General features: G+C 41.1%; 3 protein-coding genes across 25 annotated transcripts in view; 2 read left to right on the forward strand and 1 right to left on the reverse strand.

Annotated features, from left to right (window-relative positions):
* PPHLN1 (periphilin 1) overlaps nucleotides 1-24,159 on the forward strand; it is a 156,977-nt gene extending 132,818 nt beyond the window's left edge. For all 16 annotated transcript variants that reach the window (XM_082742246.1, XM_082742235.1, XM_082742239.1 and 13 more), the window contains one exon: nucleotides 21,460-24,159. In XM_082742246.1, coding sequence (XP_082598372.1) covers nucleotides 21,460-21,654 — 195 coding nt within the window. In that variant the 3' untranslated portion in view covers nucleotides 21,655-24,159. The remainder of the gene's footprint in view (nucleotides 1-21,459) is intronic.
* A 5,864-nt stretch (nucleotides 24,160-30,023) lies between these two features.
* PRICKLE1 (prickle planar cell polarity protein 1) lies at nucleotides 30,024-146,588 on the reverse strand. Of its 8 annotated transcripts, none has more exons than XM_082742265.1 (8): nucleotides 146,450-146,588; nucleotides 43,334-43,519; nucleotides 41,220-41,333; nucleotides 40,438-40,575; nucleotides 39,631-39,834; nucleotides 37,792-37,978; nucleotides 36,004-36,867; nucleotides 30,024-33,965 (listed from the first exon to the last, which is right to left on the reverse strand). In XM_082742265.1, exons 2-8 carry the CDS (start codon nucleotides 43,463-43,465, stop codon nucleotides 33,106-33,108), a joined length of 2,499 nt encoding a protein of 832 aa, XP_082598391.1. In that variant the 5' UTR covers nucleotides 43,466-43,519; nucleotides 146,450-146,588; the 3' UTR covers nucleotides 30,024-33,105. The 8 variants fall into 8 exon arrangements, with proteins under 8 accessions (XP_082598391.1, XP_082598398.1, XP_082598394.1 ...); XM_082742272.1 differs by having other exon boundaries at nucleotides 43,334-43,516; nucleotides 146,450-146,519; XM_082742268.1 differs by lacking the exon at nucleotides 146,450-146,588 and adding an exon at nucleotides 109,585-109,685.
* On the forward strand, nucleotides 146,087-147,550 carry LOC309870292 (uncharacterized protein; the record flags this gene model as incomplete). Its single annotated transcript, XM_082742461.1, has 2 exons — nucleotides 146,087-147,025; nucleotides 147,332-147,550. 2 exons carry the CDS (start codon nucleotides 146,087-146,089, stop codon nucleotides 147,494-147,496), a joined length of 1,104 nt encoding a protein of 367 aa, XP_082598587.1. The 3' UTR covers nucleotides 147,497-147,550.
* Nucleotides 147,551-288,358: the final 140,808 nt, after the last annotated feature.

Consider the following 288,358-nt stretch of genomic DNA (forward strand, 5'->3'; position numbering starts at 1 on the left):
ATAATTGCAGTTTTGGACTTTTTCCAACAATTCACAGCATCCTTTGAGTAAGAGTGGAAAAGGCAAACCAGATTGTTATCCACAGTTGACTAGTAAGAACACCTTAAATGTTGCTTTAAAAAAACAAAAACAACAACAAAAAAAAACAAAAACTCACTGGTAAGATGGTAAAAGTGAAGTTATTGGGAAAAAAAATCAATAACACAGACTTACTCTCTTTCAGTCTTTAATCCAGCTTTAAATGCCATGAAGTTTGACCAGTTCTATTGCCCAGATTTTTGAGCAGCTGCATATTGTGCAGTTCACAACTGATAAAAATTAAACCTCTAATACAGTGTAGCTGTCAATCGTGATACATTTAAAAGGTGAGGTAGAAAAGAAAAAAGTACTCTAGTTAACGTTTTCGAAGTGTTCTTTTTTTTTTCTTTTAACAAAGGCAGGAAATGGCTAATATATTTTAGAATTTTCCAGCGAAAAAGAACGAACAATAGTATTTTTAAACAAAGGTGAGGGGCGCCTGGGTGGCTCAGTGGGTTAAAGCCTCTGCCTTCGGCTCAGGTCGTGATCCGAGGGTCCTGGGATCGAGCCCCACATCGTGCTCTCTGCTCCGCAGGGAGCCTGCTTCCTCCTCTCTGCCTGCCTCTCTGCCTACCTGTGATCTCTGTCTGTTAAATAAATAAAATCTTAAACAAAGGTGAGTTGCTGTGCTCTAGAATATTTTTTGTATCTCAATTTTCCTAGCCTAATGGAATGTTTCTGTTATTTCCTGACTTCTAAACCTGTTAAATATAATTGCTTCTCTGCTTGAAAAACTCCAGCATCTTCTCATTATATTTAGAATAAAAATCCAAAGTCTTTACCTTGGCTGTCGAGATCTGCTAGTTTTGTCAACTACCTCTCCCTCCAAGTTCCTTTACTAGTATCCTTGTGTTTTACTCTGCTGCACTCACATTAGCCTCTGGATAGAACATGCTTTCTTCTCTTCTTGGTGGCCTTTGTTGATGCTGTTTCTACCTGAAATGCTCTCACTGGCCTCTTCTCATTTTTCAGGACCCTGCTTAAATGTTACCCTCTCACTCAAACATTTCTTTATTCCCCTGACCAATTGATGTAGTTCCTTCATCACTGAACCTACTTTATTTTATTTTTATTATTTTTAAAAATTATTTATTTATTTATTTGACACAGAGAAAGAGAGAGAAATCACAAGTAGGCAGAGAGGCAGGCAGAGGGAGAGGGGGAAGCAGGCTCCCTGCTGAGCAGAGAGCCCGATGCTGGGCTCCATCCCAGGATCCTGAGGTCGTGAGCCAAAGGCAGACACTTAACTCACTGAGCCACTCAGGTAGCCCTTTATTTTATATAATACCACAATTATACACATTTATGTGTTTTCATACATTTTGTTATATGTACTTTCCCACTAAGAAGAAGGTTTCCTAAAAATAGAGACAGTGTATTTTTATGTTCACCACTTATACAGGGCCTGCACTTGCTAGGTCCTCAAATATTTATTGACTTACTAGGCTTGTTTGTTGAGTGCATGGTTTCTAAGTATTATGTACTTTGTGTTTATTCTGTTACTTAATTCTCACAACAGCCCTGTGAATTAAACTACTGTTGCATTCCTCACATTACAAATAAGGCAACTGGAGTTTACAGAATTATGTGATGTGCCCAGGGTCACTCAACAACCGAACCCTAGGAGCTTGGTGAACATAAAATCTATGATCTCCATCACTCTGCCATATTCTTCCCCCACCCCATTAATAACTTCAATCCTTCCATATATGATATTTTAAAAAGTGAGACAAAAATAAAACTGGACATTTAAAATGCTTATGAACCTACCTTTCTATAATAGTTGCATAGTCTATGGGGGTTTTTAAAAGAATTGAAGGCTGATTTTTTGGTGTGTGGTTTTGAAGATTGAATTGTACTTAAATTGCATCTGTGTTGTTCAGTGTGAACGAGCAATTACTTCTTTTGTAGAAAGAAAATGATAAAAAATTATACCTATGGTAATTTTTTACATTTTCTCCTTTATGTTTTGGCATAGCTATGGATATGAATGGCTCATTCCTCATGGTCATAATAAGTTGATTCCACTGTGCAAAGGATTTGAGTTTGTGGTTTTTACTGTGTAATTATCTACATATGATGACTTGAAGGCTAAGAAAACATAGCTTCTTAATCTGATTTCCATATGGATAGTTGAGAGTGTTCAGTATGTGAGGAGAAGGGTATATTCTTTTTTTTTTTAAACATAAATATGGGACGTTATAGTCAGAATTTGATTTTTAAAGTTGTATTTTGGTTCTAATTTAATGTAGCTTCTTTTGTCTCTACACTTTAAATAACTTAAGTGACATTAAAAAAAAGAATTCAGACTGCAGCTGCTACAGAATCGAGCTATATGGGATAAATACTGGCTTGAGTCACTGGGGATGATTTGGTGTTTGAGAAAAAAATTTAGAGCTTTCCTGTCACACCTACACAACAGAGACAGGCAGAACTGGACATTTTTTTTTTTAAAGATTTTATTTATTTATTTGACAGAGAGAAATCACAAGTAGATGGAGAGGCAGGCAGAGAGAGAGAGAGAGGGAAGCAGGCTCCCTGCTGAGCAGAGAGCCCGATGCGGGCCTCGATCCCAGGACCCTGAGATCATGACCTGAGCCGAAGGCAGCGGCTTAACCCACTGAGCCACCCAGGCGCCCAGAACTGGACATTTTTGTTTTGTTTTACATATAATATAATATGTTTACATTTTAATTCTTGCTTTATTTTAGTAATATGCAGTCTCTTTGACTTCTTAAATAATGTCACCCTGAATGGTACCCTTTCTGAGTGCATGGTTTTATTTTATTTTATTTTATTTTAGGTTTTATTTTAGGTTTTGGGTTTGGTGTGTGTGTGTGTGTGTGTGCGCGCACACACATGGTGGGCGGGGTGTGTTTGGTTTGCTTTTTGCAAAAGAAAGTACTAGTTTTTAGACATTTGTCTCTGTACAGTAGTCATTTTAAAAAACTGTTTTTCACCTTTGGGGTTTCATTTTAATAGTGAAAACTATATGAATGTACAGTGAAGCAGGGTATTTCAAATTGAATTTTATTTTCTTCCTACACTATGATTATCAGATAGGGAAAAAAGCTTTAGACTGAATCTTAGATGATTTGCTTAGATTTGGTTCTCACAAAATAATAGAATGTTGTCAATCCATGCAACAGGAATTAGGTATTTTAACCAAAATATGGTCTGTGTAGTGGATTGGCAATCCATTTGCGCAAACTACAAAAAAAACATTTTGCTAAGGAAGCTATCAGCAAGATTCTTTGTATAATTTTATACAAGGAAGTCTTACTTGTCAAAAACAATCTGGAGCTAAGACCTTTGTATTTTAAATACTTTTAAATAGACATTGAGGTGACTCTCTGTGTATCTAGAAGTAATAAAATTATGTATCTTTCAAGGTACTCTTTTTAGGCTTTTTACTATTTTAAAACAACTTTATAGTGTAAACTTTCCTACTTGATTTCAGAAAACTTATATTTTACCTTCCTTTTGACGCTAAATCAATTAAAATTTTAATTCTGACCTTTACTTGATCAAGGAACAGTATTTATTGATGGCCCTTGTGAACAGATACATTTACCAATCTCAAAGAATTTGCATAATGTGATCAGTTGGAGGATGCCCAAAACAGTTAAAATTTGAGTGAAGGCCAAAATATAGAATTTTAAGCTTTAACAGAGATAATTTAAGATCCATTTTGTTTCCAGCATAATACTTAATGGGAGACCATTACAGAGGAAGCAAAATAAATTGTATTTGCCTTCAATATAATGGAGGAGGTAGGAAGGACAGAAAGGAACATACATTTCTTAAATATTTGGAGAATTCTGGAAAATTGATCTGGAAAAACTTTCTGAAAGATGTCTTAAAATTTTGAATAAATTAAGTTTGAAAAGCAACCAAAGGAATGCAGATGGCATATGAAAGCAGGTAAAATACTGGAAAAGGTACAGGTGGATGGTATTTTGGTGAATAATGAGATTTAGTAGGTAAGATTTCCTGAAGAATTGTATTGGGTACCAAAGCAGCAGTATTCTGAGAAGGGTATTTCCATCTGTAGGATGATGGTGTCTGTGAGTAGGTACATTTAGAACAAGAAGACTAGAAACAAAAACAATTAGGAATTCTGTAGTGTTATAACGGGACTGGTTAGGTACACGCTAAGGTTGTGACTATAGAAATAGCAAAAGTAAAATAGCAAGAAATAAGGAAGTGCACAAGAGAGTCAGATTTCAGCACTCTGGTACCTCTGAAAACATATTGAGCATTCCCTTTTAGAAGTAGAGTCATTAATGATTTAATTTTTACAGATGATTTAGTGTTTTCTCAGGAAATAAGTCTTAACCATAAATATTAATCTCTGAACTTTTAAAATACATGAAGCACTGAACTCTTGTAGAGTGAAGCACATTTTTATATTTATGCTTTTTATTGACGTAGGACACTGAAAATATCTGAGAAGAGAAATGGTTCAATGCATTTCTCCAGGAGGTGTTTATATGAAAAATTTCTGTTGTATCTGCATGTGCACATGGTAGTCTTGCATGAAGTAAGGTTAAAGGGGATACCACAGTGTGCTGGGGTTTTTTGGCTCTTACAGTAAGGTGGTCAGCCTTTTGACCCTTACTTTATCTGAATTAATTCAATGTTCACTGCTGCTAATCTGAACAAAGATTTCATTTCTGGTTTTCCCTTTTATTCTTACCTAAAATATACCAATCATTCTAGTCTTAGCCATTTTGCCAGAAAAAAAAAAAAGTCTAATTTAAAAGCATAGGCTTTTAAATAATTAATTTAAAAACCAATTTTAGGAGCTTGTAGGTGGCTCAGTCGTTAAGGGTCTGCTTCAGCTCAGGTAAGGATCCCGGCATCCCAGGATCAAGCCCCACATTGGTCTCCCTGCTCCTCAGGGAGTCTGCCTCTTCTTCTCCCTCTCCCACTACTTATGTTCCCTCTCTCGTTGTATCTCTCTCTGTCAAATAAATAAAATCTTAAAATAAATAGATAGATAAAACAATTTTAATGAATGTACTACATATTAAAATATGTATGGTGAAGTTTATTAGACTGGTAGAGTTTCATAGTTATAGTACTATCATTTTTACCCTCAGATTTTCAAATAAATAGAGTATTTAGTTATATTCAGTAATACCAGCTTACCCAAAATTATCTATAAACATTATTTAAAAATTTCATTTGACTAGATTCCTGCCTCAAATTTTTGGCTGTAGCTAAATTCTGTCTTCTAAAAGGCTCACTGAGGACCAGATTTATATCTCCATTTACCAAAATTTAATAGTACCATACTTAGTGACTAACAACATCTAGTGCTTATCTTGAGTAGAATATAAGTAGCAGTGTAACTGATTGATGTGACAAAGACAACATCACAATCCAGCATGGTCTCTTCATTTTTATATACAGTGTTGTCATAAATAGGTCTCTAATTCTTGGAAGGAACTTCAGTATCATTTGAGAAGTCATTAGTTTCTTTTATAATGTCAAGTGGACAGATCAAAATTAATTATACTGTATAAATTTTAGTATTAAAAATATAGACTAGAAAATACCTACAGACAGACCTTGAAAATAGGTATTTTCATTCATAAGTAGTGGGGTATATGGACTTTTCCCATTGTAAATAATGCCTTTGGAGATAAAAGTAAAATAATGAATTGTTTTTATTATTAATTAATTTTAACCCACTTTTAGTATACCTGATACTGAAGTTCCTGTTTTTAAAATGAAGCTGTACTATTTGTGTTAGTTATGAATAATTCCTTTCTTCTGGAAAGAAAAAACACATTTTAGGAGCATTTGTAGTGGTATTTAATGTTATGTAATTGAAAAGCTTCTCTTTAGTAGAAGTGTGATTAATGAGACCAATAATATATTTTTTTAAATTTTATTTATTTGACAGAGAGAGATCACAAGTAGGCAAAGAGGCAGGCAGAGAGAGAGGGGGAAGCAGGCTCCCTGTTGAGCAGAGAGCCCGATGCAGGGCTTGACCCGAGAACCCTGAGATAAGACCTGAGCCAAAGGCAGGGGCTTAATCCACTGAGCCACCCAGTTGCCCCTAATATTTTCTTCCTTACACTTGCAGATGAGCTAAAATTTTTCAGTAGGAATAACAAAAGCTGTATTTTTAGTGGAAACTCTAAGGACTTGTTATTTAGCTCTTACCATGGAAAAGTATAGCCCAATTTAACTATGTTGGATAAAGCCTTCTGAAGCAGCTTTGATAAGTTTCCGGTTGCATCACCTTGGCATTCCTGCCAGTATTTGGCACTGCTGCCGAGCTGATTCACTACAGGGTCGGTGTCATTGTGCAGCCCTTTGGTGCTCCCAGCTTGCCACCGCAACCCAGAAGGCCAGGTAACTTCTCTTCCATGTAGCTGGCCATTATGTTAGGTATCTGGAGAAAATTCTTTCTGATTTTAAGTTACAAAACCCACTCAAACTACCTTTAGCAAGTAAAGGGAAAGTATTGAAAGTTTTTAAGAATTTCTCCTGGGGCAAAGGTAGAAACCAGGTGTCGAGCCTGGAATTGGAAGGCCATTAGGCATTTCTCTTCCTTTCTAATTTCTCTTCATTTTCCCCACTGCCTCCTTCTCTACCTCTACCAACATCCACTTTTCCTATATTCCTTGTCATTGTCAACTTGATAAACCTGTTTCATAACCTAGTAAACCCGGGGATTCATCCACATCATCAACATCCCTTAAATTCTATCTTCTTACAAGTGTGTTTTCTTCCTTTGGCATATACTATAAACATAGCTATCAGAGACCTTTCTCGGGACAGGAGTGAGGATAGAAGGGACAGCTAAGCAGAAACTGCAGAAGCTGTCCATCTATGGAGTTAGAAGTAATCTTGCCCACCATTTGGGTTTCCTGCCCCTTCACTGGCACCTTTTGGTTTGGTAACCTTTCAACAACCCCCACTCCCATCTCCTTCACTAAAAAGAGACTATGGCAAACATTTAAAAATTCTTCCGAAACTATTACATTCGCAAGGACTTCTTTATCTTGAGCTGAAAATTCACAATACCATGATTCTAACAAAAATGAAAGTTTTTCCAACCTTTAGTACATGTCACAGAAAACAGAAAAGGAAAAAAGCACAACAGCATATGTATGCTGAAATCACAACTTTCAGCATGAAACATGGAGAAATTTCATAGCAGGTAAAGTGATTTCCCCTAAAATCAATTTTTCAGTGTAGAATTTTAATGATGAAAAAATGGAATGATAAGGTCAGTGTACCTGGTTCACTGAGTCATTTGGGGAGGAAAAAAAAAAATAAGAAGAGCTAGCCTCCCTGCAGAATACATCAGACAAGTCCCATGTCAAACAGGAGCTGCTCTTTCACCAACCACAGCAAAAATACCTTACAGAACACTAGTGCTTTCCTCAGCCTGAGGAAGATAACTCTTACTTGCTTATATTTTATGAATTTATCTTAGTAGCATCCCTGAAATTGGGGAAATTGTCCAAGTTTCAGATTTCACTAATGGAATGACGAAGTATAGACACACACACACACACACACACACACGATTTCTCATAATGGTGACCAACCTTCGAGGCTTCTCCAAGCCACTATCTTTACACCTTTCTTCACAACCAACAGATTAATTTATCTTTGCCAAGAATTTAGTCTCAGTCGTGGCTTTATTTCTATTTTGTATTTAGACAATTTTGTTGAATTATGGCAATGGTATGGTAAAGGGTAAATTTGAAACCTAGCTGTGAATATCGTACTTTTTACAGCTAACTCCCTTTAATCTCTCTACTCCAGTATTTTTATAAAAAAGGGGATAGTTAGGGGCACCTGGGTGGCCCAGTCGCTTAGGTGTCTGCCTTTGCCTCTGGTCATACTCCCAGGGTCCTGGGGTCGAGCCCTGCATTGGACTGTCTGCTCAGCAGAAGCCTGCTACTCCCCCTGTTTGTGCTCTCTCTGTCAAATAAATAAATAAAATCTTTTTTAAAAGCCTGGGGGAAATAGTTATTCCAGAGTACTTGAGGATTCCTGATCCATAAAATAATGTAAAAGGCTATATGAAAGTGTTACCGGTGACTTAATGTTTGTGATATGCCAATAATTTCTAAATGCTGTTTTGTTTAAGCAAACAAAAAACCCTTTAGAACTGTAGCCCATAACCATTTCTAGTCATAGAGACCTTTGCCTAGGATTCCTTTCCATCCTAGTATTTTTCCTATATAGTGAGCCCTCCCTGAGGATTTAAAGATTGGGCTCGGTAACTGTTAATGTTTTTAGATTCTTCTTCTTTTTAAAAATTTTTAAAGATTTATTTATTTGAGAGAGAGTCCCAATCAGACTCTGCATGGAGCCTGACAGAGGGCTCAGTCTCGTGACCCGAGATCATGACCTGAGCTGAAACCAAGAGTCAGATGCTTAACTGACTGCACCATCCAGGCACCCCTGTACTTTTAGGCTCTGAGCCATTTTTCCATATATTCACAAGGTTAAAGCATTCTTAATATTGGATTCTCTCCAATCTCCTCTGCCAAAAATGAACTGGGAGGAAATAAAGGGGGGTTTGGAAATAGCTTAGCTTAGTCACTCCTGCTGACAGACTTCTCCTGTCGGAGGGTAACTGGATGGATGGAATTGTTCCTCTTCCATCTCTCAAACCACTGTAAGATGTTTCACTTAGGGAAGAAGTTGTTGCTACTTATTTGCTTGCTTTCAGCCTTAATCAAATCTAAAACATGACCTTTTCTATTGTCAGGACATTGTACTTTTTTGATTATTAATGTTAAATCATTTGAGGACTGGACGAACTCACAGGCAATTAAAAATCATCATTAATTTTTAAAAAGATTTATTTGGAAGTAATCTTAATTAAAATAAATTTTATTGGGTGCCTGGGTGGCTCAGTTGGTTAAATGACTGCCTTTGGCTCAGGTCATGATCCTGGAGTCCCAGGATCGAGTCCCACATGGGGCTCCCTGCTCAGCAGGGAGTCTGCTATTCCCTCTCACCCTCCCCCTCTCATGCTCTCTCGCTCTAATTTTCTTTCTCTCTCTCAAATAAATAAATAAAGTCTTAGAATAGATTTTCTTTGGATAACTCTTAGATTTTTTTTTTTTAAGATTTTATGTATTTATTTGACAGAAATCACAAGTAGGCAGAGAGGCAGGCAGAGAAAGAGAAGGAAGCAGGCTCCCCGCCGAGCAGAGAGCCCCATGCAGGGCTCAATCCCAGGACTCTGGGATCATGACCTGAGCTGAAGGCAGAGGCTTTAACTCACTGAGCCACCCAGGCACTCCTAACTCTTAAAATTTTTTTAGTTGTTTACCCATTAGTATACATTAATATATATTATAGCATATAGTATACATTAGTATACATTATGCTAATTTAACCCACTATAACAAATAACTATATGTAAAAATATCAGCTTAATATATACATAAGAAATTTCACCTTTTTTAAACTATTTTTTTTATTCAAGACATGAATATATTAAAAGCCACAATAAAAGATTTTGTCATTTTGCAAAATATTTATTGTTAACCATTTTCTCAGCAAATAGAATTTTTAAACCGATTTTATAATGTATTTGCCTTTTATCCTCATTAGCCTTTTTATATTTGTTGAATGCTGGCAGTTTTTTCTCAAGCCAGTTACTGACATTGAACACAAAATTACTTTTCCTGGCCTATTGAATCAGATTTGAAGGTGATATTGCATAATGAATACATTGTTTTCCTCTAATCCACAGTCTTCAGTGGTGTATTGTCTGATATGTAAGGAAAAAAATGTCTAGAGTGTAATATAAGTTGTTTTAAGTCCAAGGATAAGGTAAACCTTAAGTCCACCTGTTCATTTCTAGCTCCATTTTGATTCCGGTGTATCCATCAGCCATCTTTTCTAAAACTTCTTTATATTCCATGATGATGATGATGATGATGATGATGATTACTTAAAGCATACTGTGCTGTTTTATTTCCAAGCTAACAGGTTGTCTGGAATACCAGCACTGTCTGAGTGCATTTAATCCTCCCTCTCTCTGCCCATTATGATCTTTCCTTTGGAATTACTATACTTTGTATTTCTCTTATGGTATTTACTGTATTTTGCTTTATGGTTTCCATAATGTATTACTCTTTTTACTAGAATCTGATTTCTTTGAGCAGAATGTGCTATATTATTGACCAAATCCAGTGCCTTGCAGATAGTAAGTGAGTTCTAGTTGGCTGGCAGGCACAGCTACCTGGATTTTAAATTTATATCTGCATTTACAGATTCATTAATATATGTAATTCTCAACCCACCTTGAGAAGATGCAAAGCTCATCATCCAGGGTACAAGCAAAACAGATCCTTCATTTATAAGCTGAGATGATCAGAACCATATACCTACCATTGGGCCTACTTTGCCTTAGATCTCTTTTCCTCTTGACATTTTACTATGAAAATTTTTAAATATTAGGAATTAAATAGTGCACACCCATACCCTTGTCACTTATATCTATAATTAACATTTTATTTTACTTGCTTTGTCACTTACCTGTCCATTCCTGTAGTCATCCAGTAATTCATCTTATTTTTTGATGCACGTCAAAGTATGTTGCAAATCTTAATATACTTCATTCCTAAATACATCAGCACACATGTCATTAAGTAGAGTTGTGACTTTTTTCTCTATTTAAAAGAATCAGACATTACAGATATAAAGCCTCTCTCAGATCCCTGCTGGCTTCTTCCCTTCTTAGAGTTGTCATTCTTATATATGTTTTTCTGTTTTTTAGTATATATGTATATATCCCTAAACTACATAAACTTTTTAAAACGTACATAAATGGCATATGGTTTACATAGTTCCTTTGCAGCTTTTTTCACTCACTGTTGAGATTTCTCTAGTTCCTATATTTAGTCTCTGTGAGATCTGGTTTTGGGACTAGTGAAAGATTGTATAGACTCTGGAATTACTTCATTTATTTTTTTTTATTTAGTGTATTATGAGCTGGAAATGGCAAAATATTATTTAAGTATTAACTTTTGAGTACTGTGAATTTATAAATTGATTATAATTATAAATTTTAATTATGGATGAGAATTTTACAAACATTGATTGCTAAGAGTTTGTAGCATTATTCCACTTTATCAATAATTTTGGAGTAACTTTTATGTGGCTCTAATAATTGTACCTACATTTTGAATGTAGGTGGTTGAAATCTAATCCGTGTTCATAATGCATTTCTTAGCAACCAGCAGTGTTCTTTTCAGTTGCTGTGCTTTTAAGAGCCAGTGGGGCTGCAGCTTTGAGGAGGAAGTCTCAGCGATATCTTTTTCTATTAATATAGCACAAGCAGCAACATAGATTACAATAGTTTTGACACCTTCTGCGTTACTACAGAGCCAAATTAAAGGGTTTAAATTTGTCTCCAGTATTTAACATCAGTATGCTGTTACTTTTTTCCTGACCTCATCAACACATTAGACATTAGGAATGTTTCCTCGTATACTAAGCCTCAATTGGAGTTTCTTTTTTTAACTTACATCTTTTTTTAACTTACATCTTTATACACATTTCATCAAAAGATTGTAGAACATTTAACAGATACTAATTATTATATTTCACAATGCTCCTTTAAAAGTGGTAAGCTTTTATATATACTTTAATGGTAAAATAATTTCAAATATATATTATTTAATTTACCAGGTCAACACTTAGCAGTACATCTTTACCTTTTTCCCACTACTCAATTCTCTAAACAAACACTGCTTAGTAGAATTTTCTGTGTTGTGGAAATTTTCTATATTTCCACTGTCCAGGATGATAGCCACTAGCATTTTTAAATAAGGGCTAGGAACTTAGGAACCGAATTTTCCTTTTTGATTAAAATTTAAATAGTGAAATATGGCTAGTGGTCACTGTGTCGGACAGCACAGCAGTATAATCTCCACCATGCCAGTAAACTGCTCTTGCAGCTACCCAGTCAACCCCCGAGTTTCCCCGTCTGATCAGTATGCTTTGTTTCTCAGCTCCTTTGATTTTTCTCTGACATTTGATTGCATTCTTCTTTTATAGATGTTTTTCTTGGCACCTGTGCCTTCACTCTTCTAGTTTTCAGTCTTCTTTATTGTCTCTTCTTTGGTTGATACTGGTCCTTTCAGGTATCTACTCTGGCTGTCTTTTGTTCTCAGAGCAGACTTGAGCTATTTATTCAACATTTACTGAGTATCTGCTTTCTATCAGACACTGGGGATAGAAAGAACTTACTCTTTTTTTTTTTTTTTAAGATTTTATTTATTTGTTTAACACACAGAGAGAGAGATAGAGATAGAGATAAAGATCACAAGTAGGCAGAGAGGCCAGCAGAGAGGGATGGAGAGGGGGAGTCAGGCTCCCTGGTGAGCAGAGATCCCAATGCAGGGCTCAATCCCAGGACCCTGGGACCATGAACTCAGCCGAAAGCAGAGGCTTAACCCACTGAGCCACTCAGGCACCTCTTTACTCCTTATTTAAAGGAACTCCCATGGTCTCAGTTGGCGTCAGTGCTAAAGTTGTTAAGAATTCTCTTTCCCCCATCCTTTGTACTTCCTAGTATTCCTCCCTCCTCCATCCCTCCTTTCCTCCTCTGTTTCTTTTTTCCTTCCAAAGTCCAGACTCAGTAATATGCTTCCTGTTGACAGGTACCTCAATTACATACTAGGAATTGAACTTAACTCTCATTCCCAATATCCTCCCTCTTGAATTAAATAAAAATTTTAAAGACTCCCACCCATCATTCTTCACATTATTACATCTGTATTGCTTTTTTTAAAAAAAATATTTATTTATTTGAGAGAGAGAAAAAGAGAGCATGAGCAGAGGAGAGAGAGAAGGGGAAAAGCAGGCTCCCCGCTGAGCAGGGAGCCTGACTCTGGGCTCATTCCCAGGATCCTAGAATCATGACCCAAATCCAACGTGGACACTTAACCAACTGAGCTACCCAGGCATCCCTATATTGCTTCTTAATTACTTGCAAAGCCGTTAATCTTACTTTTCTTTAACACATCATGTGACATTCATTATCTTAGCCCTCAGGAGACCTTAATGTTGAATCTCAGCCATTTTCTCTCCCTGATACATCCAAATGATTCAATTCCTCCTTGTAGCTCTGTCCCCATTTGCTAATTGCTGATTTATAGGGTGAGGTCTAAACTCCCTTTAAAAAAGCTTTTCATGATCTGCTTTGAGAATGAGTAACATTCTATACTCTAGCTATGCCAAGCCAATTAAATTTCCCCAAAATGCTGTTTTCTTTTCTTCTTCCATATTTTACCAGAGTGAACTTAACATGTTTAAAGAATTGGTTTAGTACCATTTTCTAATACTCCCTTCTCTAGACAGAACAGTTGTTTCTTTTCTTTTCATCATCCACTTGACTTTAACATAAATTAAATGCTTCCCTTATAGTAGTAGGCCCTAATATGAGTGCTTTTTATTACCTCATTTGATCATTATAATAGCATAGTCAGGTCTATAGGACCTGAAACTGAGGCAGAGAGGGTAACTTTTCTACCCTGTTTGTGTGATTTAAAATTTTTTATATAATTTATATATAATATAATATATTAATTTATATTATATATTTATAAATATATAATATATATAATTTGATATAATTTATATTTATATATAATAAATAAAATTTATTATAGCAGTTTTAGGTTTATAGAATTTTTTTAGATTATTTATTTATTTATTTGACAGAGATCACAAGTAGGCAGAGAGAGGAGGAAGCAGGCTCCCTGCTGAGCAGAGAGCCCGATGCGGGACTCGATCCCAGGACCCTGGGATCATGACTGAGCCGAAGGCAGAGGCTTTAACCCACTGAGCCACCCAGGCGCCCTGGTTTATAGAAAATTTTTAAGAAAGTTCCCATATACTCCTTCTCTCTGTTGAGTTTCTCCTCTCATTAGCATTTTTGCTGTAATACATTTGTTAGGATCGATGAGCCAGTATTGATACAGTTTTATTAACTACAGTCCATAATTTAGGGATCACTCTTTCTGTCATATAGTTCTATGAACTTTCACAAATGAAAAGTATATTATGTAACATATCATGCAATATCATACAGAATAGTTTCACCACCCTAAAGGGGCTCTGGACACCTATTTATCCCTACTCTATTATCAGCCACTGATCTTTTTACTGTCCCTATAGTTTTGCCAGTTTTCAGATGTCATGCAGTAGGAATCAGGCATTGGGTGGCTTTTTCAGACTGACTTCTTTCACTTAGCAATAACCATTTAAGATTCTTCTTTTTTGTGGCTTTGCTAGCTCATTTCTTTTTATAACCAAAAATTATTCTAGTATATGAATGTCCCACAGTTTATCCATTCATCTACTAAAAGACATCTTGCATGCTTCCAATTTGGAGTAATTATGCATAAAGCTGCTGTAAACATTTATGTGCAGCTTTTGCATGAACACAGTTTTCAACTCATTGAGGTAAATACCTAGGAGCACCATTGCTGGGTCATATGCTCAGGCACCATGTTTAGCTTTGTAAGACACCACTAAACTGTCTACTAAGGTGGCCAGTATCATTTTGCATTCCCACCAGCAATGAATGAGACTTCTGTTGCTTCACATTCCTACCAGAAATTGGGGTTGTCAGCATTTTGGATTTTAACCATTCTGGTAAATGTGTACTGGTATCTTATCACATTGTTTTAATTTTCAGTATCCTAATGACATATGATATTGAAGTCTTTTCATGTGCCTATTAGCCATCCAGATATCTTTTTTGGTGAGGTATCTATTCAAAATTTTTGCCCACTTAAAAATTTTTTATTATTTTTTAAATTTAATATGTAATGTATTATTTGTTTCAGGGGTACAGGTCTGTGATTCATCAGTTTTATATAATACCCAGTGTTCATTACAACACATACCTTCCCTGATGTCTGTCACCCACTTACCCCATCCCCTCGTTCCGCTTCCCTCCAGCAAACCTCAGTTTGTTTCTCAAGATTAAGAGTCTCTTATTGAGGGGCGCCTGTGTCGTTAGGTGTCTGCCTTTGGCTCAGGTCTTGATCCCAGCATCCTGGAATCAACCCTGCTCAGCAGGGAGCCTGCTTCTCCCTCTCCAGCTTCCTCATGCTTGTGTTCCCTCTCTCGCTATCTCTGTCTGTCATAAATAAATACAAATCTTAAAAAAAAAAAAAAAAAGTCTCTTACTGTTTGTCTCCCTCTCTGGTTTTATCTTGTTTCATTTTTTTCCTCTCTTCCCCTATGTTCCTCTGCCTTCTTTCTTAAATTCCACATATCACTGAGATCATATGATAATTGTCTTTCTCTAATTGACTTATTTTGCTTACCATAATCCCCTCTAGATTTCATTTTTCATACCTGTGTAATATTCCATTGTACATATATACTATATCTTATTTATCCATTCATCTGTTGATGAGTATCTGGGCTCTTTCCATAGTTTGGCTGTTGTGGACATTGTTGCTGTAAACATTGGGGTACATGTGCCCCTTTGCATCACTGTATTTGAATCTTTGGGGTAAATGCCCAGTGGTGCAATTCCTGGGTCGTAGGGTAGATCTATTTTCAGCTAATTTGAGGAACCCCCATGCTGTTTTCCACAATGGCTGTACCAGCTTGCATTCCCACCAACAGTGTGGAAGGATTTCACTTTCTCTGCATCCTCTCCAACATCTGTCATTTCCTGACTTGTTAATTTTAGTCATTCTTACTGGTGTGAGGTGGTATCTCATTGTGGTTTTGATTCGTATTCCTTGATGCCGAGTGATGTTGAGCATTTTTTCATGTGTCTGTTAGCTATTTGAATGACTTCTTTGCAGAAATGTCTATTTATGTCTTCTGCCCATTTCTTGATTGGATCATTTGTTCTTTCAGTGTTGAGTTTGTTAAGTTCTTTATCGATTTTGGATACTAGCCCTTTATCGGACACATCATTTGCAAATATCTTCTCCCATTCTATTGGTTGTCTTTGGTATTGTTGACTGTTTCCTTTGCTGTGCAAAAGCTTTTGATCTTGATGAAGTCCCAGTAGCTCATTTTTGCCTTTGTTTCCCTTGCCTTCTTTAAAAAATTATTTTCATTAACATACAATGCGTTTATTTGCCCCAGGGGTACAGGTCTGTGAATCATCAGACTTACACACTTCACAGCACTCACCATAGCACATATCCTCCCCAATGTCCATCACCCAGCCACCTTCTCCCTACGCTCACCCAGCAGCCCTCAGTTTGTTTTGTGAGATTAAGAATCTCTTATGGTTTGTCTCCCTCCCGATCCCATCTTGTTTCATTTTTTCCTTCCCTACCCCCCACAGCGCCCCACTCTGCCTCTCAAATTTTTCATATTAGATTATATGATAATTGTCTTTCTCTGACTTATTTCACTCAGCATAATACCCTCTAGTCCCTTGCCTTTTGAGATGCATCTAGCAAGAAATTGCTGTAGCTGAGGTTGTAGAGGTTGCTGCCTGTGTTCTCAAGGATTCTGATGGATTCCTGTCTCACATTTAGATCTTTCATCCATTTTGAGTCTGTTTTTATGTGTGATGTAAGGAAATGGTCCAGTTTCATTCTTCTGCATGTGGCTTTCCAGTTTTCCCAACACCATTTGTTGAAGAGACTGTCTTTTTCCCATTGGATATCCTTTCCTGCTCTGTCGAAGATTAGTTGACCATAGAGTTGAGGGTCCATTTCTAGGTTTTCTATTCTGTTCCATTTTTTGCCCATTTTTAAATCAAGTTGCTTTCTTATTTTTGAATTTTAAGAATTCCTTATATATTTTGGGTAACAGTACTTTGTTGAATATATATTTTTACAAAATTGTTTTCCCAGTCTGTAGTTTGTTCATCTTCTTAATAGTGTCTTTCACAGAGCAGAAGTTTTTATTAATGCAAAACAACTTAACAGATTTTTTCCCTGAAACATGCTTTTGGTATTATTGTAATCTAGATTTTTTTTCTTCTTTTATCTTCTATAAGTATAGTTTTACATTTTACATTTTACTTTTAGCTCTGTGATCCATTTTGAGTTAATTTCTGTGGAAGGTATAAGATTTGTATCTAGATTATCCAGTTGCTTCAGCACTATTATTGAACACTGTCCTTATTAAATCACCTTTGCTTCTTTGTTAGATCAGTTGATTATATCTGTATGAATCTATTTCAGGCTATTCTGTGCCATTGATGTACTTGTCTTCTTTTGACAATGCCTTACAGTTTTGATTACTCTGATTTTATAGTAAGTCCAGTAGTGTCAGTCCTATGACTTTGTTGGTTTTTTGTCAGTATTATGTTATCTCTTCTGGGTCTTTTGCTTTTCCGTGTGAACTTTTGAGTCAGTTTATCAACATCATCAACATCCTCAAAATTATTTGCTGGGATTTCTGTTCTGTTGGGATTGTGTTGAATTTATAGGTCAGTCTGGGAAGAACTGATATCATAGCAATATTGAGTCTTCCAATCAGGAACATAGAATATATGTGTTTATGTCTTTTTTGGTTTATTTGCTTAGTGTTTCATAGTTTTCCTCATTTCATTGCTGGTAAAAAGGAAAGCAGTTGACTTTTGTATATAGACCTTGACTCTTGTTACCATGCTATAATCACTCAGTAGTTGCAGTAGGTTTTTTGTCAGTTTGGGGACATTCCACACAATCATGTCATCTGTGAACAGTTGTATTTCTTTTTTCTAATTGATATATTTTTCATTTTCTTTTCTTGTCTTACTGTATTAACTAGGATTTCCAGTACAGTGTTGAATAGGAATGGTAAAAGGGGACATTCTTGTCTTCTTCCTTAACTTAGGAAGAAAACATTTACTTTTCCACCAGGTAATGTTAGCTTTTTAGGGTTTTTGTAGATTTTCTTTATTAAGTTGAGGAAGTTATCCTTTATTCTTAGTTTGTAAACAGTTTTTGTCATGAATCAGTTTGTTATGTATTTTGTCAAATGCTTTTTCTGCATCTATTCTTATGATCCTGTGATTTTTCTTTTCTAGCTTATGTGTTGGATTAAATTAATAAATATTCAGATGTTGAACAAGCCTTGCATTCCGGGGATAATCCAGTTTGGTTGTGGTGCATAATTCTTTCTATACATTCTTGGATTTGCTTAATTGTGTTGAAGTTTTTTTTTTTCCACCTGTGTTCAGGAGAAAGATTTGTCTGAAATGAATTTCTCCTGTAACAACTTACACTGCCTTAATTTTTGGTTTCTCTTTTTGTGGGCACAGAGGTAAGGATTAAATAGAATACATTTTAAAGGAGTTTTATGTCATTGTGAGCAATTTTAGATAGAACAAACTTGGTAGATGCTCTTTTTCCAGTCCCTGAAGAAGATAATTAATAGTAAAAAGCCTTGATAGTTTTATTTTGTCATATGCCTTTACTCCTAGAAATACTTGTGAGAATTTAACTATTATTGCAGGCCACTCTAATAAAGTATTGTGTGAAACCACATTTAGGTAGTGTTTTCATTTTCCTGGCAAATTTAACTATCATTTCTATGCAGTTTGTGTAAACCCCACCCATACTTTAACCTGCTTCCCATTTTGATGAGGTTCAATGAGGGGAAAAAGCAACAACAAAAAAACCTTCCTGTGTGGCCTGTAGATATCAGATCTGAAGATTATTAATGCATTTCCAGCTAGGGACCATAAGCAAACAAGCTCTCCTACAGATAACTACACCCTTCCTGTTTGGGATTGAGTTTACTGTGGAACAGATTTCGGAAATAGGTTTCTGACAGTTGTGAATTTTATTTATAAAATGTTGGAGGGTGAGGTTCTTCCTTCAACAAAAAAACTAATTATTTCCTGTCTAATGCCCAACCAGTATATTTTAAACAGTCTTTTAGAAAATTTACCCCTTCAGAGAGAATTATGTTGCTGTGGGCAGTTCTGGTTGTTCTGGTCAACTAATGTACAAACATTTGTCTGTTACAATGAATAATTCAAAAAGGACTTAGAATTAAAAAATAAAACTCAATCCACACAATCCTTAAATGCTTATATTAGTTTGTCTCCAGAGGACAGTAGTTTACAGTTTAAATAAATGTATGAGCACATTTTAATGTGTTTGTACCTTTGATATGCAAATCTGTAGCACATTTACGTTCAGTAAATATGCTAAATGAAGAGTTACAGTTTAGGTAAAACAGCAGATTTACATTAAAGAATTTGCAGGTTAATTCACAGTGTAATATTATCCTCCTCTACTACATCTGTTAAAAAGAAGCCTATAAAATTTAGGCCACCCACAAAGTGGTCTGCTGAGGCCTGTGGTTGGTGTTAGAATGCTGTTATTATGTGGGCTGACTGGTTTGGTAAGGAATTTACCTCCACTAGGACTGAAGCATCATGGTTCTGACTTCCCCCCATAGGGATTGCATTGGCTTGACTTATGTGATTTTTATGAAGTTTTATGAAAAAACCTACGTGTTTTTTAAACCAGTCAATGTGCTCTGTTGTCTTGACATCATATGTAATATGTGAATGGTATACTGTTTTTTAAGTTAATTTGTTAGAGTATCAGTTCTGTACCATGTAAACCTTTGGATAAACTGGAATAAATGGTTGGTTTTAGATAGCTGAGAATTAAACTTAATGGCTAATATGATTAAATCTCATCACACCAAACATGTGGGAGCAGGGGCTGAGATGGAGAAAGCAGCTAAGGTTTTACATATTTCACTTTCTGTGTTAATTGAAGAATTTATTCTGTTAATTTCTTTGGGGCTTGTGAAATGGTTTTTAAGAGCCAGAAAATGAATTTAGAACAATTTAGCAACCTAGTACTGCTAGTCAAAATTAAATATTCTTCTTGAAATAGCTATTGTTAAGGGATTAAAAAAATATTGCAGACACTTAAAAAATAACAGCAGCAACTACCACAACAACTAGTAGTGATCATTGGAGGAATAAAAACTCATAAGCCAAGCAGTGTCTCAGGTCACTTCTTTCTGAAGTTCTTTTTTTTTTTTTTTTTAGATTTTTTATTTATTTATTTGACAGAGAGAAAGATCACAAGTAGGCGGAGAGTCAGGCAGAGAGAGAGGAGGAAGCAGGCTCCCGCTGAGCAAAGAGCCTGATGCGGGGCTCGATCCCAGGACACTGAGATCATGACCCGAGCCGAAGGCAGCGGCTTAATCCACTGAGCCACCCAGGCGCCCCCTTTCTGAAGTTCTTAAGAATGAATAAGTCAGGGGTGCCTGGGTGGCTCAGTGGGTTAAAGCCTCTGCCTTCGTTCGGCTTAGGTTATGATCCCAGGGTCCTGGGATCAAGCCCCATCAGCCTCTCTGCTCGGCAGAGAGCCTGCTTCCCTTCCTCTCTCTCTGTCTGCCTCTCTGCCTACTTGTGATCTCTGTCTGTCAAATAAATAAAATCTTTAAAAAAAATGAGTAAATCACTTTTCAGGGAATAAACATGTTATAGTAATTGTTTTTGTTAAATTTCAAAAAAATTAAAATTCATGTAATAGTTCCTTTCAATCAGATAATTTGTATTTCACTTTTTTATGGATACTTAGCTCTAATTTTTCTTTAAATACATGCATTAAGGGTATGAAAAATAGTGTAGAAATCTAAACTGCATGTTGTGATTACAAATCAAGGAAATGATATTAAATGTGGAGAAAACTCAGCAATTTTTGGACAGAAAATAATATCTAATTGCCACCGATAAAGATTTTATATACATATTGAAGTAAAATACACACACACACACACACACACGCATACACATACATGTATCCATGTATATACGTGTGTGTGTGTGTGTGTGTGTGTGTGTGTATCCATACACATAAGTGAACGTGTGTATATAACATTGTTTTGATCTTAACTCTGCCTTGGTGACTTTAATTGTGGTTAAATATAACTTTAAAAGGTCCCCCCCCCCCGATAGACACTTTTAGTCTTTTGTTTGTTGTATACTGAGCAGAATTTTTAATTTGTCATGATTCATGATTCAAACAAAGAATCTAAAGTTAGGGGCTCAGAAACCCTTTTTCTTCCAAACAAGCAAATAAAGCCATGAAAGTGCCTTACCTAGCAAGCCTTTGTTCTTAGTTCTTTCCTAGTCTGATGTCCTTGTAGTACACTGCCTGATACTTGACAAATGCGATGCCTAACTTATTATAGTCAATGATGTAGTATATTGGTGTTTTTCTACTCATTCTTGTTGTCAGCAAATCTCAGAAATAGAGGCTTACATAGCCTTTGATAGTAGTGACTACTCAAGGGTGAGGGAGGTTCGATTGGATTATTATATCTCACTTTTAGACTTCAGCATCATCATTTTGCTAACTGAATCAGCTCAGTGTTTGGCTAATTATTTTTACTCTTAGCTAACCACAATGTATTTTGCCTTTCTAGGTTTACCGACAAGACTGTGAAACTTTCGGGATGGTTGTGAAAATGCTGATTGAAAAAGATCCTTCATTAGAAAAGTCTATACAGTTTGCATTGAGACAGAATTTACATGAAATAGGTGAGCGGTGTGTTGAAGAACTCAAGCATTTCATTGCAGAGTATGACACCTCTAGTCAAGATTTTGGAGAGCCTTTTTAGAAAATTACTTGCTCAGGCAAAAATGTTTCTAGGGTTTTTTTGTTTCTTGTTTTTCCTGGATTGTATAAATCCTTAATATATGAGTTTTTTGTGATGAAGAGAAATACTTTATGATAGTTGACCACATTTCCAATGTCAAGTAAACATCTAAAATAGTCTAAGATATTTTAATTAGAATTTTTAAAATCTACATGTAGAGCCTCCTAATTCATACTTCTCTTTTTCTCCCCAAAATTGATGGGTCAGTTAATTTTTCAAGCTTTGAAAAAGCAGTCCTGGAGAACAGCTCATGTTCTTTTGTTTTCTGTAATATGTGATCGTTTGTTTTGGTCACACTAGTGTAATTTATTAGGTTAGGGATCATTCCACTAAAACATTTATAGTATTTTTGCATTTCATAGTCAGTGATCCCATGTGAAAATGTTAGAATTCTGAGTTTGATTTTATTGACTTGTTGCTTGCTTATTTTAGGCTTTGTAACTTTTGATATGTTCAAGTATACTATCCAAATAAACTGAATACTTTAGTATCTTACAGAATATTTGCTTTGAGATTAATTCTCATTGTGATAAAAGAGAGTACTTAAATCTCAAAAGGACCTCATAAAAAATCACATTTTCCAAGTGAAAGAACTCAATGTTTTCTACTAAAATAATCCTGAAACTCCTAACCATTCTCGCGATATAGGAGTCTTGAACAATATCATCTATAAGACTAAGAGAAGGGTCAATTTGAAATAAAAGGTGAGAGCTCTTTTCAAATTGAGATTTCTTTAGAAACTTCTAATTGAAAGAGAAAATTTAGAGTATGAGGGAGTAGTGGAGTTTCATTTTTTCCCAGGCCTGTAATTTTAATCCCAAGAAAGGTCATTGACAATATATCCATAATCGAACCATTTACAGATTATGCCTTTGTTAATCTCTGTTTGAAGTCTTAACAAGATCTGTGATCTAATGCCCTTTTTAGGGGTCCTTAAAAGTATTCTTTAAAAAAACAAAGCAGAGTAGGCAGTAAGCCCAGCACAACTACCCCTCACCAAGCAGTCTATGTAAACAGTTCTTCATGAGTGAGCCATCCAAATCACGAGTTAGTTAAAAATCTAACTGGGACCATTAGGACATTCCACTCATTTCCTGATCCCTTCCAGCTGGCCAGTGGCATTTAGCCAAAATGTGTATTTCTGTGGCATTAGGAAACCTTAAAAATCATGCTTGTTATTACTATCCCGTTTCATTATCCACCTCCATCCTCTTTCCATTTCTGTTCTCTTTCACTTGAATTCTGGTGTTATCTTTAGTGGCCTATATTGATAATATCTAAGGAGCTACCCCAGAAGAGATAAAAGTTATATTAAAAGTGGAAATAGCAGTACATCTGTCTGGTGAATCCTATAATATGTATTATGCCATTCCACAAGTGTTAAAAACTGCTTGAACACAACAATTATTTTCTTAAGTTTCCTAAATGAGGCCACCTTGAACTCTTATTTTTGCCATTTAGATATTGTACATAAGCTAAAACGAAACCTTAGGTATCATCTCTGGTAGTCTAATTCCCTAATTATGGACAGTGATTTTATTTGTTACCCACTCTAGAAAGACTAAGAAAGTACTGATAACTGTTTCTTTCCCTACACTGTTTTTCTTTTCTTTTTCTTTTTTTTTTTTTAAGATACAGAGTAGACACTCCAGTAGTGACCCCAGTGCACCCTGAAACTTCCATTACCATGTCTATTCTTTTGTTTTTTAATAATTTTTTTTTTAGGATTTTATTTATTTATTTGACAGACAGAGATCACAAGCAGTCAGAGAGGCAGGCAGAGAGAGAGGAGGAAGCAGGCTCCCTGCCAAGCAGAGAGCCTGATATGCAGCTCTCCTGGGATCACGACCCGAGCTGAAGCCAAAGGCTTTAACCCACTGAGCCACTCAGGCACCCCTTTTATAACTTTTTTTTTTTTCCACTCTTGTTTTTCTTTTCCTTAAATATTCTGATTCCAGGATTCAATTCCTTTAGTCAAGATGCCACAAGTTTAAAAATAAAAGTTAAGATACTACCACCAAGGCAAAGGATTTGTTCATTTTGTTGAACTTCATGAAACTGGAAATTCATTCAACTAGAGCTTTTACTTACAGACTCATTTAAATGTAGGTCCAACCAATAATTTCTTCTTCCCTTCCCCCAATTAACATTCAACACTTAGAGCTGTTTAAAGCTTGCCATCAGCATTATTCTGGTAGGCTTGTCAGTGTTAAAACTGTTTTTGACAGCTTTTTAAAGACAGATTTTAGGTAGTTGAATTCAGATGTGTACCAGATTGTGTATTTTGCAAAATGTTCTTGATTAAAGAGATTTGTTTGTAAATTATCCATTGTTTTTGAGTATGCCCAATTGATATGATAAAGTTTTGTCTTACCATAAAGCCTTGATGATCAATGGGGGAAAGTGCTATTGTGAAGCTTTTTGTGAATTTTAAAAGTGCAAAATAAAGCAACTAGGTTTAAATAATTGGATTGTCTTCTTCTTCTTTTTTTTTTTTTTTCTCTTTAACAGGCTTAAAGTATTTTCCTGAAATGTAGATTTTTATTACTCTCTACTGCAGGATTCCTCAATGTTTAGTTCACCTACTCAGCTGCAGGATGGAAGCACTGAAAAACCATTAACTTTGGTGACTTTAAGATGTCTTGATATATGAACAGGGAATTAAAAGAGATAAGATTGAGCACACAGAAGTGCTCAATAATTGTGTAATTATGAATCTAAGTTTCAGAAAATAGGATTAAATCCTACCTCTGTATAGTAACCTCTGGAGGAACCACATCTCTGTGACCTAATTCCTAGCACATGTTGGAATGTTGTAGGTACTTGTATTCGTTGACACGTCACAAAAGTAGTGACATTTGAACCCAAGGTCTTGGAGGACTAGGGCTTATTCAGGCAGAGAAGGGGACATAATAAAAGTCTAGGAAGAGGGGAATGGTATAGGGGAAGATACAGACCTGTGTGACTGAAGCTGGTTGGGAAAGATGCTGGGCAACAAATGTAGGAAAAGATAGGTTGGCAACAGAATGAATGATTCCGAATGCTTGTAGCTTTATCCTCTCTCCTTACTCAAGAATAACATTTGAAAATACTACCTTTGAAAATATTACCTTTGTATTTATTTTTGCCAAATATATTGATTTCTCACAGCCTTTCAGCCACTTACCAACTCGGAGCCAGTTTATAGACCCAGAACCTCTTCAAGAAAGGTTAAGCCGGCTGCCTTTCAGAAAGGACTCCACATGTACTGACCAAGTATTAGACGGTGGTTTCAGCTTCATTTCAGAGTCTCCTGGAAGGGATCCTAAACTCCAAAGAAGGCTGTAGCAGTTCTTTGGTGATCTTGTCATCTGTGAAGTATTCTTGGTGGACAGTATTCAGTGTGGAGGGCAGCCGGCCACCCAGGTGACTTTACAACTGTAACACTGCTCAGACTGGTGTCTGGGGCTCCTGTGAGTGGTGGCCACATGCTGCTGGCCAGACCAATGTTTGCGGGTGATGCACAGTACATTTACCACCTCCTTCCTGCCTGTTTTCTTAAGAGCTCTGATGTGACTCAATTCAGTGAAAAAAGAAAAATAAAAGGTGGTGGAGGAAGGAATAGTCGACTAGTAACTAAGGCACTTAGCAGAATATTTTCTCCTTTTTGTGGTAATGGAGTTGAAATTGAGTCACATGACTGCCTAATTAGGACAACATTTGCTATGTTCCCCCTTGCAGTTAGTTATGACCTAGTGGCTAAGCCGAATCCTATGGAGTTTGAATGGTAGTACTCCTCTATTTCTGGGCTGGGACCCTGGACAGTGAATATGCTTCTTTGTGTTCTCTTTTCTCCCTCTCATGAAGTAGTAAGCCATAGCTACTCAGTCTTGATTTGTTGCAGAGCCACAAGATGGAAGCGACTTGGATCCCTGCATGGAGTACAGAGCTGTTATGTGACAGAGGAATAAATGTCCTCATTGTTTAAGCCACATTGCTGGTTTTTTTCCTAGCAGCTCACCTTTTGTTCAAATTAATATAAATGGTATTTGAGGGTTGGCTTCACTGAAGTTCACTCTCAGTAGGCTGTACCAGTCTTGCCTTCCCATTGTAGTAATTGATCTTGAGGTAATGGGGATTCTTTATATAAAAGGCTTTGTCAGTCCACTGAGTTAATTCCAAGCTGTATTTAAAATCTCACCTGATGACAAATATTAAAGTCTGATGCATGACTGTATGGCAGTAAAGGCAGCCTGATGACAAAGCACGTCTATTAAGAGGAAGTGTTTCTAGTGTTAGACCATTATCACTAACTGTATAAGGTTTTAAAGTTTTTTTTCACTGAGTGAAAAGGTAGAGGTTTATTGAAATCTGAACACTTGAGGACATATAAGATAAAAAGTAACCACAACATACACAGACATTTGCTGCAAGGGGACAGCTGAGATATGTATCCAGTACTTGGGCTACCACATTATTTCTGGCTGGAATACACGGATGATGAGGAGGAGACAGAGCTGCCCTGGCTACTGACCATACAACCTGCTGGTCAGTGCCTTCAGGAAAGTTCCTCTTGGCTCAGGGCCGAGTTCCTAGGGGCACCTGCTGGTACCCCTATTCTTGGTAGAGAGATGGAGACCCTACTGTCATTGGGAACAGCGACCATTCACTGAGTGGGTAAGGCTGGGCAAGCTACCTGGGGAAAGGGAGTAGATCAATGACCAGAAGTGTGACCATCATCCTCCAAGTGGTAAGACTCCCATCCTTTGTGATCATAAGCCTGAGAAAGACATACTGTTAAGATGTCCACAACACCTTCCAGTGGGCCCAGCACCAGCCAGCTGGGTTCCTCTCTGACACCAGATCCCAGGTACCCTTCTCTATCTATACTCCATGCTCACCTGGTGGGGAAGCCTTCTGAGGCCAGAATAGGGTCAGCCTCCAGTGGATGGGAAAGTATGTATGTGTTGTATGTTGTGGGGGGCTCAGGGAGGGAAAGAAAATGCAGTCCAACAGAGCTGTAGCTTACTAGGCTGGAGTAACTGTTTTGTGCTCAAGCTTTTGATTTCCTCCCCGTCCTTTTCTAGATAGGACTAAACATCAGTGACCTGAGGGCTCCCACCAGCATGCCCTCCCACCACAGCCTGACGATCATAGTGGGTGGTAGTCTGTGAACACTGCAGGGCTCACTTGTTTGAGAGGTGAGCCTGTGTGAGAATTATGTTTTCTTTACCATATAGGAGTGGCCTGCCTCTCCACCCCCATCCCTGAGAGTCCAAGATGAAAGACCGTTTCCTCAGCATCTCCTCAACCCCTGGGATGGCTTGACCTCTGCAAGGCCTATGGCCTCCATGGCCTCCTTGTCCTGGGGTGGGAATGTTGAGTGAAGGAGGGGGGAGGTCCTGCCCACACCTTGGTAAGCTGGGGCTAAGGGTACAGAACTAGCCCTGCTTTGGCAGAGATTTCCTATTTTAATCTTTGTATTCTGCTACTTCTGTAGAGTAGAATCTTACTGTATTATATTGGATGTAGGTTCAAATATATCAGGCTTACTTTATCAAATACTTCATAAGATCCTGAAAAACACCATGTATTCAGTTATTTCACAACCTGAACAGGGTTAGAACCACCTTTGTAGTGTTTTTTGATTCATACTTTCACATATAATAAGCCAATGGAAATTGTATTCTCCTTTTACAGTCAAGAGCAGGAAAAGTTATTACTTGCCTAAGGTCATATAGCTGGAAGTGGCAGAGACAGAGTTTTACCCAAATCTTTCAACTCTAAAGTCAGTGTTCTTAGACCAAGTGAGAAATTTGGTGGTCATTCATAAAACTAGGTTAAAATCCTGACTCCTGAACATACTGGCTGTTTGATGTATGTGCATGTAATTGAATGGGTAATATAGAAATAACTCTACCAAAAGCTTTAGAGAAAATTCAAAGCCTAGTTCAGTAGATTTTTCCTGTTTTAATTTTATCCTCCGTTGCTACTTGCCTCCATATTGGTTCCTAGGACTTCTGTTTTGGAGCTATTTTATGAAACACCTTGGAGATTCACCAGGGGTAGTTAGGATCCTAGCAAGCAGCAAATAGGGTTACAGCCCTTACGGCCATGGTGTAGCCTAGGACTTGGCTTTCCAGCTGCTGTATACCTGGTGCCATGGTGGATTTGAGAAGAGCCATTTAAGTGGCCATTTAACTTGGTAATTCAACTCTCCCATTCTAGGAACTAAGATTAATTAAACATAGTTAACACCTTTTCAGCTTTGCTTACATGTTTGGAAAGTCAAGAATAAGATTGCTACCAGTAGCACCCCTCTAAGATGTAGGAAAAAATCATATCCTTCTGGTAACTGGAGAAAAATAACATGAGGAAGGAAAGTATCTTGCCTTCAACATACTTTATGTAGTCTCCCAACGGTCTACTTTGATGAAGGCAAAAGCCAGTTTGAAGCATATGCACTGATAGGGATGTAACATCCTCAGACTTTCCCCCCATGATTTAGTTTAACCCATGCCCACTGAGAGTCCAAAGCATTAACAGAAAAATAAAAATAGACAAAAGCCCCAACCCTTTAAAAGTTCCCTATTCCCATGAGGTTTTAGCTCCCCCTTCGGAGGGATCATCCTTTTAGGAATCATTTACCAGCATACTGGTTGGTAATAGTATGTGGGTAAATGAAAGAGTCAAAAAAGGGAAAAACACTTCACTGACTTTCTTGATGTATAAATTCAGTTTAGTCTTCACAGAATACTGAAACTAGAAGGAAACCTTTGAGAAGGTCTAGCAACTCTCATATTACAGAAGTAGAAATTGGGTCAGAGCACTTAGCCTGCTTGAGTTAATGAGAGAGGCAGGTCTCCTAACCCAGATCTCCTGAATCCTGGCATCCAGTGGGCTCGGCCCCACTCTGCAAGATTAGCTTTGTGGCGATGTGTATTAGATTAGTAACTGTCTTTTCCAGTGTCAATTGCTTGGTTCATTTATCTAGAAACACTAAAGCAAGTATTACCATTTAAGAGGACTGGTTTCATATTCTTAACAGTTGTTTGGAATCAGATGTTTGCAGGGAATGGGCTGCAAGTTATATTTAAAGTTGGCTCCACAAGACTTGTGCACACAGAGCAGTAAAGAAACATGCCACTCCCTTTGCAAAAAGAAAAGTTAAGGCTAAAATTGATCCCTGAGATAGGAATACTGGACCAACTAGCTGATTCTGTTCAGAAAGAATCAATCAGTTCTTGTCCTGTGACCAAGTCTATATATACCCAATGTTTGTTTGTTTGTTTTTTTTTTTGACATTTTATTTATTTATTTGACAGAGATCACAAGTAGGCAGAGAGAGAGAAGGGGAAGCAGGCTCCCTGCTGAGCAGAGAGCCCGATGCGGGGCTTGAACCCAGGACCCCAAGATCATGACCTGAGCCGAAGGCAGAGACCCAACCAACTGAGCCACCCAGGTGCCCCTACCCAATGTTTTTGTTCCATATGTTCTTCCCTTTTTGTGAAAGGTACTATTAGACTTTTCTCCCCAGTGAAGTTTGATTCTGTGACCTCAGCAAAATGTGAGCTGAGAGGCACAAAATTCAGTTGCTCCTGCTCATTTCTCCTTGGCCTTGTTTACAGGCAAACTTCCCGGTAAACAGAAAACCCACGTGATTGTATGGGAGCACGCCTCTCATTTTGGGGTCGCTCCTAAGCATGCCTAGCAATACACAATTTTCTCATTTGACTAATGAAAAGGATATTGACCATAATAGTGTCAATCATCATTGTTCAGGCTCTTAGAATTTTTTTAATTTCAGTTTTTCTCTTTTGTGCATCAGAAAAGCTCACAAGTATTTCTGTAAACGGTAATTAATTGTGCCTCTCCTCATCAGCTCTGAGAGATAGGGGAATCACCTTCACGCTCCAGAATATAGAACTCATGCCCTGGAGATGTGCTGACGGCAGGCTCACTTTGTTCGAAGTGTTTCAGAAATGTTTGAAATTAGTTGCTAGCATTTAAAAGCTAGATTTGCCAAAAGTTTTAAATTGCTGGTTACTAAAAATGTGAAGGCAGGTCTAAGCAACACTTGTTCTCCTCTCCGTGGCAGTAGTCAAGCACCCATTAGAAAAGAGAAGCTCAAGAAACCGAAGTATACTCATGCTGTGTTAATAATATCTGTGCTAAAATCCTCCGGGTACTCGATACTTTGAGGACCCATCACCCAAGAATCAAGTGGGGCAGCAACGCATGCCATACCTGGAAAGCTAGCAGACTTGGGTGCCCCTTCCAATTTTACTGCTCTTCTAAAGGCGGCCCACGATTTGGATCTAAAGTAAGAGCGTTAGACAGCAAATGATACCTCCTTTTCCTTCTGGTGCTTTTTATTTAACTCAAGAAATTAGAAGGCAGAGCATAAAGTATATCGCAAATGCATACAGAAAATGAATCATGTTCTTTTAGTGAGGGCTGAAGGGGGTCCCGTTGACATTTTATCTGTGCCCCTTCATTGGCCGTAAGCAAAACGTTCTCCAGTTTGCTCTCAAGTGCAGCAAATGTACCAAATAGGACTCTGCCTCACACGTGTAGAGGTTAGCAACTGCGTTTTAACATTGGATATTTATCTTGGGACCCCGTCAGATACTTTGCACTCTTGTTAATATCTATGAATAACTTTCAGTAACTACATGCTTAGTTTTCTCGCCTAATTCTTGACAGAACTGCAAGGCAGTGGTTTCTCTTCTCTTGCAGCTAGTCCTTGTCTTTCCTACTGAGATTGAGAAGCTTTAAAGTTCCCGTTATTACTGTGAGTAAATATTTCTGCATTTCCCTAAGCATTTAGCAATCTATAGGACCCTTACATAAGGAAGCGAAAAAATGAATAGGGAGATTGTTGCCAGAAGCAAAAGGAACTGATCTTTTGACAGTGACTTGACAACTACCAAGGACAGTGACTTCAGCTTCCACCAACATTTCTCCAGGCTACGTATTACTGTTTATGATTCATCTTTTGTAAGCAGCATATCATTGCAGTCTTTCCAAAAGGATGCCCACCGTTTGCAGCATAGATTCTGAAAAGCTGAGAGATATTCAAAAGGGAGATATTTGCTAATATGTTCTGTGAGATTGCGGTGGAACAAGCACTCTCTACCTTGTTAGTGTAAAAATTAGATTACTTTTGGAGGAAAATTGGTGATATCTGTCCAAATTTTAAATATATAACTTCTGTCCCAGGAATGCTGCTGCTCAGAATTTATGTGCAGATGCGTCAGTGCAGGATAAGGTATCTATGAGGAATTCAAGTCCCTCACTAAGGGACTGGGTAAGTCATTTATGGCGTATTATACCATCATTGAAAGAATGAGGTAGACCTATTTGTGCTAATGTGGAATGTCCACATATAAAGTGAAAAAAGCATGGATGGTTTGCTACCACTTTTAAAAAGATATTTACATAAATATGCTTTGAACATCTGAAGGACACACTAGAAATAACTAATAGTGGTTACTTCCGGGAAGGGACCTGAGGGACAGGGGATGAAGAGTGGAAAGGAGATACTCTGCTATCTTTCGAGTTGTTCTGTTATTTTGTTTTTACCAGGTACATGCATTTCCTTTTCACTGCTGATACATTTTTCAAAATGAACCAGACCAGGGAAATTGTAGAGTTGTTGAATAGGCATGCTGTCACCTGTTGCGTGCTTCTGAAGGAGCTCTGTCTAGCCCAGCTACAAAGCCTTGCCCTATCTAGGGATGGGTGTAGAGGATGCTGGACCGCTGGTCTAGCAACTGGATTCATGTCCTCCTTCCCCAAGGCCTAACATAGCTTTTCGCCGTTCGACTAAATAATGGACAAGTTTGCCTCTGTGCCTCAAGTCCTATTTCCCACCTATTAGTAGGGGCAAAAGATTATTGCGGGGATCAAATGTGGCCTGTTAACGGTAGAAGAATGGCAAAATAAATCATGCCGAAACAGACAAGCAAAATGGAAGTTACTTGGATATGTTTGCAAACATCTGTGTTCAGAAAGGTAGTTTGTTATTTATTAAGCATTTATTTAATACCTTCCTAAAGGTCCAAGATAACACTAGGACCTTGGGACTAAAACATATGTGCAAGTACGGCACATAACAAAATTATCAGTTCATTAGTTCAACTGCAAGATAATTTGCCCTCAAGACAGAACCTCATAAACTTGAAGCAGTCAGTTGGCACAGCATCCTCTGAAGGAAACACATAACCCAAAGGCCCAGTTTTCAAAATTTCTGTTCAAGACCAACAACTTAGCTAGAAGGGAAGGGTAAAAAGGAATAGCATCTCTTCAAATAATCAATCTACAAAATCCTCTGCCCTATACAGCAGATCCTTTAAGTTTTGGTCTCTTCCCAGGAAATAATCACCACTCTGTTGAAAATGGGAAAGGCACCCCCTACCATGCCCAAAAGGGAAAAAAACATTCACCCAAACAACTTCTACTTGTTTTTACCATATATTCCAGGGATATGTATGGGTTTGTTTTTACATTTATACAGTTTACATTGCTTGACCCATAAATAGCACTCGTAAGATTAATAGGGCCATAGTTTTAAAGAGTATTTACATAGCCCCACCATGCATACAGAGCCTTTTTAATATTGAAAAATCAAAAAATTTGAACTTTCCATCACTAGGCAATATAAATTTGACCATCTAAGCTTATAAACCCTGACTAAAATACAAGCAATCATTTCATCCATAAATGCTGTTTCTGGTTCCCCAACAAATCTAGCACTGCAGTGTAACAAATGTCTTGCAATTCAGGGATATAAAAATATCAGCTTTAAAATCTGAACTGTACATATGTACATTAATATTTGCACCGTTAAATTAGGAATACACTTAAGTCTATGAAATACTACATTATAAATAGCAATGTCTTTTTCAATCTGTAGCTGGAGCAAATACAATGCAATGTTTACCTGGCTAATTGAAAGGGGACAAGGTGGTCTTGTACGATGGGATGCACAGTATTGTGTGGGTCAGTGTGACTACGTGCATGCCGCACAACAAGACAGACTGATCAGGACCTGGGCCAACCTGGTGTAGACAAATGACAAACACTACCGCTTTACAAAGGTGGCGGAAGTCTGAAATCAACACCCCCATCCAATCACCTCGGGACAGTTTCTGGAGGATTCTCTTGAGGACTGGAGACCAAAGCCGCTACATAGGACTGGAATGCACCTGACAGGCACAAGATGTCACATCAACCTGGCACCATCCAAGAAGGGCAAACTGGAGAAATCACACCTTCCAAATGTTAATCTGACACTGTAACAGCAGCAGGAGTCTCATTTACATGGGCAAAGCACTTTAAACTATTTTAGCAACTTTCCTATGGAAGAAAAAGATATGATTCCAGATGGCTAATGGCAAAGTTTAAACATGATCTCCACAGCTTACTAGGTTAAGAAATAATACAGTTTTTGCCCTTGTGTCCCTTTTTCTTCTTGGATTTAGTTGTCCTCTGACCAAACTGAGGAGTAGGGAGTGCAGAAGTCGGGCTCGAAAGGTCATCTGTATAGTAGGCATATCTCTGGGGCCGGGGTTGAGGAATTGGTTGTCCAAGAAAATACCCTTCTTCTTCTGAGTCGGAGGAGGAGGAGGTGGAGGAACACCAGGAATCATCGTCCTCACCGTAGAGTCCCAGAAACCTGGGCAGTCCCGGGTTCTGCAGCGCGTAATCGGACGTGGCGTGGGCATACTGTCCGTACAGATCAGCATTCTGGATGTACGCCTGAATCTCCCGGGCACTTTTATTCTGTATAAATTTCTCGTAATTATCAGGGGTGTAAAGTCGCAGTCTGTCCTTGGGAGAGTATTTTCGTTCTGTAACAAGATTCAGAGCATTGTCAGAGCGGGACTTCCTACTTCTCCTGCGGCGATGGTGATGAGACCTGGATCCCCTCTCTTCGAAATGGTAGACCCGTCTTCGAGTCCTCTCGCTCATTGGAGGCTGCCGGATTTCGATGTTGTCATAGTTTCCGTTGTCGATGACATCATCCGAAAACTTGACCTGCTGTGGTCTGGACTGAGACTTGGATCTTCGAAGCACTGGCAGATGGACCGGTTTCTCCTCAGGCATGATTTTTTCTGTACACAACTCTGAACTTAGACTCTTTAAGGACTCCGCACTCCTGTGCAACATGGAGGAGTTTAAAGTCCCCATATTGCTCATTTTCTCACAATCCTCTGCCTCCATCTCCTCAAAGTTTTGCAGAGAATACAATGAGGGTCTCGGCTTGCTTTCTCCATCCACGGATGCCCCTAGGAGAAAAGCCGAGACAATTATTACAAATAAGCCACTTGAAGCATTTCAAAGAAAATTCTCCCAAATTTCAATATCTGACTAACACCCACAGGTAAGACTGACATGCATATATACGTAACTGAGGTGGTCGGACTTCTGTTGGTACAAGGGGCACAGCCTCTTACAAGCCCAGCTCTTTTGGAGCCAGACGATAGTTGCAGCTCCTGTCATTTGCAGCACAAATTTCAAAGCTTCATAGAAGTCTCATTAGTTTATATAGAACATGACATGTAGAAGCTTCTGCCTCTTAATACATGAAAACCAGACTACTTCACCTGAACATCTCTCAAAGCAATCTTTCCCTTTGCCTCCACGGGGCCACACCGTTATGGTCCTTCTATACCTAGGTGAGAGGTCAGCACACCAGCGCCAGGGCCGTGTTTGGCTCACAACCTATTTGGGGATAAAGTCTCATGGGAACACAGCCACACCTATTCTCTTATGCATCATCGGCCACTGCTTTCTGCAGAGCTGAGTGGCTGCAGCAGAGACTGTGCGCTCCAACAAGTACTGTCTAGCCCTTTACCAGAAGTCGGCCGGCCCTGTACCTGGACCATCACATCCAGCCTTCCCCCTTCACCTCTACGAACTATGCTACTTTCAGATTAATCTGACTTGAAGAAAGCTTTTCTGAAAATGGATAATGCTCTTTTTTTTTTTTAACAACTCCCAGGCAAGTTAAATGAATATTGTTCAGCCGGCAATAAGGGACTCGGGCATGGTGCAGACTACTGTCCACTGGAGACCACGTAACTTTCTACTTTCTAGAGGGAGCCTATTTCTCAGCCTGTTATTGGCAAGGAATGTTTATCCCTAACACTTTGTGTACCAAATGATGTCTGCTTTTGATACTACGTGTTAAAATACCTTCCACGGGGCCTGGCAAACAGGATATGCTGAGTGTCGTCCGACCCACATTCCTCAACTCCCCTTTGTTGTAGGCCTCATCTTTGACAAGTCAACGGAAACCAGGAATGTAGCTCCCTTCTCCCTCCTTGCCAGGGTTAGCCCTGGCAAGGGGCAGCCACCAAAGCCTTTGCTGTATTACAGTATCATAGCCTTCATGAGAAGACCGAAGTCGTTAGCTTGACTATAAAATGAGCCAAATCCTTTGCTAGCCATGGGCCAGTGATAGTTTTGTATCCAAAGACTTAATGCAAATGTGACACTCAGGAAGGTGGGTTCTAGGCTCAGTCTTGCCTTTAAAAACACATGTCAAGGGGCGCCTGGGTGGCTCAGTGGGTTAAAGCCTCTGCCTTCGGCTCAGGTCATGATCCCAGGGTCTTGGCATCAAGCCCCGCATCAGGCTCTCTGCTCTGCAGGGAGCCTGCTTCCCTTCCCCTCTCTCTGCCTACCTGTGATCTCTGTCAAATAAATAAATAAAATCTTTAAAAAAAATAAAAACACATGTCAATTTAGGCATTTAGCCTCCTGATAATTCAAGTTTCTTCATTTATAAAACTCAATAAGTAATATCCACTCTCCATAGCTCAGGATCATTGTTAAGAGTAAAATGTAGATAACTGATATGAATATGCTTTGGAAACAAAGTGAAGTTCTTTTATAATCTGGCTAAAAAAACCATTCAGCTCTTTTGAGCTATCTGTTGTCACAGGGCAATTCAGGAAAATATAAAAGATACTAGGAGCTTATAAAGGACATAGGCTGGTTTTAGAATCTTGAAATTCATATAGCACAATCCAAAGAGTACAGAATCTTTCAGACAAGATGCAGACTCCATTAACCAAATAAATCCATTTCCTCCTGTTTAAAATATGGACAATACCTATTCAAAAAGCTTATGTTAAAATGTCTACAGATGCACACACGTATGCACATGTTTGTTTTGTTAGTGTTCTGCATTTAAGGTAAACTTCCTCCTTCCCTTGGTCTGCAGTTTTAAATAACATAGTCCCTACTGCTGGACCATAGTTTGCTGAATAAATTGTTTAGTGGTTCTTTTTTCCAAATACCCATAATCCCTAGATTACAAACCTGTGATATTAGATAAAGCCAAAGAATCCATAGAATCTCGAACGCTTTGCTCTGGTTTCAAGTCTGACAAACACTCCAGGGAATCTTCATACCACTGTGTTTGCTCATGGTTATAGCCTGCAGCCGCGTGGTCCAGATCTAACTCCTGGAGCCTTCTGCTGCTTGCAGGGCCTGGGTGGCTGCCGTAAGCAGAATCACCCAGTCCATCCTGTGACTGTGCCCAGTACATATCAGATTGGTATTTTTTACTTGCGAGGCTCTGGTTATTTTGCTTTAACTCGGTCTTGGTTTTAACCATGTTATCAGATATCCAATGCTCGCTGGCTCGAATATCTATCTCATTGGGCTGCTGCTGAAAGAGACTTTTATCACCAAACTTGAGGAGGAGCTGCGTCATGTAATCTTCATGCTCAGCCCATTCTTCAGGGTCTTCTGGGGTTTCATGGTCCACTCTACCTTTCCAGAATTCTTCATTGACAAAACTTGCTCCCTGCCTGGAGAGACTCAGGTCATCCAACTTCCGAGAAAGGGTGTCCTCCGCATTGCCTGACAGGCCAGGAAACTTGTAGTTCAGAGCGGGGGACAAGAGAAGGGACTGTCTACACTGATCGGCTGACCGACTGCTTTTGCCCATCCGGACACTTCTTCTGGAGTCTCTAGACCGAGCGGACTGAAACGCAGAGTCAGAAGAATCAGAGGCGTGGACATCTTCACCAAGGCTGCATGTTTTCGAGCAGTAAATCTGGCCTTGTTTGGGAAGGAAGGGACATCCCAACAAAGAAGCTTTGCACTGGGCGCAAGAGAAGCAAGCTTCTGTGGCGTGCCAGTGCTGCCCGTCATAGGTCATCTGGGCGTGGTCCACCCCTGTTTTGGGAAAGGACAGAGGAGGAGATTACAGTGTGATCTCTAGTTAGAGGAGGAAGAAACGGGCAGGACTGTTTGTATGAGGGAACTCTAAGGGTGATGGGAATGTTCTGTATCTGAAAGGGTTGTGGCACAGTTAATTCTTACTATGTGCAAATTGCTTATTTTTGAATTGCCTATTTGCTAAGATTTATTTGTAACACCGAAATCAACACTTGCAGGGCTTTCAAGGAATTTGCAGGCACATGCAGAACGACAAAAAATTGGAGCCAGCTGAGAAGCATGTTCTCAGCTAGGTCAAAGCAATGTCTTGTCTTTTGTCTCAGCTCTTTAAACAACTGACATAGCCTGGGTCTGTTTTCTCTTTCTTCTAGTTTCTATTATCATGTTTTCTTCATATGTTTGTGCTTTTTGTTAATTCTCCTGTTGAAAATGGCCCCCAGGCATAGTGCTGGATAGTGTTCCTAAGCCCAAGAAGGCTGGGCTGTGTCTTCCAGAGAATATGTGTGTCCTAGAGAAGCTTCATTCAGGCATGAGCTACGGTGCTACTGGCTGGGAAGTCAGTTTGAATGAATCAATGTATATTAAATAAGATGCCTTCAAACAAAAACATACATTAAAAACAAGATTATATATTGATCAGCTGATGAAAATGTGACCAGAGGCTTGTAGGAACCCAACCCTGTATTTCTCCCAGGAACAATGGTTCTGTACTCAATAATTCAGGCAACTTTATAGAACACAACTATTACAAATACTGAGAACTGACTATATATCCATTTGTCAAAATGCAACAAACCAAAAGAGCTATTACGATCTGTACATTTCACTGTATATAAGTTATAGTAAAAAAAAAAAAGACTAGCCATTTGCAGACAGACTGCTGGGCATGTGACCGGGCAGGTAGGCTGGCTATGCACTCACCGATATGCTCCCCACAGGCCTCACAGTACTCCGCATACAGAGACTCGAAGCAGCCGCAGCAGAACGGGCGTCCGTCCTTCATTATGTACCTCTGTCCTCCCAGGACGGTCTCGCACTCAAGGCAGCAGAAGTGTTTCATGTGCCAGTGGCGACCCTCGGCTTCTGTGCACTCATCAGCAAAAATTATCTTTAAAAAGAAACAGGAAGGAAGAAAACCTTATTAGCAAGCTATTCTAACTGTTATGTTTTCTGGGCAACTGACAGACGGCAGCTCTTCAAAAAGTCACTTAGCTAACCTTGTTTCTTACAGCTTCAAGCATAAATCTAACTCAATTTAGATACAAAGCAAGAGCAGAAATTAAAAATGATGAAAAAGAGAAACTTAGTGACTGCTTAAACTAACAAACATTGATTTCTACACTAGGTAGAATTCATTTGGTCATATTTTTGCCCTCCAATCACACTTCGATGGCATAATCTTGCAAAGAATATGTTAGCATTGAAATAATTTAGTGTTCTGTATTTTAATAGAAAACTCATTTAAAAAGTCTGTAGAATCACCAGTTACAGCTATCCAGATGCTGCATTATGTGAATAGCACTTGTAGATAATGCTTCATTCGACCTGATGGTCATCTCCAGATTAGAGACTATTTTCTTTAATTTTGGTTTCAAAAAAATTGAAGATTTGAGAGAGTGAGAGAGAGCACAAGCATGGGGTGGGGGGTCGGGGGTCAGGTGGGAGAGTCTTAAGCAAACTCCACAGGGACCCAATGTAGGGATTGATCTCATGACCCTGACCACCATGACCTGAGCTGAAACCAAAAGTCAGATGCCTAACTGAGCCACCCAGGTGCCCCTCAAAAACATTTCAGATAGCACAGTACTAAAAAAAAAAAAAAAAAAAAACTTAAAAAAATAAATGTATAAAAGTAAACACTAAAAGTTTACAGTCACTGATTAAAGGAGACTGAGGAGAGAATGCAATGAGGTACCTAAGATTGGATCTTGGGCTAGAAAAGAGACATTAGCAGAGAAACTGGAAATCTAAAGTCTGAAGTGTAGTTAATGGTATTAGACCAATGTTAATTTCTTAGTTTTGATGCATACATCATCATGTTAACAGTAGGGAAAGTTGAAGGGAGGGTCTACAGAACTCTCTGTCATCTCTCCAACTCTTCCATAAATCTAAAATTACTTTAAAATAAAAAGCTTAAAAACAAAATTCCTTTCTTTTTTTTTTTTTAAGATTTTATTTATTTATTTGACAGAGAGAAATCACAAGTAGATGAGGAGGCAGGCAGAGAGAGAGGAAGGGAAGCAGGCTCCCTGCTGAGCAGAGAGCCCGATGCGGGACTCGATCCCAGGACCCTGAGATCATGACCCGAGCCGAAGGCAGCGGCTTAACCCACTGAGCCACCCAGGCGCCCCAAAACAAAATTCCTTTCACACCACCACCCCTTTCTACATGCCAGGGGTAACCACTGTTAAGTCAGTGTATGTCTTTCCATACTATTTCTGTGTGTATACAGATATGTACAGAATCTATTTCTCCATTTAACAAAAAGAAGATTATCTACCACACACTCTACTTGCAACTTATTTTTCTCCTCTCACAATCCATCAAGGACATCCTACTTATCAATGCTCAAAGACACCCGCTGCCTTCTCTTTATTAGCTACATATTATTCCATTATATGAATACATAAGGTTATCTTAAAAATAAACAGCAAAAGCAGGACATATTTTATTTTGCTTAGATGTGAACAGTGGAATGTTGGCTTACTAGAAGCTCATTTTTTCCAGTGTTACGGGATAAACTTCTTTTTTTTTTTTTACCTCATCACATGCTGAACACCGTGGTTTGAGCAGTTCAGCATGGTGCCTGCCACAGTGAATTTTTCCATCCTGGTAAAAATAGATGAGGTCGACCAGCAGCTCGTTACAGGTGAAGCAGACAAAACAGGAAGGGTGCCAGCACACTCCAGGGCCCGCGCGAGAGGCAAACACTGCAATTTCACCTCCGTTTATCTTCAACCCACACTAAAAACAAAAGGAGTTGGAATTGGGATGATCCTTCTTTGATGACTGGATTCTCAGCCTTTCCCACTTGACACTAAATCCCATTTTGTCAAGAAAGCTTTTATTTTTGCCCCCTCCTGTTGGTGATTAAATAGCTCTTTAATGCTGGATTATTTCTGATTCTCAGCTGGAACGAACATGCCTCAGATACATCTGCCACACTAGACTATTTCGAGGAATGTTTCACCCAACTTCCATTAAGTCGTTTTTCTGAGCCAGCCTCTCACAGGATACATTCCCTGCTCTGAGCCAGTGCCCATCTGAAGGTCTTCATTAGGCTTCTGTAGTTCTGAACGCTAGGTGTGCCCCTGTACCTCCCTCCATGCCGAGATCCTAGAAAGGCAGGATGTCACCCGATGTTTACGTAAGGCCAGACAGACTCCCCCCGTCACGTATACACAGCAGCGTAGAATTATAAACATGAACATCCACTTAATAAAAAGCTAGGCTGCTTTTTATTTTGGGGAGGCTTTGGGGGCCCATGCCTGTGCTAGCCCTGTCACCTACCCCCAAGCTCACTCTGTCCACATCACTCCCACGCACGCCTCATCCGAGGAGGGCTACCTGCTCACACACGGCATGCATCACTGCTCTGGACAAAAGCTTGATCGTTCCTCTTCCAAGTGCTTCTTTCTTCCGTTGAGCACTGAACACCTGCAGTTCTTTCTTCTCCTCCTCGCTCAGAGACTGGCAATACCGCACCTTCGGAGACAGGAAAACAAGCCCCACACTGGAGCGCACGGTCCCCCTCGCCAATTCATTTCCAGAGTTCGAGTTTCAGGAAAAAGCAAGTTGAACTGCCGTGTCCCGTGAATCCCCGATTTAAAAATGGTACCATACCTTTACAAGGACACCCAATCTTGCTGCTCTCTAGCAAAAGGGGAAGTACAATTTGAAGGAACTAGCTTTTAAAAAAACAGGCAATGTTTAAATTTTTATCAGAGACACTTAAGAAAAAAAAAAAAAAAGTAAGACATTAACCTTTCTACAAAAGTTTTAAACCTATTACTTGCCACACACACTCCACATTCTACAGGAACCCAACTGCAGGCCTGGACTATCAGAAAGCCAGGACTCTGGATGAAAGGGCAGGGAAATCCCAAGAATTTGTAGGCTCCTGATAAGTGGTGGGTGGCGGCAAACACTATAAAAACCAACTTGTTGTTAAGTTTATTGCACTGACACTCTTTTCTCTCTTAAAGAATGGAAAGCTGTAGCCTGAGGCCAAATTTTAACTGAAGAAAGGCCAAAGAGCCCTAGCCAATGAGGACGTAGAGTTTATGAGAGGCATCTCAATGTTTAGGGTGTATTTTTTTTTTTAATTAGCCTTCTTCCTGTCATTTTACCTCATTATCATGTGGTGGCAACTGATACAAAAGCTGTTTAATTCGATGTTTCTCTCCAGGACTGTTAACATAAGGAACCTTTTCCTCTGGTAAACACGCAAAATAGAGCTGGATCTGAGGAAGAGATGGAAAGAAGGACATCAGCATACAGGAAGGGAACATCTTAGTTTATATTCCATCTTTAAAAGTTACCTTTCCCTTCAGCTACAGGGCTTGGCCTCTTACAGCTAATGAGAAGACCAGCTGAGCCAACGCAGCAGAGCTGCAAGCCTTCGAACTGCCAGCCCCCAGCTGCTAAATTGCTCTTCAGGAATGTAATTTGTAGTGACAATTAGGAGCATCATAAATGATGCACCATAAAATGTGCACAGTTAATGCTACTATTCCTCAGCCAGTCTCCCAAGGGTCAGCCAAGAAACAGTGCAGGGGAATGCCGCCGATGACCACACAGGCTGTGTGACACTGTCCCCAACCCAGCCACTCCACAGGCACGCTGCATCTGCTCTCTGAATGTTACGCGTTACAAAGACAAAAGCTGGCTTGTTAAACTTCGTCAACTCTCCCTTATCAGGTTCTCCCAAGCATCAGCTTTCTTTGCTTCCCTCGGTGTTATTTTCTAAATACCTGAAGTCCATTTCCCTACGGAAACTGGAGGGGAGCCACACTGAGCTGTACTTGGGTCACTCTGAGAGGAGGACTCAATTTTTGTTTGGGGTTTTTATTTTCTGTTGTATTTAAGGAATTAAGTATTAATTTCTTAAGGGATATTAAGGAATATCCCTTCGCTGAGTAGCGCAGAGTATACTGCAGCACTGAGAAAGAATGAAAGCTAGCTGAGGGAAAAGGGAAAAGGAGATCGGGGAATCGGGGGCCTGTCCACCTCAGGATCTTAGTATCACACAAAACCTCCCCGACCCAAAGCTGGAAGAGGGGGTTTTCTCCTAGTGAGCAGTTTGCCAAAATATGGCTTTCCTAACCCGGGGGCCAGCCCGCTGCCCTCTCTCCCCATTGTATTGGCCACAGAAGCCTTTCCAGCTAGAAGGACCCACGGAGCAGCAGCTACATCGGCACGGGGCAGGCCCAGCGTGAATCAGGAGCCCCTATTCTCAGAAGAGTTCCTCACCATAAGTCAGGAGCAACCACACACCCAACCTGCACCTGTTACTTCAAAACTATGGCTTCACCCTTATAAGAATATCTGTCACCATCAGTGCTTAATAAGCTCATCATTATAAGGCTATGGTGGGGGGGGAAGAAAAATATGCATACACTTAAAAAAATGTGTCACCACAGTGTGAAGTGGCAAGGGGAGGGGGCAGCTAATTTTGTGCATTGTCTGTATTGTTATTTTATGTGTCAGGTTATCAAAGATCCAATGTCTAAGCAGTAATACTTCAGATGGTTTCTTACAGCTATTTCTTCTGTTCCAAAGCAAAAGCGTTGCTGAGAACATGGAAATGTTCCTCTTTCATTACCTTTCTGTTGTTACTGTTTTTTTCAAAGGTTAAGTTCCTCTCACTCTCTGAATACACATGTCAGACAGCCACATAACAAATGCATGACCAGAGCTCTGGATGTCATTCATGAGCAAAAATAGCATAACTGGAGGGCTTCTGGATTCAGGAGTTCAAAGGACTGAAAACTTTCATCAAGAAATTAAGGATGATGGGGTGCCTGGGTGGCTCAGGGGGTTAAGGCCTCTGACTTCGGCTTGGGTCACGATCCCAGGGTTCTGGGATCGAGCCCCGCATTGGGCTCTCTGCTCAGCGGGGAGCCTGCTTCCTCCTCTCTCTCTGCCTGCCTCTCTGCCTACCTGTGATCTCTGTCTGTCAAATAAATAAATAAAATCTTAAAAAAAAAAAAAGAAATTAAGGATGACCTTAAAAGGCAAAAATCTATACTATCCAAAGAGTAAGTAAGGACTGAGAAGGGTAGGGTGTCAGTGTGGTAGTAATGGTGTGTATGTATGTATGTGTATATATATATATATATATATGTATGTATGTATATATATGTATATATATATATATATATATTTTTTTTTTTTTTTAAGCAATTCTGAAAAGTCTTATATCCCCTTGGAAAACAGAACACACAGGACGAGCAGTTCCCACCTGCTCTGGTCTGAGGCCTGGGGGCACCCAGGCATACTCCTCCAACGCGCAGCCAGAGTCATCGTCCGACGTGGAGCTCCTCTGACACCCAAAGGCGAGTTTGCTCATTTTGGGCTCCATCTCCAAAGGCATAAGAATCAAGTGAAGAGGCCGGTTTCTCAGTCACAGGACATCAAACAATGGCTGCTGTGGACACACAAGAAAAAACAAATTAAAACCCAAAGGCACTATTCTTACCCTCCAAGAACTTTTACTGAATGTTATTTAAACACAGCTGGGCCTAGAGAAAGTAACCGAATTACTGGTGTCATCACCCTCACAACTCTCAGGCCCACGGTACCTTAAAATCTAGGGCCACAATTTAAGGGGCACCTGGGTGGCTCAGTAATTAAGCTTCTGCCTTCCGCTCAGGCCATGATCTCAGGGCCCTGGGATCGAGTCCTGCATGGGGCTCTCTGCTCAGCAGGGAGCCTGCTTACCCCCTCTCTTTGTCTGCCTCTCTGCCTACTTGTGATCTCTGTCTGTCAAATAAATAAATAAATAATCTTAAAAAAAAAAAAATCTAGGGCCACAATTTGGAAACAGCCCCCTTCACGACTCAGATTTCAGAAAATGCTCCCCAAACTAGCGTAGTTCCAGTTGCCTTTAAAAAATGCTCCTCTAACACACTATTCATTAGAAAGGTTCTCAAGAAATCGGCTTTGCTGTCTAACTTTCCCACAAATGAAATCCTTGTGAAGTCCTAGGAGTCGAAGAAAGAAGTGTGAGGGCCTGCACCTCCCCCTGCCTCACCCGCGCTGTGGGCCATGAAAAATGGCTCCAGAGAACGCCACCCCACTTGCCAGGTTTCTAGTCAGTGTTCTCAAGAGGCACCACTCCGTGTGCAGAATGGGTCCACGGGGGCAGACCGCTTGGGTTTCCGGGTTCTGATCAAGTTTCAAGAGACAGCAAAATGAGTTTACTCAATGAGTGGAAAGAGCAGTTAAATCCTTCTATAGTACGTTCAATCCAAAGCCTTCACTATCAATCGGCTAGAGTCAGCCAAATAGTTCATTAATGAGTTCCTTCAACAGAAGTACTGAATCCAAGCACAAGGCAAAAATAAAATCCAGTGAGGTGCCCATTAGTGTTGAACTGCATTACTACCAGGCACTCACTGAAAAGTTACACTGTACCTACTATGTGTGTGACATGCTAGCAGCCAGCTCGTGGGCAATGTAAATCTAGTTCTGGAGGAACAGTCTTCCTCAGAGGGAAGGGCTGTATAAGGTGTCAACACAATTGTCCCTGCCCGAGAGCCCAGGAACTGTGTTAGCAGCACTGAAGTTCCTTGTTAAGTGTCTTCTGATTCTTAACATCCTCCCTCATCCCAAGGCACCAAGGAAAAAAAGACACAAGACTTTCAGAATCAGCTTTCAGAATGCAACTTTATACCTGCTACTTTCCCCTCACGAGAAAAAGTATACATGATTAGTTTGACCCCGGTTTGAAGAAAACAAGGCTGCAGGAAGTACAGTGACTTGCCCAAGGTCACACAGCTAAAAGCCAGAGTGCAGTCTAACTCCTCAGACTTCCAAAAGTTGTTCTGCCTTAAAAAATTCTCTCGCGGGCGCCTGGGTGGCTCAGTGGGTTAAGCCGCTGCCTTCGGCTCGGGTCATGATCTCAGGGTCCTGGGATCGAGTCCTGCATCGGGCTCTCTGCTCAGCAGGGAGCCTGCTTCCTCCTCTCTATCTCTGCCTGCCTCTCTGCCTACTTGTAATCTCTCTCTGTCAAATAAATAAATAAATAAATCTTTAAAAAAAAAAAAAAAAAAATTCTCTCGCCTGCCGAAACAAGTAGGAAAGGCAGTGAAGCCTGAGACCAAACCCTTTTTCATCTACTATGTCAAACGCAACTCTACTTACAGTATGTGTAAGTAGACCAGAATGTGTTACCTATCACAACCTGATTATTAAAACATATGGTTCCCCTTTTATAAGTTAAAGGACGTAAGAAATTAAACTTGTAATAGTCAACAAATGGAAGGCCAAACACCCAATGCCCACAATCTTTAGTAGAAGAAGGAGCAATGTCACACGGTCGTTAGATATGATTCCAACTAAAGATTTAACTCCTTCATGCTGAACAAAAAGTAAAGATGACCTCATTGCCTCCACTATCACTGGGAGGTTATGACCTTTTAAATAAGTCATCATTTCACACAGGTGCAATTCATTCCCATCTTGACTTAAGAAAGGCTCTCTAAACTAAGGCACATTCCTTAGTCCTCAGTAAAAAGGGATGTGTTAATGAAAGTCAGAAAATTTCTTGGATCTAGTCTTTCCCTTTTGTTTTAGAAAAAGCAACTCCCACATGTCAAGAGAAGAGAACTAGAGTTTAAGAACTTAATTAGTAACCCAAAAACCCCACCAGGAGAGAAGGAGGGCCGGACTTCAATGTAATTTTAACCTGAATCTTGAAATATGTTCATTTGGTCCTTGCCAAACCTGGCTGAGGAAGGAGACACTACAGTACCTGCTCTGCAGAAACTTATGAAGAACATAGATTTTAAGAAATTTTTTTATTTTTTTATTTATTTGACAGACTGAGATCACAAGTAGGCAGAGAGAGAGAGAGAGAGAGAGAGAGAGAGAAGAGGCTCCCTGCTGAGCAGAGAGCCCAACTCGGGGCTCGATCCCAGGACCCTGAGATCATGACCTGAGCCGAAGGCAGAGGCCTTAACCCACTGAGCCACCCAGGTGCCCCACGAAGAGCATAGATTTTAAATAGAACCTAAAAATTAAATGTCACCATATTATAAAATAAGAAAAAACACAAATTAAGACAAATCATGGATTTTCCAAACTAGCACAAAGATGCAGATTACCAAAGATCTGAATCCCTTTTACAGCTGTATTCCTTAGCTGTATTCCTTGATTAGCCTTTTGCAAAAAAAAAAAAGTACAATTACTCTCCTAATTAAGGTAAATCAACATGAGCACTAGATGACACAGTCTACCTCCTCCCAATCACCTAGAGGGGCTGGCCACGCTTCGAGCCTGCCCTCCCCATATTCATCCCAGCCTCTCCACAGTCTACACGGAGAACTGCTGTCCACTAACAACATGAAGGGTCCAACTGGAGGAACATGAGAGACGAAGTCCTTGTTATCCCAGACAAGGTTTCTGGTTTCATCTGTTGGTGCTCTGACAGCTACCTTACTCCTCTGTGCCGGCCTGGCACGATTTGTGTTCTGATGTTTAATCCCCATATCAAGCAGCCCGAAGAGGGTGTATCTCGATTCATAGAGAGGGGAAACTGAGCCCACAACGATCTGCCCCAGGACAACTGTCTGAAGGTCAGTTACCCATCGCTGCCTCCTAGAGGTGGATCCCGATAGGACAAGTTCCCTTTTTTGCCACCATCTTAGCCGTGCCCCTGAGCCACAGCCGTGACACAGGACGGACCGTGGGGGGACAGGCCGCATGGCCCAGCGCAGGCAAAGTGAGCACACAGGCAAGAAGGATTATAAAAATTCAACGGCCGGCCGCATGAGCTGTTGATTCAGAAACTGTTCTCCGGAGAAGGCCTCTGTTTGCTTTGTATCAGGAGACAGTAACTTAAAATGACAAAACATTCCATTCGTTTGCAAGGTCTCAGAGAGGAAAAAAAAAAAATTAGAAAAAGAAAAGTGACACAGCATGACCTTCACTCAACCAGGCTGTAGTGAGAGACACTACAATGCCACTAGCTACTTCTTTACTTGAGAACACTGAATATGGCTTTTTCTTTTCTGTTTAAAAATTACCTGTCCAGAGACCCTCAGATTCTTGAGTATATCATCATCTTGTACTGCGTCATAGGAAAGCAGGGGACTGCTGAGCATGGTTCCTGCATTTTCTAAAATGTTAAAGTAATAAAAATGATAAACTTGCCCCCACTGCTAACTCTTACTCTAGGCATGTACACTACTGTAGGGTATGTGCTTTGACAACACGACGAGAGGGGAACCTGGACATGACTTATGCTCTGGGTCATGATTAGGGGCTTCCTGGTGACATGTGAATGCGGTATGTCTCATCTGCCAAAATTCCACCTATTAGACCAAACACGAAACCAGGAATTGGATCTAATAGAGAAACATCATTAATTTCATTTCTAGGCCTCGTCATTTTAGGTTGGTCATGTGATGTAAAGACACAAATCAGATATACAAATGAACTGGATTATAATGGTAATAGAGCTGCTCAAAGCTGGGATTATGACAGAAAAACTTTCTCAGGATTTGTTTTTTTTTTTTGCAGACCCACGCTTAGATGCACAAGAGTGGCCTTGTCCTGTGCCCCGCCCTTTATTAATTTTGTATTTTATTTTTGCAAATTTGTATTTTTTTTAAAGATTTTATTTATTTATTTGACAGAGAGAAATCACAAGTAGGCAGAGAGGCAGGCAGAGAGAGAGAGAGAGGGAAGCAGGCTCCCGGCCGAGCAGAGAGCCCGATGCGGGACCCGATCCCCGGACCCTGAGATCATGACCTGAGCCGAAGGCAGCGGCTTAACCCACTGAGCCACTCAGGCGCCCCTGCAAATTTGTATTTTGATGTAATTTCAAATTTCAGAAAAGGTGGAAGAGTAAGGGACTCCTATGTAGCTTTCACCCAGACTTATCAATTGTTTACATTTTGCTTCATTCCTTTTATCATCTTCCTCCTCCTCATGATCACAAACACTACACATGATTTTATGGGAACCATTTGGGAGTGTGTATTTTTATATTCTCTTACCTAACCTAGCTAAACTAAACATGGTATTTTTTAAATATTTATTAAAAAAAAAAACCAAAAAACAAAAAACTGTGGGCAAGACACCATGTTAGATGCTCTAAATAAACAGAATAAAAAGCCAAAATAGCTTAGTATTCTGTGGTTATTGTGAGGCAGGTTTACTTCCTGGTCTTGAAATGCTGTAATTTAACTGAATGAACTTAATCATATGTGAATGACAATTATGTAAGAACCAATTCTGTGCTAGGTTTGCCCCTCCTAGGGAAATGAATCAGTAGAGGCCCCACCTCGCCAATGTCTCTTTGTAATTCTGGATGTTAAGAAGTCTCATCATGCAGGGAAAAAAGTAAAACAGTTTTCAGGAATGGGTCTGTTCAGGTTTCAGAGTCTGAGCCTTAAGGAAACGTGCAGAGGAAGCAGCACCTTTAAGAGTTACCATCGGGCGCCTGGGTGGCTCAATGGGTTGGGCCACTGCCTTTGGCTCAGGTCATGATCTCAGGGTCCTGGGATCGAGTCCCGCATCAGGCTCTCTGCTCAGCAGGGAGCCTGCTTCCCTTCCTCTCTCTCTGCCTGCCTCTCTGCCTACTTGTGATCTCTCTATGTCAAATAAATAAATAAAATTCTTAAAAAAAAAAAAAAGAGTTACCAACACAGTCAAAGATGTCCTCGAGGTCAGCGCAGCACGCAGGAATCTGAACCAAATCAGAGCAGGTTAGGAGGTCCTTGCAGACACAATTTGAAGAGAAGACTAAAAGCCAGTTAGAAGAATCTAGGAGAGAAATGAATGGCAGAAGAAAAGAGCATGGACACAAGGGAGGGGAGAAAGAAGCCGGAGATTGGGCAGAGAGAAATGAGATACTTTTTTCTTAGAAAGACAAGGATTATCCTGGGGGTGCTCCGCGCCGCCAAACAGACGGTGGAAGAGTTTCATTTCCCTCCTTTATCCTTTTCCTCCCTCTTCCCTTCAAAACAGTTAAACAGCTACTTCTCACCATGTAAAAAGACTCAAAGACAAACCCTTGCAGGTGTAGGACTTCTCAATCATCATATAATTGTCAAGAGAACATCTGACCCAAGGGCTAGAGCAATACTTAGGGAATAGGATCTGGGGCTTCAGCATTCAGTAAACTCAGCCTTGAAGCCTTCAGACCTCTCCCAAGTCAGTGATCACGAGGTCTTATCTTATGGCAACTATTTTTCTTTCAAAGACAGTGTAAGTATGGGAAAGGGTTTTTTTTTTGCCTTTTTTTTTTTTTTTAAGATTTTTTATTTATTTAACAGAGAGAGAGAGATCACAAGCAGGCAGAGAGACAGACAGAGAGAGAGGGGGAAGCAGACTCCTTGCTGAGCAGAGAGCCGGATGCGGGACTCAATCCCAAGACCCTGAGATCATGACCTAAGCGGAAGGCAGAGGCTTAATCCACTGAGCCACCCAGGTGCCCCAGTATGGGAAAGTTTTGAAGAAAGGAACGGCATGAATATAAAGAATTAGTTAGTATCGACATGTGTCAGTTGGCATTATTACTTCCACTGTTAATTAGTGGGAACATTTTCTTGAAGCTGATCGGCAACATCCAGAATAAGAACAACTTAATAACAAAACAAGGTTGACATGTGAATTTCATCTTCTTTTTGAGGTCAGGAGGTTGTCTAACCTTTTGAAGGGCAAACAATTTTGACAAACTATTAGCCTCCATTCCCAGATCTCTTAGAATCAGCTTCTAACCAATCTCCAGTACCAGCTTGTGTGCATGTGTGTGAGCCCACACCCACCCAGAGACACACGTGGTGCGTAAGGGTCTACACACCGGGGTATTTCCAGGTGTCTTAGGCAAAGCAACAATTGTGAGAACCCAATATATGACTGGCTGTAAGCTGACCCTTCTCAACTTGTCAGAACATGGCCTTATTTATCCAACACCATGATGTAAGGAGGGGTTCCTCATGAAATTTACTTCCAGATTAATTTATTCCATTTATTCATTCATCCCCATAGTTAAAGGCCATTACTGAGTGATTCCAGGAAATACCAAAAAGAGGCAACTGAATTTATTCAATTACAAACTAGAACTTAAAAAAAAAAAATGTATCCATGATGACAAGAGTATTTCCAAATTCTGTTATACAATTCCTTGCTTTCTTGAGTGGTGCTATGTGTGTACTGTATGTGATTTAGCCTTTGGCTGCTAATTTGCTTTCATTCTTAGTAGAAAGTGAACAGTAGAAAGAACACAGGCTTCAGGAATCTAATCCAGCCATCCAGCTGGGTGTGACCTGGGAACCGAATTCCTCCACTAGAAAGTAAGGTTAGAGCTCTCTTTCAATGAAAAGCTTATGTCTGGAATCACATGGCCCTACACTCATGGATTTAAGATGGCTGACAAACTTTTTATATGTTTTTCCCTCCCTACTGTCATGATTGATTTTTTAATTCCTGCTGCTTATTAAGTAAGTAGCCTTTTCTCTTTGCCCACAACCAGCAACCTCCAAATCTTTTGTTTTATGTTCTGCAAATTAGGCAACTACAATTTGGAAAAAATTTGTTTAAAAGTATACAGAGTATACAGAATCGCTTCTCGCCCTTTTGGCTAAGATCAAGGGTAAAAGGATATAGAATCATTATACTATGAACAAAGGCTTACACATTCCTTCTGTGAGTACAGTAATCACTGGTTAAATAAGATAACGTACAATGTGTGAAGGTATTTTGCTAATTAAAAGCAGCTTTATTATTTTGCTATGCTATTCTGGTCATTTAAGAATCACTTACTTTCTGCTGTGCTATAGGCTGCATCCAGGACAGCTAAGGATTACTATTTTGACTGACCTTGCCGTATACCTTGCCATAAATGAGCCTTTACTATTTTTCCCTACAAAGCTTAGTAAGTCAGCACAGTATATGAAGGTCCAGAGGCAGAGAAGAGTCAAGAGTTTCGCTGGAAGACAGAAGCAACAAGAGAAGGCAACAGGAGCACCGAATGCCATTGTCAAGAATTAGACACATCAGGCAGGAGACTTTGTGCTTAACTCTCATAAGGTGACAGGAAGAGACAAAGGGCATGTGAACAGAGTGCCACCGACGGTCTCAAAGAGAATTAATACAACAGGGATGGTCAGGAAATAGAACAGGAACCTAGGAGGGCCCTTTTAGTCCACTGCTACTAAGAGAGCCTAAACATGGTGGCTTGGGGAGATGAAGTAAAAGGAACCAATAGGAAAGGGGGAAACTGGGTCAAAGACAGTCTTGAGTCTTCTGTGACTGAAAGACGATGCACTAAAATGGAAATACGACATAGGCAAGTCAGAGGGGAATAAGGATTAAAGGGGGTTGAGGAGAAGGAGTTCAATCAGATACATAACGGACATTATAACTATACATCAGTTCTGGTCTGGTTCCCATTATTTTTTTTTTTTTTTTTTGGTTCCCATTATTAATCATTTTCTTGGACAAAGTCACCAAGCCAAATTAAAATCATGCAAATAGAAAACAGAATAATTTTCAGTGCCTGCCATTGAACATGAAGTCCAAGGTCATACCCCTAATTACAAATACTTTCTCCAAATCCACTCTAGTTCCTACGCAAAGATTACCGTGGCATTGCAGGATCCCTATGAAAAGGTACTTCTTGTGTGAACCTGCCCAGGGAAGTCAGAAATCCTTTGATCACCAAAACCCAGGAGAGATACCGATTTGTGAAGTCAGTTGGGCTAACATTCTCTAGGGGTCCCCTGCTGCTAAGCGTCATTCTGTGGGCCACAAACTGCTTAACAACTTCTTTGTTAAACTGCTTGTTAACAAGGCCTTAGCACACAGAAGATGCAGATCACACATACCCATTCAAGAGCTACTCTAACTCTGTCAGGCTAAATATGCAGGTGAATTAAATTTAACCACAGACTAACTTGGCAATACAAAAACCTGTAACACTTCTATTCTTCACAACACACAACACATACAACCCTATGGATATAGGTTTTTTTGTTTTGTTTTGTTTTTGTTTTTTTAAGCCAGAGACCTGTAATCACCATAGGTATCAAAACTATGATAACCAAGGTTTGGATTTCATAGTAGAGACCCTGAACTCTTATCTCTTTAAAGCTTTCTCACACACACTCAAAGAGCACTCAGAGCTTCCAGTCTGCTAAAGACAAAAGTTCAGAGCCCAATTCAGTTTTATTTATATTGAAATGAACTGCAGAGATAACTGCAAAATAAAAACATAATAAAGGTATCCAAAGACATTGCCTAATGAAAGATTCTTTTGCTAAAAGTACTTCATACCAGCAATTAGTGGCATTAGGCCATGTGCCCCTTGGCATTTTCTGTATTTTCCAGGTAAACCTCCGTCCAACTTGTACATTTTCCAACAGCTGAGTGGCCTGTCATGTACCATCCAATTGCCAAGAAGCTATCCATTTTTCCAAGAGGAAATGTGCAACTCTGCGGGGTTTCAAAGCATTCTAATTTCATGCACAAATACATTCCACGACAGTAAGACAGACTGCTTAACAAAAGGAGGAAACATGATGACAAAGCATGGTCCTCTGCCAGAGCGACGCTTTTGGGGTCAGGTTTTTTGGCTGTAAACCGGCCTATACAGACAAAATCCAAACGCACGCTGGGGTGTGCGGCGGACCACGCAAGGCACTGCGCTAACGAACCAGTTATTTTCCATAACGGGGGACGCAGATATTTTCGCAAATCGTGTTCCAGTCAGGCTCCTATTGATTTTCTGAATTTCTATTTTCCACGGCGGCCCAAGGAAACGGCAGCCAGACTTGACTCCAATGTACACACAGACTCGGGTTTCACCCCGTCACCTGTTGGCTCCTGAACAACACCCCTCTTTGTGAAACTTACAGCACTCATTTGAAACAAGTTTCCAGAGAAAACACTTCAAGAAAGTGTTTGAGAAGTCACAAGACTCGAGTTGTAAAAACAAATTCCACACATAGCCTGGTTTATACTGACACAGATTAATGTGAAATCCCGAGCTTTTTAAGAAGGGGTCGGAGGGGAGCCGGAGGGAAAGGATGCCACCCTTCTCGGGGAAAACGCGGCCGGCTAATTCTAGACAGGGCTGCGAGGGACGGCTGTCGGGGTTCCGCTGGGTCAACGCAGACCCGCCGGCAGGAGAGAGACCCCCCTTAGAGCAGCCGTCGGCGCCCCGCAAAGCCCGACCCTCCGCTCGGGCCGCAAGGGGGCGCCCCGGGCCGCGGGAGGGACCGGACCCCCGGCCCATTCCTAGACTGCCCCCCGCCGCCCCCTTCCGCACCCAGAAGCCGCGCCCCAGACCCAGCGGCTGGGAGCGAGTCCTTCCCGGGCGCCGACGCGAGGCCCGCAGAGCACCGCTCCTCCCTTCCCCTGGGGGTCAGTACAGTCGCCCGTGAGTCCCCTCACCCACCTCCAGGGGAAAGCCTCGCGCCGCCTCTGCGCAGCGCCCCCTCGGAGGAAGAGCACTCGCCCCGCGGCTGGACGGAGCTACTGAACGGCCGCCGTCTCCTCGTCTCCCCCAACTTCCGACGAGAACCCCCTCCCCGCGGGCGCACGGGGCGCACCCCCGCAGCCCTCGGCGTTCAGTCGCCGTCGCCCCGCTGCCATCAGGCCCCCGGGGCAGACAGCGTCTCCCCACCTGCGGCTGCGGGGCCGAGCGCGGCCTGCAGCCCCTCCTGGCGCCCGCCGCGGTCCGCGAATTCGCGGAACCGCTCCGCGTCCTCCGGCGCGAGGTGGTTCCCGAAGGAGAAGAGGACTGGGTGCCCTCCGGGTCACCCTCACCCCCCCGTTTCCGGAGACCCTAGCAGGGCGGGGACGGAGACACGGAGGCGCGGGGGCGGCGAGCGCAGGGCCCCTGGTAAACCGTGCCGGGACGTGCCCCTCACCCCGGTCGGGGCTCAGCGCCTGCCCCGCCCAATGGGTGGGTGGGTGGGGGTCGCTGCCGGCAGCCCCCGCTCGGCCGTGATGCACCCCCCACTCCACGCACACACATCCGCAACCCCCTTCAAACCTCTTTCGGTGCAACGCGGCGGTCCTCACCCGCTGCAGCCCCCTAACCAGCCGTGGGGGGCCCGGCAAAAGGTCCTTCAGCTCCCCGGAGACCCTCCGTCCCCGCCGGCGTCGCCGACTCGGCTCCCCCGTGTGTGAGTCGCCTCGTCCAGGCCACCGCATCCCCCACACCCCAGCGCTGCGTTTCTCCAGAACCATCCACCGGGGAGAGAATAATCGCCGCGTCCGCTCTGCGCCCGGGGCCGGCGCTCTTCAAAAAGTAACCAGAGCCCGCATTTTAAAAAGTAACCATTTCGCTTCCTGCGGCTCCTACCCTCCTAGGAGCGCGTCCCGCCGGCCGCCCGGCTCGCAGTCCCAGCCCCGCGGGGCACCCGGCTCCTGTCCGCAGGAGGCGCCTGCCCAGCCTGATCTCGCGGCCGCCCGCTTTCCAGGAACTGTCACTGCTGACCGTGCCCCTGGCAGGTCTCCACGAGGTCCTGCGCGCACACGATTCCTCGAAAAGTTACCCACCCACTTGGCCAGCCTCGCGGCTGGAGCACCTTACCTCCGTCCGCCCGCTCCATTCCCAGGAGCCCTAGTGAGAGGAGCGGCTGAGATGCAAATACCCCAGGACGCTTATGTAAACTTCCCCCTCCCGCAGGTGCACGCGCGGGCCACAAAACGCTGGGAGAATTATGCAAGGCCACCTCTTAAAGAAATCATCTCCACTCAGCCCCATAAACATGATGTCAGCAAATGGCACGTTTAACCAAGTTCTCACTTGGAAGGGCTCATTAACATATGAATTCTCCTCTTAGGGCTTTTGCATTTCGCAGTGATTCCTACTGCTTAGAGCAGGAGGTTTATTTTTATCGGTAAATAACAGCAAAAGAAAAGGTGCCAGGTCAAGGGACACACTTAATGGAGTGCATGAATAAGCATTTTTATGAACAGGTGAACTCCATATCATTATTCAGACACAAGAACATGCCTCATACTTAAGGCTAATCTTGGTTTTGAGCTGATTCCTAGGTACACTGAGAGAAAGTAAAGTTTGGCATTAGTTATCTACAGAAAAAAACAAAAGAAGCAAAAACAGGACCTCAAAGCTTACCAAAACAGAAATGATAGATCAGTACAACCAGGACCTGAGGCACCCATCTCTTCTGAACTACAGATTTCAATTTCTACAATAGCCTCCTTTGTCACAAGGTGATAAAATGCAAGGGAGGGGAGAGAAAAAAGACTCCATAATTAAAAATGTAAGGATTTTGTCCGTTTATAAAGTGCCATTAAATAAAAGCCACTTGAAATGGTCACCAGTTCCTCAGGCATCCTACCTTTAGGTTAAAAAAAAAAAAAATCCTCCATCAGGATTCCTTGGGAGTGCTTTGTAATATATATGTTTCGACAGTATGCAACTCAATAATAGCTCATTGTAACTGTGAGTTAAAAATACACAAACAAGTTGCCATAAATGGAGCAGTTAAGTAAATAACTCTGGCCAGTTTCTGTTATCTCTGCCTTAAAGAGAGGAGAAGCGGCTGAGGAGAAGCTCCTTTTTTTTTAAGCAATGGTTTTAAAGTGGCAGAGACAAAAATTTGTGTCTCTGCTGGAAGACTAATTCAGAAACACGGATTCAAACAACGGGATTTGTAATTCAAATAGGCTCTCTGTTGGCCAATACGGATACCGGTTTTGAAGACGGTTCCTAAACAGTTGCAAGGTAGAGCTCCTCTGGCCTTCGGACTGTGTGGGGACTTGTGGGAGGGAGGGCAGGGGGCTTTCAAGGTTACCACTTTCCTCTGTGGACCTGTGAAATTAACCATGAAGGCCTCCTCAGATTTCCTTTTTCCTATTTCATTCTGTATGGACTTCCTCAGGAAAGTCATCCACTGAACAGTATCTAGAGGACAGAATTTGCAGGGATGGACTTAAGTAAAATCCTAAATTATGATACCATTATAATAAAGGGAGTATCAGAGGACGGATGCTGATGAGCCAGTTGGATCCTTTTAGAAACAGCTTTTAAAGGAGCACAGCCAAGGCCACAGAACCCTCCCAAAGGACAAACCATAGCAACACTTATCAGTATTACAGCCATTTTAAGCGTGATTCCTCGAAGGCAGTTATTTATACTGTTTGTTACAATTTCAACAGGTACTGTCAGCTTTATTGCCTATTGTCCGTGTTTGTCTCGATGAAGCACTTTGGAGAGCGTTAAAAAGCTTTCCACTGATGTTCAATCTAAATGCAGCAGACTTTCATAGGGTCTGAAAGGCATTGTTATTGTCAAGGGTGAATTTAGGCAGGATGGGGAGCAAGGCCCCCAGCCAGCACCCTTTTGTTTCAGTCAGGTGGAATATTCATTGCTTGCAGATCACACTTGAGGGGAAGCTGAGAAAGGAAGCCCAGAAATTCACAGGACTTGGCTTCCTCACCCGGTCCTGGTCTCTGCTCTCCTGCAACCTCCTCAGAGGGGCCTTATCCAGCCCTCCTAACCCCCCAGATCACCTCTCCCTCTGGTTTGTACTACTTGTGTTCGTAGCTCTTAGCTTTGCTTGACCCGATGGGTCTGTTAGTTCATGATTGCTGTCTTTCTCCTCCCCCAGAAGGCGGAGACTTTGGGGATTCTGCCATAGTCTCAGCACCTAGAATCTTCCCCGGCACATAGCAGACACGCTCAATCAACCTGAGTCAAATTAGCAAATGGGTTTTGGATGTTCTCAGGCCCTCGAATATACACCACACGTGGACAAGTAAGCCTGTTTCTCACCTAAAAGCATCCTGAACTGCTCCGTCCTACTGGAGACTATACTAGAAAACCAGAAAAATACCAAGGGCAAAGAAATAAAGAGGCAAATGCCTGCCAGCTCTCCTGGATCTGGAAGAAAGAGATAAAATACAAAACAGAAAGCAAACCTTGTTGCTATTTCTTGGTTCTCCTGTGGTTTGTATGTGGTGACCTTGAGGTCTTTTCCTTGCCTCTGTTTTTTTCATTTGTAAAAGAGACCTGCTTTTTAGTTTTTAAGAGTAAGAGTTGCTCTTGGTCTCAGACATTGGGAAGAATTTGTATGTAAATACCAGAACTCTAGGAGGAGTCTATTTAAGTGATCAGATGTCTTGGAGTTTCTGAACAGGAGAGAGAGATCAAGGGCTCTAACGTTCAAGTGACACCTCAGTGAATAAATCGGAGGGTCAGTTGCCGTAATAACGTTAAGCTTCCGCCTTCAGGTGCAGCACAGTCTAGGACAGTAGTTTGGCTGCTCTGACTATACAGACAGGTAACCAGAAGAATCTCAAAATACACCTGTATGTAGTATGTACTTTCTAATGGAAAGAACTTTTTTTTTTTAAGATTTTATTTATTTCTTTGAGAGAGAATGAGTGAGAAGAGAGCATGAGAGAGAAGGTCAGAGGGAGAAGCAGACTCCCCAAGGAGCTGGGAGCCCGATGCGGGACTTGATCCTGGAAGTCCAGGATCATGACCTGAGCCAAAGGCAGTCGGTCAACCCACTGAGCCACCCAGGTGCCCCATGAAAAGAACTTTAAAAAAAAAATCACGAAGGGGGCGCCTGGGTGGCTCAGTGGGTTAGGGCCACTGCCTTCGGCTCGGGTCATGGTCTCGGAGTCCTGGAATCGAGTCCCGCGTCGGGTTCTCTGCTCAGCAGGGAGCCTGCTTACCCCCCCCCCCCGCCTGCCTCTCCATCTGCTTGTGATCTCTCTCTGTCAAATAAATAAATAAAATCTTAAAAAAAAATCACGAAGTTATACTGGTAGACAGTAGAGTGGACAATAACCTGCAGCATCCTACATCTTGTCTGGGTTAAAAAAAAAAAAAAAAAGAGAGAGATCCAGAGGAATAATCATAATCCATCATGCTTGTTACCAGATTTGTTACCACTGAAGGGCTACATAAAATGGTTTCTTTTTCTTGTACATTTTAAACATTGCTGTTGAACCTCAGATTGGGCAATACATCCCGGTGGGTTCCTGCACACCTGCAAGTTCTAGTTACCCTGAGCTGAGCCGGTAGCACCCCAGGGAAGGGCCCGAGGCAGATGCCGGTTCTTCCTAGAGTTCCCAGGCATTACGTGTTTATAATAGGGTTACTTCTCTAGGCCTCCAATTACTTTCTTTGCCCTTTGATTACATTTAAAGTGATGTGATTAGAGAGCACTGGTTCTTTAACATTTTCTGCACCCAGTCCCTCCTTAGATTTACTACTTCAGTCCTCTCAGCTGTCTGTGCCTTCCCCCACCCACACGGCCTCCGTGAGTGACCTGACTCCTCCCAGCGAAGTACCCAGAGGCTCCGGGCTTGCAGGGAGGAGACTGACCCGTCTGTTCTTTGTCAATCACGCTCCCCTGACATTGGGATACATCACTTCTCTAAGGTATTCGTTTTCTTCGTTTCTAAAAGTGCTAGTGTTTTGGGCGAGGTCAACGGTTAGAATCCATTTTTTTTTTTTTTAAACTCAAGAATCTCAAGGTAGGAATAGATGAAGGGAAGCTGCTTTGTTGCAGCTCTGGGTTGGCCCCCACCCCATACCTTTTCCACCCTCACGCCCCACCCCCTATTCGTTCAGGTCGGCCCCTCAGGCTTCCTCACCTCAAACTAGTGCTCCTGGAGGCTCCACCAGTTCTAGTATTTTCTGAGTCTCTTAAAACTCAGTAGCTGGCTAGGACACGAATGCCAGATAGGCGTTTCCAGTTAAGATGTCTTGAGTCTATAGTCCAAGCCGGAGGGGGAGCACCCGGAGTCAGGTGCTTTCATTTCCCTCTTGCCCAGGGCTATAACTTCTAGTAAACACCAGCAGCTGTCTTCGCCCACCCCAGTCCTTCTCCCAACTTTTCTGGAATACCCCTTCGCACCCCGGGAAGTGTTTGTTATTTTTCATGGACAGATAATTACACTAATATTCAAGCACCGTGACCTTAAGTTCTTCACCTTTCTCTACTTCTGTAGATCTGTGGTTTAATATGAACATTCTTAAAAGACTTCACTACTGAAAAACTACCAAAATGTTATGGAATAAAGAATAAATCTTCCAATAATTATTGAGAGATCTACACACATTGGATATCCAAGATATATTAAGATTCAAAACCCAATATATAGTATGATCACATTCTTAGAACTCATAATACATAAGCTAGTATATGACTAGCAAAACTATTTAGAAGAATATAAATACTAAACCATTAATATATTTTCTTTTTTTTAAATTTTATTTATTTATCTGACAGAGAGCTCAAGCAGGGGGAGAGGCAGAGGGAGAAGCCTGTTCCCTGCTGAGCAGAGAGCCTGACGCAGGGCTCAATCCCAGGACCCAAGGATCATGACCCAAGCCAAAGGCAGACAGATGCTTAACTGACTGAGCCACCCAGGTGCCCCCGTTAATATGTTTTCTAGGGGAAGGCAGATAATAGGAAACAGTCACTTTTTAATTTATATTTGTAAAATAAATGTATTTTCATACCATTTATACCTTTTTTCTATTTATAATGATCAGATAAAACTTCTACAGTTTAAGAAACAATTAAGAGAATACACTATAATATCAATATGAGGAAGAAAATTTCAGAGGTAGAAGGTGATGCTCCTGATTTAATTAATAGTTGACATGGGAAAATACATGAACACATAATTCCTCTCCCTGTATCTTCCTCTCATCTCCACTGCATTTATTTCCAGTGCTTTGGGAAGGGGTGTACCAGTCCCACATTTGCAAGGAGTCAGATGTATTAGCTCGGGAGCTGCTCGAGCTGATATTTACTGATTATCACTTGACTGTCACTGATTATTCACTTGATTCACTGATATTCTTTCGTGGATTCCAAAGATATGTGTTGAAGGGCAGCATTGTTAGACCTAGACCTTCCCCTTAAGGTAAGGAGTTCATAGTGAAAATTTCACTTCCTATTTATATCTTAGTTTATTTCCAAAAGGCTCAGAAAAATATACAAGATGAGTGGGGAAAGTAATTTCATTTTTCAAAATACATAACAAACCATGATACATTATGATTCTACTACAGTAGAGGCATGGTTAAAATTATAATCCAGGAATAAGAGGAAATGCTGATCAATCAATTCTGGCTAGGAGGTAAAGATCAAGGAAGTGGGCAGATGGGAGAAGTTTTGATCCAGTGATTTAAGGATTAGAAGAACTTGATCACAGTAATTCTTGGAGTAGAGCTGGGGTGGGAAAACAGGACTGAGCCAATCAAACTTGAGAATAGTGAGCAGCTCTTCGTAAACCATGATAAATGTGACAGAAGGACAGGGAGATAGAAGGGAGGGGCTGGAGACTGTGCCCAAAGGAAGGCAGGACCTCCACGCTAGGGAAACCACAGAAGTTAAAGCAGAGAAGAGAGACGTGATTGTATGTATGGCCAAATTAGAGGGAGGGCAGAGAGCTGTGCAGAGAAACTAGATGGAAAGAGCTTAGAAGCTGCCTCAGTAGTCAAGGGCAGAGAAGACAAGACAGTGTGTCTGAGGGTGAAGGAACTGGACTTGTGGCCGCCCAGTGTCTCTGCCGGAGGTCAGGGTGGCAGATGGGGTGAGAACCTTCCTAAGTGAATCAGCGTTCCCATAGTTCCCTTGAAAGACAACCAAAAGTTTAGCCCTGATGTGAGCTTTAACGTGAAATAGCAAATACTTCTCATGGCCCAGGGGAGACAAAGGATTTACATTTTTCTTTCTTTCTTTTTTTTAGTCTCCACATCCAACATGGGGTTGTAACTCATGACCCAGAGATCAAGAGTCACAGGCTCTACCAGTCCAGCCAGCCCGCTGCCCAGGGTTTTCCTTCCTGTCTCCTTCCCTCCCTTCCTTCCTTTGTTTATCTGAGGGTCGTGGGGAGAGGGAGAGAAGCAGACTCCCCAGTGAACCCAATCCCACAAGAGCTGGATGTTCAACCCACTGAGCCACCCAGGTGCCCCAGGATTTACGTTTCAAGGCTCATCCTTTATCTTCCTGTTGATATTCACCTTTTAAACATAGTACTTACATCCTCTACTGTTAAAGAGCTCAGGGTCCATGCCTGTGAAAGGAACAGGAACGTGATTTTCAGGCTGGAGGAACTACCCAGCCACTACTACAGAGGTCAAGATGGCACTGAAAATCACCTTGGTATGGGAAGTCGGGGTCTTCAATCTAGATGTGCTTTATACAAAACATCTAAATAATAGGTATTGCTTTGTCTTTAAACTTTAAAATTACGGAGTGTTGGCTGCTTTATTTCATGAACTACATGTGCAAAGCTATTTTGCTCACCTGTGTATTTTCTTACACTCTTTAAACGCTCCACCACCTAAAACGGTTGACCCTCCACAAGGGAGAAAGCGGACCAACAAAGGCATGCCAGCTTTTAACACCGTTACTGTGTGCTGTAAGTAATCAAGGTGTTCCTAGAGAGGTGTCAGCAAAGAATTAGCTCAAGCAGCCAGAAGCCTCTTGCCGAAAAGAAAAAGGTCAGCAAAGCTTTCCATAACATTTCTTTATCTTATCTGAGATCCCAAGTCCCTTTCTGCAGCCGTGGGAATTTAAACGAGGTGATTTGTAGAGGAGACTGGTTGGCAAGCTTTAATTAGACTGTGCCAGGGACAGGATCTGCATTTCAAATTGTTCTATTGGTCCCGAATCACATAGTTCTAGATGAGTAACTGTCTTTTATTACAAGTTACTTTTAGTATCTCCTTTCTCCTTTACGCTTGCAGCTGTAGTCTCTTCAACACTGAGTTTACACTGAATCGTGGAGGGGCGAAGGCCAAGGAGCCCGTCTGTGCTCTTCAGTGATAGATACACAGGCCTGGTGTATTAGACACTTTGCTTGGTACATAAGGGATTCTCAGTAAATATTTGTGGAGTGTCTTGTGCACACTAGATTCTCCACAGGACCTGACACAGACCTTACACATACTAAGTATCCTTTTTATATTTCAACGATCAGGATGTTGTTTTCATTTTTATTTAGATTTGTTAAAAAGTGTGTCCACTGATTTGAGGTTAAATTTTCCAGTTTCAATATTTTTTGTTTAATTTTTTAAAAGATTATTATTATTTTTTTATTTTGACAGAGACCACAAGTAGGCAGAGAGGCAGGCAGAGGGAGAGAGGGGGAAGCAGGCTCCCCACCGAGCAAGGAGCCCGATGTGGGGCTCGATCCTAGGACCCCGGGATCATGTCTCGAGCTGAAGGCAGAGACTTTAACCCGCTGAGCCACCCAGGCGCCCCATCCAGTTTCAATATTTAAAGTAGACTCATGACATTTATCACTTAGGTCATTTATTCTTTTTAGCTTCTGAGATCAGACAGGAATGAACTGGCTCACTTGAAATCTCCTTGGAAAACTCAAATTTCTAATCCTGTGCTCCACCTACCTCCAAACCGATGTCCTACCTCCTTGTCTCTTCCCAGTCCCCCCATGGCCACCAATACTCCAAGTAAGCTGCAAAGCAATCAGCCCAACGTCTCCACTCGGGTGCCCTCCTTCCTGCCTACCCTAATTCGGTCACTTACAGATTTTTTTGTCTTTTAAGCTTTTCTGGTTGACTCTGTGGCTCCTCCCTCTGTGGCTGCAACCCCACCCCTCCACCCCCTGGCGGGGGCAGGTACCACACAGCCGGACTCACCCCTCCCCATCCTCTCATCTCTTGACCACCATGGATGTGACTGGGTTCATTCTCCTCCTCTGAATTCCCTTCCTCATAGTTTGCCCAATACCTTCCTGAATTCTTCGTGGCGAGAGCCCTCCGTTTGAAGCCCCTGTTGAGTGCCCCAGCACTATCACCACTACCAGAACCACCTCACCTTGGGCTCTCTGACTGGGGGTTTCCAACCCTACCAGGCTGTTTCCTAACCCTTTACCCTATCTAGCCACTCACTTTGATCTGCCCAGCCAACTGACTTCAGGACCTCATTTGGGTTGGGTCCTGGGACTGCTCTTCCCTGAGGCCCCAGTACACCAAGGGTTTCTACGCTGGGTGTCCCCTGATCCAGAACCCTCCATTCGTCCTAAGACTCTCAGCTTATTCAGGCTGGTCCCTCCACCCAAATCACAGCTTCCTGTCTTTCTCCACCAGAGATTCTACTCACTGGAGTGATGTAATTCCCCTCTCAGGTGCACACAGCTTTTGAAGGAACCCAGAGGCTTTGCTTTTCACTCAGCAGCTACTCCAGGAAGGATGGACTACAGTCACTATTTTGGTTAATATTAGCATATGGAAGAGATAGATTTTTGAGGAATAGACCTGCTGGTGATTCTGGCTCCAGGAAAGAGCTTTCCCCAATGCTTCCATTCTCCTTCTGCCAAGCCCATCCCAAACAGTCCAGGGAAAACAGTCATGGTGGGTTGCTGGATTAACAGAGGTCATGACAAACAGGACAACCTCTCCCAAGTTGTCAGAATATTGAGTCTGGTAATCCCATTTCTAGATGAGAGGCTTCTTGAGAGCAGCGTCTGCCCCCTTCTTTTATGTCACAGAATAGAGCATAGTATAGACGACTTGCTGGGGTGGATATTGGTTTAAGTAAAGTTAATTTTGGCAAGGTGCAGAAAGAGGGGCTCCAGGAGCAGACCCCTCTCCAGTCAGATGCAGAAGCACCACAGCCCTGAGTGGCCTGGGCTGCGGTCCCATAAGCAAGATGGCCGGATCCAACACCCATTCACACTTCTTCACACCCCAACCTTTAAGACACAATCAAATCATTAACAGCATGCCGTGGACCACGCCTAAGAGATATTTTTAAGACACAAAAATCAATGTAAAGTGATAGGCGATCTGTAACGTCAGCCTTGGGGTGTGCAGAGTGATGAAACCGGAAGTTAGGTTAGTCGGAGACAAAACACAATCCCAGGCAAAGGTATGATTGGCTGATAGAGAAAGAGAAGAAAATCGGGAATGTCAAAGGAAAAGATGGGTGTGTTCTCCCCAAAGATGATCACGGTGAAGAAGCTGTTTGTCAGGCATGAAACTGAGGTCTCGGTGGAACTGGAGGCTGCAAACAGCCTTAACCCCCTTTAGGGAAAGAGAGCCGTGCCTTCTAGCATTTCACTGAGCACCTGGTATAGGGTTTGCCTTTTGGTGAATTCAGTTAACTTCAAGACCGTGGTGGAATCTGGATAGAATGAGGAGTCAAGTATGAGAACTGTATGTCATCTGTATGTGTATATCAGACACATACAATGATGACTACATTTTCTGTGATAATATATGGGGAAGAACACCATCATGATAAATGAACCTCATTATTATTATTATCCTTATAGCAACTGTACCTTCAGGAGCACTCATTTTGCTGGGCACTGTGCTAAATCCTGTACAAGTATCTTTTTAAAAATCCTTGCAACAGCATCCGATAGATCTCAGATTCTTCATGTTACAAAACAGAAAAGTAAGGCAACTTGCCCTCAATCCCTCAGATCCTCAGTTAATACAAGAGCCTGGATTCAAAACCTGGTCTGACATCAAAGCCTATCGTCTTAAACCATTCTGTTATTTGTTTTTTAAAAGCAGCGCTTCTTAGAAATAGCAAAATAAAACGCTTTGTTTTCCCCAGCTTGTCCCCCAGCAACATCATCAGAAAGTAGGAAGAAAAGTGTAGAAGTTTTATTTATTTATTTATTTGAAAATTGTAGAAGTTTTAAGTATCATGCTATTCTGGGGAGAAATGAAGCCATAACTGCCAGTCCACGGGAAGCTCAATGAACGTCTTAGCTTTGCTGGCCCCTAGGACAAAAGAATTTTGTGCCTCAAAAGAGGGACAATCTCCCGGCCACCAACCTCAGAGATCATCAGACAAAGAGACCATCAGCTTTTTGAAGCAGTCCACTGCGCCATTTTAATTTCTACAGATATAACATCATCTTATTGTCCACGTACAACAAAACTGGCCTGTTTCTGAAGATCATCCCCATAACAGTGGCTCTGTTGCCCTATCAGTCACTACCAGTCCCAGGGCGTACTAAACTCTCATGCAAATGAGGTTTTCATTCTCAGATGGGCTCAGCAGCCCCACCATCACCCCCTCCACTTAAAGGCAGATGATGCTGGAATGAAGAACAAGCCACGAGAATGGTTCAGTTTCTAAGTCTGTGGGTGACACAGCATCCTCAAGGCAACGGCACTGAAGTAAAGCGGCCATTAATCAACTTGTCAGACAAAACTGATTACACTGCAACTCCCAGAACCATAATACATTATGATATGTATGTATGTGTGTGTATTTTTTTTAAAGATCTTATTTATTTATTTGAGAGAGAGAGACAGAGCAAGCAGGGGGGAGGGGCAGAGGGAGAAGGAGAAGCAGACTTCAGGCTGAGCAGGGAGCCTGATGCGGGGCTCGATCCCAAGACCCCAGGATCATGTCCTGAGCCAAAGGCAGACACTTAGCCAACTGAGCTACTCAAGCACCCCAATTTTTTTTTTTTTTTCCACTAAGGTCCTTCAGTTCAGTTGCAGCAAATGAAAAATGAAGACCATAGAATTACTAATCTGTCTGGCAGCATTTCTGGGTGATTCTAATTTCCAATATGTCCCCCAACAAAGATTTCTTGCAGATAAGCCCAGATAACAGGAGACGAATAGGACTCATATTACATCACAGAGGTCTGTAAAGACAATCTGCTTCCTTCTGAGGGGCAAGCATTCTTACTTCACTCAAACCCTAGTTCCGGTTTCAGACTGCGAACTGCCTTGTGGCCTATGTAATAAGCCAAATCACATTCCCCTTCCCCACCATTTCTGAATCTTTAGCTTCCCTTTCAATCGATTCCTACAAGGAATCTTTGAAATCTAGGAATCTTTGAAATGCTTCTCTCTTCCTTTTGGAAAAGTACATTTGAAAGGGGGAGCAATTCAGTGAGGACTGAAAGGATCATAGAAGATAGTTTTATGAAATAGCATGTTCTTAAGACTGGAAGAGTCAAACGTTTTTTGGAAAGAATCCAGTGATAGGGTTAGACAACCTCTTCAAGTGGAGCCACTATGACAAAGACGGAAGAGGAGGGCACATTCTAGTGTGAACGACACTTACGAACATTTCCTTGTCTTTCCAAGAAACTCTAAAATGACTTTCTCGAACATGGCTACTGTCTGATCCCTAGGAAGACCTTTTATGAAGTGCACCATTTTTTTTTTTTTTGCACAATCAGGCATATTAAAATCTACAGAAAAATGCCACTCTGTTTCCTCACGCTTAATTAAGAAAGTTCTTAGGGAGGATAAATACGAGGATGGCATACATAAATATTTGGAATTCTTGAAAGCCTGTAATAGGAACATCTCGGCATTATGATGCTGCATAATACAATTTATTTTATAGTAGAATTATAAGGGGAGAAAGAATTCCAGATGACCACTAGTGCACTAGCTAGACTGCACATTTTCTGGGCATTGTAAGGATACTATTCACTGTTACCATCAACACTGCCACGAGAAATTAGGAGAGAGTGAGCTGGGGGTTCTGCCGCATTAGTCCCAGGACTCTGCCTACAGGTACGGCAGCCACCACCGTCACTGGGTAGATTCCTGGTGGCAGTCTCTGTTTTGAGTAGGGGAGGAACCAGCAATTCCTTTACAGATGGGCCTGGGAATGAGTGAGTGGACATATACAGTTTTGTAAATTTTTCCCCAGATTGTCTCACATCCTAGATAGTTCTTAAAGGCAAAATATAGGGACTGCTTCACCATGGTTCTGAAAAAGTATGATTTTAAAAACATTATTTGCCTCTCTGCTCCTTTCTATTCCCAACGATCAGGGACCTACATTGTGCACTGGAATGTATTTTTAGGGCAAATGGGGGAAAAGGGCCAAGTTTCAGATGTCTCTTTTCTCTATTTCTTTCCTTCCCTGTAAGGTTTTCTTTATGGACCTTTCAGTCTTCGGTTTCCATAACCTCCTAATGTAAAACAGGCTAAGAAGAGCAATGAATGTAACAAACCACATGTTGCTTTTGCCTTTTCTCTTTCTTTCTTTCTTTTTTGGAGGAGGAAAAAAATCCAGCTTCCAAGAAGAGTATGCCACTTAGCAGTTAACTGAAATTAAAGATGTTTTAAAGATCTCTTAACCCCAGTCTTGGCCATCTTGTAATATTTTAAAATATAAACTGGAAACATATGATTACGACAAACTCTGAAGCAAACAGAAGATGTTAAGACCATGGACAATAGTTTACAAGATTTCGGTTTAATGAGGCAATCTGATAAGAGACACGATGGAAAATTAACTTGAAGGATTTCACTGTGAAATCGACACTAGTACATTCTGAACCCTGGATTAACAATCTATATCTGGGCTTCCACAGACGTGCATAAATTATTCAAAAATTTTATGGCTCAATTCAACTGTCAAAGAGAAGAGCCTTTTGACAACACTTCACACCTGTTACTTATCTAGTAAAGTCCTGGGCTGAGTTATTCCCACCTGGGATGAGCATGTCCAGACTTCCCTCACACTCATTTTCCACAGGGGACAGATTCTTTGGAGTGTTGGGTAGTAAAGAAATTAAGACACACTAAAACCCCTGGAATTTTCCCCAACCGATGATCACAATGCAGATCTTAATGACTGAGAAAGGAGAACAGGCCTTAACAATAGCATCACAAGAGATGGTGTGTTCACGGCTCTTTCATGAGGTGCTGACTTACAGAACAAAATAGTAAGAGCCACTGACTTCATTACCTGTTCTGAGGAAAGGACTAGACAACTAAAAATAAGTTAAAAGTAACGGAAATCGTGCAAGCTAATTTTTCTTCTGGGTTTTATACTCATAGGAATTGTGAAAGCCCCGAATCAAAACACATCAGAATATTCCCAGCTTCCGGGTAAATCTCAGCTGTGGGCATCTCCGATTGACCCCAACAACGTCTTCATATCTTCCCTCAACTCACTGAATAAAGAGATGAAGGCTAGGTTCCTACAACCGGCACAAATCCCTCTCCAGGGACCGCCCATCACCTACCTGCTTGTAATTCAAAAGGGAGTTCTGGTTAACGATGTGACACAGGGGATTCTTGGGGAAGAAGAGGTTTGAGACACACATCTAGTTTAAATTCTGAGTCCATGGCAAAAAAAAAAACAGAAACAAAACCCCACTTCCTCGCAAAAATCACACGTGGATTTTAGAAGTTCCCCAAACGAATCCCACTGAAATATCAGTTCTGTTGAGGGTTTTCCATAAAGGGAAAGGAGATGTAAAGAATAGTGGGGTCTTAGGAAGAGTCTACATCATACAAGATGACGGTACTTAAAAAGCAAGGGGTGGCAGTACTTGGACGCAGGTTTCTGAAAACAGAGCCAGGATCAGCTCAGAGGCACGTCTCCTGGACAGGAGTCCTGGGAGTGGTGCCAGGAGGGCAAACCTCTCGTTCAGGGTAATTTGGTGGGCAGAGTGGGAAAACGACTCTGTAATAATTCAAGTGTCTTTAAGGAGAATATCCTGACGAGGAACGAAAGGATACCTGCCTCCAAAGAAGCACACTGAGTGGGCAGAAAAGATGAACAGTCACTCTGGAACAGATTCCACAGACGGGTGCTTCCCCCATTGGGGGGCATCGGAGCAGGGCAGGGACGTGAGGGAGACGGAGCTATGCTAATGAGAACTGGACTGTGTGGAAAATACTGAATGAGGTTTGGATTCGTGAGGACTCTAGGGCTGCAAATAATGGAAACCAAACTAATTTGAGGAGGCAGAGGGTGGGGAGGGGTAGTTTACTGGAAGGATATAGAAGTGTCTCAGAAAGCACACGGCAGGAATGTAGCTGAGCCTCTGGCCCCGGTTCAGAAATGGAGTCCCTCAGATGTCTAAACAATATTCTTCCCCATTTTCTTTCTCTGCTTCTTTCTGGTTAACCCTTAAGTGCCTGCAAAACAGAACCCTGTGGCTCCTCGGTTTATGGGTTAAAAAATGGCCACCTCCCAAGCTTTGGGGTGAGAATTCAACATGACTGCATGACTGCCAAGGGTCCACCCCGACCCTGTATGCATGGGGACAGATGGATTTGGATTTGGGTGTGTGTGTTTTGTAGGCTGCAGGCCAGTAATTCCTAGTGAAGGTGGAACTGTCTTGTCCTTCCCAGATACTCCAAAAATGTCTATTCAGTGAACTAAAAATCCTGCTTGTAGAATGGGGCAAGAGCGCTTGTATTAGATATTATGGAAGGGAATTAGGTTATCCACACCACTGGTGGTGGAATAGCAACTGATGCCAAGCTGGCTGGCAATCTTCTGCAAAGCCTGCAAACCTCTCGTTCAGGGTAATTTGGTGGGCAGAGTGGGAAAACGACTCTGTAATAATTCAAGTGTCTTTAAGGAGAATATCCTGACGAGGAACAAAAGGATACCTGCCTCCAAAAAAGCACACTGAGTGGGCAGAAAAGATGAACACTCTGGAACAGATTGTACACATGCAGGGCACCTGGGGGCCTCAACTGGTTAAGTGGCTGACTCTTGATTTTGGCTGAGGTCATGATTTTGGGGTTGTGAGATCAAGCCAGCGTGGGGCTCTGCACTGGGTGTGGAGCCTGTTTAAGATTCTCTCTCTCTCCCTCTGACCCTTCCTACCCAGCTTGGGTGCTCTCTCTTTCTCTCTCTCTCTCAAAAAATATTAAAAAATCTATATACAGATGCCTGGACCATATAGCCCTATGAATTTTGATTCAGTAAGTCAGAGTTAGGGGCCAGAAATCTGCTTTTCGTACTGTCTCCCTAGGTAATTGCAATTTGTAACTAGGTTAGGAACCACTGAACTGTAGGACACCACTTTGGTTAGCTAGCTTTCCTGAGATAACGGTAAATTTGTAGAATGAGAATGAAGAGCTACTTTAACTTTTCATTGAATAGTCAACAGAAGATTCTAGCTGGGCCCCGTAAGGTCTTTGGTATTGCCCGGGAAGCAGGCGTGGGGACGAGTGAGCCTCAGATCTCTTTCACGAAAAGTTCTGAAAGGATAAATGCCATTTTAGGGATGTGACCCACTTCAGTTAAGATGTCTTTTTTTAAGTGAAAGTTAACTTCTCTTTGATTATATTAAGGGCAACTATTCTTTTGGTGTGGCTGTGCTGCTGGTTTTAATCCACAGAGTCTTTGAAAACTATGGTTTCTCATGAGTATTTAAAACCATGAGAAATGTAAAGCCATTCCACATTCTAATTTTTTTTTTTTGAAGATTTATTTATTTATTGGAGAGAGACGGAGACAGAGACAGTGAGAGAGGCAGGAGCAGGGAGGCGAGGAAGAAGCAGGCTACCCACTGAGCGGGGAGCCCGATGCAGGACTCAATCCTGGGGCTCTGGGATCTATGACCTGAGCCAAAGGCAGTCGCTTAACCAACTGAGCCACCCAGGTGCCCCCACATCTAATATTTAAACCCAGTATTTTGAGGAAATGCAACACTTAATTTTGATTATGCATAGATTTTGTATTTTCAGCACATTGTCTATACATGAACTGCACTTTCCGGAAGCTTTTGAGACAAGTGCTGTTCCCACTGATGTAAATTCACTGTTGTCCACCGGTTAACTGCTTTATTGCATGGGAGAATTTTCGGCAGCTATTATTATATTATGGTAAGGAAGACTTCAGGAGGAACTAACATCCCTTCCCCATCACACCACATCACATCAGCGAGGGTTGTGTCTGGCTGGGCTGAGCGGGAAGGGGAATGTCAATGATGTTGACGGGTATTTTGAAAGCCAGCACATCTGTGTTGATTTAATGCGGAGAAAGAGAAGATGACTATGGCTAGTCACGTGATAGACGGTACATAAGCTTATCGCCAGGCTGAATCGCAGTATTGACAGTATTACTTTTTCCTCATTAGCCAGAGAACACGGTAACTACATATTTGAGGATACACAGTAGGATTAGATTACAATTCCTGTTCCCGTGTGATTTTTACCAGGGTATGAAATGCAATTATGTCAATCTCTTTGAATTAATCCATCCATTTGTCACTTTGGGGTTTTATAAAAGTTAACTGTATAAACAAATGAAAGTGAAGGTATGTTTTAATGATGATTGAGAACACTTTTTACAATTAAAAAAAAAACCATTAAATGATAATAGTCCTTCTTTTGTACTGGATATAGTGGAAAATGAAAAGTTTGGAGAATGTGGCTCTGAGGGAGGCAAAAGGAAAGAGGGAAGGGGGTGGAATGCTGGCCCTGGACTAAGTATTTTTATAAAGGATCCTCCACACCCATACTGCTTAAGGGCACTGTGAAGTTTATTATATGGCAATAATCTTAGCACAACATATTTTCCTGTTAGAATATCCTGTACCATTACCTTGAACTTTTTTGGCTTAAAACTGAAGTATGTCTGAACATTATGTGTAATGTAATTCCCACAAATGAGCTTCTGTTTGGGGGCAAAAAAAAAAAAAAAAGGCAAGTGGTAATAAATCTGTAATCCTTACTACAGTTTTCAGGATAACCTTTATTGGTCTGGGCTCAACAGTTTTAGATGTAGGTATATAACATATGCCAAATTAGAAATGTGAAATCCGTCAATGGATCTCATTGATACAGACTGGTTGCATAAATAGCTTTATTCTTCAGAGCTTTATGTATTTATTTTTTAGAGAGCTATTATAAATAGCTTTACTGTTTGTTGTTTGTTTAAAAGAAAAACGATAGGGAGAGAAATTTGTTCTAGGTTAAACAACTGGGAATTATCTTAGAGTTGTCTGCCTTCAAACACAGTTGGGCAGAGAAGTACCATAGCATTAAAAAAGGAAAAGGATTATTCAGAGGGGGACTGGGTGCACTTTCAGAGCCCTAGGGAGGCTATAGCACTCCACTCTTGAGTCTGGGATGGAAAGGAGCACAGGGCTTGTCACCGGACTCCTGCCTCTGCTGACAACTGCTTGGAAGACCTTTACCCCACTGGGCCTCAGTTCTCAGCCACAAAATGGTAGATGATCTCTGAGGTCTTTTGACTGTGATATCCTGTAATTCTCTGCTTTCCTCCATTTAGAAAAGCTAAGAATGGAGGTCAGCTGTATACACAGGAGGCCATTTTAAACCAAGAGGCTATTTTAAAATTCACTGCTATACCTCAGAGGGGTGAAGTAAAAGCAATTGCACTCACTCCCTTTGAAAGCAGAAGGCTGCTGGCGGTGACTGTCGCTCTTACCGAGAAGACCACAGACAGAGATGGACCTGGAAGTCTGAGAAGCCACATCAACCCTTTTTTGTCTCTTCGGGGTTTAGAGAGTATATAGAACTTCAAATGAAAGTTCCCAGTCATGTACCCTAAATTCTCTAACTCATCTGCAACTCCTTAGTCTGAAATGGAAAATTCTATTTTGGGAAACTGTCTAGAGACGCATTTAGGCTAACATGAAGGAAAAGATGGAAAGCAAACTTGAACATAAAACATGGAAACTCTCACAGAACCAATGAAAAAGGAAATTCTTTCTTTAAAGCACACACCAGAATAAAGTTCTAAGGGACTCAAAAAGAATGCACCTGTCACTTTCCTACTATATTTTGTTCACCCCTTAATTATTTGCGCAATGTCTGTGGTCTCTTTTGGGCTGGAAGACTTCTGAGGTTGGAGACTATGACTGCTTTGCTCAGTCCTATACCCGGGAATTAGCCCAACATCCGCCAGGCAGAAAAGGATGGACCAAAGTTTGTTGAGTGGCTGAATGGCTGAATGGTGAATGCAATTAATTTTACGAGAATATCTAAGATGTGGAACACTGAGGACATTAGAATGTCACTTAAAAAATGACCAACATTTGTTCTATTTTTTTCTGCTTCCCATTCTACCAATGACCTTTCCTAAGAAATAACTCATGCCTTTCAGTTTGAAAGATAATCAGAATCATTTTTCGTTGGAAAGCATAACTTTTTCTTGAAAAATTCGCAAACTGGGTTTCATCTGTATTTCATTCCTGGTATAACTAATTTTTTAAATGGTAAACAAATGAATCCCCAGAATTGACGCTGTTTTCCCAAAAATCTGTATTGAGGTGGATCCTTGCAAGGTCCGCATTTCTGTAAGAAAAGGGTCCATAGCCCGTGTCCTATGTCACCGTGTTATTGCCCGAGAGTCTGAAAAACCTTTCCTTACATGTCTAGCAATGACACTAACCTGCTCCGTTAAGAGCTCTAAGAAAAAGTTGTGTGATAAAAATGCCAGGGCCTGCTTATCTGAAAGGATCCTTCCTAGTTCAAAGGGTCAGTTTCACACCAGGGTCCCAAGTCTTATCAGCTAGCTCCTCAGAGCCTTGCCATTGTAGAACAAAGGAAGCCTCCGACGGGCATGACAATGGTACCATCACCAGATGCTTCAAAAGCAGCAGGCACTGCACAGGGGATGCCCTGAGTTTGCCCCTCACTGGGATGTTTACACACACGTTCCAACAGCTCATCGCACAACAAAGGCCAGGCAGCATAGTCAAGGGCACTGTGCTTGCAGGGTACTCAAGGACTCTCTGTCTTCACCAATAAAGCCAGGGGAAATCTTCAGTTCAAGCACCATTTACTCCATACACTGTGTTCTCAAAAGACAAGGGTCTCATCACCAGGGTTCGGTGGCGGGGGTGGGGTAGTGGGGTGGGGGATGCATTTCAGCGTCGGGGGTTGTGTCCTCAGCACACAGTTAGAAAGAGAGACAGGCAAAGAAAGAAATATGCCCACAGATAACCCAGAATAATCTTCAGGTGTCCATGTGGATTTTGCAGGTGGTGATAAAAACCAGATTAAGAGACGATCCTGGCTTGCAAGATGCAAAGGGAAAGTCTGCAGTTGTGAGGTTAACAGAAAGAAGAATTTCTTGAATTCCCTCTGAGGGTCTGGCCTTGTGGGGGAGGCTCTGACCTGTTGGCTTTGTTTGTCTGACTTCCCCGAAAATTAGAAACAAATGCCTCTTTTCCCAAATCAGGGTCCCTGGGGGAAAAGGTATGGAAATCCAGTATCTGTGAAAATGATTTAAAAGCTGACCTTTGAGATTCCCCAGCCTATTCGGGGAGATGTGTATTAGAGACCTATATAAATAGGATTATTTCAAAGAAACTCAGGCACCTCCATGCGGGAAACAGGACACTAACTGGGGAAAAGGAGGCTAAATGGGGATTTCTTCGGGATCAAAGGTTAAGTTATAAGGCTTTCTTTATTTTTCAAAGCAAGTGCCTGTGCTTTGTACACTCTGGGATGCCAAGGGTGTTTTAAAAACAAGCAAACAACCTCCTATGATTATAGGGAATCCTTTGTACATTGCAAAGAGTTTGGCGGATTGCTAAGGCCCCAAAAGACTTGTGAGGTCTAGGCAACTAGAATCTGCCTGCTTCTCCTTCGTCCCACCCCGCTCCCCTCACTGGGGCTGAGTGTCCCTGCCTTGGTTCTTCGGAGGTTCCCGTCTCTGCTTCAACCCTAACGAAGTGCTGAATGCTTAGTAAGATGGTCCCCCTATAAACCAAATAAAAGGTTCGGACAAAGTCCCCAGAAAGTTGGATGCATCTTTTACGGTCAAGAAAGAATTTCGACATTTTAGTGAACCTGTGAAGCGGCCACCGTATTTACAGGGCCTCCCCCGCCCTCTCTGGGCGTCACACTGCTCTGCTGGTTCTCCTGAGCGATTGAGCACCTCCCCCATCGGCTAGAGGATTATTTTACGTGATCGCGTTGTTTGATCCTGGCCCCTGGCCTCCTGCACCACGAGGCGTGCCGGCTCCACGGACAAAAGGATTTCTATCTATTTTGTGCAGTGATGTCGCTCCCGAACCTGGTGCGTAATAGCTACTCAATTAGTATTTGTTACGTAAATGCCTGTTAGCAGCTGTGCTGGGCACTGGGGTATAAATGAGTACGGGCTGCTCTTGGCCCTGCAGTGATTCATGGTCTACTCCCTGTAGATGTTTATACATCTGCAACGCTTTCCTCGTTTTTAACACCTCTCTCTTGGTCAAAGCTTTAATGTGTCTTAAAAAAATTATTACACCACAAAACACGGATACGATCTCATTGTCTATTAGGAAGCTATTCAATTTAGTATCTGCAGTACCCCTAGACTATAACCGTTCCAAAATGCATTTCTTGCTTTTCAAAATCCTTTGAGGCGTCATCATTGCAATAAAATAGTCCAACAGTTGCATGGTATACGAATATATCCCCAAAACATGAAACATTAATGATCTAATAAAAGCAATTAGTTTCACGTTGCAGCAACTAAAACTATGTCTTCTATTCTGGGATTTAAGAACCCTTTATTTTCTGCATTTCATATCTCCCTCTGTGTGCTCCAGGAAGCCATTAGACTCCCCCACCAGATAGTTCTCTTATCTCATGGTTCTTTGGCAGAAGAAAGACCCTCATAATTTTTTTTCTTCCCCTGAATCTCTTGTCAGCGTTCCCATAAGAAATGGTTATCCAAATACTACTTAATTACTGCCACAAAAAATGCTTTCACTAACACATGCAGACCAACATTAACACCTTGGGAAATCCGAGGGCTGATGAGCTCAAATTAAATCTGAAAAATTTATCTATTACTTCTTGTCAAAGGATTTATCAAATTGAAAGATCCGCATTCCTAAAATAAAATGAGAACAGTTTCTTTGCCCATCCTGGCCGATTCCATTTGTTAAAATTTAGTTTCACAGCTGAATTTACACTGAAATTTCACGCTGAAATTACACAGGCACGTGGCTTAAAAGCCAAACAATTCTAAAAGGCTTGTTCTGAAAAAACATCAGTCCCCTGTTTCTCTCGTTTTGCTTCCCCAAAGCAACCACGTTCATCTCTTTGTACTGATTCTTTTACTGTTTATTTGCACTTATTCTAGATAGAAGACAGATTGCTACTTTGATTTCTTTCTCTTTCTTTTCCTCCTTTTTAGATTTTATTTATGGATTTATTTATTTATGAGAAAGCGCACATGAGCAGGGAGAGGGGCCGAGGGAGAGAAAGAATCCCAAGCAGGCCCCACACCCAACACAGAGCCTGACTCAGGGCTCCATCTCCTGACCCTGAGATCATGACCTGAGTCAAAATCAAGAGTCAAACCCTTAACCGAATGAGCCACCCAGGTGCCACATTTCTTTCTTCTTATTAAAAACACACATTTTCTATTAACTTCCACCCTCACTCTATCCCGTGTCCCTTTCATGGGAGGTTAACTTCTTAACACCTTGCAGGCCCACTTTTCCATTTATGTGCCCTTAACCTCAACTGATGCTTTGGCAGACTAATGAATTCTAAGCCTGAACTGATTTCTCCTGAGAATTCTGGAGGTACTGCTCTGCTGTCTCCACTACCTTTTAGTGCTGTCATTGTGATTTTTCATATTTTACATGAAACCTGTTTGTTTTTTCCTCTCTGGAAGGGTATAAAACCTTTTATGTTCCTTGTATTCTAAAATTAACTCTAAAATGTGCCTCCTTGCAAACACTGCACTAGGGATTTGGTGAGCTTCTCAATCCAGAAATCCATGTCTTACAGTTTGGAAAATGTATGCAATTATCTCTTTGATAATATCCTTTCCTTCATTTTCTCCTCCTATTTAGATGCTAGTTCCCTAAACCAGACTTCCAATTTTCTCACCTTTTCTCTCCTGTTTTGCATTTCTCAGTGTTTTTTACTTTCTAGGAAATTTCCTACCACTGTCACTTCCAAGATTTCCAGTGAATGGTTTCCATTTTAAATTTCTTTCTTTCTTTTTTTAAAATTTATTTGACAGAGAGAACACAAGTAGGCAGAGAGGCAGGCAGAGAGAGAGGGAGAAGCAGGCTCCCTGCTGAGCAGAGAGCCCTATGCAGGGCTCGATCCTAGGATTCTGAGATCATGACCTGAGCCAAAGACAGAGGCTTAACCCACTGAGCCACCCAACCGCCCCTCTCATTTTAAATTTCTAAGCGCTCCTTTGTTTGCCCATGAAGTTTCCTTATTTGTAGCATTCTGTTCTTGTTTACTGGGTACAATACAGTCTCCTTTCTCAGATGATATGAAATATACATTTAAGGGGATTTCTCCCTGTGTAGTATCTATTATCTCTCTCTACTCATTTCATATTAGATATCTCTTCCAATGTCTGGTGATCCTTGGGTATCTGTTCACATTTTTTTTTGAAGATTTTATTTATTTCTCCAAAGCAGAGAGAGAGTGACCACAGGCAGAGGGAGAAGCAGACCCCCAGCTAAGCAAAGAGCCTGATGTGGGACTCGATCCCAGGACCCTGAAATCATGACCTGAGCCAAAGGCAGAGGCTTAACCCACTAAGCCACCAGGTGTCCCTATCTGTTCATATTTCACTGAAAAGCTGATTGCAAGCTGGAGAATGGGGACTGGGAAAGGGAGCCTTTCAATTATGTCTTCACTCTAAACTAAGATAAAACAGCTTGGGCTGTTTCTTTGGGGAATTCCCAAAGTCAGTATCTTTAGTTTTGTGTCATCTTTACCCCCTATTCCACTGACAGATTCTCCAGAGAAGGCCTTCCTGTCTAAAGGGTGAAACCTGGATGGACAATGTGGAGGAGGCCTGCTACCCGACTGCTCTGGTTTTGGTCAGGTACCCCTCCCTCCACTGCCTCACAAGCAAGACAGCCTCTGTTCTACCTTCACCTAAGCATGAGACTTCTTGAGCCTTTGGGAGTTCTGTGGTATAACTTAGGTTGCTTCTCAACTTTCTTCACTTCTCTATTAGGATCCACCTTCTTAGGTCCTCTAAGTCAGTTACTACTAATTCTCCCATTTTCAGCCTCCAAACTTGTTATCTTCTTCCTTCCCATGCTTCTCACCTGTGTGGGTCATCTCCTTTTAAAAATAATTTATTTACTGTCATTTCAGTGAAATTTTGAAAGAGGATAGAGCCAAATGTGTATATCCAATCTGTTATCTTAACTAGAGTTCCTTGTTTCATTTCTTCCATGGGCTGGTTCCATCTCCAGCCACCAGGCTCACTTGCCTCCTTCAGACTCAAGGACACCTTGCAGCCCCTGAGGTCTTACTCTGAAGGGAGAGGAGAGGAATTTCAGTTGATAAAAGGCAAATGCAGCCTTCAATACTTAACCAGCCACTTAAGAAGAGTGGAGTATTTTCTTTGGTAGTCTGAAGGGTGTTTGTTCTATCGTAGATGGATTTCTTTCCATACCCCAGACAGACATGAATTTCTGGAGTTTGGGGTGGGAATTAAAAAGTCTCAGGATGGGGGCGCCTGGGTGGCTCAGTGGTTTGGGCTGCTGCCTTTGGCTCGGGTCATGATCTCAGAGTCCTGGGATCGAGCCCCGCATCGGGCTCCCTGCTCCGCAGGAAGCCTGCTTCCCTCTCTCTCTCTCTCTGCCTGCCTCTCTGCCTACTTGTGATCTCCGTCTTTCAAATAAATAAATAAAATCTTTAAAAAAAAAAAAAAAAAAAGTCTCAGGATGGGGCGCCTGGGTGGCTCAGTGGGTTAAAGCCTCTGCCTTCGGCTCAGGTCATGATCCCAGGGTCCTGGGATGGGGCCCCGCATCGGGCTCTTTGCTCTGCAGGGAGCCTGCTTCCTCCCCTCTCTCTCTGCCTACCCTCTGCCTACTTGTGATCTTTGTCTGTCAAATAAATAAATAAAATCTTAAAAAAAAAAAAAGAGTCTCAGGATGTCTCTTCTGGATTTGAGCTTGTAATTCTAAAAATAAGAGAATTTAAAGCTCAGTCTAATACCACACTTTCACTTCATTAGCATGAAAACTAGTTTTACTGTAGATATTGGCTAAATTAAAAGCATCAAACATTTTTGATAACACTATAACTGCTTGCCTTCTAAGGAGACTGATTTTCTGCACCCTGGAGAATTTCTCATTTTTTCAACCAGAGTGTCTTTTCCTAATAAGCACAAACAATAAGTATACAACATGCTGAAATCCATATGTTGTGGATTTATTTTTTAACGAAGCAAAGTTATTTAAGTTCTGACACTAACAACAGCTGCCATCTCAATTTGAAAGTGTTAAAAATAGCTCACTGTCCTTAATTTTCCTATATTTGTCCTTGCATCTGTCTTCCCATTTTAAAACGAAGATCCTATTAAATTCACCAATATAAAAGTTATAAGATGAATTTTAATCCTATTTTTTAAATCCTATTTTTATTTAAAACCAAACTATATTTAACATTATCTAGTTAAATGTATGTGGCAGTCATCTTTGGGCTGAGGCAGGAATAATACATCTTCTGTTTCTCAAAAAACCAGCAATCATGTCAGTTTTATCATTTATCAGAAGAGGAGCCTCTGATAAATGAAACATTATTCTTATTCACAAGATAACCTTCCAGTCTTGGTTCATGGAACAGCTCTGCTCTTTGCCAGTTGTGCTACCCTCCATTTCCTAGTCTCTACAACAGGGGCAACAGTAGCATCTACTTTGTGATGTCATCTCTGTAGGCAGTAAGAGGATGACACACACAAAAAGCCCGTCTCCCATAAAATGCACTGTGGCTTCATAATCAGTAATTCTCTGCTTTATTTGGGAAAGTCAGGTCCAAAATGTTGAAAGAAGGGTTACATCATTTCTCTGTTGTGGTACACGACCCTCAATTAGTAATCATTATCATCGTTAATACTGAAAAATATCTTCCATGTAACAAATTCTTTTTTTTCCCCAGCATGGAGGGTCAGAGGGAGAGGGAGACAGAATCTTAAGCCAACTCCATGCCCTGTGTGGATCCCGACTTGGGGCTTCATCTCACAACCTGGAGATCATGGCTTGAGCCAGAAATCAAGAGTCAGATGCTTAACCGACTGAGCCACCAGGTGCCCCATGTGATAAATTCTTTCTTTCTTTTTTTTTTTTAAAGATTCTTGATTTATTTATTTGACAGAAAGAGATCACAAGTAGGCAGAGAGGTAGGCAGAGAGAGAGAGAGAGAGAGAGAGAGAGAGGAGGAAGCAGGCTCCCTGCTGAGCAGAGAGCCCAATGCGGGACTCGATCCCAGGACCCTGAGATCATGACCTGAGCCGAAGGCAGCGGCTTAACCACTGAGCCACCCAGGCGCCCCATGTGATAAATTCTTAATAGCATTTTTCTCACAGTGTTTTCCAGGGAACTAAACTGTTGCCTCTACTCTGTGGTTAATAGGTATTTACTGGAATTTTAGAACTAGCTTTCGGCTTTCAACAAATAGAAGATATAAAAAAAAAAAAAAATAGAAGACCTACTTCAGACCTTTGTGGCCCAATGTCCTTAATCAATGCCATCCCCCTTCTCTGATCTGGGTGAGCAAATATTGATCCGTGGTGGTGAAGGTTAACAAGGTAGCATTCTTACACTTAGTAAAGTGACCTATTCTTTGGATTAATCCATATCTGGATGAACTTTTACACCAAAGTAGGCTCTGTAATTCTAAACCAGGTGAGGAAGCATCTGTAGAAGGAGTAGCTAAAAGGGGTGGGGTGAAGTTAGGTACCTGAAAAACAAAGCTGAACTCTGACCCATGGCTTTGAGTGTTTTAATCCAACAGTGACTTTATATAGCAATTCAGATACCATCAATGGAAGACCTATGTGTTTAGCAACACAGGCATACGCTTTAAAGAACAGCTGAGAAATCCTGACCTCAGCCATCATTTCTCATCTCCCTTGTCCTTCCCAGAAGCAGGAGTCCAGCATACGGTATTTCAGACCACAACACCGCCTGCCCCTCCTGCTGATGTGGTCCCCCTTCCCACCACCGCTGCTTTATGTTGGGTAACCATCAGTCCCATGTGGCTCCGGAACATCTTAGCTGGTGTCTGTTTTCCAGGCACAGTTACTGACAGCACCCTCTTCCACCCTCTCAACTGTCCAGGTTTGGATGACAAAGTATAAGGTCACCCGAATCTATGGGTCACCAGATCTATGGAGGGTGTACACTCACTGAAGTAGGGAAACTGTATGGAATTTCCACAGGAACACAGATGAGGTCCCTATTGCACGTGGCCACTGAACCCCTTACCATGCTCGTCCAACGGAACCTGAACTATGGAAAAGAAACATGCAGGACCTTGGCAGATGATGACCATGAGACTATTAACAGATAGTGGACTTCGCAGGAGGATAGTTAGAACGCGAACTCTCCCATTTACCAACTTCATGATGGGGAGCCCGTCATTTCACTTTCTCTTAGCCTCTGTTTCCTCAAGTATGCAATGGAAATGTCAATGTTTCCTCAACTATGCAATCCAAATGTCAAATTTCCTTCACCACCTTGGGAGGGGGATTAAATGAGATGATGCATGGAAAGCACTTAGCACAGTGGGGAGATAGTAGGAACAAGGTCAAAGGCAAAGGGCTCTTTATATTGTTTTAATTTGATTGAGGCTTCCCCTTAGTTCATGTGTTATCTACATTAACAGTACATTTTCAATTTGAAATATTTTTAATTTTAAAAAGTTCTTTAATTTAGGCAGAGCGTCAAACTATTGATTGAATTTGGGTGCTTAACAATAGTAAGGTATTACAGATCTGAACAGAAGCTTTAAAGAAATTTCAGTATGTGCTCAATCCGAATCAGATGTAATGTCATGGTATGTATTGACATCTACTGAGAGAAGGACAAATGAGTTAAAGATAAACCTTAAAATCCATCAAGGTAATTTCTAGTGTATTAATATAAATATAAATTATATAATTAAAGGTCAAAATATGAGGGTAAACATATTAAAACCTTATTTTGAAAAAATTATATTTCTTTACTAATTATACATTTAATGGGTGATGGAAATACATTTAAAATTAAAAGGTAATTAAAAAAAATTAAAAGGTAATTCAATCTCAAAATGGTTGTGAACAAAATCTAGTTAAAAGTGGTAACAGCTACGGGCGCCTGGGTGGCTTAGTGGGTTAAATCCTCTGCCTTCGGCTCAGGTCATGATCTCAGGGTCCTGGGATCAAGGGCCGCACCCGGCTCTCTGCTCGGCAGGGAGCCTGCTTCCCACCCCACCCCTTACCTGCCTCTCTGCCTACTTGTGATCTCTCTTTCTCTGTCAGATAAATAATAAAATAAAACCTTAAAAACAGGGACACCTGGGTGGGTCAGTTGGTTAAGCAGCTGCCTTCAGCTCAGGTCATGATCCCAGCGTCCTGGAATTGAGTCCCACATCCACCTCCTTGCTCAGCAGGGAGCCTGCTTCTCCCTCTGCCTCTGCCTGCCATTCTGTCTGCCTGTGCTCGCTCTCTCCCCCAACCTCTCTCTCTGATAAATAAATAAAATCTTAAAAAAAAAAAAACCAAAAACCTTAAAAACAAAAAAGTGGTAACAGCAAGTGTGCCTGAGTGGCTCAGTCATTGAATGTCTGCCTTCTGCTCAGGTCATGATCCCAGGGTCCTGGGATTGAGCCAGGCATCAGGCTCCCTGCTTTGCTGGAAGCCTGCTTCTCCCTTTCCCACTCCACTTCCCCTGCTTGTGTTCCTTGTCTTGCTGTGTATCTCTCTGTCAAATAAAATCTTTTAAAAAAAAGGGGTTGGCGGTAACAGCAGAAATTAAACAACCAGGCAAAATTCAGCAGAAATGCTCTTGAAATCTGTCCCATTTCTCTCAGCACTGAAAATGTCTCCTATGAAGACTGTATCCATATAAACAATGACAAGTAAGACGATTACTCTGAGAACAAGCTAATTTGGTTTTAGTTGTATCAATACTTGAAGTGAAATGACGGATTTTTAGGACTGCCACTTTCTACTTTGCTTATACAACTAGAATAACGTGGAATTATTTCACATTATTATGTGGACTATCATCCATTTGTAGTAAGACCAGAACAAAGTGGCTCAAATTTGACGATTTCTTTTTTCTTCTCATATAATTCAGGCTGTATCTTAGCTGTGAAATTTGCAAGTTAGGTATTGTAAATCTGGTTTCCAAATTATATCACAGCACAAGCCACAGAATTACCACCTAGATGTGCCAAGAGAAAGGGTATTTATCTCTATCTTGTTTTAATAAATGTAACATACAGTCAAAAAATATTCTAAAATTTTGAAAATAAGAGCTGTGTACCTCTGAAGCTAAGATGACCTTGGTCACATTCATACTCCTTTCCTTAGCCCTGCCAGTGGCATTCCCTCAGCCCTGCCAGTGGCATTCTGCCCCGGGAAACCCACCAGTGCATCAGGTGAGTTTCGCTACTTTGTTGGCTGGACAACGTTTTGTTTTTTCCCCATTAGCAAAGAGAATCTTTCTTTAAAGCAAGGAATTGGCAGTTATTTTTAAAGCGGATATATTACATAAATTTGATCTTAAGGGATCAAGCAATTTTCAGTGAACTCCCTTGAAGAAAGCAAGCTTTGTTGTTCCTCTGTCCATTTTATCCCTGGCCACTTTAATAGAAGGACTTTAACAGGAGGACTACCCCAAAGCAGTTCATATTAGTTTAAAAAAAAACAAAAAACCCTCTGAGAATAAAAAAAAGTTGATTCTAAGAGTTTTTAAGTTGATTCTAAGAGTTCTTAAGTCACCTTTAAACTTGGAATAGGCATTTAAATTTTAACCCAAATGCCGATTTTCCAAATTTTCTTCAAGCCCAATGTGTACAGGGCCAACTCTTGAAGTTTGAACAAGATATGGGGAACTGGGTCTTTTCGTGCTACTTTACAGTGAGGTCATATTTCAACAAACTATTTTTCAGGCTAGGGCATTTGTTCCCAACTTTGTCGGAAATGATTAAGTTGATATTCACCACCTCTCTTGAGTCTTCAAACAACCAAAAAGAAAAGGAGGGACACTAAGAGAAACAATGGATTTTCACACACATCTTTCACATACTCAGTGTTTCAGATGGCTCAAGAAATGCCCAATTATAAATACAAGCCCTCTAGGTGTATTAAAGGGTAAAAATCTAGGGTCACATTATGTAGTACAGGTGGAAATACAGCTATAAACACAGAACAGGTGATTTGGATAAGCCTGTAACTTTTATCTATATGCAAACTTATCCAGTAAGACTCTCCTATCCCATACTTAAACAAAATTAAACCTTGTCAACCACAAAGTTCAGAATAAAGATCTTTGATGTCAAACATAGCATTCTGAAGCAAGTTTTTATTAACTAGGCATTTTGTAAATAACATTTATCTTCAAAGTACCAAACACAGGACCCATTCCCAGGTAAATGGTAAGTGGTTAGGAACAACTGGGTTGAATTAATTTATGACCCTAAACATTCTTTCCTCTGAAATATATTTTAACACTTTAATTGAATTGACCATGGCTTCATTGAGCTAATCAAAGGCACTTCCTATCTTTAAGCTAATTTTATTTCCACCAAAATTATCTATGCAATACATGTAATTTGAAACAGCAAGTACATCTATAATACAGAAGCTCTCTAAAATGTGTTTTGTATAGAATGTTTGAGTATGAAAATCAAAGCTACTCTAGAGCACTGTATATTTTAGAAAAACAAGGGCCCAGTAAGTGCAAGCACCCAAATTTTAGCTATGGGATCTTGATTTTTTTTTCCATAATTTTTCTACTAATTCAATAGATTTAAAGTATTCCTAAAATAACAGAAGAACCAAAGTTAAGCCACTGAGTAAAAATTGTCAATAACAGCATTATTAAATTTTTAAAATTTATCTTAAAATTCTCCTGTATCAGTTATGATCCTTTTTAGAATAGACGTTTGTTTGAAAGATAGTGAGGCACGGTGGTTAAGGAGATGGGTTCCGGAATCACTGAGACTTGGTTCATATGGCAGCTTCGCCACTCACTAGTTATGTCACCTCCCCCGCTTTCGTTTTCTGTTGTCTAAAATGGGGACAAAAATAGCACCTACGTCATAAAGTTGTTGATATGGGCAGTAAGTGTGATAGTTCATAAACCGCCATGCCTACCACATTATTTGCTCAATGGATGTGAAATGTCATTATTACCAGTACACCAAGTCCATTACCAAGGATAAAGAGGGACAGAACACCTCTTCCCAACAACACAGTGCTAAGCATTTAAGCTGTCTTCTGTTTGAAAGAGAGTTATGGGATCTTAAGTATATGGAAACATGCAGCAGAGTCCTCTAGGATTTTAAAATGCCAACATTTACAGTGCAAAACCAAGATGATCATATCTTCTTTTAAAGATTTATTTATTTATCTTAGAGGTGATGGGTGGGCAGAGGGAGAGGGAGAGGAAGAGAATCCTAAGCAGACTCCCCACTGAGCAAGGAGCTCAACGCAGGGCTCAATCTCACAACCCTCAGATCATGACCTGACCTGAAACCAAGAGTCACTTAACCGACTGAGCCAAGATGGTCATATCTTTTTTTTTTTTAATTTTATTTATTTATTTGACAGAAAGAGAGTAGGCAGTCAAGTAGGCAGAGAGGCAGGCAGAGATAGAGGGAGAAGCAGGCTCCCCGCTGACCAGGGAGCCCGATGTGGGGCTCAATCCTAGGACCCTGAGATCATGACCTGAGCCAAAGGCAGAGGCTTAACCCACTGAGCCACCCAGGTGCCCCCCAGGTCGTCATATCTTAATGAAACCTCTGATCCAGGCTGAGATATGGTGGGATATGCGGGCAAACACTCAGGCCCGAGATGCATTCACATATATTTCTCAGCACTTTCCTAGACCCTTAGTGACAAAAATAATTTCAAAAAACAGATCTGTATTTAAATACAGATAATCTGGTAGGGGAGAGGCACTATTATAATCTGGTGCAATGTTCCTGGAGTCAGAGGACAGAAGACAAACTGTTAAGAGAATCAGGAGAAGCTTCAAGACGACACTGGAACTGGACTGGAAGATGAGCAGGTAATGTACAGGGCGAAAGAATGGTAGAAAGGTCTGTTAGGAATAAGGAGGACAAATCTGGGCATTCTCCTACCTGGAGAGGTAAAGAGGTTCCATGGGCACAAATGCACAAATGGTGGATAGAGATGCCTGCAGGAGTGGGCTGGGACCACTCTGCTAGGGCCTTGCTGGTGAACTCTGCTGAGTAGTGACCTACTGGCATGTTCTGGCAGGGCCAAGCCATGATCAAAATTGCCTTCTAGCACAGTGACCATGGTCACAGCATAGAAAATGGGTCAGGAGTATAGAAAGACCACTTAGGAGGCTGTGACATGATGGGTGATGGTGCCTTAAGTAGGGTGGGATGACAGGATGATTTGAAGGGCACTTCCCAGGAAGAACCAATAGCTTACAGTGCTTGAGGTGACACAGGAGTGACAGTCAAAGATAATGTGTGCAATGTCAAGCTGAGGACAAGCACCATTGCTATACATTCAGGTGACTAAATCAATGAAGAAAGGAGAAGAGAAGTCACATGGGGCCATAAGGAAGTGTAGAATCTAAGGGTATACTTCTCCTTCTCCCCTCTTTCCATGGTGAAAGTCAAGATGGAACTCAAGATTCACTTGAGTTGGCAGGCAACACGAGGAAGCACTTCTAGAAGCCTGGTTCACAGTAACAACAATTATTCAAACTTCACTGGGAGTCCTCCACGACATAGTTTGGGTCTGGCACAGGGAGGGCGCTTAATAATTAATAGCTGTTCATTGGCTTTGTTAAGCAGAAAGTGAATAAAGGAGTGGACTGTGTCTCAAAATCACCTGAATCTTCTGAATCCTCCTGCGTCTTGACTTCTTCATTTATAAAATGGAGATGAAGAAGAGGCACACTTGGCTGGCTCAGCCCATTAAGCATCTGACTTTGGCTCAGGTCATGATCTTGGGGTCCTGGGATTGAGCCCTGTGTCAGGCTCCCTGCTCAGTGGGAGTCTGCTTGTCCCTAGCCCCCTGCCCCTCCAACCACTCATACCCTCTTTCTCAAATAAATAAATAAAAATTTTTATTAAAAAAGAAAATGTTAGAGGGGCACATGGGTGGCTCAGTGGGTTAAAGTCTATGCCTTCGGCTCAGGTTATGGTCCTGGGGTCCTGGGATCAAGCCCTGCACCGGGCTCTCTGCTTAGTGGGAAGCCTGCTTCCCCCCCCCAACTCTCTCTCTGCCTGACTCTTTGCCTACTTGTGATGTCTGTCTGTCAAATAAATAAATAAAATCTTAAAAAAAAGCTAGAAATTAAAGAAAATTTATGAAATAAATAGGACATGATCAAGAAGTATTTATGTTGGGAAAAAATGATTACTAATTCTGTATCTAATGATATGTAATCTATTACATATTTTATACACATGCTATACTATTTCATGTCTAAGTTTTTAGTATCTTTTTGCCATAAAGCAATTAAACAAAAAGAATAAAGTTCAAGTTTTCTCAAATGTATATGGGAACACTAATTTTGTGCATAAGTCTCAACTATAGCAAGGAAAAATACTTGTGTCAATAGGGCTCTTAGATTTTGAGAAAAATGCAACATCTACAAGAAGTCTTCATGTTTAAAAAGAAAAGAATGTAGGACAGCCTGCCTTTACATCTGACTTTAGATGTCATTTCATAATAAAACAGTCATTTTTCAGATCTTAGGTAGTATGAAAATTTTAGATGCTTGTATTACAATCTTGCTTTGCCAGAAATTTTTATATTCTATCAACAAGGCACAATCTGATGTATTCAGAAATGTTTGAAAAACAACATTCTCCCCTCATTTGCGATCTCACTCCTGTGGTTTCAGCTGCCCATGGTCAGCAGGGTCCAGAAGCAGATGGTCCTCCTTGTGACACATCACCAGAGGGTCGACAGTAGCCTCACACTGCGTCACAGAGCCTATGCCTTTCACCTCACTTTATCATCTATCATCTCAAGAAGGGTGAGGACAGTACAGTGAGACATTTTGACAGAGACCACATTTATATAACTCATTATGGTATGTTATTATAATTGGTCAGTATTATTATTAGTTATTATTGTTAATCTCATACTGTCCCTAATTTATAACTTAAACTTTATCCTAGGTAGGTATGTGCTGGAAAAAATAGTATACCTAGGGTTTGATCCTATCCATGGTTTCAGGGATCTATCAAAGTCTTGGAATATATCCCCTGTGGATAAGGCTGGACTACTGTGTAACAGCTAAACTCCATTTGTTTTTGTTTTTTTACTTAAATTTTTAAAAATGTGACTGATTGATTGATTGATTGGTTTAAAGGCGAGCAGGAAGAGGGACAGAGGGAGAATCTCAGGCAGACTAAGCTAAGTGTGTAGCCTGACTCTGACCCTGAGATCATGACCTGAGCCAAAATCAAGAGTCAGATGCTTAACCGACTGAGCACCACCCCCAGTGCAGCAGCACCCCCAGTGCCCCAACAGCTAAACTCCATTTGCTATCCTATAGTCCATGCTCAGAAACTATCCATTGACACAGCTCTTAGAATGGCCCCAATCCAGAACACTGACAACATCAAGTGCTGGTAAGAATGCGGAGCAGGAGCTCTCAGATCATTGCTGCTGGGAATCTCAGATCATTGCTGCTGCGAATCAGAACTAAAAGAAAGGAGCTATGAAGCCATGAAAAGACATGGAGGAAACCAAAATGCATCTTACTAAGTGAAAGAAGCCAATTTGAAAAGGCTACCTACTCTATGATCCCAACTGCGTGACACTACAAAAAGACAAAAGTACAGAGACAGTAGGAAGATCAGCAGTTGCCAGGGACTCGAGGGGACGGATGAACAGGCAGACCACAGAGGATTTTGAGGGCAGTGAAAAAATTCTGTGTGGTACTGACGGATACATGTCATTACACACTTAAACCCAAAGAAGGTACAGCCCCAGAGTGAACTCCAGTGGAAACTACAGACATGGGGGGTGACAATGTGTCCATGGGGGTTCCTCGGCTGTAACCAATGTCTTGCTCTAGTGGGGGATGCTGACTGTGGGTGTGGGTGTGGGGGCAGAATGGATATAGGACATCCCTGTACTTTAAAGTCGGCGGTGGAAAAAAATAAATTAAAAAAAAAATCTATTGAACGTGTGAACGACATCAAGAAATAATCACCACATACCTGAGGTGGAGATGTGAGCTGTGTGATAAATGTGTGGGGGAGCTGTGCTGTTTAAGTTTGAAAAAGGACTGCGCAACTTCTTCTCTATCCTCCCGGTTGGAAAGAGTCCTTCTAACACCTCAGATAAATCAGGTGGAAACTGAGAGATGACTCTGCCTCTAGATTCCCCCTGCTAGAAACAGCCCCTCTTCCTCTGCTCCTCTGTCTTTGTAGTGAACAAATGTGTTAGATTTAGACTTTTTGCTCTGTGGCATTACACATGGAAACGTTTACAAAATTACACTAAAATAAATGGCAGATCTTTTTTTTTTTTAAATTAGGAAAAATACCTAGTCCTTCAAAACTAGATATTTTACTTTGATTTTATTTGTAGTCAAAATATTTCTCTGGAAGCATTTTCTATAGTCTTCATTACTCAATTAAACCTGTTCCTATGCAACTTTCATGTCACCAGCACATGATAATCCTGCAGATGGCAAAGGTTTAATACCGAATTAAACTAAGCTATTAATTATATACACAAGTTAAAAGAAATCTAAATGAACGACCTTTTAAATTCTTTTTTCATACTTCTAATAGGCAAAAATGGCAGCTGCTCATCTGCTTCCAAGCTGGAGGAAGAGAAAGGATGAAGCTTTTGTACTTCGCTACTTGTTTGCTTGAAATAAAATGTTACTCTTTTATTTCAAATGCCAACACAGGGTATCACGGAAGATGTGATTCTGAGGGGCGCCTGGATGGCTCAGTCGGTTAAGTGGCTGCCTTCAGCTCAGGTCATGATCCTGGGGTCCAGGGATCGAGCCCTGCATCGAGCCCCTCATCGGGCTCCTTCTCCCTCTACCTCTGCTCCATCCCCTACCGCACCCCCACCCCTGCTCATTCTCTCTCATGGTCTCTGTCTCTCCATCACTCTGTCTCAAAAAAATTAAAAAAAAAATTTTTTTAATGTGAATTATTACAGAAGCCAGGTCATCTCACATCTACTGCCTATATCTGATCTGAAATGAAAACCTATCCCACTCTGTAACATTCTGCACTGAATGTGTATTAACTGAGAGGCAGACCATGAAGGATGTAGCTGGTGTTCACTGAAGACACATTTGGAAATTAATAAAGGGAAGGACCCTCTTTCTCAGTCAGATGGCAAAGATGGGAAAATCTTACTGCAAATTAGATATAAAAGAGCTTTGTAAATATTTTTTTTTTTTTGGATGATTAACTACTCCGGGGGAGGATAAAACAAAGCAAGGAAATAATAATCCCAAACGTAGAGATGATAGACTGTCATACAACATTATCTTTAGGACTTAATAGTTCTTTTCGAGTGTGTGGTTCTGAATACTCTTCTATTGAAAATTAGTCTTCTATTCTCACTCATAAGGAGAAAAATCCAGCTTGGCATTTCTGCTAAGAGGTGGGGAGGCTGATTCTTCATTCTTGAGACCCAAAGTTAGGAAAAAGGAAGAATTTACCCAATGGGATTACATTATGGATTTTTCTTTCTTCTTCCAATGGTGGACAATGTAATTTGTTATTTTATTTTAAAGATTTTATTTATTTGAGACAGAGTGAGAGAGAAAGCATGAGCAAGGGGGACCAGAGGGGAGGGAGAAGCAGGCTCCCCGCTGAGCAAGGAAGGTGATGTGGGGCTTGATCCCAGGACCTAAGTGGAAGGATCATGACCTGAGTGGAAGGCAGATGCTTAACCAACTAAGCCACCCAGGCACCCCTGTTATTTATGATTTTAAATGAAACATTGACAGAGAACCAGAAACTCTTCATCTTATACTTTAGAATGGCATGAATCATTCCCCCTAAATTATATCCTCGTCACTATTTGGTTCAATAAATCCTCAACAATATTAAATTATTGAGTCAAACATAAGATCTAGTTCTTGAACTGGCATTTTCTTCAATAATACTCAGGGGATGAGGAAGAGGGTTCAGCAACTCCTGAAGGTTTCTGACATTTTCCCTTAGGATCCCTGAGATACCTAAGAAAAATATAAAACACAATAATCCGAAGGAAGGAAGGAAGGAAGGAAGGAAGGCTTAACAGAGGCTCTATTGGCCACATGATGCAAAAATGTCAGTGTATTTTATCCAGTTAATATTAAAAGAAAAGTACAACTGTGTTCATCAAATATATGCTCTAGACCTAAATATCCTAAGGCTTTGTTTTTAATATACAATGACAAATAGTGTTAAATAGTGTTTATGCAAAATACTAAATCTAATACACTGGACCTCAGATAAATGATCTTTTAAGCTCACCCCCACCCCATGGTAATATTACAAAGACAAATCAGAAAGGTTTCAAAATGTATACATTGTGAATCTTTTCCTTTCCAGTGAGGTCTACAATCAACAACCTAAAGTGAATGCATTTTAATTTAGGAGGGAGTATAATGCTGAGTTCTAGCCCTTAATATTTTAGAATTCACATAAAACATGAAAATTTAGAGCAGACTTCTCAAAAGTTTAGTCACAGCTAAATTAAATTAATTTGAATAGAGTTGTTACAGGCATTTTTGAGTCAATGTAAAATGAGCAATTGCTAATGACCAGAATCATATCTTTCTCTACAAGGAAAATTATAACTAATAAGAAGCAAAAGCATTACTCCTTCCTCCCCTCCCCCTCCTCCCCTCCCTTGATTAATATATTTGAAAGAGAAAGAAAGAGACAGCACAGATCACAGGAGCAGGGGGAGGGGCAGAGGGAGAAGCAGGCTCCCCACTGAACACAGAGGCTGATGTGGGACTCAGTCGATCCCAGGACCCTGGGATCATGACCTGACCCGAAGGCAGACGCTTAACTGACTGAGCCCCTCAGGCAGCCCTTTTATTTCTTATTTCTTCATTTCTTTGTAACATCATCTCTCATTTAAAAATTTCCACTCTCCCAGCAATTCTACCACCTCTAGCAGTAAATCCTAAGGTAACAATCAGAGATATGCAAGAGGATTCATGTGCAGGGTGTTTAGAAAGTAACTTTAGTACTAAAAAATAGGAAGCAACCTGAAGATTCAGTGTAATGGAACCAGTCAAGAATTGGTTAATTATATTCATGTAATATAAAGTTATACACCTATAAAATGATGCCACAGAACCAGAGCTGTCCAAGAGAAAGAGAATATGAGTATTTTAATTTTAAATTTTCCAGTAGGCGCATTTAAAAAAGCAAAAACAAACAAGTGAAGTTAAATTATTAATATATTTTACTTAACCCAATATTGCAACACATAATCAATAGGAAAATTAATGAGATATTCTCCTTTCTGTACTACCTTTGAAAACTTTGAAAACTATAAAACTCCTATATTTATAGAACATCTTAACTCTACCTACTCACACCATTCTAGTGCTCAACAACCCATGTTTCCTGTGATTATAGCACTGAACAGTGCAGCTACAGACAATGGCCTAGAAAATCATTAATAATATATTAAAATTTTAAAAAAATTATATGACATATGTATAGTATGATTTGAATTGTATGCCTGAAAAATTCATGAGTAGGAGAAAAAAAGCACAAAAGGGTATATACCAAAATGTTTAGTATTATTCTGGGAAGCAGGATTATGGTCGTTCTCTTTTTTTTTTTTTTTTCTTTTCCTGTATTTTCTACATGTTTGACAATAAACCTGTATTATTTTGAAGTTCATAAATGACTCTTTTAATACCTTTCCATCAGCATTGATTAGATTGATTAAGTTTATGACTTTAGCCCTTCCCCTCTAAGAATGCATCCCCTGAAAAGTGAATTTGTTCTGTATTTCATACTAGTGAATACAAATTTCATTGTCCATAGAGAATCATTCACCACTATGAACAAGAGTTATATTTTCAGCACAAGCCCTAACATTTGCCCCTTAAATGTGGTGTGTGTAATTACAGTATAAGAACTGTGAGTAAATTATTTCATTGCCTGTTAAATAACTGTTTGTGAGGTCTAGACAACAATTATAAATAGCCATTATTTATAAAGTTTCCATTCAAAGCACTTTGGGAATGGTGTAATAAATAGGAAACATGACCTGCACCTCCTCATATTCCCAAATTGTACAAAAAAGGAGAAAATACATAAAATTGGCAAAGATGCTAAACACTGACAAAATCCACTTGGAAAAAGTGAGACTAAGCTGAAGCGGATGTTGCATGCCCAGCATCCTCCTGACACGGCGGAGATCTCACTGTGTCTTCAACACACACACACACACACACGGCTCTTCAGAAAAACTAGCCTACCTTTCTTCAGCCTTCTGTCTCAATATTCCCCCATCCCTAGCTGTGCACTGTCTGCGATGCTGGTGTCCCTCACGGTCTCCTCCACCAAGTTCCCGTGACCCTGAAGCAAAAACCATTTGATGTTAACTTATTTCTTGGAGAAATATTGACTTAGCTCCTACTTACTGCATAAAGTGGGACTCTGAGTGCGTAGAAGTACACAAAAACACAAAAATAATGACAGATAGTGGTAAGGACAATAAAGGAAAAGAAGAGGCAGCTGTGAAAGAAAATAATAGGTCAGGGGAACCTGGGTGGCTGGGTTGGTTAAGCATCTGCCTGGGCTCAGGTCATGATTTCAGGGTCCTGAATCAAACCCCATGTTGGGCTCCCTGCTCAGCGGGAAGCCTCCTTCTCCCTCTGCCTCTGCCCCTTCCCCCTGCTCATTCTCTTTCTCTCTCTCTCTCTGCCAAATAAATAAATAAAATCTTAAAAAAGAAAAAGAAAACAGTAGGTCAGAACTTGGCAGAAGATGAGGGGCGGTCAGGAAAGCCCTCTCCATTGACAAAGGACAAACCCACTGAGGAGACCTCATGGATGCCAGGTAGCCTGTGGGAAGAAACACTTTCCTCCAGGAATGCACGTGCTGACCCAGGGTGGATGGAGGCTCAGGTGAGTTCAGGAACCCCAGTGTTGGCTGGTACTGTAAGGGAAGAATGCTGGAGCCATTTTGGCCCGTGGGTGCCAACAGTTTGCTAGCCGTGGCTTTTATTATGATTATTAATGACAGGAGCGACAGAGAAAATGTAGTAAGCATTTTCAATAAGCCAGACATAGGCTGAAAGCTTTAGACATAATAATAGATTAACTCCTTACAACAGCTCTTTGGGGTAACTATTATTAAGTGCCTGAGAGGTTAGTAACTTGTCTGGAGTGACATGACTTATAAAGGGCAGGGCTGGGAGCTGTGGACACTATGCAGAGTTCTTACCCTGTTTGTTGGATTGTCACTCCTTCCACGTGTTATACCCTGTTGTCTGCCGCTCCCAGAGCTGTGGGGAAAGGAGCAGCTTTTTCAAAGAGGATACTGGAAGAAAAAAAAAAAACAAAAAACAAAAACAAAACAAAGAAACTGAGATTTGTATTTCCAGAAGGATAGATCTACCTTATGGACATTACAGACCTAATTTACTCACATCTAAACCACAGAGGAAGGACAAAGAAATGTGTATATTTGTATATATCTATGAAATGTGTATATCTATGGGTTTTGGCCTCCTAACATCCATTTTCCTTTTTCCTAGTAAAAACAATTTTCTTTGGAAACACGTGCCTCCCCCACTCTTACTCTTTGGTGGTTTTAGTGGGGCAAACCCCACTGCTGGCCTCAAAACAGAGCACATGACCCTTCAAAGCAAGGCAACTGGAACATTCCATTCCCTTGGCCAGCAACTGGTTCAGAGGTGGTATGACTGATGGCCTTAGAGCTCACGCTGGGGCTTTCCTGAACTATTGAGAGAGCTATAACGTTACAGCTGCTGGAGTGCACACCTGCCTCTGTGTTGGACAAGGCGGGCTAAGAATGAACCAGTACAAGAGGAAAATATGCCTAGAGATGAAGAGATGGCGTCTTTCAGAATCACGGAGCATGATTCAAACATGCTCAAAGCAATCTTGACTTCTAAACTTTTCAGTTGAATGAACCAACAAATTCTCTTCCTCAGAGAAGCCATTTTGACTTGGATTTTCAACCAGAAGGGACCCGCTATGGATCGGAGGCAGAGCAGAGTGGACAGAAATTATGGTCAACGTAAGGCCAGTCTTTAGCCAACATGGCAGGAAGGTGGCCCGAAAGATCCCCAATTTTATAGGCTTTGGAAAAACTGTCTGAGCAAGCCAGTGGTTGGAGTGGAACCACTCTTCGTCCTCCTTGGAGGCAGGCAGCTAACGATATAGAAATGCAGGTGCAGGGACGCCTGGGTGGCTCAGTTGGTTAAGCAGCTGCCTTCGGCTCAGGTCATGATCCCAGCGTCCTGAGATCGAGTCCCGCATCAGGCTCCTTGCTCGGCAGGGAGCCTGCTTCTCCCTCTGCCTCTGCCTGCCATTCTGTCTGCCTGTGCTCGCTCTCTTCCTCTCTCTCTCTCTCTGATAAATAAATAAAATCTTAAAAAAAAAAAAATGCAGGTGCATACAGCCAGCGGTCAACACATGCTTACTGGCTGCTTGAGTTGTGCCATACTTGCGCTAGGGGCAGGACGACCCTGACGAACATGGCCGCTTTCCTCCCGGGAGCCCATCAGCTACTCTAGAGGGGAGGGGCAGGACGCACAGGTTAGCATGCCTGCATGATAATTTACCTACACGCTGAACGCAGTGCAGTAAAATCAGCACTCAGTTAAAAAGAAATCTCTTGGTTCTCTGGTCTAGACAGAAGTCTCTCCCACTGAACTATATAATGAAAGGCTTGATCCTGCAGAGGTCAAAAGATAAGGAGATCCGAAAGATGAACACTCAGCATTAGTAGCTGTCCCACGAGCAGAAAGACTTAAGGACTGGAACTAAGGGGATTGGAATGCACTCCAGTCTGTTTCCAGAAATGAAGCTGCTGAAGAAAGAAATCAACCCAGGAAGCTAAGGACAGAATGTTAAGGAGGGACACCACAAGAGGGCCAGTATCAACAACACCTCTAGCTGCTATAAAACCACATCAGCTCTGGGAACTTTCCTTGGCCTTTCCCAGCCTGAGATCCCTGTGGCTAACGTCTCCTCCTGACCAGTGACTGTATTTTCCCCAGATTGGTTCTACGTCCAGCAATCTCCTTAGTGAGACTGAACATTAGCCATCCTCCCAAGCTCAGGCTCCAGTGCCCAGGACCTAAGCAAGAGCTCTGGCATCCTGCCTCCCTCCCCTCTTGCGTGCCCTAGTCCTCAGCAATGGGAGTTCTTCATTGGGCCCTGCAAACTTGCTCAATTCTCTCTCCTGAATCCCTGAACACATGTGCAGAAGACCCCCGCTCCCAAGTTCCTGAACCCTGTGTACCCGGCTGAGATGCCACCAGCTCCTGTGGGCCCACGAATGGGCAGGTTGCTTCAATGGCCCCTGAGCTCATCACTGTCTCCTTCTACCTCTTCCTGTTCTCTTGCCCACCCTTTCATCTCTCAAATCTCTTCCTTATGTGGTATGCACCTGTGTATGTCTCTTGCCCTGTCTGCTAGCAAGACTCATGAAGTTTCATGCCCAAATCACAGCAAATTTAACCCATTTTTAGTGGCCGTGGGGGTCCTGGTAAGTATACATATGATTAGCAATGCCCTTAAATCAAGTGGTAACATTATATGTATCCACCTGTAGAGTTCTTTCGTTTTCTTCTTCTTCTTCTTTTTTTTTTTTTTTAAGATTTATGTTAATCTCCACACCTAATACGGAGCTGGAACTCATCAGCCCAAGATCAGGAGCTCCACCAACTGAGCCAGCCAGGCACCCCTCTTTTCACTTCTTATATTTATTATATTTACAAAATCTCAACATAAAGATCTTATTTGGGATGCTGTTATATTAAAACACCCCCCTCAACACAAAAATGCCACTGATTTGTCTCTGTTTTCCTCTAGCTGGGGCCTGAGGGGAGACTATTCTTAAACAAATTTACAAAGGAACAAGAAAGAAAACAGAATAAAACAAAACCCCTGTAATACAGACCAAAGCTAAGGGACTTGAGAAACAACTCCGTTTGGTTATCTGAGTATTCATTTAACCATCCTGTTCATTCAGGCAACAAGTATTTAGAGAGTGTTTGCCATGTCCCAGTGATCTGCGCCTTAGGGATACAACAGGGGACAAGACATTTTCTGAATATTTCATATGTGCTGATGATCAAACCACGCTCTCCTCCTTTGTGGAGCCACTAATTAGTAAATCCATCTTTCATTCCTTCCTGCCTTGATGACTCTGCCCAGAATGTACTCTAAAAATGGCATGTCAAGACTTGGCTGTTTCGAAGAAGCGTTCTTCCCACGGAAACAGTGCTGTGACAGTTACACTAAAATAAAAACTGTGAGATCACCTAATCCAAGCAATCATCTACAGATGAAAAGGTGCTCCATACAGAAGGCAGAGTGTGTTGAAACAGTATTTTATCTTTTGATTCTTAATCCAGTGTTCTCCTCCTGCACTGCCCAAAATGGTAGCCACTAGCCCCAGGCCAAATTTAGATTTGGAATTAAAAATTTAGTGCCTCAGCTGCACTACCTACATTTCGAATGCTCAGAAGCCATATAAGCTAGTGGCTATCACACTGGATGCCCCCCCCCCCCCAAGACCATTTCCATCACTGGAGAAAGTTCTATTGGACAATGCTGCAGGGTCTAAAACACTCTGCTTGCATTATTCTAGCTCAGTGTTTCTCACACTTAAACATGCATGGTATTCACCTGGGGATCTTGCTAGGATACCGATTCTGATACAGTAGGTCAGGGGTGTGGTCTGAGATTCTCTGTCCTAATAAGCTCCAAGTAGGACTGCTCCAAGTAATCAATAGAGTATTAAGGTTCCAGCTCGGTATCACAGTGAATACTGCAAGTGTTAGTGTCTAATAGTTTAGTGCATATGATTTTTTGCCTTCCCAATTAGGTTTTAAACTCCTTACGAGAGAACCCCTTAAGTTCTTCACATCTCTCATCATGGACCGTAGACTTCAGGGATACCTAAGAGTCAATTTTCCTGTCTACAGGTACATGATGTTTGGCACAGACTGCTTCAGTGTTACATATAAATACACTTTTTTTTTTTTTTTTCCCTTAAAAGACATGCCTTCTATTTCTTAAAAGTAAGATACTGGTAGCTATACTATGTCAACTTCAAGAAAACACATGGGAATTCCTCCTTTTTGATGGCTTTAAAATGAACTGTAAATTTTGTTACAGCATATATGCTGAAAATAATTTAAGAAAGAGTTGAGAAAAAATATATAATGTATATTTGATAGTGGAATGGACACCAAATAGTCTCTTATCATGACAAACAATTGAATAGCCAAGCTTTATCTCAAAATTAGAAAATGATTAAAATACTTAGAAAACAATGCAATCAGAAATTTTAAGTGTGCCTTTATGTTACTGAGACCATACATCCTACCCTGAAAATAGTTAGCAACCTTTTTTATGGAACAGCTGACAGTTGTGGCGGTATGAGCAAACACCTCTGTAAATTCTTACCATAGTTTTCTATCAGCATTGTCCATTTTTCCAGAAATCTCAGTAATCACTATATGTAATCAGTTATTAATTAAGAACCTTGTAGTTAGGTTTAAAAGGTCAGTCATTTTTGTGTTTAAAAGTCACATATTTATGTATTCAGTTTCCAAGGAAATAAGAGCCCTTTGTGCCTTTCTAAATGTGTTCCTTACAAAGCAATAAGAAAAAGAGTTTTATTAATGCACAAGACTGAAAGAAATGTCAAGTATGCTAGAGTTCTGGTTTTGATTTTGGACTTCAGAGAAAGTTAAAGAAGCAGTGGAACAGAGCTCTTTAATTACAATCCAATGTCCTACAGAAGAATATTTGATATCTCTTCCAGTTGGCATTCTAGCCGATGTGAGGAGAAAATCAACCACAATTAATACAACATAAAGTCACTCCACCTCGTCAAGTTCATCAGGATTATACTGTGTATGCATCACGAACCTCCCTGTGGTTTGTTTAAGATCTTGTTTGACAAATTATAAGATGGAAATATTTTAAGAGTTAAATCAGTACTTTTATTTTTGCTACATAACCTAAGCCAGTGCAAGTTTGTGCTGAGGTTCCCAAACTCTCTTGTCACTTTGGGAAGGTAACTCAATGACAGTATTTGTTTTTCCCTCAGGAGGAGAGTAGACAGCTCTGACAGAAAGAGGATGGCAGGCGGATAGGTGAGAACTTGGGGCTGGAGTTGCTGCCTGCATACTGGTTCTCCACTCAGTTCCCTCACCATGTGGGCTTGAGGAAGTGAGCTACCTCTTTAAGACGCAGTTTTTTCATCTATAAAGTGGGAATGAGACTAAGGTTGTAATACTGACCTTATGTACAATATTTACTGCAATAAGTAAGTACTTAGCAGTCAGTGTTAAATGAATGTTAATTATTTCTATTAGATTTAAAAATGATTTATCAGAGCTCAGTGGCAATGAAATATTTTCCTTCACCCCTATTATGCCCCTTTAAGACCCTTTAGTTTGTGTTTGTACTTAGAAATCTTCCCTTAATAAATACAAAATATGTATTTAAGAAATGAAAGAGGTATTTGGGGATTTGTTTTTTATTTTTTAATTAATTAATTAATTAATTTATTTTTAAGATTTTATTTATTTATTTGACAGACAGAGATCACAAGTAGGCAGAGAGGCAGGCAGAGAGAGAGAGAGAGAGAGAGAGAGAGGGAAGCAGGCTCCCTGCTGAGCAAGGAGCCCGATGCGGGGCTCGATCCCAGGACCCTGAGATCATGATCTGAGCCGAAGGCAGAGGCCTAACCCACTGAGCCACCCAGGTGCCCTGGGGATTTGTTTTTTAAAAACAAGTATATTATCTGTTTGTTCAGAATCATTCTCTAGATTATTTTATCTCAGAGATAAAATAATTCAACAACTCTTAACAAAGTGAGTATAGAGGGAACAGGGAACACACCAACATAATAAAGGCCATGTATGACAAGTACACACAGACTCAATGATGAAAAATTAAAAAGTGTTTACTCTAAAATCTGGAATAAGAAAAGGATGTCCACTCTCATCAGTTTTATCCAACATAGTTTTAGAAGTTCTATCGACAGCAATCAGAGAAGAAAAAGAAATAAAAGCCATCCAAATTGATAAGAACAAACAAATGGAAAGATATTCCATGCTCATGGACTAGAAGAATTAAATCTGTCAACATATCCCAAACAATCTACAGATTTAACAAAATCCCTATCAAAATACCAACAGTATTTTTCACAGAACTAGAAGGAGTAATCCTAAAATTTGTATGGATTTGATTTGCCAGAGCAATCTTGAGAAAGAACAAAGCTGGAGATATCACAATCCCAGAGTTCAAGATATAGGACAAAGATACAGTAATATAAACAGTACGGTACTGACACAAAAACAGACATATACGTCAATGGAACAGGATAGAGAGCCTAGAAATAAACTCATGCTCATATGGACAATTAATTTATGACAAAGGAAGCCAGAATATACTACAGGAGAAAAAAGTCTGTTCAATAAATGGTGGTGGGAAAGTTGGACACCTCCATGCAAATGAATGAAACTGGATCACTTTCTTACACCATACACAGAATTAACAAGAAAGAGATTAAAAACCTAAATGTGCAAAGAAGACATCCAGATGGCCAACAGACACATGAAAAAGTGCTCCATATCACTCGGCATCAGGGAAATACAAATCAAAACCACAATGAGATATCACCTCACACCAGTCAGAATGGCTAAAATCAGCAAGTCAGGAAATGACAGATGCTGGCGAGGATGTGGAGAAAGGGGAACCCTCCTACACTGTTGGTGGGAATGCAAGCTGGTGCAGCCACTCTGGAAAACAGCATGGAGGTTCCTCAAAATGTTGAAAATAGAACTGCCCTATGACCCAGCAATTGCACTATTGGGTATTTACCCTAAAGATACAAACGTAGTGATCCAAAGGGGCACATGCACCTGAATATTTATAGCAGCAATGTCCACAATAGCCAAACTATGGAAAGAACCTAGATGTCCATCAACAGATGAATGGATCAAGAAGATGTGGTATATATACACAATGGAATACTATGCAGCCATCAAAAGAAATGAAATCTTGCCATTTGCGACAACATGGATGGAACTAGAGCGTATCATGCTTAGCGAAATAAGTCAAGCAGAGAAAGACAACTATCATATGATCTCCCTGATATGAGGAAGTGGTGATGCAACATGGAGGCTTAAGTGGGTAGGAGAAGAATCAATGAAACAAGATGGGATTGGGAGGGAGACAAACCATAAGTGACTCTTAATCTCACAAAACAAACTGAGGGTTGCTGGGGGAAGGGGATTTGGGAGAAGGGGGTGGGATTATGGACATTGGGGAGGGTATGTGCTTTGGTGAGTGCTGTGAAGTGTGTAAACCTGGTGATTCACACACCTGTACCCCTGGGGATAAAAATATATGTTTATAAAAAATAAAAAATTAATTAAAAAAAAAACCTAAATGTAAGACCTGGAACCACAGAACTAAAAAAAAAAAGTAGGTGGTGATCTTTTGGACATAGGCCTTAGCAACATTTTTCTGGATACCTCTCCTCAGGCAAAGGAAACAGACAAAATGAAAAGGGAACCCACTGAATGGGAGAAGATATTTGCAAATTATATATTTAGTAAGGCATTAACAACAAAACATATAAAGAACTCATACAACTCAACATTTAAAAAGTGAATAATCTGATATTAAAAAGGGCAGAGGATCCGAATAGACCTTTTTCCAAAGAAGAGATATAGATGGCAAATAGACACACATGAAAAGGTGTCCAACATCAGTAATCATCAGAGAACTACAATTCAAAACCAAAATGAGATATCACCTTAGACCTGTCAGAATGGCTAGAATCAAAGAGACAAGAAATAACAAGTACTGGCAAGGATATGGAGAAAAGGAAACCCTGTATAAATTGATGGAAACCAGTACGAAAGTCCTCCAAAAAATGAAAAGTGAAAATATCATATGATCCAGTAATTCCACTTCTGAGTATTTACCCAAAGAGAATGAAAACACTAATTTGAAAACATATGCACCCTATGTTTATTGCAGCATTATTTACGATGGTCAAGAAATGGAAGCAACCCAAGTGTCCAACAATAGATGAATGGATAAAGAAGAATTGGTATATATATACAACAGAATATTACTCAGCCATAAAAAGGAATGAGATATTGTCACTTATGACAACATGGATGGACCTAGAGGGTATAAACTATGTAGAATAAGTCAGACAAAGAAAGACAAATACGATGATTTCACTTACGTATGGAATCTAAAATAAAACAACACAAAACAGAAACACACTCATAAATACAGAGAAAAGCTGGTGGTCCCCAGAGGGAAGGGGGTGGAGGACAGGGAAAACAGGTGAAGAGCATGAAGAGTTACCAACTTACAAAATAAGTAAAAAATAATAATTCAGACACTGAAGTACAATCTCAAGACACATATCCAAATATAGTCAACAACATAAGACATACTCTTCTAGAAGATAGCTAAGTCATGGAGTTGGTGAAGTAAGGTCTGGACAACCCAGAACAAAGTAGAAGTTGGCAACTAAATGTATAATTTACATTGTACAGAGGAAATTTTTTACTTATTCAGGTCAAAAAGAGTATTGTTTTTGTCTTTAATTATCTAGTTTGGTTGTTGCCTCTACAAGAATTGTGCCAACACCTCTCTTTTCTTCTGAGAGTAGAAATGACCGAGGTCAAGCAAGAACCATTTTCCTCACTGGGGAGAAGAGCCAGTGGTCTCAGCAACAGTCCCAAAGGCTGGTCAAACTCCTATCATCAGCCTCCTATCATTGGTGTAGTTATTTTACACTACCAAGGAAATGAAGCACTGAGAGGAAGATGGCATGTCCAGGGAACAGTAGCAATCTTCTAGGAGGCCACTCTGGAAGCTACGGCCCTGGTTGTTCCATGGGCAGAGTGTGAGGAAAGTCACAGAGAGGGGAGCACTGAGAACCTATGACATGGCTAGATTTCACCAAGATAGAGCTCTTGTGGCTCTTGCTTTTGTCGACACTATCAAAGCAGGTAAGGTTACAAAACTCGGGTTTTCAAAGCCTCTGTCTGAAATGTTCCATTTGTTTTACAAATGGTTCACTAGCAGCTTTCCCCCCTCCTAGCTGGAACCCATTAACGGTTGGTCACAAGGTCTCTTCAGTCTTTTCGGTCTAGAATAGAATAGCAGCCCCGTTTTGTTTTTTGTTTTTTTTTTTTTTAGCCAAATGACAATGACTTTTGAAGAGTCAGAACAGCTGTCTCATAGAAGGGCCCATGTTCTACATTTGGTTGTTTCCTTATACTGTCTGTTACCATATTCTGTGAGCCCTTCTATCTCCTGCTGATTACATTAGGTTAAACATTCTTGGAAAAAAGATGTCATGGGTGATGTTATATACTTCATATTCCTTCACAACAAAGGACATATCAGACTGTCCCATTACCACTGAATTTAGGAGAAATCACTTGATTAAATTGGTGAGCACCAGATGTCTCTATTCCAAGGGAATTTTTTTCCCTTTACTAATGGTTAGTAGATGTAATTTTTTGGTATTGTGTTAATATCCTATTCCTCAATAATCTTTCCTATTGTCATTGTTATTCTTTATGTCGTATTTGCAGTCTACCAAGCACGATCCTTCTGCAACATTCATTATTTGGGCTGTGAATCCAGTGAGGCAAAAATATCCCCACTTTTGTCCCCCAATGTTACGTTCATGGGCCTACCTCCAGGTAAAGTTGGAATTACTCTACTTTCCAAGTAAGATGGTAGACCCTTTGCTGGACAGGAGATTGCATCAGGATAAGGATGGGATTCAATCTCTACCCAGAACTCTAAGAACAATGCTAACCATCTGGTAAGATAAGTTATGTGTTAACTTTTTTTTGTTTAAAGTAATATATATGCAATTGTTTTTAAGACTAAAACAGCAGTAAAAGGCTTACAACAGGGGCGCCTGGGTGGCTCAGTGGGTTAAACCTCTGCCTTCAGCTCAGGTCATGATTTCAGGGTCCTGAGATCGAGCCCCGCATTAGGCTCTCTGCTTGGCGGGGAGCCTGCTTCCCCCTCTCTCTCTGCCTGCCTCTCTGCCTACTTGTGATCGCTCTGTCAAACAAATAAATAAAATCTTTAAAAAAAAAAAAGGCTTACAACACAAACAGTAGTAGTCTGGTTACCAGAATTAACACTTTTTCTTTTAAGTATTTTATTTTATTTTATTTATTTGAGAGAGAGAGAGAGAGTGAAAGAGTGAGAGAGAGAACATGGAGGGAAGGAGGTGGGGGGGGGGAGGGAGAGGGAAAAGCAAGCTCCCCGTTGAGCAGGGAGCCCTCCACAAGGGGCTTGATCCCAGGACCCGGAGATCATGACCTGAGCTGAAGGCAGAAACTTAACCAGCTGAGCCCCCCAGGTGCCCCTGGAGTCAATCACTTTTAACCCTTATAGTTATTCCTTCTGATATTGACCTCCATATGTCTAGATAATTTAAAATTTCTAGTCATTATTTTGACTTCCCGTTACAATAGAGGAGGATGAGCTGTTTTTCCTGTGTCTTGCTTTGGAGGAGAAATAGGTATAAATTCCCAGGGCTAACACACTGAATTCTGACAGCAACTAGCACAATTAGGAGGTTTTAAAGATATTCATTGATTGTCACTGAATGAAGGACATGGAGACCCAAACGCACAAAGCCAGGATTCATTCTGCAGTTTCTCATAGCAAGTATGCCCTGAGCAGAAGGCTGAAGAAATACATAATCTCTGAAAGTCACATACATTAAATTGGCTCGTTGTATCTTATTTTGCTATGTTCTTGGAAAACATTAAAATTCAACATATTAAAATATTTTTAAAGGACCATCATGAAACTAACTTCAATGACTCTGTAAAGCATTTCTATAGCCAAAAACTATTTTTCAAGTAAATTCTTTTTCTTTTTTTTTTTTTTTTTTAAAGATTTTATTTATTTATTTGACAGACAGAGAGCACAAGTAGGCAGAGAGGCAGGCAGAGAGAGAGAGAGGGAGGCAGGCTCCCTGCTGAGCTGAGAGCCTGATTCAGAGCTCGATCCCAGGACCCCGGGACCATGACCTGAGCCAAAGACAGAGGCTTTAACCCACTGAGCCACACAGGCGCCCCTCAAGTAAATTCTTTTTTTTTTTTTTAAAGATTTTTATTTATTTATTTGATAGACAGAGAGAGATCACAAGTAGGCAGAGAAGCAGGCAGAGAGAGAGGGAGAAGCAGGCTCCCTGCTGAGCAGAGAGCCCGATGTGGGGCTCGATCCCAGGACCCTGAGATCATGCCCCGAGCCGAAGGCAGAGGCTTAAACCACTGAGCCACCCAGGCGCCCCAAGTAAATTCTTATTCAGCAGTAGAGAAAAGAGAAATTTAGGTTTAAGAAAGTAATCTTTTCTAAACATTAAGGAGTAAACAGGCTTAAAAATATATGGGAGATCTTCCTTGGAGTCCTACAGGCTCAGAACTCAGCCTTTTCCCTTGTAGAACTTCAAAGTTTGATGTCAAGACAAAAAAAAAAAAAGGACGTATAAAATTATGAAAACTCTGAAAAGACTCCCACCTCATTAATATGTCTCAAAATACATTGCTTAAGGGTAAGGTTAATTAAATCACAGTATACATAAATTTGAAATGGACTGGTAATCAATCACAGACAAAACTATGTTACACAGAGGCAAAATGGGAGTAGTGGACACTAATACAAGTTAAATAAAAACAGATTCATACCATGGAAGGAACTTTTCACCTGACTTGCTGCAGACCCTGTACTAGCCAGCTTTCGGGAATATTTGAGAAAAATATTCTTCTTCACTTGGAACCCTTTCAAGCAGTGAATCTTCCACTTAGTACTCTAGAATTTCTGAAGCCAACTGCAGTGAGCATCGAGTTTTCTAGCAAGGCAATAAAACTCTTAAATTTACTGGCTAAATGATGTTGTTTGATAAATAGTCTAAGAACTCTATTTCTTTGTTTGGTTGCTTAGTCTTCAGGCCCCTCACTTTCATTGCATTTCAACACTTTTGCAAGAAGGGAAAAGAAAGGGATTCAAACGAGCCATTTTGATTATGGTAGCCTGACAAAATAAAACCTACATGTTTGATTTTGTTCCTTATAATCAGCTGCAGGTTCCAAGGATTCATGCAGTCTCACTAACAAAAGCAATCTAGAGCAGGTTACTTTCCGTAGCTGGAATAATTTCATTCCCTGTCATGGTATTTTCTGGATCTATCTAGCTTTTAATACAGAGAATCTTAGAATGGGAAGGTTCTTAGGAGCTACCTCAAACCCGCACCAGAGGCATTTTCCCAGCAAGTGCTAGTAAGAGGAAATGGTATACAGTTGACAGAGCAAGGGCTTGGTAGCCAGACATGTAATCATCTGTACATAAGCTAGCAATAGGTTTCCAGAGGGTTCCTGGGAAGATTATGGAATGCAATGGACACACAAGAGCCTGAGCACTCTTCAGTGGATACAACCCCAGGCTTTGAAGTTGGAGTGGACCCCCAGCTGGACACACGTCCCTGTTTTGCCTCTTCATAGCTGTGTGTCTGTGGGCAGCTTCCTTACCTTGTCTGAGGCCCATGTTCCCCATCTGTAAAATGGAGGAAAAAAAATACACCCAACTCATGATGTTATTTTTAAAGACTTGTTTGTCTTTAATAAAATAACATGTATGTTATTTTAAAGCTAACATACAGGATGCTCGAGTAACATTAGCTGTTATGATTAGGCCAATTCAGATGAAAAGCTGGACATTGGATAAACCTACTTCCATGGTTCTCCGATTAGTAACACTAGCTGTCTACTAAAGGCAGCTATGTTTATAACTGAACATTTCAATTTGTAAGAGAGGAAAATCAATGTTAAACACTCGCAGTCTATGTAGTAGAAAAAAATGTATCCTATATCTTTAAGACCCCCTCATATCTTCACACAGAAATATTTATTATGTGCTTCTTTAGCTCATAATAATCATACCATAAAAGACAGAGTAGGGGAAGCAAAGAGGATAGTATCGGCTAATCCATAAGGAGAGTTCAATCCAGAAAAAGTGTAAGGTGTCCGCACGCACCAGAACGACTTCCTGCGTAAGCCGTATAAGCTAAGTGGCAAATAAGGGGTGCAAAAGATTGACTTCCACTGAGCCAGCACACCCGCTTTCAGGGCCGGTGGCCCAAAAGCGACGGGGTGGGCAGGGTTAGAGAGGCAGTATTTGCAGAGGAGGTAAGGGAGGCCCAGGTCATTATTTCAGACAGAACGTGTTGTCCTGTGTCAGCGCCAGCTCCGGTGTAAACTAATGATAAGGCTGCACACCTGCATCTCAGACGGTTCTGAGATCTGGTGTGTAAGACGGGAGAGAGGGACGCCTGGCTGACGTAGTCGGTTGGATATCTCTGCCTTTGGCTCAGGTCATGATCCCAGGGTTCTGGGATCGAGTCCTGCGTTGAGCTCCTTGTTCAGCAGGGAGCCTGCTTTCCCCTCTGCCTCCCGCTCCTCCTGCTGGGTGCTCTCTCTCTCTCTCTGACAAACAAATAAAAAATCGTAAATAAACAAAGAAAGAAGAAGGGAGAGAGCTTGAGCTCTCTAGATAAGGGCTGCCTCCCCCCAATAGGAAGCTTGGTTAGAAATTCGAGGAGTGCCATCAATGAAGGGCTTGGGCCCACCCCAGCGGCCCCGACTTCTGGGCGTTCCCAGGCACGTGGGGCAGCACCAATGGTACTACTGAAGTTCGGTGGGGGTAAGAGCATACGCCACACACACTATTGCAGAATCCACACGGAAGGGGTTTGTGTGAGTACAGAACCGTTAAAAAGCCCAGAAGTAAAATATCCGTGGCTGGTAAGCCTGTCTTTCTATACCTCCATGAGCCAGGCTCAGAGCTCTCAGGTCAGGGCCTACCATGGCTCAAAGCCACAGGTCTCCTTTATGCTCTGGGACCATGTGTACCCCCCTCACCCTCCACCCCTCCCCCTGCAAAATGACCATCAACTCTCAGTGACTCAAAGGCACCCTCTGCTTTCTCCTCCCGCAGTCCCTTTCTCACAGAGGGCGCATGCCTCCTCCAACAGCTATCCAAACCAGAAACTTAAAAAAGTCACCACAGACTCCTTGCTTTCTCTTCCCTCAGTTTGGCAACAAACTACTTACTCATCTCCCCAGTCTTGTCCCACCTTCTCTAATCTACCTTTTCTCTGGATGCTGCCTCAAAGAGTATTACCTCTAGGATTAAAATCTTAACTCCTCTTAGCAAGACAGAAAGGGCGTCATTAGCCGACCTTAGCCAACCAGTCTGACCTGAGCTTCCAACACTCTGCCCTTAAAATTTGCATTCTGGCATCATCTAATTACCTGAGAGGTCCCTGTGTCTACCCTACCTTGGGGCCCCTCTGACACACTCTTCCCTCACCACCGTGCCTACAACCTGGAAGCTTCTAGTCATCCTTGTAATCTCAGCTGTAGTGCTATTTCAGTCCTGATTCTTCCTTGACACCCGCCCAGGTCCTGAGGCGTGGCCCGTCTGCATAGCTCACAGAACTGCCTTGGTTTACCTGCTTCATGAGCCCTTGGAATCAGGAACATGATCCTTTCTCCTTCTAGCCCTAGGCCCCCGTACACGGTAACCCACCCAAGCCAGAATTTGGTGAGCAAATTATTCAACTTTAAAATGAAGAGAGGAATCAATAGTATTGTTAAAATCAACAAGTCTGAAGAATTCCCCTGCAAACATTAGTTTTTTAATGGGGCGGACTTGCAAGGAGTTATTCTCCACCAGGCTCTCTTCTCTTTGAAACTGCCAGTGAAATGATCTCACACGTGTTGTCCAATAGGGCAAAGCATCAACGTAGCATTTGATTAAAAGAAATAACCTCTGTGGCACTGCCTGCATTTTCAGAGTTTTTTTTTTTAACTCTTCTCAGCTGGCATTCAAATTTATCTACATTTTCAACCCCTTCTCCACTAACAAAACAATGAAAACAGAGACCAAAAACACTACAGAAATTTAGAACCAGCCAGGCAACAGGGATTTAGCTCTAATTCAGGTTTGAGGATGTTCAAAATGACTTTCAAAGCCCTTATTTAAAATGGGAGATATTATGAAATTGTCAGAAAGGCTCCTCGCCTCTGCATCCCTTGAAAAAAAGGATGGCCCATAGAGTCATGCCTGAAGTCGTAGGACTGAACTCCAGAATCTTCGAGTTTTGAGTATTTGGTAAATTGCAATCATTTACTTTCCTTGGGAATTAATAGAAACCATCTGCTTAATGATAAAGCTGAGCTCTGCAATTATTTGAGGAAAAATGTGCCACAGTCAGCATAAAAAGAGGCTTATTGAGGAAGCCTGCTAGACATATGTATTTTTTTTATAATTAAAGCCAATCGCATTCATTAATTTAAAAACGCTGTTGTGATCAGCTGCCCCAATTTCTTATTTATCAGCACCACCCTTGTTAATATGCACCTATGCAACCTTCAATTTTCAACTTCCAGAGGCTAAATAACTATAATCGTATAGACGGTGGTGATCACACATCAGAACGTTGAGGCGATCATGAGAAAAATATAAAGATGGGGGAAATAAACGTCTACCATAAACCACATATCCGCCTTCTGGGTCTCCTACCTGCGTGTCGCCGGGTTATTTTCCTTTCCCAGCAAACAGGAAGACGGCTGTGGGTGCTCCAAACAGAATTCCTTTGAACCGGCCATCGCTCAGTTCGGGTAATTCTAACGGCAGCTCTGCTAGCAGCTGGGAAGAGCCCCAGAAACACAGGCAGCTTTTGTTACACAGCAGCCTACCAAACGGAGGGGGGAACCAACGTCGCCCCTCAGTGGCTGTAAATATTGATCCACCTGTGAGGAATAAGGGCGCCACCTCTGTCTGGTGGCAAATAAATAAAGACGGAGGAGGGCAGAGCGAAGAGAAACACATGCATTAGGGCCAACAGCTCCTGTCCCTTTCTTCTCTCCGTGTGTGGCCCAAGGGGGGAGGAGATGTTTATTTGGACATCCTCCCTTCGGAAAAGAGGCCAGTCGACTGTCTGCGTTGGGACGGGTCCAGTGCTAGGGCTCGGAGAATTTCACAGGCAGAGACCATGCGGTTTTTAGCCAATGCAATGCAAGATTTTGAATTTTTTAAAACCAGTCGGTAAGAAGTAGCCGATCCACGCCACCCCAGCCCACTGAAAACTCCCCACTCGGGTTCCGTAACGTTTAACTGGTTCTTATCAAGGGTTCTTAACCTACAGAATGGCATGTGGGTGAGAAAGAGTTGTTTTGTGAAGGATGAGAGATACCAGTTTTAGTATATGTGCTGCCGAAGCGAGCACAGGATGAGAGATACCAGCTGAGATCTCCCTTAGCCCCACAAATGTGAGTTACAGTATGGCCAACCCCGTTGTAGGGACTAGCGGGAAAGTCACAGAAATCACGAAAATTCCCGAGGGACCACCAGCAACAGAGGCATCAGTCCCGGGAAGGAGGCATCCTTTCTCCTCTCTGGAAAAGGAGTGGAGGACATTAGAAGAGCTGGGCTCAGGCAGTGGCCAGCAGTGGCAGCCACAGTTCTCTAACAGGAACGTCTGTAAACACCCCATTGTAAAGCCGAGGAAACACAACAATTTTATGGCAAACAGGGAAGTGGTGTCAGCATATGAGTGCTTGTCTGCCTCCCCCAATTTCTTTCTTCTTTCTTTTCCCAAACAGGTCCATTGTAATACATTATTGCAAGGTATCTGTGCTCTAGAACCATGGGGATCTGAGTGTCTCCCCAGCTCTGTCATCACGGGCCAGTTAGTTAAACCTCTTTCAGCCCCAATAAAATACAGGCAGTAGCAGGCAATCCGGACATGACGGAGCAAAATGTGCCACAGCTCAGCTTTTAAGGGAGTGGGTTGGACAGCTGGACCACCTGGGTTCAAGCCTGGTTCTGCCACTTCCCCTGAGTGACCAGCGGGCAAGTCACGGAAGGTCTGCCTCAGTTCCCTCCTTCGAAAATGGGGGTCATAAAAATCCCCATTGAATTGTGGTAAGCATTAAGTAAGCTGATGCTATAAAGGGTCTTAGAACTGAACTCATTTTGCTTATTATTGTGAACATTAAAAGAGAATGCACATAAGCCCTTGCACGTAGTAAGTGCTCATTTACACAGTACCTATCATTCTTACTGTAAAGAAATTAGAAAACAGAAATGAGCAAAAAGGTAAAATAACTGATCATCTCTAAGTGGAAATGCTCAGAATTAAGTGGAACACTCTAAAAAATGACCAAAACTGTGCTTCGAGAAGATGCTATTTCCAAGAAAACGGTGGAAATGTGTATTTCCCTAATTATCTTTTACAAAGGAATCCGGAAGAGGACGCTGATGTGTTCCAACGGTGAGAGGTGACCTCTCTGTGACCCTCCAGACTCCTTAGCTGTAAGCAAGTTATCCCAGGGAGGAAGCAGCAGGCTGTACAACAGTGCAAGCATCACATGAGGCGAGCCAAATTCCTATTAAAAGAAGAGAATTCCGGGTTGCCTGGGTGGCTCAGTCAGTTAGGAGCCCAACTCTTGGTTGTGGCCCAGGTCTCAGAGTCATGAAATCAAGCGCTGGCAGTAGACTCTGTGCTCAGTGAGGTATCTGCTTCTTTGCCTCCCTCTCCTTCTCCCTCTGCGCCCCCCCATGAACACTCTCTAAAATAAATAAGTAAATCTTTTAAAAAAAGAAAATTTCAAGTTTATACAAGATGTTTAGCCAAACCCAAGAGAATAAAAGGAATCAATTATTGATGCCACAAATCCAAGTTCATGGTGGAGGTTTTAAAACATAGACTTTCCTCTAAAACCTAGGTTCGAGTTCTCTTCAGCACTCTTTCCCTAAGGCACTTGGCAATAATGGGAATTAATATGAAAATTCCAGGGTGCCTGGGCAGCTCAGTGGGTTAAAGCCTCTGCCTTCTGCTCAGATCATGATCTCAGGGTCCTGGGATGGAGCCCCACATTGGGCTCTCTGCTCAGCGGGGAGCCTGCTTCCCTCTCTATCTCTGCCTGCCTCTGTGACCTCTGTCAAATAAATAAATAAATAAAATCTTAAAAAAAACCAAACCATGAAAATCCCTCTAGTTTGAAGAAAACATAATAGACCTAGAAATTTTATTTTATTTTTTTAACTAACTCAGAGTACCTTTACTAGGTAGGCAATTCAGACACTTAGATGGGATGGTCAGTTTAAAAGTACCACTTTTGGTGGGTGGCTTAAAAAAAAAAAAATCTCCAAACTCTTGCAGAATATACAAATTCCAGGTGAATGTAGAGGAAAATAGAATAAACTTAAGCCCAAATACATTCCCCCCCCCCCAGATTTAAACAGTATTATTGTGTTTAAAGATGTGGAAAGCAAAAATCTGTATGTGGGAGTATAAAATCAGTTTAGCAACATTTCTTTTATTTCTTGTTTTATTCCTACCTCTAAAATTTAATATCTTTCACAAGATATACCTAACTTGAATTTATATAACTAATTTAAACAAGGAAACCCAAAAATAATGATTTCCAATGTTTTGTCAAGTTTCAAATGACAAAAGAACTCAGGGTTGAAATTTTTCTCATTATGGTTTTTTATGGTTTAACATTTAATTGTGAAATTAAATGTTTGTGTAACAAATGAATATTTGTAAGTTTGTGTAACAAGTGAGTATTTCTAAGTTATGCGTAATTCATTTGTGTTCATTGTAATTCATTTGTTCATTGTAATTCAATTTCAAAATTCATTTCCGTAACAAATGAATATTTGTAAGTTATAATGCATTCCAAATATTTTAACAATAGGAAATGAACTTTATTTACTAAAGAATAGCTTTGTAAAATTGTCTCTCTAGAATCCTTCTAGGATGATTTACTATTATTCTATTTATTATTTCTATATAGCATCTTCTTCAAATTCTACTTGGTTACTCATAATTAGCAATAACCTTACCCCTAGTACCAATGCATATAAGCCTTCCATTATTCTACAGAGCCCAGGGAGTAAAAAGAACGATACCTTTCAGTATTTAATCTCCAAATTTGAGTTTCTTTCCAAATAACCTGAAGGTAAGTCTAAGAGATATTATGTATCTCTTAATTCCACTTTAAAGGTAAGCAAACATTTACCACCCCACTCAGTTCCTGAATGCAATCAATATTCTTTTCTGGGATTCAGATATAAAGCCTTATTGATTATGTTCAAATGGTCACTTACAAGGGTGCCCTAGACAATTGCTTCTTGAGGTCCTTAAATGCAGTTCTCTAGCCTTGGCACAGACAAAAAGCCAATGACTTCATCTCCACCCTCCCCCAGCTTCAAAGGTTTCATTGGCTCCCCCGACCAGAGGAAGAAGCCCCCAGATGGGAAAGGACAGCATCCTCCTTTCTGTCCGGCTGCATCCCCATCCCCCCACATGCCTGTCTTTGCTCTTCCTGACGGCCATCCCCACCACAGCCACAACAACAGTGATAACGAAGATCCGTACAGGGCCTGCGCACAATCTAGAAAGCAATTCGTTTAATCCTTATAACCACCCTTGCTGGGAAAGACTACTGTTGCCTCCACTTCACGGAAGAGGGTAAGTGAGCTGCTTGAGATCATCCAGCCAGCAAGTGTGGCGGCCAGGGTTCAGACCCGCAGTCCGGGTCCAGGTCTGCGAGCTCGCATCCTGACCCTTATTCAGACAGGGTCTGGCACGAAGCAGGGCCTCAATCCATCTTTACTAAATGACGGAACAAGTGACTTCTATAATTAGCCGAGAAGTCTCTACAGTTAAACCTGGCTTCTTAATTTTCTACTGTACATGACTGCAGTCTGGGCTTCAAAGAAGGATTCAGATGTTTAACAAATATTTCTAAGCATCTGCAATGTGCCACGTCCCCAGTCTAGAAGGAAATACTGTCCTGCCTTCCCAGAGCTTATACTCGGTGTAGGACGCACTCCAAAACAGGCTGTTAAATTCCAGGCCCAGGGACCAGAAAACTTGTCCTAGCTGCACCAGGTTAAGTCTTTAAGACAATGGTTGGATGCTTTTTAAATAAAATGTTTATTCCAAATATATGCATTCTACCTTAACCTTTTGTGGACCAGCCTGGGAACAGTGCCCAGAATGAGGAACAACCCAATAAGCTGATGGTTAAAGGAAGAGACAAATGAAGGAAGCAAGTGAACTGAAATTGGTCACACTGTTTGGGAAAATGCATTTCAAATTCTAAATAACTTGCAAATTCAAGTAGCTCAGATCTCTGTTGCTTGGAGCAGGGGATGAGCTCTAGTTTGTGACTATCCCTCCCTCCCAGATGCTTCCCTCAAAACGGGGGGGGGGGCAAATCAATAATCGAAATAATAAATACAACTCCAGATTTTACAGCACCTGTTCACACAGTCTCCTCTTCCTTTCTGCAAATGCTCTATTTTTAAAAATGCCCATATTTGTTTAAAAGTTGCTTTAGGCATTGAAAGGACTAGATCTAGCCTTATGTTACCTGTCAGGCGCAATTCGTAGAACACTTGAGTTCTTGCAATTGTGAGGTTTCTGTGGGAGGCATCTTGTTTTTACAAAGCTGGCAAATCAAAATTCTAGGTTTCATGACTGTTTTATGTAACCATGCAAAGTTTTTCTCTTTCTGTATAAAAAATTTTCCTCAAACACACGCTAAAATACTCATTCCAAAGTCATCACAATTTCTTCAATCAAAAAGTGAACAGCTTTGACATTTTAAAACAAGAAACTGTCACGTTCAGAATTTGATTAGACTATTCTAATAGCAGGCTGAAGTCATTAAAATTGGCTTTTAGAGAGACAATTCACATGCTTAGTAATTGGCATATTGTAGCGATGACAGCCTTCCAATCAGGTTTTCAAAGAAGACAGCGTCTCTAAAAATTAGATAAAGGCGGGTCAGACAAGACACAAGCCGCTTAGTGGAAATGTGTTTCAATACTGTTTAATCCTACAAACTCCACATTTGCATAACAGAATAATTCTATTTCACATCAATAAAATGTACTATTGATGCCTTAGATTCGTTTATATATATTCTTATGTAAGAAATGTAAGAGACACCCTGCAAAATATGAATGCCACCTTCATTCAAAAGTAACACACAAAAGAGCATTTCATAATTCTTCTCTTTGTCCATTATTAACATGAAGGGTAAAAAAGGGAGGGAATAACCAATAATTTGTTAATAGTTTAGTAAGAGAAATGCCAGGTTAATTAAAACAAAAAAGGCACAATGTTTCCTAAGATTTACTGCCATTTTATGGAAGGGCAAACTTTCTTTAAAATTCCAGATGTGAAACTGCCTTAGGAAAATTCCAATGCTGTTGTGGAAAATGCAGTGAAGGTCTCCAACAGGACGCTGCTTGTCTGGGTCCCCCAGCCGGCTCTACCTGGGACCAGCAGATGCCAGCCAGGAGTGGGCGCTGGATCCCGAGCTTGCTGGGACAAGCTCCACCCTTGCTGTTGGGTCACTAAGCTACAAAGGAACATTGGGTTTTAGAAGTCATCTTACAGAAAGTAATAAAGTGATATTTCTTAGTTTGTAGGAGTTTATCTCCTTTTAAAGGACCTCATTTTCCCATGCAAGAGCCATATATATATATATATATATATATATATCTATATACATATGTATCAGCTACATATACTTTTTTTTTTTTTTAAGATTTTATTTCTTTGACAGAAAGAGAGATCACAAGGAGGAGAGAGGCAGGCAGAGGGGGAAGCAGGCTCCCTGCTGAGCAGAGAGCTGGATGGGGGGCTCAATCCCAAGACCCTGAGACCATGACCTGACCTGAAGGCAGAGGCCTAACTCACTAAGGCACCCAGGTGCCCCTATATATAGTTCTGATATAGATATAGATATAGATATAGATATAGATATATGATATCTCAGCCCTGAGATCAAGAGCCATATATATATATATATATATATATATATATATATTAGTGTATAAACTACAGCCAAGAGAAGCTACATACAGGAGGCAGAACACAGCACTGGAAGTCCAAGTACATTAAATTAATTAATTTTTATTTTAATTAATTAATTAATTTTAATTTAATTAATTAAAATTTAATTTAATTAATTTTCTTAGTGAAACAGCTGGCAAAATGGCAGAAAATTTTTTTTTAACCTGACATTTTTAATCTGACATTTAACCAGGTGTTCTCAATTGCATGATTGGCTGTATACATTTCTCATTTATAAGAAGGTCTAGCTTTTAGGCTGCAATAGAAGAGGGTAAATTTCTGTAGAAAATTAAGAAGCTGGGAGCAGTAAGGAGTTTGAAAAAGGAGCACTTCTACCTCCCACCTCTCCCAGCACAAAAAAGTCAGAGGACAGGCACCTGTGACGTGCGAGGCTAGCACCAAAACTCCTACAAAGAAATCATTTTTTCTTCCTTGTCATTACCATCCTATCTCATCTCAAACTGCCGTCTGAGCTGTCAGAGATCTTTTTTCTCTTCTTTTTCTTTTTAAATTTATTTTCTTTTTATTTCTATTTTAATTTTTTAAGTAATTGCTATGCCCCAGGTGGGGCTCAAATTCACAACCTCAAGATGAAGAGCCACATACTCCACCGGCTGAGCCAGCCACCTGCTGTCAGAGATCTTATATTCAGAAAAGTTACTTTGATACTTAAACATACCTTCCTAATTAAAATTTACCAAAATAAAACTTATTTACATGAAGGGAAACAACCTGGTGTCTCTTTCCTTAGGTACAGGCAACAAACGGCCTGCCCTCGGTTCTGGTACCAATCTTACCTGATTGGACTGACCTTAATTAAAGCCATCTTTATCATGTGCCCACAGTAGGGCGGGGAGGTGGGGGTAGGGAGGGGTGGGGAGCGGCACTACATTGCACGGGTGAAATTTGGGGCCTGTGCTGAAGGGCTTTATATACTCCACAAAGGGCAGGCAAGTAAAATAATTTTATCCATGTGCCCTGAACACTACTTCACAAAAGTAATGAGCTAACCAATCATTCCATCCTACTGGAAAAGAAGGGAACAGGAGGAAGCTCTTCAAACTTAAGGGGGAGAATTATATTTCTGGATACCACAGATAAAAGGGAGAAATCACTGGACATTTATTATTCTGAATCTTGAAACTCAGTATTCAAACTTATTCATACTATTTCTATTGTCTGGGACTATTTGGTGGAGTGTGTAGATATCACATCAGAGACCAAGAGCGAGAAAGAGAGAATATGCGATCCGGTTTTCCATGGAGGGCATGGAGGGCAAGCATTTATTATTTTCATATTTTATTCTGGACGAGGCAGCTATTTCGTTACATCTATGCTGTGCCACGGCTGAAGCCAGGATCCCCAGCCCCGGACAGGGCCACCGCCACTCGCCTCGCCAAGGTTAGGCAAAAATGCATGTGCATATGATTCTGGAAAATACACCCCTTAATCTTGGCAGGACAAAAGCACCAGCTTCGTGTGAAAACACATGTGCTCTTGGCCGCTCTGATAACCAGCCTTAAGACTGCTAACTTGTATTAATAATATCAAAACTATTAATAGAATTCTAGCCCCCCAAAGAACAAAAATGTCTAACAGGATTTGTGATGCCTGCACTGCCATAAATCTCTGAAGACAGGTTATATCCTTCCCAGTTCCCTGAGGCATTTGTCACTTTGCCAGACAAGATTAGAACGAGATAAGCCCCAGAAACTTTTTGAAGATATTAGAAAGATCATGTTAGGGAAGTGGCTTAGGGGTTACACTTTATCAAACCCACATCCTTCAAATGCCTACCACTGATAATAAACTGTCCTCTTGCCAGAGCAAGGTGCTGGACACCGATCCAACAAAGGGACTATATATTTAGTAATAGCCTTTATTCTGTTTTTCTTTTGTGTGTGTTTGTGAGGGAAAGACGCATTTAGAAAAATTATAGCACAATAGACAAGTCTCGGGCAGACAAAAGGCATTTTTCAGGAACAAGGTCCTTTCTCACCACTCCTGGTCACTTCTCTGACCTTCTCTCTTCTACTGCTCTTTCCCATCACCCCCACCCGAGTTCTTCCGGGGCAGTTTTTCTCCTCTATTCAACCTACAGTACAGATTCTGTAACACTCAGTCAGAGAGTAGCTTCCCGATGGCATCTGCTTTCGGTGGACGTGTGTTTTCAAATCAAAAGCGTTATCTTCTGTATAAGGGTCACTTACATCATTCTGTCCAAGAATTACTGAGCTCATTTGGTTTAGATTTAAAAGTCTCATTTTTAGAAGCCCCCGGATAGTTGCCAATGGCAGGCTAAAACCCACGTTATAAAGCCTCACGAAAGGCTTTATCATTGTGTGAAATGAAATTGATCTTATTTTCCATTTCAGAGGTTTGTTTTTAATGATAAGGACTCACTATTTATGGACAGTAACTATGAAAAGTCATCTCTAAGAATGGCCAAGAATATATCACTAATTCCAAACCACTCTGGGAATTTGTCACAGTCACTGAACTATTATGTGTGGCTGCTGCAAGCCGAAAAGGTGAAAGTATAATGTCTCACGGGTTTTCAAATCAATCAAAAGGCAAAGATAATCTCATTTTTTGTACTGGAAAATTCAAGCATATATGCCATCATGTTAGTATCACAAAGGGAGAGATTAGAAAGGGGAGGGAAACCTCACTAGAGTTTACGTAAAAGACAATGGAATGGAAGGATGTAAAAAAAATACATATTTTCTTGAATTTTATTAAAAAAATTTTTTTAAGTAATCTCTATACCCAGTGTGGGGCTCAAACTCACAACCCCAAGACCAAGAGCCACATGCTCCACTGACTGAGCTGTGAGGCACCCCAGGGATGTAAAATATATTGATAACCTTTTTTATAAGGCAGACTGAAATATTATTTACATAGTAGCACTAAAGAAAGTTAAGAAAAGTTGCTAATGTACTTGAGATGGGCTTGATATAGTACTATTGGCAGTGAGTTGCAAAATAAAGAACCTCTGGAAGAGATGTTATAAACAGGTAAGAAAAGAAAAAGTGAGAACTGGCCGTGAAAGGAATGAGAAATGAATAAAGGAATGAATAAATGTAAGAAAAATCCAAGATGTAAGGGTTCGATAACAAACAGACAAGGACCAAGCAAGGCAAAAGACCTGCAGGCAGATACACAGAGATAAAATCGAAATATCAATTGCGTAATATGGAGAAGCAATGTGAATGTCCTCATAAATGGCTTTGATATCCTAAACTGCAGAAGGAAAAGAGAAGAAATGCTTCCTAGAAAGGTGGAAGAAACTTTATTGCCAAGACAGTTGGAGATTATTGCTCATAACACCGGATTGCCAGCAAAGACAGAGCTCACATTCAAATTTTAGCAGATTTAATTAAAAATTTTAAATAGTGATCAGGACAATTTCATGGTTCTGGAAGATAAAGAGCTGAGTTATTGCCACAAATGGAAACTTGCCTCTGGCAAGCCACGTTCAAGCAGGATGAGTAAGAATACTGACTGCTTTTTTCTCAAACTACATAAATATTGGCACTTTAAAAAGCCTAGTGATTTCTTTTTTGGTATTTCTTTGCAAAACTTAATTACAGAGCCCCCCAAATCAGCTGTTTGATAAATACAATACAGACAGGGAGAACACATAATTTACCGTGCGAACCAGGACACTTTTAGAATACAATTAATAATTACGTTGTGATAATGGGTATAAACCAGAATGTATATAGTCACCCTAAATATGGAACCATTTCTTTTTTTTTTTTTAAAGATTTATTTATTTGTCAGAGAGAGAGCGAGCAAGAGCGAGCACAGGCAGACACAGTGGAAGGCAGAGTCAGAGGGAGAAGCAGGCTCCCTGCGGAGCAAGGAGCCCGATGTGGGACTCGATCCCAGGACGCTGGGATCATGACCTGAGCCGAAGGCAGCTGCTTAACCAACTGAGCCACCCAGGCATCCCTGGAACCATTTCTTAACTGAAGGAACATCAAGGAAATTGGACTCATCATGCCAAACCTTCTCCTGCTGTGAAAAATGTCCCTTTCCAAAGCACCACTGAAATCTTTCTTGAGGTCATACTTTTAAATCTAGGAATACCAGTATTTCCCAAACTTCACTGAAGTATTCAAAGAAACATCTTCAGAAGGGTTCATTGTAAGAGGCTTTAAATTGGGTGTGTGTGTGTCAATTTAAGACAAATTCAGATTGGAATTTGTCCTACTGGAATGTAAACAAAAGCAAAAGGATACATTTACTGTAATGTATCCAAATGGAGAGCTCAATGTCACCTGTAATAAAGCACAGTAATTCAATTATTGCAAAAGGGATTAACTGAAATTTAATTTGCATTTATTTAAATATACTTTATTTGGGGGCAAGAACACCAGCTCTAGCAAATGAAAGTGAACAAAGAATCCAAAAAGGAGTTAACATAGGTATCTGGATGTTTAAAAATATTCACAAACATCTGCCTCAGTGCAGTCAAGGGCAAATACAAATGTTAATTAATATCTTAATTGGGATTCCCAGATTCACTGAAATCTGCCAATACTATCACCAGACTTCTGGAACAGCAGCTCCAGGTGTGGTGAGCGAACAATCGGCCGGCACTCCAGGACTATGGGTAAGGTCCAAGGGATGGCCAACGACAATGAAAGTTTTAAAATAGGTTCCTCCAAACTCATCAGCCAGGCAAGCTGAAGAGAGGGGAGAGCTGTGGGTGGAAGGAAAGGTTCGGGGGTCACCTTAAGAACCAAAGACTTCAGGAAATACTTCTATCTAGAAGGGGAGGGTACATTTTGGGGAGGTGAACAAGGACATGGAAGCAGCCGTCCCCCTCTACCACTCTATCATCCCAAAGTGGTGCTTTTTCAAAAGTCCTAAGGACTAAGAGGAACAGACACTACAGAAAGTGGCACGGAATATACAATGGGACGATGGGATCAAAGGGGCAGAGAGGAGATAAACCAAAAGGGAACCTTTGTTAGGGGTTCACTGCCCCCAGCAACCAAAGCAGCCAATCCCCCCCACCCCGGCCAATCCTGCGGTTTTATCCATTTGTCCTGTACATCTGTTTACACCTGCTTTTTTTGCAAAGTGCTTTTCACTCATAGCCAGTTTTTCCAGTTGGTTCCCCCCGCCCTTTTTAAACCAGGGCTGACCTCAGGATCCCAGAGGCTGGTTAAGGGAAGGTACTGGAGAAGGACAGACCAATAAGTACTCAGGGATGGGCTATGACTATGCTCTGGATAGCTTTATTCCAAGTCCCAGGCATTAAAGGCTGATTCTATGACCTTGTTCACCAAAAATGGACCAGAATAAGGGACAGGAGGCTAGGAAAGAGGAAGGAAAAAAATTTAGCTCTCTTCTGGAAAGAGACAACTAAAGCCAGATATGGGGAACTTCTAACCCAGCCCCTGTTACTGCGTAGTTAAAAGCAAGGGAGAGCCCAGCGGAAAACTCTGGAAAGGGTACCTGAGAGCCAGGTCACGGAGGGCTGAGAGGGGAAGCACAGTTTGAACAAAACACAGCATAATCAGATTTTCATTTTAGTCAGATCACTCTTGCCGTGTGAAGGGGGCAAGCCTGGAAGCCAGAAGCCTGGGTGGTGGATTAGTGAACTAAGACAAAAGATAGAAGAACCCCGGAGAGCAGAGGAAGGCTGGTCCCAGAAATGTCCAGAAGACAAATTAGACAGGACTTGGAGCTGAATGAATGTGAAAGAAGACAAGCAGTCTGGGTAACTCCGAGGTTTCTAGTTTGATTACCTACGTGGTTTTGAGGCTATTAACCTAGAGGGACAGACACGGATGGTGGAGAGGACTCGAGCATGGACAACGGCAAGAAGAGTGGCTGGAGGAGGTGGGGGGGCTCTGAGACAGTGGGCATCTCAGTGCGACTCTGTAAGTGTTGATCTCAGGCAGCGGGGACGGGGTGTGTGGACCTGTGTGAGACGGCCTGGACCTGAGTGTGATGCTAAAATCAACAAGTCAGGAAATGACAGAGGATGGAAAGTCAGGAAATGGCGAGGATGCGGAGAAAGGGGAACCCTCCTACACTGCTGGTGGGAATGCAAGGTAGTGCAACCACTCTGGAAAACAGCATGGAGGTTCCTCAAAATGTTGAAAATAGAACTGCCCTATGAACCAGCAATTGCACTACTGGGTATTTACCCTAAAGATACAAATGTAGTGATCCAAAGGGGCACGTGCACCCGAATGTTTATAGCAGCAATGTCCACAATAGCCAAACTATGGAAAGAACCTAGATGTCCATCAACAGATGAATGGATCAAGAAGATGTGGTATATACACACAATGGAATACTATGCAGCCATCAAAAGAAATGAAATCTTGCCATTTGCGACAACATGGATGGAACTAGAGCGTATCATGCTTAGCGAAATAAGTCAAGCAGAGAAAGACAACTATCATATGATCTCCCTGATATGAGGAAGTGGTGATGCAACATGGGGGCTTAAGTGGGTAGGAGAAGAATCAATGAAACAAGATGGGATTGGGAGGGAGACAAACCATAAGTGACTCTTAATCTCACAAAACAAACTGAGGGTTGCTGGGGGGAGTGGGGCTGGGAGAAGGGGGGTGGGGTTATGGACATTGGGGAGGGTATGTGCTTTGGTGAGTGCTGTGAAGTGTGTAAACCTGGTGATTCACAGACCTGTACCCCTGGGGATAAAAATATATGTTTATAAAAAATAAAAAAATTATAAAAAAAAAAACTAATAAAAAAAAAAAAGAAAATTACATAGCTAACCCACAGTTTGTTATCAGGAGTGAAGAAGAATGTGTGTAAAGGCAGTCTTCAACTCTCAAGTTTTCTTTGGACTTAAGAACTTCCCTCTCTGTTTCTGTCTCTCCATTCAGCAAACATTTAGTATTGTTTTCAGCCAGGCACCCAAACATGAAGAACTAGACAGTGCTTCTCACTGGGGTTGATACAGTCCTTAAAACTTGGTTTTTCACAGTAAACATTTATGTACTGCTCAAGTAAAAACCTTTTGAGCCCTAGTGTAGGCTTGATTTTAAAAACAGACACACAAGTAACTTACAACTGCTTTCTTTCAGGACCTCAAATTTCAGGATGCGAAACATAAAATATAAAAAGATGAATTATGTGTCCATCACTGCAATGCAGAACTGAGGCTGAGCGGGTTGGAAGGATTCACGTGCCATCTTGGCCAAAGGGTATGCTACTCTCCATACTAGTCCAACTCCGTATACGAGAGCAGAGATTACCATTACTACTTAAAGATTACTTTGAAAATTTTTTATTTTAAATTCAATCAGTTAGCATAGAGTGCGTTCTTAGTTTCAGAGGCAGAGGTCCGTGATTTGGCAGTTGCACATAATACCCCATGCTCGTAATGCCGTGGAACTAACTGGCCTCATGGGGGACCAACATACCTTAACAAAATGTTCAAGAGATTTAGACTTTACTAAAACTCTTCTCTAAAGTCTTTTACATTCAGTATGTAGAGATCATCAATCCAAATGATGTACTGCGCACTAAAAATTCTCCTGACGGACAAAACTGATTGATAGAAAAATACGTATGGAATACATATTCTGTGTCGGAATTCTATTAAGGGTAAGATACACTCTTTAACAGTCTCCAATGCCCCCCCCCCACCGCAAAGTCTACACTGACCCCTTCTGAATAGAGCTATACTTTTTGGGCTTTCGTTATAAAAACTATTACGGTACAATGTGGTATAGAAATTTTCGGTCTTGCCAGACTGTTCCTGGGTTAGTTCCCAAATGGAATTTAAATTTTGGTGTATTGTTGTTGTTAACTTGAAAGGTATTTCAAGGGGAGCCTGGGTGGCTTAGTCAGTTAAGCATCTGCCTTCAGCTCAGGTCATGATCCTGAGGTCCCAGGATCAGGCCCCGCATTATAGGGCTCCCTGCTCAGTGAGGAGCTGCTTCTCCCTCTCCTGTTCCCCTTGCTCGTGCTTTCTCTTCTTCTCTTTCTCTCTCAAGAAAATAAATAAAATCTCAAAAATAACTAGAGATATTTCAATTATTTTTTAATCATACTTTTCTCTATCTTACAATGGAACATTAATTCCCAGAGACATCAAGGTCCAAGACAGGTCAGAAGCGTGGCGGTTACCATCTTTAGGTGGGGAATGCCTTCCTCTTTGAACACACTGCACACACACAAACACGCAGATGAGGAACAGCACAAAGAGAAATTCATTTTAACCCCTGCAAACCTTCATCTTCTCCATCCTTACAACCTAGTATTTATAACTTCTGATAATATGTGACTTGTACACCTCTGGTGTGTAATGAATGTTCACTGTGGATGGAATGGGGTCCAGTAAGCGCTCACCTGGAAATGAAACTAAAGAAAAACAAACTGAACATATAAACCATCCTTGATATCTGTATACAATGTGCTACTACATATAGTAGCATTTTTACTATACTTTGGCACATGAGGAACTTGTTTTTATTATTTTTTGCATTATTTTAAATGACAAAAATCCCACAGGTAAATATTAATGTACAACATGAAAAAGCACACAGGAGTAGCAAATATAGGGAAGAAATGAAGTGACACTAAGTTTCCTCAAGAAGTTCAACTTAGGTCAGGAAGGCAATTTTTCTCTAATGTGTGCATTTTCAGGACCCCATTGAACTCCAGAAAAAATACAGCTTTTGGTAGAAAAATAGAAAGCAGAAAGAAAAAATCCATAACTTCATCTTCTAGAGACCAACCAGATATACAAACACTAACACAGATGAATATTCATTTTCCCCCCCAAAGAGTGAGCACACCCTACTTTACTATTTTATCATCTGCTTCTTCCACTTAAATATATCCTGAATATCTGGTCATACAACTTTACCTTCGTACTTTCATTTTTAACAGCTGCATAATTTTCCACCCTATGAATAAATGATCATTTTTCCCCCTAGCTTTTATTTATTTTTTTTAAGATTCTATTTTTTTATTTGACACACAGAGAGAGATCACAAGTAGGCAGAGAGGCAGGCAGAGAAGGGGGGAAGCAGGCTCGAGCAGGGAGCCCCGTGTGACTTGGGGTCCTGATCCCACGACCTAAGCAGAGGCTTAACCCAGAGCCACCAAGGCGCCCCTCCCCTAGCATTTAAAGTCTAAAAAAGCTTTCTGAAGTTGAAACAGGCATTAAAATAACCCAGTCAATAAATCAATTCAGCAAAAAGCCTTTATCGTTTTTAATTTCAAAAACAAAATTCTATAAGGTGACATTAAACTTCATAATGCCTTTAGATTTGCAAGTTTTATAAACTAGAGTTCAAATCCAAGTTCATGTGAGAGAAGCAACTGCTTTCAGGTAATACATTTAAGAGCGGAAAGGTCATTTCAAGTTTAACACTGCCATCTAGTGCCTCCTTTCTTCCCGCAGGATGCAGGAGCCTTTCAGTTTAAGGATATTCTATAGTTTACTTTCTGGACTGGTTAACTCGGGTTTTCAACAGCGGTAACGTTTTTCAGCTTCTGCGTCACTCTATGGTACCAGCTGTGCCGATTAAGGAAATTGATTGTACTGTTCATCTGTCTTAGAGAAAAAGTGAGGCAGAGACTTGAAATTAAAAAACAGTCATTTATCATCTTTTGCTGACCTATGCAATTAAACATGACACCTCCCCCCCACAACAAGACAAATTAACCCTTTGTGCTGATGTAATCCTTGGAACAGATGGATCAATAATGGGGACCTATCACTCCACCGAGGTCTGTGTTTAAGACGAGCAGTGTGGCATTGGAAATTCTGCCCTGACTAGCATGGCTGAAAGACTGTATCATCAGCTGAGCAGCACAGATTCTGAATCAGAGTCTCTCAGGGACACCTGCTATAGACTAGATACTCCTTGCGTGACCCAAGGCATTCCTTTGGGAATCAATGTAAAATCAATGTCCCAGCAAGATGTTAGGGGGCACTGGGCTAATGGACAAGTAAATTAACAAGGGAGGCACAGCAAAGGAGGCTTCAGCCTTGTGAGCTCATTAGCCTTGGAATAGTTCCAAGACACCTGGGTGGTTATGTCCACCTACCTGAATTACCATGGAACTTTCAATTGGATACAGTTCTCTTCCATGAGTCATAAATTATTTAACTTTTACTATGCACTGTTAAACAATTGTCATGTTCCACGCTTAAGTGGCTGCCTTCCAAATGGGGTATGAAATGACTTTGTGATAAAATTCACAGGAGTCCTAACGTATGAAAGAAGCTGTACTACTTTTCGATAACATTCCACTGGCAGCTTAACTGATCAAGATATTTATCTGATTCCAACAAGTCACACACTTATGATTAGGCAATTCTGAATGGCACTCCCATTTCTCTTCTAGAAGACACCTAGTTTATGCATAACAAAAATGGAAGGTTAAGCGTTTTATATTCATTTCAGCAGATTTCCAAATGCAAATGCGCATCTTAACAAATGAAAAATGCCATGCTCAGTAAGGTCTTGAAAATTATTATATAAACATTAACACATATAGTCAAAAGAAAAAGATATTTAGCTTTATTTTAAAGTAACTATTTTATATACTGGGAGATTATTTTCACATTCACATACTAATATCAAGAACAACTCAGTTTAATTTAATATGCAGTAATTTGTGTGAATTTAACCTTGACCCCAAAGGTCGTTCTAGCAAGTACAAAACCTTTAATTTCCTAGCTTTTATCATGCAAATCCCCCTCGCACAGCCTCTTAAATTCCACCTTCATCTGGCCATGGGGAAATGTAGAGAACAATGTAGCCTATTTGACCGTAAAAGGAGGTAAACATAATGAATGGATTGATTTTTGCATGTGTTAATATTATAAAGAAAAGAAAGACTAATATTTTGAGCTTTTGGGCTTTTCATATTATAAATTCAGTGTAAGTTTCAGAGTTTAAAAAAAAAAAAGATTAAGAGATGTTATGAAGTGGTATTTTTTTTTAAAGATTTTATTTATTTATTTGACAGACAGAGACCACAAATAGGCAGAGAAACAGGCAGAGAGAGAGGAGGAAGCAGGCTCCCCGCCGAGCAGAGAGCCCGATGCAGGGCTCGATCCCAGGACCCTGGGATCATGACCTGAGCTGAAGGCAGAGGCTTTAACCCACTGAGCCACCCAGGCGCCCCTGAAGTGGTATTCTAAGAAAAAAAATTACAGGCTATTTCCTCCAAGAGAATTAAAAAAGAAGCGAATAGAAAAAAGAAAATGTCCCTGTAGCTTATGCTATATAGTTGATTAAAAACAAATCCCTGGAACCAGCCTAAGGGAAGGGGAGCCATGCCGCACAAATCCAGGCTGTATCCGAAACTGCTGGGGACAAGCAGGTGAACCTCCCAGTCCCCGGCCTTGTGTTTGGAAATGAGCAGGGATTCGGATGGGTTTTCAGATCCAGCTCCCAGGATGAAAGCTTGTGGTTATGGCACAGAAGAATATGAACACCTAACAGTCGCTTGGGCGGCCTGGGCCTTTGTGTTCTGAGGGTGACACAGTTTCACAGAAGTCACACTCACCTCACTGAGCATCAGAGGGCTCATTTGTTAATTGAAGCCAAACATCTTTTCTCCCTATTTCAGGTTTACCTGGTTTCCCCCAGGTTGGCTCGGTTACATAATAAGGATGCCCATCATGAGGTCTTATCTTTGGACCCTCACCCCATTCCTTCCTTCCACCCCTCCCCCTTTCTTGTGATACATAGGAATTAGGTCTATTAGTATGCTTTTTCAGTAAGTATTAGCTGAGGGACGCCTGGGTGGCTCAATCAGTTAAGCATCTGCCTTTGGCTCAGGGCATGATTCTGGGGTTCATGAGATCGAGTCCCGCATAGGGCTTCTTGCTCAGCGCGGAGCCTGTTTCTCCCTCTGCCTGCCGCTTCCTCTGCTTGTGTGCTCGCTCTGGCTCTCTCTCCCTCTCTCTAATAAGTAAATAAAAATCTTTAACAAAATAAGTACTAGTTGAATGAATGAATGAATGAATGAATGAGAGATAAACTGTAACTGTAAATAGTTTGGGTAGATTTTACATTATAATTAACTTTCAAAATATATAAGCATTTGCAAATTAAAAAGAATTACTGGGGCACCTGAGTTGCGCAGTCAGTTGAGTGTCTGACTCTTGGTTTCAGCTCAGGTCCTGATCCTGGGGTCCTGGGATGGAGTCCTGGGTTGGGCTCCCATCTCAGTGAGGCTTCTGCCTGGGTTTCTCTCTCTCAGCCCCTCCCCCACCACACTCACATGCACTTTCTCTCTCCCTCTCTCAAATAAATAAAGCTTAAAAAAATTTTTCTAGGGGCGCCTGGGTGGCTCAGTGGGTTAAGCTGCTGCCTTCGGCTCAGGTCCTGATCTCAGGGTGCTGGGATCAAGTCCCGCATCGGGCTCTCTGCTCAGCGGGGAGCCTGCTTCCCTCTGTCTCTCTCTGCCTGCCTCTCCATCTACTTGTGATTTCTCTCTGTCAAATAAATAAATAAAATCTTTAAAAAAAATTTTTTTTTTTCTATAAACCCGATCATCTTCATCTCTACTTTGGAACATTTAGACATAGAATCACTGTTTATGGGCTTTTTTTCTTTGAGTAATGTTAAATTATATCACTAACACTTATTTTTCTTATTTTTAAAAGTAACACAGCACCAATTTTGGAAAATTGAAAATGGGACAAAGAAAAAAACCATACTCATTCTTAATCTGACCACTAATAACATTTTGCAAATACAAAACAATTACCTGGAGTTAAGAGGACACCCATGCAGGGCCTCACAGCCAAGGCACCCAAGTCCCACAGACCCAGGGAGTGGGCCCTCCAGGGAGTCGCTAGGGCAGCGGAGGGCTGCGCTGCCCTAAACGAAGTCAGTGGTTTCTGATCACTAATCAGACAGTACTCACTTATGCTGAGAAATACAATAATTGAAAAACTAATGTGGGGCAGTCAGCTTGAGAAAGAAAAGTGATATCCAAGGGCTGCTCTATCGTATTTGAGTAAAATGACTGAATTATTTTAATGGGTACTATCATTAACCCAAGACCACCCAAATATACACACCAACCAAAAGACAAGGATAAGCCCATTCGAGACACCTCTCCCCGGGGTGCTGCAGAATCACACCCAAGAGCTCCCACCCATTCTTCTCTTCACTTATTCTATTTGGCCCACCTGCAATTCTGATGACACCATCAGGCCTCCTTACTCATGGCAGTTCAATTGTTGGTGTCTACAAACAGGTGACTTAGCAGACACGGCTCCCAAAGACTGGAAACTATTTTATTCTAGAAAACTAAGAAATGCAAAGCAAGGGCAATGGTCGTGACAATCATCATGTGTTGCAGGAGAGGCATCATCATGGAGATTCTCTAAGATAGCTTTCATTTGGGGCACCTGGTTGGCTCGGCTGGTTAAACGACGGACTCTTCATTTCAGCTCGGGTCACAGCCTCAGGGTCCTGGGGGGGGAGCCCCACAAACAGCTCCTGGCTTGCTGGGCATAGAGCCTGCTTACGATTCCCTCTCTCCCTCTGCTTAAGTGTGCCTGCTCTCTCTCTCGCTCTCTCTCCCCCCAAAATTAACATAGCTTTCACTTCATTTTTAAGTTGGCTCCACAGCCCCATGTGGAGACCAACACAGGGCTTCAACTCACGACCCTGAGATCGAGACCTGAGCTAAAATCAAGTGTCAACTGACTGAGCCACCCAGGGGCTCCTAAGACAGCCTTCAAAGGGATACTATACTCTAAATTTCGACTGAGAAGGAAAAACATATTATTAATTCTCTCTCGGCACTGGTACAGATTTTTTCAAACCTTCTTCAAGGGACTGGGGACCCAACAACCCCCCACCCCCACCCCCACCCCCCAGCTGTGGAGGAGACGAGGCACGGGAGTGTAGTTATGAGCTACCAGGTGAAACACATGATGTCTGCTTCAGTGTACATTTCACATAAACCACCAATAACGGCTTTAAGGACATGCAGTATTTGGGACACACTTCTACTAAAAAGTATTCATGGTTTATCTGAAATTCAAATTAGCCAGGCATCTTGGGTGTTTCCTTAGTTTGATAAATTTGGCAGTCCTAGAACAAACCCTTTTTCTACCTCCCCACTTTTTAGGTTGGAGTTTCAGACTATCTTGTGTTTGAGAAAAGGGCTCACCTATCAGACAAAAAGTTGGAAAACCACTTTGCTAGAGGAATCCAGGCAATGCTCTTAACTCCACTGTCTGTGGGTTTCCCATCAATAAAGCCAAGTGCGTCTGGTTGTTGTGAAAATTAATTAAAGCTTGTAAAGACCTTTGAAATTGGCATGTTCAGCTGCATATGCTACAAAATATTTATCACACGCCAGACTGCCTGAAAACATACTGATTAACAATTAGATGGGAGAAATTCTAAAAGATGTTAAATCATAATTTTTATGTCACCATATTGAAGAACCCCATGTTGAAACACAGTGGAACCTTCCAACCTAAAACGTGAGTTCATATTTGAAAAACAAACATACATGGTTTGCTTTTAAAAGGAGAGTATATTGTGATGGATTTTTTTTTTTTTCAGCTGAATCATAATGTTTAAAACAGAAGTTCAAGAAAACAATCAGGAAATGAAGAAAATAGTTCATTCCCTATGAGTCTATTGTCTGCTCTTTCTGCTTGGTAAGATTTTTTTTAAGCTTAAAAAAAAAGTTCTTATGAAAACAAAACAGAGATACCAACACAAGAGAACACATCTGGAGGCCACTTGGTGACATTCAGGGCTCTTCCCCCTACCCCCAACCACTAGCTTTCACGGAAAAGTCTTACAGTACTTAAAGCTAATGTCATAAAAGTACAATCTCATTATATAATGTTGTCTAAACACTTGAGGCTCAGATGGAAACCTGGCAGTGAAAATGAAGAGTAAATAAATGTAGATTGCACCAACATAACAAGGAAAGGCAGGGTGTAACTACCTGGTAGGCCGGCCAGGGAAATATACCTTACTCAGAAGCAAAATCAACCACAGGGGAGAAAGATGGGGTTCCCAATTAAAGTTGTCAAATCGATCTCTTACTTCTGACTGAGATTCTATAAAGGGGACACTGAGTGCATGACCAGGAGCGTAATTAATCTTAGGACCACATATAAAGACTCGCAATCCTTGGAGTATCATGGTTCCTGCCTTTGCCCCCACTTCTGCCCAGAATGAGTCACACTCTCCAATCCGAACGGCACGGCCCAGTCCTCTTCCATCATTAACATCCAGCTCAGCCATCTCCCCCTTTCTGAAGCCTTCCTTAATAAGCCGCCCAGGACCCGTGACTTCCGCCCTCGCCTCAGTCCTGCTGTTACACCCAGGATGCTTCTCTGTTCCTGCCTCTACTGCCGTGTTTCACAGGGAAGAGCTTCAGTGCCTTCCTTCCCTACACAGCCGCGAGCTCCCTCAACGAGAACCGTCCCTACTGGATGCGTGTACTTCCACAGCCTAACCCAGTGCCCGGCGAACCGCAGAGGTCTGTGGAGGTCCACGGAGGTCCACAGAGGTCCACAGAGGTGTGCTGAAATGCAAATGATGCCCCACATTGAAACAAAAATAGTTCAAACAAAGAAACAAAAATGGTTCAAACGAAAAAAAGTTTGTGAAATGGTTAATATGTATTTGTCAACGCCATTTCTCTTTACTTTCAGAGACTAGGGTAAAAAAAAGACACAATATGCGAAAGAGCTACCATCACCTGGAAGCCAATATATACAAGTCTGGGAAAAAGGCGGAAGGGGAAAGGTTCTGTACATCCGATTTAGGAGCTAGAACAGCAGAAACCAGCGTGAACTATTCCCAAGACCTCTCTGCAATCGGGAAGGCCAGCCTCCCAAACCAGGGTATATTTCTGGGCCACCCTCTAAGAGGCTGCTGGGAAGGCCCACAAAGGTGTCATTAAACAACGGTTCTTTCACACACTCATTACCAGCTGATGGCGTTTGATCTTGGAGTCATGGCTGAAGTGACCCAGATTCAAACTGGTGATTATTAATGTCACATTTATATAGATAGTCCTTCCTATTAGAACAGCCCTTCATAGCCCCTTCCGAACCTGTCAAGAGATGTGCCACGGCTCATTGCCACGTTCATCTGAACAATTCATGAACTCCATCTTCTCAGATATAATACAGATGCTAGACTACTTCCCGGTAGGCCATTTGTAACTGCGGGCTCAGCCTAATTAGAATGTGAATGAGATCCAAGGCCCTAAGAATTTGCTTAAAAGTTACCGAGTTAATTAATCACAGTGCTATAAAAATGGAACACCCAGGCCAACAGGTAAGGTGATATACAGCAACATGTAGTATTTAAGATTAACACTGAAAGAGTTTCACCACTTGCTGCGTATTTTCACCAGCTTTTATTTGGAGAGTGGGGAGGAAAAGAATATTATTATGGTTTCAAAAAATATGAGAATGCCACTAAAATGGATGTTAGGCTCTTTTTATTTTCCAGTAAACCCTTTCTAAACCTCCTTAAATTAATTCCAATTTGGTCAATGGACACACACATGTTAAAAAAAAGTTACAATCACAATGTGATTACATAAGGAATCATGCTACTTTGAGTTCCACTTTACAAGTTTTCCACATTTCCATGCAGAAACACAGTGCTCACATTTCCAATTTTTAGTGTGAACATAAGCATGGCATTGTTGGAACTATATTAGATTAATAATTTGCTCTTAACATTACTATATTTTTTAAGTTCCTCATATTAAACTATAATAAAACCTATTAAATCAGAGTTTTGGTAAGGGAAGTATACTTTCTCTGAGGTCTTTAAAATATAACTATTGTTGAATTTTGAACTGCCCACACGGAATCGTGAATAAGGAAATCTATTTTTAAAGTTTCACCTGGCTAATATGAATAATTTTGAGTTAACTATTAAATAATTCTAGCCAGGATCTTAGGTAGGGATAATTAATGTTAAAAAAAAAATGTATCCACTCCAATTTATTATCAATCCTCCCCTCGAAGTTACAGCCTCCAAATACAGTATTTTAGAATTAGGGAATTTTGAGCCTAAAAATTCATTAGGACCCTTCTTTTATAATTGAGGAAACTGAGGCACAGAGTGGCTAAAAAGTCCAGAAAATGAAGTGACTTATCCAAGATCACATGCGAGTTAGTGGCAGGAGAGGCTATAATTACCTAAAAGCATTTAATACAGAATGAACATAGGGGTGCTTGGGTGGCTCAGTTGGTTAAGCAACTGACTCTTAATTTGGGCTCAGGTCATGATCTCCGTGTTGTGAGATCAAGTCTCCACCCCGCTGGGCTCCACGCTGAGTGTGGAGCTTGCTTAAGATTCTCTCTCCCCCAAGAAGGGCCTGCGTGGCTCAGTGGGTTTGCCTTTGACTCAGGTCCGATCTCCAGGTTAAGGGATCAAGCCCCCACATCAGGCTTCCTGCTCAGCACGGAGTCTGCTTCTCTCTCTCTCTCTCCCCCTCTGCCCAGCCCCCCAACTGATGATTCTGTCTCAAATAAATAAATAAAATCTTTAAAAAAAAAATCTCCCTCCATCTGCCCCTCCTCCCCCCTCTTTGCACACACAGGGTCATACTCTGCCCCCAAAAGATGAAAATAAACAGCGATATTTACAAAACAACAAAATATCATCAGTCACAGTGTTTGCTTGTTTCCCCCTTTCTTTTCTTTGCTTTCTTTCCTTCCTTTCCTCCAACCTTACCTCCCTCCGTCCTTCCCCTTCCTTCCCCTGAAAAGTGAACAACAAACGTTCATTTATTTAGGAACTTGCCAAGCCAAAGCTCCTTAGGAAGGTACACCTTGAACTAGCAAGCAGCTCCTTCAACAGTAAATTGGGAAAACCTTCGTTAAACCTTCACACAGATGCAGCAAAGATAAAGGAGATGAATTTACAACTGCTTTGTGTCTGTTTGAGGTATTAGTCTTATTATCAGTAAAGACCCCCCCCCCAGTTAAAACATAATAACTTCTGGACAAATAAGTGGGTTCAACTCCTTAAAAGGAAACTTGACCCACTGCCTATTTAGCCCTGGAAGGTGAGACATTAAAATAATAATTTTAAGCAACCAGGTTTCCAAGTAAACTAGTTGAAATCACTTAAAGGATTAGCTTTTTCACCTCTGCAATTTAAGCCAGAGGATTTCTTGAGTGAAAGATGGGCCACTACCCTTGTTTTAACATACAAGGAAACACCACAAATTTGTCTGAAGATAGTGCTTCTATTTTTGGTAAAGGTTATTAAGTAGTATGGATATATTATGAAGAGGGGTCACATAGCTTCCCTGCTACAAATATTCAATCTTCTATCAATATAGCAAACGTCTGCTATTTGATTACACTTCATTGATCACTTTATGGGGGGTGGGGGGAGAGTGGTATTCTATCTGCCTTTTTCCTCATACTCTTATCATGTTCCTTTGGCTTTATTCAGTTAAGAAAGGAAACCGCTCAGAAACTTTACTTTAGCTGCAAAAAGAAAACAAAACAAAAAACCTACACCGACTCAAACAACACACAGGAAAAATGTTTGTTCTGAAAATTTTCACTCAGACAAAAACAGAATACTGGGTTATATTTGTCTTTATTTTATATGTAACATTAAAACAGTCCACAAAATAAAAACAAAAACAGAAACAAGAAAACGGTCCACAACCCTGTACAACAAGGGTAGCCATTTGCTAATTTCATTATAAGAATGAGAATACGAGCATAAAGCTCTCTAACTTGCTTAGCAATCCACTCTTAGATTGGAAGGGGGTCTCCCCATCTGAAGCACAGCCAGCTCCCTGTGTGTTTGCAGTCATTCATTCTGCAGGAATTTATTAAGCACCTTCTATGTGCCTCTAAGACTGAGGATAAGGCAGTGGACAGCAGAGACTTCATGGAGCAGCCAGCCATAGTAAGTTTCTGTCTGATAGTGGTTAAGTACTAAAGAGGAAAGTAAGGCAGGGTGAGGAGGTCTCAGAGGTGCTGGTTGATGGCTGGGCAGGCAAGAGTGCTGCTGTTTTATACACGGTGATTAGGGAAGGCTTCCCTGATATCAGATGACTTCTGAGCAGAGATTTGAAATGATGCAAAGAGTTATGATCCCGCGTGGAAAAACCTACACTTGATCTTTTGTATTAGCTTGTCAAGGCTAGTCAAACAAGGAGATTAGGTGTGAAACGTCAGGAAAGTGAAATCTACAAATAATAAAGCTTTATACAATACTTTGAACCAGCTCTCAATTTCTCTCCAATGATCCTGTTTAGCTACAGCTTAATCTTTTTTTCTGACTAAAATGCCTCACAGTATCTCTTCACTTAATGACTAAGAGAGAGAGTTTTCCAGTTACACTGTGCAAACAACCCAAGTAGATAATGCAGGTAGAAATTTCCACTCTGAGTCCTGATTATTTGATTTGGCAATGGGCATACATTGGGAAAAAATGAGCTGGAGTAGCTGATTTTGTTACTGGTCATGCCTATACAGTGAAAGTTCAAAGGAAACTGGACAGTCACCCAGCTTTTAAAATGGTGAGTTTTGAGGTACCTGGGTGGCTCAGTTGGTTAAACGGCTGCCTTCAGCTCAGGTCAAGATTCCAGGGTCCTGGGATCAAGCCCCGCATCAGACTCCCTGCTCAGCAAGGGAGCCTGCTTCACTCTTTCCCTCTGCCTGCCGCTCTGCTTACTTGTACACTCTCTCTGTCAATTAAAAAAATAAAATCTTGAAAAAAAAAAAGGTGAGTTTTTAAAGTCCTCCCATTTTAATTAAAAATAAAATAGAGGAAAACCCCACCCAGAAGAAAGGCAACATCTAACAACAAAAAATATCAATAGGTAAGTATAAATTTCTTATTTTGTTTGTGCTATATAGAAACAGCCAGTAGTGATACTGACTTAAGTTCTTTTCATTTACTCTATGTTCTACAGTAATGGTAACAATGGATAATGATAGGAAATAATCCAAATTTTCAAAGACTGAAAAAGAAAAAGCAAAGAAACAAAATGGACAATAAACTCTTTTGATCAACTTTTATAAAACTATGCAACCAAAAATTTATTATAAACTTTTATTATTTATTATCAATTATTCTTATTGAATTATATCAATGCTTGATAATAAAACTTTCAGAGGCATCACAGTAATTTGAGAAAAACAGAGTGTGCTTATCATACTTTATTGAGACTCTCTAATTTATCTTCTCTATAATAAAAAATATATATATATAGTTTGGACAAGAACCTCTGTATGTATAGTATCATAAAATATGATATGGAATCATGTCTATAAAAAGATCAAAATAACTGTTGGCCATAAAAAAGTTATAATTAGCTAGCTTACTTCACTCATCAAAAAAATGGGAATTGGCATTTCTCTTTTGTTAAAAAGAACAAAGGGCTTAATCAAATATTATTAAGAAATCTGTCTTGATAAGAATCTATTAAAAACATTTTTTAAAAGATTTATTTATTTATTTATTTATTTGACAGAGAGAGTGAGTGATCACAAGTAGGCAGAGAGGTAGGCTGATAGAGTGGGGGAAGCAGGTTCCCCACTAAGCAGAGAGCCAGACACCAGGCTCAATCCCAGGACCCTGAGATCAGAAGGCAGAGGCTTAAACCACTGAGCCACCCAGCTGCCCTCTTTTTAATTTTAACCTTTGTAATTAAAAATACTTAAAAATAAGACTTAAAATTGTAATGAAGTTGTGACTTTGTCAGAGAAGCTCTGAAACCTTTATGGTGATAATGGTTGGGTTGTATTTCTTAAACTGACCCATATTAAGATAACCACAGAAAACTAGACATTCATTCATTCATTCAACATATACATGCACCCAAACATAAGGCCACACGGAAAACAACTATGTCTTTCATAAGATAAACTGTTTTTTAACAGAAAGTGAATTACACTTTTAAATAATATGCTCTTTTTTTTCCAACCTCCAGATAGCTTTTCAGAAGTACCTCTGAATTTATTTTATTTCCCCCTTACTATTTTTTGATTAAATTGTGTTGTGAATCTGGAATAGCTGACACACAATGTTACATTAGTTTCAGGTGTACAACTTAGTCCTTCAACTTCTCTATATGTTTTGCTGTGCTCCCCAGGAGTGTAGCTACTATCTGTCCCCATACAGTTCTATAAGGATATCACTGACTGTTCCCTAGGCCACGCCTTTGATTCCTGTGACTTATTCATTCCAGAGCTGAAAGTCTGTCATTTCCCATTTCCCGTCACCCACTTTTTACAATCATCAGTTTGTTCTATTTATCTGATTCTGCTTTTTGTGTATTTATTCATTTGTTTTTCTAGATTCCATATATGAATGAAATCATATGGTATTTGTCTTTCTCAGCCTGATTCATTTCGCTTAGAATAATACCCTCTAGGTCCAATCATGTTGTCATAAATGGTATACTTTCATCCTTTTCTATGGCTCAGTGATATTCCGTTATTTATATTATACATTTTAAACACATACACACACACACACACCTTCCTTATCCACTCACCTATTGATAGACACTAAGGTTGCTTCCATATCGTGGCTATTGTAAATAATGCTGCAATCAACACAGGAGTGTACACATACATCTTTTCGAATCTGTGTTTTTGTTTTCTTTGGGTAAATAAACACCCAGGAGGGGAATTGGATCTGGATCATATGGCATTTCTATTTGTAATTTTTTATTTTAGGACTCTTCTACTGTTTTTCACAGCAGCTATACCAACTTACACTCCCACCAAGAATGCACCAAATTTCCTTTTTCCCCACATCCCCACCAACACTTGTTACTTCTGTACTTCTGAATTTAAAGCAATGAAATCAGTTGTTAATTTGGACCCCCCCAAAAAAAAACCCCACAGATAAGCAATCAATACACTATGGAGTATCCCCAAAGTCTGGACACATAGGGGAAATATGTATTCATTATGCTGCTTTCCAGATGAACAATTCTATCCACTGTGTTAAATTTGAAAAGTTATCCAAAAGGTTGACGAAAAGCATGTTGGGCATATTATTTGAAAACACGATACTACATTTTTAAGAAGTCAGGAGACTTCTTGGGCTCTCTATATTTGTGGAGCATCTACCATGGGCCAGGCACTGTGTTAGGCATTGGGTACACAATGGTGAACAAATGTGGTCCCTCCCTCACATTAATTACCATCTATTTACAAGAGTGGAACACAGATATTCCTGGAAATGGGTTAGAATGATATGGATAAATTTTGGACAGCAACGTTAGGAGTAAACATGGACATGCGGAAAGGAAGGAGGAAGAAAGGAAAGACGGGAGGAAATTTAGTTCAGCCTCATAGGATTAGAAGCATAACATTTTAGAATCAGAAGGAAATCTTAGAGATCATCTAATTTAGTGGCTCTTAAGCACAGCTGTGCTTCAGATTACCAAAGAAGGTTTTCCAAGCTAAATATCCAAGACCCACCCAAGAGCCACTGCCTGAAAATCTCTGTGTAGTTGTATTTTGAAAAAGTCCCATAGGTGTTTAGGATTCAAACCTTTGCTTAATATATACTGATCTAACCTAATTCCCTCACTTATATGTGAGGAAATTGAGGCCCAGAGAGGTTGAGAGGCTCACCCCAAATCACACAGCTATACTGTAGTCCAATTTTTCTGATTTTCAGGAAAAGACTACAGAAAAACTGTCTTTTTCTGCAGTATTATGCCACATCACCGCTATCTACTCTTGAAGCTCTGCTCAAGAAGAAACAGGATAGGGACGCCTGGGTGGCTCAGTTGGTTAAGCAGCTGCCTTCGGCTCAGGTCATGATCCCAGCGTCCTGGGATCGAGTCCCACATCGAGTCCCACATCGGGCTCCTTGCTCCGCAGGGAGCCTGCTTCTCCCTCTGCCTGCCATTCTGTCTGCCTGTGCTCACTCTCTCCCCCTCTCTCTCTCTGATAAATAAATAAAAATCTTTAAAAAAAAAAAAAAAAAAGAAGAAACAGGATAAAACGAACCAAACGAACCAACACTTTCTAAAAGTTACTGAACCAAAGTAAAAAGCCAGTGTCTATGGGCAACACAAACATAATTAACAAAAAAACCCACCACACACCACAGTAACCTCGTAGCTTCCTCCTTAAACAGCCAAGTCAAACTAGTTTAAAACACTCTCAAACAGGGACACCTGGGTGGCTCAGTGGTTAAGTGGCTGCCTTTGGCTGAGGTCATGATCCCAGGGTCCTGGGATGGGGCTCCCTGCTTGGCAGGGTAGCCTGCTTCTCCCTCTCCCACTTTCCCTGCTTGTGTTTCCTCTCTTGCTGGGTCTTTCTCTGTCAAATAAATAAATAAAAATCTCTAAAAACAAACTAATAAACAAAAAACAAAAAAAACCCTTCTCAAATAAATATCATCATTCTTATCAGTTTCTCATTTCAACACTACAATGAATCATAATTTTGGTTTTCATGGTAAGGAGGGAGAGAAGAGAATGATTTTTCTGGCTTACTCCTTAAAATTCAGAAGGGGGAAAAAAAAAAAAGGTTTCTAATACTTCAATATGAAGAAAGCCTGGTCTGCTTTTAACACGTTTGGCAGTACTTAAGGCATGTTTTTGGCTATTAGCCTGGCAAGCTGTTTAAGCTTATAGAAGGCCCACAAAGGGAACTTCTATGATTAAGTTAGTTAAACACAAACATCTTCTCTGTATATTTTATTCCCTCCCTTCACATTCACAAAAACATAAAAGGCTAAAACATTTTAGAATGAGGTGAGGGAAGCAAGTTATTTATCACTTCAGCTCCTTTCTTGAGGCTTGTGTAAATAAGAACTAAAGAACTCAATGAAATTATTCATATGATCCTTGCAATGAACAAAGCTAAGCATCAGAAAGCAGTTCAAAATTCCTCTGAAGCATATGTATTTTCTTACAAGAAACATCTGTGATTCTCTAATGTACTTCAGACCTAACTTTATCTCTTTCTAAAAATTATGTAACATGCACACACTTCAAGCACCAAACATACTTATTAATTACATAGTCACGGAAGAATTTAAAATGCTGTCTTTTTTTTTGACACACATTATAGCAAGTATTTCAACACTCAAGCACTAAGCAGTCTTCTCACATAACATCTAACAGTTCCCTAAATTGTTTGGAACTGATGTTTTAAAACAAAACAAAATGCCACACTATCTAGCTCTTTTCCAAATCCTAACTAAGGAACTTAGATTATTCAAGCATGTAAATAACATAGCTGGAAATATCAATTACAGCTAACAAGTCATGAGTGTCTTCAGAAGATTACCGTATTATTTGCTTATCAGGGAGATAAAAGGGGGAAAAAAGAAGTGCAAATGCTTTTGGTGAAACTGTAACATGGTTTAAAGCAGTTTCCTATTTTTAGACTGAAAGAATGGTGTGTATACATTTGTATTTGTGTGCGCCCGTGTGCTTGCGCACCCAGAAGACAGCGTTTTAACTAGGGCGGTGGAGGTGGCCAATATAGAAAAGGGTTTTAATAGCCTTTCTATTTCAGCCATAGTTACTGTGGGCTTTGTCACTATAGCAATGGGCCTGGGTGGGGCAAGTATCTGGCAGGCTGGGGTGCTCAGCTGGTAAAGCAACATAGACCTCATTTTACCTCGAGCTGAGCAAATTTTCTCTAAGAAGGTTGGCTTAATTGAAAGACAGTTTGCAAGGATAAAGGAGAAGTCTAAGCATCAGTTGGTGAGCACTTCTCCCCAGGGTTCTGCTATACTGAGCCTACCCTCGCACCTCCTGCATTGGATGAAAGACCTCCACTATCATTCCTTGGTGGTAGTACTCTGGATTGAGGCAGTAACCTAACCTCCCTGATCTCAATGATTCCTAGCAGCCTGGGTTAATTTCAGCTGTCTCTACAGGGGCTACATGAAACATGGCATTTACAAATTTGGATTATACAGCACTATTTATTACACTATGGAAGATTTCCAAAAATGCCAGAAGAGATGTTGGCATTTATGCAAGTCAACTACTGTTCAACCCAAAGAAGCACTATACTCTATAGGATGTTTTTTACCAGGATTGAAAGAGCCTATGTAAAAACACCTTAATTAGGACCATCTTAGCACCTCAGATACTGGATACCCTCTAGCTCTAGGTGTTATGTTTCAATTGGGCCAACAAACCAGCCTGGAAACAGAACTCCCCAGTCTTGTAACCAATCCCTTCACTCCAAGTCCTGAGAGTGTATATTTTCTTATTTTCAGATTTAATAAGTCAAGTGTACCTGGTAGCTATTAAAAGATTTAAACCACTACCATTTTTAAAAGGTTTCAGTGTTCAGAAATTTCAAGCCCACAGAGGGGGGGCCGAGCTCAAGGGTTTGGTGGCTACAGAATGGTGGAATTATTTGCTGGTCTCCCCCGACCCCTTTAAAGAATATTCTTATTGATCTCTCTCTACTCCCTTAATGTGTTTTTAACACATGATCATGGGCTCACAAAAGTAAAATAGAAGAATCTGAAGAAAGGACAATGTATCAAATAGTCTCCAGTGACCTAAAAAGATAATTATAATGACAGATTGCTAAGGAAGGAGGTGAGGGGGGTGGGAACTTGAAAATGTTAGCCACTTACAATATGCAATCAGATAACCCTTCCCCCTCTTATTCTTTGGGAAGATCCAAACTACTATACGATGTTTCTTTAAAATTTCCTTTAACAAACAGTTCAGTTATGCTTGCTCAAATCCAAAGGCCATTCCAGAAAACCTGGGTGAATATTGTATCATGGAAGTGGTGTCTACTTTATATCAGACTTTTTTTTTTAAAGGCAACAAAAATGGGGGGGGGTATAAAAAACTTCACAGGAAACCAAATAGCCTTTATTTAAATTAAAAGCAATCACAGCCTGATTCTTGGAACATGCTTCGAAATGCTTTTTGGCATGCAGCTGCTACATGCCGCCAATATTGTGTGTAATTGGAAACATTTCAAACAGAATTGTTACCAAAGTCAAAGACCATAATTGCGAGCTGTGGGATCTGTGCCTCAGATAAAAGAAGGGCAGCTGAGTGAGAGCTCTCTGCACTGAGGAGTCTGCTTACGGGTCTGCAGTATTTCCACTGCATTATTGACAAATCTTTCTTTCCAGAGACCCAGTGAGAAGAGAAGGAAACAGGGGAGCATACACAAAGCAAAAGCTGGTGGGTGCTATAAATCAGCAATCGGGACAAAACTCTGAGGAGTGTATGACTTCAGTATTCCAACAACTGAAATAACACAGCCTTAACTTTTTTTTTCTTCCTGAAGTGCAATCCACTAGAAATGAAAGGCATCTCTCCCAAGAGTTTACCCCAATTCCACCAGTGAGAAAAATGCAACTGTAGTTTAACTGGTCAGTGGGATCACTTAGGACCAAACTTATGGACAGTGTCGGGGGCGCGGGGGAGTAAGGGGGGAGTTAAGTAAAGATAAATGACAGCTGCCTGCTAGTTTACAGCTTTACGTTTTTAAAATGTTTACATTGGCATCTGCTTTGCTGACATTTTTATTTGTATTTTAAATTGAAAATCTCTTTTTCTAGGGAAATGAAGGTGGAAAGCTCTAATCAGTTCAGGCTGGGCACTCATTCTTGTTCTGACAGAGGTCCCTTCAAAAGGGACCAAAACGCATTTAGGGTTCAGTCTAAACAAGAGAACAAAACAGAGACGCAAGAAGAATTAGTACATTTTCTTTGAGAGGTTTTGATCCCCTCTTAGTAACTGGAAATATTGTGCCCGTGGACCCTTGGCTCAGGACTGGCTCTCGGAAAAATCGTGTCATTCTGGCACACTAAAAAGTGATCTGATTCTTCTGTCATATCTCCGCGCCAGAAGTGTCATGACATCAGCGTACTCCAACTTGCAAAGTGGGTCTCCTACCACCATCCCTGCTTCAGGAGAGAAGGGAATGAGGGAAGGCCAGGCTTCACGGGAACCCCAAGGACTCTGAGGCCAGACCTCTTCCCTGGCTCCCAAGGGTCCTTCACCGACACCGGTGTTATCCTCCTGGACGTCGGTTACTGGGGGAGCTGAGGAGGTGCACTTGCATGTATGTGAGATTGGGGAAGTCCAGAAGTGGGGGGTGGGGGAGGTGAGTGCTGCTGAGGTTCCCTGGTGCCATCTCTGTCCCTGGCATTCTGTTCTGCAGCGCTGGCTCCATAAGCTGCCTGAGGTTTCGAGGAACTGCAACAACGCAGGACGTGGCACCCAGATTATTGTACCTTCTTCTCCCAACGTGTTTGCTCTCACACCAGCCTTCCAAAGATATTAGCACACAATATGGAAACACTTTATTCTGTGACCAGAAGAAAAAGCACTAATAGTCCCTCAAAACACCAACCAACCAACCAACCAACCAACCAAAAAATGCAATTCACTCACTTCCCTAACTCCTCTTTATTAGGGAATAATTACATGGGGATTTAAGCAAACTGAATATTCTCACACTCCTAAGAGTTAAACAACTGATATTATTTAATATAAAATGAGGAGAAAAAAAAGAGAACTACTTTTCCAAGAAGACAGAACCTATCCTGGTCCAGTGGCATCTTTAACATTTTTATGCACAGATGAGAATCACTTTGACTTTTTAAATTACTTCCCTTCTTCAAGAAGAAAAATTCCCTTTTATGAACTACTTTAACCAGGAAATTAACTGCAATCAACTAGAATACTGGTTATGATATTTTTTCCCTGAAAATCATTTCCTCATAATATTGGAAAACACAAACTACAGATATAGGCCATTAAAAGTTACTTAATGACTAGAAAGTAATTTTTAAAAATTCTTATTTCATTTCATGAGTACTATGAACACTCACTCCTCATATTCAACTTTTATGTTTTGCTTTCAAGTAATTATAAAACTTTTTAGAAAAATTATCGTACAATGTGACCTTTTAAATCAGATTTCAGCTTACTTTTTAAAAATCCTTCATTAGAGAAACCTCCAATTTCAACCTTTTTTCTTTTCTTTGGTGTCTTTTCAGAGCCATCATAGGAGAGGGTATTAGTAGCAACCATACTTTTATCCACATCTGACTCTAAACTTAATAGTTAGCTATTAACCCCATAAGTAGTTTTTTTTTCTTCCCAGATGATACCAGATTTTATTTGCATGACCAAAGCTGACTCACTGCAATCCCCTTTATTATAGAGACAAATGGTGGTTCCATGGAACTTATTAAAACATGATAAACTTTTTAGGTTTCATTGGTATTGCCGGCAGAACTGATTGATTCTGTCATTTTAGCGAAACCTATCACTCTTCTTTTGAGAAAACCTGTAAACCAAGAGGGTCACTCAGTGAAAAATCAACACTAATTACCACATTAAGGATGGAAAAATGAATTTCCCAAACCTATTTGCTCACATCAACATGGCTACCCTCTGTGCACCATCCAGTTTTCCCCCTTCCCTCCCCCCTCCCCTCTGCCCCTCCTTCTTCTCTTCCTCCCTCTTTCCTTCCATCCATCCTTCCTTCTTTCCTAGATTTATTTGCAAGAACGAGTCAGTATTGTTAGCCATGACTTATTAAAACAGATTTTTGAGTTCATCAGCAAGTGAGCTGACTCTTAACTGTGGGTAATGTCCATTTATTTCTAGAACCTTTGGTTTTAATATGTGGAGCACATGCATTGTTAACCTTTAAATCCTTTGTATAAACATTTCTGGTAGGGCTTGTAAAATATCTCCTTCTGTGTTTCCTGACTCGCCAGTTGATGGCATTTAGAAACCCTCTGGTACCAGCAGGTGCTGTATTTTGCTTTCTTCAAGCTCCAGCTGGGCTACAATGACAGATTCCTGTCCCAGGCCAAACCCAGCCACCTAGGCTAGAACCACATTGGAGGCAAACTGAACCCGGCCCCACCAGACAGCAAGATAAATGGCTGCTGTTTAAGTTTAAAATCCCTTGGTGGGAGTAAATATTGTTCCAGGGAAAAAGGCTTGACAAATATTGCGTCATCCTTCCAGAGCTGTCTTGATTAAAGCAGAATCTTTGGATTAAGTTGGTGCTCAATTCAAAATGTATCTATCTTGCTGTCATGGGATTTTCCCCCTCCTTCCTAGAGTCTGAAAACACATATTGTTGAGGATGGTCAAATAAGACCGCAGCCTCCCAAGGGGCTGCAGTCCACTCTTGATAATAGAAGGCGGCGGAACACTGACACTTCACTGAGGAGAATGGAGACAGCAAAGGCTTAGTGGGAAAAGGCCAGTTGTCACCTAAGTGACAGGCAACAGCTGAGCTCACACATCTGGAGCCGGACCAGGGCAAACATTCAGCAACCCTTGCCGGCCTACACCTTGGGCCTGTCTGAAGGGGCAGAGAGAAGTTCTCTTTCCTTCGAAAGTACGTTAAAAAAATATCTGATGGTGAATCACATCAATTACATAACGCCAGCTGCTGCAGGCACAGCCTTCTGAAGTACTGGTTAAGAGGAGGAGGGACACACAACGGCAAGGCGTGCTCACATACAATTTGGTCGAGTAGAAGCTGTCCTTCATAAAATCCATCCTAAAAGTCATAGATGCATGCCTGCTCTTTATAGCACAAATAGATCTGAACTCCTCTGAGCACGATCCCCTTCCGGCAGGTTCCCGGGTGTATTCTTCACCTTGTTCATGGCCCAGATCTGTCTCCCATACTCTTTCTAAAAGCAGCAACCAAATATGTTTGGGTTGTGATTCCGAATCCTCCTTAGGCAAGCCGCCACTCCGTGTGCTGCCAGCCATCCTCCCCCACCCCTGCCTCAGTCTTCAGCCTGCTGAAGACAATCTGTGGGCAATTTTTCCAAAGTCCCCGAAATAATATGACACTGCCGAGCGTCACTGGCGATGTCGTTTGTTTTTCTTAGAGGGCAATGAAAATTTAACAGCTTTCTGCTGCATCCTGAGTCCCGGTCCTGCTAATTATTACCATGCCCAGTTTCTCCAACTTTTTCTGCCTAAAGGGAGGAAGACGCTCCCCTTCTTTTCCACATACGTGCTACATGCAGAAAACACCTTTGTCGGGGCGGGAGGGGGCGGAGGAGCTAATGCACCCCTGCCAAAAAGCAATCGGCCCTTTCCGCAGAGCGTTCCGGAGCACCCTCCCTGCCTCCGGACGCCAGTAGGTGACAGGCGATCCTAAGCGGCGGACACATGCCAACGCACCCTCGCCTCCCTGCGTCCCTCATCACCCCAACTCTGGGGCCACCGAACGGGGTTGCACGCAGAAGAGAATCAAGGGAAGAGTTGGTTGTGATGCAGCAAACAGGAGCTATGCGGGCAGCCTATCTGAAGCCCTCTTGGTGTTGCAGCTCCGTATCCGCTTTCAGTGTCTACACAGCCCAACAAACCGATTCTGCCCTTCTCCCTTATTTTCCGCTCTGCCCTCCCGGTCTGGGTGTCACAGGCCCCCCGCAGCGACACCCTAGGTGCCCGGCCCTTCCCCTGCGGCGCTCGCCCCCCACTGCCGCGCCGCAGCCCCTCTGCAGAGCCGGCGGGAGCCGGGCTGCCACTCACCCCGCGCGAGGGAGCGAGAAGTCGGCTGGACGGTCCTCCGCGCCGCGGCAGGTCTGCGGAGCTGCGGTCCGCCGCGTCAGGGGTGGGCGAGGGCGGGCAGCGAGCGAAGCATCGAGAGTCCGGCCAGTCGCCGTGCGGACCGCGGCGGCCCTCGGGGAAGTCAGCGCGGGCGGCGCGAGGCTGGCATGTTCCGGGGCGCGCTGTCGGGCGGCGGCGGCCGCGAGAGGCGGCGCTCACAGCGGGCTGCAGGCGGAGTGCGCTCGGATTCCCGAGCCCCGCGCCGTGGCGCCGCCGCGCACCCCGCCCTCGGCCTCCGGGGCCCGGCGGGAGCGAAAACGCGGAGCGCGGACGCCGCCGCGGGATCCAGGCCGCTCGGCGCGCGCGCCCACGCGCACCCCGGCTCGGCCCCGAACGGCCAGGTCCCTGCCGGGCTCCAGCAGGCACGCGGGCGCGGGGCGGCGAGGCAGGGCGTGCGGGCGGGTGGCGAGCTGGGCCGGACCAGCGGGCCGAGCAGCCGGCGGAGCCGAGCGAGGGGCGGGTTATCTGCAAGACGAAGTTCACCCAGGCGCAGCCCAGGTTCTCAAGAGCGGCTCGGTCGTCTCCTCTGCCCCGCCCCCGATTTTTTGCTCCCTCCCCCCCCTTTTTTTTAAAACCAACAATCCTGATAGATTGAAAGACAGGAAGGGTGAAGTTGGGGGAAAGACAAACCCAATTTCCTCTGATCAAACGGTTTGGGGATGGCCTATGTGGGTCTCTTTTCACTTGGTGTGTGTGTGCTGGGGGGGGGGGAGGGTAGTTAATTAAACTCTTCGATCCCTTCCTGCGCGCCTCGCCCCGCTGGGGACCCACTTGGACTCCGTCCTATCTCGTGTAATCCTACAGGCTTCGTCTAGTTCCTTCCCGTCCCCTCCTCGACGGTCCCAGCATCTCCAAGAAAACCTCCAACTGTGGGGAGTGCGTTGGAGAACCTCAGCCCACCCTCGATGTCCAGAGCCTGACCCAAGTGAGCATGGCTTACTTAAAGTCGTGTTCACACTGTTAATTTGATCACGACGATCGTTTTTCCCGCTGGCCAGCGACTCTCCAGGTTTTCTCTCTGCCCGATTCCCAGGGTTGGGCTCTCAGGCACGTTCTCCCAGGATGAACTGGGACTAGGCCTGTTTGCAAGTTGTGCCGTGATATTCGTGTTGCCTTAGAACCTCTCGCCATTTCCAGTTCCAGATCAGTGAAGGCACACACCGTGTGGGTACAATTTCCTCCCAGGACGCAGAGGGCAGACCCGACGGCAGCTGCTAACCCCAACACGACAGGTGTCTCTGTGAAGCTGGAGCTTCCCTGATCTGTCGACAGCTTTCACAACCCTCTAGGATACTGTATCATCCTCCAGGAGAGGGGAGTGTGTGTGTGTGTGTGTGTGTGTGTGTGTGTGTGTGTGTGTGTGTGTGTGTGTGTGTTTTGTAAGAACCATTTTTTATTCCTTTTAAAAAAATCAAAATTGCCCATCAGAATTTTTCAGAGTTTCTTCGATTTTCATTGGAAGAGAAGCAAGGAAATACTCAGCAAAAAAAAAAAAAAAAAAAAAAAAAAAGAGTCAAAAAAGAGGACGTAAGGAAATAACATCTAAAGGCAAAGGGAGGAGGAAACAGCAAATCTAGGGAAATGTTTCACCTTGGCCCTGTGCCCTGTAATTCCAAGTCTGACTCACATCTCTGGCACTACAGAAACTCTCTCCCTTCTAGATACACAGGCTGGGTTTCTGATCTCTGAGCACAGATCACTCAGGAAACAAGGCTGTGGATTTTGACATAACTCCACTTGCTTTTGGTGTTTGTAACTGATGGGAATCTGAGGAAACACAACCTAGGCTGTCCAGCGCCTCAGCATTTTATTGGAGTTAGCCTTTTAAGTATTGTCTGTTTATCTTGCCATGGTTACAAATGCTTCTATGAAGCTATAAACTTTTAGCTTCTATCTAACCTCCAGAACTGCCCAAGAAGATTGACAATGTGATTGATTTCACCCATGGAGGTGGTAAAATGAGTAGGTTTAAGGGCAGAGTCCACTCTCTTTGTTAATATCTGTGAGTGTCTGCCTATTGTCTCAGTCAAGACCTTCAAGCGAAAGCAGTTCCCCAACAAACTAAACAAAGAGGTGAAGTAGAATCAGTTGAGGACGGAGCATCACCCGGCAGCATCTTCATGAGGAAGTCCTCCTCAGTGGACCAGCAGACATTTGCAGCAGGCAGAACTGGTATGAAGAAGCCCATGGAGAGAATATTTATAAAGCCTGCACTTGCACCTCCCTAATAATTGGAGAAAGTGTTACTTTCTTATGATAAGAAATGAATCTGTTATCAGAGGACTTTCAAGTCTGTGGTGATGCCACAAAGGTTTTGTTTACTGAGCATCAAATATGTTGGGCACAGTAGGGAATCCGCAATTGTTCCCTTCAGAGGCTTATTCCCTTTCTGGACAGTGCGCTGGGCAGCATCTTTGGGATCCAGTGCAAATGCGAATGCTTGGTCTTCAACCAGGACTCTCATAACATTACTTTGGGTTGTGCGTGTGACGATTGGCAGTGGGAGAGGTCTGAATTCAAATCTCAGCCCCTCTCCTTACTAAATGTAGCCCAGGAGAATGTCATTAATTTTGAGATGATTCTTAGTTTCTTCATTTGCAAATGAGGAGAGTAATAGCTACCTCAGAGAGATAGATACAAAGAGGACTGAATGCTAGGTGTGCAGAAAAGACTCACTACACGGAAGATTTATATAATGCCATAGCCACCCTTCTCTACACCTGCCTCCATAGGAAATCCTGCAAGGTAGAAAAGAACAATTTTAAAATTTAATCTAAAAAAAGCATGCTTCATTGCGGACCACTGGGTTGCTTCTGGGTCTTTTATATTACTGGTATTACTTTGCCTTTACAAACCAATATGGTACCATACTTAAATAAATTTACTTAGGGCATGTTCACTTTTGTTTTAAAGCCTTGGTAACAAATGATATATATATATTTTTTAAAATAATAGCTTTATGCACTGAGTTGTGTCCTTCAGACATTCATCTGTTGAGGCGGCCCCCTCCTAGTACCTCAGGATGTCATCTTGTTTGGAGGTAGATAGAGTCTTTGTAGCTTGAACCTTAAAAAAGCAAGAACTGACAATGTTGGCAGGCCCTGAATCTGTCTGATTGCCAGGCTTTGCTTGGTCCCTGTTCCCTGTGTTTGCCCACAATGGGGATTCTTTCCCTGACCTGAAGACTCAGTTCCACGCAGTGTTTCCAGGGCAAATCAGTTTTGACCCTTTAATGGGGGTCACAGGCTTACCTATAAGGCATGTTCCCTTGCTAGAAATCCTATATTGGTTTTCCTAGGAACTCCCTACCCAGGGCTTTCTAGATTGAGCACACCCTCCTTGGATTAGCTTTAAAGGTCCATCATATTTGTACTCTATCTCTCCAGTTTATTTTCCCGCTGGTCCCCACCCTTGTTTGCTTTAACCATATTAAACAATTTACAGTTCTTGGAAAGCGTCAAGCTATTTTATGCCTCTTGTGCTTTGAACATACCTAGAATGTTACCTGCTGATAATTGCCTTCTTTATTAGCTAATTCCTGCTTATCCTTTACAATTCAATCTAAACATCACGTTTTTGATGGTCCACTGAAATGCATATTGTTGTTTTGCCTGCCTAGCATCTATTTCTCCTTTGTAATACCCCAGACTTTCTTTGGGGAACCACTTTTCCCCACTGTCAGTGCCCATGGTTTCCTTGGAGACTTATCCCTGGCCCATGGGTACCCAGCCCTGGAAAACTAGAGGTCTGGGTCCTCCTGATCGAAACTAGTCCAGGGATGGGCATGTGACCCAAGTCGGGAACTTTTGCAGGAACTTTTAGAAATTTCACAGCAACAAATTCAACGAATGAATACCTATTTAGCATTTATATACCAGTGATCTCTTTGCTGGAAATTCAACAGTAAAACCAAACAAATCTCTATCCCTATGGATCTTCTTTGAGCCCCTGGATTGAACTCTGCATGAAAACAAACTACCACTGAAGGTTTCAGATAAAATTGATATTTGTTGTTATCTTTTCAGCAAGTCTGGGGTTTAAGTGACTTGCAATTAAAAAATACTAACTGGTATCACCATTTGGAGGCTACTTTTCTCTGTTCAACTTTCTACCCTTTTATCCCGTCATTTGTTTATTTGATCAGTTACACCTGACCTTATTCCAAAAAGATTTAAAGCCATTTAAAATTAAACAGCAATAACATACAGCAAGTGCGCTTGAAATTTTCACTTGAAAGTAAGTATGAAATGAGAAACAGAAAGGAGACAAATTCATAAAATTAACTCCATAAAGAGTGGGACACAATTTAATTCTTAGGTTTATAGCAGCCAATAGGGTAACAGAATTGTTACACAATTGAAAACATCTCTAAGATAAAAAAATATTCCTTTCAGGAGAAACGCCCAACTACTACTAAATCAAAGAATGGAAAGAAGCACCCACTCCAGGTCATCATGAAGACGGCTCCAGACAAACGATACACAACATCCTCGACAACATCTTTGCGGAGCACACCACAATGTGTTTCTTGAAACTGTTTCTGAGAGAGGACATCTCTCACTTCACTTTTCAGAAAATTCATTTTTCAGAAGGGGAAACTGAATTCACTTCACTTCGTGATTGTTATTTCGGAGTGTGTCACAATTACAGAGAAGTTAGTAATCCAGAGCATTCTAATAGTGCACAACAGGGTAAGCCACAGAGTTGGAGGGGACAGAGGTAGGGTCAGGGAAATCTTCCTGGAAGAAGAGGTATCTGAAGGGTGAACTAACCTAAGGAAAGTTGCATGTGCGTGCATGCATGTGCCTACAGGCGTTTGCATGCACTTGTGTCAGTATTCAAGCAATTTAGGTGAAGGGAAACATCTTGTGTAAAAGTGAGGGTGTGAGGGCAAGTATGGTGAATCTGAGAAACCGAAAGACGTCCAGTCTGGCTGCAGGTTGGGGTTGAAGGGGAGAGTGAGGATGGAGGCTTGGAAGAGCCTAGAGACATGGACAGACGCTGGGTCATGAAGAAGCTTTGGTGGGGGAAGACCGTGGTTTCAGCTTTGGATGTCAACAGAGAGTAACCTTGAAAAATGACTAAGAAGAAGTTAAAGATACAGGAAGGAGCTAGGGAGAAAAGGGTGTGAAAGAACTCAAAAGAAGAGGGCATTTCAAGAACAGAGTAGTACCTATCCTCTTCTGCTAAATTTTAGACTCCCCAGAAAAAACTGTTTTTCATGGACCCCTCATAGTTCTATCAAACCCCTAAAGGAGAGGTTTGCTGGAGGCCCTCACATGTCCTGACGGGTGGGCCTCAGGGACCTCACGAAGTCCCACAGTTGACAGTAGTTCTATAAAGGGCTAATCTGCATGCCCTCCAGGCAATCCTCCATAAATGTGCACCAGGCTTTGGGAAGTTTGGCCAGTAGTGATCCTGAAATGATTATTCCTCAGTAATACTCGACCATTCTATGTTGCTCATTTAAAAAGGGATTATAGGTTTTAACAGTTAACTGAGTCAAACTGACCATCTCTTGTGAAAACTGACCCAGGACATGTGCCAGAATCCAAGACCACCTCAAAAACGTGTGGGAGGAGAATGTGGGGTTGGGGTCCACTCCTTTATTACAGCAATCCTTGTAATCTTTGATTCGTTGTCTCTTCTTTTTTCTTTCTTCTTTTTTTCTTTTTTTGGAAAGAGAGAAAGAGAGAGGGGGGGAAAGGGGAGGGGCAGAGGGAGAGGGAGGGACAGAATCCTCAGCAGGCTCCATGCCCAGCACAGAACCCCATGCAGAGTACCATCCCACGACCCCCGAGATCATGATCTGAGCCAAAATAGACTCAGATGCCCAACTGACTGAGCCACCAAGGTGCCCCTGTTGTCTTTTCTACTAGTCTGTTCTTTGGGGGGCGGCGTTCTGCCAAATCCAATGTTGTACCTCTAGTGCCTTGCACAGTCACTGGAACAGAATAGACACAAAATACGTGAAATGACAAGTGACTCCTGGGCCCCAATAGAGGGGGCAAAGGAAGGAGTGAGGTGGGGATGGAGAGGGCTGGTCAGCCCATCCCTAAAGCCATCCAGCCAAGGCTAGTGTGGTCCACAGTCTGAAGGAACTCAGGGACAGATATTTGGGCTGTAGAGACAGCCCTAGATGGGGAGGCAGTGGGCTAGGTGAAGTGGCAACTTGAGTTCAGCGGCAGGGTCTAACTTCCCAGGAAGAGGCAGCTGGAGTTCAAGGGTAGACCAGAGTCCCAGTGGCCAGATTAGAAAGCAGGGTGAAATCCAGCGCTATCTGCACATGAGGGAGGCAGAGCTGCTGCTTGGAGGAGCCCAGAGCAGATACCAGCTTTGGGAGCAAGATTAATTGGACCTCCAACCCCAAAATAGAGAGGCTGGGACCGGAGAATAGCTTGGTGTTTGTGTATTTTGGTTCTCTGTTTCTGTCTTTCTTATTTATATTTCAAACCGGACATTATCAATTTTACATACCTGTGAGTTTGAGAGAAAGAAGAAAAATAAATGTTCTTTTGCTCACAGCTTTTAACCCTGTTTTATTTCAAATATTCTTTGCACAATGTAGAGACACTCACAACTAATTTATTCTCGCTGACAGCTTATGAAAACTAAAGAGAGTGACATGACGGCTTCTAATGACCTTTCTGGAAATATCTTGAGTTAAATGGTGACTTATTTTCTCTCTTTTCATCTAAAAGGAACTTTGGAACGTTTAGCTGAGTCACTGGAGGAGGATTAAAATCAATCCTCAGCTTCTCAGACTCTAGATCTTAGGCTTCCCGACATATTCTCTTCATTTTATAAAAAGTAGCAATTCCTGCTTCAGACTGTTGCCTATTCTTTTGGCAGTAGGCTTGAAATTTCCTATAGATAGCACATGGCGTTCCATAAATATCTTCAGGAATGACCTGCAATGTCTGAATTAGCTTTTCCCCTCCCTTGTGCTTTGTCTGGGGCAGGAATTCCCAGATGTCAGAGTTTAAATAACTCCTCAACTCCTACTCATGCCCCGCCAACCCAACCCCCAACTCCCACCCCGAGCCCAGAATTTGTGGGGGCATTAAAATAAAACAAAACTCAAGCAAGCCTAAGGGGGAAAAAAATGACATGCTCAATCCTGTGGTTATGGGCTATAAATATACAAGAGGAACAACTTTCAAACGGAAATTGTGATACTTCTAGTCCATCTTCTTCTGGAGTTGAAGATGGGAAGGGGGAAGATGGGGAATGATACCTACATGCTGCGTCCATGAGCAGAAAACAACAACAGCAACAAAGGAAACGATTGCCTTGTGCTCACCCACTCTGAAAATCCAGTCACATGGTAGGAGAGCGGAGGCCACTTGGAGACACATTCCATGACCCCCCTGGGAACTGGCGCTCCCAGGCTAGCACCCTGCTCCAGGATGTGGTTTTCTGGTGAGTGAGAGCCACTCATGGGTCTAGAAATTAGACTTTCATGTTAGCGTGCTTCCCTTGTGACTGCAGCACACTGCCCTCTACATTACTGTCTAAAAGCATTAGCAGAATGATGTGTCACTCACGCTGTGACGGAGTGAAATGTATAAAGGAAATTAGTTTACTAACTCTATTAGGTTAAAAGGCAAATGGGAAACTAAACCAATAATCAAACGGTAATATTTTAATTTTCAGGGTGAGTTAACTGACAGGGAATTTCTCTTTTAATTTAGCTTTCTACATTGTGTAATAATGAAGTTTAAGGAGCCTTACAGAGAAACAGAGGAAATTAGGGTGCCAAGCAAATCAACGCACTTAATCCTTTTTTACAGAGTTGCAGAGTTACAACCCACTCTTGCTAAAAAGTACTATTTCAGCCATCAAAGCAGGATAATTCAATATGAGGGAAAGAAAAAATGAATGCCCCACTGAGAAAGCAGCTGAAAATGAACTCAAAGAATCAGGAGTATATTTTCGCCAAGGGGATGACTCAAGATGGTGAGATCCCGGCCCATGAACCGCAAGACACAAAAACTTCTGTATTTGTAAGTTGCATGAAATCTTGTCTAATCTGAAATCGAAGTTTGTCTGGAAGCGGCTGTAGCTCTTATTCCATTACATTGGTTAGAATAGGCAGGCAGTCCGGTCAGTGGAGCCTGCCAGAGACCTGAATACAGTAGGACGTTTATGGCTTCCCTCATCGATTTGCTGCAAGAATCAGGAAAGGTCTGTGGCTGCCAAGTGTTAAGGAGGAGCATGGAGGGGTGACTCTGAAAACAGAACCAAAGGAAAAGAAGTTCTGGTCACAGTCATGGCAGGAATACACTGATCCTGTTCTCTCCCCACAGTGGAGGGGGATGAGTCTGTCAGGGAAGCGCTCTATGTGGGAGCAAAGTCACTGGAGACAGAGTTGAGTCATTTGATTCTTCATAGTACAAGTGCCCATTGACGGACCCAGTGACTGGCATTCGGCAAGCCATTGCTATCGTTACTATTACTGACATGACTTTTATTAAGGTCTGGAGGGTTCACTGGAGGACTGCATTTTCTTTTCTTTCCCCTGTTTAAATCTGATGCTGAAATTGATTTAAAAGATCCAGCAGTAAACCATGATGACTCACTGATTTATGAGCATCAGAAGTTGGAGAAGCTATTGTCCAGGGTACTTCTGTGGTTCATCCTCTCCATGTCTGCTATGAGTGAGGTTTGCTAACATACCAGCTGTGTGGTGTCAAAGTTTTTACTGTCTCTCCTCCTCATCTGGCATTTTGCATGTTTGCTTTTATGACATTTGGCATGCTTTGTGTGTTTCAAAGTTCTGATTAGGTTATTGGCCCTTTGAGGGCAGGGTCATTTCCAAAATTGCTTTATATCCCTCACATATGCCTATGAACTTGAGACTGTGCCTGCACTCTCTAAATGCAACCAATATTGGTCGATTACTCATATTTATTAAGCATGTAGTTCCATATCCTTGATGTACCCTAGAGATGCAAAATCATAGGTTTTAGATCTAGGAGAGGCCGTCAGTTCCAATGTCTCATTTGATAGAGCAAGAAACTGATGAGAAAGAGAAAAAAAATGTGCTCACCATCACGTGGCACCGTGCGGATTAGAATGCAGCTGTCAGACTTGTACTTTTTTCTTTTTGTCCCCAGGTGGAGAAACTGTTGTCATTCAGTAAAGTGAAGAGATGAGGGGCTGGACAGTAAAACGAATTCGAGGCACAAATCATGGGCTTATAAGTACTGTTTTCAGTTGTGTGTATCATAACTATTATGTAAGTATATTCTAAGACATTCTGCTCAATACCAAAGGCTAATACAAATACATCCCTGCCTTTATGTGAGTGGAAGGGAATGCTCCACCAAGAGTAGCTCTCAGGCATCAGTCTCAAAAGAACGAAGAGAACAAGGCAGCAAGGAGTATATCTGCTTGCTTTCCTACCTAAGGTCCATGTTGCATGGTTTTCTAAGTTTCTTTGTAAGCACCTAACTCCGGGCCCACTAGCCATTGTGGAAATGTTCTATTCCTTGACGACGATCAAAGGTGAACATACAGGCTGGCTTTTTTCTGTTTGCATCCCCAAATGCTGGCTTCCCTTCCTCCCTCTCTCCCCTTTTTTCCTTCTGAGAACAGTTATTGATCACCTACTGTATGCTAAGCACAGTGCTAGGCAGTCAATGGGGAGACAACTATGGAAAAGACCCTTGGAGCTTACACTTTTATTAGGGAGACCAATGTCATTAATATTCACCCAGCAGAGAGAGGCCTCTGGAAGATGTTATTGGGAGCAGGAGAGCAAAGGAAGGAGCAGCTAATGACACCTGTGAGGTCAGGTGAGTGTTTTCAAGAAAGTGACATTGAGTCATCCCCCCAAGAGTTCCCGGGGAGGGGAGCTTTCGGTGGAAGAGCAATGTCCCTCAGAGGGGGCAGTGTGTACAGATGCAAGCAAACACACTGGGGAAGGGCACCTGTAGGAGCCCAGAAGTAGTTTGGCATGGTAGAAAATGGGCAGTCGTGTGGAGAGCTGACAGTCCAGGCTGGAAAGTAGGACTCTGAAGGACACTGGGTGCTGCCTGAAGGGGTTTATGTTTTAGCTTATGGGGATGGCGAGGGAGGAACCAGGAGAGCAGAAACTGACAAAACTAATGTCCTTTTCCTCAAAGTAACACAAGTTGCTGAATATAAATAGCACTGCAGAAGAAAAAAAAATACATATCTGGGCTCATTTCATTTTCCTATAAAGATGAAAATTAGTTCTCAGAGATAGCTTTCGCTTTTGCAATTATTAGGCTTTTCCAAGTGGTATGCAGTAGTACTTTTATAAAGCAAGTCATCTTTTTGGTTGATTTGCAATGTATATTCGATGTCAATGAAAGGGCAAGGGACTGGGAATTATGGGGCCATGGGTTCTGGAGACAGTACAAATCTTCTCTGGCCTGTCCTTCCCATTCATCAGGTCAGGGGATGGGAGTAGCAGCTCTCTAGGGATCTTTCAGCACTAGGATTGGAATGTGTGACTTTGTGTATGGGTGTGGGGTATGTATGTATTTGCATATTTATCTAGTCTAATTCCAATAAGAATTATTAACTTTGAATTTTGCCATATAAGGCTAGTATAAAAATAAACAAAGCAAAGCAATCTAGCGATTTCCACCAAAAACAGGGAAGAGAATAATAGCAAATTAAAGAAGAGTCTTCTTAGTCGCCGTTGTTCCATCTTACTGGAATTTTATTAATTTTTTTTGATAGAGATCATACATGCATAGGTTTCAAAATGCAAAAGGTGAAACATGTACATAGGTACACAATAAAAACAGCTCGCTCTCACCACTTCCCCTAGCCACCCAGGCTTCCCTGCCAGGTGCTCTATTTTCTAGCTGCCAAGATAAAGTAGGAAATATGACAATTTGGAAAACCTTCAAGGATCAAGGTTTATCACAAAAGAAAGGCTTTTTTTTTTTTTTTTTTTTTTGAGGGAGGAGAATCGTAATCTTTTAAAGAGATTTGTCAAAAGGATATCTACACAAAGGCTCTTGAGTAAAATAATGGACAATAAACTCAGTAACATCCGTGGACAATGTAAAGGAGTTTCTGATTTCTGATCTATGCATCTGTTTAAGAATTTAAGGAAACATTTAGCTGAATTTCTAAAATTCTAGTCCATTAAAAACAAAAGAAGAAGACTCTGGCCTGGAGTGTTCTGAGGGAAGCAGTCACCCCAAACCCCATTTATCTGTGCCCTCGGGGAATCTTGATTTAACTCCTGAATCATGTTTAATTTTAAACAGGACTACATACAACCTGATTTGGTTCCAAGATAATTCAGCCCCTCAATGAATCCCTGTATAACTGAATGGGGGAACTCTTTTGGATACAACTGTTTGCTGTTATTCGTTTATATGTGACCTGCGTCTAACAATAGCCCAGTTTGGTGTAACATAATTACTGGTTAGCTGTTCTTCTAGACAGTAATTGGTCAGCAGGTTCAGCTGCTTTTAGAGGCCAGTCTTGGAATGCAGAAGTTGTGCCCTTCAATCAGCATAACAAGGATCCTTATCTTCCCGTGGGCAGAGTGGGATTGGATTTGGAGCTGGTACCAAGGAGTCCATAGTACTAGTGAAACTAAGGGGAGCTTTTGGTTGACTCCGGTAGGTGTCCCTGAGAGTGATGCTATGGTCGTCAGAAAGCGATCCCGCCAGCTCTGATTCTCAGACTAGTAGGAAAATAAGCACCGTAAAGGAGTATTAAAAGCCTTGGATCAATGCACATCATGCAATCTGGCCATAAATCATTGCCCGTAGAATGAAGGACTGACATCAGATCAATAATTGCCAGAAAAATTAAATTTTTCATTAAGTGAAACAGAAAGCAACGGTTGAGTGGTTAAACCTAAACCCAGCCAGCTTTCCGGGGGGGAAGATAGACCGTGAGACCCGGGTCTGTTGAGGACAAAGCTCAAGTTGGCATGGGATTTAGAGGAAATGAGAGAAGGAAAACTGACTGTATCTCATGTTTGCTTTAATGGTTGAATGGAGTGACAGATTTTTATAAAAATCAGGACCTGTTAATTACAGTAGGGGTTGAAGAGCCCCTGCAACTGATCTTTCTTAGGGCCCTTCTTCTCTGGCTGAAGACGGGTCTTAGGGACTGTTCTGGATCTGCAAAACAAGAGCTCTTGTTGCAAAGCCTCCCCAGCAGAGCCCGGCATTGACCGGGATCGGTAATTCACAGCTCCTCCCACTGCAGTCCTGCCGCGAGCAACAAAGACTCAGCCACCAGGAACAGCCTAAGGGACCGGCCTCCCACTGAGGTCTGGGGGGCCACCTCCGTGTCTGTCCCTCCTGCCCTTCCTCTTCTCCCTCCCCCACTACATGCAAATACCCCTTGTAGCTTTCTCAGAACTACACCAAAATCACTTTCTTCCTAATCTGTCCTGTCTTTTCTTGGCTCTCTCTCGGTTCCTTCCCACACACAGGCCAGGAAAAAGAGGGTGGGATTCTCCACCGGAAAGCTCTGTTTCCGCGTTTAATTGATCTCTAGTTTACAGCGTCACTGGCTCTTGAACCCACCCTGGCCTCAGCGGGTTTTTCAGCCAAATAGTTAATGACCTGTAAACAAATAAACAGCTGTTCACAGGGGTCCATCTATTAAAAAAGCCCCGAGGTGAATCTTTTGTAAAGCAAAGCATCTTTTTCCGTGTGAGGCAGAAATGCTTCCTCTCATTTATCTGTTTTATAGGTTAGTGTGCTACAGGGCTCTGTAAGCATAAAGGTATCATTTGCAGCTGCAGTCGGAGGAATGCTGATGAGATTTCCAGTTAAAGTCAGATAAAATGAGGTCCGATTTCCTCACGGTGCTAGGATGGCCGCTAAATTAACATGCCTAATTCCAACAACCCATTCCCTAGCTCTGTTCTACATTAAAGATGAGCGCTTTAACTGTTTTAAGTGTCAAAGGAACCCGATGCTGCTCCTATCAGAGAAACGCACATTTGGACTGCCCCTTGTGTTGCGTCGGAGGGACGGATAAGATCCTTCGTGGGGAAAGCAATGAACTTGGAGAGGGACTTTCGATGAGAGGGGTCCTATTGCGGCAGAACTACACTACAAATGCCAGTGTAGTCTATATTTATCTGCCCTGGTCTCTAACCTTCGGACAAGGCAGTGTATGGTTGGAATGCTTTATCTTTGTTAAGGGAAGGGTTATTCCACAAGGAAAAATATTATATGAATAAACAAAGATGAATAGACCATTCTAACAGGAGTAGTGTTTTGATCCCTTCCATTCTATTGTTTCTCTTGTACTGAAAGAACATGTCCATTATAAAAAATCTGAAAGATCTAGAAAAGTACAAAGAAAATGTATTTTCCCTGGGCGCCTGGGTGGCTCAGTCAGTTAAGCGTCTGCCTTCAGCTCAGGTCATAAGCGGAGAAGAGCCTGCTTCTCCTTCCCCCCGTGGCTCTGCCTGCTTGTGCTCGGTTTCTCTCTCTGTGTTGAATAAATAAATAAAATCTTAAAAAGTGTATTTTCTGGCCTTTTATTCCTGGGCATACATATATTACAAAAATTGATCACACTGGCCAAGTGAAACTTGCTTTTCAGTTAATATATAATGAACATTTCATGCTGTTTAATCTTTTACAACCATTTTTATGGCTATACGATACATTTATTGGACATTAACACTAAACATTTTTTAATGTTCTTTAGTAGTGATGAGGATTCTTTTTTTTAATAATTTTTAAATTTTTTATAAACATATAATGTATTATTAGCCCCAGGGGTCCAGGTCTGTGAATCGCCAGGTTTACACACTTCACAGCACTCACCATAACACATACCCTCCCCAATGTCTATAACCCCACCACCCTCTCCCTACCCCCCAAGAGTCTCTTATGGTTTGTCTCCCTCCCGATCCCATCTTGTTTCATTTATTCTTTTCCTACCGCCGAAACCCCCCACGTTGCATCTCCACTTCCTCGTATCAGGGAGATCAGTGATGAGGATTCCTTAGCTAATTCTTTGTTTTCATACTTTATTCTCTTTCTCTTTTTTAAAAGATTTTATTTATTTTTTTGACGGACAGAGATCACAAGTAGGCAGACAGGCAGGCAGAGAGAGAGAGGAGGAAGCAGGCTCCCTGCTGAGCAGAGAGCTCAATGTGGGGCTCAATCCCAGGACCCTGGGATCCTGAGAGGAAGGCAGAGGCTTTAACCCACTGAGCCACCCAGGCGCCCCTCATACATTATTTTCTTAGTATGGAGATTTGTAAAAGGGTTTCTGTTTTCTAAAACTGTATTAGTCCAAAGTGAAGGGAAGAAGACAAACTGAGCCCTGACTGCTAGGCATGAATACAGAGGGCGAATACAGGAGCAGCATAATGTAGAGTTTAAAAAGCATGGGATCTGCAGTCAGACTGCCCTCATCAAAACCTCAGTTCTAATTTATGTTCTCTGCTTTCTCACCTGTAAAATGGGAATAATAATGTTACCTACGTTCCGGGGTTCCTGGGTGATAGAAATGAGTTAATAGAGCAACAGATCTGACCATTCTTCTATTTTCTTCTCTTGGTTCCAGCAGTGGCTCAGGTAAGTGTGTATTCTTATGGCCAAATTGCAGAGGAGGAAGCAGGTGCCCAGAAATGAGAAGTAACTGGCCCAAAGCGGTCAAAGCCCAGATTTCGTGCACCCAGCTTCAAAATGCATTCTTTCCCCTTTTACACTGTAGTTATTAATTTAATCCATGTGGAGGCCCAAATGAACATCTGGCTCTAAGAGTACAAATGATTTAGTCTCCTTTTCAGATCTTTGCTGAAGTATTGCTTACCAGGAGCAGAGCACCTCCCTGCTGATTATGTTGCTCTGCGTTCCCTTCCTGGCACTTGTGATTACTTTCATTACCTTTTAAACTTAATTCCTATTTATTATCTGTCTGTCTCCTTAGCATGCATGCTCTCTGAGGGACAGCTGGGTCTCTTCAATGATTTGGCACCAAGTCTGGCACCTGAAATACTTTCGCTGAATCAGTAAATCTTACCATTCAGTTATGTACACAGCCTAAATTACTCGATTATTGCCAAATTATCTCTTTTTGCTTATGCAATAAAGATTATCTGTACGCATCAGCTCACTTAGATAATGGCCAACTTTTCCTTTCACTTTTTACTAAAAACACCCTGGATTTTTGGATTAAAAAGTAACCACACAATAAATACATTGGTAATATTTTTTTTTTTTTTAAAGATTTTATTTATTTATTTGACAGAGAGAGATGACAAGCAGGCAGAGAGGCAGGCAGAGAGAGAGGAGGAAGCAGGCTCCCTGCTGAGCAGAGAGCCTGATGTGGGGCTCGATCCCAGGACCCTGGGATCATGACCTGAGCCGAAGGCAGCGGCTTAACCCACTGAGCCACCCAGGCGCCCCTACATTGGTAATATTTTAACCTGCATAGGTATACACAACTCATTATCGTCAGTGGTTACATACAGTCTTCTGCTCTTTTGGATAATACTTTTGAGAAATCTTCTCCAAACAGGCAAAGGCTCGAACATGAATACATTCCTAGAAAAACTAATTTCTTAAAGCCCAGAGTTTTACTTGCCCAGTGCAGGTTGTGTAGACAGGCATAGCCTCCTTGACTGAGTTGGCTGGCTGACTGGATAATTCCATAAAAAGAATAAGCAAAACCATGCTTCATTCCCTTTGCTTTGCCTACTTTGCTGTCTTGCCTTTTCTTCCTCTCTTTAAGAATTCCCATTTATCCTTCAAGTCTCTATGTGAATATCCATTCTGTCTAAAGTCTTATTTCCCTTTTGCCCTGAAAAGGATTTAGCTCTCTGTTCATTGTGCTTTCATGATACATTGTATGTAAATATGATGATGGCTCTGAGGACGTTATATCACAGTTATTTTTTTTAGCCCATGTTCTCATTTGGACTGAGAATCTTCAGGGCAGCAATCAGAGCCTTGCATTCGCATTGCCTAGATCGCTACAGAGCATATGTAGGTTCTGCTGAATGAATGCATGAACTGTTTATGTGAGTATGTGTGCTTAAATTCTGTTGCATGAGCAACGAGGAGCCAAGGGAGATTTTTAGTTATTTTTACTTTTTCCCTCCAGCATTATTGAGATATAATTGACATGTAACCTTGTGTAAGGTTAAGGTGTACAACCTGTCGATTTGATACATTTGTACATTGCAAAATGATTGCCACCCTCCAAGGATGATTTTCAATTAAGGGAGTAGTACCATCCAGGTTGTGGTTTAGGATTGCTTGTTAGACTGTTCTTTACTCTAGTCCCACATCCAGGCTCTTAGACATGTGCTTCATTGCTAAAATTTACTATTTCTATCTTACACATTTCCTTTGTGAATGAAATTATGTTTCATCTCTTGGTGCTTCTGTGACCTGCAACCTTCTGGGACCTGCAACTCTTCTCTCTGAGGATGGTAATTTAGTCACTCTTTATCCTTCTCTGCTCCATTTTCCTTATATTTTGGGTGATGTTTTATCTTGATATTTCATAATTTCATGATCAGAAAAAGTCATTTTTTCCAACTTTTGTCTGTGCAGGGTGGGTGGAAAATATGCCACACACTGCTCGGTAGGGTTAGGTATATTAGGCAGGGTTGCAGTGAAAGAGGCTTCCAGTTAGGAATATTGTACATTGTTTCTATCCCTGTTTTTCCTCCACCCACTGAAAGCCCCTTGAGAGTACTGTCTATGTCTTTCTTATTCGTTGTCACATTGCCAACATCTAGTACAGTGCCTGGGACATAGTAGATACCAGTCTTTTTAAAAATGGTATTAGATAAATCAGTGAAAGACAGACTGATTGAAGGACTGTTTCTCGGATAAAAAGCTTCTTTGGATTTTGCTAACACTGATATTCCCCAGAGAGAGGATAAATAGATATACTTATATATCTATTTATCTTGTAGGTATTGAACAAGGCTCTACAGCCAGTACAGCCAGTACTCCCTTTGGAGAGAAATTGATTCTAGGGCCTTAGGGAAAATCTTGAGCAAGAAGTCAAGTAAGCCCACGAAGTTCATCTTCCTTTGGTGGGAGTTCCCATGATCTCTAAAGCATGCTTTGCATTACCAAGTTGACTAGGAATGTCACCTGTAGACTTTTGCTCTGAACAGTAAGTCAGCAACATCATTCCTCTATTGTAAATGGGCTCATGCTTGCTCTGTCTCCATTGAATCAGCTTTCTTCCGCTCCGGTTCTCTGAAATAACACTTCCTGTTACAACTGAAGCTTCTAAGAGGGGAGAAGAGAGGTACGGAGGGAAGATTCTGTTGTTCCTGCCGTCCTTCCCATGGGGCACGAGGCTCTGCTGGGACAGAGAGAAAGAAGGTGACACTGCAGCGTCCCTCCTGGGCCCATGCAACAGGTCACATGGATGCGGCTGGCCTGCCCAAAGCTAAGTTCTCCGTACTGTGTGCTGAACTCTGGCTTCTTGTTCAATTGCTCTAATTTTAGACACTAGTGTTCTGGGACAGAACTATGTTTACTAGACATTAGGTATACATTTTTAGATCGCGTGTTGGTTCCCAGAGACATTCTAAGGCCGCTCCTAACTTTAAATAAAGTCCTCCCCAGAAGACCCTATCCTTTTACACAACTGGGTTCAGACTGCTGTGTTTCAGCCTAAAATGATCTCTTAGGTAATGCTCATACGAGGCGACAGCCTCGTGTCACATGTCACACTGTCCTTCACCTTTGCAAAGACCCTTCATTTTCTCAACATCTCCTTTCTATTTAGGAGGCTCTGTTGCTGTGGTGATATGGAACAGACATGCAGGAACTTACAACACCCAGGGCGCTGCATTCTGGGTCTGGGAGATGTTAAATGTCTTTACCGAGAGCCTGGTCTTTAACTGCTGCTACTTTAGGCTGATGGGACCACAGCCAAAGAAGCAGACTGAGGTGAACTGAAGCCCCTGCTGCTGATGACAGAGGCTCCCTGAGGGCCTGAGGGAGAAGTTCCCCCTCCTTCGGTCTCCAGGGCACAACTCCACCTCACTCGGATGTTTTCTCCACAAGCTGACCTTTACGCCCACCCTCCTCCTCACTGACCCCTACTCTCACACCAAGTTTAAAACAAAATTTTCAGTTTAACAGGCCTGACTCTATGTCAGCTGTAATTCAGTGGGATCATTTTCTTGGGAATTTTTTTTTTTAAAGATTTTATTTATTTATTTGAGAGAGAGAGATAGTGAGAGAGAGCATGAGCGAGGAGAAGGTCAGAGGGAGAAGCAGACTCCCTGTGGAGCTGGGAGCCTGATGCGGGACTCGATCCCTGGACTCCAGGATCATGACCTGAGCCGAAGGCAGTCGTCCAACCAACCGAGCCACCCAGGCGTCCTTCTTGGGGATTTTTGAAAAGAGATGAGAAGTGCTTCCTTATGGGTCACCCAAGTTACACGTTTAATCTTTCTGTTGTATTGGGGTTTCATGTGGTTTACACCTCTGGATGCCCTGTCACAGATATATTTTTCTAATGGTTCAAATGCCAGTTTCTTTTTCCTGTCATTTCACCCCCATTTCCTGGTTAGTTTCTTGGTTCAGTCACCAGCTGGTGACTCTCTCGTGTCTACCCAGCGAATCACCCTTCAGTAATCCTTTGGGAATGGCGGGCTTCCTGGAGCTCTACGGCAATGTGACCCTGGCCTTACTGGCCAACACTCATTAGCTCAAGGCTGTGCGGAGGGCCAATCTGAACCCTTTCCGTGGGATTCTGAGGAAGAATCTCTGAGAAACTGGAAACTTAATATTTTAACTTGGGAGCTGTGGGTGTCCATTTTATATGCATCCAGTGGACAAAGTAGCAGGTTAAGATGATACAGAAGAGGAGAGTTGGACACATTCTGACCCTTTTTCCATTCCTGTTCAGTCTTCCTTATGCCTGGCCACATTCCTGTCCTTGGGTTGTGTGAATCACCTCTGTATCTTAACGGTAAATCTCTCACTACTTTTCCTCCTCCTTCCCCCACCTTCTTTCTTCTTCTTCTTCTCCTTCTTCTTCTCCTTCTTCTTCTCCTTCTCCTTCTCCTTCTCCTTCTCCTTCTCCTTCTCCTTCTCCTTCTTTTCTTTTCTTTTCTTTTCTTTTCTTTTCTTTTCTTTTCTTTTCTTTTCTTTTCTTTTCTTTTCTTTCTTTCTTTCTTTCTTTTTCTTTCTTTCTTTCTTTTCTTGCCAGAGCAAGTGTGAGGCTTTCTTGTTGCTTCTAATCAAAAGAATCTCGACTATTCCACATTTCCTGACCCAGGATTCAGTTGGCATTGCCACTATGCCAAGAACAGATAAAGGGAGAGGAACGGAGAAACATGTCAACAAGCAGTCCATCATCAAGGTGGGAAATGGGGGGTTTCTTCTCTTTTTCATTCATAGTCACAGACTCTCTCCTTGAGGGAGACTCTGTGGTATGTGTGAGACGTTGGAGATAAGAGCCCGTGACAACAAACAGTAAAGAGACTGATGTAGCTATAGTCAGGAGAGAAATAAGATTTTAAAAGACAAGAGTCCAAGTTTGAAATTTCATATATGTGAAATGTGTGCCCAACAGAAAGATCCCAGTTCTCCTGGGCAGATCAAATGTTAAATCTTGGATCCCTCCATAGAACACATACCATTGTTAGGAGCCAGGAATGATTTGGTTTTGAAGGACCAGTTAGGATGTTTTAAAATTTGCGTATTGTCGTGTTATTTGCATAGTGGGGGAACTAAGAGAGGCTTGAAAGTCTTTTGATAATCAGCACCCCCTTCCCCCCACTTTTGACATAGATAATTCACATCCCAATTATGAAGTGAATTCAAATACGATTGTTATTCAAACATAAATGGTCTTGTATTTTCATTTCTAGAAAATAACTTTCTACTTGATAGAGCCAAGTTATGGAAAAGTCAGCATTGTCTGTTTTTCATAAAGCACATTCTTTCTCTGCTTTGTGCCAAAATTCTGTCTCAGTTGAAGATAAAGTGGAAAAATCTTCATTGTGGTTGATGTATAGTTTTTATGAGAAGGAACATATTATGTTTCTAACTCTATCCTTTGACCTTCTGTTCTGATTGAAGGTTACATGAGTAGAATATTTAAAAATCAGAGAGTATTTAGAATATGGATATAAAGAATAAATGCTAGATAATTTTTTATTTTGACATTGAAATATTTTTTTAGAAAATAACAAGGAAACTAAAGAAAAATCTTAGCATAGTTTTTACTTTCACTTTGGAAGATCAAGGCACAGGAATGGAATTCACAGATTACACCAGGCAGAGGTGCAAATTTCCTCTCCTGCTAACTCCATTAAAAATGTTATCTCCTACAAGTGTCTCCTGGTAAAACTTATTTTCACATCCTGAATTTAAATATTATGTACACAAGACTGGGATACAGGTGTTTCTATCACTAATCCCAGTGGTTCTACTTTATATTTCAATGTTAACTAGATGGATTTGAGTAGATGATCTTCTGTTTTTTATCTTCCTTCCTGACCTGAAATGAGCAAATGTTTCATGGATTTTTTTCCTTCTCATTTTGGTTTCCCCTTGTTACACGTTTTGCCAGATGGCTGAGTTTCATTTAGAGAAGAATTTTCCATAATACCGTATCACTTGGTACTCATGGCCGATGGTCCCACTCCCCCTGCCATCTGCAGGAACCATGGAATGGAGGAAAGTGGCAAATGAGTCAGGCCTGGCTGCGGGAGGAGGAGAGCAGGGAGGGGGTGGAAGGGGAAGAGGAGGAAAGATCAAAGGAGGGGAGACTTAGATGCCAAAGATTTGAAGGAAAAGCCTATTATAGCACGAGCTGAGTGGGGTGTGTGTGTGTGTGAGAGAGAGAGAGAGACAGAGACAGAGACAAAGGAGAGAGAGACACAGAGAGAGACAGAGAGAGGGATTGAAGGAACTACAGGCACATGCTCAGGGAGAACTGTGTGGGTAAGTATTTCAGAGTGTGTAGCCAGAGGGCATTCTGACAGATGTGGAACATGTGCAGAACCTCATTGTTTGGAGGAGGGGAGGGCGAGGGGAGAAAGGAGCCTTGCTGAGCTGCAGAAAGAGATGAGGCAAAGATCCTGGGTGTGCACGTGAGGGCTTGGTAAGGGAAGCAGTCTTAAGAAGGTAGAAGAAATTCAGGTCGTGCCATTAGCCGATGTGCCGAATTTTGTCATTCGGATAAAAAAGAGAAAATTTTACCCAGAGCCTGGATTTATAATTTTCAGAACATTCCATGCCTCTTGGCATCTGCAGGCAGAGTAACTGTCACATGAAATCTAAACAGGGGGATTGCTTCTCCACAGAACCTGCACTCTGCTTGGTACAAAACAGGTAACTTGCAAGCCAGTATTCATTTAGGTGGGGGTTCATGAAAACTAACTTTTGGACTTAGTAACTTTTCAGCGAATTAGATAATGTCTCAGGGCTTCAATTTCCTCAATTAAAAAAATAAAGCAGTTGGTCTAGATAAGTGTTTTCCAAATAGTTCTCTATAATTCTTTCTAGAACATTCCTCTCCCTCACTTTCAGGATTCAAGCAGAGCTGTTAGGGTTTTGTTGTTGTTGTTTTCTGATTATATCTTAGTCTTTGAAGAACGTATTCTGATTAAAAGAAAAAAATTGGCATTTATTAGATTGGACTTTAAGTTCCCTTCTAGCTCACTTAGCCTAAATATGTATGTGGAGTTGACATGAGCCCTTCTGATGCATTCAGTCAGCCAACAAATATTACTGAGCATCTACCATACAGTAGGCAGAGTTTTAGGCACTGAAAATGCAGCAATAGAGGGGACCAAGACTTCTGCTCAAAGAGCTTACACTCTAGTTGGAGGAAAGAAGGTAAGTGAAGCGATTACAGCTGGTACTTGGTGTATTAACACAGAGCAAAGGCATAGAGAGCAATGGGGGTCATCCTAGGAGTGACATTTGAACAGTCACCTGAACAAAATGGGAGAAAGATGAGGGAAAGGATCTGGGAAAGAATATTCCAGGTAAAGAGAACATCAAGTAAAGGAACTTGGCAGAAACAAACCTATAAATGTACTTTCCCCACATGAATAGATCTAGGTCTCCAGGCTCCAGGCTCCTCAAGGAAGGAAACACTTGGTTTTGAAGGTGAAAGGCACCGAGTCTGTCCTGCTTTCAGTAGTGTTTTGTCTTCCTGGTTCCTCCTTGCCCTACTGGCGGTGGGGCAGAAGCTCCTCCCACCTCACCTGCAGAGCATGGTGCTTGCTGGCCACAGACTGACCATCTGGTCCTTATGAAATGTCTTGTCCAACCCCGTACCTGTGTATCAACCTCTGTCCTTACTCCCTGTGCTGGGCTCAATGCAATTTGCCCTGATACTGCTTTTTCCTTCTGCACTTTAATCTTCTCACCACTGCTGATGACCCACGGCCTCACCACTGCCTCTTGTCCCCAAGACCTCACACCCAGTAGCCGTGGCCTCTTTGTTCCATGCTGGTGTGGGGCAAGAGAAGTGAGAAGAACCCAGACTCTTGGGCCTCAGAGCTTGGGTTTGCATGCTGGTTCTGCAGAGCCATATGACTTTGAATCTCTTTGTGTTTTCATCTTTGTTTCAATTGCCCAACTGTAAAATGGGGATGATCGGATTGGTACTGTTGCCTTACATGGTTGTTGTCAGGTATAACTAGGCTAATATATGCAAAATGCTTTTAAAAATGCATGCTATGTAATAAATACCAGGTATATTTTTGGTTTATAAGACAATCTGAGGGCACTGCCCTTGGCTCCTTGCTCAACATTGCAACCTTCAGCCAACAGAACCCCTCACTTCTGAGCCCTTCTCCCTCTTCCAAGAGGCTCCCAGACAAAGTTGCAGGAAGTGAGGAACTGACTGCTATAATCTAGCCTTCCTTCAACTGAATGGGACCCTTATTTAGAATTGAACATCCAATCCCAAATGGTTTGTATTTAATCAAACTTTTTTCACATGCCTTGTTTTATTGAATCTTCAACGTAACACTGTGAAGTTTGAATTATTAACTACATTTTCTATATGAGGCTAAAAGATGTTGTGACTTGATCCTATAGATACTCCGTGGCCCAAATCAGACTTGTTTAGAAAAAAGATTTCTGCTTCCAGCACTAGAGCACTGGTCAGTAGACCTCAGCTCTCTTTAAGAAAATCTTTGTATAAACCTACAGGTCAGAATATCAGGCAGATGAACTGGCTAAATCCAAATAAAAGAATAACCTGGTTTTATCAAATTCTTGCTTGTTCTTCCACATCGTTTTTCATGTCATTACTTCCCCTGTCCCCAGTCATTGTAATGTCAGGAATGAAAGTGGAGTAGGGGGATATAAATTTGAATTGTTTTAGTACTTTTGTGTTTTACTTCAAATATCATTTAACCAAGGCTCATTTTTTAGACTTCTTGGAGGAATTCCCTCTTCCATTTTTATTTAAATGCTGAATTGCAAAATAAAATCACTCGATCAGTTGATTGATGATTCCTCAGAGACCTCTGGCACGTCGGGAAATCAACTACTCATCTAATTGGAAGAGAAGGGTCTACACAAAAAATAAAATATGATGCTTTGGGTTTCATACCACCCATTCCCTTCCGAATGACATTTTTTACCATTAAATCACAGTGAAGTTAAAATGAGAAGGGACCACTTGCAGCTCTGAGTGACCATGGCACAAAGTGTATGTCTGCCACATCCTGGTCACAGACGGGGACAGCCAACGCTGCCATATTTGTTTTTTCTTGTAGCCACAACTCCTGTCCAAACACCAGGATAGTTCAGTAATTACGGTCTTTCTCTTTTTCTTCAAAGATCATTTATATTTAGTACACAGCATCTTCCAAAAGAATAACTAATTGTTCAAAGTAATTTCTAGGAGAACATTTTAAATTTGAAACACAGTTTTGGAGGTAAAGCCCTGTCTTACTGTGTGAGAATTTTTTTGGCTCAGCTTCTCAAGCCCAGTATCTGAGTTTTGTTTAATATGAGAAAGCTGCTCGTCCTTTGGAGAATAGGGCTTTGGCTTGGACTGTGGAGCTGGCCTTAGAGAGCCTCAGTGGAAATGTCTGAGAGGCCAGACCCTGGCTTATCCGCCTCACTGTTCTCACAGTCATCACCGTATGGACTTGCTGTTGACACGCTGCGCTAACCTGTTTGCTTCTACCAGTGACGGTTCCAGCTGATGTCCTCTGTGGTACCTAGGTCCTCCTCGCAATCTCACAGCCCGAGATTTGGCCAATGGCTTCCATTTTCTCTAAGACTCCCATTAAATCATGTCAAGTAATTTCGAAGCTGAGCTCTTTTTTCTTTTCTCTCTGGAAAGCTTGCCAAGTGCATTCCTGCCTCTGTATTAAGGGAATTGGGGTAGTCATTTCAGGAAAGTTCAGAAGGATAAAAGAAACATTCCAATTTCCATAGTGTTGATAAAGCATTGCAGCACATGTTAACAAGGTGTATCATTTAGGTCTTTATTTTAATCTACGTTGCTTGTTGTGTGGCAGGAAACTCTGGGCCTTTTCACACTCTTTGCTTCACAGGAAATCTCTATGGAGCCTTTACTAGGAGTCTGTTGCACGCAGTTTAAAAGGAAATGCAACTTTATGTTCTTTTTACACTCAAAGTCTGAAAGGAACATTGTTTTTTAAGAGCACTGCACAAAGAGCAGAACAAACTTTAATTACCTCCTTGAGGTGTCAACAATTAGGGAAACTGAGGAAGTCTCAACTTCTCAGATGAGAGAGGCTTTTCAGGTACCTGGAAGGTGTTTTAAAAGGTACCTTGTCACTTCAGTAAGTGCAGTTTTCCACCTACTGTTTAATTATCTGTCGAAGTTAGAATGCACATGAAGAAAGCCTTAAGCAACTGAACTGGTCTGAGGCACAAAAGGGATTCATTTCCTGGCAAATGCCGATGACTGAAATAGGTAAAATTCAAGCTGCTTTCGGCCAGAAAGTGAGGAGATGTGATTTTACCTTTTTTTCCTTCTCTGTTTAGTTATTCCAAGTGACCAAGAGCAAATTACTTGGAGACAGGTTGACCCTTTTTAGCGAAGTCTTTCAAAAAACAGAAACCCAAATCCTTCTTACTGGCTGATTTATTTTCTGGGTGTGTTCTTCTTACGTTAGGAGTGACAGCCTGCTTAAAAAACGTGGTTCCATCACCTTCAGGCTTCTGTTGCTTCTCTTTCACAATGATACATGCAATATATTTTCTCTTCTTCAGTTATACAGCAGTATTTCTCTTTTGTGGCACTTAGCGTGCTGGCTCTGTCTCCCACCTTGAGATTATGGTACCTGTTTCTTGGACTCTGGGCTCCGCTTAGGGACTTCTCCTTTCACTGCCCGGGAGCAGCTGTATGTTCTGAAACCTAATCAGAAGAAAGCTCATCTCCCAGACCCCTTTTTGCACAACTCTTTATTGAAGGACCGTGGTGTGTTATAAGCTGTGTACTAGGTGCTGGAGAAAATTCCCTGCCCTGGTCGAGCTTCTGTTAAAGGAGAGGGGGCATCAGCTTCTCACTGTAAAATAGAAGTTGGTCTATCTTAAGTCTTTCCTAGGTTTCTCATCACAAGATGTGTACCGCTGTAGTTTGAACACATCTTACAGGGATCGAGACCAAATTCTTTTTTGTATTTTTTAAGATTTTATTTTTAAGTATCTCTACCCCCAATATGGGGCCTCCTATCACAGCTCTGAGATCAAGAGTGGCATGATCTTCCGACGGAGCCAGCCAGACCCTCCCCTGCCCCTGAAACTAAGTTCTTTCTTTATTTTTTAAAAGATTTTATTTGACAGAGAGAAAAAAAGGGAGCACTTATGTGCAAGTGAGCACAAGCAGGGGGAGGGGTAGAAGGGGAGGGAGAAGCAGACTCCCCGCTGAGCAGGGAGTGGGGCTGGATCCCAGGGCCCCTACCTGAGCTGAAGGCAGAAGCATAACCGACTGAGCCACCCAGGCTCCCCCCAAAGACTGAATTTTTATTAAGAGAAAAATTGCACTCACTGTGTTAAGGCATGATAATTCAGAGCCAGGAGCTCGTTCTGCTATAGATTACCTCTGTCTGGCTTTCAAGATTGTATGAGAAGAGAGAACCTGAAACACAAATATTTGCACAATCATTTTCCATTTCTCTGCCCTGATGGCCTTGTTTTAAATTCCAAAAAGTGAAAACAATCGAGAAACAGATTTAAAAAAGATGAAGATTCCTGCTTTCATGGAGCTTGCATTTGGTGGCGGAGGTGGATCACACAAAAAACAACTAAGTACTGTGTGTCGGATGCTGTTACCATAGTAACAGAAAGTGTTATTATTGACACAGTTTGCAAAGTAATCTCATAAATACCATTATTTAACAAATATTTATTGAGTAGCCCATTTGTACCAGCCATTGTGCTTACAACTGTGTAGTTGTCACAATTTTAACCATATTTTAAGATTGAAATTTTGATATTTAGGGAGGTGAAGTTATTTTTCCAAGGCAATAGAGCTGAAAAATTACAAAACCAGGACTCAAACTCCTATTTTCAGTTTCCAGGTATAGTCCTTCTTCAGAGGCAATAGCTGTAACTTTAAAATCTGGGCCCTGAAGCAAACATTTCTATAGAGGCTTGTTTCTTCCCTCATTTACTATTTAACTGCAAAATAAATTCATTTCTAGGGAAATGGGTTTCTACCTTCAGAGACATCTTATCATGTGTGCTGCTGGGGTGATATTTTATCTTCAAGTAAATGAGTTTGGATGACCTTAAAATTTATTATGACTTGCAAAAGGAATGTATGATTATGTCTTTAAAAATTTGCATTCAGGGGCACCTGGGTGGGTCAGTCAGTTAAGCCCCTGACTCTTGGTTTTGGCTCAGGTCATGATCTCAAGGTCATGAGCTGGAGCCCTATCAGGCTCTGAGCTCAGTGTGGAGTCTGCTGAAGATTCTCTGCCTCTCTGCCCCTCCCCCTGCTTGCAAGCTCTCTCTTAAAGAAATGCATGAATAAAAATCTTTAAAAATATTTGTATTCCAGATACCTGGGTGGCTAGGTAGGTTATGTGTCTGCCTTTGGTTTGGGTTGTGATCCCAAGGTTCTGGGATCGAGTTCCACATTGGGCTCTCTGCTCTGCAGGGAGCCTGCTTCTCCCTCTCCCTATGCCTGTCGCTTCCCCTGCTTGTACTCTCTCTGTCAAACAAATAAATAAAATCTTAAAAAAATTTGTATTCATAAACTTTCCTTTAAATGACATGAAAAGAAATTCATTTTCCATAATATTTTTCTCCCTGTTTCATATCCTTTATTCTTTCAATTTTGTCTGGTCGAATGAATTTCAAAATTAGATCCTTTGACTCTTTTATAAACTGTATTGGGAGAGTCTCTCCACCCTCAGTGAAGTCTTTGTTGGATTCTTAAAAGCCTATGGCTCTCTAAATTCATCCTTTACATGGGAAACAGGAGAGATTTTTTAGAATATTCTGAATTGACATCTAACTCTGCTCTTTTACAACAGTTTCTCAAGGTAGGAAGTTTAAAAGAAAGTTAGGACACCTGACAGTTGTGCAAAAGTCAGCACAGAGCTGCAAGTCGTAGCATTTGGAGGCCAGAAAAATCAGACTGCTTCTTCTGAATGTTGACAGATACATATATAAATATGATATAAATATTATATACATATATAAATATATATATGTTATATATATATTTTTTACGTTGTGTGTGTTTTTTTTTAAAAACAGTCTCCTATTTCTTTTATTCTTGCTACTGGACAGAGTCCTCACCCAGAAAAAGTTTTAAATGATTTTAAACCAAGGTGAATGCAGCAATGGGGACATGAAGGAAGCCAGGAAATTACAGTGAATGGAGCACATTTTTAAAACTGTTCTATAAAAAAAAAACCTCAGGGGCGCCTGGGTGGCTCAGTGGGTTAAGTCGCTGCCTTCGGCTCAGGTCATGATCCCAGGGTCCTGGGATGGAGTCCCACATCGGGCTCTCTGCTCAGCGGGGAGCCTGCTTCCCTCTCTCTCTGCCTGCCTCTCCATCTACTTGTGATTTCTCTCTGTCAAATAAATAAATAAAATCTTTAAAAAAAAAAGCTCAAAGTGAACACCCCCAAAACAGATAATCATGCCAAAAAAATGGGCTGAAGACATGAACAAATACTTCTCCAAAGAAGACATACAAATGGCTAACAGACATGTGAAAAAATGTTCATCATCACTAGCCATCAGGGAAATTCAAATCAAAACTACACCTTACACCAGATAAAATGGCCAAAATCAACAGGACAGGAAACAACAGGTATTGGAGAGGATGTGGAGAAAGGGGAATCCTCTTACACTGTTGGTGGGAATGCAAGTTGGTGCAGCCCCTTTGGAAGACTGTGGAGATTCCTCAAAAAATTAAAAATGGAGCTACCCTATGATCCTGCAATTGCACTACTGGGTTTTTCCCCCAAAGATACAGATGTAGTGAAAAGAAGGACCATCTGTACCCCAGTGTTCATAGCAGCAATGGCCACAATCGCCAAACTGTGGAAAGAGCCAAGATGCCCTTCAACAGATGAATGGATAAAGAAGATACGGTCCATAAATACAACAGAGTATTATGCCTTCATCAGAAAAGACAAATACCCAACTTTTGTATCAACATGCATGGGACAGGAGGAGATGATGCTGAGTGAAATAAGTCAAGCAGAGAAAGTCAATCATCATATGGTTTCACTTACTTGTGGAACATAGGGAATAACATGGAGGACATTAGAGAAACAAACTGAGGGTTTTGGAAGGGAAAGGGGTGGGGGGATGGGCGTGTATTAAGGAGGGCACGTATTGCATGGAGCACTGGGTGTGGTGCATAAACAATGAATCTTGGAACACTGAAAAAATAAAATTAAGATGTTAAAAAAACAGTTGAGGAACTTGTATAATTAATAATCTTTAAAAAGATACAAAAATAAGAATACAAAATGTAAGAAAGCAATTAAAAATATATAGATTAAATATAAAATTTTATTTATTTTATTTAATTTATTTTTTTTTAAGATTTTATTTATTTACTTGAGAGAGAGACAGTGAGAGAGAGCATTAACGAGGAGAAGGTCAGAGGGAGAAGCAGACTCCCCATGGAGCTGGAAGCCTGATGTGGGACTCGATCCCGGGACTCCAGGATCATGACCTGAGCCGAAGGCAGTCGTCCAACCAACCGAGCCACCCGGGCGTCCCTAAATATAAAATTTTAAAAAGGGATTATAACTGTGAATATTTTGGGATGGTCTTTCCTTTCAGTCATGTTTTCCTCTCACAATAATATGTGATTGTATATTATGGACTTCTCTTTCTGGGTCATTTCCTTTTTCTTTGTCTGCAACATTTTCATGGCTCTTCAGTGGACTGATATATTATGATTTATTCAACTACTTGTCTGCTATTGACCATGTATGTTTGTTCTAATTTTTCATTCTTATTGATAATGTTGTAATTAACATCCTTAAAGTAAAACATTTGAGCCCTTCTGTGACTAGGTGCTTAAACTAGTTCACCAAAGTTAAATTGCTGGGGCAAAGGGTATATTGGATTTTAAGGTTTTTGTTAGTTTTGTCAAATTGCCCTCAAAATCCTATATCCCCAACAACAGTATATGGTGAACTGAAACACTGGATAAGAAACTTTGAAATGTAGAAGGTATAATACGTAATTTTAAATAGTATATTTCAGGGACACCTGGCTGGTTCAGTTGGTTGAGTGTCTTGATTTTGGCTCAGGTAATGATTTTAGGATCATGAGACTGAGCTCTGCATCAGGCTCTGTGCTCAGCAGGGAGTCTGAGTTTCTTTCTCCCTCTCCTTCTTCCCCTGCTTGCACACTATCTCATTCTCTCGCCCTCTCTAAAATAAATATATATATATAAGTACATTTCAGATAATTTTAACTACTAAGTCTATTCATTTTAGGGATTTTTCTGTTGGCCAGCCATTCCCAAGAAAGAAAAATGGAACACCATTACAACAGAGAAGGTCTATAAAGTGTGCTGAACCAGGACTCAGGAAATTTGACCTTTAGTCCTGACTCTTACTCATTTGATGTTCATCACTCTAAGCCAACCAGTTATCCTACCTGGGCCTTAGATACTTTATTTGTGGTTCCTAAATAATAATTACCAATATTTTCTTTTGCTCACAAAGTAGACACTAAAATGCCATGCTTACCCTATGTATTGAGATGAGAGGGATTTCATCTATTCAAAATTGCTATCTGTTTTAGGATACCCAGTCTATTTCTCTCATTTTCTGTTGTGGAACTCCTCTTTCTCATCACCATAAACTCTCCTTCAGTCTACACACTTGCAGTCTAATCCCATCCTTTGCCCCAGTTCTAGTTTGGTCAGGAAGAGCAGCACATCTTCTTGGGTTCAAAGATGGATCTACAAATGGGCATGTGATCTTTCCTCCTGGATTTCTGAGGGGTTTATTGGTATGCCGGCTCATATTGGCCCTCAAGAGCCAATGTTAATTTCTAGGAATTTTGCAAATCAGTTGTTAAACATGGTCATAAAAATTGAATTATATAAACTTGTATTAAAATAAAGGTAGTGAATGCTCAACACTCAAAGCTTTCTAATTATTATGCTATTATTTCCTATGCTCTTAAAGTTATCTATGTGCATTGTATCTATAAGGTAGAAGTATGTATTGTATAATGGACTACTCTATATCTCTTCCCAGCTCAATGCATAGTGATGTCAGGTTGGCAGGTTGAAATTGGCCAAGGCGAGAGTATTTACACCATGGAAATCGGCAAATGCCAGTGGAAATCCCAAACCAGAGTTTTCTTTTTCTTTTTCTTTTTTTTTTTTCCCCTTTCCTGAAAAGTCACTTTAACCTTTTTAAATCACGCCTCTGGCTAAGACTATTGGAAAAGAGCTTTTTGCTTCTTACTTTTTTGCTATGCTAGTGAAATATAATCTTCAAGTAGCCAAGGGGCCATTTTGGTTATTTGGGGGACAGCCTGCCCAAGAATAATGCCAACAAAAAGGAAAGTAGAGCTGAGTGATACAGGGAAACAAGAGTCTTATGTCTGGTGAGCATTTGGTATTTTAGTTGGATAAGACCCTAGCTCAAACCACATTAGGTTTTTATAATTTATGAATGAAAGTCTTTTGATAATACAGATTGCATGATCTCTAAGACTCCCTTACAGTGTAACACATGATTTTAAATTATATAAAAGGAGGGAATTCCTTAGCTAAATATTTAGTACCCATAGTTACTATCTTTGAAAAGAAGTCAAATAAAAAAATATTGCCTAGTGAATGCACACAGTTTGTCCTCATTCATTCAAGCTTGTATAATGTTAACGTTGTCTTATAACTGAATTTTCAGCCACAAAATGGATGATATAAACTGATGCTAATCATTTCAGTTAATTTTACAGAATTCCACCCTTCCTTTTAAAATGTAATATGTTTAAGCTGTTTTGCTTTAAGAGAATTGAAAAAAAAAACCCTACTTTTAATTATCCCTAGATAATGACTCTTAGGTATATTTGATCACAGTACTGTCTCCAGAAACCTGATAGGAACACAGTTACTCTGCATTTGAAGAGCACTGCACTTTCCCTCTTTGAAATATTGACTTCATTTTACCAAAGTGCTGCCTGCCTCTGTGTCCCCTAAGGTACCGTTTCTTAATTAGTTGAATGAGTCTGAAGTAGGTCCTACTGAGGTTTCAGGAATCCTCTCCAATTTGACACTGCTCCGGCGTCTATTTAACACTTTATTCCGGGCTCATTACAGCTCTGACCCATTTCACATATTGTTGACTCAAAAGAATAAAAATCCCATTGGTGTGTTTGCTCTCTGGTACTTGACTGTTGATAACTCAGAGGTGTTAGTGGTTAATTGTGAACGTTCACAAAACCCTGAGACCAATCCTGACAATTTGCCAAGTGCTAAAATGGTTTACATTTGCCGTCTCCCAAAACACGGTGTTCTCTTCTCTATCTGGCTTTTAAAAGATGTCAGAGAATCTTTTTTTGACTTGGATGATCATATTTAAAATGAAACAAAACAGCAAAAACCTTGACACTGCTACTATTAGCTTTGCTAGAGTTATTTTTAGATGTCAGATTATTGGGGTCTGTTGTCAATAGTTGGCTGTCTCCTCTGAAGTCTATTGCTAGTTTGTCCCTTTAGTTAATGAGATCTTACTCTGCAGCTATAACAGAAAAATATATTCAAATTAATATGAGTGGGAACTATGGTGCAATGGAAGATATCAGCCTTTTTTATGGACTGAATTTGCATTAATTCCCTATGCCAACATTTGCATTTCTCAAATTCTCTTCTGAGGAGCCTTATTAGGGAAACAGTCCAGATTGATGTTTTTCCAATGTGCAGGTCATCTGCACCTGCGTCACCTGGAGTGTCTGTTAAAATATAGACTCCAGGGCTGTTGTGGACTCCCGTTTTCTGGGAGTGGGTTTTGGCAACATAGACTTTTAACCGTTCTTTGGTGATTCATACAACCTCTGGGAATAAAGAGTCTAGTAAATTTGCAAACCACCTTCTTGAAGATTTATAAGCCAAATTAGCACATTACAGGCTCTGAGAAGTCCTGTAGTGGGGAAGATGTTTTAAACTTTTTAAACCCAGGATTTCCTCAATTTATTTTACAAAACTCTCTTTCAGGGGGGGCAACATGTTATTTGACCAAATATTATTGGGAAAGTTTACCCTAACCAACAGCATAAGAACTCAGATTGTTGCAAATGCTTGCTAACTTGATACTAATGATTTAATGTAGCATCTTGGTATGAGCAATGGACAGGAAGATCTGAGTGGGAATCCTGGATTTTGTACTGTTGGCTCAGTTTGCCCAGCAGTAATATTTGCTTAGTCCCATGGTAATGGGATGAAAGAATCAGTTAATACCAACCCAGAACCATGGCCAGAAAAATAATTTAAACAGAAAGCCCCCTTGATGTTGTCATCTTTTATGAAGAGCAACACACTGATACTTTTGGCAATGTTCTCTGCCCAGACATTCTACCTCCTTACTCCACATCCCCAGAGAGGAGCTCTGGTTACTATTTTACAACGGAAGATAGGAGAGAGGACCAAGGAGCTATTTCAGAAATGCCAATCAAGTTGAACAATGGGAAAAGCAGTAAATACATTTGAACAGGAAATTGGGTGGAAGTGAAATAATTCTTCACCCTGTAGCAGAAGGGGTGAAAGGCAACCCCAGTCTTCCGTCCCGCCCTTCCTCCTATTAGGCACAAACAACACAGAACCAGGGAGGTGGAGTGAGTAAAGAAATGATAAGTAACAATGGACTCGGAAGCCTTCAGCAGGTCCTTCTCTGAGGTGGGACTGCCTTTTGTTCAGCTCTACAAATAGACGGCACAATGATGGGTCCAGAGTAAAGGAAGTAGGAATAGATTAGCTGTAGGGAGAGATATAAAGAGACCTTGGGGTTTCCTTTCAGATCGCCTGGGCTAGTTCCCTAGGGTAGAGAAGGAGACAAGGTCCCGAGTTCATTCTGTCCCCTGATTACACCTGGCATTTCATACTCTCATGTCTTTGCACATGCTGCCTTTGCTTCAAAGGTGCCTCCCTCGTTTTTTCCAACTATGAGCCCACAGAGCTTTGTTGCTTCAGGTTAGTTTAATCCTGAAATAGTATATTAGTGGTGTGCTGTTGGATTGGGAACTCTTTGAAGGCAGGCACATTTTCTTCATTATCTTTAATATCTTGCCCTGGGCTTAGTTTCTAGCATAAAACAGCTTTCCAGTAAAGGTTTCTTTGTGGATGCCAGGGAGGTGACACATGTCAACAGGGTGCTCCTGAGTAATTGTCAGAGTACTCAGCTAGCATTCCAGGGGTGCAGAATTTGAGAACCAGAACCCATCTGGTAGGCACTCCTCATTTTACAAATACAAAAGTGATAGTTCATATAGGAAGCAAGTGATGGCCTAGGCCTCCAGGCCCCTACCTCCCAGTCCAATGCCTTTTGACTACCCTAAGGTCATTTGTGTAGTTAAGGAAAAAAAAAAAAATCCTGCCTTTACCCAGTGCTCTCATGCCCCTTTCTGAATGATGGTATAAATCAGCATTTAAATTAATATCTGCATCAGTAAAAAATGCAGAGTCATTGAGCTAGAAAGTGGTTTAAGGAGAATGTTTTACTTCCAAATAAAATTTGTTCCATCTCCTCTCGCACTCCTTGAATTTCTGCATCCCATCGTGCTCCTTTCTGATTCGTGCCTTAGTTTGGAAGCTACAGTTTAAAACTGCTGGGTGAGAAGCTATTCTCCAGGTACTCTTGACTTTATTGGAAAGAGAAGGTCTCATAAATCACATAAGGGAACTGGGGCCTCTGGGATTGCGTCGTTGCCAAGCAAATTCTGATTGATTGCTTTGGAAAATATGTACGTTTTCCAGGAGCTTATCTGAAATAAAATAAAGATTCATACTTTCTCAGACTGAGCTATACACCAAATTTCACAGTCCGGTCATTTTAAAGGACAGTTAAAAGAACAGCATGAGCATTAGGCATTCAGTAAAAAACTTGGAGGGCAGAGCACAAATGTTATTATACATGGAGAGAGATCTGGAACAACCAAATGTTCCCAACTAAACCTAAAATCAGAACCAGTTTTCAGGTTTTAGGGTTCATGTTGACTTTATCATACCTACTCCTTAACAATGATGAGCACCGTCGAAGGATCGCTGAGAAAACCATGGTATCAGATGCAGTCTTCACTTCGGCCTCAGGATGTGGTGTGAACTAGGGTTTTGTGGGTTTGGGGGGGAATTGGAGTTGTGTAAGTCTAATAAGAGTGAAATGAAATGGCAGGAAAACATCTGGATCTTAAGCCTTTTAGGTCCTAGAATTGTTGAAACTCTCTGCAAGCTGTGCACCTTCTCCCCAGAAAATTGCACATACACACAAAAGCCTTCAGGTTATTTTGGGGCCTTCACAGACCTCTCCCCTATGCCTGTAGGAGTGTAGGACCCCGTGTTATGTGCCCCTTCTTTAGCTACTCCCTGCAAAGTTCCTGGTTGCCTGAACTGGTAGCGATTCCTGACGGGCAAGTTGGGTTTCCAACCGGGTCGCGCACAGGGATTGTGGGTTCTGGCAGTAGGAAAGTGTTGAACATGTGCAGTGAGGCTGGTTCAGTTTTGCTGAACACAAGTGGCCTTAATCTCCCACAGATTCCCTTAACTTTGTCGTGTGGTGAGACTGTCTAGGAGAGATTTAAAGCTCTTGGCATTAATTTATACTTTCATTGAGAGTATGCCTGAAAGGAGAATGCAAACTAGTAATTGGCCTGACTCAGTAATTTGGTTCGGTGGCAGGCTGGGTTCTGAACTGTCTCCTTACCTGTAGTGAGGAGAACCACCACGTGATTACAGTTCACATGGGGAGCAGGACCAGTTTGGTCCCGAGATGTAAGGCTCAAGAGATTTTCTAGTCTTTGGCCATTGCCATCTCGTCTGAATTCATCACCCGTGAGCTAAGGAAGACTTCATTTAGTATTAGTGGCCTAACAAACCGGATGATGCATTCTTGAAGAGATATGGGAAAGAAGGTGGCTAATGACAGTCTACAGCACTTTTTGTTTATCCAGAAATCAACCATCCCCAGGAGGTTGACATATAATCCCATGCTTAATCTGTCATCCATACTTTATGTAATAATAATAATGATGATAATGATAATCATTTACACTTATATAGGCACTTTCATCTAGGGGATCTCAAAGCTTTACAAACACTCATTAATCTGCCTGGTGTCCCTGTGAACTAGGTGAGGCCCATTTTACAGGTGAGGCAGTTGAGGCACAGAAAGGACAAGTGGCTTTCTCAAGGCTATTGGAGGGCTGATGAGAGAACTCGGAAGCCTGGAGAGTTCCAGGCTTCAGTTGTCAAGAGGCAGCTGCATCTCGTGGGTGAGGGAGTGGGAGGGACCACACCGGAGGGAAGCCTTCACTCTTCCAGGTTTGAGTTACCTAAGCCCAAGCAGCTCCCAGAGCGCAGGGTGTTTCCAAAGCAAACAGTTTCTCGTCCATACCACACACCATGCATAGTCTGTGAAGGGTTGGTTGTTTTTGAGATCTAAGCACTAGAGATGGGGCTAAAATTGGCTGTCACATGTGTTTGGATAGGAAGAAGAGGAATTAACTTGGGCAGAGTTGTCTTTTTTGGTAGGTGCTGGTGAGAAGCAATGGCCCACTCTGCCAAATCAGAGCAATAGAGGCCTTGGACTTGCTTTATTCTGTCCCACAATGTGAACTACCTGGTGTGCACGTAACAAGGACAAGAGGCTTAAAGAGGGCCCTGTCTGCAACAGTCAGGGACCAAATGGAAAGTAACTTCTCTCTATAGGTTTTTCAGGTATAGTGAATGCTTGAAATTCCCCCCAGATAGGTAGTGCTTAAGTTCTATGGAGCGCCTCTCAAACCTTGAGATGAATGCCAGTCATCTAGGGACTTTTTAAAAAGATTTTATATTTATTTATCTATCAATTTTTTTTGAGAGAGAGGGAGGGACAGAGAAATTACAAGTGCATGAGCTGGGGAAGGCAGAGGGAGAAGCAGACTCCCCACTGAGCAAGGAGACCAATGCAGGAATTGATCACAGGATCTTGAGATCAGGACCTGAGCAGAAGGCAGACATTTAACTTACTGAGCCACCCAAGTGCTCCAGGGATCTGTTAAAATGCAGATTCCAGGGGTGCCTGGGTGGCTCGGTGGGTTAAGCTGCTGCGTTTGGCTCAGGTCATGATCTCAGGGTCCTGGGATCAAGTCCCGCATCGGGCTCTCTGCTCAGCGGGGAGCCTGCTTCCTCCTCTCTCTCTCTGCCTGTCTCTCTGCCTACTTGTGATCTCTCTCTGTCAAATAAATAAATAAAAAATATTTTAAAAAAATGCAGATTCCAGCTAAACCATTCTGGAGCAGGCCCCAAGGTTATGCTTTCAGGAGATGCCAGGACTAATGGTCTCTGTATTAGTCCTCTGAGCAGCAAGACTCTGTCCTGTCCCCACTACATGAGGCTTGGGGTTATAGGAATAAGGTGTGAGTTTGAAAAGTGGTTCTGTTACTGATTAGTGAGAGATTTGGGCCACCAAATCTGAGCCTGCTTCTGTATCCTTAAATGGTTGTTATCATTACTCCCTCCATCACAAGGTTGAAGATGAATAAAATAACCCAACAGAAGGAATCTGTCACATGCTAGAACTCCACAAATGGTCATTCATTCCCACAGGCTCCCCAGTTCATCCTGTCTGGCTCGATTCCCAAACAAATACTTCCTAGTTTTCCCTCTGTGTCTGCCATAGTCACCATAGTCACTGTATTTGATCTAGCTTGCTCTCTTCACACAACTTTACCTCTGTGTTCTTTCTCTTCCACACGTAAAAGCTGGCTTCAAATATCATTTCCCCCCCCTCATTCTCAAAAGGCTTTTCTTGAGCTAATTTCTTGTCTCATTAATGATTATAAACGGGTCTCTGCCTTCCCAGGTTCTAATTTGATGAAGGCCATCCAAGGGAAATGAGACTATAGGGTATTCATTTAGTAAACAAATACTTATTAAGCACCTACCATGCTAGTTCCTGGGCCTACCGCTGAGAATCTAATAGATGCTTCCTTTTGTCTCTACTGTTTGTGTTGCTTTGAGCAGTGACATCTTCCTTGAATTCTTCCATCATTCACTGATGGCTTTAGACATTTCTCTTATCTCCTTCAGGTTTCATTTTCCTCTCTTCCTATTGTCTGTAATCACTCATCCCTTGGTTCTTTTCCCTCTGAATCCGTGAAGCTGACTAAAAATTTCTCTCTTAAAAATCTTTATAAAGCTTGGGGCGCCTGGGTGGCTCAGTGGGTTAAGCCGCTGCCTTTGGCTCAGGTCATGATCTCAGGGTCCTGGGATCGAGTCTCGCATCGGGCTCTCTGCTCAGCAGGGAGCCTGCGTCCCTTCCTCTCTCTCTGCCTGCCTCTCTGCCTACTTGTGATCTCTCTCTGTCAAATGAATAAATAAAAAATCTTTAAAAAAAATCTTTATAAAACTCATTTTGTGTGGATGTCTGTGTGTGAAACGGGTTTGAATTTATTTTTTTATTTTTTTTTTAAGCAACATTGAAAGTGATGTCGAGTATATAAATAGGAAAAAAAAAAAAGTCTGGTAGTCTGGTATAACACACACCTCCCTGTTCACACTGGAATTCATAAGAGGAAACTTTCTCTTTTTTTCTCCATGTGCTTTTGGCATTTTGGGCAAGAAAAAATTTCTCCCTTGCTGGTAGTAGGATCAGCAAGTTCTATTCTGTGACATAGGAAGAAAAATGAGAAAAAAAAATCTACACCTATGGATTAATGGATAACCAAAGGAAAGATGAAGAGAAAGGAAAATGAAACTTACAATCTTCAGATCTGCCCACATTCTCACCTGCAGTTTTATGTCTCCATTTCTGGGTCTGTCTTGTTCAGGTTTCAAGTCACTGGCGTGGAACTCCATCTTCCTGGGATTACACAGTGTCAGGAATGCTGTTGGCATGAGAGCAACACTAATAGTAAAGCAACAGGAGGCATTTTTACAAGAGAGAGCACTACCCAGATGGATTTTGATAAGGTTGGTATGTACCCCGAGAGGTCATAATTAACCACATCAAAGGAGGAGTGGCTTCTTAAGCAAATGGACTTTATCTTGCCATCTGCCGAAAACGTACCAAATGCTCTTACTTTGCTGAGAAACATCTGCACTGCTGGAACCAAGTCTTCATAGCTTTAAAGTGATGAACACGATCGAAGAAATATGTTTATTACTTACGTGTTTGACCTCTCAGACTCTGCTTGGCACCTTGGTTCTCTCATGTCCTCCTAGTGTGGACACATCATCTACCACATGCATCAACGAGAACGTATTGCTTCACGGCTGAACTGGGAACAGAGAGAAGTTATCTGATAGAAGCAGAGCAGGAAGAATTTCATTTCCCTAGTTCACGGTTTTCATCCTACTCGCTGGTATCTGGACTGAACAGTTGTTAGAGAATTGAGATGATGGGCTGAAGCTATATCAGAATTTAGCTAGGACTCAATCTGGCTCCTTATTAGAGTTCCCTGGAGAGATTTCTTTCCCTGGAGAGCTTGATGCAATCACTCAAACTTTGGAATTAATAAAAACATCAACAAAACAACAGCTATAAACCCCTATGACTCTTGTGGGACTAAACCAGCCTTGTAAGAGATCTTTGGACAGCACAATTTTTAATTAGAGGTCATATGGTTCTCTAAAGGAAGATCAGAAACTGTGCACCTTTGCTCTGTTCTATAACTTCTGATTTCATGTGTATGCAGAAAATAATCAGATATATAGTCAAATAAATTAGGATAACCCAAGTGTGTTTTGAACCTTTATAATTACACTTCAGGCAGGTTTGCATTTCTCTGCCAATAAGCTTTCTTTCTTAAATGTTAATGAAGAACTTCACCTTGTATGTCTCCAATAATTGTTAAATTATCAAACTTTTAAAACATGCAGAATAAAAATGTCATCTTAGCACTAGAATTTCTGCCATGGTTGTGTGTGTATGTGTGTGTATGTGTGTAGATCTTTGGGTTCTTTGCCTGCTTCTGCTTTTTGGAGGTGCCAGACTTGTTAGTTTCACTTCCATTGTTTTTCTTGGATTTGATAAAGGTGTTTGAGACTAATCTTGCTGCTTTGTGGGTTTCATTCTTTGTTTCCAGTATTACTTGGGGGTATTTTTGGCTGTGCTGTTCCCTACTCTACTACCTTCCAGGGAGTCCTGAGTCTAACATTTTAGAAGGTGCAGAGATAAACCAGAAACCTGCCCCCATGGAGGATAACTGGATGTCAAAAGATTTGAAAACCATGCCAAGTGATGAATATTTGAAGAAAAAGGAGGCAAACATCCTAGAAAAATTATGGTGTGAAATTATATGGCAATAGCTTCTTTAGTACATTTTCTTCCTTGACAAAAATTTTCTTAAAGAAAATTCAGATCCTCTAAGGTTGTAATCCTTGCTTTTTGGTAAGTAACTTCCTTTAGGGTAAGGATGGTATTTATCATTCATCTATGTTGCTACTCCCTCTGTCATTTTCATGATCTATAGCAGTAATTGATCAAAGCATTCTTTTCCACTGAATCTGGAGGTGGCCTCAGAATTTTTCTCCAATAGTGTTGCAGGGAGTGAATACTAATTGATTGGTGTTGGCATTAATAATGATACTGTTTGCAACCCCCACGTTATTTTTTTTTTTTTTTAAAGATTTTATTTGAGAGAAAGAGAGAAGGAGAGAGAACACAAGCAGAGGGGAGGGGCAGAGGGAGAAGCAGGCTTCCCACCAAGTAGGGAGCCCCTCCTGGGCCCTGAAGCAAGGCTTGATCCCAGGCTTCCTGGATCCGGAACTGAGCCAAAGGCAGGCACTTAACTGACTGAGCCATCCAGGCACCTGGCAATCCCTACCTTAAAGCTCTCTTGCTAATTCTGTTACTGGGAAGGTAATTCTGTCCTTCAAGCACTGAAAGGGCTTCATGATCCTTTACTTGAATACCCAGGTGGTAAAGGTTGAGACAACATCGGTATATTTTATTAGAATTGCAACCAAGACTAAGTGAATGAGGGGTGGAAACAGAACACCATAAAATTAGCCCATTTTTCTCGAACCCACCTTTAGCTTCTAGGATACTTCCTTGCATAGTTCTTGGTCTTCCTCTATGAGGAAGAAAATAATATTAATTCCTATTCTCTTGGAATGTTTTTAACTATCTCCCGGACTTTGAAATTTAGATATAAGAAAATCCCAAGAGAGAGTTATAAGTGAATTGTTTGACATCTTTCTTACTTAACTACGGTTCATTGATGATCTCAAAATCCTAACATTCCTTTATGAGATTCAGGCATTACAAGGTTATGGATGCTGTCTTCAATTATTTGAAGAGGAGAAAGAAAACTCCTTTTATGAAGAAGAGGGATAGGGTTATTGTGTATTTTTTTTTTCCTTTCCCTTAAGTAGGCTCCAGACCCATTGTGGAGCCCAAAGCAGGGCTCAAACTCACAACTGTGAGATCAAGACTGGAGACAAGATGGAGAAATTAGATACTTAACTGACTGAACCACTCGGCATACCTACTGCGTATTCTTTCCTAGGGCCAACTGGATCAGTGGGTAGAAATTAGAGAGGGGCAGAATTGGGTTTAGTAGGTCATATCTTCTATTCGTAAGAGTTGTCCTAACATGAATAATCTGTGTGATGTCATAGAGTACTCCCAGTCACTGGGAATATTTAGGTAAAGGCTGGATTGCCCTCTGAGAGAGAGTTCAATGGATTCATGGATTCCTATTTTGATGGAAAATGAACTAAATCTCCCAGAGGGAGGCTTGTTGATAAGTTAGATAGAACTACGTGTGTATATGTGTATTACATTATTATATGTGCTTGCACTGAGGTAGTCTATAAATCTTTTGACCTTTTCGATCCTGACACCTGCTGGCCAATGCATGACTGACCAGAGGTCATGATGATACACTTGCAACTTCTAAATGGAAAGGACTTGAGTGAGGACCGAAGAGACAAGGAGATGGAAAAGTACAGGTATAGGTTTATAAGTGACTATAACATAGTTGCATTAGAACATATAAAAGTATACATATATAATCTATAGTTACAAGTTTATAAGTGAATGCATCAATTTTAAAATAATCTTTTAGAGACTATTTTATTTATTTATTTATTTATTTATTTATTTATTTTTTGGTTTTTTAAAATTTTTTTGCCTTTTTTTAAATTTTTAATAAACATATATTTTTATCCCCAGGGGTACAGGTCTGTGAATCACCAGGTTTACACACTTCACAGCACTCACCAAAGCACATACCCTCCCCAATGTCCATAATCCCATCCCCTTCTCCCAACCCCCCTCCCCCTAGCAACCCTCAGTTTGTTTTGTGAGATTAAGAGTCACTTATGGTTTGTCTCCCTCCCAATCCCATCTTGTTTCATTGATTCTTCTCCTACCCACTTAAGCCCCCATGTTGCATCACCACTTCCTCATATCAGGGAGATCATATGATAGTTGTCTTTCTCTGCTTGACTTATTTCGCTAAGCATGATACGCTCTAGTTCCATCTATGTTGTCGCAAATGGCAAGATTTCATTTCTTTTGATGGCTGCATAGTATTCCATTGTGTGTATATACCACATCTTCTTGATCCATTCATCTGTTGATGGACATCTAGGTTCTTTCCATAGTTTGGCTATTGTGGACATTGCTGCTATAAACATTTGGGTGCACGTGCCCCTTTGGATCACTACGTTTGTATCTTTGGGGTAAATACCCAATAGTGCAATTGCTGGGTCATAGGGCAGTTCTATTTTCCACATTTTGAGGAACCTCCATGCTGTTTTCCAGAGTGGCTGCACCAGCTTGCATTCCCACCAACAGTGAAGGAGGGTTCCCCTTTCTCCGCATCCTCGCCAGCATCTGTCATTTCCTGACTTGTTTATTTTAGCCATTCTGACTGGTGTGAGGTGATATCTAAAGCAATCTACACATTTAATGCAATTCCTATCAAAGTACCATCCATCTTTTTCAAAGAAATGGAACAAATAATGCTAAAATTTATATGGAACCAGAAAAGACCTCGAATAGCTAAAGGGATATTGAAAAAGAAAGCCAACGTTGGTGGCATCACAATTCTGGACTTCAAGCTCTATTACAAAGCTGTCATCATCAAGACAGCATGGTACTGGCACAAAAACAGACCCATAGATCAATGGAACAGAATAGAGAGCCCAGAAATAGACCCTCAACTCTACAGTCAACTAATCTTCGACAAAGCAGGAAAGAATGTCCAATGGAAAAAAGACAGCCTCTTCAATAAATGGTGCTGGGAAAATTGGACAGCCACATGCAGAAAAATGAAATTGGACCATTTCCTTACACCACACACAAAAATAGACTCAAAATGGATGAAGGACCTCAATGTGCGAAAGGAATCCATCAAAATCCTTGAGGAGAACACAGGCAGCAACCTCTTCGACCTCAGCCACAGCAACATCTTCCTAGGAACAACGCCAAAGGCAAGGGAAGCAAGGGAAAAAATGAACTATTGGGATTTCATCAAGATCAAAAGCTTTTGCACAGCAAAGGAAACTGTTAACAAAATCAAAAGACAACCGACAGAATGGGAGAAGATATTTGCAAACGACATATCAGATAAAGGACTAGTGTCCAGAATCTATAAAGAACTTAGCAAACTCAACACCCAAAGAACAAATAATCCAATCAAGAAATGGGCAGAGGACATGAACAGACATTTCTGCAAAGAAGACATCCAGATGGCCAACAGACACATGAAAAAGTGCTCCATATCACTCGGCATCAGGGAAATACAAATAAAATAATCTTTTAAAAAGGATTTTGAAGTAATCTCCACACCCAACATGGGGCTGGAACTTACAACTCAGAGATCAAGAGTTGCATGCTCTTCTGACTGAGCCAGCCAGGTGCCCCGATTTTAAAAGAATTTTAAACAGAATTGTGACCTTATAAAATGGAACATTAGGTAGCCAAAATATATAGCCAATATTCCTATTATAGAAAATATATGTTTTCCCAAATTTCCAAAGTTCCTCAAACACACATTACTTTAGTGATGTATTAATTTTATACTGCCTTCTTAACAAATTGTGACAAATTTAGTGGCTTTTTAAAAGACATTATTTTATGTTTCTGTGAGTTGGGAGTCTAATAGGAGTTTCACTGGGGCTAAAATCGAGGTGTCAATAGTGTTGCTCTCTTTCCTGGATGCTCTTGGGGGAAGCTCATTTCCTCACCTTTTTCAACTTGCAGGCACCCCCCCTTCCTTCATCTTCAAAAGCATTCTTCCATAGTCCTATCTCCCACTGATTAGCTCTAACTGGAAAAATGTTCTCTGCTTTTATGTATTCTCATGATTAAACTGGGTTTACTTGATTTATCCAGGATAATCTCTCCATCTCAAGATCCTTAATTCTATACCCATCTGTCGGGTCCCTTCTACCAGGTAACGTATTTGCAGGTCCAGGGATAGGGCATGGATATCTCTTTACCCTATGGGGGGGAGGTGGGGATGGGGTCCATTCTTCTGACTACCACATGTGGTCAGGATAACAATATGTTGAATTCCTACTGAATTCATACTGTACTTTCCAAAAGAAACACCACCACACATGAGGTCATGTTCCCAGGCCAGATGTCTGAGTTTCTGTGACCCATAACAGAAGGGGCTTTGCTCTTCCAGATACCACCGCTTAAAAGCACCAAAGGGACCACTTGACACAAAACCCATAAATGACAATATCTTGTTAAGAAAATGTTTTCAATTCCCAATGGGATATTAGAAACAAACCCCTTCCCCTGTCTTCTCAACCTCTCCTTTTCCCCTTATCCTCATTCTCACCAATCCCTTCTCTTCATGTTTGGGAATTGTGAGTGAGGGCTGTTTCTCCCACTCCCACTCCCATTGTCTGTGGCAAGGATTCCATCAGGGTTGGGACAGGGGGGTGAGGGACAGTGGAGGATATAGAGTATGAGAGAAGGTAGTTGTGAGACCTCCTTCTGGTGAAAATCTCTGGAGGATATGCTGGGAAGATTCTGGATCTTAGTATTCCCAGACGCCCAGAGGAGTGGCGCAACAACTTCTTTTTGGGTACCTTCACCTACTCTCAACAAAAGTTTTTACCTTTACTTGCTCACTGTGGAACTTTTAAAATATGGTTGTTCACACAAGCCAACGCCTTTCTGGAGTTTTCTGAGGGCTTTCGTTTCCAACAATTAGGGGACAAAAAAAAAAAAAAAAGAAAAAAGAAAAAACTCCAAAACCCCTCTCTCCTGCTCTCTTCTATTTTATTTTCACTGCTGTGTAAAGATAGCACACAGGCGCTAATGGAGGAGGATTGTGCAGAAATGACTGCCTTGGAAGGCATGGAACGGAGGAAGTCTCTGCAGTGGGGGATGGCCGTGGTGGGTCTGGGGGTGCAGGAGCTGTGCTTTTTCCTCCTCCAGCCCAGGCCTCCACAGTCCCAGATGAGTCCTTCTTTTGGGGTAGTTAAGAGGAACACTACTGCTGACTAGGATCTAGGACTCACTTCTCAATAATGATGATGATAATTATGTAAGTAGCTGTCATTCTGGAGTGCTTACTATGTTTTAGACATTGCTAAGTGTCTACATGTATCTAGTTAAAGCCTTATCACACTATGAGGTAAGAAATATTTTACCATTATGTGCCAATGATTTATTTAAAAAAGATTGATTTATTTGAGAGAGAGTATGCATGAGCAGGAGGGGCAAAGTGAGACGGAGAGAATCTCAAGCAGACTCCAAGCTGAGTGTGGAGCTGACGTGATGCTTGATCTCACAACCGGAGCCAAAACCAAGAGTTAGACACTTAACTAAGCCACTGAGGAGCCCCTGTGCCAGTGGTTTCTAAATAACACAGGAAAACATATAAAACTATGCACTAAGTTGGAACAATACATAAGCTGTTCAAAAATTATTGGGAATAAGATACACCAAATAAAGTGGAATCAGGGGAAGGGGTTGGCTTATGGTTGCGCCGAGCTCTGGAATCACATACACCAAATAAAATCTGAAGTCCTCACCTCTCCTTCTACTCCTTCCCTCTACTCTTGTTTTTCTCCCCGCCCTGTAGCCACTCTAGTGTCCTTTCTGTGCCTAGAACACCCCAAGCTTGTAATGGGTCAAAGAGCAGACCCCAAATTTATATTTACACCCTAAACCCCCGTACCCCAGAAGGGGACTGTACTTGAAGACAGTCAAAGAGCATCTTTGCTTGGAGTCAGAATTGCAAATAGGTTTCCCCACTAGACACAGTATGGTGGTGTGACATCTCTCATAAACCCCATTTAATACCCCCTGGGCAGCAGTAGCTTATGGATATTATTAGGTGAACCCTTTTTTGCCCATTATGGTGAGCACAACATATCCATATGGACACATGTACAGTAGAATATTAGAAATGGCAGAAATTCTATTTATCGTGTAAGGAAACTCAATCTTGTCAATCATTTACCAGTCAGGATAGCTGGTCTTACAATTTCCTATGGAAATATTGTATTTAAAGATAGATGACTTCCATAGTTTGTTCCTGGCATGGGTGAATAGCAGTCTGAGAGCTACCAGATGAAAGAAAGACCCAGGATAATCCATTTTATTCCTGGGAAGAAAAATGAAGCTGACTGAAAAAGGACAGACCAACTTGCTAATGTTTCAAAAAAGATCTTATTAAAAATGAATAAAATCTCATGAAAGTTCCAATGGCATTTAATTTAGGTAATATTATTCCTGCCTCACAGAAACTAAAGCACTCAACTATATGACATTTCACTTTTCCCACTTACTAGTGTCTAAGGATTTTTTCAGTTCCTGAAACAGGGCAGAAAACAGGAAAATTTACTCTGTTATTGTTAAAAAAAAAGCAAGGGAAAAAGCAAGGGCCAAAATATCGACTATAGAAATGAAAGCACAAAATGACAATACAGACCAAACTTAAAACACACCAGGGGCACCAATTTGCTAATTAGAAATTTCCTGGGGTTACTTTTGCTTTAAAACTCTGGAATGAACCATGAGCTGCTCCTCTCCAAGACTCACAGCTCCAGGTTGACAACTGTCATTTTCCCCTTAGCAGAAAGAGGCACTTCCTTTTTTTGGTTTTCAGATGCTGGGGCAGTTTAGCGCGTGCCAGCAAATCAGGTCCATGTGAACATACAGACTGAGGAACGACTTACACTGTAATGGCACAAAATCAAACCCCAGTTTTGGACCTTGGTCTAGTGGCAAAATTTAACATTGAGGTACTGATTAAAGTAAAACCTCCCTGTTTCAAGAGGTTTATTCATCTCTTTAAAAAAGCCTATTAGTAACTGAATGAGTTTACAGTTCTGAATAGCTGTATGTATGGTCTACGGTAAACAACCTGAACAGCTGTTCTAAATGAGTTCTTTATATTCAGCTTCTAGAAACTTGTAATTACATTTGAAGCAAGACATGTGATACCAGCAGATATAAAACCATTCAGCCCCACGTGAATTCAGTGAAGGCCATCCAGCGAAATCCATGGAACACACCAGAAAATCACTGTAATTAATCATCTCTTAACGCTGAGCTGAAGAAAGCTTTCCTTAAAAACAAATAGATTTAACTTTTTTCATTAGTCTGGGCCTTTGAAATAAATTGTGATAGGGTTGCATTTTCAGCAGCAATTGATCTTCGCAGTCCTACATTTTCTATCTTGCTTGGTCATGTTAGGAAATTATACACATAAATACCGTCAGAGCCTTTCAGTTAGAAAAGTGGAGGCCTGAAGAGAAAGTTAAAAAAAAAAAGCGCATACTAGGATTTTCAACAGCTCTGAAATCAAACGTGGCCCTACTCCAAGAATTTCTCCCCATCTTGAGCTGTGGAAGCAAGAGACAGAGATGCCCAAGGAAATGGTTAGAATTTGAATCTGAACAATCTGTGACTAGATAGATCATGTTTTCAATGTACACCCCTTAACAAAAATATGGAAAATTTGAAAAAAAAATACCATTTCTAGATAGACTGGTAAAATCATTATTAAACTGTCAGATTTTGGTCAACCTGCAAAACTTTATCCATTTTTTATTCTTCCCATCATGTTAATTTTTTCAGAAAATATTTATTGGGCTTCAGTTGGTTCTATGGGTTATGCTGTAAGCATTAGGGCCCGTAAGTATTTATTCGTATTTAGAACTGTACATTCGTCTTCTAACCCTTTAGATTAGCATCAGGTCCAACCTAATTTCTCTTGGTCAATTACAATCGAAATCGATCCTCTCCTTATAAACCTGGGATACCGGCATGAGTTGGGGAGGCACACAGAGGGAAGCAAGCACGTGGGCGCAGAGGCGGCACATGGGTGGCATTGCCCTTGCAAACCCCAGTGTGTGCTGCCCACCTGGACCATGGTCACACACTAGACTATTCACTGTTCTTCAGTCATGTACCTCATTTGCTTGTTTCCAACATTTGCATATGCCCTCTCTCTTTTCTTCAATTACAGCCTTTGAGCTTCCAACCATTCTTCTAAGACCAGCTCAAATCACTTTGCTTCCTTAAAGCTTCCTTTTTTCTTTTCTTTTTTTTAAAAATTAACATATAATGTATTATTTGCCACAGGATATAGGTCTGTGACTCCTCAGTCTTAACACAATTCACAGAACTCACCATAGCCCTAAACCCTCCCCAACGTCCATCACCAGCCAAACATCCCTCCCACTCCCTTCCACTCCAGCGCCTCTCAGTTCGTTTCCTGAGACCAAGAGTCTCTTAAGGTTTGTCTCTCTCTCTGGTTTCCTCTTGTTTTATTTTTCTCTCCTTTTCCCTATGACCCTTAAAGCTTCTTTAATTTACCTGCTTCATTCTCCTTCAGAGGCAATCGCTTCTAAATTTTTTTTTTTTTTGTATTTTTACTTTTGGTACAAATCTAGAAAAGTGGGGTAGTTTTCCCTTTGTATTCCTACTAGATCGTAAATTTTTGAAAACTACATTGTTTTTTTTTGCTATCTCAGTAGCCCCTGGGGAATTGGTTTGTTGTTTTTGGAACAGAAGATTCCTGCTAAATATCTATTGATAGAGTTGGGATGAAATGGGTGAGATACTGGTGACAGATCCAGTGTATGGATTTTATCTGTACCTTTCTTTTCTCATCAGTGCCCATAAAAGGTTAAAAAACAAATGAATGTCCATATTAAGACTATGGTTACAGTCAGAGTCCTTGAATCAGAATGGAAAAAACTGAGGCTAGAAAACTTAGCTCTGTTAAATTTGTGGCACTAATTTTTCTAGTGGCAGTTTGGGAAGTCACCAACACAGACATAACGTCATTGCAAACCAGGAGGCCAAGCATAGCTGTGGGAAAGAGAGCCCATGTTCAAAGGAAATACCCCAAATAATAGAATGGAGGGTCTAGAAAATCACCACTATGAATGCCTTTTTTGTGGTCACATTTTCCCCAAGGTTGCTCTGGTATGAAAGTCCTTCTTTAAGGAGATAACATAAAAAGAAATAAGTGGTGGGGAAAAAAAAAGTCCACTCTTGTAATGGGCTTGTGTGTTCTTTGGCTATTTCAGTGTAATGTTTATCTAATAAATAGCATTTCAGTGTTAAACAGTAGAGCTGTGTCTGCACTCCTGTGGCAAAAGGCTGGACCTCCTTCAGGTTTTGCTATGCTTTTACTGCTGAAAAAAGTTCTGTTTTAATGAAAAGAGATACTATGTGACTGGAGACTGTACCGGTGATGGCTATTTAATATTTTCATGCTTTTGGGTAGTATGTAAGTCTTCCAACAGAATCACAAGTTCGTGTGTGTGTGTGTTTGTGTGTGTGTACGTATGTATGTATACATAAAACATGTGATTTTAGTAAAAACTGATAGTAATTCAATAAAAATCATGAAAATAATATGTGCTTCAGATATAATTTCATGTATTACTTCCTGCATAAACTGTTTAAAAGTAAAGTCATCTCAGATGTGTACTAGTACATCTCTGTGACAACCAAATGAATATTTTGATGCCAATGTTAAAGAAAAAAAAAGGAAGGAAAAAAGACAAATGTGTGGCTGTGAAGTTAAAAAGTATGCTAATTACAGAAGAGAGGAAATGGAACCTGTTCAATTACCTATCTCAACCTTTAGAAAATCAATACATTTCAATAGTGTATGAGTCATTTAAAAAAAGATTTATTTATTTGTCAGAGAAAGAGAGAGAGAGAGAGAGCGAGAGAGCGCACAAGCTGGGGGAGGGGCAGGCAGAGGGAGAAGCAGACTCTCCACTGAGCAGGTAGCCTGACAAGGGCTTGATCCCAGGACCCTGGGATCATGACCTGAGCCAAAGGCAGATTCTTACCTGACTGAGCCACCCAGGCATCCCATGAGTCATTTCTGAGAATAAACTCCAAACATGCAGTTTCTGAACATTGCTATTCCCTGGTGGAGAGCAAGGTTTTTTGAGAGTTGGACAGACTTTCGATATGGCAGAGAGAGATTTTGTGAGAGGGTAGGGCAGGTGGAAAGCAGGGGCCAATTAATACGTTGGCAACTTCCTTGACTACAGAGAGAAATATATGATATTATCTCGTCTATTTAATCTGTCTCTCTAAAATCAGAAGGAAATGTTATTGCGGTTCTAAGGCAGTGTCTCTACTCTGACAAGTATATGAATCAAGGAGTTTTAGGCTGGAAAATGGGAAAGAGAAACTGGGAATGGGATTTGGTTAAAGTGTGGTCATCATCAGTCTGAACCTCTGAGTAAACCCTTGCATCTTCATTCGTACATTCTATTAATTTAGAAAACTTTTAGGCTCCTTATAGGAGCATAGGAAGGACAGCGACATTGAAATAAACAGGTGCTGTACTTGAGGAACTTAAACTGGCCAGGTTTAAATTATGGGGACTGGTTATTCATTGTCCACAAACCCCGCAGCTAGGGCTTAATTAATTAATTTCATGGGCTGAGGGCTGATTTCTTATTTTTGATCCTATAACATCCAGGCTCCAGCACTCAGCAGTCTGTTCCGTGTACTGTTGGCTCTGTAGCAAAATTCCACTGCAGCTTCAGTATTCATTCCTATGCTCGCTGAATAACTCCTAAATCTGCTCAGTTAATACCTGCCTACTAGGATCCAGACAGTTCTGGCCACCAGGCTGAGTGAGCCTACAGTACAGTTACTTGCTCCCAGTGAGATTATATTCTTGCAGTGGAGTAAGGATGATGGTGAGGCCCCAAGTTATCAGTCCCACAGGGTATATAAGGGAAATGACTCCTTAAAGGAAAAGTCAGATGCTATATGGGAAAAAGAGGGAAGGGTGCTTTGAGGAAAGCAGAAGTGACAGATGTCTACTACAGTCTTCACCAACCACTCAACTTGACACACCCCATGTTTGTTACCTAGCAGCTGAGCACCCGACTCTGCTCTTCTCCTCTCTCCGTCCGGGCTCGGCACACTCATGGTAACATCGCTGTTGCTCTACCACAACCCCAAGACTCCTCTTTTCCATACTCTGGTCCAGGGCACAGTCCCTAGTTCAGTGTGTACTGGACACTTGGCAGGACGTGCAAGTGAGGAGCAGGGGTCAAGGTGGCAGGTGACAGCAACAGGATGAGCGGAGATGGGAGAGTGAGGAGGCAAGGGGTCCACTGCATGTCCTCTGTCGAGGACGACTTTACAAATAGCGATGAGAAGAAGGAAATTAACTCCAGTTAATTCTAAAACTCTAACTTTTTTAGAGCAGGAAAGAATTATGGGAAATATTATTTATTTTATCTTACTTTTTAAAAGATTTTATTTTTGTGTGCACACAAGAGAGAGCAGAGGGAGAAGCAGACTCCCTACTGAGCAAGGAACTGGATCCCAGGACCCTGGGATCATGACCTGAGCCGAAGGCAGATGCTTAAATGACTGAGCCACCCAGGTGCCAGGAAATATTATTTTTTAATGAATAAAAGGCAAGAATAAAGTATTATGAAGGACAGGGATAACTTGAAAGGTCTATGGCAGCGTTTCTCAAAGTGTGGTCCCAGGACCACAGCATCATCATTACCTGGGCATTGGTGTCAAACTCTGCCCTTGTCAAAAAGCTCCAGTTTTCAGGCCGTTTGCTCTATAAGATAGATTCTACCCAACTGGTGATCCATTCTATCTTTTAAAATAAGCTTGTGACACTTATCTTTTAGCAATCTGCAAATGCTTCCTTTCTAGTCTCTTCTTTCTGTTCCTTCTTCTTTATTCTCTGTAATTTTAATTTGTAGTCCATGCGGATTACATAAACTGTCAAGGTGTAGGTCAACGAATGTGGGTAGAAACAAATAAGAAAAAGAACAATTTTCTGTTTCTCAGTGTACATTAGCAAGGAAAAATCACTTGAATTAATACAAACATCAGCTTGTGATCTACAAAAATAGATCAGCTATTTATCTGAGCAGACATGTAAAGGGCAAACACTGCACAGTCTTTTCTGTAAACTATGGTACAGAGACACACAAATACTGTAAAAATCAAACATTAAAGTTTTCCCACCTGAATTAAAAATACTGTTTTAAAACTATACCCATTTTTAAACAAACAATATGCTAATTTTTTTTATCCTGGTAAATGTGCAGAGACATATTCAATGGGATATAAAAAGACAAAGCTACAGGTCAGGAACAAAGAAACAAAAGACAATGAACCCCTATGGTACTTACGTGCCAGGCCCAGTCCTAGGTGCTTGATACATATGAACCCAGTCAATCCTTCCAGTAGCCCTCCATCCTGCTCACAGGTCCGTTTTAAGGATGAGGGCGAGTCTGGGAGAGGTACTCGCTTGTCAAAAATCAGAGTCTGGATTTGGAGCCAGGCGGCAGAGCCCAGGGACCCATGCTCTTTAACCATCTCCCTTACCCTCTGTTCTTACCTAGGCCAGTCCTAGCTCAGCCAGAATTTAGTGACGGTTCTGCAGTTTAAAGCAGGTGGAGGACAGTGGAAGAGCTGGAAGGGAAGAGCAGAGATATTGAAGGAAACACAGACACAAGACGAGTGAGACTGGACAGTTAAACACAAAAAGACGCAAAAGAACAAGAAGTCATGAAAAGAGAAGCTACAGTCCCGGCCCTGGAGGTGTGAGAATGAGTTCAGCTGGTGAAACAATGGGAAGCAGCAAGAAGCACTAGACTGAAGACAGGCATGGAGATGCTGGTCCTAGGAGGTAGAGCCCAGGAGAGAGGGGTTTAGAAAAATGGATGTGGGTCAGGAAGGATAGAATAGAAAATAATAAGACAAAAGGAAAAGAGAAGGTCCTGTCCTTGGGCATTCAAAACACCATCATGCCTTATGGTCCTTTGCTAACGAGAATAAAAACACTTTGATAAAAAGCATGATAGCCATGTCAGGACATAGACATGAGGGCATTCATTAGTCAAATAAAACACGTTTGGACCCGGCACCAGTGCCTTTTCATTTTGTCCCTCCACTCCCCAATAACTCATGAGTGTTCACTACTTAAACATTCGAGAAAGACGGAGCAAGACAGAATGGCATTCCCTGTCTACTTGATACACGTCCCAGCCCTGCTAGGGGGCCAACCCAGAGGAAGGCACGAGCAATGTAAAACCACTTTTAATTGCCTTCAGAGGACTATTTAAACATGCCGCTGAGCACACAGCCCAGTTCAGTGCAGTGACAGCACGTAATGCAGCAGCTGCCTTGCAGTTTGGGCTGTGGGGACCCTCACTTCAGTCTCTCAGCTGCTCAGTGAAGGCATGTGGGGGCCCGGCGTGGCATTTGCCCAATAGGTTTGAGTTCCCAAATACCTTAAAAGAATCTGACTTAAGAGTCAAAGGGCTACAGCCAAAGAAAATTTAGAAATACTTTGTTCATTGGCCAAAGAGGTGAAAATTCATACTTGCCAACAGATTGCCTCCTGAATAAAATACAAATATAAGACTTTCCTTTTCAATTCTACAGCTCACATTCCAGAGTTTCCCAAATGTACCTGATGTTAATCATCACTTTGAGCGCTTATTTAAAAAAGAAAAGTGTCTGCCAAAGACATATTCTGGAGATTCAGAATCAGTAAGTCTAGGTGGGGCCGAGGAATCCTTCCCTTTCCCCCATAGGTACACACACGTACACACAAGTAATTCTTTTGGTCTGATGTGTGTGGGAGGCATTGATGTCCCCTATTTACCAGCTAAACTGCGCGTTTTGCTCCAACATTTCTCACGTCTTCCTACCCTGCACTTTACATCATCTATCTACATATGCTGACTTCTAGAAACCCCAGCACTTTTTAAAGGGGGGTAGGGGGTTAGAGAGAGAGGGAGAAAGAGAATCTTAAGCAGGATCCATGCCCAGCATGGAGCCCAACACAAGTCTCATTTTCACAACCCTGAGATCATGACCTGAGCTGAAATCAAGAGTCAGGCACTTGACTGAGTCACCCAGGTGTCGTGATCCCCCAAATTTAAAAATATTTTAAGTTTTAAAATTTTAATTCCAGTGTAATTGATGTACAGTGTTCTATTAATTTCAGGTGTAATCCAACAATTCTGTACAGTACTCAGCACTCATCATGGTAAGTGTCCTCTTAATCAACCCTTCATCTAGTTTACCCATCCCCCCTAACACAACTCCCCTCTCTAAAAGTCTGTTTCTTGGTTTGTTTATTTTTTCCCCCTTTGTTCATTTGTTTTCTTAAATCCTACAAGAGGGAAGTCGTATGGTATGTTTTCCTCTGACAAACATTTCATATAATACTCTCTAGCTCCATCCATGTCATTATAAATAGTAAGATTTCACTTTTTATTTTTATTTTTTTTTTAAGAATTTATTTATTTATTTGACAGAGAGAAATCACAAGTAGATGGAGAGGCAGGCAGAGAGAGAGAGAGAGAGGGAAGCAGGCTCCCTGCCGAGCAGAGAGCCCGATGCGGGACTCGATCCCAGGACCCTGAGATCATGACCTGAGCCAAAGGCAGCAGCTTAACCCACTGAGCCACCCAGGTGCCCCAGATTTCACTTTTTAATGGCAGAATGATATTCCATTATCTATCTATCCATCTACCTATACATCACATCTTTCTTTTTTTTTTTAAAGTAGGCTCCCACTTAGTGTGGAGCCCCACTTAGGGATCGAACTCATGACAGTGAGATCGAGACCTGAGCTGAGATTGAGAGTCAGGCCCTAAACAGACTGAGCCATCGAGGCACCCCTATACCACATCTTCTTCATCCATTCACCAATAGACACATACTTGGGCTGCTTCCATAATTAGCTATTGTAAATAATGCTGCAAGTAACACAGGGGTCAATATATCCTTTTGAATTAGTGTTTTTGTATTCTTTGGGTAAATACCCAGTAGTGTGATGGCTGGATCACAGGTCAGTTCTATTTTTGTTTTTTTGAGAAACCTCCATACTGTTTCCACAGTGGCTGCACCAGTTTGCATTCCCACCAACAGTGCGTGAGGGTTCCTTTTTCTCCACATCCTCGCCAACACCTGGTCCTTCTTGTGTTTTTCATTTTAGCCATTCTGACAGGTGTGAGGTGATACCTCACTGCGGTTTTGATTTGCATTTTCTGATGATGAGTGATGTCGAGCATCTTTTCATGTGTCTGTTGGCCATCTGGATGTCTTCTTTGGAGAAGTATCTGTTCATGTCTTCTGACCATTTCTAAATTGGATTATTTGTCTTTTGGGGGGGTGTTGAGTTGTAGAAGCTGTTTCTATATTTTGGATACCAACCCTTCTTCAGATATGTCATTTTCAAATATCTTCTCCTATTTAGTAGGTTATCTTTTAATTTTATTTCCTTTACTGTGCAGAAGATTTTATTTTTATATAGTCCCAACAGTTGATTTTTGCTTTTGTTTCCCTTGCCTCAGGAGACATATCTAGAAAGATGCTGTTATGGCCAATGTCCTACTGCCTTTGTTTTTTTCCTGGATTTTTATGATTTCAAGTCTCACATTTAGGTCCTTAATCCATTTTGAGTTTAGTTTTGTATCTGGTGTAAGAAAATGGATCCATTTTGTTCTTTTGCATGTGGCTGCCCAGTTTTCCCAGTACAATTTCTTGAAGAGACTGTCTTCCCCATTGCATATTTTTGCCTCCTTTTTTGAAGATCAATTAACCATATAATTGTGGGTTTATTTCTAGGTTTTCTATTCTGTTTCATCAATCTATGTCTCTATTTTTGTCACTACTATACTGTTTTGATCACTACAGCATTGTGATATAACTTGAAGTCCAGAATTATGATGCTTCCAGTTTTGTTCTTCTTTTTCAAGATTGCTTTGGCTATTCAGGGTCCTTTGTGGTTTCATACAATTCTTAGGATTGTTTGTTCTAGTTCTGTGAAAAATTCTGTTGGTGTTTTGATAGGGATTGCCTTAAATCTGTAGATTGTTTTGGATAGTATGGACATCTTAACAATATTTCCTCTTTCAATCCATGAGCATGGAATGTCTTTCCATTTGTTTGTGTTTTCAATTTCTTTCTTCAGTGTTTTGTAATTTTCAGGGTACAGGACTTTTCTTTGGTTAAGTTTATTCTTTTTGGTACAGTTGTAAACAGAATAATTTTTTTTCTGTTGCTTCATTATTAGTTCAATAGAAATGCAATGGATTTCTGTACATTGATTTTGTATCCTGCAACCTTACTGAATTCATTTATCAGTTCTAGTAGTTTTTTGGTGGAGTCTTTCAGATTTTCTATATATAGTATCATGTCACCATTCAGCAAATGGTGAAAGTTATACTTCTCCCATACCAATTTGGATGTCTTTTATTTCTTTTTGTTGTCTGATTGCTGTGGCTAGGATTTGCAGTACTATGTTGTATAGAAGTGGGGAAAGGGAACATCCCTGGCTTGTTCCTGACTATAGAAGAAAAGCTCTTAATTTTTTCCCATTGAGGATGATGTTAGCTGTGGGTTTTTCATATAAGGCTTTTATTATGTTGAGGGTGTTCCTTCTAAACCTAGTTTGGGGAGAATTTTTATCATGAATTGGTGTTGTACTTTGTCAAGTGCTTTTTCTGCACCTATTGAAATGTCATATGGTTCTTATCCTTTCTCCTATTGATGTGATGTATCATATTGATATGCACATACTGAAATACGTTGCAACACAGGAATAAACCCCACTTGATTGTGGTGAATGGTTTTTTAAGTGTATTGTTGGATCTGGTTTGCTAATATTTTCTTGAGGATTTTTGCATCTATGTTCATGAGAGGTACTGTCCTGTAGTTCTTTTTTTGGTGGTGTCTTGATCTGGTGTCTTGCTGGCCTCCTAGAATGAATTTGGAAGTTTTCCTTTCTCTTCTATTTTACATGAAAATTTGAGATTCAGTATTAACTCTTCCTTCAATGTTTTTAATTCCCCAACTTTTACCCACCAATACCCTCTCCTCTTGTTGAAATCCTAGCCATTTTTCAATGAGTGTGATTTCTTGACCTCCCCAGTTGAAAATGATCTTTTCCTTCCTGCTCTCATACACACCTGGGTTTGCGCTTATCTCCTGGCACTGCTTATATTCTACCTTGGATTATGGATAGTGTACTCATTGCAACCTTTTTGCTAGACCACAAGTTTGCTGAAGGTACTAGCCATGTCTTCAAATAGCCCCACAGACAGGAAATGTCTGGCACTGGGTTTGGGACATTGTTTCTCTTCTGCAAGTATTCTCACCCTTTCTTTTTCTTTTTGGACCCTTTCTGTACATAGCAACATGTTTTGCATATAGTATTACCAAGTCTATGTTAAATGAATAACTGGCATAGGAACTTTTGGAGGCTTTTTAAAATTTGTATTACTTTTTGATCTAGATAGAACTGAGAAAAAAGTACCTGGAGGCATTTAGCATGCAGAATGGAAGGTTTTTATCTTTCTCTACAGGCAGCTCATAAATCACAATGCTAGAGTCTTGGCTGTTTAGTTTTGGGAATTTTAAAGAAAAAAACAAACATTTAACTCAGTATATAAGATGTAACAAAACTTTCCAGAAAACTAAGGAAGGATCCAAAACAAATGGGGGAAAGTTCTCCTAGCCTCATCAACCGTTTTCTTTCAAAAGAAATGTAATGCCAAACATCTTCTGATATAGTTCCACATCTTCCAATTTCTTCATACCTCCCCCTTTTTTTAAGAGTTCATTTATTTATTTGACACAGAGAGGGAGATCACAAGTAGACAGAGAGGCAAGCAGAGATGGGGGAGGGAAGCAGACTCCCTGCTGAGCAGAGAGCCTGATGCGGGGCCCATCCCAGAACTCTGGGATCATGACCTGGGGTGAAGGCAGAGGCTCAATCCACTGAGCCACCCAGGTGCCCCTCTTTTGTTTTTTTAAAGGTTTGAGAGAGAGAGAGAGAATGAGCAGAGTAGGGGGGGTGGTCAGAGGGAGGGGAGAGAGAGTTTCAAGCCGACTCAACACTGAGCATAGAGCCTGCCTGATGCAGGGCTCAATCTCACAATCCTGAGATCATGACCTGAGCTGAAATGAAGAGCCAGAAGTTTAACCAACTGTGGTACTCAGGTGCCCCCATTTCTTCTCCCAGATAGACTTGAAGATTGTGTTCTGGTATTATAATATAAAAGTACAATACAGTCACATTCTGATGTGGACTATGAAGCTATGACCACAGGATAACAAGCATAAATTCACATAAAAAAATACAAAAAACAAAAAACAACACTTTAAAAGCCCACTCAATTATCCAAATATTTCTTAACATCCAGATGTTTGGCATTACAAAAACAAAACATCTGGACAGCAACGAAAAGTTTTTAGTTATCACCAGGCTATTAAGACTGTATAGGAGTCTTAAAGACAGTATCAAATTTTTCTGATAATCGCCTCTATAGTCAAGGTAATCAAGGTCAGAAACATTTTAAATGTGAATTGTTCCCTGCTTTTAAAAAGTGCTCAGTGTTGTTGGCTCTAACATTGCATGAATGCATAGCTTGTATATTTCTTCTGAATGCACTGCATTCCGATCTTCTAAGTGAGGACTTTAAATAGCAGCTTATCACTATGTCAAAATTCCTTAATGCTTTTACATCAGAAAGAAGGCATATATGGAAAATAAGAAACTGAACAGCTCTAGACCATCACAATGCTATTTATGTGGTAAGCGGGACACAGAGCGACCTCTAAGAATTATAATGGGTTAACTATACAAGGCAGCTGGTACATTTATCTTTTAAAACTTCTTGAGGAATTGGTTAAACAAAAAGATTCTTTTGGAATTAGTTCTAATGTCTTTCTGTTGCATAATGTCAGATGTGAAAACCTTCTATGCTTATGCCTTATGGCATTATATAAAAAATAGCATTTCTTAGTGCAACTTGATCACCAGGTAGTGTTACTGAAGGTAGAGACAGGTGACAAGTAACTGTAATTGGTGGCTATGCAGTTTTAATAACAACAAAAAAAAGCAACCTAGTGAACTCTCTTTAGTTAGCAATCAGGCTCCTTTCTTTCTTTTGAATTATAAATGTAAAGAGAAGAAAAGAGGGAAAGACCCACAGATATTTTACTTCAGTTCAGTTCAACAGAATGTTGGAATGTGTGTCAGACTTGACCATGATTAAACCTGGTATGTAATTATAGCACAACATCATGCAGGATCTTGAAGCAATCATTTTAATTTTTCATTCCTACTTGGTGACTAAAAATTACCATTTCAAATTTCAATGAGTAATCCACACCAATCTGAAATATTTAAGAATTCACAGAGACCTAAAGATAGAATGCAATCTACACAAGTGTTCAGGTAGGGCTGTATGTGGTTCTTGGAAAAGGATGCTGCAAGGTTAGTACTACTTTTTTTTTCAGAACAATGCATCATGGTAAATACAAAATGTCTATACTGGTTACCACTCCTCAGTTAGATCTGTATGACTGAAATAGCCCCCGGAGGTGGCTATTTGAACCCTGAGGTTCAATATTCTGTGTTGGGACAAAATAATTCTTTTTTAAAAAAAGATTTTATTTATTTATTTGACAGACAGAGATCACAAGAAGGCAGAGAGGCAGGCAGAGATAGAGGAGGAAGCAGGCTCCCTGCAAAGCAGAGAGCCCGACGTGGGGCTCAATCCCAGGACTCTGGGATCATGGCCTGAGCCGAAGGCAGAGGCTTTAACCCACTGAGCCACCCAGGCGCCCCCAAAATCATTCTTTTAATGTCTAACATATGCAAGTCATGAGAGCTCAGACTTTCTCTTTCACCAGACTGTAAGCTCTCTAAGGGCAGCAGTCTTATTTTCATGGTTTGCTGCTGGTCTCCTCCATGCCTAAATTAGTACCTGGCACATAGTAGGTGCTCACTAAGTATTTATTAAATAAATGGATGAATTTAATCATTGAACAAACATTTCTTGAGAGTCTGCTTCTTTGTAAGATGCTGCTAGATATTCAGGGACTGAATGAACATTCCCAGATCCATGATGGACAAATCTAAATCGAATAATAAGCCGGTGAAGTTTAAATATTACAGGAGTGATGCCTGAATATAGGCTGCTTGGACCCTGGGCTTTAGGGGAAGGAGAGAGCATGCCCAATGAGGTTGACTACAAATCCCATCTACCGTTGGTTCTCCAGAAAACCGGTGAAAAAACAGGGGAGGGGTAAGGAGAGAATGACCACCTCACCCTGGTTGTTTTCAGGAAACAGAAAGGTGAAAGCCACCTGGGAGGAATGGGGAGCAATTTCAGGGAAGCTGGCTGTGTCCAGACATTTTGGGAGAGAGAAAAGGGACTAGCAAGACTGTACTGAACCATGCGAGCAGTCATTTTATGATCCATTTTTAACTGTTGTAGGAGCTCTAAACTTCTGATTCTGGGCTGTAAAGCAGAAATGCGAAATACCCTGAGAGAAGCTATTCTGGAAATACCGGTCATCAGACCAAAAGGAAAAAATAGATGTTCTCATAAGGGTTCCAGTCCAGTTTTTCCAGGCTCCAGAGACAGGTTAGCCTGAGCAATGAAACTTTTGGGTGGTCATCCAAGACAAGCCAGAAAGCCTTTTGAGGTTCTTCAATTGCTACCTATCATTCACCATAATTCTTATAATTGTAGGTTTGTCTGATAGGATCCTTGATCCATTATGTTCTTTACACATACATCAATTTTTCTATTTTACAATTGTGCTAAGAGCGATTTCAAGATGTGATATCAAAGAATTTAAATCAGAAAAATAAATTAAAAATTTTTAACAAAAACTGCCTCTGAAATGTGTATACAGCCTCTATACAACTACCTCTGATTCATTTCAGTGGGTTTAACACAGTGGGATGTACTAACATTTAAGTAAAGTGTGGCTTTTTCTGTGATTAGTAAAAAGCTTTTCCCGTGACTTGCTTAACCCCTCACTGTGTGCAACAGCGGATGGATTCCATTAGAGGGTTGGTTGGATGCTGTCTAATCCGAGTCCCCAGCAATGCAGGCTTGCAGGAATTGTTTTGGGCACTCAGACCAATCAGAAGGAGAGGTGACCAACAGCAGATATGCTACTACAGTACAGTCACATTTTATCTGGTTCCATTTTCACGATGCCATGTGGTGGACAAGGACCCAGGCCTGGTTTCTGGCGCTTACTCAAAATGCACCAAGTGTTATGCTGCAGACTCTTCGGGCTTAGACAGAAAGCATACTGGCCTCTAGTTCCTTCTGTGCAGTTCACTCTGGTTTCTGGTTGATTCCATAGACCCAGGCCGCACTCTCACCTAAGCTCTATCTAAGCCACACCCACTTGCAGCTCACTTTTGTGTAGAAACACTCAAAGTGCTTGCTTTTCCTTAGGCTGAATTCTCACAGCAGTGAGTAGGAATAAGCTCTGAGTAAGACAAATGATCAATGTCTGCTTCTTTGAAGAAAGATTACTCTTTGGGTTTGCTTTTAGAGGAACGAGTTTGGAGGTACCAGAAGAGCCATTTCTAGAGTAAAAGAAAATAGTTTCACCACTTCTTAAAATAATTTTTATTCTATTTGATACATGTATCATAGGACCTGGCCATCCCACTCTTAGATATTTACTCAAGATAAAAGAAAACCTACCTTCACACAGAGCTGTGTACATGTCTAATCATAATCACCAAAAATGGGAGACAATCTAAATGCCCTTCAAATGAGTGAATGGATAAATCTCCAACCAATGGAATACTACTTAGCAATAAAAAGGAACTATTGGTACAGGCCACAGCACCGATGAATCTAAAAAAATATATATGTATACATATTTAAGATTTTTTTTTAAGGTTTTATTTATTTACCTGACAGGCAGAGATCACAAGTAGGCAGAGAGGTAGGCAGAGAGAGGAGGAAGCAGGCTCCCCAATGAGCGGAGAGCCCGATGCGGGGCTCGATCCCAAGACCTGAGCCGAAGGCAAAGTCCCAACCCACTGAGCCACCCAGGTGCCCCCAGCACGGATGAATCTAAACGGAATTATGCAGAATAGAAACCAGTCTCAAATTGGGCACCTGGGTGACTCAGTTGGTTAAGTGACTGCCTTCTGCTCAGGTCATGATCCCGGAGTCCCGGGATAGAGTCCCACACTGGGCTTCCAGCTCCATGGGGAGTCTGTGTCTCCCTCTTACCTTCTCCCCTCTCATGCACTCTTTCTCTCTCTCACATAAATAAATAAAATCTTTTTAAAAAAGTTACATATCATACTATTCCACTTATAGGACCTTTTCCAAATATGTATACATGTAACAACAACAGAGAATAGATCATTATTTGCCAGAGGTTAGAGCGAGAGGAGAGGACTGAGTGATGGAACTATTTGGCATTCTGATTGTAATGTTGATTACACAGATCCATACAAGGGTTAGAACGCATAGAATAGACACCAAAAAATGCAATTTTACTGTTTGTGAATTTAAATACACAAGTTCGTGCATACACACACACACACACACACACACACACACACAGAGCAGCCCAAGGAGGGGACTTGGACTACAAGGGTTAATGGATTGAATAAGGCCTACAAGTTCTTTAGCGGCTCCTGGAACCAGGTTAATGGGTGAGCCACCATTCTTTTGGATATAGACAGCAGCCATGCACTGTGACTACTAAATTTTAAGGGGGTCCAATGACTTTCCACTCACCACCCCTTATCCTGCCATAAATCTTGAAATTGTTAGCATCAGAGCATTCACTGAGGCTTAAAACAGTTCCTCTTAATTATGGTATTCCAATATAAGTAGGTTAACTACATAGAGAATTCATTAATACTTTAGCAAGAAAGAGGTTTTTTGGATGAAGCAGATTCAGAGAATTTTGGGCAAAGAGCACAGAAGACTGCTCTTTTTGTAGAAAGGAGAAGGCTGGAACAAGGGAGGCTCTCAAATGAGGGAAACCTAAGGAAATCAGCAGAGGCCACAAAGGCCACCGCCACCAGTGAGGACAGTTCCCTAAAAGGGGGTAAGGCGGCCATGTCAACATAACCCATTTTCTATAAACATGAAGACCAGATCTGTGTCAGTCAATATTAAAATTAGCCCCAGCTAATTTTAGGTCAAGAAACTAGCTCCCGGAAGCAGTGTTAACTCCAGAAAGGACTTTCATGCACTTACAGAGGACTTGTTTATAAGTGCTGGAGAGAAGATTCTGCCCATTTGTCCCTCTAGGACAGCCCAGAAACTCTTACCCCCTGCTCCTATTCTTACCCCTATGGCCCACACTCGGTGATTATGAAATGACTGAATTAACTCCCTCCAGGGGCTTCAGTGACTTCCTATCCACTTATAGTAAAACCTACACTGTGTCCCATGGTCTTTGAGGATCTACATGGCCTGGCCCTTGACTGACTCTCTGATTTGGTGCCCATCACATCCCCACCTCTTATTCATTCTTCAGTCTGTCTGACTGTTCTACTGCTACTTGAATATACCAAACTTACTCCCACCTCTGGGCTTTTGCACTTTCTGTTTCACCTGCCAGAACACTGATCCCACACACCTCATCTTGCAGTTTTAACTCCAGTGTCACCTCCTCAGAAAGACCTTTCTGACTTTCCATCAAATGTGAGCCTACACACAGCAAGGCATGCTTACGCAACCTCTGGTTTTCTTCATTATATTTGCCATTGAAATTATTTACCTTTTTGTTTAGTGTGTGCTTTAGATGTCCACTGATTCTGGAATGAGATGCATGCACTGAATTCCAGCATCAACACTTCCTATCATAACGTTGGAAAAGTGATAGCGTCTCTGTGCCTCAATTTTTCATTTGTCAGATGGTGATTATTGAGAACACCTAGCTTATGTGTTATGGTTTCAATTGAGTGATTTAACATATGTGAACTATTTAGTGTCTGGTGGTTATAAGTGCTGCATAAGTGTTTACTCAGATTACTAATACAAGAGCTCTAAGCTTTCCAGGCAGAGTAGCTCATGCCCTGTTGGTCACTGGGCAGACATATGTCCCTAGCTTCACTGTTCTGGACCTTTTTTCAAAGTCTAATATGGAGGAGAAGAGAGGGTCAGCTCCTCTGGAAAGTTCAGGAGCTAAGATCATGCACATCAGGGGTTTCTGAGGGAGTATATAGACTTCCACATGGAGAAAGCATGCTTGATAATGAAGGCAACACTAAGTCAGAAGGAGAGAAGATTGAGAATTCTATTAACTGAATCCCTGATTCTAACTGTGCTAGAGGCCAAACACCTATTGGAGGGTTTTAAGTTATATGAGCCAATTAAGACTTTTTTTTTTTTTTTTTTTTTTGTGCTAAAACTGGATGGATAAATTGGGTTTCTCTCTTTTGTAGTTCAAAAAAAAAAAAAAAAGTCAAGAAGGACATAAAAGGCATTGTTTTAGACTATTGGTTCTTTTGGTCATCACCCTGCCCCCACTCTCAAGTGCATGGGTGGAGGCACTTGGTTTGGCCAATTGGCCAATTCCTTCTTCTTGGCTACTGAATTGTTCTGGGAGCATAATCCAGGTCAGAGAGACTTGGCGCAGGGATTTTTATAGAAACTATTGGAAATATGAAGCTGGTTTTTCTCTGGAATGGCAATGCTGGAGGATGCCAGCCTGGAGCAGTTTGGGCCCTTTCGTGAAAAGGGCCCTTCTGAAAGCAAAGCCCATAGAGAAAATGTGAACACAGAGAGATCAAGGCTGATGACATCAAGGTTCAGAACAGCTGAGGTTAAGAGGTTCAGGAAGCTTAAAAAACACATTAAAGAGAATTGTTAATCAGCTACAGAGCACATATGTTTAGAATCTCACTAAATCATGGTCAACTTAAGCAAACTTTTCCAGTTGGCTTTGTGTTCTGAACGATTTTAGATGCCCTGTTAGCCAAAATAGAAGTTATTTTTGCTGTTTGCTTCATTATATAGAAGGATTAAGAAAATTAAGAAAATTATGAAAGATTCAGAATTTCAGAGCTGAGAGGGACCTTAGAGTTTCTTTACACTGTTGGTTTTCCCAGCTCTGGTCCATATAGTTTTTACAAGGGGTCCCTAAATCCATAGGTCACAAACTTTTCCCTGTAAGTGAAAGAAAGCACGTATCTGACACACACATACATGAATGATCAATTTTCAAGTGCACAGGGCTGCTACTTTGAGGAACTTTGTTAAAATTAATTTAAAACCTGAACTGAAAGCATACTAGCTGTTTATCATTATATTTTCTTAGTAGTTAGTGAAAATACTACCAACCTTGGGTAGGGGGTAAGGTCTGAAAACTTTTCTGAGGTTAAAAAATTTCACGGAACTGGAAAGATTTTAGAACACTTATCCGAACCAAAAATGATTTGTATTCATTGACGAGACTAAGCTTATGTGAGGTATCGGATATTTATGGTGCTCTCTGACCGTACTTTTGCCACCGTGTGCGGCTACTGAAATGTGCTGCCTAGGTGACAATGGCATCCAAGTGGTAAATGGAGACATGAAGCCTCTTACTGACCGTTCTATTTCCCCACCCATAGTCTTACCTTTGCTTGTCAGGTCCTGTTGTATGTTTTCCATCAGCTTTAAAAATAAAACTGCCAGGGGGCGCCTGGGTGGCTCAGTGGGTTAAGCCTCTGCCTTCGGCTCAGGTCATGATCTCAGGGTGCTGGGGTCAAGTCCTGCATGGTGCTCTCTGCTTGGCTCCTTTCTCTGCCTGCCTGCCTCTCTGCCTACTTGTGATCTCTATCAAATAAATAAATAAAATCTTTAAAAATATCTATTAAAAAACCCCTACTAGTCATTTTCCCAGAAACATTGTGCTTATTCGGAAACAGAGGAGAAATACAACCTGGGACACAGACAACTCTGCTAAAGGAGGGAGGAGAATGCAGTTTTATAGAGGAAAGGGGGATGCTGGGAAAGCTGTTACAAACAAGAAGCCCATTGGAGTAAATGAGGAGCTGAAAGTATAGTGGCTTTTCATTGGCTGGGTTGTGACACTCTCTCTCATTGGCTGGGCTGTTGCCAAGGTGGGGGCAAAGCCTTTCTTCCTCCTGCTCTGGTCCTAAAGTCCAATCCACGGTCCTGTCTTTCCCTGTTGGATTTGCGGTTGACAACCAGAACTCCCCTGCCTCACCTTGTGATGTCATCCTGCTGATGTTTCCCTTGATTCATTTTCCCGCTTCCCCTACTACTTGGTATCCTCCTCCCTCTTGCTCTGGGCACTTATGTGGCACATATTTCTTGCAATGTTTTGGAAAGGCTCTGATTGCTCTTAAAATCAAGAGAGGGTCTTGGCCTGTGATTATCTCTGTCTGTAATGCTCTCCCACCCCCTTCCTCTCCTTTAGGGAAGACCTTCTTTTAACTCTTTCCTTACCACTCAGCTCCAGAATCACCTCTTCAGAGGAAGGCTTCCGAGTCAGGGAAACATATCCGCTCTGACCCAGTCACTGCCTTCCTTCGAAGCACCTCTCTCAGTGTGTAGCTCTGCTCTGGTGCTGCAGTCTGACCCTGTCTGCTTGCTTCCCCGGGGGTGCACATGTGCTGAGGCCAGGGACGGGGTCTGTTTGAGCATCTTCATCATCCCAGTGCCTGGCGCCTAACCGAGTTCGTTGCACAAATGATGCAGACTGCTCTGGTGTCTTCATTTGCTGCTATCTCTGCTCCTCTACCCCCATATGCCATTAAAAAAAAATTAATTTTTTTTAACATTCTTTTGCTTGATTTCTACTCTCTCTTTCCTTGTTACCAGGCTTGGAACTCTTCAAGGGCAGAAACTGTGTTGCATTTATCTTTTTATCACCCATGTATGCATCTATTTTTGTCCAAAATGTGAATAGAAAGCACACCTGCAAGACTGTGACATAACCAGAAAACTATGTCCTATATACAGCCTTGTTCTAAAAATAGCCCAGCACATGCTCTGGTATAATCTGACTCAGATGCTTCCTATGGTAGCATTTCAGGAATAGGCCTGTCTTTATATACTAGTTAAAACCCAGGAATTGAATTCGTACATTTAAGCAACTGGTAAGATAAGACGACTCCATTACTCCCAGGTTTAACAAGAAGCAAAGCCTCCTTAAACCAGGTGCATTCTGTTGCTTCACAAAGACTCTCTTCTCTACTTAACCTTGAGTGAAAGCTAAAGGAATGAAGGACATGTGGCCTGAAAGACCACCCAAGAATAATGCCGCCTTCACCACAATGCATAAGCATAAACTTTTGGAGTTACACACCCTGCCTTTGAACCCTAGCTTTGCTACCAACTAGTCGTGTGCCCTTAGCGAGCTACCACATCCTTCTCTGCTTTATTTCCTTCCTGGCTAAGTGCAGAGAGAAGAATACCTACCCCAAAGGACTGTAGGGAACCTAGTTAAAACTAAGCAGGTAAAACACTTGCCCAAGGCCAGACAGAAGGTTCAAGATCATAACCACTGCTTTGCTTCCTTCCTGGGGAGGAGGGAGGGTGGGTGGAGCTGATAGAGCCTGAGTGGGAGGAACATCCTAGATTGGGGAAACTCTGCCTCTTTTTCTGCAGACAGGGTGGTAAATTGGAAAGGATTAAAAAAGATCCTGGGGGAATAGAGAACAACTCTGTCCCAAGCTGTTATTAACCATTTGCTTTTTTGGGGGGTGAGAGTGGGGGAGGTGGGGGTATTTGAATATGGTAGCTTAAAGATTAAGATTGGACAACAACTGGCATTTGGGTACAGCAGTAAGGTTGTCTAATAAGAATAAAGTCTCAGGGTGCCTGGGTGGCTCAGTGGGTTAAGCCTCTGCCTTCGGCTCAGGTCATGATCTCGGGGTCCTGGGATCGAGCCCCGCATCGGGCTCTCTGCTCAGCAGGGAGCCTGCTTCCCTTCCTCTCTCTCTGCCTGCCTCTCTGTCTACCTGTGATCTCTGTCTGTCAAATAAATAAAAATAAAATCTTAAAAAAAAAAAAAAAAAGAAGAAAGTCTCAAGAGACCTTGGGGGAAGAAGACAGAACGGATCCATTTAAACTGTAGTTTGCTGCAGATCCTCCCATGAGCTTCCTGGCAGCTGCAGAGTGTTGCTGTTTTTATTGTGGATTTCAAGTGGGGGCTGGGTTTGCATGTTGCCTCTCACAAGCTCATTTCCTCTGAAACCTGATGTTTAATTATTGCCTTTTTAAATTGTGAGAATTCAGATTAGGTCGTGGAGTGAAAGAATACTACAGAGTACAACACAAGGGTAGAGAATAGTCATTGAAGCTTTCGTTTTCCATCACCTCCTTCTTCTTCTTTTTTTTTTTTTTTTAAAGATTTTATTTATTTATTTGACAAAGATCACAAGTAGGCAGAGAGGTAGGCAGAGAGAGAGAGAGGAGGAAGCAGGCTCCCTGCTGAGCAGAGAGCCCCATGCGGGGCTCAATGCAGGGCTCGATCTCACATGACCCTAGCCAAAGGCAGGGGCTTTAACCCACTGAGCTACCCAGGTGCCCCTCTGTCACCTCTTTGTGATCCACTCTCCACACTCCACCAGGGGCTGATTCCTAAAACACAGGCTGGTCACATCTTTTCCTGGCTTGCAAGTCTCTCTGGTCTCAATACTTAGAGCAGTCATTGCTATTTCCTTTAAGTTCTTCAGTTTTCATTAAATGGTTAAAAAGCCAAATGGTACAGAAAGGCACTAAATCCTTTCCTTACTCCTTCCCTCCCCAGTTCTGCTCCTCACAGAAAACCATTTTAAACTCTTTTAGCCTGGGACGCCTGGGTGGCTCATTCCGTTAAGCGTCTGCTTTTGGCTCAGGTCATGATCCCAGGGTCCTGGGCCAGAGTTCCCCATCAGAACCCTTGCTCAGAGGGGAGCCTGCTTCTCTCTCTGCCTGCAGCTCCCCCTGCTTATGCGGGAGTGCTCTCTCACTGACAAATGAATACAATCTTAAAAATATAAAACTCTTAACTTTTCAATTTCTTTTAGTAATCAGGTTCTATATAAATAATAATATATAAATAATTTAGTAATTGGGTTCTATATAAATAATATAATAATCATAATCATGCTCTACAATTACAATAATATTCGGTTTATCAATTTTTGTCTGTACGTTTTAACTTTCAGCAAAGGCAAGCATACACACACACACACACACACACACACACACACATGCGCACACACATTCCTATGGTCATTTTTTGGGATTCATTTGAGAATTGGTTGTTTATACCTGCTCTCTTACTCCTTAATACTTCAGTGTGTAATCCTTAGGAACAAGGATATTTTCTTATGTAATCATAATTTGTTATCTAATCTATATTCCATTTGTCATATTTATCAATTGTCTCAATAACATCTTTTATGGAATCTTTTTTTCTCCAAAGCAGGACACAGTACAGGACTGTATATTGTATTTTCTTGGGTCATGTTTTTTTAGTTTGTTAATTTGGAATTGTTCCTCAGCTTTTCTTTGTCTTCTTATAACATTGGCATTTTTTAAAAATTTTTTATTTTTTATAAACATATATTTTTATCCCAAGGGGTACAGGTCTGTGAATCGCCAGGGCATTTTTTTTTTTTAAAGGATTATAGGCCATTAGTTTTATAAAGTGTTTTCTCAATGTGAGTTTCATGATACTTTGTCATGGTCAAATTCAGCTAGACAATTCCTATCTGAATACTAAAAATGGATGCTGTGTCCTCAGGGCTTCCCATCCAGAAGCATTTGACATAAATTTTGGTCATCTGGTCATGATATTGTCCAGTTTCTTCACTGACTGCAAAGTTGCTATGTTTCTTTTGTGACTAATAAGCAGTCCCTGGGAAGACACTTTGAGAACAGATACTAATCTGGCACTGTACCAGATTTTCTCATATAAATTAAGCATCCATTGATGATTTTTACTTAAACTAGTCTTTACTCTGATGGTTACAAAAATGGTGATTTTCCTTGTCCCCTCTGCCCTTCACTTTTACTAACAAACATTCAACTCTATCAAACTGAATTTGATGCATCCCAGTTTTATGCATCAAAACCTTATTATTTGAATTTTCTTATAATTCTAATTAAAATAGATTTGAGGGGTGCCTGGGTGGCTCTGTTAAAGCCTCTGCCTTTGGCTCAGGTTATGATCCTAGTGGTCCTGGGATTGAGCCCTGAATCTGGCTCTCTGCTTGGCTGGGAGCCCACATCCTCCCTCTCTCTCTGCCTGCCTCTTTGCCTACTTGTGATCTCTGACTGTCAAATAAATAAATTAAAAAAAAATCTAAAATAGAAAGATTTGAAAAACTCAAACTGCCTGAGTCATTAACTAAAGCCCAAGCTCCTTGCAAGGACACCACACACCAGGCTCTTTATGACATGATTTCTCCCTGACTTCCCAACCTCACATCCTAATACTCCCTCCAACTGTCAAAGTATTGCCACTCCCTGAATCGGCTGTGGTTTTCTTGCTCTTCTGTCTTTGCTTGGGGGCCTCTGTCCAGGATGCCCTTTCTCAACTTGCTTGCCTGAGGAAATGGTGCTTGTCCTTCCAGCATCAGCTCAGAAGTAATGTCTTTGGGGAGACGGCACAGAGAGAGACCATTCATCCCCTTTTGCTTCATCCAGCCGCCCCGTGCACCCACATTACCATGGGGCACGCTCATCTTCAGGACTTGTCCCTTTGATTATTTGTCAGCAGCCATTGAAGGGTTAGAACATTTCATCCTTTTTTCTTCCCCATGCCTAATATGGTAGCAAGCATGCAAGAAATGTAATTATTTGACAAACTGTATGATAGGCTATTTTCCTGAATTCTGTTCAAATGGCTGCCCTCGTCCTGAGAAACACGTGGACTGCTAAAGAAATCGCAGTCTCAGGAGGGGTGGGTGGGGCTACTCTTTAGGTATTTGTAAATTTCCCTCATTGTTAAAACTCTCATGACACTGCAGTGCATTGGTGAGGTCTGTAGGATTTTTAAAAATTATCTAGAAGATGTAACTATGTCATAGCCACCTCATAGCAAGTTTGGAGCTTACCAAAGAAGAAAAATATGCCTTCGCTTTTATTTCCCGAGCGGTACAATAGTTTACTTAACCGTTTCCACATTGCTGGCTGGATCCCAAATTATATAATTATTCCCTTAATTTTGGGACATTTAAATAGTTTCCAGTTTTCATTACTATAAATAATATTGTTGAAAGCATCCTCTTTCATATATTTAAACACTATTTCTTAGGAGTAATTATTGAAATTATAAAATCTGGGCCAAACAGTACAAATACTTGAATGGATCACAATACTTAATACCTTCAAAAATGGTTTTGCCAATATGCCTGTGGCCAGAAATATGTGAGTACACTCTTCAGCTTATCTGTGTCATTCTTTTTTTGATTTTGGCAAAAATTAAAAAAAATACGGTTGTTTTGAAATCTAACCCTTTTTATATTGAATGGTATATATATGTACGTTCATTGTCTTAAGTATTATTCTTGGTGGGAAACTTACTGAGACCTAAAAATTTAAAAGCCTCCTTTTAAACTTAGATTGCTTTTATGGTTCAAAATACTAGAACCTGATTGTCTTCCAACTCATAATTATCCAATTCCGGATATGCTGAGCTCTAGCATCATTTCCTCATGAATTTAGTATTCCCACCTTGGTTCAGTCCCTGTAGCTTGTTGCTATAGTAAAAGGTATGGTGAGTCACATGCCCTCCATCCTGTGTTGGCCAAGAAAAAACTCCATCTCTGTAGTTGTCTGGCACATCTCGACTAAATATATGGTAAAGCTTAGAAGTGTTTCAAAGTTCTTGTTCCAAAATGTAGGAAAAAACGGAGTTGCTTACATATGCAAGCATAAAATAACTCACTTGGCATTAGTGCCTTTCAGTTCTTAGATTGAAGTGTATATAAGGGAGTAAAAAGGGTCCTCATTTAAATGCAATTAAAGACTTGATATTTTTTCATCTTTGCTCACTGGAAAAGATTTATAGTATGGGAAATGGTGTTGTACAGAAACTTCCAAACTGGCTCTCAGGCATTATATCTACATGATGCCAACTTCTGCAAATGAACTGTAAATTTTGTTTTCAAACAGTTGCATGGGTGGCTGGTCAAATTGATCCACCTGCCTTAATGGACCATTGTGGAACAGGGTGGAAAAAATAGGAAATTTGATTAAGGCACTATTTTGATCAGAGACTGAAATTGAATCATGTGAGTGCTAAGGTCATTATGATGTCCTCCAGTGACTCTGACCTATGTAACTTCATCGCAGAGTACTGTGGGGAGCTCTGCTAATCTCACCTCAATCATGTTCATGGCAAACAGAATTAGTTTTCATGGTATCAACATTTGATGTGTTTTGAGATAAGGTTCAGGTTTTCCCAAAGGAATATTGTAAATGCAATCCATTTATTTTGATGATTTTGATAATTCTCCATACAACTTTTGAATGGGGAAAATTTTTTTTTTAAGGTGAGAAACAAATGACAATTCTAACAAATAAGAATTTGTTGTGAAAAAAAAAAAGGCACATTAACTTTACAGTTGTTTAGCTCTGACAACTTCTAGCTCTTTCTCAGCTTCTCAATACCCTTCTCCGTAAATCTATGGGGCTCACCCAACCAATCCCACAACTTACACAACCCTTGGGAAAACACAAGGTTCCATCACTGCTAGCAAGAGGAGTTTGCAAAACATCTTCTGTTCTAAGTGTTGCTCCTCAACAGTTGTTTCATACCATCCTTCCAGGGCAAACAGATGAGCTGATACATAGAGCTAAACAGTTACATGAGTGACTAACCAAACTGAGCCACCTGCCTTAATGGAACATTATATAACAGAGTTAAACACAACAACAACAGCAACCACCACTACCAAATACCCAATTTGTCTTTAAGCCCTAGAGCTGTAGTTGCTGGCGGCTGGATCTTTCCGTTGAGTAGTGATGACCACGTGGCAGCTTCCAGAACCAATCCTCATCTCAGGAGGAACTTGGAATTTAGGTGAGGGTGTGGAGTTTTGGAGAGGGAATCTGCCTGTTTGGTCTCCTTCTGCTAAAAATCTTTATCTTGGTCTTTTAGTTGTTTTCTTTTTTGTTGTTGTTGTTTCCAGTATAGTTAACGTATGTGTAGTATTAGTTTCAGGTGCCCGATACGGTGATTCAACATTTCCCTTCATCACCCAGTGCTTGTCATGTCAAGTACCCTCCTTTCCTTTCTTGTTTTTGTCCCTCCTTGAGAACCTTTCCTTCCACAGGCCCCAAACGTGCATAATTAGTATGTTTTTCTCCTCATTTCCTCCATCCCCTGAATTTCTTCTGAAGAGGAGGAACCCAGCCTTATATTCTGCCATTTTGTTTTAGTCCTAACAGTCGAGTGTCTTGGAACTGTACATTTTCCCCACCATCCTGGTTTCTTACTCATCTGATTTTTGTGCTTAAAGATTTATTAAGCCCTGAGGCTTCCTTAGCTTCATCTCCTTGAGATGGAAGTGTACCCAAAATTATAGCAGAGCTCTGGGACTCTGTCTGTCAGGCACATACTTCTACCACCATAGCTGCTTCTGTTCCTACCGCTGCTGTTTCAACAGCCATGGCCTCACCATTTTCCCCATGTGGGGCAGCCAGTGCTGTCCTGGGGTTCAGTTAGCTTGCTCCCAGGAGTATGTCTTTCTTTCTTTTCTTTTCTTTCTTTCTTTTTTTTTTTTTTAAAGATTTTATTTATTTATTTGACAGAGAGATCACAAGTAGGCAGAGAGGCAGGCCGAGGGGGGGGGGTGGGAGAGGCAGAAGCAGGATCCCCGCTGAGCAGAGAACCCAATATGGGGCTCGATCCCAGAACACTGAGATCATGACCTGAGCCGAAGGCAGAGGCTTAACCCACTGAGCCACCCAGGCACCCCATCCCAGGAGTATTTCTGATATTTGTCTCAGTTGTTTGGATTCTGGGGGAAGGTGTGCCCTCTCTGCCATCTATGTGTAGGTAAATGACTATATTGAAAGTGGCACAGAAATGATGTAAACATGCACACTTGTAAAATAAAGCCAAGGGGCGCCTGGGTGGCTCAGTGGGTTAAGCTTCTGCCTTCAGCTCAGGTCCTGATCCCAGTGTGCTGGGATCGAGCCCTGTATTGGGCTCTCTGCTCAGCAGGGAGCCTGCCTCCCCCACCCCTGCCTGCCTCTCTGCCTACTTGTGATCTCTGTCTGTCAAATAAATAAATAAAATCTTAAAAAAAAAATAAAGCCAATATAAACATGAATGGTGCCATTGATGTTTCTTAATAGGAACACAATTTTCTGGCAATAGGGAATAGAAACATCAATTTAGATTTTGATTCAGTACTTAATAGAAAATATTCCATTTCAGTATTTGTAAATAAGGTAAAACTGCAATGTATCAATTTATTCATCCATTTAGTCAGCGTATGTTATTTGAGCATCTTATATGAGTCAGATTTTGCACTAAATAATTGAGATACAAAGATGAATGAAACATCTGCCCACAGGGATGGCACAGTGTAAGGGGAGAGACAGATACAAAAGCAGGTCATTTGAAAACAATGTAATCCATCCACCGACAGGATATGCAGAGAGGATTAGGGAGTAGGAGTAAATGAATATGGAATAAGTGAATGACCCTACTACCTACCTCTTTCCTTTCATATAACAGAAAGCAAGTGATTCAGTAGCAACTTTATACTTACTAGATGCGGAAGCTTGAAAATACATCTGTGGTTTTTTGAAAGTATTCCTCCTATCAAGAGCTGGGTTGACACTCTTTCTGTTGAAACTGAGCAGGATTTTTGATGATTTTGCCCAATAGAATGTGGTGAAAGTGATGCTATAGGACTTCTGGAGGGAAGACATGGAAGGGAATGCCAGTCTTGCCTTGCTTGCTGGGATACTCAGGCGTCATCTGCGAGGCAGACCAACTTAGCTTCTGGAGAAGCACTGGGACTACATGAGGAAGAAGAGAGACACCTGACCTCTGACCCCCTCAGCCCCTCCGATTTGCTGCAACCCCTCCACTCTCCAGTTTCAGCCCCCGCTTGATGACAGCCACACCAGAGACCCCAAGCCAGCATTACCGGGGGGAAGCCCTTTCCAGGCTCCTGACCCACATAAAACATAAATGATAATAAAATATTTGCTGTTTTCAGACATTATGTATTGGGAGATTTGTTGCACATCAGTAGATTAATGGAGCAGGTTTCTAAAACTCTTTAGTGAGGTTCTGTTGTAACAAACCCTTAAAACATGGCATTAGCTTTGGGTCTGGGCCACAGGCAGAAGTTGCAGAAATTGTTAGCAGAAGCTTGGTGGGGCTCAAGGAATCTGTTGGAGTCTTTAAAGGAAAGCGAGCAAAACTGTATTGGAAACCGGAGGAAAGAAGACCTTTGCTGCGTGGCGATGGGAAGTTTAGCACCATGGTTACCTATGGTGATGTGGAAAAGAGAAAATGTCCCAAATGAACTGATGGGGCAGGCTAAGAAAATTTTCAGGCAGAATGTTGAAAAAACATTGAAGAGTGTTACATTTGTGTACTCAGATAAGCCAAAAATGCAACTGTTCATTTTCCAATAAAAATTTAGAGGGAATATTTTTTTAAAAATGTAGAGGAAATATTAAGATGCCATGACTATGTTTGGAAATAAAACTTTCTAATCCAACCAGATGGCAGAAAACTCTCAAATTAAATAATAATTTCTGGGCAAAGATCAAATCCATGATGGTCCTGTAATATCCTTTATTAAGACCTCAGGAGGATGTCAGGTGGTGCCTCATAGATCTTTTTACACAGACAAAACTTCTTTCAAGGGTTTAAAGGGCACATCTCAGACCCTCTCTGTTAAACAATAGAACTTTTAAGAATCTTACAGGAATTTTCCTGTAGCAACCCCACAGAAGGCCAAGGTAGAGAAGGCTTTCCTTAGAGAGATTTCTATAGCTTCTGCTTAGTGGAGTGGATTATACATTAGTATACAAAAATCCCACAACAATGTTTTTTCCCACAACAATTTTAAAAGAATCATACCACCTTGAACTACAAAGGACAAAGACAGAATTAAAAGAGGTCTTTGTTCCTTTGAACTAATGTAGGCAGGAAGGGGGCTGAGAAACCTCGGTGGCAAACGGGCTAGTTTTTTGGAAAGAGTAAAAATGACTTAGGGGGTAAAACTGGGAGTAAGGGGCCTAGGCTAAGAACCACAGCGTCGTTCTCTGGATGAACGACTGGGCTTTAAGCCAGAAACAGGCAACACGTGCGCCTCTGGACTTCAAGACCGCCATGAGCCAGAGACTGCCATGTGCTCCTCATTTCCCCCTTTATGGAGGGGAGCGCCTGCAATGGCTACTTTTTTTTTTTTTTTAAGATTTTATTTATTTATTTGACAGAGAGAAATCACAAGTAGATGGAGAGGCAGGCAGAGAGAGAGAGAGGAGGAAGCAGGCGCCCCGCTGAGCAGAGAGCCCGAGGCGGGACTCGATCCCAGGACCCTGAGATCACGACCGGAGCCGAAGGCAGCAGCTTAACCCACTGAGCCACCCAGGCGCCCCTGCAATGGCTACTTTTGCCTGTTCCATCATCGCATGTGAGGCCTGTGGGCCAGACAACTTCTCACTCGATTCCATAAGGTTCCCGACAGAGAGAAACTCTACCCAAGGAACTGTATGTACCCAAAGACTTGTACCCAAGGAATGCCATCCATTCTTGGATTTGATTTAGATGATTGCAACCTGAACCTCAAGTCTGATAACTTTAATGTCATGAAACTATGGGGTCTTGGGAAGGGGGAAATCTATTTTGCTTATATAATTTGTGCCAGAAAGTAAGCTGCAATGGTTTAAATATATGCCTGCAAATATTTTGACACTCCTGTTAAAAGATTGGTCTATGTTCCTTCTTCTTGAAACTGGGTGGGCAGAGGGTTGTTATGTTAATTTCCAAGGCCAAAGGAGAAATAGTAACACAACTTCTGTCCTCTTTGCTGGACCAGTTGCTGGCAGTGAGGGAGTCTGTCTATCCTAGGACTGTGAGGAAAACCAACTGGTCCACCTGTAGAGATTGCATAAAGGAGCCCAGAACAATGTGTCTATCTCTATCATATCTCTCTGTATCTATCTATCTATCTTGTATGTCTCCCCCTCTCTCTCCCCATCTATCTATTTAATCTACCATCATCTACACATATATAAAGAGACATCTAGCCAATCCTCCATTGCTCTAGACCTTCCACTATTCCTGTTCCAGCCACCCCCTCACTGGATGGGAAGTCGCAAGCCTGACCTGCACAGCAGAGCCCTTCCCAAATTTCTGATTCATAGGAACTAAGTTTTACAGTGATTTGTTGTATAGTCATAGATAACCAGCAAACTGGCCACATGGACTTGACCAGCGTATAACTTCTTTGTTTCCAAATGGGAAAATGGACTTGAATTTATTCATTCATTTATTCTTTGCTTTATATTGCATGTCTTGCAAGGTAAATAATTGCATCCATGAATAACCCCATTTTAAGGTGAGAACAATGAGCCTCAGAGAGATTAAGCAACTTATTCAAAGTCACAGGGCAAGTGAGTTCACAGCTGAATTTGAAACATTCCAAAAGCTGTTCGTTTAGTTTTATTCATTCAACAAATATTTTATTGTGCGTCAAGTATGTGTTAGGTAATGGGGCTATAATAGCGAACAAGAAAATGAGAGCTCTTGCTCTGATCTGAGATCATTCTAATGAGAAACTGACAGTAAGCAAGAAGTAATACTACGTTTGGATGAATGCAGATAAGAAATATAAGAGAATGCTCTGGTAGATTGCAAGAGGAAATTCTCACTTTAGAGAAGGTGTTCAGAAAAGTTCTTTCTGAGGAGGAGACATTTGAGCTAGAACAGGAGTTTGAGAAGTGGGCATTTATGTGAGGAGGGAACACTTAGTATTTTTTAAAAAAAGATTTTATTTATTTGAGAGAGAGAGAGAGAGAGAGAGATTGAGAGAGAGCACAAGAGCGGGGAGGGTCAGGGGGAGAAGCAGACTCTCCGCTGAGCAGGGAGCCCAATGTGGGGCTTGTTCCCGGGACTCTGGGATCATGAGCTGAGCCAAAGGCAATCGCTTAACCAACTTAGTTACCCAGGCATCCAACTTAGCAATTTTTTGAGAGGATGTGTGTGAAGTTTCCCACACACTACCTTGGTATGCGGCTTCACATTGTAGGACCTCCAATAAGGAAGACTGGCCATGAAAAACTTTGTGTGGGCTCTCTGAGAGTGAGTGTCTCTTTACATTTTGCAAACCTTGGCATCTCTCTTGCCTCACCCTCTCTTGCCTGGCGCTACATGTGAACTTACCCATGTTATATTTGCAATGCATTACTGCTTATCAAGTTTAAGACTCACTTAATGAAATAAAAGAATCAACATAGACACAGACACACATACCTAGGAAAAAGTCAAAGGACTGATAAAAACTATGGTGTTTTAAAATAGTATGATTACTGGAAATTTTATGATAAGCAGCAGGAGCACTGGCTCCTGTATTCAGGGAGAGTCCAGACCGAGGTTACACGGTGGTGTGATCCGTCTTGTTAAGCCTGTAATGTTGCAGTACCTGCTGGGCGATAAACTCATCAGCTGCAAGAGGGCAAGAGGCAGTGCTCTGTTCTGAGAGAGAGAGAGAGAGAGAGAGAGAGAGAAATCAGCATTTGGTCAATGATCTCAGCCAGGAATTGTGGGTGCTGCTCCAGCAGGGAACTTCTGGAAAAATTCAATATTCACAAATTCCTCCTCTGTAACATAAATATTTGTTTTGGTCAAATTCTTAGAAACTCCCTTTCTCAGTGATTGGAAGAGCATGTGTTCCTACACTTGGACTCAGAATGTTCCACAGCCAAGTTGAACCAGGAATCCTCCTTTATTAGTGGGTTCATTTCCCCCTTGCAGGTTCTAAATCATTCCTGGGACATGGAAGACATTGGCTGAGGTGAAGCCAGGTGCCTTACAGACATGCCAGGGGAGACATGGTGCTGAGCAACAGATCTGAAACAAATTCTGACCTTTAGGAAGAGCTAATGTGTGTTCTCTCACTTCATACTTTATCTTCCAAGCATTCTTTTGGTATAAAGCAGTTTTGCTTCTCCTATTATATTATTGCTCATTTCTTTCTTACTTTTTTTCCAGGGATTATTTTTCTAGAGGAAAGAGTGGCTTAAGGTCATTTCTAATTCCTCCTATTTATTACTCTTGGGTTATTAATGTCTTTTTATTATGCAAAGAACTTATCTTCTTTGCACACACTTCTGATTACAGGCATCCCTGCAGCCTCATTGGGACCACGGCTCAGAGGAGACTGAAGAAAGCATGGATTCTACTCATCAGTAAAGCTCGGATTTATTGAGAAATTACTTGAGTCAGGCATTGTCTCCTGGAAGTGAGGGATCTATCATTTAGGGAGGCCCTGGAAGAATTCAATCTAGTGTAATTACCTTCTTAGGTAAGTATGTATGGTAAAAAGGTGATATTCACACTAGTTTGTAGATATCACGAAAGCACAGAGCATGTTTTGGGGGTGGGCTTCTCAGAACTGGGGTGACGTTGGGCATTCTTTTGAAGGATAATTTGGAGTTTCCTAAGTGGAATAGTAGGGCATTCCAGATAAAATTTATTTCCTCATTAATTGGTTCACTTCTTTTTTTAAAAAAAATTTTAAATTTTTTTATAAACATATAATGTATTTTTAACCTGAAGGTACAGGTCTGTCAAGCGCCAGGTTTACACACTTCACAGCACTCACCATAGGACATACACTCCCCAATGTCCATAACCCCACCATCCTCTCCCGACACCCCTTCCCCCAGCAACCCTCAGTTTGTTTTGTGAGATTGTCTTTTATGGTTTCTCGCTCCTGATCCCATCTTGTTTCATTTATTCTTTTCCTACCCCCCAAACCCCCCATGTTGCATCTCCACTTCCTCATATCAGGGAGATCATATGATAGCTGTCTTTCTCCGCTTGACTTATTTCGCTAAGCATAATACACTCTAGTTCCATCCATGTTGTAGCAAATGGCAAGATTTCATTTCTTTTGATGGCTGCATAGTATTCCATTGTATATATATACCATCTCTTTATCCATTCATCTGTTCATGGACATCTAGGTTCTTTCCATAGTTTGGCTATTGTGGACATTGCTCCTAAACATTTGGGTGCATGTATTCTTTGGATCACTATGTTTGTATCAGTAGTGCAATTGCTGGGGCATAAGGTAGTTCTACTTTCAACTTTTTGAGGAACCTCCATGATGTTTTCCAGAGTGGTTGCATTAGCTTGCATTCCCACCAACAGTGTAGGAGGGTTCCCTTTTCTTTCTTTCTTTCTTTTTTTAAATTTTTTATTTTTTATAAACATATATTTTTATCCCCAGGGGTACAGGTCTGTAAATCACCAGGTTTACACACTTCACAGCACTCACCAAAGCATATACCCTCCCCAATGTCCATAATCCCACCCCCTTCTCTCAACCCCAGGGTTCCCCTTTCTTTGCATTCTTGCCAGCATCTGTTGTTTCCTGACTTGTTAATTTTAGCAATTCTGACTGGTGTGAGGTGGTATCTCATTGTGGTTTTGATCTGTATTTCCCTGATGCTGAGTGATGTGGAGCATTTTTTCATGTGTCTGTTGGCCATCTGGATGTCTTCTTTGCAGAAATGTCTGTTCATGTCCTCTGCCCATTTCCTGATTGGATTATTTGTTCTTTGGGTGTTGAGTTTGCTAAGCTCTTTATAGATTTTGGATACTAGCCCTTTATCTGATATGTTGTCTGCAAATATATTCTCCCATTCTGTCAGTTGTCTTTTGGTTTCGTTAACTGTATCCTTTGCTGTGCAAAAGATTCGATCTTGATGAAATCCCAATAGTTCATTTTTGTCCTTGCTTCCCTTGCCTTTGGCATTGTTCCTAGGAAGATGTTGCTATGGCTGAGGTCGAAGAGGTTGCTGCCTGTGTTCTCCTCAAGGATTTTGATGGATTCCTTTCTTACCTTGAGGTCCTTCATCCATTTTGAGTCTATTTTTGTGGATGGTGTAAGGAAATGGTCTAATTTCATTTTTCTGCATGTGGATGTCCAATTTTCCCAACACCATTTGTTGAAGAGGCTGTCTTTTTTCTATTAGACATTCTTTCCTGCTTTGTCGAAGATTAGTTGACCATAGAGTTGAGAGTCTATTTCTGGGCTCTCTATTCTGTTCCATTGATCTATGTGCCAGTACCATGCTGTCTTGATGATGACAGCTTTGTAATAGAGCTTGAAGTCCGGAATTGTGATGCCACCAACTTTGGCTTTCTTTTTCAATATTCCTTTGGCTCTTTGAGGTCTTTTCTGGTTCCATATAAATTTTAGGATTATTTGTCGAATTTCTTTGATAAAAATGGATGGGATTTTGATAGGGATGGCATTAAATGTGTAGATTGCTCTAGGTAGCATAGACGTTTTCACAATATTTATTCTTTCAATCCAGGAGCATGGAAATTTTGCCATTACCTTGTGTCTTCCTCAATTTCTTTCATGAGTACTTTATAGTTTTTTGAGTATAGATTCTTTGCCTCTTTTTTAAGGTTTATTCTTAGGTATCTTATGGTTTTGGGTGCAACTGTAAATGGGATTGACTCCTTAATTTCTCTTTCTTCTGTCTTGTTGTTGGTGTAGAGAAATGCCACTGATTTCTGTGCCTTGATTTTATATCCTGACACTTTACTGAATTCCTGTACAAGTTCTAGCAGTTTTGGAGTGGAGCCTTTTGGGTTTTCCACATATAGTATCATATCATCTGCAAAAAGTGATAGTTTGACTTCTTTACTGATTTGGATGCCTTTAATTTCTTTTTGTTGTCTGATTGCTGAGGCTAGGACTTCTAGGACTATGTTGAATAGCAGTGGTGATAATGGACATCCTTGTCGTGTTCCTGACCTTAACAAAAAAGCTTTCAGTTTTTCTCCATTGAGAATGATATTTGTGGTGGGTTTTTCATAGATGGCTTTGATATATTGAATATAGACTTAAAATGGATGAAAAGCGATTCATAGATGGCTTTGATAATATTGAAGTATGTGCCCTCTATCCCTAAACTCTGAAGAGTTTTGATTAGGAAGAGATGCTGTACTTTGTCAAATGCTTTTTCGTCATCTATTGAGAGTATCATATGGTTCTTGTTCTTTCTTTTATTAATGTGTTGTATCACATTGATTGATTTGCGGATGTTGAACCAACCTTGTAGCCCTGGAAAAATCCCACTTGGTCATGGTGAATCATCCTTTTAATGTACTATTGGATCCTATTGGCTAGTATTTTGGTGAGTATTTTCGCATCTGTGTTCATCAAAAATATTGGTCTGTAATTCTCTTTTTTGATGGGATCCTTGTCTGATTTTGAGATAAAGGTGATGCTGGCCTCATAAAATGAGTTTGGAAGTTTTCCTTCCATTTCTATTTTTTGGAACAATTTCAGGAGAATAGGAATTACTTCTTCTTTAAATGTTTGGTAGGATTCCCCTGGGAAGCCATCTGGCCCTGGGCTTTTCTTTGTTTGGAGATTTTTGATGACTGCTTTAATCTCCTTACTGGTTATAAGTCTGTTCAGGTTTTCTATTTTTTTCCTGGTTCAGTTGTGGTCATTTATATGTCTCTAGGAATGCATCCATTTCTTCCAGATTGTCAAATTTATTGGCGTAGAGTTGCTCATAGTATGTTCTTATAATAGTTTGTATTTCTTTGGTGTTAGTTGTGATCTCTTCTCTTTAATTCATGACTTTATTTATTTGGGTCCTTTTTCTTTTTGATAAGTCTGGTCAGGGGCTTATCAATCTTATTAATTGTTTCAAAGAACTAGCTCCTCATTTCATTGATTTGTTTTCCTCTTTTTTGGTTTCTGTTTCATTGATTTCTGCTCTGATCTTTAAAAATGATTTCTCTTCTCTGCTGGGTTTAGGCTTTCTTTGCTGTTCTTTCTCCAGCTCCTTTAGGTGTAGGGTTAGGTTGTGTATTTGAGACCTTTCTTGTTTCTTGAGAAAGGCTTGTTTTGCTATATATTTTCTTCTCAGGACTGCCTTTGTTGTGTCCCACCGGTTTTGAACCATTGTGTTTTCATTATTATTTGGTTCCATGAATTTTTTCAATTCTTTATTTTCCTGGTTGACCCACTCATTTTTTAGAAGGATGCTGGTTAGACTCCATGTATTTGGGTTCTTTCCAAATTTCCTCTTGTGACTGAGTTCTAGCTTTAGAGCATTGTGGTCTGAAAATATGCAGGGAATGATCCCAATCTTTTTATACCGGTTGAAACCTGATTTATGACCCAGGATGTGATATATTCTTGAGAATGTTCCATGTGCACTAGAGAAGAATGTGTATTCTGTTGTTTTGGGATGGAATGTTCTGAATATATCTGTGATGTACATCTGGTGCAGGGTGTCATTTAAGGCCTTTATTTCCTTGTTGATCTTTTGCTTGGATGATCTGTCCATTTTAGTGAGAGGAGTGTTAAAGTCCCCTACTATTATTGTATTATTGTCAATATGTTTCTTTGATTTTGGTATTAATTGGTTTATATAGTTGGCTGCTCCCACGTTAGGGGCATAGATATTTAAAATTGTTAGATCTTCTTGTTGGACAGACCCTTTGAATATGATATAGTGTCCTTCCTCATCTCTTATTATAGTCTTTGGCTTAAAATCTAATTGATCTGATATAAGGATTGCCACCCCAGCTTTCTTCTGATGTCCATTAGCATGGTACATTGTTTTCTACCCCCTCACTTTAAACCTGGAGGTGTTTTTGGGTCTAAAATGAGTTTCTTGTAGGCAGCATATTGATGGGTTTTGTTTTTTTATCCATTATGATATCCTGTGTCTTTTGATTGGGCATTTAGCCCATTAACATTCAGGGTAACTATTGAAAGAGATGAATTTAGTGCCATTGTAGTGCCTGTAAGGTGACTGTTACTGTATATTGTCTCTGTTCCTTTCTGATCTACCACTTTTAGGGTCTCTCTTTGCTTAGAGGACTCCTTTCAATATTTCCTATAGAGCTGGTTTGGTGTTTACAGATTCTTTCAGTTTTTATTTGTCCTAGAAGCTTTTTATCTCTCCTATTTTCAATGATAACCTAGCTGGATATAGTATTCTTGGCTGCATGTTTTTCTCATTTAGTGCTCTGAATATATCATGCCAGTTCTTTCTGTCCTGCCAGGTCTCTGGGGATAAGTCTGCTGCCAATCGAATACTTTACTATTGTATGTTACACACTTCTTTCAGGATTTTCTCTTTGTCACTAAGACTTGTAAATTTTACTATTAGGTGAGGGGGTGTGGACCTATTCTTATTGATTTTGAGGGGAGTTCTCTGCACCTCCTGGCTTTTGTTGCTTGTTCCCTTTGCCATATTAGGGAAATTCTCTATAATAATTCTCTTCAATATACCTTCTGCTCCCCTCTCTCTTTTTTGTTCTTCTGGAATCCCAATTATTCTAATGTTTCCTCTTACGGTGTCACTTATCTCTCGAATTCTCCCCTCATGGTCCAGTATTTCTCTCTCTTTTGCTCAGCTTCTTTATTCTCTGTCATTTGGTCTTCTATATCACTAATTCTTTCTTCTGCCTCATTTATCCTAGCAGTAAGAGCCTCCATTTTTGATTGTACCTCTTTAATAGATTTTTAAATTTCAACTTGGTTAAATTTTAGTTCTTTTATTTCTCCAGAAAGGGCTTTTATATCTCCAGAGAGGGTTTCTCTAATATCTTCCATGCCTTTTTTGATCCTGGCTAGAACTTTGAGAATTGTCATTCTGAACTTTGTATCTGACATATTACCAATGTCTGTATTGATTAGGTCCCTAGCCTTCGGTACTGCTTCTTGTTCTTTTTGTGTGTGTGTGTTCAGTTTTTCCACCTTGTTATTTTGTCCAGATAAGAATATATGAAAGAGCAAATAAAATACTGAAGGGTGGCAAAGACCCCAGGAAAATGTGCTTTAACCAAATCAGAAGAGACCTCAAATTGGGGGGGGAGGAGGAGAAAGGGGATAAAAAGAAGTTCAGAAATAAAGAAAAAAATTAAAAATTTAAAAATTAAAAAAGAAAACAAATAAAGAAAAAATAAAACGAATATATATGTATATAGATGTCTATATATATTTATATATTATATATATATTTATATATATTATATATATTCATATATATTAATATGTACATATATAGACATCTATATACATATATATATTCATATATATATATATATATTTTAGCCTGGTGACAGTGTCACCCACTTAATTTGGAGAGTATTTTGGTCTCTTAGAAGAAACTACCTTCCAAAATTTTAAAGACTGAAAAACATATATAAGGGTAAACATAATGAAGGGATGGAATATACCTATAAATATGAAAAGTAATTTTTTTTAAAGATTTTATTTATTTATTTGACAGAGAGAAATCACAAGTAGATGGAGAGGCAGGCAGAGAGAGAGAGAGAGAGAGAGAGAGAGAGGGAAGTAGGCTCCCTGCTGAGCAGAGAGCCTGATACGGGATTCGTTCCCAGGACCCTAAGATCATGACGTGAGCCGAAGGCAGAGGCTTAACCCACTGAGCCACCCAGGCGCCCCAAGAATTTTTTTTTTAATTTCTAAAAAAGGAGTTGATAAAGTAAGTTGGTTGGGAGAATAAAGAAAAAGAAAGTGGAGAGAATTTGCTCGGGCTGGAGACTAAAACAAGCCAGGAGCTAGGTTTAGAGTATATTTTGATCTATTAGAAGAAGTTGTACCCCAAGTTTTTTAGAAGAAAAAACCCTATGTGTATATGAAAAGTAAAGCTAGATAAAATGAAGGATAAAATATGAGTATAATAAAGAAGGTTCAAAAATAATTATTTATTTTTATTAAAGGTATTGCTAAGATAAACTAGTTAAAAAATGTTAAAAGAGGAAAAGTTAAAAGTTAAAAAAAATTAGCAGAAGAAAAAAAATAAAATGAAAAAATCAATTAACTGCAAGACTAAAGAATCATGGGGAGAAAGCCATGAATTCCATGCTTTGCTTTCTCCTCCTCTGGAATTCCGCTGTTCTCCTTGGTAAGTGAACTTGGTCTTGGCTGGATTTCTTGTTGATATTCTAGGGGAGGGGCCTGTTGTAGTGACTCTCAAGTGTCTTTGCCAGAGGCGGAATTTCACCGCTCTTATAGGGGCCAGGCTAAGTAATCCGCTCGGGTTCACTTTCGGGAGCTTTTGTTGCCTGAACACTTTCTGTAGAGTTCTGGCAGACGGGAGTGAAAATGGCCGCCTCCCAATCTCCAGCCCAGAGGAGCTGAGAGCTTAGGGCCACGCTCCTCTGTGTGCCCTCAGAGAAAAGTGCTCAATCACTCCCATCTCCCTGGCCTCCAGCCACACTCAGATCTCACCCAGCCTGTGACTGGTTCAAGGTAACGCCAAGTTGAAACCTCACTCCTCAGCTCTATCTCTGTAGCCGGCTTCCCTGCTCTAATACCTAAGAGCTCTGTGACACTCAGACATCCCCGATCCTTCTGTGACTCTGCGGGACCTGGGGCCACGCTGACCTTGTGTGGGCTTCATCCCGGTTTAGCCTCTGGAGCAATGTCTCTCAGTGGAGCAGACTTTTAAAAATACTGACTTTGTGCTCTGTTTTTCTGCTGCTTGCCAGGAGCCAGCCCCTCCCCTTGCAGTCTATCTTCCCGTTGCTTTGGATTCACTTCTCCACCAGTCCTATCTTTCAGAAAGTGGTCAATTTTCTGTTTCTAGAATTGTTGCTCTTCTTCTCTTCGATCTCCTGCTGGATTTGTAGGTGTTCACAATGGTTTGATAACTATCTAGCTAATCTCCTGCTACCTGATGTCGTCTCAGCCTGCTACTTCTCTGCCATCTTGACTCCTCCCTTCTTTTTTCATATTCATTCATTCTTTCATTCATCAAATGCCTATTATATGCCAGAATATACTAGATAATAGTGATACAAAGTAAGTAAGAGTGTTTTCTGCTCACAACCGATATGGGAACATATGCCTGAGATGCGTTTTCTTGGTGCCTTATAGATGTTCATACGCGGATTTTTGGGGAAGGCTTCAGGAAAATTCCATAAAGGTGGTAATGTTAGAACAGAATGTTAATAGACATGTGACTATTTATTAGGCTGATAAGAAAGAGGGTGAAGGGGAGGGGAATATTCTAGCCAGAGCAAACACAAAGGCAGAGAACTTTGAAATAGCCTTGCATATTTTGCAGGACTGCCAGGGATTTGGTGTGATTGGAGTCTTGGGTACTCATTCTGTGGCACAGGGATGGAAAAGTCTGATGAGGCAGTGGCTAGGGGCATTTCGGGGACACACACTAGCAGGAAGGTGAGATGTGAAGTCATTTGGAGATGATACATGGTTTCCCTTGTCTGAAGGAGGGGAAGGAGAAGAAACCAGACAATATGGAAGGGCCATGGCAGGCAGGGCCTAGAGTGCTGGTTTAAAGCAGACAGAGCCTTGGGGAGCCTGGGTAGCTCAGTCAGTGGAGTGTCCCACTCTTGATTTCAGCTCAGGTCATGAGCTCAGGGGGGTCATGGGGTCCAGCCCCATGGCAGGCTCCCTGCTTGGTGAGGAGTCTATTTGGGATTCTCTCTCTTCCTTTCCTTCTGCTCCTCTACCTCCTCTTTCCCCTGCCCTGGCTCCCCAACTGATGAGCTCTCTCTCTAAAATAAGCAGATAAGTCTTACAGGAGAAAAAAAGAAAAAAAAAAAAAGCAAGTAGAGCCTTTTCTGTCAGTGCTGGGGAGACATGGATGGAATTTATATATAAAAACAATTGTTTAAAATTTTTACTTGTAAAAATTTACATACTATAAAATTTGCTTCTCTTGGAATACAGTTCCGTGGGTTTAGACAAATGCACACAGTCATATAACAACCTTCACAGACAAATGTAGAATAGTTCCAGCATCCTACAAGGGTCCCTCAGGCTGCCCCCTTGGAGTCAACTCTCCTCTCCTCCCAGGAAGCCCCTAATCTGTTTTCTGTTCCTCTAAGTTTGCCTTCTTCAGAACATCTTATCTATGGAATCATATAATATATAATCTTTTGTGTCTGGTTTCTTTCACTTAGTAACATGCACTTAAAATTCCTCTGGGTTTTGTTGTTTTTTTTTTTTTAATTTTTAAACAATTTTTTATGGGTTGATAGCTCATTTCTATTTAGCACTGAATAATACCCCATTGTCTGGATACATCACAATTTACTTATCCATTCACCTACTGAAGGACATTTTGGTTGCTTCCAAGTTTTGGCAATTATGAATAAAGCTGCTATAAACATGAGGTTCACTTCTTTTCATTCAAGGTTGCATTTTAGAAAATTTGCTCCAGCAACGATTTGGAGAATATACTGAAGGGACAAGAAAAAATTTGGGTCGAATGTTTCTCAATTAGTTTATTGTTCTAGGATGTGTTGTTATACAACCAATAGGTACATGGCAAAAGCATTAACACAGTGATTGCTAGCATACATGAAGCGATTCAACTGATTTGACCAATCTGAGTAATAAGGTATTTTAAAAATATACCAAGCAGCCCATTAGATATTTGACTCAGTGATTTGTAGTCTCAGTTTGTTCTGACCTGATATTTATCCCCTTCTTTATCAGTGTGTATAAGAAATTTAGAAAAAAGAGTGTTTCCTCTTTTACATTCCATAATTATGTATCTGAGTGAAATGATTAGTGGTGTGTTTGCTAAGGCTCAGAGTCACGATATTAAGGGAAGATGGGTTTACTTTGATTAAAAAGTCAAAGGGTATACTTTGATTAAACAAGATTAAAAATCTTGTTTTAAGAAAATCTAGGTGTTGGCTTATGAAAGGTCAAATCCCAGAGGCTAGTAGTCCATAGCCAGCAAAGGTAATACATGAGAAAATGGAGCATTTACTTTTGCCCATTTTAAAGACCCATTTTCAGTGAATACATAAAATCTATGCATTTTTTGAATTTCATTTAAATTGATGTAGAAACTCTCAAATGGAGTTTATATAGGAGTTTAAGCTATGGAATCTGATGACTCCGATTCAAACACTAGTTCCACTTACTGTGTGACTTTGGGAAAGGTACTGAAATGGTATGATTTCACTTCTTCCTTTGTAAAGTGGGAATGATAAATGATAGTACTTATATCCAGGGTCCTTGTGAAAGCTAATTGAAATAATACCTTGACATACTTGACCAAGATTAATACATAGTGTGTGTTCAATAAATATGGGCTTTTAAAGACATTTATAAAATCAGGAGCCTACTTTAAGGCATTGTGGAGAAATATAATGATGAAATAATATATGACTCCTTCATCAGGGAGTTTGCAATTTGCAATCTATCTGGAGCCACAGACATGTTAAAAGCCACCACTTAAACCTCAACGAGAATGAAGTAGAAGTTGTATTGTGTTTTATAAGGTAAGATGAGGTCAGAGTGATTACAGATCCCTGGGTGGAGGAGAGAATGCTTCAGCCAAGGGCAGTGTTTGATCTGGACCTTGGCAGAGGATGACGGATGCCATAGATTGAGAAGCAGAGGAACATGACTCAGATATGGGTTTAGAAAGGTTTGGAGAAGTGTTCTCTTGAGCTTAAGAGTGGAGAAGCTGGGGGATGCTGGAGCAAGAGGTGAAGGGAAAAGCAAGTAGAGGGAAGTTTATAAAGGACCCAGGGTGCCAAGGGGAGAGGTTGGACTTGGTTTTACTTATTCACAATATTTTATAACTTTTCATATTGGTGCTCTGAAAAGGCAGCCTAGAAGAGAGCTCATGCAAAGTTTTATTTCCCTTCCTTTGGAAAAAGAAAACAAACCACCCTTGTAAATCATTAATGGCCCATTTTAAAAAGGAGATTACGGTCCTGAGAGTTACTGTTTTTCTATCCAGCGGAGGAATAAAAAGAAGCATATTGAATTATGTAAAAATGTGAATTGGTCTCTGTGCTCCAGTACCTATCTGGGACAGAGTTATAAATACTAAAATGATATAAATGACCAATGTTCAACTCTTTTAATGAACTTTTCATGGGAAGGATCCTGAAATAAAATGTTTGGGGGCAGAATAGTTGTAGTCTGGAAATCTGAAGGTTATTATTATCGTCTTCTGTGTTCATGTATGTCTAAGTGTACTTAAAGATTTTTAGTTTTTTGCCTACTTGACCATTTCTGAGAGCGTTTAAGGAGTTGAGAATTTATTTCCTCATTTATTAGTTCCTGAACGCATTTACAAAATTTTATTTATTTATTTATTTGACAGACAGAGATCAGAGGTAGGCAGAGATGCAGGCAGAGAGAGAGGGGGAAGCATGCTCCCTGCTGAGCAGAGAGCCCGATGTGGGGCTCTATCTCAGGAACCTAGGATCATGACCTGAGCTGAAGGCAGAGGCTTTAACCCACTGAGCCACCCAGGTGCCCCCTGAATGCATTTTAAAGGTAACACTGAGATCTTAAGTCTTTTGATGACTTCTTATTGTGCAGTTCATTGAAGTAGAACTGATATTCAGAGAATTAACTTCCAAGAAAAGTTTAGTTAATTCTAAGATGACACAAGATGGTCTTCCTCAAAAGTTTAATGCAATGTCTCCTGGCATGATACTGGGGAGTAATGTCAGGAAGAGATGAGAAGAAATTGTTTTAAATTCTAGATTAGGCAAGCAATACTCTTAACTAACAGTCTGTGGTAGAACAACATTGTGTAGAGAACAGTGTTTCTAAACAATTCTCTAAACAACATTGTTTAGAGAATTCTCTAAACAACATTGTTTAGAGAATTAAACAGGAAGACCAGCTCTTCTAGTGTTACAAAGGTATCTAGTTATCTTAGAGGAATTCACCTATAACCCAAGTGGGAATTATTTAAATTGTCTATGGTATGTTCAAATCGTAGTTGAAAAGAAAAATAGAAATGAAACCTCCTTCCCTCACATGCTTTTTTTGGGCAGATTGGAAGCACTCACAATTTTATCTTTAGCACTGATGATTCCTTTCCCCATTTGACAATCAGCATTGGATTCCAGAGTTTTCTACGGTGGCATTTTTTAGGACCTAACACTTCAAAGAGATTTTCCTGCTTCATCAAAACTCATCTTGTTAGCATCCTGTTTCCTTAGTTCTCTGATAAATGACTGGTGGTTCTGTTAAAATAATTTTAGGGTCTACTGTTCATTGATTTGTTCATTTATTTGGTTTTTATTGATTGCTATGTATGTATTTATTATCATCTATTGGATAAACATGTTTTCACTCACTTGAAAGGAAGTGTGAAAATGATACAGACTTTAGAGTCCAAGGTTCTGAGTTCAAATTCTGAGTCTACCCTTAACCTGCCAAGTGTCTCTGCTGACCTCATATAGCTCCTCTGAACTTCAGTTCTGTCCTGTATAGTGGTGTGAAAATAATTCCCACCACAGTGGTCATTGTGCATCCCATGAATGGGAGTTGCAAACTGTAAAGTGCTGTTTGAATGTTAATTCTTTTAAATGAATAACTTTTGCTGAGGAAACACTTGATCACTACTGGGTATTGCTTTTATGGTACAAGTTTCAGGCAGGCAGGCAGGCAGGTATTGTGAAGATATTCTTTGGGATGTGTGGCAGGTTGTATGTTCTAAAGATGGCTGCAGTAATATCTCCCATCCCACGTGCTCTTCTTGCAATGTGATCTTGGCACTGCTCTCACTGAGAGGTGGGATCTATTCTTTTTACCCTTGGACCTGAGTGACCACCTCAACTGAGAGAGTGTTATAAGAATGACACTGTATGACTTCTGAGGCTAGATCATACAAAGCCATGCATGGCTGTCTTGCTGTCTTGGGATTTTCATGCTTAGAACCCAGTCCCAATGCTGGGAGGAAGCCCCTCTTAGCCCAGGTGGACAGGCCACATTAAGGGTACCTGTGGACAGCTCAACTGACATTCCAACTGAAAGTCAGCATCAACCACCAGTGAGTGGAGATGCCTCCAGATGATTCCACCCTCTGTCTTTGGGTCTCAAGGAACAGAAATATGCCATCTATGCTGTGCCCTGTCCAAATTTCTAATTTACCAGAATCCATGGGCATAGTAAAATAATTGTTTCATGCCATCAGGTTTTAGGGTAGGCTGTTACACAGCAATAGACAACCAGCACAAGATGGGAGGAGTAATACTCAAAACTTAGTCATAATGTCTTAAAAAGGTTGTGAAGAAAATTGGAACTGTGTTATTTCTATTACTTTGATAGCTTTATATTGTGACGGAAAGCTACAACTCTTGCTCACTGGATCTCCAGAGTAGAGACCTAAAAATATTGGTGTTCCCAGTTTTTCTCAAGTAGGATCAAACATAATGATGGTAAGTCATAATCACCTGCAGCATCATAGCATCATCACCCTAGCTTTTTTTTTTTTTTTAATAATAACATACAAGGTATCATTTACTTCATGGGTACAGGTCTGTGAATCATCAGTCTTAACACAATTCACGGCACTCACCACAGCACGTAACCTCACCAATGTCCATAACCCAGCCCCCTTATCTCTCCCCGCACCCAACAACCCACAAGCAACCGTCAGTTTCTTTCCTGAGATTAAGAGTCTCTTATGGTTTGTCTCCCTCCTGATCCCCTCTTGTTTCATTTTTTCCCTCTCTGCCCCTCATGACCTCCCACCCTGCCTCTAAAATTCCTCGTATCAGAGAGATCATATGATAATTGTCCTTCTTTGATTGGCTTACTTTGCTTAGCATAATATGCTCTAGTTCCATCAATGTTGTTGCAACTGGCAAGATTTGGGTTTTTTTTGATGGCTGCGTAGTAGTATTCCATAATATATCAATCAATCTATCTATCTATCTCACACATTCTTTATCCATTCATCTGTTGATGGACATATTTCCATAGTTTGGCTATTTTTTGGCTATTTTGTGGACATTGTAGTATTTGTATTTGTATTTGTATTTGTATTTGTAGTTTGGCTATTTTGTGGACATTGCTGCCATAAACATTCAGGTGCACATGCCCCTCTGTATCACTACATTTGTATCTTTAGGGTAAATACCCAGTAGTGTGATTGCTGGGTCGTAGGGTAGCTCTATTTTCAACTTTTTGAGGAATCTCCATATCGTTTTCCAGAGCGGCTGCACCAGCTTGAATTCCCACCAACAGTGTAGGAGGGTTCCCCTTTCTCCACATCCTCGCCAACATCTGTTGTTTCCTGACTTGTTAATTTTAGCCATTCTGATTGATGTGAGGTGGTATCTCATTGAGGTTTGGATTTGTATTTCCCTGATGCCATGTGATATTGAGCACTTTTTCATGTGTCTGTTGGCCATTTGGATGTCCTCTTCACAGAAGTGTCTGTTTATGTCTTCTGCCCATTTCTTGATTGGGTTATTTGTTCTTTGGGTGTTGAGTTAGATAAGTTCTTTATAGATTTTGGATCCTAGCCCTTTATCTGATATGTCATTTGCAACTATCTTTTCCCATTCTGTCAGTTGTCTTTGGTTTTGTTGGCTGTTTCTTTTGTTGTGCAAAAGCTTTTGATCTTGGTGAAGTCCCAATGGTTCATTTTTGCCCTTGCTTCCCTTGCCTTTGCTGATATTTCTAGGAAGAATATGTCCATTTCTTCCAGACTGTCAGATTTGCTGGCATATAGTTGCTTGTAATATTTACCTATAATTGTTTTTATTTCTTTGGTGTTGGTTGTGATCTCTCCTCCTTCATGCATGATTTTATTAACTTGGGTCCTTTCTCTTTTCTTTTTGATAAGTCTGGCCAGGGGTTTATCAATCTTATTAATTTTTTCAAAGAACCAGCTCCTAGTTTCATTGATTTGTTCTACTATTCTTTTGGTTTCTATTTCATTGATTTCTGCTCTGATCTTTATGATTTCTTATTTACTGATGGGTTTAGGCTTTTTTTTTTGCTGTTCTTTTTCCAGCTTCTTTAGGTGTAGGGTTAGGTTGTGAATTTGAGACCTTTCTTGTTTCTTGAGAAAGGCTTGTATTGCTATACACTTTCCTCTCAGGACTGCCTTTGCTGTGTCACAAAGATTTTGAACAGTTGTGTTTTCATTATCATTTGTTTCCATGAATTTTTAGATTCTTCTTTAATATCCTGGTTGACCCACCTATTCTTTAGTAGGATGCTCCTTAGCCTCCATGTATTAGAGTTCTTTCCAAATTTCCTCTTGTGGTTGAGTTCTAGTTTCAACGTACTATGGTCTGAAAATATGCAGGGAATGATCCTAATCTTTTGGTACCAGTTGAAACCTGATTTGTGACCCAGGATCTGACCTATTCTAGAGAATGTTCCATGTGTACTAGAGAAGAATGTGTATTCTGTTGTTTTGGGATGGAATGTTCTGAATATATCTGTGATGTCCATAGGGTCCAGTGTGTCATTTAAAGCCCTTATTTCCTTATTGATCTTTTGCTTAGATGATCTGTCCATTTCAGTGAGGAGGGTGTTAAATTCCCCTACTATTATTGTATTATTGTTGATGTGTGTCTTTGATTTTGTTATTAGTTGGTTTATATAATTGGCTGCTCCCATGTTAGGGGCATAGATTTTTAAAATTGTTAGATCTTCTTGTTGAACAGACCCTTTACATATGATATAGTGTCCTTCCTCATCTCTTATTATAGTTTTTGGCTTAAAATCTAATTGATCTGATATAAGGATTGCCACCCCAGCTTTCTTTTGATGTCCATTAACATGGTATATTGTATTCCACCCCTTATTTTAAATCTGGAGATGTCTTTGGGTCTAAAATAAGTTTCTTGCAGACTAGCATATAGATGGGCATTTTTTAAAATCCATTCTGATGCCCTCTGTCTTTTGATTGGGGCATTTAGCCCATTTACATTCAGGGTAACTATTAAAAGATATGAATTTAGTGCTGTTGTATTGCCTGTAAGGTGACTGTTACTATATATTGTCTCTTTTCCTTTCTGATCTGTTATTTTAGGCTCTCTCTTTGCTTAGAAGAGTCCTTTCAATATTTCCTGTAAGGCTGGTTTGGTGTTTGCAAGTTCTTTCAGTTTTTGTTTGTCCTGGAAGCTTTTTATCTCTCCTATTTTCAGTGACAGCCTAGTTCAATATTGTATTCTTGGCTGCATATTTTTCTCATTTAGCACTCTGAATATATCATTCCAGTCCTTTCTGGCCTGCCAGGGCTCTGGGGACAGGTCTGCTGCCAATCTAATATTTCTACCATTGTATGTTACAGACCTTTTGTCCTGAGCTGCTTTCAGGATTTTCCCTTTGTCACTGAGACTGGTAAATTTTACTATTACATGATGGGGTATAGACCTATTTTTATTGATTTTGAGGGTGTGTTCTCTGTGCCTCCTGAATTTTGATGCTTGTTCCCTTCACCAGATGAGGGAAATTTTTTGCTGTAATTTGCTCCAGTATACCTTCTTCCCCTCTCTCTCTTTCTTCTCCTTCTTCTGGGATCCCAATTATTCTAATATTGTTTCAACTTATAGTATCACTTATACCTCGAATTCTCCCCTCATGGTCCAGTAGTTTTTTGTCTCTTTTTCCTCAGCTTCTTTATTCTCCATCAGTTTGTCTTCTGTATCACTAATTCTCTCTTCTGCCTCATTTATCCTAGCAGTAAGGGCCTCCACTTTTGATTGCACCTCATTAATAGCTTTATTTTTTCAAATTGGTTAGATTTTAGTTCTTTTATTTCTCTAGAGAAGGATTTTATTTCTCCATAAAGGGATTCTCTAGTATCTTCCATGCTTTTTTCAAGCCCAGCTAGCACCTTGATAATTGTCATTAATGTCCATATTGATTAGGCCCCCAGTGGTTGGTACAGCCTCTTGTTCTTTTTTTGTGATGAGTTTTTCCACTTTGTCATTTCATCCAGATAAGGATAGATGAATGAGAGAACAAAATACTAAAAAGGTAGTAATGACCCCAGAAAAATATACACTAACCAAATCAGAAGAGACCCAAAACCAGGGGAAGAAAGGGGGGAAAAAGAAGAAGAAGAAGGGCAGGGAGGAGGAGGACAAAGTGAGGGGAGAGGGAGGAAGGGGAGAAGAAATATATATATAAATATATATATATTTATATATATATTAGACTGATGAATAGGACAGAGCCACACACTTGATTTTGGATGTATTTTGGTCTGTTAGAAAAAACTACCTCCCAAAATCTTAAAGAAAGGAAAACTTTATATATATATATATATATATATATATATATATATATATACATATAAAGTGCATATAAAGTATATATTTTGTGTGTATATATATATACACACAAAAATAATGGTGGATAAGATGAAGGGATGGAATATGACTATACAGATAAAAATAAAAAAAAATTCTTAAAAAATGAATTCATAAGAAGTTGGTTGAAATTAGGGGAAAAAAAAGAGGAAAGAATGTGATCAGGCTAGAGACTAGAACAAAGTCATGTGCTATATTTAGGGTATATTTTGATCTGTTAGAAGAAACTGTATATGTATATACATATATTCATATACATATACATATGTATATGTATATGAAAAACAAGGTTAAGTAAAGTGAAGGGATATGTTATGATTATAACAATGAAAATTAAAAAAGATTTTTAAAAAGGTATTGATAAGATAAAATAGTTTAAAAATGTTAAAACAGGAAAGAGGACAAATTAAAAAAAATAGAATAAGAAAGAAATAAAATTAAAAAAATTTAACTTTGAAAGACTAAAGAATCATTGGGGGAAAAGTCATGAAGTCTATATGTTGCTTTCCCCTAGCTCTGGAGTTCTGCAGTTTCATTGAATAGTGAACTTGATCTTGGCTTGATGTTCTTGCTAATCTTTGGGGGAGGGCTGTTGCAGTGATTCTCAAATGTCTTTGCTTGAGGTGGAATTGCACTGCCCTTGCCAGGGGCCAGGCTAAACGATCTGCTTGGTTTTGGTCTTGGGAACTTTTGTTCCCTGAATGCTTTCCATACAGCTTTGGAGGATGGGAATGAGTATGACGGCCTCCAAATCTCTGGCCCAGAGTTGCTGAGAGCTCGGGCCCCCCTCTTCAGCACCCTTAGAGGAAAGCAGTTACTCACTCCTGTCTCCCTGGTCTCCAACCACGCTCTGAGCTCACCCAGACTGTGACCGAGTGTTTCTGTCTCTGGTGCACGGCTCCGTTTGGAATCTCCAAAGCCAGCTGATTCCTGCCTTGCTCCTGCACTGCTCCTCCCTGGAGGTAGGAGGGGGTCTCCCTGAATCTGCCTCTTGTGGGGTTCCTGCTCAAAGCACAGTGTCCTGACTGTGCCTCAGATCATGATTTAGGTAACCCTGAGATGAGAGCTTAGTCCTCGTCTCCGTCTCTGTAGCCAGTTTCCCTGCTCTGATACCTGGCACCTCTACCACACTCAGACACCCCTGGTCTTTTTGTGACCCCACAGGTCCTGAGACCACACTGTCCCCACAAGTGCTCCACCCCCTGCTTAGCCTCTGGAGTGCTGTCTTTTAGTGGAGCAGACTTCTAAAAGTTCCAATTTTGTGCTCTGCTGCTCCACTGCTTGCTGGGAGCCGGCCCCTCCCCCTGTGGTCTATCTTCCCATATATCACCTTGAATTCACTTCTCTGCATATCCTACCTTCCAGAAAGTCATCAATTTTCTGCTCCTAGAATTGGTGCTCTTTTCTTCGATCTCCTATTGAGTTTGTAGGTGTTCAGAATGGTTTGATAACTATCTAGCTGAACTGGTACATGATGATATTTAGGTATCCTACTCCTCCACCATCTTGGTCCTGCTCACAGTCTCCCTACCTTTTGATAGAGGGGCTGACTGGATTTCCGTTTGTTTCTACTTTTCCAGGCAATGAGAAATGAGCCTCTTCATCCTCCTAAATGTGTTCAGAGTGGAATCCTATGGGAATTGCTCTTGGTGCTACTCTGCCGGCTTTCAGAATGAGGGCGGACAGAAAGCAGATGCTCTGTGGATACTTGGAGAAGACATAGAGGAAGTCTTTTTCCTTTCTGCAGCTTTGAAAGGTGGTTTGGATGATTGGTGTTTTCTGGACACAGACTCTTCAGCTCTATCTCCTCATCTGTACAAGTTGGTTATAAGCTCTCTTTCTCTTTAAACCTCTGCGTCTTTGGTCAGATGATTTAGTCTACCAAGAATGTCTCCCTTCACTCTGTAACCTTCAAAGTCTAGCAGGAATTCTACCTTCCTCATGAAAGAGTCGTGCGTTAGATGCAGCACTTAAAAACTCCTTAGCACTTTGTTGGCACTTCTCTAATTAGAGTTCTTAACACTGCCAATCCTGTTTCCCTGATTAGGTTTCGATGCCATTCCTGGCCAGGTCACCATCTTGTTCTCCTCCATGACCCCTGCTGTGGTTTCTCAGGAAATACTTGCTAAATTCCACAAGGCAGCCTGAGGTAGTGCCAAAATTGTGCAATCAAAGTCAAGACATTTGGCTCACAGTCTCAGGTCTGAGTCAGGTCTGCCAATAAGCAGATCCTGAAAATGGTCTTGTGAATCTAGAAGATTCTTTACTTTTTTGGGCCCCAGTTTCCTCCTCTAGAAAAGGAAATGTAGAGTAGGTCAGTGATTTTCAATGGGGTGTGCTTTTTTAATACCACCGGTGCCCATAGGATCTGACACAGCATTGGTTGTGTATCTGGCTGGATACACAATTTATGAGATGCCATCCGGTTCCAGAAATATGTGTGCGTTGATGAATATTGCCGTTGCCTGTGGAGTTAGGTGGAAGGAAGTGACCAGATTGGAATTATAGGTTAGTGCTCCAGAGACACAGCAAAATAGAGAGTTGAGGTATCTAAATAATATTAGCTAACATTTGTTAAGCCAGGCACTGTGCTGAGGGCCTGAGATGTATTCTTATTTAATTCTCACAATACCCTTATGAGGCAAGTACTATTACTACCCTCATTTTACAGATGAAGACACTGAGGCTTGGAGAGGTTAAATAATGGACCAAGTCTCTGAGCGAGGTTACTAAGCTCTGGGACCAAGGTCAAACCCATGTTCTCTGACTCCAGAATATGCATTCATAAACACCCACTGGCTGCTCTTCTCTTAGTTTTTGCTTTTGTGGGAGGCTGGGAAGTCATGTTGTAGGGAGCTAGTTATATGGTTATTACAAAATATTGACTTTACTAGTCTTTGCAATTCCTCTTATTACTGGTGCCTAACAAGTGAGATGGGCACTCATAAACATAATAGTTTTTATGGATACAGGTCATGAGGATATGATTGGGTCATTTAATTTTTGAAAATTGCAGCATGACTCTTTAGATTCGTACAACCATGGCATCACTGTATTCTATCATTCATACTGGAACAGATTTTTTTATATCAAAAGAATTTACCTTCTGAAGGTAATGACCAGAGTTAAAGGAAGATCTGGTATTACAAGATCACCGACAAGCAGGAAATGTAGCAAATCTTGTGGAAACTCATCCGGCATTCTCATTAGAGGTGAGGGAAATGATATTCTGTAACTGCATAGATAGAACAATGATATCCTACTTCCATTTGCAAAATGTCTCACCCCACAGAGCAATCAAGCAATTAGCACTTACTGCACCCTAGACATTGTTCATGGTTCTATATGTGAACATCTCCCAGATCTACCCTTTTACCCCCAATTTCCCTATCATTGCATCATTTCTAGTTGTATCTCTAATGCCTCTGTCAGACTAAATGGTTCTTGGATCCTGATGAGCATGACTGATTTCCCCTTCAGCCTTTTTTAGCACCCAATTTCCTAGTCTTTGTTGGCAGAATTCCTGTGATCAGCACTTATGCTTGGGGTCACAGGAGAGGAAAGAAAGACAAGGCAATTGGAAAGGACATTGGTAAGATAGGTGGAGGGATGGACACAGGGCATTGGTCAAAGCACCTGGCCTCCCACAATCTCCTGCTACCAGGAGCCCTGGAACAGGATCAGGACATTATAGTCCCGGCAAAGATGGGGCTTGGAGATGTGGGCAAGCAAGTTACTCACATCTCAGGGCTTTGGTCTCTCTGAGTCTCACTTCCGAGAGTGGCCTACCTGGTGGCCAGTGTTCTTTTCTTACATTATTGCAGATGACAAAGTGCCTCACGAAATGGGTACATTTCCCAGCCTTCTTGGCAGGAGGTGTAGCTAAATGCGTCTAGTCTGGAGATCTAAGTGGATTTTCATGTAGGACTCCGGAGAGGTTTCTAAAAAGTAGGAAGTAACACTGTGGGAGGAGCTCCCTGTTTTGTCTTTCTTCCTCTTTTTCCCATGCAGGTGTTGAAATTTCAATAGCTGCCTTGCCTTTTTGATTAAGTCAAAGCCAACTGATCTGGGACTTTAATTGCATCTGCAAGACCTCTTCACTTTTCTCGAAGAATGTAACCTAATTGCAGTAGTGAGACCCATCACATTCAAGGTACTGTCCACACTACAGCGAAGGGATTATTCTGGGCATGTATGCCAGGGGCAGGAATCTGGGGACCATCTTAGAGTAAGACTGAGGACTACAAAGGAGAAGAGAGTTTGATTCTTAATGACCGGGGAGCCTCCCTACCACCCATGGGCTGTACTTCTGTAAGATGAACTTCTTTTAGATGAGAGGCGTAGCCTTGATTTATTGAAGCCCATTGTATTCAGTCCTTTTATTAGCAGCTGAAAACAGCTCTTTTTTTTCTAAATAATTGTTAGTTTTCTTTTTTAATTATCAAATGTAGTAGATATAGCCATATCAAAAATATATATCCACATCCTTTTTATTATTAACATATAATGTATTATTTGTTTCAGGGGTTCAGGACTGATGAATCACAGACCTGAATCACAGACCATAGCACATACCCTCCCCATTGTCCATCGCCCAACCACCCCATCCCTCCGACCCCCTTCCACTCCAGCAACCCTCAGTTTGCTTCCTGAGATTAAGAGTCTCTTATGGTTTATCTCCCTCTCTGGTTTCATCTTGTTTTGTTTTTCCCTCCCTTCTGGTATGATCCTCTGTCTTGTTTCTCAAATTCCTAATATCAGTGAGATCATATGATAATTGTCTTTCTTTGATTGACTTATTTCGCTTAGCATAATACCCTTTAGTTCCATCCATTTTGTCGCAAATGGCAAGCCGTCTTCTTCCTCTTCTTCTTCTCCTCCTCCTCCTCCTCCTTCTTCTTCTTCTTTTTATGGCTGCATAACATTCATATATATACCACATTCTTCTTTAGCCATTCATCTGTTGATGGACATCTAGGTTCTTTCCATAGTTTGGCTATTGTGGACATTGCTGCTAAACACTTGGGTGCATGTGCACCTTCAGATCACCATGTTTGTATCTTTAGGGTAAATACCCAGTAGGGCAATTGCTGGGTTCTAGGGTAGTTCTATTTTCAACTATTTGAGGAACCTCCATACTGTTTTCCAGAGCGGCTGCACCAGCATGCATTCCCACCAACAGTGTAGGAGGGTTCCCCTTTCTCCGCATCCTCGCCAACATCTATCTATTCCTGACTTGTTAATTTCTGACTGGTGTGAGGGGGTATCTCATTGAGGTTTGGATTTGTATTTCCCTGATGCCAAGCGATGTTGAACACTTTTTCATGTGTCTGTTGGCCATCTGGATGTCCTCTTTGCAGAAATGTCTGTTTATGTCTTCTGCCCATTTCTTGATTGGATTATTTGTTCTTTGGGTGTTGAGTTAGATAAGTTCTTTATAGATTTTTGGGTACTAGCCCTTTATCTGATATGTCGTTTACAAATATCCTCTCCCATTCTGTCAGTTGTCTTTTGGTTTTGCTGACTGTTTCCTTTGTTGTGCAAAAGCTTTTGATCTTGATGAAATCCCAATAGTTCACTTTTGCCCTTGCTTCCCTTACCTTTGGCAATGTTCCTAGGAAGAAGTTGCTATGGCTGAGGTCAAAGAGGTTGCTCTCTAGGATTTTGATGGATTTCTGTCTCCCATTAAGGTCTTTCATCCATTTTGAGTCTATTTTTGTGAATGGTATAAGGAAATGGTCCAGTTTTATTCTATTGGATGTGGCTGTCCAATTTTCCCAACACCATTTGTTGAAGAGGCTGTCTTTTTTCCATTGGGCATTCTTTCATGCTTTGTCAAAAATTAATTGACCATAGAGTTGAGGTTCCAATTCTGGACTCTTTATTCTGTTCTATTGATCTATGTGTCTGTTTTTATGCCAGCACCATACTTTCTTGATGATTACAGCTGTATGATAGATCTTGAAGTCCAGATTTGTGATGCTACCAGCTTTGGGCAGCTGAGAATAATTCTTAATAATTCAGGGGTGAGTAGGGATCAGACATTTCTAAGATTGAGCCTTTTCCATTCTCTGGGGACATTCTCTTCAATCCTTGCACATCGAATGATAGCACGCCCTCTGCAGCTCTGCTCATCCCAGGCAAGTTATGTCATATAGTTGAATGTAAATGTCTTAATTTTAAAATGAGGATAGCAGTAAGGCCTGCCTTGTCATCTATACAGGGTTGAGGTGAGAAATGAACGAGAGAAAAGTGTGAAGGTGTTTCTTGTGCTATAAGTCTGGGAGCAAAAGTTAATGATATACCATTATATCATTCATTCATCTGCTTATCCTACATTTACTTGGCACCACCTATTTGTCAAGCATTGAACTAGAGCTGCGGACACTAAGACTTGTAAGAGATATTTCCTACCCACACAGGACTCTGAGTTTTGTAAGGGAGACAGACAAACGGTAGAGTATGAGACATGCTATGATAGAGGAATGTGTGGGTTAGTTGGAAAGCCTCGAACCTAGAGCAAGGGTCAGGAAAATCTTTCTAGAGGCTGTGGCAAATAAAAGATAATCAGGTGGGGCACCTGGGTGGCACAGCTGGTTAAGCTTCCAACTCTTGATTTCAGCTCACATCAGGATCTCAGGGTCCTGGGATTGAGCCCTGTGTTGGCCTCTGAGCTCAGTGTGGAATCTGCTTCTCTCCCTCTCTCCGACCTGCTCATGTGCATGCTCTCTCTCTTTCAAATAAAAATAAATATTAAGAAAAGATAATCAGGGGAGCCTGGGTGGCTCAGTTGGTTGAGTGTCTGCCTTCAGCTCAGGCCAGAATCCCAAGGTCCTGGGATTGAGGCCCACATCGGGCTCCCAGCTCATGGGGAGGGAGTCTGCTTCTCCCTCTGCCTGCAGCTTCTCTTGCTTGTGCTCTCTCTCTCTCTCACAAGTAAATAAAACCTTTTTTTAAAAAGATTTTATTTATTTATTTGACAGGCAGAGATCACAAGTAGGCAGAAAGGCAGGCAGAGAGAGAGGAGGAAGCAGCCTACCTGCTGAGCAGAGAGACCAGTGTGGGGCTTGATCCCAGGACCCTGGGATCACGACCTGAACTGAAGGCAGAGGCTTTAACCCACTGAGCCAGGTGCCCCCAAATAAATAAAATCTTAAAAAAAATAAAGAAAACATAATCGGATGAAAAATATTGGTAAAGCAATTACTACCATGTATAGAGTATTTGTACATGTCATGAGCTATTGTTAGTGTGTTGTATATGTATCATAAATAACCCTATGACAAAGGTATTGTTCTTATAACTTCTATTTTGCAGATAAGGAAACTGACGCACAGGATAACTGAACAATTTCCCCCAAAGTAACCCAGCTCATAAGCGGTGGAGTGGCACCAAATCCAGCTGTTCTCCTCTAGAACCTGATGTTGTAACTATTGTGTACTTGACAAAGTGGGGTGGGCAGTCTAGACAGATGTGACAGAAAGCCTGTTAACAGTTCACCAGGGATGGTGAAGTTGGGGAAGAAGGGGAGGCAAGATTACAGGCACAGAGAGCTAGGGTAGGACAGATAGATGGCATTCTAACTAAAGGTTTTATACTGTTGACAAAAGAAAGTCACTAAGAGTTTTAGTCAGGCTTGCTTTTTTATAATGATCACCATTGGCACAGATGGATAATGGTCAGAGGGAGGCAATACTAGACAGAGGGAGAGTGGTAAGGAGATGCTGGCAGCTAGGTTTGGGGTAATGGCAGTGTGACTGGAGACAGTGTGACTGGAGACATATGTGACATGTTAAAAAGTAACAGGCTAGCTGGATGATGACTGACAGAAAAGGAAGACTCGAGAGTGATTTTTATTATCTAGTTTACCCTGATGGAAAATAGGGCCCTTTGCAGAGATAGGTAATACAGGAGCAAGTTTGGAGGAAAGATGGAGAGATTTTAATTTATGGAGTGTGAGGTGCTTTTTGCAAAGAGGCAGCAGAATGTACAGTCCTGAAACTCTGAGGAGAGATGTGGGATGGAGAGGTAGACTTGGGAATCATTCATATATAGATAATAATAGAAGTCATGGGGGTGGATGACATTAGCAAGGAACAGTATGTGGTATGGGAAGAGATGAGGACCAAGGACAGGCTCATGGGACGAACCCACACTGGAAATGTGAGCTAGAGGAGAGTGAGGCATGAGGAGAGACAGGAGGAATCAGCAGGGAGTGGAGTTGAAGATGTGAAGGTGATAAGTGGATGGTTTCATGCAGAAAGGAAGGCTGACATACGTTATATGGATGAGCAAGGACAAATAAATTAAGGACTGAAAAGTATCTACTGGATTTGACTACAAAAAGATGAGAGCAACTTACAATTGCCAAGACATGGGAGAAACCTAAGTGTCCATCCGTGGATGAATGGATAAAGAAAATACAGTGTATACACACAATGGGATATGATTCACCCATAAAAAGGAAGGAAATCTTGCCATTTGTGGCAACATGGATGGACCTTGAGGGCATTATGTTAAGTGAAAAGTCTGACAGAAAAAGAAATACTGTATGATCTCACTTACATGTAGAATCTAAAATCCAAGAGAAAACAAAACAAAACCAAGCTCATAGATACAGAGAACAGATTGGTGGCTGCCAGAATTAAGGTAGTGGGGGAGGGAGTTGTGTGATGAAGGTGAAAAGGTACAAACTTCGGTCATTAAATGAGTAAGTCATGGAGACATAATGACCTGCATGGTGACTAGAGTTAGTAATATTCTGTTGCGTATTTGAAAATCACTAAGGGAATAGATCTTAAAAGTTCTCATCACAAGAAAAAAAACTGTAATACTCATGGGAACAAATGTTAAGTAGACTTACTGTGGTGATCATTTCACAATACATACACATATTGAATCATTATATTATGCACTTAAACCAATATAATGTTAATTGTCAATTATATATCAAAAATAAGAGATGACAGCAATTTCAGTTGCTGTTCTGGGTGGAAGTCAGGTGGCAGCATATTGAGAAATTAATGGGAAGTGTGAAGTAGAGGTAGTATCCAAAAACAAAAGCAAAATGAAAAATGAGCTTTTCTAGAACCTTGATTGTGAGAGGAAGAGAAAGTCCCTAGAATAGTAGAGGGGTTGTGGGATCCTAGGAGATTTTTTTTCCTTTCCTTTTTCCTGTAAACAGAACATTTGAGGGAGTTTTCATGTTAGGGAAAGTAGCCACTAGAAAGGGACAGATTAAAATAAAGAAGAAAGAAAGGTGACAATGGAGTGAGGTTTCTTGGGGAGGCCAGAGGAGTGGGTATCAGAGGTTGGGTGAGAGGCTCAGCCTTGATCCAGGGGTTTCAGTACAGTTCAGAAGAACCAGGATATCCTCTTTCTTCTCTCTGTGCTTCATACGGTCTTCCAGAAGAAGCCACGTCTTCTCTGTTAGAAGCCACAGATCCCACCAAGTGACTCTGGCTGCTGGCTTTGGTGACGCCACCTCCATTCCTTTCCCTCCCACTTCTTGATGTTGCTAATTGCTGGGCTCACTATTCCCCATGTATTTTCATTTCTTGAAAAGCCTTTGCAACTAGTTCCTGTATAAAATTCCTAATAGCAAACTACCTGGTGTGGGCTGGTTTCCTAGTTGGATCCTGACTGAGACATGTATTTATCTTAGAAATTCTGCAAAGGAGAATTTTGTAGACAATACAACAAAGGATGTAAAATTGTCACTAATCCCACTATCCAAAGGTAACTGTGGTTAATATTTTGGTGTATATCTTTTCAGGTCATTTTCATATGTATCTATGCATTTTTTTTCCTCTTTGCAACTTTGGAGTTATACCTTACTCTTTGCTATGTAATCTCATTTTCTCATTTAATCTATTAAAAACATTTGTCTAGATCTTTAGTATTCTTGTATAAAATGATCTTTAAACAGTTATTAGTATGACTTCAAGTGGTTGTCTTCGAACTTATTTAATCAGTCATTGTTTATTTAGATTGTTTCCCAGTATTTCACCACTATAATAATTTTCTATGCCAAGTTTTGGAGTTTATTTCCAATTATTTTCTTTAGGATTAAATATGTAACTACTGTGAGAGCAAGGTTTTTGTTTGGCTCATCTCCTGATGAATCCTCAGTGCCCAGAGCAGTACCTGCCTCACAGTGGGCATTCTGGGTAAGGCTGAACCAGGACGACTGTGTTAATGGGCATGTACAGTCTAAAGACCTTGTACATACATACTGACATGGCTCCTTTTTTGAGGGCCATGGATGATTCATCGCAAGAAGGCAGTCGGCTCAGAACTGGCCAGCTGCCTGGTGAGTTGTGCAGGATGGAGCCTTCAGGCTACCACAGATGCTGGGGGTCATTCAGCTGGCTGAATTTGCCTTGTTGCAACGGTGAGCCAGCTGGACCGAGAGTGAAGGCCGGGCCATGTCGATTCCTGTGAAGTCCATTTCTGCTCCCCCAGGATATCCATTGGCTGCTCCGCCGAGGCTGTTGTAACTGCTCTGCCAAATCTCAGGCCTGGCCACAGCTGGATGAAGGTGCAGGCTTGGGTCCAGATCTTCCTGAATGAGTGCTCAGGACTTCTCAGCTCTAAACTTTTGAAAACCGAGATTTTCTTAACGTGGGGCTTTCAACTAAACTCACCAACAACACACCATTTTGAGGGTTAAACCTGGTCTCAGGGGAAGGCTTGGGTAAAAGGAATCACTTTCTTCACTGAACTATCAGCTGACAAGTTTCAATTAAGGTGTTTTTGTCTTGGGGTGTGTGTGTGTGTGTGTGTGTGTGTGTGTTTCAGAAAGCGAGGGGGTAGCACCTTGGGTCTCAGCATTTATCTTTGGTTTGATTAAGCCCAAATAAATGACTGTGTGTCCCAAGATAAATAACAATAACATGCCTATAAAATAAAAACCATAAAGACAAAGTGGAATTTGGAGAACAAGCAGATTTGAGGCCAGGGATGAAGCTGCAGCATGAGGTTGTATCTGGGCATCTCCAGTCCTGAAGACCCTGATCATCGTCAACAGATTCCAGATGGTTGAAAGTAGGGCTTGGATTCAGTAACTATTTATTGATCACATATAATGTGTTCAGTGTCAGAAGATGCCCATAGGGAGTTTCCCCTGAGGAACAAGGGGCGGAGGCTCACAACTCTCTGAGCTATACAAAGCTTGGTTAGGAGCCTGACCTTAGTTAGGGTTGGGCTGCCTGGCTTCGAACCCCAGCTCTACCACTTACTCTCTGTGTCCCTTGGCTTCAGTTTCCTAGTCTGTAGAAAGCCTGTAAGGTCCTGTAGAGTTAATAGGAGAATTAGATGAGTTACCTTTTGTAATGTATCTGGAACACTAGCTTAGGACGTGGGACATCCACTTTGCCGCTCCATGGTTTCTCTCCAATGCCAAGGTCCTCCTAGGTGGGGTGGGGGTACCCAGGACATTGTTATTCAGTCTGTTTTTGGAATGTGTCCCCTGCATCTACAGGGACTTCCTAGCTTCCATCTCTTTGTGACTTCCCAATCTTGGTCTTGGAAGACATGGCCTTTGGTCAGTCCACAGCCTATCCCTCAGCTGGGGGTTCATGCAGCACTAGGCTGAGTGCTGTGCAAAGGAAGGAATGATAAGATATGATCTTCTCCTGATATGCTGGGCCTGTGAGGGACTAAGACCCCTGGCCCAGGAAGAGGTGCTCTAGAAAAGAATGCTGGCATGAGTGTGGCGCACTCAGAGTCCACTGCCTTGGAATTAGTGATGCTTAGCAACAGGACAGCCTTCTGGCCTAAGGACTATGGACTCTCAGAAATTATAAACTTTCTCCAAAATTCAGGATTTTTTTGGATATTATGTGGAGAGATGGTCATTTAGCTTATGTTCTAACATGCGTTTGTTCGTTCAGTCACTCATTGGGCTGCAGAGACTTTACTAGTGGTCTCATCAGACAGCATGGAAATCTATCTAAATAATTTCCAGCTTGTGGTTCTTATTCTGGTTTTGTAAGAAGTCAAATCTCTATTTTATGTTTTCAGTGCCATATATTATCTTTCTAAATCTTTTTCTTTTCAGACTCATTTGTTCCAGATTCCCAATATCCAATATATATGACATGAGTTCCCCATTTTCTGCCATTCTGATTGCTTTTCTTGGGAAGAATCTCCGGCTTGAATCTTCTTTTTTAAAATGCAGCTCAAAGATTAAGTTGCAGCTCACTACATGTAACAGGAGACTCCTTGATTCTCTACATCTACTAATGTAACCCAAGATTATTTTAGCTTCTACAGGAAAATTGTCAAATGAGCCATTATCTACCCAGGTTTCTTCTACCCCAGAGTTATGCATTTGGCTTTGTAAACCTACATGCAACAATTTACATGAATTTATTTTAAATAACTCCAGCTCACCTATTCTCTGATGTGATTTTGAATTCACCAATTAGAGGTATTTGTGCCATCTATAATTTTGATAAGCACAAGACTGTATAATGGAAAAAGAGCACACTCCAGCATGCAACTACAATAAAAATACTCTCTGGCTTTTGGGTTCGACCAGATGACTCTTCCTACAAGTCAGAGACTTGAGTCACTAACCAAGTTTGAAGTTCTTCCCTCATTAGCAGACTGACACTGGGGAAGTTGTGGAACCTCTCTGAACGTCAGTTTCATCATCTACAAAAGGGAGAGATATTTCCCTACTAGAACTGAAGTGAGGGATGAATAAGACAAACTGTATAAAAGGCTAATCACAGTGCCAAACAAATGGTAAGCACTTAATAAATGTCAGTTATTTGTTATTTCATCTCTCCATCACATCCACTAGATATTACATAGGCTGAAATTTCATTATCACGGTTACCATATTTTCCTATCTTGGATCTTCTGGAGCCTTTCTCATTTCTGAAGAGTTTTAAAGGATTAATTGGCAATCATTTTGCAATGAGCCCAGAGACTTGTTTGAAGTAGCAACTGAGAGCAATTATGACTTCCTGTAGAGCACTAGATTAGCCTAGTGAAAATACAAATAATATCATTAATTTAGGGATGGGGGAGAGGGAAGACTAATCTGATTCTGCCAGAGCTGAGTTAAACCTGGAAGTCAGGTGATAGTTTTAAAATTAGATATGCAGAAATTCAAGACCATCCAGGGGAGTTGTATTAGATTACATCACAGGACATTCAGCAGGACTCAGGGGTTGCTCTTCAGAGTCTGGTGGCTGATTGTTGCCTTCATCTTGGACATCATTTATCCAATTGTATCATGATGATTAAGGGCTTCTGGGGTCAGACTGCCCTGGCTGCACCATTTGTCACCTTGGGTAGGGTCACCGATGAAATCTTACCCGGAATCTGTTTGTTCATCATTTAAATGTTGTCAAGAACATAAGGCATTTTTAGGATTCTAGCAGAAAGGGCATCCAAAGTGCTTATTATGGTTCCTCGTCCCACAGTTAAGTACTCAGTAAATAGTAGCTATGATTTTAATTATGCTGAGAGAGAATTTCACAAAGGAACTGCCTGCAAAACACTACTTATTTGGAACTGAAAATTTTAATTGGAGCCTTGTCTCGAATACTTGTTTTTTTTCCTGGTCAAGGGCATAATAACACTGTGACTGAATGACAGAAAGAGAGTGCTTTCTATCAGCAGCAGCCCACTGAGTTCCCTTTCACTGGAATTCAGCTTATTAGCTGCATGGCTAACTCCTCGAGCCAGGAAAACATGTCCCATACATGACACCGTTGTCAAGCAGACGAGACAGATGTTTCTTGGCTTCCCTTCTCAGGGACTTAATAGCTCCTGAAGGTTAACCCTTATTGACTCATTAAGCATCGTCTGCCTGGGGGTCAGTGGTGGCGACGCCTGTGTTAACCTCGGCCAGCAGCCGTCGCCAGGGCTTTACAAAAGGAGATGTCACGTTTGAGAGAAAGACAGGTGATACAACACACACGCCATCCTCAGATGGCCACGGTTCCCTAGAAACAGGAAAAATGATGTGTTTTCTTAAAGGATTAGAAAAGAATACTCTTTGCTTCCCAACCCCCCCCCCCCCCGGCCTCCCCACTGTGTGGCTTATTGGTAGGACACCATCTCAAAATTCGATCCCTTGTTCTCTGTCTCTAATCTCTGTATTTGTTAAAGAGCACTGCTTGGACCCAGCCTAGAGAACAGTGAGTGTCCTAGAAGCCGTGTGGCGGTGGCCACCGCTGAGGCAAAACCCACTGGGAAAGGAGAGGAAAAATGATGTTATTTTCTTTCAGTCAAGCATGGGAACTAACTGGTTTTATTTTCTCCTTCTTCTCTCTGGTGTCCCATGGATGCAGTGATGGCAATGGAAATTGTTCCATTTGATGTTCCCAACTGAATTGTTCCTAATCTATTTTGATATGCTTTGCTTTGCTTGTTTGCTGAGTCTGGAGGTACTTAGTTCCTAGGCTAGTTACTCTTCAGCTAGCACCCGGGGGCAGGTTGCTCTTCCTCTCTTTTGACTCCCTTGGACTCCAGGCTGTTTCTGGGCTGGGTATGCATGTTTGGGGAGAAAGGGTGCTGTCATCAGCAGCGCTGAATGTTTCCTGAGTGATTTGGAAAATGGTCCCTAGACAGGTTACCCTGACATCTTCAAATAGCCAATGCTGGCTTCTGGTGAACATCCTTTAGTAGGGGGTCGGAAATCACCTCTGTAGTAATCTATTCTAGATTATTATAGAATAATCTATTATATATTATATATAATAGAATAATCTATTCTAGGTTATTCTAGAATTTTTCAAGTTGGAGCTTTATGATGTGTGTGCATTTATAATTATCACATCTAATAATTTCTCTGGAACTGTGGGCTTCAATTTATTCAAAGGGCATAGGAGCTCATTCCCTTGGGCTTCTAGTCTGTTTTATGTGGTTCATTCTGTACTTTCTAATTTGAAAGAATATTTTCTTTGGTGGCCAGATAAGTAGGTTTCCTCTTAGCAGTGAAGAGAATGGCCAAAATGTCAGGGATACGGATGCGGTTAGATCTGTGCTTTCCAAGATGGTACATCTGGCTAGTGGCTACCATATTGAACAGTGCAGATAGAGAACATTTCCATCATCACAGAAAACTCTGCTCTATAGCATTGGGTTAGATGGTCAAAAGAATAGGGGGCCCCTCTGCTGGCTTAGAGGTCTCCATCAGTAGAAGTCAAGAGAGTATTGTAGAATTCATTTGGTTCTTATAACCACTTCCCAACACATATCTACTTTACCTTCTCTGCCAGCTCGGTAGCACCAGGACTGCCCTCATCATGTCACTCGTCCATGACACCCAGGACTGCCTTGGGAATCTGCATCCCCAGACTTTGATTTCCAATTTCCAATTTCCAATTCCAATTCCAATTTCATGACTCATCCTATTTTCCTTAAAGGATTTCACTGGCCTCTTGGAAGGTCAGTTGTCAGCACAATCCCCCATATCCTCAAGGTTTCTCTGAATTTTTTCTTTACCTCCTTGATCTCCCTCAAGATACTGCTGCCCTTGCAGCCCTCTCAAGAAATTGCTTCTTTCTCTCTCCTTTCACCATTGGACCTGGAGGTGAGGTAGGTGACGTCTTTGGTTCCTTAATTCCACCTCTAGCCCTCGCCCCATTCTCTCGTTACTAAAATCACTCAGCTATGCATATCATGTCATCGACTTGATTCACTCAGTAGTACCCGCAGTCTCATTGCAGGAAATTAGCACAACGAGGATCACTCTGCCTGATTTCTTGAAGATGTTAGCTTTGGATCACTGCCATTCCCTTGTCATTCTTTCTTTCTTAATTGTTGGCAATTAAATGTACATATAGAGGATTCTCTGCTTCTTCTCCTCCAATTATCTTGTCTGCTGTTCTATCTAAGCACCTCCCTCTCATTATCAGTCATAGTCTGGGAGACCTTGCTCCTATCCTTAACCTAAACTTCGCCAGAGTCTTAATTTCAAACATTCTCTTCTCTGAGCACTGTTTTCATCTTTATAGCCCACTTCCTGTGGCACCCTGACTCCACTAGGACCTTCAGTCTAGTGTCTCTACTAGTCAGACACCAAAGGCAGCCCCTCTGGGTGGATGAAATGAGAAAGAATTGTCCTCTCTAAGTGATGAAGCCCATGCTAGGGCTCATGGCCTGGGACACAGGGTATAGATTTCAGTCTCCACTCACACTTTTGGGTTGAGTACAAACTTGGCAAGTGTACATGAAAGCCCTGTTTTCTTCCATCCCATTTGTCACATTTGAGCTGTTCTTTCCAGCATCCCCAGGATCTTGTTTCTGTCTTTCTTTAGTTTTGTTTCCACAGCCACTCATTATTATCGCTCTTTTGTCTAAGAACTCAACTCCCATGACTCTCTTTTTCCTCCTTGTACTCTCTTGGCTAAACTCTAACTCTGGTTAAATCTAACTATGGCTGTTGCACTGCTAACAAGGGAAACCACTTAACCATGCTGCCAGTTCTCCCTTAAAATTCATGAGCACCAACCTTAAGTTAGTCATAATCCTACCCATTATTTTACTGTATGTTCTTACTGAATTTTCTATCACCTCAGATAAGTCTTTCATTTCTTCTTCCTTCTCTTCAAAATGTTAACACCTCCTCCGTCACTGAGTTTCAGCTGATGATCTCACTTTCTCCTTCACTGAGGCAACTGAAGCCATAGAAGAGCACTTCCACAAATTCTTCCCAACACACCCACCCTCCCACCTCTACTGTGTCCATATGCTGTGCCTTCTCTTCTGCTTGGCCTTGGGATCCAGTTGGGTCCTGGATCTCATTGTTCTTGCTTACTCAAGGACACTGCTGCAGGAATTCTCTCTGCTCTCTCCTTTCTCACCAAATAATGCCTTTCCATTAGATAATTCGTAGAAGAACATAGACATTATTTCCTTCTTCTTAAACACAACCCTCCATAGGCCCCATTTGCTTTTTAGTCACTGTTCTGTTTTTCGATTTCTTTTCATAAGAAATATCTTTGAATGTGTTATCTGTGTTTGAGAACTCCAGGATCCTGATCAGACTTTCACCTCCCTGCTCCACCAACGCTCCCTTTGTTAGGGTCACCACCAACACCTACATGGCTCAGCCTTGCAATCAATGATCGTCATTCCTCTCCTTGGCCTATTAGAGGCATTTAACATAATAGGGTGGTGTCTCTTTCTTAAAGTATTTTTTCATTTAGGTTTCAGAACACTGGCTCTTCTAGTTTCCTCTTACCTACTTTTCTCCACAGTGACTTCTTCACTGGTTCTTCCACATATCTCCCCTCTAAATATTGGAATATCCCAGATCCTCTTCTCTTTTCTACTGCTCCCTACCCAGTCTTAGTTGGTCTCATGGGTTCAAGCAACATTTTTATGTTGATAGTTTCCAAGTTTATGTTTTTAAGCCCAAACACTCCCCAGAAGTTCTGACTTGCACTTCAAGTTTCAGTTGTCTGTTTTGAATCTCCTCTCTGATACCCACCATGGTCTTCCCTATCTCTATACTGGCAATTCTGTTCTTTTAGTTGGAGTCATGGCTTTATCTTTTTTCTCCCATCATCTGAAAATCCTACTGGCTCTGCCTGTAAAATACATCCAGACTCTAATCACTCCTTGCCTCCTAAACGGGCCACTCCAGATGCCACCACCTTACTACCTTGGATGAGCTTCTATCATCTCTTATCAAATATTTATAATAGCCTCCTAACTGGTCTCCTTGTTTTTTTTTTTTTAAGATTTTATTTATTTATTTGACAGAGAGATCACAAGGAGGCAGAGAGGCAAGCAGAGAGAGAGAGAGAGAGAGAGAGAGAGAGAGAGGAGGAAGCAGGTTCCTGGCTGAGCAGAGAGCCCGATGTGGGGCTGGATCCCAGGACCCTGAGACCATGACCCGAGCTGAAGGCAGAGGCTTTAACCCACTGAGCCACCCAGGTGCCCCTGGTATCCTTGTTTTCACCCATGCTCTGTTTTAGTCTATTTTCCACACAGTAGCCAAAGTGATCATTTTGTCATTGCCCTACCTATAATCCTACAATGGCTTCCTAGCTCACTCAGAGTAAAAGCCAATGTGCTCACCATAAATATATGATATGGTTCCCTGTAACTTCTATGTCCAGTTAATTATGGCCTCTCTTACCATTTTTCTCTCTCACTCTGTTCCAGCCACACTGCTTCCTTGAATTCACCAGAATACTACTGCCTCAGGACCTTTGCACATGCTATTCTTATGCTCCAAATTCTCTTTATCCAGATAGCCACATGGCTCATGCCCTTGTTTCCTTCAGATATTCACTTAAAACTCTTCAGTGAAGTCTTTTATTGGTACCTTATCCAAAATTTTATTCTCACACACACACACACACACACACATGCTTTCTGTCTCTTCCCTACTTCTTTTTCTTCCTGCTTTTTCTCCTTAGTACTATTTATCACTATCTAACATAACATATATTTCATATTGCCTTTAAAAAAATCTGGCTCTTCCACAAGAATTTAAGTTCCACAAGAGTGAGACTTTTTATTTGCTTGTCTTTGTTTTGCTTGCTGCTATATCTACAGTGCCTAGGAAAGTGCTAGGCCCCTAGCAGAGGATTAATACATATTTATTGAATGACTAAGTGAAGGTAAAGAGGATTTGCCAGGGCTGCCTCTTTTTGCAAAAATTATAACCTGATGGCCTACTGCTTAAGAGCATGGACTGAAAAGCCTGTCTGCTCAGCCTTAGGTTGGTTACCAAATCCGTTTCCTCCTGCGTAAAATGGGGTAATAAGTGTTCCTTCTGCATAAGGTTGGGAGGATTAAGTAAGTTATATATGTAAGGAAATAGACACGGATGAGATACATAGAGATGTAATACGCACGGTAAGTTCGTTGTCATCACTGTAGTTATTACCTGCTAACATTATGTCATCTTCCCTTCTTCCCATTATACTTTCCTCATGGGTTGTTTACAGCATAATAGAACCCCATTTATAGGAATCCCAACCCTGCTGCTCATTAGCTGTGTGATTTAAGCCAATTTACTTAATCTTTCTGAACCTCCATGGTCTCACCTTTAGACTAGAGGCAGTAATACTACTTAGCAGAGCTGTGGTGCAGATGAAATGATGTGTCAAAAGGGGTTTGGTATCTTTCTCTGACACGTAATAAATGCTCAGTAAGTGGTGACTCTTAATTATGTAGTGGGGGTGTGGGATATGGAGGGGGCCTTTTGGTAGGGCAAATTACCCCTGGTAGTTTGGTAGGAGCCATTCTGTGGGGTCAGCAGGACTGTTCACATTCAAGTTCTTCTAAAATTGGAGTTTCTCTGAGAGCAGCCTGTGCAACCACAATCATTAATTCAGCTCTTTTTTTCTCACTGAGATCACTCCAAGTTTTTTAGCAGGGTTTGTCATTTTTAGAGTTTCTTGAGACATGTTTCTTTTTATAGTTTCTGTCTTCCATAAACTCTTTTCTCTGATTTTTAAATGGCGTATGTAGAGTCTATGAGAATATACATGTACATATTCCTTTTTCATTTGTTTTTATTCAATTTCAAGAAACACTGCTATTCTCTTCCAAAGTTCCAGTCACTTCCATATCACTAAGAAGTTCTTCCTTGTTGATTGGAATCACATAAAAAGCAGCAAATCCATTTGGGTTCTCCTCTACCTTTTAAGTATCCAGCAATGAGATTGACATTATTTATAGACTATAGGACAACTGCAAAAAAGTGGTCTAAACTGACCTGGTTTAAATTAAGGTCCACAGACTTAACCAACTTTAGTACAATCCTGAGACTACCACCTTCCCGGCATCCCAGTAAGCTGATTACTCAGTACCACACACTTTCACCCTCATACATTCTTAGGTATTGTTGCCCAAACTCATGTCCTGATTTCAGAAGACACTCCATGAATGGAAGAACCCCTTAGGGGACAGAAGTGAGAGTTAAAGCCAACACCAAATACATGAGCTCATCTTTTTAGAATCCTACAGAACAGAGAGTGGAATTTTGCCAACACTTCACATTGACCAGGCAAACTTTCAACATTGTCTATTTCCTTTCTCTTACATGGATTAAATATCTTTAGGATAATCTGTTAGGAGAGGACAGAGGAGAAAGACCACCCTCATCTTGGTCATGGGTCAAATTTTAAGTGAGTGTGCAAAATGAAGTAAAATGGTTAGATACAGAGAGAAATTTCTAGATTTTTCAAAAAAAATTATTCATTTGACAGACAGAGATCATAAGCAGGCAGAGAAGCAGGCAGAGAGAGAGGAGGGGAAGCAGGCTCCCTGCTGAGCAGAGAGCCTGCCGTGGGGCTCATTGCCAGGACCCTGGGATCACGATCTGAGCCGAAGGCAGAGGCTTTAACCCACTGAGCCACCCAAGCCCCCTCAGAGAGAAATTTCTGAACATGATTTTTAAAATGATTTTTCTGTTTAGTGTTGAGTTTGGGTGGCAACATAATCTTTGGAGCTAACACAGGACTTTCCAATTATGAAATAGAATATTGTTAGATACTTTGTGCCATAGTAAAATCCAGTTTTAAAAGATTTTATTTATTTATTTGAAAGACAGAGATCACAAGTAGGTAGAGAGACAGGCAGAGGGAGAGGAAGGGAAGCAGGCTCCCTGCTGAGCAGAGAGCCTGATGTGGGGCTCCATTCTAGGACCCTGGGATCATGATCTGAGCTGAAGGCAGAGGCTTTAACCCACTGAGCCACCCAGGCGCCCCTAAAATCCAGTTTTAGAAGGAAGCAAAAGTGAATTGCTAATTAGTTTGAACTTATTTAATTTATGAAATGAAACCCTCTTCTTCAATATTTCATTGCATAGGGTAGTGCCCTACCTCCTGCAGAAGCAAAATAAGTACTAATTGAATTCACAGTTTTTCTTCTAATGAAGTAAGAACTTGTTAACTTGTCCTCCTCAAATTTGTCATCTTTTCTTTATGTGATTCTTAAATACTCATCTTGATTCCACTTCTCTTATGTCCATCCAGCTTTTAAAAAGAAGCTAAGAAAAAAAAAAAGAAATGGGATTTTTGAAGTTGTTTTGCTGTATCACTTATATTTTTAAAGAATGTTCTTTGAAAACAAAAGTGATAGAACAAAACAACTTTGGAAATCAATTCATTTCTCCAGAAACTTCTTTTAGCAGTGCCTAGTGGGCGGGTCATGCTATGGAAAGAGGTCAGACTTCTGATATCAAGACTTCTGATATCCCCTCCCCCCTCAGGATATTAAAGAAATCAACAGTATTGGTAACTCACTGCTCAGGCAAATGGCTTGATATGCAGAAGAAGCGACTTTAGTTGTAGTTTTCTTCCCTTCGTATAAAGATCAAGGTGAACTACAGTCACAGAGCCCACTAGATTTCTCCACTTTTTACACTCCCAAAGTGCTTCCAAGTTCCCAGAATTTCTCAAAGTGTAGTCTTCAGCATACTATGTCAGAAACATCTGGAAGCATCTAAGTAAGTCCAGATTCTTGGGCCCCACCCATTTTTACTGCCCTAGTATTGGCTGAAGAAATCAAGAATAAGAATTTTAACAGTGTCCCCAGGTGATGCCTGTACACTGGTATTTGAGAACCATAGCCTCCTCAGTGTGAACCAGATACTTGATGACTGGCCTGGACAATTTCCCACTGATACCCTTCAATTACCCTCAGAACCAGTCCTTCAGGGCCACAGACTCTAGCAAAGCTGGCTCTATGTGTGGAACTTGTATTTGTATTCATATAACATATGGTAAGATGAACTTATCCTTTTGGGTACGGGTATATGACGAGGAGTTAGGAAGATAGAAGCCCTCTGTGGGTCATACAGTCTTGTCACATAACTTAAGGAAGCTGGAAATAGTCCCTTTGTCAGCATCTTCTCTTCATTTTTCTTTTTTATTCCTCAGGTATTTTATGAGTATCTTCTTTTAGCCAGACTCTGCTCTGTGATGAACAAGACAGATCATGACCTCTCCTCTCTCACAGAGTTTACAGGATAGTAAGGCGAAAAAGGAAATAAACAAGAAAACCAAAACCCCCAAGTTAATTACAAATTGTGACAACTGCAATGAGGGAAACAACGTAACGTGAGGAGAGACTGACTTCAAAGGGTGAGGGCTAGGCGAAGCCATGCTGTGGGGGTAGCAGTGGGGCTGGGGATGGATGGAGGAAGGTCTTGGGTCATGCCTGGAACTGGGGCAGACTGATGAGTCATATGTAGCACCCATGCCTCCGATGGAATAGTGACACTGAGGATGACCACGATGAACATCAACTATGATTTAGGAGCGTTTCCCGCATGTCAGCTCTGTGTCAAACATTTTGTGTGCTCTTCTCTATTCGATCTTGGTAGGAAACCCAGGAGACGGATGTTATGACTCCCACTTTCAGATGGGGCGCCCCAGGAAGCTCAGAGATTAAGCGACTTGTGTAGGTCACATAGCCAGTAAGTGGCAGAGCCTTCGACCAGACTTAACTCCGTGTGATGGCAGGGTCTGTGCTCTTTGGTGCTACCAGATTTCCCCTGGTGGTGGTGTGAGGCTGCTGCCCCTGATGGCAGAGGAAGCACAATGAAATGGAAAGTGCACAGTCTTGTTGTGATGACAACGATGGCTTATATTAAAAAGTATAATCCTAGTGCTTGAACTCTCTTGAGCGCCCGCTCTCTGCAAAGCACTTGGCAGAGCACTTATATTCATTAGCTCCTGGGAGCCTCAAAATCATCCTATGACATAGAGATGAGAAAGTTGGGGTTTAGGGAGCTTAAGCAGCTTGGCCACAGTCACTCAGCTGGTAAATGGTAGAACCCGACTCACACTGATGAGGTCTGATTTTGAATCTTGACTCTCTTTGCTTCCCTGATGAAAAGAGCCAGTGTCTGTTCAAGGGCCTTAGACACATTTAGACACACTCAAGCTCAAAATATTCAACCTCCCTCCCCCACCATAGCTCTCTTTCTTCTGGACTGGTTCCTGACGCCTGTGACCTTCTCTTCTTGCATTTTTGGGACACTTGCCTACAGACTCTGCTGATTTATGAGAGTTGACAGTTATTGGCAAGTACCTGGGCATGTCACAGGAGAATTTGCCACTTTTTTTTCTATCTTTAGAATGCTGTCAATCCAGCATTAAATCACCTTCAATCATTAACAAGCCAGAATGGCTTTGTCTGTCATCATCTTTCCGTGGGTGCAGGATTACTGAAAGCAGGACACAAAGAAGCTAACCTCTGCTGGCGGGAGAAGGTGGGAGAAGGCTGGAGAATGCCAGTCTGGTGCCGAGACTGCAGCGGGCTGGGAGGCCAAGGTCTTAGCAAGGGCTCTGGAAAACCGGGATGGAGAAGAAGGTGGAAACTCCCAGAGACTGTGATTCCTCCCGAGAAGGAAAGAGGCCCCTCAGAATGGGCGATAATGGCGAACCAAACCAACCTCATCGTTTTGTCAAGTGTGCTCCCTTCCACTAGCTCTCATTGAATCAACTTCGGCTCTACAACTAGAGCACCAGTCTTTGTCACATGTCTCCATATCACGGCAGTGATGGCAGTGAATACTACCATTACGACTCCATGTTGTTGAGTTGCTTTTCAGTTTTGGTTAAAATCTGAGCCTTGCCTCATTCCTGGCAAATCTGCTACTTTCACTTTTGGACCTGTTCTTCTTGGGCTATTCTTTTTTTTTAATATTTTTATTTATTTATTTGACAGACAGAGATCACAAGTAGGCAGAGAGACAGGCAGAAGGAGAGAGGAGGAAGCAGGCTCCCTGCTTGAGCAGAGAGCCCGATGCGGGGCTTGATCCCAGGACTCTGAGATCATGACCTGAGCTGAAGGCAGAGGCTTTAACCTACTGAGCCACCCAGGTGCCCCCTTCTTGGGCTATTCTGTGGCTTGGATGGGATTACATCTTGGGGGATGACCTGGCCTCATTCCCTTAACTCTTTGGGTTGATTTGGGCTGGGATTAGTGGGCTATGGCTTCATTCCTTGTGACTAGGGTTGAGCTAAATTGGGTTTGGGATAAAAACTAGGCCTCATTCACTATCTGCCAACCCCAAATTTTCATGTCCCTACTAGTGTGACTTTGACACCTGCCGACCGGTCATACTTTTTGAAATGTTATTATCTTCTCAAACTTAAATCTGGGATTTTATATAGTCAAAGAGAGGCTTTTAGCTTCACCTTAATCTTGGATTTTGGAATGAAAAAATATTTTGACATCAGTGTTCCATTTTCTTTTCTATCCAGGCTAATCACACATAATAATGAGCTAGCCATATTACATCCATTAAAACCATTAATGGGTTTATTGTCAAAAAGGATTAAAGCTGGGTCTGTGTCATATTTTACAAAAATAGTTTTATTTGTAAGAAGTTTTTGAAAAAGCTAGGAATATGTAAGTGGCATCTCATCACACATTGGAGGTTGGAAGGGCAGTAAACCAGGAATCTGCTGGCCCACGCTCTTGTTCTCACTTGGCACCAAGTAAGTGCGTGATGATCGGCAAATGCCCTTGTCTCTTCATGCCTCGGCCTCCTCATTTGCAAAGTAAGGTCAGAGGTGAGGTGGGAAGGGCAGTGGCTGCACTAGCTGCCTCCTATGTCCCCTTCCAACCATGATTATTTATTAAAAACTTTTATTATTGAAGTGGAGTTGATGTACAATGTTATATTAGCTTTAGGTGTACAACATACTAATTTGACCATTCATTATTTTTTTTTTTTTAAATGAAAGTGATCCTTGACTACTAATAACCATCCCTTTGCCTCACTATCTGGGGCAGCAACTTGATATGAATGTGCTCATATTTTAGTAGTCTAATGTATGGTTTCTTTCCTTATTTAAGATTGCAATGGCAATCTTTGTAGTGAAGTCAGATGACACCACGGTATCTCAGGGTCTGATTGCTGTTGTGTGATACTTGGGTGAAAAGTGTCCACTGATTCTTTTAAACTGTAGGATGTGTCTACTCTCTGGGTTTCCAAATCGCAACTTTGAGCATAATCTTTTCTTATTAGTGCAGGCTTCGTCGGAGCTTTAGACAGCAGCTATCAAAAATCAACCAGCTTTATGCATTTTTTTTTCTTTAAAGTCTTTGGCATGCTTCAGTGTGCTCATATAACCATAATACATGAGAGGACCACTTTCCCTGTTAACAGAAGAGCTAAAGACCAGGCGAACAGGTTTACTGCCATGCTAATATGGAATAATCTGTGATAACTATAATTAACTTGTATGCTCCTGTCATAGGTTGACTCACCAGAACAGGATTGATATTCCTCTTTGAGATGCAAGCAGATGCTTCCAACAACTGTCTAGAGCTCCAGTGCAGCAGCCTGGGTTTTGTAGCATTTATCCTTGGCAGGAGCACCATCTATTTTAGGAAGGCATTTTGACACTTTACCTCTCGGCTACGATGTCTCCCAAAATGCACTCAGTGGGACGGAACAGTCCTCACTCACCCCCATGCTACAGTCAGCCCCAGCATGTTCTGTAGCAGAGCTGGCTCAAGACCAAAATAGCTGTTCAGCACTGGGTGTATTCTGGGTCTCAAGGTTCCTGACCATTCACTGCCGGCTTTTTTCCTGGACTTCCTCTCCTTCTACCCAGTTGTATTATGCAAAAGCACTAGACCTCCGGGCTTAGGAATTCTCACCAGGGTACCATTCGATGTCATAAATTCACTGGGCTTCACATTTGGGTTCTTCTGAGGACCCTTTGGAAGGAAGATCCTTCTCTTGGAAATCCTGTAGGCTGCCTGGCTCCTCAGGGGAAAGCTGTTCTTCCTTGCATGCGTTGAGGGAAGAGTTAGGGAGACTATCTGCTGCTACCCTTTGAGGCAAAGATAAGAACCATGATGATGAGGCATTGGGAAATGAAGCAAATAGCATATATGTGCATAGAATAAAAATTTAGGGATTTATATGAAACAAGACCACAGATTATTTTCTAGATCTGGGAAAGACAGAATTGTAGCACAAAAGACAGGTCTAATCCAGTGAGAATAAGTTAGTAAGGTCTGAAGAGAAACGAGTAGTGAAGGGGTGCTTCAGTGATGTGTCTTCATGGAATGCACTCTCGGGAAGATCTTACGGTGACTGATCGTTTTCTAAACAATCTTTGGTTTCCTAGGAGTCCATCTTCTCCATATTCTTAAACCCTAACCCTACAGCACCCAAGTCACATTAGTAAGAGAATCTGGTTTGGTGCTAGCGACATTTGCCAAAAACCCAAAGTGCTTCAGAGAAGAAAGAAGTGAAATCTACGGGCGCCTGTGTGGTTCAGTCATTGGACGTCTGCCTTCTGCTCCAGTTGTGGTCCCAGGGTCCTGGAATTAAACCCCATATCAGGCTCCCTGCTTGGTGGAAAGCCTGCTTCTCCCTCTCCCACTCCCCCTGCTTGTGTTCCTTCTCTCACTGTCTCTCTCTCTGCAAATAAATAACATGTTTTTAAAAAAGTGAAATTTACTCTTAATGCTACTTACAGTAAATATTTTAAAAATTACAAAGTGCCAGTTGTCACATTTCTGATGTAAAACAATGTCTGACTTGTTTTTAGGCATGTTGGGAACGTCTTCACTTGTTCTTTATTAAAGTTTCCTTAATCTTTTTTGAGGCTCATGAATTCCCCTCAAATGGCTTCTTATAAGTCAGTCATTAGAAGTGGTACAAATTCAATAGCTCTTGGAACACTGCATCAGAAACTAATGATGTATTTTAGGGTGACTAACATAACACAATAAAAATTAAAAAAAAAAAAAAGAAGTGGTACAAATTCGTAAACTTCTCTACCATTTTCTGGTAAGAGGGAAGATCTCACCACAACATGTATCTCGAATAAGGAAAGCTCTACAAATTGTTGAGAATAAGGTCTATGGGATTAATCACCTTGGCAAGAAACAACACAAAAACAGAAACAAGAGAAATGCAAAAACAAATAATCATTAGACTGGTCATGTTTTTTTTGAGTTATGGAATATAACCAATGAGATTTGCTGTGAATCTTTCTTGGTGCCTGCAAGACCAGTGGAGAAGACAGATTTTTCTGGATCTGAAAAATTTGGGCACCATTTTCCAGGTAACTGCATAAAGACCTCCATGTATTGACAGCTCAAAGATTCTGAGAGAGATAATTTTCCAAGATTTAGAAGATAATGACAGAGAATCAGGACACTTCCTGAGGATAAATGACCAGATGGAAGGAATTCACAGCATTAACTTCAACCAAGTGCCATTAACCCACCTGTTCCCTGAAATTGCCCTCGACTGATCTCCATGGATGCTGGACACGTGTTGCTTCCCATCCTGGTGAACTGGAGAAGATGGAACGATTCTTTCTGGGTCATAGGCTCCGTGATGTTATTTTCGTGAGTTTGCGAGTTTCATTTAATAGCAAATACCATTAGCCGGAAGTTTAATACTGTTCCTGGCAGTTGAGGCTAGAAGGGCAGAGCCAGCGGCTGGTTGGGTGGAGACCTGGATTCCTGCCTCCAGACTGCTGACCTTGCCTACAGTTTCTAAGGTCTGTGCCTGGGGGTTTTCAACAAATCCATAATCTTGAAAGTCATTAAAAAAAAAAAAATCCTAACACTGGAACCTATCTTAGGGCAACTTTTAGAAAGCATTATCAAAAATTTTTTAGAGTTGGTAAAGGAAGTGCTTGAATTAAGGTCAAAGAATGAGAATTAACTGCCTGATAGTCTTTATAAAACTAATGTTATTACTTTGTAAGGTCTTCACAATTATACTTCAAAGACGAGGCGCCTCTTCAAAATTTCCCTATTTTCTTTCAATCATTAATGATATCCTCTATTTGTTATTCTTTTAAAGTGCAGCATTTTCCAGAGTGAATGAGTAGGAAGTCTTATTAAGCAGATAAGCAAAGCAGCAATGTGAAGATAGCACAATTTCTAAATGGGATAATCTGTCGTTACTTTAATTACAATATTTGCAGTTAAATTGTTTTGGTTATTAGTCTACTGCAAAATGCTGTACAATTTACATTTTCTTCATTTTTAGAGCTTAAACAAAGCATATTTTAAATGATAGCAAAAATTATACTTGAACATTTTTACCTTTAGAAATTCACGTTTTAGTTTTCAAATGATTAAGTGGCATCTCAAAAAAAACAGTGTATTTGAGAGAATATCAGGAATACAATTACTTAGAAATACTCCACTTTGCATTTATAATACATTTAAGAATGTGAAATGAATATTTTATGCAGAATCCACTTTTGACGTGAAGATGGTTTCACATTTAAAATTCTCTACTCAAACATGTTCTCTGAGTACATTCATCCATTCATTGGTCTGCGTGTCCAAGCTACTGTCAAAGGAAGGGAGTATTCAGTGATATTCTAAGAATAATTTCTCCATTTGTAGAAAAAAACTAATTAGAATCTTTATGTTAATGTGGTACGCTCCGCCGACCTTTGATTCTTCATAGGGTTGAGTAAACAGATGGCTAATTTTTTGGTTTTCCTATGAAAGTGACAGCATGGCATCTCTATCCAGACTTCTGAAGTGGGAAATTCAGATTGAAATTTAATGAATGTCAAGTATATACTGTTACTCCCCTTACATTAGAAAATAGGTAAACACATGAGTGGTGCAGAAAAAGGCGGAAATGTCTTGATGAAGTAATGCTTGGGATGGCTTATTGTCTCCTTGTGTGGCCCATCCTGGGCTCTGCTCTCTCAGCCCATCTTCTGTGCTTGGCCCCCCGGGGCTCTTGCTCTCAGAGCTCCTCCTTTTCCCCCCAGCTCTTGTCGGGGGAAGTTTGTGATCCACTGCTTTTGACACAAGGGTAACCGGGCTGAAACATGCCCATCATTGAGCAAAAGCCAGAAAGTTAATACTTTCTATGAAAAGCTGTCAAAAGCCTCCTGCCAGTTGCTTGACTAAGCCAGCTGAAAGGTGTTACTGTTTACTCCTATCCTATTCTATGCTCTGTGGTCTACAAGTAGACCTAACCAGGTTTAGCTTATAGATTCATAGAAGCTTAGGGCTGGAAGGAGCTTTTGAGGTCCTATTTTGCAGATGGTTTCTAAATTTCCCCAGGGTATGTATTTTGGGGAAGGGATACAGAAAGGCGGCTCAGTCCCTTTCAAAAAGCACAGTCAGATTTTGTTTTATATATTGGGGTTCTAAGTAGGACTTTAGGGAAAAAGGGTTTTGTTAATTTTTCCAATGAAATATTTGAGAACCACTGATCCTGTTTTTTTTTTTTTTTTAACAACAATAGAGGCCCAGAGAGATGTTGTATCTTTTTTTTTTTTTTTCTCAAAGATTTTGTTTATTTACTTGACACAGAGAGAGTCACAAGTAGGCAGAGCAGCAGGCAGTGGTGGTGGTGGTGGTGGGGAAGCAGGCTCCCCGCTGAGCAGAGAGCCCGATGTGGGGCTCGATCCCAGGACCCTGAGATCATGTCCCGAGCCGAAAGCAGAGGCTTAAACCACTGAGCCACCCAGGCGCCCCGAGATGTTGTATCTTAATTCAACATCACTTGCAAATGTAGAGATTTTTCACCTAGACTTGAATTTCTTGCTTTGACAATATGTAGTACATCTAGCATCCTTTTCTCAAAACTTCTTGGCTGGAAAGCCACAAACAGAGCATCTCTGTGGCCTCTTTCTGTGTCCCAATTGTTTTCCTTTTGCAAGTTTGCAACCTCAGCACATGTGAATGAGCCAGGTGCATGTGGTCGCTCGCATCAGGCTGTGGGAGGAACGGGTCTGCAGAACTTAGGGTCGAGTTGGTTACCCCAGTAGCTGAGGGGACAGTACCTCAGATACTTCCTAGGTATCCCATATAATGGCAGCTGCTACTCGCTGTAGTAAGCAGATGATATGCACAATCCCGACCTCTTAGCTTCTATTGCCAGCCACGTGGTTCCAATACTGGTGTTGAGTGAAGATCTTTGGATGTTTGGGGGAGGCCATTAGTTTAACCAGTGTCCTGTCCCGGGTGTGACATGCAGGCTCTTTAGTGCACAGCGTGTTAGGGTTAGGGAGGGGGGCAATGGATACCGCTACCCTACACCCATGTAGCAAAGGTGTCCATCCCCACAGTTCCAATATCCCTTGAATGAGATCGGTTGTTGCCATCATTCCCACAGGTCACAAAATGCTAAACCCAAGTATTCCCCGGAGCATTAAGTTCAGTTTGGTTTCCCCGACATTTCTGCATGCGCCCTGCACGAGCTGTGAAGCACATAGGAAGGAAATGCTCCACTGGGTTAAGTTAGGCCAGAAAGGTCATAGTCCTTTGCAATTGGTTATTTAAAAATAGGTTTAAACAGGGGTTGAAGACGCAAGGTCCGTCAGAAAAATATGGTAAAAGAATGACGTGGGGAGCTAGGGAAGCCCATCTGAGAGGCTAGCCAGTTCCAGCCCATCGTTGCCATGCGGGGCTTGGGGTCAGATAGTCTAAATCAAATGAAGCAAAAAAAGAAAAAAAAAAAAGGAAGAAAATCCAGTTTTTTCCCCTTAAATCCAGTTTTAAATGTTGCATATCCCAATTTTTAAGCTGTTGTCAGCTAAAAAAAAAAAAAAAAAAAAAAAAAAAAGGAAGTCCACATGTGTGAGCTATATCCTGGGTGCAGAAAGCCCAGTCTGCGGCCAGTGCTTTAAACTGAGCTTTGACCGTGACCAGCGAGTGCATCTGTACTTGACCGTTGCACTCTGCAAAACGTATTGTCTCTGAGTCCGCAAAGCAGGAAGGCTCACACGGCACATATGGTTTCGTAGACGTGGTGTGGGCAGCCGATGAATATTAATCACCAGCAGCAGTTCTAGCACCAGCGTTACACAAGCTTGACAAGGGCCTGGCGGAGCCGCTAGCAGCAAACCTGCAACAGTAATTGTGATACTACTTTGGAAAATGAGGATCTAGAATTAAAAGCACGCTTAAAAGCAGTTTTAAGCGGTGAGAAAGAAATATGATGACGGTGTGGTCCAAGGGCTGGGATAGTTTAAAATAGTTCTTGAAGTTCTATAGATTGGAGAACGGAGCATCTTGCCCTCGATGAAGACTTAGTACCTACCGGTAGATCTATACGGAGGCTACTTGCTTTCATGGAAACAGCAAAATATTGATTTGCTTGGTGGGTATGGCCACTGTAGCTGCTGATCCTCTATCAGACACAGTCATAAAAACTTGCTTTCTGGATTTCATAATGGTACAACAAAGACGAAGTTTAAGAGCTTATTCTCTAAAGAGAATAAAGAAATATTTTTTATGCAAATGAATTGAGGGGCTGATGTGTGTATTAGTTCTAACAAATAAACATGCCTGCTGTGGACTGAATGTTTGCATTTCCTCTGAATTCCTGTGGTGGTATTTGGACAGGAGGCCTCTGGGGGGTGGAGCCTTTGTGTATGGGAGGCCCCATGTAGAAGAGGCCCCAGAGCTCCCTCACCCCTTCCACCATGTCAGGTTACAGGGAAAAGAAGTTTATCTATGAACCAGGAAGATGGGCCTTACCAGACACCAAATCTGTGCCTGGATCTTGGACTTCCCAGCATCTCAAACTGTGAGAAATAAGTTTCTGTCTATAAGCCACCGAGTCTATGGTATTTTGCTATAGATCCCTGAACAAAGACAACCCTTAAAATAAAAATTCACAATTCCAAAGCTGTCCTGGTCAACAGAATTAGTATTTATTGCTGGAGAAATCTTAGAGATGATCTACATCATGATCTACATCAACTCTAGTCTTTATGATGAATCAACTAAAGCACAGAGAGGTCAAGAGATTGGCCCAGTGCCACACAGCACTAGAAACCAAATCTCGGTAGTATTTATTATTTTGCTGAAGCTGGGATTTGAATGCCCTTGTAGTGATGCTGATACATTGAGATAAGTCACTTCACTGGTGAATGAAACTAAATGACCTCTTTCGTATCTAATCTCAACCCAGCTGTGTTGTTTTCTGCTCTAAAGGCACTTAAATTGTTTGGTTACGTTTTATTGCCTGGCGTATATTGCAGACTCTCAATAAAATGTTTCTTAAATGAAGGAGTGGATGAAAGACTACCTTTTATAGAGAAAATTATATGCTGTCGAGGCATTTGCAAATATGATTATTCAAAATTTCCCCTGATGTTAACTTTTGTGAACGCTAAGGTCAGCTGTAGTTTGTATTAATAGTAAAGATCCTCCACATAAAGAAGTGGAATCCCCAGTGGTTTCTGCAAGGGAATTTGAACCAGGTTCATCATTTGGTGAGGTTAAAATGTAAGACTAAAATAGAGACTTAAAAATATTGAGTCAAATTCCTTAAGTTCTAAAACTATTCCCAAGATTAAGTTAGGAAGCTTTGAAAACTGCTTCAGAGCTTTCCAGGAATAAATTCAATAAATTATTACATTAGAGATAAATTTCATTCCTAGATGCTATATGGTATAATGTAATCAAGATTCTATTTCTGAATATATATGTTTGATTTGGGCAAGGCATTTAGCTGTTCTGATTCTTGGTTTCCTCATCCATAAAACTGACAATGACACCGGATGCCAGAGGGCTCTCAGAAGCTCCTAGGGAGCCCCTTGGGGAGCTGGGTTGAGCCACCTTCCTGTTTGCTTTCCCAGCAACCTCTTCTTCCCCTGTTGCAAGGCCCTGTGATCGCTTGCTTGCTTGTCTGTGACATTCCACATCAAGCTGTTAACTCTCTGAGGGGTGGGAAATGTCTCTACTTTTTGTATCTGCTCAAGAAATGTTTACTGAATGACTACAGTGTGTAATGCCAATGGAAGATATTATTATAATTTCATCTAGGAAGTCTGGTTCTTCAGTCTGACGGTAGTGGGACTTCCTTGATCTTGAGCATGTTCTGGCTTCCAGTGTCTAGTTCTGACTTGACAAAAAGAAAGATGGAGAAAACATATAACCCGTGTGTAGGGGATTTGGCATATGATTTGACTGCCAGACTATCACTGGGTTGGAACTTCCTGAGCAAGGCCTGGTGTTAACCTACCTTGAGGAAGTCTGCAGTTTTCAAAAAATTTTTTTCTAATGGAATTCAGGGGGCTGCTCCCTCCTTCAGAGTTGAATAACATAACCACTGAATAATGTAGCCATCAAATAAGATAGCCATGTAAATGGCCCAACATAGTGAATGGCTCATAATTGAATCTCAGAAAATATGGACTTTCCTGCCTCCTTGCAAACTTCCAAACCAAGTTCTGTATTTATGTTACTAGTGATTTTCCTATCTGGTTTCACTGATGATCTTTACAGTTTGGGAACACTTTTCTTCATATTAGTCGTAAGTGAGATATACCTTGGCCTCACCCCACTCAATGTGGAGTTGGCTTTAGTCTATCCAGTAGTAGATTGAAGCAATGATGACCCGGGGCTGTGTTCAGTTCAAAGGTTGGTTTTTTTCTCCTGGTCCATGGACGATGAGGGGTCCTCATGGTGGGAATGAGAGGCTTCTGTGTATTCCCTTCTTTGCTGATAGAGTATGTGAGTGAGGCTTCCTTGCTATTCTCTCTTGCCACATGATAGCTTTTTCCTCTGTCCCACCAAAGCACACCCTTCCTTCCTGCTCAAGAACTTGCCCTTGCTAGCCAAGCCAATATACTCAGTTCAGGGAAGAAAGGTGAAAGATTGTGCGATTGTGTGTGTGTGTATGTGTGTGTGTACATGGTGTACAAGAAAGAGGGGGTTCTCTTTGGGTTTTGTTTTGGTTTCATTTTAACTTGTTGCATTGTGTCACTGTCCCTACACTGTAACAAAGATAATTGTTTTGAAGACTGACTTCTCATAGTTTTGTCAAACTGAAAATAATAGATTATAGAAAATTATAGAAGCAGAAATGGGAAAGTCCATAGCTCTGAGACTATATTTAATGCAACGATGTGTCTACTTGCTATAATATTTTATTGTTTTGTTCTCCCCAAAGCAGAGTTTACAATACTTTTACTAAAGGGTTTCAGGTCATTTTGGTAAGTGATCTTCGGTTTATATGTCTTTTAATTACCCAGATTGGTTTTTCCTTAACTTCATCTCATCTTAAAACTTTTCAGAGGCTCTGCCAGTATAGCTTAGGGGGCACCAGGTTTCTTGCTAGACAGCCAGAAAACCATTATATATTTGTTCTGGGGAACTGTAAAAAAAAAATTTAAAAGGTGTAAGGGAGTGGTCTTTGTAATCACACACTCTTCTTGGGCCCCAAACCACTGTGTGCTCTTTCCTGAGCCTAAACCCAAAGCTATATATGGTATTGGTATGAAATAGCATCATGCTAGAGATAATTATGTCTGTCTTGAGGACTTGACCCAACCAGGCTGACACTTCATAAGGAAAAGTCTTGTGATTCCTGAGCACTCAGCATTTGCCTGGGGCTGTTTATAAGCCCACTCTGTTAAAGACACAGGGCTTTTTAAGAGAAATGCTATGTCCTTGGAACTCCTCAAAACTTTTCACTTGTAAGTTAATTGCGATCTTTCCTGTGGGCACAGAATCAAGTAAATATGCATTTTAAAATGAACTTCTGATGTCCACTCATGAATGTACCATGTCTGGAAGACATAACATTTTTTGGAAAGCTGAGATCTGGGACACCCACATTTTCATAGTTTTGAAGCTATGGACTTTCCCATTTCTGCTTCTATAATTTTCTATAATCTATTATTTTCAGTTTGACAAAACTATGAGAAGTTTCATTATTGTAAAACTTGATCTGAAATCCTGTGATACATGTCTCTAGAGGAAAGAAATACTGAACATCCATCGTTCTATCAATTGTGGATAATTGAATCCAGTTGCACAGTGAGTGCCTTGTGCAGAAGAAGAAAAACATCCTGAGGAGTGTATGTGTCTTTCTCAGGATCCCCCATGTTCCAGCTGCTTCGATCTCCAGCCTTTACGTCTTCTCTGGCTATTCTCCAGCCCCTGCCAGCTCCTCCCTCTTGCTGGTCTCTATGACTGGACAGAGGCATGAAGAAGGTCTACCCCACACTTTGAGGCTTGGTGTTAGGTCATGGTTCCTGCTGGTCTGGCTTTGTGTCTGGTTTAGAGTCTATGTCCCAGCTCTGAAAACTATTTCCAGACCTTCCTATTCCCATTTGCTGACTCCTGATCAAGTCACCTAGAGCCCTGGTCTCTCCTGGTTTTGCTGGTTTACCTTTCAGTGCTGGCGGCCTTTCACTAATCACAGACAGGTGACAGTACCCTGATTAACAACAACAACAACAACAACAACAACAACAACAACAATAAAGATGATAGACACATTTATTAGGTACTTATAATGTGCTAGGAAGAGTGCTAGTTGCTTTACATACATGATCCTACCTAATTTTCATAGATACTTTGTAAAGTAGATAATATTCCCATTTATAAGTAGATAAACTGAGGTTCAAAGAGGTTGAATGGATAAGTTGGCCAAGGTCATGAACCCCTTGTGGATGCAGTCACACCTGGCTCTTGGCTCTTAGATATAACACTCTTCTATTGTGGGAAGACTGACCTTTCTGATGCTCTTATGCATGCCTTGATTGTCAGGCATCCACACCCTCTGGATCTCCTGTAGCTCTGCTTTTTCTCCTTTGGGGCACCTTCATGCTGGGCCTCCCTGATAAGGCTTGCTGATACTGAGAGCTCTATGAAACCACACTGCTATCTGTTGCCCAGTGCTTCAGACACAGTGCTCTGCTTTCTGAAATGAGCGTCTCCCCATCTCAGGCAGTAGGGTGATGGCCCACCGCACCTGGCTGGGGCCAGTTTCAGTCCCGTCCCCCTGAGTCTGCCCCGCTCTGCCTGTGCTGGTTCCTGATACGATCCTCAACTTGCCAGGGACTTAAGTGGGCAGCGGGAAAAGAGACGGGGGTTTGACTTGTGATGGGCATTCGGATTGTATACAGAAAAAAACCACATTAAATAATATGAATAGTTTGTCTACATTTTAAGAAAAAATTAAAAGCTGTGATGTAACTTTGAAAGTTCGGGAATGGACTTCTTGAGATCCTTCATAAATATTCATGGGTCCTCTCTTAAGTTTTCCAAAATTGATTATGTTTTAAAAATTTTAATTGGTCTGCAAAACTTGCACTTTTCTCAGTCTCAATATGTTAAAGATCATCCCTTGTCTTACTGCTAGTTTAGCCCAGAATGACTCAAATTTGAACTCTTGGTCCATTATTTATGCTCTGATCAGATTGTACCTCTGCGTGTTCCTGTGTTTCCATTCCCGGCTGCTTGTTCACATTTACATATATTCCCACACTGTTTGATTTTTGACCCAAGTATCTAAGTCTTCTACATCATACCATCTGGGCCACTCCTCACATCTAATTCCTTTCTATCTCCAAATGAACCTCAGTCCCTTTTGTATTTATACTTTTGGTAATCTTCTGCACACAGTTTTATTTACTTAAAAAATTTTTTTTATAAACATATAATGTATTATTAGCCCCAGGGGTACAGGTCTGTGAATTATCAGGTTTGCACACTTCACAGCACTCACCATAGCGCATACACTCCCCAATGTCCATAACCCAACTATCCATCCCTACCCCGCCCCCTCCCAAGCAATCCTCAGTTTGTTTTGGGAGATTAAGACTCTATTATGGTTTGTCTTCCTCCCAATCCCATCTTGCTTCATATATTCTTTTCCTACCCTCCACACCCCCAACATTGCCTTTCCACTTCCTCATATCAGGGAGATCCTATGATAATTGTCTTTCTCTGATTGACTTATTTCACTAAGCATAATACCCTCTAGTTCCGTCCACGTCATTGCAAATGGCAAGATTTCATTTCTTTTGATGGCTTCATAGTATTCCATGGTATATATATATATTACATCTTCTTTGTCCATTCATCTGTTGATATACATCTAGGTTCTTTCCATAGTTTGGCTATCATTCCATTTTTTTAACCTTGACTAATCTCTGCAGTTTCTAGCTGGGTAGCTTTGGGCAACTGGATGAACCACTCAGTGCCCCTGAGATATCATCTATAAGGTGGCAGATAATAACCACTTAGGCAAAGTCCTTACAAGAGTGACTGGCAGACAGGAAGCATTTCATATAGGCTGGCTACATATTCTTTCCACTACACACAGGTAGCCCTTCTGTAAACATTGGTCAGTCTCCCATTCTACTAGATGACAAAGAGACCAGTTGTGGGTAGAATGAGAATATTATCATTTTCTGAGCATCTTCTCTGCTTTAGTCCAACTGCCAAGCACTTAAATTATTTCACTAATTCCCCCAACAGTCACAGACAGGTAGACATCACCACCACTGTTTATAGATCTGGGATAATAAACAGTTTGAGGTTTAGAGAGTATTTTTTTCTCCCTTGCTTCTCAGAGACCATGTCTCTGGCTATGTCCTATACCACTTTTGTGCTTGCTTGAGGTGGCAGGTGTGGCTCTGCAACGTGCCTTGTGGGTTTCCACGTGAGATGAGGTCAGAGAAGTGGGAGCAGACTATGGGGAAATTGTAGGAGGTCTTCCATGTTTTGGAAGAATGCGGGAGGTTCTTGGCAGTGTGGTTCAGATTTGTGGATACCTCATGGATACTTTCTGGGAAAAGAAGATTGTTGGAGGCCAGAGAGAGATTAGGGAACAGACAGCATTGCAGGATAATGTTAATGAAAAACAGAATACTTCTGTGGAAATAATAATTCTGTGGAAATATTTAGTTATGTTCATGGGATGAATAATTGAGGACCTCTAAGAAGGACTGGAAGCTCCTACCAACTCCTTGATCTGACAGTGAGGAACTAAGTGGCAGGGAGCCCCGGAATCTGCCCATAGTCATTTCACTGCAATGGTCCTGCCAGAACCCTGCATCATGGCGGACTCCAAATCTTTTCTCTAGGATGGGGAAAGATCTGGACCAAGTGCTGCTCAAGCGGTCTGCTGTATCTTCTAGTAGGCAAGGAATTATGGGGTGACATCTGGCTCAGTTTCAAGGCAAGTGTGTTTGCTTAGAATAAGACTTTTGTTAGGTATCTGGGAAGGAAAATAGAACATTTAATTCTAAATCCCCAATGTTCAAGTATTTCACAATTGCTACGTAGGTTCTAAAGGGAGAAGAGCAGAGGACACAGTGGGGGCAAATGGACCCTGTTTGTTGTGATGGGGCTTAGATCACCAATCTCCAGTGGGTTGGAACACATGTCAGCTGTGAGCATGCCCTAGGTTCAGGTGAAATAGGAAAAGCTGAAAGATAATTCAAGATAAAATAAATAAAAATAGGAAAAAGACAAGAAATCAGCGTGTGTCCTAAAGACACACTCGAAAGTAAGTGAGTACTATGCTCATGGATGAGAAACAACATGAGATTGGCCTACAGAAATCTCCAACTGCCTCTCTTGGATTTTGTTTTGCATAGAACCTCCTCAGCACAACATTGCCTTATCCTCTCTCAGGAGATAGTGAGCCCAGGTGGTAGAAACCGTGAGATTCTCCCTGGCCTCTCCATGCCTAAAACACTAATGATAGCATCCTTAGAGGGATTTCTCTAAGGACAGTTGTATTCTCTGGGGCTGGAGATGCTAGCCTGGACTACAATGGCTTGGAATCTTTCTTTTTTTGCAGTAAGATATAACTTTGACAGAACTCTAATGTATAAACTGTTAAAAATGTATGCTATGTGTATAAATTGATTTTATGAATTTAAATGTAGTGAAGCTTTGCTGTACACTCTCTTTACTGGATACATAACAGTGAGGAGGGTGGAAGGAGACATCCATTCACTGAAAAAGAGCCTACACACCAAATTTCCAAAACAAAGAAACCATAAGCTCAGTAATACAGTTATGAAAGTGATGAAGTCAATGTGAGCTTTACTCCATGACGTAGTCTGGATAAGAAATTAACACAGAATGCTCAAAGACATAAATGAAAGAATGATTTACATTACAAGTGGCAAGAAATTATGAAACAAGAACTGGTAAAAATGAAAAAAACAAAAAACACCTTTAAGGAATAAAGGAAACAGTTAAGAAAAATGGAGAATAGATTAAAAGGCTTCAAAACAGCTTTAATAGAAGTACAAGAAGAATAAAATAGACGTAATAAAGAAACAATGTTTCTAAATTTGATAATTTAAAAACATATCATGATTGAAGAATTCAGCCTTTGGATTAAGATTGTACTCCAGAACGAATAAAAATAAGTTCCGAATAGACACATGATGGTGAAACTACAAAGGCATATTAGTTTGCTAGGGCTGCCATGACAAAGTACCAAGAGTGGATGGCTTAAATAAGAAAAATTAGTTTTCTCATCATTTTGGAGGCTGTAAGTCCAAGAGCAAACTTCTGGCAGGGTTGTATCTTCTGATGTCTCTTCTTGGCTTGCAAATGGCTGCCTTCTCACTGTGCCAATCTTTGCTCTGTGCCTGTGTCCTAATCTCCTCATAAGAATAAAAGGCAGGCCGGATTAGGGCCTACCCTAATGTCTCATTTCAACTTAATCACCTTGTTAAAAGCCTTCTTTCCAAATACAGTCATACTCTGAGGTACTAAGTGTTGGGCCTCCATACATGAATTTTAAGGGGCATCCATAATTCTCAGCCCATAACACAAGGATAAGGAATAAAATCTTAAGAGCTACAATGAGAAAATATTCTGATGAAAGAGTGGCCTTCAGACCAGTGGCAGATTTTTTGTCGTGACAGTCGATGCCAGAAGACAAGGGAGCAGGAGCTGTCATTTACTGAGAAGGGATAGTAGCTATTGATCTCAATTTCAAATGAAGTGGAATATTGTTAAACAGTGAAGCATAAGTAAATTAAGTATTTTTTTCAAGGCAAGACTAAAAAATGTAGGACCAGGTTTTGATTTCAAGTAGTCTGACCCCAGAGTCTGTGCTTTTAATCATTGTGTTATTAGGAACAGAAAGGAACATAACTCAAGGTATCATGATTTAAAAAAAAAAAAAAGGAAATACCATAAACATGTTTGTGTTAGTAATTTTGAAAATTTAGATGCAATTTTTATTTTTTTAAAATATATGTTACTACCACTGATAAAAGGAAATAGAAAACCTGATTAGGTATTAACTACTACAGATATTCAGTGCCAAGTCAAAAGTCTTCTCTTCTCACAAATAGGCCCAGATGATTTCACTGATAATTTTTGACAAAATGTTCAAGATAGATAATTTTTAAAAAGACTTTATTTTTTTATTTATTTATTTAAGAGAGAGAGAGAATGGGGGGAGGAGCAGAGGGAGAGGAGAAGCTCACTCTGCTCTGAGTATGGTGTCCGACACGGGACTAGATCTCACAACCCTGAGTTCACGACCTGAGTCAAAATCAAGTGTCAGATGCTTAACCCACTGAGCCACCCAGGAGCCCCAAGAACATATACTTTTTATATTATTTAAATAGTTTCAGAGAATTGAAAAAACAGTAAATCCATTTAGCTCACTTATGATGCTAGTAGAAGTATGATGCTAATGAGCAGCATAAGAAAAAACATTTTAGATCACTTGTGCTTATGGATAGAATTTCTAACTGAGAAAATAAACTTAAATAAACTGATTCCATCAGTAAAAATTAAACCAAGGCCATGGCCAGGAATGTAAACATCACTTGTCAACCAAAAAAATAAGGCACATAAACTAATAGATTAAATAAGAAAATAAAAACATCTCAAAAGATGTAGGGAAGTATCTAATGAAATCTAATAATAATTCTTGATTTGAATTATTACAAAATTGGGATAGGAGATTTCCTTTCCCTAATAAATTATACCTACTAGTCTTCTGTAATAAATATCATTCTTAATAATGAGACCTTAGAAACAGTCTCCTTAAAGTCAGGAAGAATCCAGTGGTGTCCTTAGTTTAATATTGCTTTTCAACTTTGTGCTAGAGATTCTAGACAATGAGATAGGATAGGTCAAAGAAAAATGATGAAAAAGGAAGCGCTCAAACTATCCTTATTTGCAGGTTATGGGATTTACTACTTAGGAAAGCAAGATGAATTTACAAGTAAATTCTTACAAACAATTGCTAAACAAAGAGTTTAGCAACACTGATTGTTGGCTATAAGATCAATATAAAAATATCAATAACACTCTGCAACAAATAGAAAGTGAAATAATTGAAATATCCCTTTTATAATAAGAACCAAAAATGAAGGTAGATGGAAACAAATCTAACAAAGAATGTATAGAATCTTTGTGGAGAGTATGAGAAAACATGGAAGCACACAAAAGAAAACTGAATAAATGGAGAGAGAGATAATGAACATGACTGAGGCAGTTCAATATTGTGAAGACAGCAGTGCTCCTCAAGCTGGTGCGTACATTCAGTGTAATTCTAATGAAATGTTGTAAGGATATTTTGTGGTGCTCAATCCTAAAATTAACATTAAACAGCAAATTGTGAAAAATAAGGAAATTGAAGATTAACAACATGGGAGTTCTTGTCCTATCATATGTCAAGTCCTATTATATATTATAAAAATGAACAATTTGACTAATCCAAAAAAAAAAAAAAAAAAAAGAAAGAAAGAAAGAAAAAAAAAAAAAAAACAAAACCCAAAACCCAAAGAGCCCAGAAACGGACCCATGTGTGTATGTTACAGGGGTTACATGTCACATCAAATAGGAGAAAGGAGAGAATGACCAATACAATTTGCTGGGAGAATCACTTAGCCACATGGAAAAAAGTGAATCCTTACCTCAAACTCTACAAAAATCATTCCATGTATACTCAAGTCCTAAATATGAAGTGAAAACATAGAAAGTTTTAGATGAAAATATAAAATAAATATGTAATATAAATACATAAAATAAAATATGAAACTTTAGGAAATGAGTTGGTAGAGCTATCACAGGCACAAAACATGAAGGAATAGATTGATATATTTGACTACATTAAAATCAAAAAAAGTTCAACAGAAGGCACTGTTAGAGTTCACCGACAAGACACAGGATGGAAGGGGAGAGTTGTCATGCATAAAACTGACAAAGAAATTATTAAAGGGACTACATAAAGCACTCTTTTTTTTTTTTTTTAAAGATTTTATTTATTTATTTGACAGCGAGAGATCACAAGTAGGCAGAGAGGCAGGCAGAGAGAGAGGAAGGGAAGCAGGCTCCCTGCTGAGCAGAGAGCCCGATGTAGGGCTCGATCCCAGGACCCTGAGATCATGACCTGAGCCGAAGGCAGCGGCTTAACCCACTGAGCCACCCAGGTGCCCTTACATAAAGCACTCTTACAAATTAATACAAAAGAGAAAAACAACCCCGAAGAAAATGTATGAAATAAGTAATTCTAAGAGGAAGGGGTTAAAATGGGGAAGAAACATATGAAAGGATGCTCAAACTAACTCATAATTGGGAAAATACTAATTAAAAGTGAGATATAATTTCACGCCTATCAGCTGGTAAAAATGAACAATGCAAAGTGGTGTGGGCCAGTTGTGCCACACTCGAGGAGAAGAACATGCAGTGTTAGGGAAAGCATTTTGTAGAGTACGTTGGCTATAGCTTGCAATGTTTCATGGGAGTGTGCTCTATGAAGCAGCTCTCTGACTTCTGATACATCCCTTCAAGAAGCTTCATGAGCAAGAAGTCTCATGTACGGTTGCGTTTTTTTAATAGACAAAGTGCCTGGCTTGTGATACAGTTGTACAATGGAGATGACTAAGCTACCATTTTAAAATGAATTAATTAGAACCATGGGTATCAATATGGATAAATCTCAAAAAAAATTGGTAAGCAAAAAACCCAAAACTACAGAGCAGTTATCGTAGCTATAAAACACAATATATATGTTATATATATTGTAAAACATTGCTATATAAAACTATAGATACTTATAAAATTCATAATATTATTAAAGTTGCAAGAAAATGAAAAACATAGAGTACATAAGAGAGGTTTTCTCTGGAGGAGAATTAATGGAATAGGATTGGGGAATGACATGCTGGAATTTTCAACTGTACTCATCATGTTTTATTTCCAAACAAAGGAAAGCATAACAAAGGCAAATATGGCCGATGTTCAAGAATGTCTTTTGTTATCTTCTATAATTTCAATAGAAAGAATTTCAATTTCAATAAAAATATCTCATAGTAAAAAATAAAGTAGAACCCTTATTTATGACAAAGACTTACAATGAGAAAAATGGACTCTGAGTAAAAACTTAGCAGGTCACACCAGATTTATTGTGTGATGCTGATAAAAACAAAGGAAGTCCATTTTAACTGTAATGTACTAAAGCACTGAGTTTTAAGCATGTTCGTAATGTATTATGTCAAACTCCAGTATATAAAACAGATGAATGACATTTTATTAAGATAAAAGTATAGTTATTAATTAATGTAAAATACATGTGAAAATATAAAAATGAATATATATGTATAGTCATTACAATGCATGGAAACCAGATTAATAACTCCCAATATCTGTAAGAAAAAGACAACCTTATGGAAAAATCCTCAAAGAGGACACCCAAAGAGCAATAAACATATGGTCTGAACCTTGCTAGTCGGCAGTAGGGGGACCCTATATCCTGTTTACTAGTAAAAATCCCAGTTTACTCTGCTTTACTTGCTAAAATTTTAAAAATACCCCTTTGACTTTTGGTTTGGATGATACATTTTTTGGTTGCCCTACTTACCAAGGAAATACAAATTAAAATCACAGTGAGAGACCACTACACATCAAAACAAAAAAGACTGGCAATGCCAAAGTTGTGCGAGGATATGGGCCAATGCTAACTCTTACACACTGAATAGTGGGAAAGAGCCTGTGTGTGATTCGAGTCACTTCCACACTGGAGCCTGTTTGGGGAGGTTGAGAGGGGTGACTGTGTTTACCAAGCATGGGTTACCTTGTCTTCGGTTCTTAGGGCCCTGTCTCATAAGATGGGCCTGGATCTGAGTCTCTGCTCAAAGTCATGGGAGTGCTGCATGAGGAGTCTGTGTTTTAAGACTGGATTAGCTTAGTTTGCAGTTTATGATATGTACCAATGAGCAATTTAGTTACGGTTAAGGGTTAATTCAGCCCTGAGTAAACTTTGTTCAAATGTGATGTGTGCCCAGTCGTGTACTTAAAAATCAGCTAAGTTACAGAAATATTGACCTGTAAGAGAGGCATATCAGAATGTGACTAGGGGCAACCTTTCAGTACTTTTCAAGTTTTCTGTGACACCACATTTCCTCAGACCAGCAGAAAGGGGAACATTATAAGTGAGGTAAGTCTGTAAAATGTTATAAGTGAGGTAAGTCTGTGAAATGTTCATCCTTCGACTCTCACTTCTTCCCATTCCTTTCACCTCTTCACGGCTGCCTCGTCCCTGTACAGGAGACAGAGGGGTTGAAGAACTTAGACTGTCTTATTCTTTGGTCTGACACTGATTCCCTTCTTTTTTCAGAACATGAGAGAACCAACCAATTGTCTTAGTTGGTTCAAAAAATGCTCTGTAATCTACTTTGTAGCCACCAGAAAGAGTAAATTCAACCGAACAGTCTTGATGACTTTCTGGTTCTTTATTCAAAGAGAAATATTGGTTTTTATTGTTGTTGTTTTCTTTCTTTCTTTCTGTTTTTTTTTTTTTTTTTTTAAGATTTTATTTATTTATTTGACAGAGAGAGATCACAAGTAGGCAGAGAGGCAGGCAGAGAGAGAGCAGGGAGCCTGATGCGGGGCTCGATCCCAGGATCCTGGGATCATGACCTGAGCGGAAGGTAGAGTCTTTAACCCACTGAGCCAACCAGGCACCCCCTTTTTGTTGTTGTTTTCTATTTTAAATTAAATTGCAGCCAAGGTCAAGAAGTCATCTGGGATTCCCAGCTGCGTTATACTTTCTTCATTTTGTGGGTCCAAGTTAGACAAGGAGTGTGACTTCAGTTTGCGTGTGTGGTGAAAAGGGATTCTTGTCTGACTTCATCACACTTTCATCAGACACGAACAAGGCCTCGGCGTCTTCTGACCTGTTCCGTTTTTGATTACTTTTGCTTTGATGCTCACCGTTGGGTTAGCCAGCCAAGCACTCCCCAGGAACTTCAGCCCCAGGAACCTTGTGCCAAAATCACAAGGTGCTCTTTCCGTCACACAAAGTTTTTGTTTCGACATTTCTGGAGCGAAACCCGCCTGTCAGGTCTGATTCTGTGGGAGAGCATATTTGTAAGACAAAGCAATGTTGTGGCCTACCAGGAGGCTTGTGACTCGCTGCACAAATTATTCACTCCCAGCCTTGCACGTCACCCATGCTCACAGCAGGATCAAGGCGTTATTCATGACCAGGCTTCGGTGTGCTGTCTTCAGAGGTTCCCCTCCCCACCACCCCCTTCCTTGCCCCTTCAGGTTTTAACAAGACATCACATTCTTTTAAACTTCCCCTGGGCAGCAGAGGTCTCCCCCGCGCCCCCCTCCCTCGTTCCACACGCAGAAGGTACAGTAATAGACAGAAAGCTGGAGCAGTTGTAAATTGCAGCAGTTAACCTCAAATGGATGGCGCTGGGATCAAATAGGGTTCGTAACCGCACAACGCAACCTGAGGGTGGAATGCCGTTTCAAACATTTCTAATGACAGGGTTATAAAATCATAAAAATGGAGACTTTTTTTTTTTCTCCGGCAATAAAAAGAATGACGTGGGTGACCAAAACCATGAACGAGGATGAGACTGGACACTGGTTTTGGAGAACGCTCCAAGGCTTCGGGATAGCGGGGCCACCGTTGGACCTTCAGCCCTGGGACCTCCTCTCAGGCTCCCTACTTCCCTCTCCGT

Source organism: Mustela nivalis (assembly GCF_964662115.1).
Source record: "Mustela nivalis genome assembly, chromosome: 7".
In the NCBI taxonomy this organism is placed as follows: Eukaryota; Metazoa; Chordata; class Mammalia; order Carnivora; family Mustelidae; genus Mustela; species Mustela nivalis.

What these genes read in the sequence shown, in the direction of transcription:
- PRICKLE1 (XM_082742265.1), bottom strand. Translation starts at nt 43,465, where the DNA reads ATGCCTTTGGAGATGGAGCCCAAAATGAGCAAACTCGCCTTTGGGTGT. An exon ending in CAGGCCTCAGACCAGAGCAG is followed by an intron (nt 41,334 to 43,333) that starts GTGGGAACTGCT and finishes TCTCTTCCTCAG; the next exon opens with ATCCAGCTCTATTTTGCGTG. An exon ending in TGCCACCACATGATAATGAG is followed by an intron (nt 40,576 to 41,219) that starts GTAAAATGACAG and finishes CTGTCTCCGAAG; the next exon opens with GTGCGGTATTGCCAGTCTCT.